Genomic DNA, 288,358 nt, shown 5'->3' on the forward strand with positions numbered 1-288,358 from the left:
ACTTTGTCTCATGCAATAAATACTGTTCCTCTAAGTATTTCATACATAGTATATAATACCAAATCATTCAATTCTTAACTATAAAAGATATTTTGACTCTGCATTATACTGACCTTCATGCAGCAATTGAAAAAGTAACCAATATTTTATTCATACTGGAGCACTACAACTTCAGGATGCAATAACTCACACCTGCTGCCCAGTATTTAATATATAAACTACTCAAACCTCTCAGTTGTGTTCCATCCTGCTGTTCCCTGCCAGGTATCCATTTATTTTATAAACAAACCATCCAAAGTCTGTAACTATTTTGCTTTTAGGTTTTACTTTGCCACAGCTTTACATTCTGCAAAAAAAAGTGGAGCGAAAACGAAATCTCCCATGAAACGGGTTTCGGCTGTGATTGTGAATATAATTCCTAATATGAATATGCATTGTGCTGCCACAATGAGCAGGTCAGCTCGAGCCCGACATTTTTCAGAGACTCCCAGCATGCGAGGATTAAACAGGGAATCAGCAGCAGCCCGGCTCCGTCGCCAGGGGCATTGCCATTCATTTAGCGCCATACCATCTACGTGAAACAGCGAGGCAATGTTTTCTAATTTTAAATCAGGATTAGGGTGTAAATCCTGCTATAGTTGGACGGGGCTTTTGTCAGCAAAGCCAATTGATTTTTTTCGTATACTTTTTTCCATGTTCTGAGGTCAGGCTGCAGAAATAGACTTTACTAACCTCGCCTAATATAACTCTGAACAGTCCGTATAGAATCACTGTCTAACATGAACTATATTCAGAATGGTGCGACAATCGCTCTGCTGACTCACCTATATATTTAAAGCAGGCCGTCGACATAAAACATACAATCCCTTATAGGTACACGCCACAGTTCCCTGTCGAAAGTGAGGCCTGTTTTGCATAGTCGTTGTAATCAAGGCATACTTTCACTTATCTACTAGATCCAACAAAAATCAACATTAGCCCAGCGATATCGTGGGTTAGGATTTGTCGTTCTAATATAAGTATGCTTTAAAATGTGGTAGAGCAAAATATAGTACCTACAGTCTGTACCTGCTATCTAATCATCCAGTTTAATTCTTTAGTGAATTTGCAATGATTGCCCTTTGATAAGCATTAGATATTAGATTAGATATTTAGATTTATTTATTTATTAGTCACATGTCCATCGAAACACACAGTGAAATGCATCTTTTTGCGTTGCTGAGAATGTGCTGGAGGCAGCCCGCAAGTGTCGCCATTCTTCTGGCGCCAACATAGCATATCCACAGCTCCTAACCTGTATGTCTTTGGAATGTGGGAGGAAACTGGAGCACATGGAAGAAACCCATGCAGACACGGGGAGAACATACAAACTCCTTACAGACAGCGGCGGGAATCTTCAGACATCCTGGCCAGTGATTTGTGAAAGAACCCTGCCACTTTTGGGAAATTGTCCTTGTAGAAACAGTGATTAAAAAGATATTTCCAGTGTGATGCTGCAATAGTGGGTACTTGGATTAAAATAAACCAGGAACACTACTTGCTTTTATCAAACCAAGACTAGGAATCTGGCATATGGAGAACTGTTGACACAAACATATCCTTCCACAGTGTTAGGCAGAAGTAAATCAGCTTGTAACACTGAAGTATTTGAGCATGGATCTTTATAAATCATAATCAGGTGAATGATTTTGGTGACAATGTCACTATATCTGTCCTATTTTGGGGGCTATTTTCATGCAAGTAAATATGGCACCACATCAGCATCTCCAGTTGTGGATAAATAATTGTGATATTGAGATAGAGACAAAGTAGTACCTTTGTTCCTGTTTTGTCTGTTTTTAGCTTAAAATATAGAAATACTAAATATTTGTAAAATAGAAATTCCATAGCCACCCAAGAATGGACACAGAACAAAAAAAGTTAATAGGCAAATAAGATTTACATTATTGATATATATTTTCCAATATATCCATTAGAATCTGCTTCTATCTTAACATACTAAAGACTATATAACTTTTGACCAACTTTGACTTTATCAGCGAAGTACACTTTGCTTTCTGAAGTGGTAGAACACCTTTTGTGATAAACATATCACTAAAGAGCAATGGTCTTTTTATGCATCATAGGCAAAGACTTCCTCTAGTCATTATGTGCAAGTAGCCTTGTCACTGCAGGGAGAAGACTTTTGCTGTTTGCTGATTTTTATTAGGAATGTTCTAAAAAACATGTTTGCAATTTGACAACACAAAGTAATTGTATGGCACCTTCCCATTATGTATACAACACCCTTAGAATCTGACAGAACTTAACCCTGAATATTCTATGAATGATTTTTTTTTACAAAACAAAGTTGCAGTCACATCAGCATAAACATAACAGAAATGAAGGCAAGGGAAGTGATTTCATCAAATGGCAAGAGTCTGTACCTCTTGAGTAAACTCACAGGTACACCATCCCCACCCCCAGAGGTCCTTTGACTGTCTCCAAGTCATAACCCTTTGGATGACCACAGTCAGGGACAAAGTCCCTTTAACCCTCTTTACTTTGCTTTGAGATCTCAAACCTCTCTCCTCCCCTTCAGATGCAATTGTGTTTTATTCACGGCTTGAAACACAAAGGACCCTGAGCATTTCTGTCTCCTCCTCTCTGCTACAGATAAATAAATGATCAGCTCACTCTGTCAGGGAAGAGCTGAATGGTGCCTCTGAATCCCCAGACTATAGCCCAGTGTGAGGCAAGCACCACATCAATGCTGTCCTTTGGTGCTAATTATTACAAGCCTAATCCTGTATTTCCATCCAGTTGCAGCTTGATAAAAGCCAATTAATTCAAAGCTAATGGGATTTCAATTCAAAACAATCAACACAGATTTCAAAAGGTGAAAGTATTTTAATACCTTTGAAGACACCATTGAGGCTGGGATTCAGCAGAACTCACAGAAGCACCCCCTTTAAGTAAAAGTGCATCCTGGGCGCATGGAGACGAGATGGAGATTAGTTGATTTTGGATGTGAAGTTCCCACTCTGAGACCCTTTTCTTAACTTGAACAATAATAAAAGAAACATTCAATAGAATCCCTTTGCAGGCCATTGTTAAGCCATCTCTGTTGCTCTTAGCTCACTAGGTGTCCTCTGCTTTGTGTTCTACAATTCAAATACCACCAGTTGGGTTGCTTTGTGTCAGCTAAATACCATATTTCAGCTGCTCAATTCTATGTCTTGTATCCCTCAGTTCTTTCACTAATCATCCACTGGCATCTCCTAACCTACTGCAGAAGAAAAACTGTGCCATTCACCCTTAGAACTTGTGCTGCATGCCTCCTTTGCCAACCAAACCATTGACATTAAAATGGGAACAGTGTGCTTAGAGAATAGTTGTTGAATATTTGTCTCTTCTGTGGAAGTGCTTTGCTACTGGACTGTCTCAGGGAACAAGCAAATGGTTAGTTATCCAGAACAGAATTTCAGTTTGCATTAAGTTCTGTAAATGTTTAAGAGATTTAAATTATGGATTTTATATCAGTTATTTTCATCATTCAGATTGGAAGGTCAAATAGCGACTGCAAAGCTTTAAAACATATCCAAAAAGCATGGGGAAAAAACTACATAGTTGTTAGCCAACTTCAGCTTTAAAAATCTATAACTTATAGAATGATTAAGGGAAGCAAGAAGCTGCTTTGAAGTTCATGAATTTATCCCTTTCCTGTTCCATTAATTGTCTCTGCATAGGCACAGCAGAAGGATTTTATACCATCTTAATGGGTGTATAACAGATTAAACAATGAAGAGTTCATGCAGCCGAGAATTATTTTATACTTCTACAACTGCGGCAGCACATGATTAAATACAACACAGCACAGCACAACAGCAAAAATGTACACCACTACAATAGCCTAGCATAACCCTCACGCTACCATTACTGTTAAGTCGGGGATTAGCCATTGCTTGATGAAAAGTGCAGAAGGCCAAACTGAGTGTATTTTAAACCAGACCTACTTAAAACTAAGGCATCTGGTGAGGCTGCAGCACAGGATGATATGCATGCGAAACAAAAACAGCAACACACAGGAGACAGAGCTAGGGGATCTCACAATTAATTGATCAGATCACAGTTCAGCAGTCCTGCCTCACCATGAATGGTAGTGGACAATTTAAGCTGCCAATGGAAGGATGAGGATGCTAATGAGGATAACATCCTCATCCTAAATGATGGCAAGGCTTAGCACATGAGTGCCAAATACAAATCTGAGTGCCAAATACAAATCTGAGTGCCAAATGGATGATCCATCTTGACTCCCTCCCAAAATCCCTGTATCATCACAGAAGCCAGCCTCCAACCAATTCAATTCACTATATGTGGTATCAAGAAATCACTAAGAGTATTCAACACAACAAAAGGTATGGGACCAAACAATATTCCAGATGTAGTACTGGAGACCTGTGCTCCTGAGCTAGCTGTGACTCTGGCCAAGCTGTTCTAGTTCAATTACAACACCTGACAATATGGAAAATTACCTAGGAATGTCTCAATCACAAAAAGCTGGGCAAATCTAAATCTGCTAATTACCACCCAATTAGTCTATCCTCAATCACCTTCAAAGCAATAGAAGATGTTGCCGACAATGAAAACAAGCAGCACTTAATTATCAAGAACATGCTTCCCAATGCCTGATTCAGCTTTTGCCAGAACCACTTTACTCCAGACCTCATCGCATCTCTTGATCCAAAGTGTCAGAAGTGTGCTGAATGAGATTGCCTTTGACATCAGGCAAATTTGAAGAAGTGTGACACTAAAGAGCCCTGATAAAAATGACATCAATAGGAAACAAGTGGAAAATGCCCATTGGTTGGAATCCTACTTCACACAAAGGGGGAAAGTTGTGGTCATTCTAGTCCCAGGATATCACTTCAGGAGCTCCTCAGGGTAGTGCCTTAGGTCCAATCATCTTGATCTTCCTTTGATCATAAACTAGAGTGGGATGTTCATGTCCAATTATGCAATGTTCAATTTGAGTAACGATTCAACAGTAAATGATGCTATCCGTGAATGCATGCAGGAAGACCAAGACAACATTCAGGGTTAGGCTGATTAGTGATAAGTAACATCTGTGCGTAAAGGTGGTCGGCAATGAACACTGATGTCAAACCACCCTACCCCTGACATTCAATGGCACTATAGTCGTCAAGTCCCTCACCATCAACATCCTAGAGTTATCATTGACCAAAAACTAAGCTGGACCAGCCACATAAATACTGTAAGTACAAAAGCAGGTCAGAGGCTGGGTACCCTGCAGTGATTGACTCACTTCATGGTAGCCAAAAACTATCTATAAGGTAACCTACAAGCCATGAGTGTGATGGAATATTCTCCACATCTTCAATGAGCACAGCTCCAGCAATGGTCAAGAAGGTTGACACCATCCAGGACAAAACAACCCACTTGACTGGTATCCCATCCACAACCCTTAACATTAATTCACTCTATCACCAACATACCATGGTGGCAGTATGTACCACCTACAAGATGCACTGCAGAGCAAGCACGCAGGCTATTCCAACAACATCTCCCAACCCAATGTCCTCTGCCACTAAGATGGACAAAGACATCAGGCGCATGGGAAAGATGCCACCTGCAGCTTCCCCTTCAAGTTGAACACTATCCTGACTTGGAAGTACATCATCATTCCTTCAGTGTCACTGGATCCAGATCCTGGAACTCCCTACCCAATGACTGTGGCAGTACCTAGAGCAGAAGGACTACAGTGGCTCAAGGAGTTGGTTCACCATTACCTTCTTAAGGGCAATTAATACTGGGCAATAAATGTTGACCTTGCCAGCAACACCAATTCACCAGAAATAAACAATAAAATTACAGTGCCAATTGTAATATCTGGCAGAAAATCTGAATGTTGGAAAAGGTCTCAGGTATAATCCATGCAAGTGTGTCGGGCTCACTGTGAGGCATGGTCCATGTTACCATTTTCACTCACACAGTTTGATGATAAAATGATCATGAGCTGCACCTCAAAACCTCCTCAGTCCTTCTGTTACTCAGCAACCACTGAAACTCTGGAGAATTCAGCTGAGGTGTTCCTTAGGAGTGTGTCAATATCCAGCCTTCCTTGCCAGCTTCTTCCTTTGCTTTCTGATCAGTTTTGAGCCATTTATTTCTCTTCTGTAAATTGAGATCCATTTAACCCAGTGATTTCAGGCAGGCAGGGTGAGGGGTAAGCCCAGAATGTATCTACTGGCCTAAATTTTGGGGTATTTTAACTGCTGAGCCATAGTCCGTCTCGTGTTTCCCACCCGATCGCACTGGGAGCAGGAACCTTGCGCATTTTCATCCGGCCTACTTAAAGCAGGAAGGTTGCATTGATCTCTGGTCAATTGCTCTGTGAGATTGTTGAAAGATTTTCTGGAACAGAGACAGAGGCAAGCCACACAAGGTTTCTGTCTGGAGGTCAAGCTTATGCCTGGGAAGGCAAACAAGGAAGTTCTCTTTCCCATCAATTGGAAGAAAATGCCAAAATTGAGCATTTACTTTGTCTAGAGAGAACTGGCTCTGCGGATCTTTACAGAATCTTATTCAGAGTCAGATTTATTATCACTGACATATGTCCTGAAATTTGTTGTTTTGTGGCAGCAGTACAGTGCAGGACATAAAGACATAAAAATTACTATAAGTTACAAAAATAAATAAATAGTTCAAAAGAGGAACAACGAGGTAGTGTTCATGGGTTCATGGACTGTTCAGAAATCTGATGGCAGAGGGGAAGAAGCTGTTCCTGAAACATTGAATGTGTGTCTTCAGGCTTTCATACTTCCTCCCGAATGGTAGCAACGTGAAGAGGGCATGTCCCAGATGGTGAGGGTCCTTAATGATGGATGCCGCCTTCTTGAGGCACCACCTCTTGAAGATGTCCTCGGGGAGGGTTGTGCCCGTGATGGAGCTGGCTGAATCTACAACGTTCTGTAGCCCCTTTTGATCCTGCACATTGGCACCTCCATACCAGGCGGTGATGCAACCAGTCAGAATGCTCTCCACTGTACATTTGTAGAAATGTGCAAGAGTCTTTGGTGACATACCAAATCTCCTCAAACTCCTAAAGAAATAGAGCCACTGGTGTGCCTTCTTCGTGATTGCATCAATTGTTGGGCCCAAGATAGATCCTCTGAGACGTTGACGCCCAGGAACTTGAAGCTGCTCACTCCTTCCACCGCTGACCGCTCAATGAGCACTGGTGTGTGTTCTCCTGACTTCCCCTTCCTGAAGTCCACAATCAATTCCTTGGTCTTGCTGACATTGAGTATGAGATTGTTGTTGCGACGCCACTCAACCAGCCAATCTATCTCACTCCTGTACGCCTCCTCGTCACCATCTAAGATTCTGCCAACAACAGTATTCTATTGAACCCATTGCATTGAATATAACAGCAGTGAAATCATGCCAGAATTGTAAAAGAAAATGTAGTTGGATCACAGCTGAAGTCGTGCACAATTTTGATCACCATATTGCAGGAAAGATTTGTTGGCAATAGTGAGGGTGCAGAAGTTTACGAGGATGTTGCCAGAGCTGGAGTACTGTAGTCATGAGGAGAAACTGACCGACAGAACACCATCAGACTCATCTCCTAGCAGAGCAGAGAACAAAGGCATTAAGGCACATCCTCATAGAGAGATACTTTTATAAAGAACCAGCTAAATTATTTTCCCCAATTCAGATAAGGTGACACTCTCCACACTTCAATCCTCAATGCCAACATAATCCAGAGAGAGTCCAGGTGACACATAATAATTCCTTCCTCCTCCTCTCTCAGATCACCTGCAGTGATTATAACACACTAATGAATGAACTCCTGATCCATTTACAGAAGCGGATCTCTACATCTGTTTTTTGTGGTGGGCAGCTGACCCTGATCTATCTTGCAAGAACATGCAATTTGTTCCTGCATAGCTTAAATGAGTGGAGATTATCAGATTTAGGAGAGACAGCTGGGGCCACTCCCTGCCAGGTTCATCTGACGGTTGCCCTGGTCTGTCTCCTGGCTCCTCTGTGCATGGGATCTCCATCCTACCAAGCACCTCTCTGATGAAGTCTCCCATGTCCCTTAGAGTGTAAGTAAGAGCTGTCTCCCTCTCCCCCAGCAGTCTCCATGGCAGCGTGTTTGGCTGCTATGCAGAGTATGCCTTAGCAAGCTTCTCAGATTGGTGTGCAGCAATGGCCCCATGTATGAAACTTTTCATCCTTTTCCAACTGACCATTCTGTTGTGGGGATAAGGATGTTAAAGGAACCATCTTCATACAGGGGTCACTTCCTCAGATGTATGGAGTAGCTTCAAAACACTCTTGTTTTTAAACTTCAAAGGCAGTTCTCTCAATGAAATGCTTCAAGTAAAACAAAATGAATCATTGCAAAAATACTTGGTTTCAGATGACCGACTCAATGCCACTTTGTGGTAGACACCAAACAGTGATGACAATCACTTCCTGGTAACATGTAGAAAATAATTTAGTGTGGGTAAACAGGAATTGGCAGTGTAATGAAAGAAAAAGTGGCGAGTCCTGTCAGAAACTACTCAAACTTTGCCTCATGGTTGAATACATCATCAGCACTCCAAATCAATTTTACCTTGATACATGTGGCAGCTCAACTGTTAAAGCCATGTTTGTTAGATTTCCAGCTGCATTAGGGTGTAAGAATGGAAAGTATATAAAAATCTGTCAACACTGGACAAATCCCAGGTGCAAAACTTTCAGTTGAAGGCCATATACGAGAGGTGTTGCCTCATATGCAAAATATAAACATAGTTAAAAATGATAAACTGACTCTGCCATGTGACTCCACCCAGTGCCATTAAAATACTCTTCCTTTCACTCATTGTTTCCCCACTATTTCCCTTCATTTTTTAAAGTACTTCATTTCCTCCTTTCAGCATCTGCCAGGCTTGGGGATTTTTGAGCTATTTTCTTCACTTGATAACAATGCCCATCTCTAATTGCCCTTGAGAAGGTGGTGTTGAACCACCTTACTGAATCACCCAATCCTTGTAGTGAAGATATTCTCATGGTATTAATGACTAAGGAGATAAAGGATTTTTTCCCCAGCTACCATGAAGCAATGGTAATATATTTTCAAATCAGTGCTGTGCATGACTTGGAGAACTGTCCTTGTTACTCTAGTTGGTTGAGGCCACATCTTTGAGAGGTGTTGGAGAAGCAGTGGCATTGCAGCAGTGCATTTTGTAGCCCATACCAACTGTAGCCACTTTGTGCCAGTGGTGCTTAGGGTGATGGACTGGATGACAATCGAGTTTGATGCTTATCCTGAAGGACATCTCGTTCTAGAATATTACTAGAGCTGCATTCATCCAGTCAACTAAAGCATATTTCACCACAGTCCTGAGTTGTGCATCAGTGAATGTGGAATGGCTTTAGGAATTGAAGAGATAAGCCACTCACCATGGGATACCCAACCAATGACCTGCTCTTGAAGTAAAGTATTAATGTAATTAAGCTTTTGGTCATTGGTGAAGCCCAGTGGTCGATGAGGGAGTTGGCAATGGTAATACAATTGAATGGTTGACATCTGTCCAGTTGGAGATGGTCTTTGCCTGGCACTTGTGTGATGTAATTGTCGCTTGCTACGTATCAACAGATTTTTGAATATTCTTTATCCCTTACAGCATGCAAGCACTCATGGAGGAATTGCAAATGTAAATTAGTATTGTACGATCATCAGCGATCACCTTATAGTGGAGAGGAGATCATTGATGAAGCAGCTGAAGTTGATCGGGATTTGGAAATCCTGGGACTGAGATGATTGGTTCCAAACAAACTTCACAGAAAGTAAGATTTGCTATAGGTAAACAAGAGTTCGTGAGTAGTGCAATGAAAGAAAGCATGTTGATTCCAGCCGTAAAACACTCAGATTTTGTCTTCATGGAGTCATTGAATTGTACATCACAGAAGCGGGTCTTTTGGTCCACTCTGTCCCTAACAGCCATAGAATATTCATCTATACTAATCCCATTTACTAGCATTTGACCCATTGCCTTCTGTGCCTTGGCTATTCAAGTACTCATTCACATACTTTTTAAATGTTGTGAGAATACCTCCCTTCACCACCCACACAGGCAGTGTTCAGACTGCAATAACCATCTGGGTGAAAAAAAAATTGAGATCCCCTCAACCCTGTTATTACTCACCTTAAATCTATGCCCTCTGGTTTTAGATGTCTCTATTATGGGGGAAAGTTTCTTGCTATCCACCCTATTTATGCCCCTCATAACTTGTATGCATTATCAGGTTCCCCCTCAACCTCCTCCAGTCCAGGGAAAACAAACATAGCCTGTCCAGTCTCTTCTCATAACTGAAATATTCCATCCCAGGTAACATCCTACTAAATCTCTTCCACACCCTTTTTAGTGCAATTATGTCTTCCTATAGTGTGGAGACCAGAACTGCACACAGTACTCCAGTTGAGGCAAAACCAATTTTTTTAAAAGTTGCACAATGGCCTCAGTGCTTTTATATTCTAAACCCCTGCTAATGAAGGCCAGCATCCTGCGTGACATCTTCATCATCTTATCATTGAGGCGTTGCCTCAAGAAGGCAACATCTATCATTGGACCATGCCATCTTCTCGCAGCTACCATCAGGCAGGAGATACAGAAGCCTGAAGTCCCACACCACCAGGTTCAAGAACAGCTACTTCCTTTCAACCATTCAGTTCTTGAACCTACCAGCACAACCCTAATCACCAGCGTTTAGCAACACTATGACCACTTTGATCACTTTGCACTAAAATGGACTTTTTTTGTTCTAATTACGTTCTTTCTTGTAAAAATTATGTTTAATTTATGTTTTTCTTGTGAACACTGCTTATATGATGCCATGTGCCTTTGATGCTGTTGCAAGTTTTTTCATTGCACCTGAGCATACATGTACTTGTGCATATGATAATAAACTTGACTTTGACTTTGATTTTACCTACCTGTGCTGCTACCTTTGAAGATCTGTAGACTTGAACACTGAGGTCCCTCTATTCTTCAAGTACCTAAGACCCTACTACTCACGGTGCATGTCCTACCCTTATTAACTGCCCAAAATGCATCACCTTGCACTTATCAGGATTACATTCCATCTGCCACTGCTCCTCCTAGCTTACCAACAGATCAATATCACTCTGTAACCTAAGACCATCCTTCTTACCCTAACACCACCTATTTTCATGGCACCAGCAAGTTTACCTATCTTACTTCCTACACCACAAGTCACAGGCTTCCAATCACAAAGCAAACCCTTCAACACCCTCCATCTCTTATTACCAGTCCAACTTTGCATCCATTTTCCAGCTAACCTTTTGGACTTCTGTGTGAAACCCGGTCAAAATCTTAGTGAAGTCTATTTTATATTCAGTTTTACCTTGATACATGTGGCTCTTCAACTGTTAATGCTGTGTCATTTTTCTTGCAAAATTATATTATGTAGTGGTTAACGCGACGCTATTACAGTGCCAGCGATCGGGGTTCGATTCCCGTTGCTGTCTGTAAGGAGTTTGTACGTTCTCCCATGTCTGCGTGGGTTTCCTCCGGGTGCTCCGGTTTCCTCCCACATTGCAAAGACGTACGGGTAGGTTAATTTGGGTTTAAAATGGGCGGTGCGGACTTGTTGGGCCGGAAGGGCCTGTTACCATGCTGTAGATAAATAAATAAATAAATAAATCTAAGTATATAAAATCTCTGTCAACACCAGACAAATTTTGCAAAACTTCCTTCTGCCAGGTATGACTCCAGAGTGTTTTTCCCTTGATTCCCACTAATTTCAATTCTACAAGAGCTGGTCTCACACTCAGTCAATGTTGCCTTAGTGTGAACAGTCACCTCATCTCAGGAATTCAGTTGTTTGTTCTGGAGCTGAATGGTCCTGGTCAAACCCAAACTGAGCATCATGAACAGATCATTTGTGATCAAGTGGTGCTTCATAGCTTTGTCTGCAATATCTTTTGTTATTTTGTTGTTGATTGAGGGTAGATTGATGGAGTGGCCAAAGGCACAGTCAGTGCTATCACAGATCTTCAAGACAACAGTCAAGGGTTCATGATCCTTATTGCATCCAACTGACTCAATCGTTAATTGAAATTATTAGAGTAAATCCTTCCTGTTTCTTAGGCAGTCCCTCAGGATCAAGGATCTTGCTTCCAGCCACTGTTTTTTTTTGTGGTTTCTGAGGTGGCTTCACAATCTTCTACAGAAATGGGAGTAAGTCCAATTGATTAACGTCTGGTTCCTGCTTGTTTGGGACCTCAGGAGCAGGCTGAGATGGACCAAAGATGGACTTTGTACTTCTGACTGAATCTGCTTGTGTTTTCTCCAAATGTCAAACTCCATCATCATTAAGATTAGGAATATTCATGGAGCGTCCTCCTCTCACTAGATATTTACTTGTTCTACCATAAGTAACATCTAGAATGGCTTTTATAATGAATGGTAGAGTCAGCATCCTTGGGTGAATTATCTGCCAAGTTAAAACCCTGCATAAGCTTCAAGGTCAGCAGGATTTGACCTGCCTCCCAGCAGGTAAATAACCCAGAGCATTTTAAATGCCAGAGGGTTAGGGCTTAGATTACTTGGAATTGCGGAGTGTCTTTAACATAGAACGTGATCCCAAAATCACTGCCAAAACTTTCATCAAAGGGGTCAGTTCCAAAAATGCCTTAGAAGTGGAGAGGAAGAGGATGAAGGCTAGTCCTGGTCGAATTTTTAGGCAATTTGTCCACATAAAGCAATGTCCATGTTGACAATAAAAAATGCACGGAATTGAAAGCAGACGATTTGTCAGGAGGTAATTTATAGAGAATGGGTTGAAGGGATATGTACTCAAAATGGCACGAGGTAACTGAAAGATCTGTATTGAGGTTTCAGGTTTTACCATATTTGTGAATGATTTAGAAATCAAGAGTCTTGGTAAATAGAGTACGTGGGAGCAGAAGGTTGTGAAGGGACAATTGTAGTGAATGGGAAAAATTGTGGCAGATGGTGTTTAAAGCAGGAAGGTGTGAAGCCAGCCACTTTGGCTGTTTGAAGGGAAGAACAGACCTTTTTCTAAATTGTGGGAAACCTGAACTCAGGAGCAACGGAGGACTTACAGGTTCAGATACTAAAGATAGGTAGATAGGTGAAAAATGCTGAAAGAATGCCATTATCTCATGGGCACTGGAAACACAAAAGATATAGAAACACAGTCACATAAAGCACTGGTTAGGCCCTGTTTAAACTGTTGCATTCATTTCTCCGTATACACCTCAGGAGGGGTATATTGACTTTAGAAAGATGCAGAACAGATTATTTGGCACAATACTGAGTCTAGAAGGCATAAATTATGAGACTAGGCCAAAATTCGTACGATTATAGACAATTAAAGAATGGCTTAGATCATGTTTAAGGAAATTGACTATTCCCTCTGGTGGGGTATCCACACTGAAAAGTGGAGCCAGGACTTTTTGGGACAATGTCAGGAAGCAATTCTCAGCAACCATAATGAGAATCTTATAGTGGGTCAACTGAAAACTTCAGAATTGACATTGCTCAATTTTTGATAGCCAAGTTTATTAAAGGTTATGAAAGGAATGCAGGTCAATGCAATTAAGATATATATCAGCTTAAGATTTAATTGAATCACAGAACAGGATCAAAGGGCTAAGCAGCCTACTACTGTTCCAATGTTTGTATAATTTTTTCACTAATGGAATGTGGACGTCACTGGCAAGGCCAGCGTTTGCTGTTAATCTCTAATTGTCCTTGAATGGAGTGGATTGGTAGACTATTTCAGAGAGTGGTTGAGTCAACCACAATGGTGGGTCTAGCATCACACACAAGCCAAACAGATTCCAAACAGGCCATTAGTGAACCAAGTTCAACAAACCAGTTGTTTCACAGCCCCGGTTTACAATGCTAGCTTCTTACTCTAAATTTATTTACCTTAATTGAATCCCACCAGCTGCTTTGATGGGATTCATACTCATATCCCTGGATCAATTGATTAGGCCTCTGGATACATCCTCTAGACCCAGCCCCTATACCTGCATTAGTCCAATGTGCGAAAAGGAAAGGGTGAAACTGCACATCCACTGTTACTATTGGGGTACAATATGTTCAAATCATGTCTGCCTTCCTCTGTTAATTACTGCAACACATAATGTGCGAAAAGGAAAGGGTGAAACTGCACATCCACTGTTACTATTGGGGTACAATATGTTCAAATCATGTCTGCCTTCCTCTGTTAATTACTGCAACACAGAAGGAGGCTATTCGGCTCATGAGATCATTGCAGGCTCCCAGCAGCAATCCTATCAGTCCCATTTCCCATCCTCACTCACCTGTAGCCATGTGACTGATTCCCTCTCTCTAATATGTCCATCAAATCCCCTCTGGTTCTTTTGACACTTTCCTACACTAAGGGGTGTTTTACCACGGCTAATTAATCCACTATCATATTTTTGGAATGTGGTAGGAAACTGGAACGCCTGGCAGAAACCCAAAAGCTCATGGAGGGAATGTGCAAACTCCACACAGAAAGTACGCAAGGTCAGGATCAAAATCCGGTCCATAGAGCTGTGAGGCAGTAGCAGTAACTGCTGTGTCACTATGCCACTCTCAATCAGAAGAGACTTTTTATCAAATGCCCACCAATATTCCACATCCCTTGCACCCCTACCACTCTAACTTTGCTGCCAAACTTCTCATTCCTCCAGTCAGAAGCGCCAATTACTGAACTGTAGTCCATTAAAGCATGTGCAGTATCCAATCAGAAGTTCAGTTTGTCTTTCCTTCTTATAAGTCAGCTACTCCCCATATTCTTGGCTTATTGAGGACTTTTCTAAATTAATAACTTGCCTCAGAATCAGGAAGTAGACATTGGGAGAGCATTGGGAGAAGAAGGTTTAGTCTGCAGCACATGCTTCCATTAAAATAATGTGGCCTTTGCTCGGAAGACCCAAACAATCAGTCAGTCTTAGTTCTCCCTATGTTACACCCGCTCCACATTTCCATGGGGAAGTGTCAGTCTGAAGGTGCATATGTGGTCGAGAGAAACTTTTGGCTTTCATGAAAAATTGGCTGGCACATTAAAGAAAGGATAAACTGAACTCAGTGCAACTCAATCTCACTAAATTCTAGCGATTCAGTAGTTCAGACCTGACACTATCCACTAGCTGCCTGAAAGACATGAACAAGAGCCAAAACAAAAGCAGGGTGGTTCTAAATTGAAAGTGTATGTTGATAGACATGGTGAGTCGATGAAGCTCAGTCTTATCCACAAATTTGATGTTTGCCACTTAATCACAAATCTTTTCTTCCTCTTCAAAGTCCTGGAACAATTATTGTCTTTCAGCTATGTTCCTGAGACTCCACTCTGGTTGTTCCTCCTAAATATTTTTGTGTTGTTCCTGAGGTAGGGATGAAATGGGGAATATAAGTGGGTGATGTCTATCTTCACCAGGCTGCCTCCTCTATTGACTGGTTGTTGCCACACTCTTTCATTGATTCTCTGATATTGGCTGTAAGAACCAACACCTCCTCCAGATGGTCACCAAAACTGAGGTCTTTCTCTCTGGTCCCTCTGACCCTGTGGTCTCAAGTCAAGAGATCACCAAGCAACCAATATAGATTGAGTCATGAAGCATAAAAAACTGCCATGCTTTTCCATTAACAATGCCCCTTTCTTCTTCTTTTGACAAAAGTTTGTTAAATTTTTCAACAACTTATGGCTTCACACTTTCAAAGCCCATTCCAGGTCACCTCCCAAGTCTATTCAAGATATCATGGCCTATGTTCTCTCCCACAATGAGCTCACCACCATTCCCCCAGGATTACTCTTTGTGTCAATTTTTCAATTCTCCTTCTGGGCTTCAGTAGACTCCAGCTTCACAATCTGCTCTCTACATCTTCCTTTCTGATGTTAGTCTTCTCACTACTCACCCCCACATTGCATCATTGTTAATTCCTTGTTAAGTCCTACACTCCCCGCCTTCTCAGCACAGTCTCCAGCAGTTTATCCCATTTCCACCTAAAGAAAACTTTCTCTAAAGTTTCTCTAAAGTTTTCTTTTTGACTGTGATCCTAGCCTCTCCATTCTACTTCCATTCTCTTGTGTTTACCACCCCCCCCACTCATTCCTTTCCTGCTAATATAAGCCCTATATCACAAGAGAACTCTCTAAACGAAAGCTGTATTGCAGTAATAGAAAGCACGCCTGAAACACAAAGTCATTGAGTCATAGAGTAATACAGCATGGAAACAGGCCCTTTGGCCCAACTCATCCATGCCGACCAAGATGTCCACCCATGCTAGTCCCACTTGCCCACATTTGACCCATACCCCTCTAAACCTTTCCTATCCATGCACCTGTCCAAATTTATTTTAAATGGTGTCAATTTACCTGCCTCAATCACTTCTTCTGGCAGCTTATTCCATAATTGCATTCTGAATAGTTCAGAACCAAATAGACTTCCATTTCCTAACAATATTGTCAGTACAAATATGAGATTTTTCTATCTTACTGTCTTTCTGTTAATCATTGCATGTTGTTGCCTAACCCCCATTCCAGTCAATTACATTGATTGTTCAATGAGAGCAAGCTTGTGTAGTCTTAAAGTTCATGGACCTCTTCTAGGTTAATGGAGCTCTGGAGGGAACACTGGGATACTCCCATAAACTAGACAGGTCAAAAGGAAAAACGAGCATGGTTCCTGATCAACTAGAGAATTGTGCCTCAGGTAAAGTTCCTGGCTATCAGGAAAGAAGGGAGAAGAGATAACTGGAAGACCCTTCACCTGATCTCCAAACCCACGTGGATAAAATTGGAACCTGGAATACCTTGTGGTCACTGCATCAGCCCCAACCATATTCAAAAGTAACTCCTAGTTGTCTCTATCTTTCTTGTCATAAGCAATCCATTTTCCAAGACTGCCATAGGATATTAGAGGATTTCATTTGTTAAATTGACAGAGTAGCTGGCAGATCTTGCTGACTCACAGTATTTGAATGTTGGGAACTGGACAGCATAGAACCTATAACTCGATTGCTATGGCAGCACATCCCTACACCTGTGATGAGGATGTAACTGCTAAGACCTTGTCCACAGAGTTAATTTGTGCATTTGGGCATTCAATCTCTCATGCAGACTTTCTACCTTCCATATAATCCTGATCAGAACAAAACTCATTTTCTGGCCTTCAGAATACTCCCACCTCTATAAGTTTGACTCCAGTCTGTGTTGAATGCATTTACTGTATATGCAACTGGTGTTGGCACTTAATTCTCAGAGGCCTTGGATTCAGGAGGGAAACCCAAGACTTTGCTCCTTTGACTACTTTATATGCAAAAATGTGATCATTGGATGAGGACAGTATTGAAGGCCCTAATGAAGTAGACCTGCTAATGTTCACAGCCTGAGCAGAAGGGTGAAAAGTGAATCCTTGGGCAGAGCACAAGAGTGATGCTGCTCCTTTAGCAAGTTAGTGCTGTCAGCAAAAAAAGTAAAACTACAGGAAAGAATAACTACTCTTTATACTGTGACTCTATGAAAGGAGAATGTGTGTTTGTCCAAATCCGAGTTAGAAAAGAAGATTTCTAAACACTTACCTGTTCTCTTGGTACACTCTCCTGTCTGTAGTTTTAATCTACACACAAAACTTGAGCCTGGAAGAAGTTTCAGAAAGGACATTATGTGCTGAATTCCTCTTCTACCTCACAGCATGAGACATTTTCACCTTTTATTCTAGGGTCAGTAGGAGCATGGGATGGAACCCACCAACCATTAGTAGCAGTGGCTAATCATTTCATTAGCGTCAACCAATTTTGATTGTTTTCCAGGATTCCGTGTTACCAGACACACACACACACACACACACACACACACACACACACACACACACACACACACACACACACACACACACACAAAGAGTTTCATGGAAATATATTTGTTTTTTTTCAGGCTCTTGAAACTCCTCAGATATAAGGAGTACAATCCTGTTCCATTAATGTTTTGTTGACAAAAGTGGGTGCCTCATTGGTGCAGCTCATAGAGCTGCTTCCTCACAGCTCCCGCAACCTGGATTCAAATCCTGATCTCCAGAGTTACCTGGGTCAAGTTTGCACATTCCCCATGTCACCCACAGTGTCTGGTTTCCTCCCACATCCCAAGGATGTGCAGGTTGATAGATTAATTTGTCATTGTATATTGAATCCAGTGGTAGAATTAGAGGTACAGGGTGGTTGATGGGACTATGAGGTCAGTAGATTACAGGGAAAAGCAGTGGAGAATGCAATCGCTCTGTGTGTTGACATAGACTTGATGCTGAAATTGCCTCCTTCTGTCTAAAGGAAATGTGGAAACTGACCATGTTTTACTACATTGAATTTTCCATGATGGCCTGAAACTAAAATTCTCTGCCTCCCACATATTCCTCATGGATTTACATTGTATCTGTCAAACACCTGATATATTTATCTTCCTTTTCCATCTTTCTTGTTCTTTTTTTACTCCTTTGCCCATAGGAAATGTTCAGTCACATTGAGGTCTAGTTCTATTGCTGCCCAAAGTGCCAGGTGTAGACCAAGGTGCCAATTCATCAAGCAGAGGAAGGCTATTCCACCAAGAGTATCACAGCTGAGCTAGATCATGTCCTCAGATTTTTCTCAAGTGCATGCAAGATAGAGACTGAGAATGGAATCCATCCACAGCATCACCCAGATTTACTGCAATACAGAAACAGAACATTTAGTCCATAGACTCTGTTCTGCCATTCAACTAGATCTTGTCTGATCGACATCGTAAATTTACTTTGTTGCATTCATTCCAAAATTTCTCCATTCCGATCCATAAAAACATCTGTAAGATATGTTTTACATCCCAATTGCTACCCCATCTGAGACCGTCTAAGATTGGACAAACAGAATTGAACTGGAGGCATTCATGATGTATGTAACTGAACAATATTGTTGGTAATATCAGTGAAACATTTAAAATATTCTCAGGATCATCCTCTAGCACAGCCCTTAATCCACCTGAAAGGAATGCATTTACGTATGCTTTAAAACAATGGATGGATCAAGCCTACATGAAAATCTTAAGCATTGATCCTTAATAATTCCGGTCATTATTTCCTAGTCTACAGAACAGTGAAGGATGAGATTAGGCATGTACCACTTTTACCACAACATCAACCTCCCATGAAAGGCATATCAATCAACTTAGATGATGTTCATCCTCTATCTGGAACAGGGAATTCACCAGGCAGACTTGAGCCCATTTGTGAAGTCCAACTCAACATAGTCTCATATTTATTACCCAAAATGGAGAAATAAATCAAAAGCACTGATCCACCAGGTAAGATAGAGGAGGAAACAAACCACCAACTAAAATAGACAGAGTTCCTTTTCCCAAGAAGATGGTTGAATCATAGACACCAAGAAAATTATTCCCTAACCGCAACATGGGATGATGGATCAACGTACGAACAAATCAAAACCTAAAACCTTGACATTACTACAAAGATGATGTCGAATTTAATGCTCAATTTAAAGTGCAAAACTGCTTCCAATGGAAATGGACCAGTTACATCCCAGAGGCCTCATTTATCCTGTGGAAGAGATTCCACAGAATTAAAAGCTTTAAAACAGATACTAATTCACATTTTTTCATGTTGTTTCTCAAAGGTGTATTCATTGCTCATTCCCCAGTTTCGCTGAGAAGTTGTGGTAGGTCTTCTACTGAGCATTTGTTGTGCACAACAAAGGATCTTTGCAGCCAACCTCCACAGCCAGCCATGTGCTGTGGACGAGAGCCATGTCAAGCAGGGATGGCCGATTTCCATCTCCTAGGGGCATTAATGAGCAATTGTGCTTTTACAATTTTCTGACAGTTTTCATGGGTGTTTGTTTTCGGGTGCCGGATCAGAAATGACTGGATTAATTCAATTAAATTACATTATCTGCCATGAGGTCTTATTTCTAGGTTGTCCAGTATACTTAGTACAACACTACTGTATCTGACTAATCCTAATTGGAAAATCTGGCCAATGTCCTGTGGAAATTCCACACAGCTCAGCAGTTAGGATGTTGAGTTGCTGGCCTGTTAGGACTGAGCCAAGTGCTCAGCCCACCTACGCTTCTGGAAAAAGGTGGCTGCTGCTGTAGCTGGCAGGCACCAGGTTCGAACTGCCACACCAGCACTGCTGCCACAGGAGCACTTCAGAATCATCCTCTCGGAAAGCTCCTTGGCTATGCCTCTGGCAGCAACAGGAGCGGTGCCACCTCATTTGTAATGCAGTTGCTGAAGTCAGCGCTGGCTCTCAGCAGTAACAGCATTATAATGGGGATACCTTTAGATCCTTGTGCTACCATGAGAAGGGAATTTCTCCATTTGCTAAATACAGAGAGGGAACATGGATCATGTTTTCAAACATAATGAGAGGAATGGGGGAAATGGAAGCTGAAGAAGATGTTGAATTAAATCAGGATGTGAGATTACTCTTGAGCATATCATTAGTTAGCTGAGAGTTTGGAAGAAACTTCTCCAAGTTTGTTAACTTGTGGAATAAGCTGCCACCTAGTGCAGTGTGCATGGACTCTGGATTCTTTCAAATGAGAAGTTGATAAAATTCTATTGCAGAAGGGAGTAGATGGCATCCAAATGTGGGTCAAAATCTAGATTTAGGATAATAAAAATACAATTAGATTAGAGTCTGAGGTAACTCTACTACAAATACACTGCCGTCATTGGGATCCTTACACTGGTAATGGTGTGCTTGGTACTAAATATATTCCAGTTAATTGGCATTCCAGGTATTGAAATGGTTCCACATAAACTATTAATTGCATTTATTTCTGTGTGTTTTTATTTAGAGTTATCTACCTGAGGGATGTTGGAGAATTGAACTCTTTCACTTATACATACCCAATGAAGCTGTATCAAGCACCCTTGATCAGCCATGGAAAATTAAAGCCACAATGGGCCGAGGTTCAGCATTGGATTTCCCTCTACCATGCCTCTATAACATTTTTTTATCAAATCCCAGTCATCATGTGCCCAGTACATAGAACAAGAACATACAGTACAAGAACAGGCCTACTGTGGTGTCAATGAATGGCAAGCAGTTAGCTTCCACACTCACTGAAAACTAGTTCAGAGTGTCCAAACTGTTTCAAAGTAAGATCCTTGAAACAAGTAGAGAGAATGAACTTTCAGAAGGTCATATGGTAGGAATATATTAATATTTATGTCCCACGTTTGCATTAAAAGGAATGAGGTGAGAAAATCAGAGATTAAAGAGTGAGAACAAAGGTAATGAACATAGATCAAGAGAAAAGAGAGAGTAAATGTACACATATTAGTTAGAATCATATATATCAGTCTTGTTTCTTTGGTGATGGGCTGAGAGTGAACCACTATGGTGCATAACATTCTATTAAAATATGGAATGGGTAAGTATCACAGGGAGTGTACCTGTATCATCGTCAATAGGCTTATATTACAGGTAATAAAAGAGTTTACAGCCAATGTATTCCCTTCAGAGGAAGTGAGTTGGTTTCACAGCTCAAGTATTTATGGTTCAGGTGTTAGAGAATTTGAACTAGATTTTCTGGGCTTGTGTCAGCTGATAACAGTTCTCATTTATTCATTTCTCAGGATGTGGGTGACATTGGCACGATCAGTATTTAATGCCCGTCTCGAATTACCCTTGAACTGATAGTGGTGAACCACCTTCCGGAACCTCTTCCTTGAACCACTGCTTGCTAGGGCAATTTAGAAGTCACTTAAGATTCAACCACATTGCAGTGGTCTGGAGTGACATGCAGGCAAGACAAGGACAGCAGATTTTCTCCCCAAAAGGACATTAGTGAACCAGATGGGTGTTCTGACAATCCGGTGCTTTTACAGTCATCTTTACTGAAACCATTTTCTTTTGAATTCCAGATTGTTTAATTAACAGAATTTAAATTCAACAGTTGCCATAGTGGGATTTGAATACAAATCTGTGAAATGTGAGACCAGGCTCTGAATTACGGGTCTAATAACTTAATCACTGCATCACCATGGACCATATCAGGAAATTAGCTGTGGACATTGATTATTAACTTTTAAAAGCTGGAACAGCAGTTAAGGTATACAAACCTCTACAACTGAATCCTGTCATAGATTCCTGCACAGCAAGAAGAAAATGTCACATTATCAAGTGTTTCTTTCCTCCTATGGTCTACAATTCATTAAACAGAAGCTCAGCATCACCAAACTACTGAGTGATTTGCATTGTTCTCCCTCCTACTCTCCCCAGCCTTGGTGATACCCTGCACCATAGGTCTTGTCCACTCACCCAAGTTTCTTAAAATAAACAAATTTAAAAATTCTTCCCATGATCATGTGTTTGACCCTTTTGAAAGTATTAGAACAACATTAAGTATTTTCTAATATCCTGGTTCTGTCCCATTACTTAATGAGCTGTAAAAATTTCAGTCACAGCTCCTCTACCTCTACAAGTATTTTTGGATGCATTCCATCTGTTCCTGTTGTCTTATGAATATTCAAGTGCTCCAGTTCTTTCATGGCTAATTTATTAGTGAGCTTCTTGATTTCACAGCACCTTTTAGCCTTTCCTGCTGTTAGAGAGCAGATAATTTTGCCTCCATCAGAATTTATATTACATTTATAGTGTATTGTTAGTTTCTGTAAAAATACGAGGAAAGTCATGGATGAAAACTGGAACTGGATCCGATTGAGCTCATCCCTGCAGCATCCATCTCATTCATCAGTGGACATTTTACCCAACCTGGTCTCCTTCTCAGCTTCCAGGTATTCACTTTGTTCAGCTCTTCATAAAAGGGGCAACAGAGTGGCACGGTAGCGATGCTAACAGAACTACTGCCTCACATCAACAACCTGGGTTCAATCCTGACCTCCTTACCCTTGAGTCCTCTATCATCCTAGAATCTTTATATACCATTCCTGAATATGCTTACTGACTCAGCATGCAGTGTATTCTGGGGTGGAAGATTTCAAAGATCCACAAAGAGAAGAAATCCATCATCGTCTCACTCCTAAGAGCTGACCCTTATTCTGAGATGATTCCTCCTAGTTCGAAGTTTACCCAATAGGGAAAGCATCTATATAGCATCCATGTAGCTATGTCCCTCAGAGTCTTAAATGTTTCAGTCCAAATCGTCCAAATTCCAGAGGGTACAGACCCATTTTGCTGAATTGTTCCTCAAACCCCTTCATTCCAGGAATTAATCTGTTGATTTTTTTGTTGCACTGCCTCCAATCTGAGTATTTCTATCCTCAAATAAGGGGACCGTAACTGTGCACAGTTCTTGAGGTGTGATTTTACCAAAGCCCTGTCAAGTTGTAGCAAGATTTCCCTTTTGTACTCCATACGTCTGCCAATAAAGATCAACATTACATTTGCCTTCCTGATTACATGTATGTTAACTCTCAATGTTTCTAGCCACCCAGACCTAAATACCAACATTCTGCGGTTTCACAATGTATATATTATATTCTGCTCTACTATTCTTCCTACCAAAGTGGGTATCCTCACAATTTCATCCAATCTGCAATATTTTGTATCCCTTTGCAGTCGCTTTATGGCTTTGTGTCTCGTTGACTATATCCATTTATAGGCTCATTATGCCTCCCTCACAACTTAATTTCTTATCTCTGTATCATTGGCTCATAGAATGGCTACAGCACTTAGGAGAGTTTTGCCGTGCATGTTAAGCCTCCACCAGAGCAACTCTGTAGTTCCACCCTCTGACCCTTTCTCTGTAGCCTTGTAATTTTTTTCTTCATCATATAATTATCGAATTTCATCTTGAAGGCCTCAACAGGACTGCTTCCATCACATCTGCAGGCAGTACATTCCGGATTCCAATCACACTCTCCGGGAAAATATTTTTTCCCATGTCACTCTTAATTCCCTTCCTCTGTATTTTGTACCGGTATTCTTCAGTCCTCAACCCTTCCACCAAAGGGAACAGTCTCCTGCTATCCACTCTGTCCAGACTGCACATCATTTTATATACTTTAATCAAATCTTCGCTCAACCTTTTCTTCTCCAAAGAAAATAGCCCCAGACTCTCCAATCTATCCTCATAACAGTAGTCTTCATCCCAGGAACTATTCTTGTAATTTTGTCTGGACCCTTTCCAACGCATTCACATTGTTCCTGTAATGTGGTGACCAGAATTGAACTCAGTACTCCGGTTCAAGCCAGAGCAGTGTTTTTATAAAGGTTCGTCATAATTTCCTTTCTTTTATACTCTTGGCCTCTATTGAAAAAATTCAGACCCATTTATGCCTTATTAACTGCATTCTCAAGCTGCCCTTCCACTTTCAATGACTTGTGCTTACATACCCCCAGGTCTCTTTGTTCTTGCATTCGATTTAAAGCAGTATCATTGCCCTTCCTATTTCTTCCTATCAAATTGCATCACCTTTTCTTTCTCCACACTTACCTTCATCTGCCATGCATCTGCCCAATCCATTTGCCTGTTTATATCCTACCACAATCTATCACTATGCAGTTATCCACAAATTTACAACTTGTGGCTCATACCTCCAAGTCTAGGTCATTGATATCGTTGAGAAAGAAACCAAGGCCCCAACACCCAGTCCTGGGGAATGCCACTATTCACCTCCCTCCAATCTGAAAAACATCTACTCATCATGACCCTGTGTTGTCTATTACTCATATCTGTCCTATTTATCTATCACTTCTGTCAGAAAAATGTGAATAAGATTCCTGATACTATTTCCTTAATAATGTATATCAGCATTTTTCTGACTAAATGGCCTTTAACTCCCTGCTTTCTTTCCCTCCTTTCTTATAGAACATGAACAAAATAACATTTTGACAGGATCATCCAAACTGCTACTCACCAACTACTTTCTAGATACTTAGAACACATGCCACTCCTTCCCCCTCACTCTCCTTGCTGAACTCTTGATAGAGATCAGCAGTCAACTTGTCTGCCAAATCCTGCATGGTGCAGACTTGATCAGAGGGTGCTGAAGCCTCTGCACATTATAATTTTCAGGGATTTATATGTACATAGACAGAGAGATAAGTGAGAGACCCTCAAGGGGTTCAGGAGTTAGATATACTTTCAATACCATCAAAGTATTTTCTTGTGTTGCTCAAACATCTTCCTGAGTGTCACTGCCCCAACCAACAGAAAAATATCAAAAACTTTCTAAAGTTCTCCATGAAATCTCAATTGTCAAGTGAATTTGGAAACAGTCTGTTCCATTCTACCTACTGGTTGTTAATACAGAAAAACACCACCTTTCAGTTTTACAAACACCCCATTGTTCTCAAATTTGGCGGACTACGGTGCTACCCACTGTGCAGTGTGACCTGCAGGTAGTCTTGGCCTGTGATATCTGAGATTAATGGATGATTCATATATCAAAAGGTAAAGATCATCCCACAGTGGCCACGTAAAGACCAAGAGTAGACATGCTACCAATAATTTGAATTCAGAAATGAAATATAATGACAGTCTCACGGAATGATTGGGAGAGTAAAAATAAAGCATTGAAAACTTTACCAAATAGAGAAAAATATAAATTTTAGATTTTGACAGCTGAGTGGGTTAATGTATAGTGCGATGCTATCTGAAACCATATGCATACTTCTTAAAAACTCCATAAGAAATTCTCTGCGTCCCTTCACCCACTGCCAGACTGAGCAAGAAACCCTGTCCTTTCCTAGGTTCACACTGAGTCAAAAGTCTCTTGCCCAGTGAGGGGAAAACGTTGGCATTGCCTGGATCACCAGTCATGGAGGATGCCTGCTAGCAAAAAGGCTGGGAGATGTCAAGCTTCGTGGGAGCTCAGCATCGCAGAGAAGACCCAGTGTCTGTGGCAAACAGAGGATCAGTAGTTTGGCGGTCAGTGCACACCTCCGCTGAGCCGCTGATCTTCTGACCTGAAACACTGTTAATTGCCATCAGCTATGTTTACAATGACCAGTTAGCAGTCAGGCAATTCAGCCCTTTATGTTTTCCAAATCAGTGGAACCTTTCCGGAAATGTTGGAATTTTCACAATTGATAAGCATATGGAGGAATTTAAGATCGAGGGATATATGGGAGGAAGGAGTTAGATAGTCTTAGGAGTGGTTTGAAGGTCTGCACAACATGGTGGGCCGAAGGGCCTGTATTGTACTGTATTGTTCTATGGTTCTATGGTTGATATGTCCCCTATCTCAGCAGCCACCTCTTTTAAAACTGGCAGATCCATGGCATCTGTCAGCCTCTATTCCCATTGGCTTGCCTCATACTTTTTCCCTAGTAACATTGATGTTCTAAGTTTCTCCCTGTCTTTTGCCCCTGATTACCTTTTGGTATGTGTACAGTCTCTTGTATGACGATAGAAACTAAACATTTGTTTGAAGTCTCAACTATTGTCTTTTATAAATTCCCCTGTCTCATCTTCCAAGGTATTCCATCAAGCTTTTAAATCATACTTTGCTAGTCTCTAAAATTATCCCAATCCAAGGTTGCTACTATTTTGCACAACGTATGAGCCTTTTCTTTCAATTTAATATCATCCTTATCTTCTTTAGTTAGCAACAGATGGATTACTTTTCCCATGGAGTGTTTATTTCTCAATGGAATGAACCTTGAGATTTATAAAACATTTCTTTAAATGTTTGAAACTCAAAAAATTGCAGACGCTGGAAATCTGAAATAAACATAGAAAATTAAGGAAATACTCAGCAGGTCAGGCAGCATCCATGGAAAGAGAAATAGCTGACGTTTCAGCTTGAATATCTGATGAAGGTGTACAACAAAGGGTCTTTGATCTGAAATATTAAATCTGTTTCTCCTTCTCTTTCCTGGCCTCTTGTGTGTTTCCAACATAATGTGTATTTATTTCCTTATATGTTTGCCTTTGCTCATCTACTGTCATACCTTTTAATCGTATTCCCAAATCTACTTTAGCTAACTCTACCCTTGTACCTATAAAATTAATTTTATTTAAATTCAAGGCTCTAGTTTGAGATTTAAGTTTGTCATGCACAAACTGAATGTGAAATTCTATCCCATTACAGTCATTTTTCCATAATGCTCCTTTGCTTTGCAATTTTTAATTAATCTCATTAAATAACACGTGACCAGATCTAAAATAGCCTGTTCCCTTGGTGGATCTATAATGTATTTTTCTAGGGAACTGTCTTGAATGAGAATACATTCAAATGCATTTGCAATGTACATTCAAATGCATTTTGAAAACTACTTTTGCCAATTTGACATAAAGATTAAGGCCAGCCCTAATTATTGTATTACCTTTTTTTGCAAATGTCCATAGTCTCTTACCTTTCCTTGTTATGAAAGAAATGAATACTTACCTTTAAACCAGTACCTTTCAGAACCTCAAGAAGTCCCAATGGTTGCAATTCAGGATCTTCACTTTTACACTTCTCTACCCAGGCTTCAATATGTCTCATGACCAGAAGTGGATGCGATATTCAATATTGAATGGCACACTGTATACCTTGGTGATAACTTCCTCCGATTAGTATTCAGCAGTTGTGGCTATGTTGTTCAACATCCTATTAGCCTTAGTGATTACTCTCTGTAGAACAGCAACAATTGGAAGTCTTGGCACTTCTCCAGTTCTGGATTCCTTCACATTCCTGATTTTAATTGCTCCGCCATTGGGAGCAGTGTTTGTAACTAACTTGGCCTGAAACTCTGGAATTCCCTTTCTGAACTGCTCCACCTCTCCCCTTCTATCTTCTGCTCTAAGGTGCTCCTTAAAACTTACCTCTTTGACCAATCATCTGGCCATTTGGTCACAGCTCACACTCAGCAAAATGTTTCTATTGACAATGCTCCTTGTAAACACCTATGGTACACTAAAGCTGCTTCATAAGTGCAAACTTTGGGTGAAGAGGACAATGTGAATCAAGTTACTTCATCATCGGGTTTTAGGCAATTTCCTGGGATAAAGGAAGAACACAGTTGTCAGTGATTTAGAAAATGTGGAAATGAAAAAGACTGAAGGCTAACAGAAGGCTAACTTGGAGGAGTGGAAAAATAAATGGGGCTGATCTTGCTGGTTATTGCCGACAGTTCCAAAGAAACCATGGGCATATAGCTGAGTTAAAAGCAGTAAGCCTCAGTCTTTGGTGCATGCACTGTCAGATACAAAGGTCCGGGACTTACTGATGGATTTGGAATCAATCAGTCCGTGCCACCACTGGACTGCACATGTGGTGGGGCTCAGTTTTGGTGGGGTTCCCCACCATTATGCTAGGAAATCAGAAATAAAAACAGAAAATGCTGGAATTACTCAGAAGGTCAGGCAGCATCTGTGGAAAGAGAAACAGGAGTGAACATTTCAGATCAAAGACAATGAGGGGTCTTTGACCTGAAACATTAACTCGTTGGCAGATAACATTCGAAAGGATACTAAGAGCTTTTTTAAATATATGAAGAGTAAAAGAGAGACACGGGTTGATATAGGACCAATCGATGACGATGTGGAAGAGATTATAATGGATGATAAAGAGATGGCGGAGGAACTAAATGAGTATTTTGCATCGGTCTTCACTGTGGAGGACATCAGCAATATACCGGATAGTCAGGGGTCTCAAGGAATGGAACTGAGTTCAGAAGATTACTAGAGAGAAGGTGCTAGGAAAGCTAAATGGACTAAAGACAGATAAGTCTCCTGGACCGGATGAGGTGCATCCCTGAGTTCTGAAGGAGGTGGCTTTAGAGATTGCGGAGGCACTGGTGATAATTTTCCAGGAATCGATAGACTCCGGCATGGTTCCGGAGGACTGGAGGGTTGCAAATGTAGTTCCGCTGTATAAGAAAGGTGGGAGGCAGCATAAAGGAAATTACAGACCTATTAGTCTGACATCGATGGTGGGAAAGTTATTAGAATCAATCCTCAAGGATGAGGTTATGGAATACCTAGAGGTGCAAGGCAAGATGGGTCCAAGCCAGCATGGTTTCGTGAAGGGAAGATCCAGCCTGACCAACCTATTGGAGTTTTTTGAGGAAATCTCAGGTAGGGTGGATAAGGGAGAGGTTGTAGATGTCATGTATTTAGACTTTCAAAAGGCCTTCGACAAGGTGCCACACAAGAGGCTGATTAATAAGATGAGAGGTCATGGAATTACAGGTAGGATAATAGAATGGGTGGAGCATTGGCTGGTTGGCAGAAAGCAAAGGGTGGGAATAAAAGGATCCTGTTCTGGTTGGCTACCGGTTACTAGTGGTGTTCCGCAGGGGTCGGTGTTGGGGCCGCTTCATTTTACTTTGTACATTAACGATTTGGATGATGGAGTAAATGGTTTTGTGGCCAAGTTTGCAGATGACGCCAAGATAGGTGGAGGAGTAGGGAGTATTGTGGAGACAGGAAGGTTGCAGAGAGACCTAGATAGTTTAGGAGAATGGGCAAGGAAATGGCAGATGAGATTCAATGTTGAGAAATGTGCCATTTGTACACTTTGTAAAAAGAAATAAACGGGCAGATTATTATCCAGAAGGGGAGAAAATTCAAAGTACAGAAGTACAAAGGGACCTGGGAGTACTCATGCAGGATACCCTAAAGGTTAACCACCAGGTCGGATCGGCAGTAAGGAAAGCGAATGCTATGTTGGCATTCATTTTGAGAGGTATAGTGTATAAAAGTAGGGAAGTGTTGATGAGGCTCTACAGGGCACTAGTGAGGCCTCATTTGGAATACTGTGTGCAGTTTTGGGCCCCATATCTTAGGAGGGATGTGCTGATATTGGAGAGGGTTCAGAGGAGATTTACGAGGATGATTCCCGGAATGAAAGGGCTTACAATATGATGAGCATTTGTCGGCTCTTGGACTGTACTCACTGGAGTACAGAAGAATGAGAGGGGACCTCATAGAAACAGTTAGAATGTTGAAAGGACTGGACAGAGTAGATGTGGCTAAACTGTTTCCCTTGGTGGGTGAGTCCAGGATCAGAGGGCACAATCTTAGAATTAGAGGGTACAGGTTTAAAACAGAGATGAGGAGAAATTTCTTTAGCCAGAGGGTAGTGAAATTATGGAATTCTTTGCCACGTACAGCAGTGGAGGCCCGATCATTGGAGGCATTTAAGGAGGAGATAGATAGGTATCTAATTAGTCAAGATATCAAGGGATATGGGGATAAGGCCGGAAATTGGGGCTAGAAAGGAATAGTTTTTTTTTCACTTCTCATTTCTTTTTTCTTTTTCTTCTTCCCCCTTTCTCTTTTTATTTTTTTCTTTTCCTTAGCTCATGGAGCAGACTCGATGGGCCGAATGGCCTACTTCTGCTCCCTTGTCTTGTGATCTTGTGATCTTGTGATCAGCACATCCAGATCCACAGCATCAGCAGTTTTTTGAATTTCATTTACGCGAGGGAAACTCCTCTCTGTTCCTGCGCCAGCTCTGACCTGTACAGGATCTGAGAGCCCACCAATTTCAAAGGAGGGCAAAGGATTAGGAGATAGAGGGGAAGGTAAATTACCGTTTTCAATTAATTTGCATGACTTTAATGTTTTTAGTTATTCAAATTACCTTATCAGCCAGATGAGAAGCTTAACATGGATAAAAGTAGAGCTAGAAATGTAAAACAGAAAATTAGAGAGAGTTTGGAAATCAGAACAAAGAAAGATTGGAAAATAGACAAAAAAAGGAATCGAATCTGTCTGTGCTTAATGGTACATGCCTAAATGTAAAGAATTTTGTGAACAGGGCAGATAAGCTGAAGGCACAAATAGTTACATGGGAGTATAATATTTTAGCTACAATTGAAATGAGGCCTAAGGCAGGACAGGACGAAGTTAATGTTCCTACATACAAGATTTTCAGATTAGGTGGAGCAGGGAATTGAAAAGGGGGATAGGTGACAATATTACAACCTCAATGTTGCCAGAAGGATGATACATTAAAAAGGGGGCTATGCAGATTGAACAAAATAATTACTGCCAGTTAATTCAACTTCGATGGTGGGCAAATTATTGGAATTCACTATGAGGGACCACATTGTTGACAGTGAAGAGGAAGGCTGTAGACTACAGGAAGAGGTAGATGATCTGGGCAGTCAGACAGACAAGTGACAATGTAATTTTATCCAGAGAAGTGTTAAATGATGCATTTGAGGAGATGCAACATGACAAGGGAATATACAAAAAAACAGGAGAACACTGGGACCTTGGAGGGTTCATCCTCAGATCCCAAAAGGTAGCAGGACGAGTCAATAAGGTTGTTACAAAGGCATAAGGGATGTTTCCTTCATTAGCCAATGTATAAGAGCAAGGAGTTTATACTAGAACTGAGACCACAACTTGAGTTTAGCAAGAAGTTTTGGCCACTACATTACAGGAAAGATATGATTGCACTGGGGAGGGTGTATAAAAGAGTTTACAAGGATGTTGCCAGGACTGGAAAGTTATAGCTATGAGGAAAGATTAAGTTAGATTGTTTTCTTAGAAACAGAGGATACAGAGGGAAGTCTTAATTGATGTGTCTTGAGAGAGTAAGTTGAAAGGACCTATTTCCCTTAGCTGGCTGTCAGAGACCAGGGGGCATAGATTTGAAGTAAATGGTAAAAGATTTAGAGGGAAGTTGAGGAAATATTTTTCCACCCAGAGGGTAGCAAGAATCTGAAGTTCACTGCCTATAAAGGTAGTAACACTAGAAGCAATCATCGCATGTAGATTTGTATACTCCAGAATCACTGACCAAGTGCTAAAAGGTGGGATTAGGCTGAGCAGCTCTTTTCAACCAGGTACAATGGGACATAGATTGTACTTGATTCCAGCCGCTGATTTTAGTAAACTTAATTTTTTTTTAAAGAATCTTAATTTACATGTAATTCTCTACTTCAGTTTTAATAGTTCTTAAATGTCTATGAATTTCAGGGTAGTCAAAAACTTTTAAGAATCAATGTTATCTGTGAGTGGGGCTTTGCTAATTGTCAAAGACCACCAGGGGTTTCTCCAGGGTAGAGCCTCACTGCACCCCCAATGGCTCTGGCACCAGTCAGACCACACCACTAACTCAGGGATGCAGAGGATCAGTGAGATATCCAGACATAGTAAGGAGAAGCATGAGTAGTGATTTCCGTTTGAAGATCTATCCCAACATATTGCTAACATGTTAACTGTTAGATTACGAAGGAACGTTTGAGTCTCCTTAAAGCAGGTGAGTTGGCTGAACCAGAAATAGGGCAAAAGTTTTTTTTAGAAAAACTATCTCTTTACAACAATGTGCACCATATAAACATTGGTGGTGTTGCGAGCTGGTAAATGAACAGAAAAACATCCAAGTGATGAAAAGAGGTTACTAATGAACCAGTCAGTAAAAGTCTGGCCCCTGAATATTCATAAAGCATCATGCAATGGAATGAATCCAAAAATACTTAAGGAAATGAGGGTTGAACCAGGGGGCTGCTTTAGAAATATTTCACAGGTCATCAGGGTAATGTCAAATGATTGGAATTTTTTCCCCTACAGTCAGAATTGTGAGACCAGAAATTATATAGCTGTTACTTTGGCATCTATTACGGGACAAACAGGGAACATGATATAAATGAAGCAATTCCACGTGGTTAGAAAGATTCAAGGCTTTAGGTTGTGCCAAGGTGCCTGACCTCTATCCCATGAAAGCAGGGCATTACAACAGGCTGAAAAGGGAAAATAAACCAGGATTTCTGATCTGAATCTAGTATAGCTGTTAGAAACTGCAAGGATTGACAACAAGTGGAGAACAAGACCTGTTTCACCAGCTTATCCTTATCACTAGCTTAACCAAGTCTTCTCATGTTGATCGCTCTCTACTAGCTCTGGAACCATAAATAAATAAGTCAGTCCCTTCAGAGAAAAAGCCAAAATTCCAGGAAAAAAAATCAGAGGGATTGGATCTGAGTTTGACGGTAATATGAAGGACATTATAATGTTGACTTTTGACATAGAACTTTGCCCAATAGAAACACAAATCCAGAAAACAGATGCACAAGTGAGACACAGAGATTTTCCATCTATTGCAGATGCAAAATCCTAAGGGATCTTCTTACCTCCATGCCCATATTCCTGATTTGTGCTCCCATTGAGCAAATTTGTAAAATTATCTCATATCTGGACTTTCAGAAGCCTTTTGATAAGGTTAATGAGGTATTTAGTGAAGTGCCCTTGGGGTAAAGCAGGAAATTCTAAACTGAACAATGAATTCTTTAAGTAGGAAATAAAAGGTAGTGATCAATGATGATAGTTCCAATGAGTACACGGGGTGAATAGTGGGACCTCTCCTGTGTCCAATATTTATAAAAGCAGAATGCATTCTTTTACACGAGGAAGCAGGAGGTTTGCAGGAAAAGAGATATGTTCAGATATTTATAGTGGAGTTACAAATGAATCATGAATTGATTTGCCATACGAGTACAGTTCTAGTTGTAAAACTTGACCAGTCTGAAATTTGTCACAGTTTGTTACAGCAGTTTCAAAGGCAAACAGAACACGCAGACACATGAAGAAAACCTCAGAATGTGATCCAAGGTAAGAGCTTTGGTATTCCATAAACTATTATTAGGAATACAAATAAAGGGTTATTCCTCTGTTCGATGTTCCCAGTGGAACTGGCACTTGCTGGATTGTGCAATAGCACATATGCAGCTAGTGAGTTTTCTGTCTAAATGACGTACAGAAAATTCTCGAGGACTCATCCCCCTTCCTGTTACAGTCGCTGTGAACACAAACAAAACACAAACAAACAGTGCTTATAAACCAAAATATAACATGTCCACATTGCATTCACTTGCTTGTTATCATGACAGAAGAATTACTAAATAAAACATTGAAAAGGCAAATTCAGTATAAATATGGTATGTGTTTATTCACACTCTTTGCTTGACTGTAAGTGTAGGTGGGTAGGGTTCATTAAAGGCCAGTAATATAATAATACATAGCATGCTAGTTACAACAAATTTCATTTTTTAAATTACTGACATTGATATTTGGTGGAAGGATGAAAATGAAAATTGATTGATCTCTTTTGCCAGTTATTACAGCTCAGTCAGTTAAAATACAAGAGGTGGTAACATTGAGGTATTGAAAAGATTTGATAGGATAGATATGGTGAAGCAATTTTTTTCTGGTATTTATTTTCTGGGAATTTAACCTTAAAAGTAGAACTAGGTCATCCATGAGTAAAATCAGGAAGCATTTCACTCAAAGGGGATGTGGGTCAACCAGAGCTTTCAAAACCAGACACACTAAATACTTGTTAGGTAAAGGTATTCACAGGATATGGAAGAAAGGTGGATTGGAAGTAAAGATCAGCCATAATGTAATTGAATTGCAAAGCAGGCCCAACATCCACAATGAAAAAAACGGTTTCGAAATAGTCAAACATAATATGTTTTTAAAACATATTCTTTCGTATGAACTAAATATCTTACTGGAAAATTGAAAGAGCAACTAGCCACATTTTTCTGAGTCTACAGTCAAACACAGGCCAGTTGAGATAAGGGTGGCAGATCTCCTTCTCTGAAGGACATTGGTGTTCCAAATGGTTTATACGTAAATCCAGTAGTTTCAAGACTACTTCTATTGAAACCAGCTCCTTATTCTAGATTTAATTCATTATTTGAACTTGTGCTAATGTAGTTAGATTAATATCTCCAGTCCAAGTTACTGAATAGTAAGTAGTTACCCTATCCGCACTATGGTAGGGATTGATAAAGCTGATCCAGACAAATTATTTAATTTACATAACCGCTCAACTTCATTAGTAGTGCATTGAACTCTATGTCAAAAAATTGTAATTTAAAGCCCGATTTGGAGTACAACGTTGTTGAAGATGCTATGTTTTGGATAAGAAGTTAAAGATAGGCTCTTTTTGCACAATTCAAAGAATAGGAAGTCCTCCTGGTAACCTGGACGATGGTCTTCCTTAACCAAAAGCATAATCTGCTCATCCTTCATATTTCTTGTCTGTGCAAACAAGATGGATTGCATTTGGCTGTTTTTTTTTTTGCCTTATTCACATATAAATGTCAAAAATACTACTTCAGAACTCATGATAAAGCAGAACTCATGATAAGATGCTTTATAATTGCAAATTCTTTAATTTTATCATGGAAGAATTGGTTGACATGAGTTTAAAATAAATTTAAAGCTCAGGCCAAAGTGAAAATTTTGTGGTTTCTTTTAACATGTGGAATAATATTGGCAAAAGTCATCAAAATAAATAGTATAAATGGAGTTAAGAGACAATTAAAGGGATTTCTAGAGAGGCAGACACCACAAAAGAGAGTGATAAAGCAGGTGGATGAGACTGAGCTAGAAACCTGCATCAAACACCTCAGGCCCAAAAGATGTTTCACTATTCACCAGTCTGCTGCAGCGTTGATCAATCCTGTCTACAATTCTTGTTAGAAGTTCCTACTTCTCCAATCTACCATCATGCTCAATAAAAAATGTTGACAAACTTGGCTGATCACTACAAAATGATTAATATATTCAGGCCAAAGTTAATGTCAAAAAAAAAGTCACAGCCAAAATAATTATTGCTAATGACTGGGGTTATGAACTATGACAAAGCTAATGGCTGCAGGTTCATTTCAGAGCCTCAGACTAAAATAACTAGATTTTGTTGGAAAGCTTTCAAATAATCTTTTTTCTCCCCTGCTCAATGAGCTTGATCATTAATCAGGAGCCTAATAAAGCTTTAATTGTCCTAGAGACCCAATAGTTTCTTTTTTTTTTATGGTCAAAGGACCATGCAATGACATCGACAATGTGATTTAGAACACAGCTATGCATGCAACCTTTCCTATCAAGGAACTATACTATAAGTACAGATTTTACATAAAGTGTATGCATGATTCTTTTATGAAAACAATCTGAATATGAATGCTATAAATCATTAACAGGATAATAACATATGTAGTAGACTACTTTCCAATTATCCTTCTCAACAGCAGTGTAAATGGAGGACTTCCAAGGTCAGTGCTGATCCACTTCACACCATATGTCTATACTCATGTATGACTAGCAACAGGACACAATGCCTGGCATTGTACTTCACTAGATCCCACTGACAGCCCAGGAGAACCTTGGCCAATTGTCTCACTTCAACTGCTCACCTGGATATGAAAGCCAAACTCCTGCATGGTTCAATTGCCCTTCACAGATGAATTGCTTGCCAGCATCCACTGTTCACTCACATGCTGCTCAGGTGATAGGCAGGAGGGCATTGAAATAAGTCCTCTGACTTGGATCATCATCTTTGGGAGACTTGGATAATGACCTGAAACCTGTTAAAATAATAGTGACTGAAATTACATGTACTTTCTAGCACCACTAAAGATATCGGAATAGCAGCAGAGCACGTATGTTGTGTTTGGCTTCAGACCACTCTATAGTTGCTGGGGTTTAGTTACTCATGGTTTTGACACATTCTCCCCAACACACAAACCAAAACAAAGGTCAATATAAATCATTTCATTGCACGTGTGTAGGAAATCAGCCTGTGTGTATCCCAGGAGGGCATCTCAGGGTCAGAATTGGGAGTCAAATTATAGAGTGTGACAATCACTATGAGTTACTGAGTAACTGGTGCTAGCAGGGGGTGTGAGGCAGAATACCAGGCATGATTAATTGGAGGCATTGCACCTTCAAGTTAAGTTATGAAAAAGTCAATGCAAGTTCTGGAGACAATCGGAAAGGAGACAGAAAATAGAACAAATTATAGAGAAAAGAGAACAAACTAACGAAAAAGAGGAGCATAAAGACCGAAAAGAAAGGAAGAAGCAAAGATGTAAGCAACAGAGCAGTAAAGGCAGTGAGACAGTGGAACAAAGAAAACAAAATGACAAAGGAAAAAAAAGAGGAAGCCAAGTGACAGAGAAAGATGAAGAGGGAAGCAGTTTCCAACTGAAAACATAGAATGGGAGATGAAAAAAGACAAATTAAAAGGAAGAAGAAACAAAAGATGGTTCTCTTAAATGGGGTTTTATGTAACAACATGCAAACCTTTTCCATTTAAAATGGTTTTGTCACAAAACAGAAGATTTCCAATTATTATTAGCTGTTTGTCCATTACCTGCTATTTCAGAATTTAAATGATATAAAAAGGAATCATACAGACAAGTACCATAGTTGCACTGTTGTGTTCGGGGGTTGTGGATTAGTTTCAAACCAGTTTCATTGGCATGTTCTGTTTTGATAATGAACTTAATTTTTCCATAATTTAAAATCAATTTGCATCACTGTAATGCAAAAACAAGAAGCCAATACTTTTACTATGAATTTAATGGCCTTTAAATGTTATTTTATGAGTATATTATTTAACTGAGTTTCAGACATAATTAACAGCTCCTAGCAGAACTTCCCTCCATGTAGTATTCTTCCACCGGCTCTTGTACAGATTAGCTCCTTTAACATCAATTTCCTTGGAAAATTATCGTAAGCAACATGATAGTCAATGGAAGGACTGGTATTGATACATAGATTATAATAAAGCACAAAATATCTCAGTTAATATCTATGAATCAATATGCCATTTTTGAAAGTTAAATGTATCTTTCAAATGACTGTTTTAATACCTTGGTTCTGCTTGGCTAATGAAGGGTCATCAACTAGAAATGTTAACTCTGTTTCTCTCTCCATAGATACAGCCTGAGTATCTTCAGCAATTTCTATTTTTATTTCACTTTGGCTCAGTTGGAAGTATTTTTTTCTTCCAAGTCAGAAGATTGTGGGGTTAAGCCTGCATCAAACACAAGCACATAATTCAGACCAAGAGAAAGCAGCAAGAGAGTACTTCATAGCCATCTTTCAGATAAAGTGTTCAACTGAGGGATGGCCATATGAATATATAAAAATTCCATGGAGTTACTCAAAAAAGAATGTTCCTAGTGTCCCAACCAACAACAAAGAGAGGTCTTTTGGTCATTTCTAGATGGGAATTGCCTATGTAACAACAGTAACTATCCTTCTTTTGATTCAGAAACACTTAGGAACAACCCTCACTGTACGTAAATGCAACCTCTTTTCTGTCTATATGTGCAACTATATTTTGATATATATGTAAAGCTTAGTAATACGCTGTGAAGCAATGAATAAATGCTTAATATTTCTGCATTAAATACTGTGGTTGCTGTTTATTTTATGTGGGTTGGTGCCAGTTTATAACAACAATTGTGCAGTAATGGATTTAATGGGAACAAGTTAAGGGATGCAAGCTAAATTCCACATGGTGTGATTTCAAGGCCTCAATTTATTTGTAAAGTTTTCTTGATCTCTTTGTGATTGTGATATTCATTTTCAGCATCTTGGGCATTCCCCGATAGATGCAGAAGGTCCATTCTGGTCATCGATGCAAAAGTCACTGCCGAAAAATATAGAGGCTCATGGATTCCAGCAAATTAAACAGTCTCCAGTGGTGGAGCAGTGCCAGGGAAGAAACATATTCAACTTGAGGTAGTATTTGTGATTTTGGAAAGATTAGCTCTGCCTTCTTTCCTATAAAGTACTGACCTTGGAGCTGAAGCAATTAGGAAAGAAAAGGGTTATTACTGTGCTGATGGTAACATCTGTACAAATGCTTCATTGGATAGGGAAATTACAACTGGCCTAAGTTAACTAAAGAAATGTCAGCTAAGTCCCAATGCTATTGTTAGGTCATGACCTCCCACACATCCCCCAACTACCTCCAACCCCCACGACTGACCACCAAACACTACTACTGGAAATGAGTGTGTAGGAGCATGGGAAGGATTTGGCTCTAAAAACCCTACTGATCAAATGGCTTGTTAACATTCACTGAGACCAGGATCGCACATGCAGAGTGGTCACTTGGGTGATGTAGCAGAAGTTTACCAGTAGCTGTGGAGCAGTATTCCAGCATGAGGAAGCACGTTGGAAAAAAAAGGGAAGGGAAAATTGATACAGTAAAATACAACTCCATGAGAATGCAACATTCGCCAGCTGAAACGACACAGGGCCAGTTTCACCTCATTTTCACCTTACCAGAAATCAATATTTGTACAGTAATTTCTGGACAGCAACCAAGCAATGGAAAAACTAATAAAAGAAAATAAACTTTGCAATTCCCTAACCACATGTGCTGTGCTGTGCTGTGTAAGGGTTTCCTGCTCGGTGCTTAAAGGAATTAGTGACTTCATTTGGCGCTGATGTGAATGCATTCGCTAATATTGTGATTCCATTGCTATTAATATGCCAGCCGAGCACATGCATTTAAAATGACCTCTTCACTGGAATTTTGTTCTCACCAAGGTGAGGGGTGATAGAGCTGAGGAACATTTTCCTGTCAGGAAAAAAGCATTCCTGGATCAGCCTTAAGCAGGTTAGTTGTAGAATAAAGATCCAATTACTTCAAGGCCACAAAATGTCCGGACTTCAAACCCGGTACTATCTCCTTTCTGTAAACTTATTACCAATTTTATACTGCCAAAGAAATGAATTTTATAATTGGTCCTTACAATCAACTATCAGTTACAGTTTGAGCTTGTTGTAAACCTAATACGAAAATAAGACGTAGGAAGTGACACCCATAACCTTCCTTGGCTACATTGTTCAGCAACAACTTGCATTTTTATATCACTTTTGACCTTGTTAAATGTACCAAGTGCTTTACAGGAACATAATTGTGCAAAATTCACACCAAGCGACACAAAAAGGCACAAGGCACATATAGGTTTTAAGGAGTGACTCAGAGAAGAAAGAGCAGATACGAGTCAACGAATTGCAGACCCTTTTGGGATATGGTACCCAGATAGTTAAAAGCAAGATGTGATAATGTACGACTGGATGTCTCCTGGATTAATGTCTCACAGGCTCAGCATCTACTGTAGCTTTACAGAGCTGCTATTTCCTACCATAGATAAATAAAAGAGCTAGTTAAGTTCCTCAGCCATCAGGATTACCATTGTTGCAAGATTTATTTATTAGTCTATGTTGCCATGGTCCAGAATTTTAGACTCATTGAAAGACTGAATGTGGCTTTGTGCGCACTACCATACATCAGAGGAGGTTTAAACTAAGAAACATGCTCCTTTGTCAAGTGTATAACCTACCATTTATCACCCTACCCAGTTTCCTGCACTTTTGCCACTCTTTCAATTGAAACAGATAAAAGCCCAAAAGCTGTGTTAAAATGCATAGAACATCTCTCACTTTGAACAATGCATGTTCCTTGTGAGCTCTGCCACAACATAGAACTGCAGAGTGCACCACAAAAAAAAGCACAGCTATCCTATTGCATTAAGGTATCCACATACCAACACAGAATTGATAGTTGCCGAGAATTGCTGTATAGTTAATAATGTTGAGCTTCACAACTAAAACAATACAACTACAGGCATTGGTAATGGGATACTGTATACTGGACATTACAACTCAACAAGTCCCATGTTCAATCTCTACTGTTTGCTGAATTAGTTGGTCTTACAATGCTTCTGAAGTTCACTTTCAGATTAAATTTGAGAAAAATACAGAGCTTCTGGCTGAATCTGACTTGTTCTTGTATGTGAGTCGTGTACTGCCTTACAGCACACTCTGTATGCCCATCATGCTTTGATATCACAGGAGGAGCAATCCTTCATCATTTCTGTCATAAATTGTTTCCTCTGCTCTTTATTTAGTCTCTGCTTTATGGGTAAATTAATTCATTACAAATTCATGTTTGCTGTATCATAACCACTTACACTACTTCAGCATGCCCTATTTAAAATCATTACGCAGTCAAAATGGAATATTTTTTGAAGAGTACCCACTATTCTAATATAGAAAGTGCAGCAGCCAACTTGCATTTAGCATGACCCCACAAACAGCAGAGTTAATGGCCTTTTTATTAAATGTGCTTTTTAATGATGTTGAGGGTAATAGCATTTTGATCCTGGGGAGTTTCGACAGGATGGATATGGAGAGGATATTTCCTTTAGTGGGAGAATCTAGGATTAGGGGTCACCTATTTAAGTGGTCCCCTATTTAAGATAGAGTTGAGGAGATCTTTTTCTCTCAAAAGATAGTGAGTCTTTGGAACTCCTTTCCTCAAATTGTCGTGGAAGAGGAGGTTTTGGATATTTTTAAAACAGAGGTAGATAGACTCTTGGTAAACAAGGGATGAAATGTTATTGGGCAGTAGAGTGAAATGTGGAATTAAAGGTAAAATCAGATCAGTTATGATCTTATTAAATGATGCAGCAACTCAAGGGCTGAGTGGCCTACTCCTGCTCCTAATTCAAATGTTCAGATGAAATGAAAAACAAGTAAATAGCCATCTTGTTATACCAAGATGAAGGACTGCAGATTTTTATTGTATGCATATTTTTAGCCTATGATTATAAGTCTGGACACAGAACAATTGATTCATTTTTAAAATATGACATGGGTGTAATTGCACATATTTGGACATTATGCTTAAAACACCGCGGTGAAATTGTAATCCAGATTTGACAAACATTGCAGAGAGTGCACATTGAGCCACTAATATGACATGTTCTGTTCTTCATTTTAAAGGATGAAAAAAAGTCCCTTGAGGCACTCCCTGCAAATGGCAGGTCATGGAATCACTATTCTAATCCAAAGAAATCAGAAGAATGTCTGCTCTCTCTCCCCCTCCAACAGTTTCCAAGAGTTTTGAGTCCAATGTGGTTGAATCATGCTGTGCAGTATTAGTAACACATGTTAATAGATTTGAATGAAATTTATTTTTCCACTATTTTAATACAGATTTTAAAAAATTGTGCTTTGTGCCTTTTTATAGATAGTAAAAACAGAACCGTGTTAATGAATTTCTAAATAATATCATCCAATGTTAACTTCATCCTCGGAATATAAACATGTCCTATCAATCAAATCCTAACCTTGAGGTTTGGCCTCAAATTTTTGGGATATTTTTACCTAAACTATCTCAATAATCTTGCTAAAAAGTGTCTATGAAGTTAAAAGGCCACGCCCTTACTCATAAAAACAACACTCATCCAATTTAAAGAGTCTTTACCTATCATCGGAGTTTATGGTGGTAGTGTTGAACCTTGTTGTTGGATCTACTCAAGAGCCACAAAGCAATGAGCAGTAAATGCAGATGTGTGCTGGGAAGAGCACAGTTCAGTCTGTCATAGGAAGCTTGTCTAAGGCGGTGACTTTGAAAATGCTTGTAAATGCATAAAAGTCTAAGGTGAATGCACTGAAGATTAGAACTGAAGCTACTGAATGATCTTTCACCTAAAACAGGTAAAGAAGTTGGAGAGAAAATAATTAGACAGTCCTTTCCTTAATTCACTTTTCAGGATGTGGGCATTGCTGGCAAGGCCAGCATTTATTGCCTACCCTAATTATCCTTGAGAAGGTGGTGGTGAGCCATCTTGAACTGCTGCAATCCTTCTAAACCATGGAACTAGGAGGGAATCATAGGTTTCATGGAATCCTGCAAATGTAAGGTAGAACCATCTTATGGAGGTGCAAACATAATACTTTAGGGGGCAAGATGTAATTGGAGGTTGTTGTGAACAGAAGGTGCAGTGACAATGAATGCATGAAACTTATTACAGGACAGGACATGAGCACTATCTTTAATGAGAATTGATCAATGTCTGAAAGAGAAAGGCAGTTTAACATTTATGGATTCCCAGCTGAAATGATAACCTCGCCTTCCTCTTCAGATGCCTTTCCAACAATTTCTGTTTTTTATTTTAAACTTCTAGCAATTCCAACTTGCCTATCTTCACCCTTTGAGCTAAGAGCCTTTGATTGAGGGTCCTACATTGGACATATGTTTCAGGTAAAAGTTTCTATGTGTCCAAAATTCTTCGCAATAAACCTCCTGAGTTTTCTCTGTCCAACATTCCAGAAATGTTATTGCTCCAGCATGCTGCATGCCATTTTTGTTTAATATTGAGCTTGTCTTGGAAGCTATGTTCCGCTCCTTAATGCAAGAGATAAAGTGTTGAAGGATTCTTGTCATTACCTGTATGGACCATTTAACAGGTTACAGTTTTTGTACATATTGTGCACTGTTGCAGACTCACATCTTTCACTTGCAATGTTTCAGTTTGTAAAATTAGATCTTTAGAAGCACCTTGTCAAATAGTTCATTCTAGTTGATTGTGAAAATCAACAAAGCAACTGGAGAAAAATTCTATACATTAATAAACAATCTTTTTAACAACATAGAAATATTAAGACTCATTTGGGTTTTGTTTGAATAGCTCCTGGCAATCGCCTAGAATTAAAGAGGAAAAAAAGAACTTGTCACAACAACAACCTGCACTATGTTGCACATTTAATGCCCCAAGGCAATTCAGAGGAGTGTTATCAAACCAAATTTGCATGTAACCATCAGTTTATTATTGTGCTTCAGGATGTCCTAATGAATATATAATGTACACAATATATATAAAGAACTTTGTTTCCTAGTGCATATTTCCAAGGTAGTGTTGGTGGTGTTAATGTCTGCTTTATTACCTACTCCTCCCTTCAGTGGTAGAGAGAGAATAAAACAAGATGCATTTGAGAGAAACAAGAGGAATCTGCTCCAGCAAATGTTTGGTAAACTTCGACAGCAGTCTTGATACTTTGTCCAAGTGAAGGAAATATTCATGGGATGCATATCTATAGAGAATGCGCAAGAGAAGGAATCTACAGACTCATTAGCCAGCAATGAATCACCTGATGGCGGGCTACCTCCTGTATTACTCCAGAAAGGAAGAAGAATTCCTGCGGAATCTCAAGGCCTCCACCTTTTGTCTCAAAGTTTCCTTCTTGATCTCTCGCTACTCCAACAATGATTCCACTCTATGAATTCGTATTTTTTGCAGATCAAGGGAATATAAGCAGGTGAACAGTTCATCTGGTTCTCGGAAAAGATTGTGTGGTGAGGAAACTAGGAAGCCAGTAACGTCTGCAAGTCCCTTTGCCTACAATGCTACCTGATCACCACTGAGATCAGTGTAGAAGATCTAGAGCCATAGAACCATAGAACAATACAGCACAATACAGGCCCTTCGGCCCACCATGTTGTGCCGACCTTCAAACCACACCTAAGACTATCACCTACGACTATCTAACCCCTTCCTCCCACATCTCATCTATCCATGACCACAGTGCCTGCATGACTACTCTGATGCAGAAATGGGCAGTAAATTAGGAGACATGGCAGAAATACTTTGAAGCTAATTTTAAGGATCCTGTAGTGAGGAGATCGAGAATTAATGGAGAGAGCAGTCCAGGCACAAGGGTATATCTGTAGGTCTTCCTGCAGCAACTCATATATCTCTGTGAAGACAGCCTTGGAAAACCTGAGCCTACGAATACATTGTTCATCAGAGAGGTCCAGGTAAGATGTGGTGACTCTTAAGACTATATAGGAAATAGGCTCTTCACTTATACACGTTTTTGGCTCCCATCTCGAGGTTCCCAACCCACCTTGCCTGGCCAGTCATTTCCATACTGATGTGTCTCATGATGGACTGTTGCTAGCAGTATCACCACCGAATGAAAGTCTTGGCAGCTAAATGCTGGAGTAAACATTCACTGATTGCTCATTCAGTGGATTTTAGAAGCTGCCTGAGCAGCCGATAGTCAGATCTAAAGCTATCCATTCAGGTCTACCTATGTGAGGAATGTCCTTTAAATTATGTAAAGAACAATATATGTAGCATAATATGTCCCTTCTGGCACTGTGACTATTCAATGACATTCAAAAGTTGCACTTATAAATTTTAACTTATGGCAGCAAAGGCAGAAATAGGTGATGAATAAGTTGTGGTGTCATTGAGTGCATGTCTGATGTCAGAAAGACATCAGGCACCTGAATGTGATGACACCCTAATAAGATGAAATCCCATTTCCCAATGGGTGCCTTTTCAATCAGAAATTACATTTCACCACCTTAATCTAACCCCGGTTAATTCACTATTTGCACACAAGAAACGGGCATTATCCAATCCAATTTCTAGACTTCTGTCTTCTGCACTATATGTCTTCATCTAGTCATCTGTATTTCCTTTGGTGGTTGCTGAAATACCTTCAAAAATTTACTACTGGTAACTTATTAATGAGTATTAGAATGTACACTAAAATAATTTTCATTGCACAATGTACAATGTTTAAATGAAACTCTTTATTCTAGAGAAAATTGATTGCATTTTCAAAGGAGACAAATGTGAGGATGTCAATAAACTTGATTGAAAATTGCAGCAACAGACTTTGAAACACTCATTAAATGTATCATCACATGGGTGTTCTAGCTCCAAAGAAAACAATGTGAATTGGTCAGCTCTCCTTAGCAATACATTTGATACTTGCTTGCTGTGGACTGCCAATTGACCAATGTTACGAATGCCCCTTGATCATAACTGTAAGGACCCAGTGTTATAGGATTTGAGTGTCTTGGTGACTGACCACTGGTGCTGACATGTGTCTGAAGTAAGATCCATGTCTGGGGAAAACAGTTTTGGTATTACCACAGAATGAAGATGCAGCTTTCTTCAGTAATTGTCATCCTGGTCTGTTTTACAGAGGGTCTCAGTTGCTAGACACTGTTTATGACTTCCAATTAGGCTGTTCCCAATGGAGCTCTTCCTAATCCTTGCCTTGTTCCTCTTCACATGATGAAATTGCATGTAAGGTTAGAAGGAGAAGTAAGTAAGAACAAATCTGCAAGAGCAATACAGAACCAATTAGCAAAAGCAAGATGACAATGCAGTAACAAGGAAAAAAGAGCCTTCAGCTTTAGCCGGTGCTTAGAAGGTAACTATTAGATTCACTTCCAAAGGTTGATGGCTGCTTCTCAGCACTAACTGTGCCTTTAAAGTCAGCATTCCTTTCAAAACCACACCCAGCAAGAAGGGGAAACTGAGCATGGGAATAATATTTAATGATTTGTATGTAACAGCAATTTACACTCCATTCACAGGAAAACATGAATATTTCCTTTTTACAAAAAGGGAGTTGACATTATGACATCCCAACCCAGCTAACCTTACATGACACCCAAAAGAAGAATAAATATGAAGAACATCCAAGTCAACAAATCTAATGAATGTTAAAAATGACCAGCATGAGTCAGGATCACTTGTTTCATGGCATCTGTTTGAAATAATTTGGATTTATATGTGAATATATCCAGCTGAGACTCAAGAGTTATATTAGTTCAAATGGAAATTCATCAAGCTCTAACATGAATTCAGCAAGTTGTTCTGTCTTGTCACCAGAGTTTGAGGTGAGCCACTTAAAAGTGGAATGAAGTTTCTTGTACCAGGAGTAGAGGTGAACTAGGGCAAATAGCTTCTGATTAATAATTTTTGAAGTATTATAATGCTGATCAATTGGGTATATAACTTGCAGCAAGTCTCATTTGTAGTACTGAAGCTTCATATCTATCTTTCACCTTTGTAGAATTAATACCACTTCCTGGAACATTCCCCTAGCATTTTAAATATTTTGCTAGGGGAATGTTCAATCAGAATTTTTTTTTAAAAATTGGGTATTTAATGCAGTAATATTTTAATACTTTTAAAAAATTATGTTAACAAATAGATGCATGCAGTACTCCAGGACAAAGTGATCTTCTTAATTGGCATCAAATTCAGCAACCAAAACATTCATCTCCTCCACCACTGATGCACCATGGCTGTGGTGTGTACTATGTACTTCCGATAGCACCTCTCAATTCTACAAAGAAGGACAAAGAAACAGATTCCTTTATTGACTTGGGGGAATAATGCCCTTCCTTCATCTAAATTCTAAAATCAAAATTCTGGAACATCCAACCCCAAGGCTGAAGCCATTCAAGAAGGTGACCTACCATCATCTTCTCAGGTAAAGTTAGGGATGGGTGATAACTAAATTTCTTGCTAATGACACACATATCCTTTAAACAAAAATGCTTGGACAGGAACAAACTATTGGCTAATTTTGTCTATGGTTCCTAAAGCTGACATCAGTTTTCTTACTGTGCATCTAACCTTGAATCTTCTTTACTAACAGGAATCCATTTTTTAAAACCTGCCAGGGTTTACCATTCTACTGTCCTTGCTGGTAATCTGTTCCCTGTTTCTATCACTCACTCAACATATCGCCTCAATTTCTTATTTAATTTTAACATCCTTAATTACATACAGTGAGATAATGCATCAGCTGCATAATGAAGTGACAGACTGTATATTTTATTCCATAAGGTACTGGCTTGCTTTATGTTGACATACATTTTTGAAGAAGGTGACGAGCAGACTGCCTCCAGGAAGGTGGAGTAATCAAAAAGCCCTCAGTCAGCCATGTTGGGGGGGGGGGAGGGGGGGCAAGAGGCCTGAGGAAAAACAGGAGGGAGGAAAGTCAAGGGAAGAATTAGAAGTTAATAAGTTTTTCATTCGATGAAACTATAAATTCTAATTTCAAGATTAACCCATGATTACAGTCCCAACATATAACTAATAGCCCAACTTTTGCCTTCATTATGATATTTTGACATTATTATTAATCCCTGATTATTTATCTAATCTTTCCTCTCTACTTCCACCAAGAGTTAATCAATTCAACCAACTTTGTCTACCTTTCATCATTGCTCCCTGCAATATATTGAAACCAAGGCCCTTTCTTACTTCTGTCCTAAGATCCATTACTCTTGTTCTCCTTTTAAAAACAGACTTTCAAAACCCAAATTTGGCATTATCCACCTCCTCAATTTTAATTTCAATACAGTACAGGATTTAACCTACAACTAAAACTAAATCCACGATCTAGACAGAAAAAAAACTCTTCCTGATAGACTACTATTGTTGTTCATATGTCTTCCTTGGATCTCATGGACATAAAAGCTGAAACAATACATTCATTAGATTGAGACGATTGTCCTGTGAGGAAAGATTGAGTAGTTTGGGTTTGTGCTCTCTGCAGTTTCGAAGAATAAGAGGTGAAGCATTAGTGTAGACTAGGGAATATGCTGTCAGGATAAAGGGACGGCCATTAATGACAGAGATAAGGAGGAACTCCTCTTAGAGGGCTTGAATCTTTGGCATTCTCTATTTTGGACGGTAGCAGATGCTGAATCACTAAATAATTCAAGGGTGAGACAGATACATTTTTGGACAATGGCAGAATCAGGGGATATGAGAATAAAGCAGAAAACCAAAGTTAAGGCTAATGATCAGATCAGCCATAATCTTATTAAAGCAGATTTGATGAATCAACGGGCCTCCTTCTCTCCCACAATGATTCTATGACTGTGTTCTCATATAATCTACTTAGATACAATGAATATGTCTGTCCCTTTTGGCTCCCCTCTCCAGAATGTGTTAATCCTTCCTACATGTGGTTTCAGGAGTATCAAATGATCTTCAGTCGGTTGTTGAAGAAACATTCTTCATATGTGAGCCTAGACAATAAATGACAGTGCTATCACATTGAAGTGCTAAGTCCAAAGAAAACAATATCAAGTGGGCAGCTCATATACACCGTAGGTTGTTTACTTGCCTGCCATTTTCTGTCTATTGTCTGATGTAACAAATATCTCCTATTCTACTTGAAAGTAAACAGTGGCACAGAAGTTAAGTGCTGTGGTGACATAACAGGCATCATAGCAAAATTTGATCCTGTCCTTCCCAAGATTTATATATCCATATTCCAATATGGAAAGTAATCCGCAACAGGAACTTTCACCAATTTTCCTGCAGTTAACGTGGAGACTGAGTTCATTTGAGGCTGCTTTTTCCCTTGCACTGCCCTGCCTGAAATCAGGCAGTATTTGGAGTAACTCACTAATCAGAAAGCAGTACCACCCTGGAGTGGCAAATAGAAAGATTTCTGATATGACATTTTGTACTATATTTAATAGGGTTTCACTGGAATATACTCTATCTCTAACTTTCAGAAATACAAACAGCTATGATATAAACAGTCCTTTTCCTGTAAGTACCTAATGTGTAATTATGTTCCTCTACAAAACAGTCCTTGCTGTTAAGTTGTTTGAAAATGCATATTTTATAAGAAATTGTTAATTTAACTGTTTAAAATTAAGTCTCTCTTTATTTCACTTTACCACAATGTGTTTGGCATGTGGCCCAGTGGTCGGTAGTAAATCAGTGGCTTTTCAATTTCTGTGGATTTGATTAATATGGGTGCCGAGCCAGCTCTTTATAAAGTGATAACAGGAGCCCTGCACTTCCTCAGATTGGGCACTGGGAAAGGACAGCACAAAAGATTAAGACAAATGAAACTTGGAAAGTGGTTTCTAGTAAAAAGCTGACTGATTTCTCCTAGAAATAAGTCATGTCTTACAGTGAACCATAAGGTCAACACTCATCTCTCCCCTTACCTTGAGTCTGGAGGGTAAGAACAAGGTAAAGTTAACCATGAAATATGTAGAGTTATCACTTGTACAAGGATCCAGATTTATTTTAAATTGGGTTTCTGTTAAAACTTTGAGTCTTTCAGTAACATCATTTGTGTTATGCCTTTGATGTAATAGAATCCCCCAAGGCAACTGCAATGGGAGAGAAAAACACAATGTAGTAGTCTGTGAACTACTCTATAATATTATCTGTCTGTTGTATTAATGTAGACAGTAATTTATATTTGCTAGATTAATATCTCATTTAGAACTGTCAATATATGGCTACATGCTGCTTGATGGATTAACATTACAGTTAAACCAGCTAACAAGGAATGTACACACACACTGTAAATTGTTGTTTAATTAGGTACAAGGTTATGTCCATTCGTTAACAATAAAATAAAATTGATTTTCCCTACCTTATATCTATTTTATATTCTACTTATAAACCATTTGGATGATTGTGAAGAAAATACGATGTTTAATAAGGAAACATGGTAAACTCATCTCACTCAGAACAAAAAGTAAAACTACAAATGGTATAAATCTGAAACAAACAATGTTACCAATAAGTTCCTGAAAGAGAGAGTCTAATGTCTAGGAGTAACTTTTCATCATTTACGTTGGTCAAACTGTGAGAGTGTTCTGACCGAGGACTTAAACAGAGACAAAATTGTCAAAAACGTTACTTACAAAGCACCATAGTCTGTTCCAGTGTGGCATTAGCAAGAAAATTCTATTCTAAATAGCTATGTCCTCATCCCAAAGTGCTTCCCAAAGCAGATCAATGTCAGCACTGTCATTAACCAATATCAAAAATATGAGCGCAAGTTTAATTGCATGTGTGCTATTTATTTTTAGTATAATGATTAATGCATTTGTGTTAAATTCCTGTCTGCACTATTTTAATGCAGTTCTTAACTCATTGAAAATAAACAGGCTTAAAGTACTGTTAAAGTAGCTAAACTTGTAACAGCAGGAGGATTTCACCCCCCAGTATATCTGTCTCACTATCTCAGAACCTTTCCCATATTTGACCAGACTCAAGTTTTCATTTCTCACACAACTTATTCCTGTTGTCTTCCTAAACTTTTATAATTTCAATACTTTTGCTAATCTTCTGCCTCTTTTTCAGGTCAAATTTCCTTCAACACCAGCCATCCACCCCCTCCTCCTTAATGTTACTCATCCAAATCCGCTGGTTTTAAAACCCACTATTCGTTGGGTCTATTTGATTCAAGGCTTGTGTTTGGGATCATGCTGAATAAAAATAGACATTATGGTTTTTTTTTGTTCTATAAAGGTGAGGAATTTGGTGCTGGAAATGGAACAGACTAATTTCAAGCACTCCCAGGTCAAATATAGTATTGTAAGTTATAACACGACTGGATACACACTTTTAATTCTAATATATTCTTTTTTCAGTTTCTGCCATCATTCTTTTTGTCATATAACTACTTCTGCCTTCCACCTTATCACAGACCTTCTTCTTCATTTTTTCGTCCCTCCCCAGCTTCCTTCTCTGCTTTTGAACTTGCATTAAAAACTTGTGTCTCTAACTTTCTCTACTTCTGATAAAAGATCAACTGTCTGAAACATTAGCTAACTGATGCTGCATGGCCTGGTGAATATTTCCAGAATTTTCTGTTGTTAATCATTGTTATAATGATGTTAGTTATAACATGAGGCCCAATGGTTAAATTTTATTTGATAACAATCTGATGAAAACCTTAGTGTTTTACATTAAAGTTAAGTTGTTGTTAATTTGTCTTGCCTTACTATGGATTCCAGTGTCCTGGCTCTTGTTTCTCATCCTAGACCTCAGGAGAATGCTTGCTCTAGTCTAAGGATTTCCCAAAGTGAGATATTGATTTCATACTATGAGTCAGAAGGCTTGTGTCTAAATTCCAATCCAAACAGCCATAGTGAATGGAGATGGGCTGGATTATTTGCAGTCAATCAAAGGGAGCACTGCACCTGATGGGTTCAGCTACTCCAACCCTTCATAGTAAAGCGTGACTACAACCCAATAAGGGGTAAGTAATCTGATGAGAAATTAAATAGGAAATCATCCCATCCATAGTAGGTGGCTCAAGGCTCAAATGAGAACCTGACCTAGGAAAACATGGCAAAACAGAACTAGGCAAAAACCTTGGTGGATGGACCATTGGCATGTGAAATAAAATGACTCAAAACCATTTGACGTCTAAAGACAAGAAAGACTTTAATCCAATCAATTTGGAAGTGATTTGAATTTGGGCTCTATTTTTGTTCAGGATGGATGCTACAAATTCAAAAGATTCAACGTCTGTTCTACTGAATGATAAGCCCCTGTTATTGCCATTTATTCCTAAGTGCTAGTGTTTGCATTTACAAAGTGGCTTTATCTTAAAATGTTCAGATATCCACAAAAATGAAAACTGAACTCCACCTTCATGAAGGGCTACCAAGGAAATCCCTCTTAAAGGTGTCATAAGGTTTATATTGACAATGGAGAAGAGCAAGGGAATGTCGTAGATATCATCTATATAAATTTTCAAAAGATGTCTTTGACAAAATCCTATAAAAAAAAGTAGGTTACCAAAATTGAGATCCAAGGAATAAATGGGACATTGGCAGCCTGGATAAGGAATTGGTCTAAGGTCAGAGAGCAGAGTATCGTGGGAAACAGTTATTTTTATTTTCAGATTGGAGGATAGCAGACAGTGATGTTCCTCAGGAGTCAGATTAGGGGCTGCTATTTTTTGACAATATTGACAGCTTTGATGCGAGTTTTCGGGGCGAAATTTCACATTTTTGAGATGACACCAAATTTGGAGATGTGGTTCACAGTGAGAAGGATAGTAACAAATAGGCAATAAATAGGCTGGTAGAGAATACAGACAAATGTGAACCGGGACATTTTGGCAGAAAGAACAGAGAAACCCAGCAGACTAAGTGGTACATTTCTAAAGGGGGTGTGGAAACTGAATGAATTGGGTGTGCATGTGCCTAAATCCTTGAAAACAGCAGGACTGGCTGAGAAAGGATCTTCAGCTTCATAAGTAGAGGAACATAAAACAAAAGCAGGGAGGTTATGTTGAATCTTTATAAAACACTGTGAAGGATACAACTGGAGTATTCCACCCAGTTCTGGTCACCAGACTTTAAGAAGGACAGGGTGCAGGAAAGATTGACTAAAATCTTTCCAGGAATGAAGGATTTCAGCTATTTTACAATGGAGAAGATAGGGTTGTCCTCCTTGGAGGAAAGAAGGTTGAGAAGAGATTTGATACAAATGTATAGGAACATGCTGGACTTACATAGAAAGAAGTTATACTCATTAGCAGATGTAAAAGGGTCGTGACACATAGGTTCAAAACAATGAAGAAATTCTACAGGGGGGATCTGCAGAAAATCTTTTATTGGCAGAGAATGTTCATGGTCTTGAACTTACTGTCTGTAAGGGTGGTGGAAGCAGAGTTATTCAAAGTTTTCAAAATGACTAGTATAGGCAATTGAGCGAAGAAAGTGTGAGGGAATGTGACTGACTGAATTCCTCTGCAAAGAGCTGGCATCAATTCAGTGAGTTGAATGGCCTCTTTCTATGCTACAATGATCCTATGATTCAATGATTAAAGGTGGTTTGTCATTCATTTTTGAGGTATTTCACCAAACTAAGTTTTTCAAGCAGGTTGTGCTGAAAAGCAATCACTGCAAGGTAAGCATTCTCTATGATACTCCAATATTTTCAAAGACTTATCAGATCATTTTTATTTTTTTGTAAAAAGCAACCTTAATATTAAAGAGAATGAATGGAATATTTGTCTATATTTTTCAATCAATTGTATTCTGGATCTCCTGAGACCAGGTAAAGCTGACTCATTTCATGAAATCAATATGCCTTAACTGCAACTTCAGAAGATTATCTGCGACTGAGTCAGTACGGCATTTCCAATTCCCATGCCAACCATCTTTAAGATGAATTCAATGATGACGAATGTGGAATTACCTGATACAGTGCAGAGATGATTGATAAAGAGATTCCATTGATATAGCACCTTCCACAGCATGAGAACATTGCAAAGCATTAAAAAGATTTCACCCAGAATTTTTGAGAGTTATTGAAAAGTGACTATTCATTCAACAGTAAATCTGAGTTGGATTGGAACACTTCCAGAGGTGAGACTGTTGTCTTCCAATGTAGTTCCTTTACTAACTAAAATGTTTTTCAATAAGTTTGAATTGACATGCTATCACCATGAAATCTATGTGCCACAATAGTGATTATAAATAGCCTGAAAAGCAAGTTATCTTCTGATCTGAAATATCTGTTGCACTTCTTTCCTCCATGAACAGCCCTTTCAAAGTGTGAGGATCAGTGGGCTTTGTATTCCCTCACTCTCCCCTCCTGATCTGTCAGGATGGGAGGGTTTACCTCTGGGAATATGCCAGCCAGAACCATGATTAAGCTTAATTCAGATCACCAAATTGGCTTCTTCTTATCACTTTGTGATCAGCCTCTGTCAGAAACTTCAACCTTCTGCACCAAATTTTGATCAATCCTCATCCTCTCTCCTATAATTCACATCATTTCTAACCTTTGGGAAAGATCCCTTCTTTGAGCTATGTGCAGTTAAGTCATAAATGTATTTACAAAAAAATATGAAATTGTTCTACGTGGGATACATGTGGCCATTTCCCCATGCAATAATTGTGATTATTTTTGCAAAAAAAAGATTCTACAGACTGCAATTAATTATCTTCTGTCTTATGAATGCTATGAAAATTTGATTTTAAAAAGTAGCCTAGAGTTTGCATTCAATTATGCATGTTTCTCGTGTTCTAATAGTGCATAAAGGCAATTTTAGCCGGGGTAGATCCCATGAGTGATCATTTCCACTGGCAATTACGCCCATTGGAAAACTGATTGTGGGTGATTCAACTTAGCACAACCAATGTTTTCCCACTGTCAGTTACCCACCTAATGTTGTCACAGAACACACAGCACACCATTCCTCAATTGCCAGCAAATATTGGAGCTATTTTGTGCAACCTATGACCTGTGTTGATCGCTCACAGAAAAAGTAGAGTGCATTGTGCAAAGAGATGACAATTAAAGGCTTTGCATTGTAACAGCATCTGCCAGATGGAAAGTGCATCAGTGGAAAGCCCCTTGACAGCTTTTTTGTACAACTGTATGCTGCACTCACCAGCCCCTTGATCAGTGCACAGCTCGTCGTGATCCTTGGCTTATAGAAATCAATCAGGACAGACCGTCATGTGCAGGTGGGAGGAATGCCCAGACATACGGGATATTGGCACACTCCCCCTCCACCATATTTTCCCTCACCTCTATGGTTGCCTTTGATGCAGCTGTTCTCGGAGAGAGTACTTTAAAAATGGACCTGCTTCCCAGTAATCAGCACAGCAAGAGCATACCAGCTCTGAGTTCCTGATACAACTGCTGAGAGGAATTGCACCGCTCTTATTTAAGAACATGATCCTTGTGCAAAACACCATTGCACTTGTTTTTAATATATTTTTTGCCCGATTTCACCCAGGGTGGACGATACAATGGTGTTAGCACATCATACAGGGTGTGCACACCATGGTGTTATACACCATACGATACAGGGTGTTAGCACTATACTGAAAACACATATTTCTTCTTCTTCTCAGGAGCCTTGGGATCGAGGATGACTACCTCAGTTTTACGGGTTCTGGGGTGAGGAATGAGACCAATGTAGGAAGCACAGAGGTTTCCACAGCTGGGGCAGGAGTTGCCTGAGGGAGTGGGAGAGTGACTGAGGTGGTGCTCTGCTTACCTGGGGCCTCAACATTCTAGATATTGTCTTGGATGCCCCTTCCCCACTTCCATCCCCCTTCCATCGGGTCGTGGAGCCAAAGGATTCCCAGGAGTCAGTGGGTTGTTGCAAAGGGGGCGTTGAGTACATCCTAGAATCTTTTCCTCTGTCCGTCTCTTCCCAGAAGAGGAAGAAATACATTTTTCTAGGCAGATGTTTGCAAAGATGGGTACGTTATCGAGTCAAGTGGAGTGCTCTCAGCTCTTTGTTCCTGGGCTGGAGATTGGGGAAAGGGGGCATTCTGCCGCTCTCGGTCGCTAATTTATGATCGGCGCTCGGAAGTGTGAACGCTGGGTGAGAACAGGCTCACCCCAGGCTTGGCTCTGATGTGCTGCACACAAGTAGCGCGTTCGCGCTCGGCTCCTGAACGCTTGCACGAACTGCGGCGGATTGGATGCCCGTGTAAGCTTGCGAATTACCTGCTACCCAGCCAGCGGAGGGCAAAAAGAATTTGGTGTGGACTAAGTTCTGATTCTTTAAGGGGAGAAATGCGAGCTCCAAAGGGGTGAGAAATCTAGTGATCGTCATTGTATTTGACTTCTCTCCCTCTGCCGGCTGGGGCAGTGCTTTTCTCTTCCGATCTCCCAGTGTATTCACTGTCAGATGGTGCTCCTGTTAGTGTATCAGTGACTCATCTATAAACCACACACAGCGGCGAATGGAAGCAGCCTTTAGGGCTGATTGACGCGGTGGCCGGTCCAACCGGGTGCTGCCTTCCCCGCCTCCGGGGAGGCTCTGTGCCCGATCAGGGATCCGAGCGGGGCTCGGCTCGCCTCTTCGCATTCTCCTGCTCACCCAGCGTAGGCGCAACATCCCACGGATACCAGCCTTCGACAGTGCACCGGGACTCGCAGCGCTCCCTGCTGCCTCAACAACCTAACCAGGGCTCGCTTGGACCGGGGCTGGAGCTCCACCGAACCTCCGCTAAACCCACAGCACAGCCCTCGACCGTGCCATTTCACCAGAAATCACTCATAACCACACTCAAACAGCACTTAGAGGCGATCTCTCCGTCCGTAAATAGTTATATATATTGACGACATCCTTGATTATAACTTTTAAAGAAATTGAGTGGATCTTTGAGCGAAGATATCTGTCAGCCTATAGCAAAACAACCTGGAAAACTTCTCGTTTCTTTTTGTGACTTTTTTTTATGGGGGAAAAAATCTGAAACACTTATTTAAACAATCATCTGCAGTTGAGGGAACACATACTTTTGCCTGGATTTTAGGTTCTGAAGTTTCTTCGTGATGACTCCGGTCTGCTTCCTGCGTTCGCTTCTCGTCCTGATCTTGGCTCTGTTGTCGGCCAATGCTAGTAACTGGCTGTAAGTGTTGATAATTATGACATTATTGTGTTTGTGTTATTATTGCAAAAGCAAGCTTTTGATTCTTACATCTGAAGGCGGTGTGGTGCAGCTGGCAGAATACACGAGGTGAGAGTGTAAGGTTCAAACTTTCCTCGTCTTCCAAAACAAAAAAAAACACATTTTGTTTTCTAATCGTGTCTGGGTGATAGATTTCTATTTGAAAAAAAATCAGATCTGCAGATTCATCTGGATGAATGTTTTCCAAGTTGTCACTGAAGCTCTGAAATTCCCCAATAAAATAGAACCACCCTTTCAAAACACTAAACATATGTGGCGATTTCAAATGATATGTGTTATATAATTTTACTGATCCAGTGAAGTTGTATTTGTTGTTATTACTCTTGCAAGTTGTTTTCCACGCTTCGCTCAGCCCACGAGCGATGTCCCCCGGGGCGGAGAGTGTCATTTTTATTTATTTATTTAAATTCATTAATTTTTGATTAGTTAGGTGGGGTGATCCGAGAGGGTGAGAGAAAAGTGGACTTGTGCAGACCTGTTCGAGACTTCAGGAGATACGTGCTTTCAATTAATCCTCATTTTTTCATTCATACTGTGAGTGAAGGTACGGACCGATGACAGGCATCTGCATTTAAATCGAGGCTTTCCCACGAGGCTGATTTATTCCAATAATTTTATTCCTAAGAAGCACGTCTTTATATCTCAATGGTGAACAAAATGTTGTTAGAATAGTCCTAGCGTGGTGGTACCACAGATAATCCCTCTCTCTGTATTGTACTGATGCCCTGTCTATATGAAATGTCATCGATTCTGTAATTTAGATCCCTTTTGAAAAATAAAATGCTTATAATCATCCCATGTCTGGCAGAGGTGGCTGCAGGGGTGAGTATGGAACTGCTGTTTAAAAAATGTATATCAGGAATTGAGATGTATTTAGAGCAACGGCAAGTGACTTAAGGAAGCAACGTAACTTTAATGGAATGACATACTGGATCTGCACAATTTGCATTTTATGTGATTTATGGGGCGCTGAAATTAAATGCAATTGTTCTGTCCTTCGCTGCTATTGTGCAGCACGCATTTCGTCCTGTAAAAGCAAGAGAGCAAATCTGAGAACGGGTGAAAGCAGAGATAGAGAGTGTGAGAGAGGTGGATCTGTCCATTTCCCATGTCTTATTAAAGAAGGTATTTGTTTTCCAAACGATACTGGGCAAATCGGAGGAGGGGGAGCTGTTTGGGGGAGTTGAAGGTCAGCTTTGCACAACAACGGCCTCGTACACTGTCATAGTGCTGAGTGCGAACCGCTCAAACAACAGATACCTCGTCATTCCCATTTGTATTTGCTGTGCAGTATCCTACCCTAAAGAGCGTAAAATGGGCATTCTCTCCTCCGTTCTGGTTACTCCAGGAGCACGGAGTTTAAAAGGTTAAATAAAAGTGTACCAAACTCCAGAACGCAAAATCCAGTTACCATTAACCCTTTAAATACAATACATTTTATTTTGACTACAGCTTTGAATCCTTTAGATAAAGGAAGCCTGTTGATATTCAATAACTTTTAGAACCCGAGAGCTCTGTGAATCATGAATTATTTTAACTTAACGGGAATCTCCATTGTTACCGTGACCAACATTATACTAACTGAACCGGCAGCTTCACGCTGGTATCTGGGGAGAAAACTCATTTACCGCAAGGTGGGTGTCCGTAATTCACCGCAGGTCCCTTTTCCGCAGTGAAATTTAGTGGCATAATTCCCCATAAACTATAAAAGCACAGCAAGGGGAGATGATATTTACCTTTGAGTTTATTTAGTTTTCCCCGTGCTTTGTTGCAATTGTCGGTCTTAATAATTCTTCCTTTTCTTGTATATTAATTTAAGAATTTATTTTCAACTCTAAATATTTATTGACGGAATAGATAGCATCTTAGGATTTATTCGACAATTTATATTGCAGGGAGGAAAGCGGTCAATACGATTCATGTTTTGAAAATTATGCGTAATAAATGTGACGTAAACACATTATGTGAATTACACAATTCCCTCAATCAATTCCCAGTATTTCTTTCAAGATTTCAAACTGTAAAAGATTATCTCCAGAAATTCAAACATTTTACAGCTCTCTTCAAACAGGAGCACAGAACGGCTCATCACCAAAACAAAGTAGTTCTCTTCAAAACAAAAAGCCCATTAAATATTACACAGGGAGTTGGAAAATAAATGTAGGGACCAACGTTTTGATATTAATTTGAGACCGTCTGCATAAAGTGCCTTTACTCTACCGTCTTCTCTTATAATGGAGAACGCGACATTATACAATGTTCTCTGATATCGTTTAACTCAAATGTTACGGAAGGAGCGAATTAGGAAAGTTGGAATTTGCAAATAACTCGCGTTGCGCAGTTTTTCAGATTAGAATCTCTATAGTCTAATGTGTTTACCAGCACTTGAGTGTAAAATACTAAACTTTAAGAGAAGTCTCCAGGCAAAACATACAGCGAAGACACTGTTGGCGCTGGCCCAGGGAATGTGTTTGGGGGTTCTGAGGCTATGATATGTGGAGTGTGCTGTAATAGATCCATTTTACACTGAGCTAGATCCCCTATTTCTAATTCCAGTGGATCCCCCGTTTTGAAATGTGACAGATCCTGCGGCGAGCCCTCCATTTATGTTAAACCGCTGCATTCCCTATTGTTGTGCACTGGCGGCTCCCCAATGAATTGGCTTCTGCTAACCCGCTGCTTTTTCTGTTGTTGTCTGTTTTCAAAGGTATCTGGCCAAACTGTCGTCCATCGCCAGTATTCAGGACGAGGAAACGTGCGAGAAGTTGAAAGGTTTGATAAACCGACAGATCCAGATCTGCAAGCGGAATGTGGAGGTGATGGATTCGGTGCGGAGAGGAGCCGAGCTGGCGATCGAAGAGTGTCAGCACCAGTTCAGGAACCGCCGCTGGAACTGCTCCACTGTCGATACGCTGCCTGTATTCGGCAAAGTGGTCACACAAGGTACTCAGAGGCCGGTAATCCCGGGTTACAACACACAAGGTACTTAGATCAGAGGCAACAAATCCAGGGCATGAGCCAAGAATAGTGCAAGGATCAGTGACAGTGCACAGTTAAAATATTGTCGTGGAAAGCTCAATTAAATCACAGAGCCTGGCGGTATTGGGTTCCAGTAACGACTAAATGCCTTTCAGGAGATAGGGGCTGAGAAATGTGGTGGATTGATCCGTGAGAAGAGAAATGGGTGCCTTCTTTATGCTGCTTCCTGCTTAAAGTTCTTATATCATGTAATCCAGCAAAATGGTAAGAGAATTGAAGGATGATAAAGGCAAATAAGGTATAAGAAAGGAAAGAGGTTCCATTGGAAAGAGTTACCATTCCCACATTCTGTACGGTTTCTGGATGGTCAGTACAGACTTGGTGACCAAAGGGTCTGTTTCTGTGCTGTATCTCTCATTGACTCGAACTGTCATTGCAGATTTAATACACACAGATATAAAAAAATAACAATCTAGGGATTGAACACAAAAGATCTTGAGACCAGGAGTACTGATTACCCATAAATTAATAATATTGAAGCACAGAGAATGAATGCACATGCACATCTGTGACAACAGTCCTGGAATGGAGCAGAGTGAGTACAGGAATATGCTGTGCCCGTCACTCTCAGGAAAAATTAATTAGTGAGAAAACCAATAAAAGTTGAACTTCAATGATTGCTCTCCAGGCCATCTCTAATTTATCAACACACTGTAGCTTTCTACTCTTGGTTTCCAAAAGTCAAATATGTTGTCCTCCTCATGGGTTGAAATCATGATATATTATAGTATCACTTTTTCTAACTCACTCTTTCCCAAGAATTCAAACCTGTGGAATTCTTTATCTCCCTCAGTTTTCCCACATTCCTGCTATCTACAAGTTAAGAAGCCCTGCCTAGAACTATCATTCCATGATGTAAATTAGCTTCTCCTTAATTCTTTACAACCTTTGGGGGTATTTGAGGGTTTCTGCCCTCATCTGAATCAAAAGAACAATTAAAAGTAGAAGATAAGAGTCCTAATAAAGCAGAATTATGCCAATGAAACTCTTGGAAAACCAAATGTCAACTGAGAGTGAAATTATTGTTACTGTATTCTGGAAATGGGAACTGTAGATCAGTGATAGCAATCATAAAATAAATTTTCAATCTAGAATTGCAAAGACACACAAGTTCTGCCAATAAGATATGTATGATGTAGAGGCACAGAATAGAAAAGACAGCAATTCTGGGAATGATTATACACTGATCATATTTTCAAGCTAAAACCAATTAAGGAGTTTCCTAGATGGCTCCATGAGTTTATTCAGCAAATATTTGAGCCTCACACTTGAGGAAAATCTGTTAGATCCCAGATTAAGGAGGACATGTATATGGGCAAGTTGCAGTGCTCCTGAATACCCCACTGTGCACTGTGGACATTAGGTGAGGGCATAATTGGACTTAAACGTGATGCCTTCTGTGATTAAAGAGCTTGCTGATTGTTGGAGCTCACACAAATCAATAATGGCCAACTAATTCAGGAGAACAAAGAGGAAGAAAAATAATTAAGAACACAGATAATGACATAGCTTCTAAGGCTGGAAGATAGTGAAGTAAAATGTTTAATATTAGTAATTCAAACAATAAGATAAAAGGCTGGTTGGTTCATTCAGTTTCTGTCAGGACTTAAAACAGGTGACAATAGATCAGCCACCTGGAGTAAATTCCCATGATTTCCATTTACATCCAAACCAATGGAAATGAACATTAATAGGTTTATGGAGAGCTAGTCTGCTACTGCCCGTGTAATCAACTACTTTCATTCACCATCAATGAACTTGAAAATTCTGACCCATCTTTTTACGTCTAATCCTGACCCATTGGCCATGTACCTCCAGCATCTTCACTACATGTTATTTTCAATGTTTTTTATCTTTGATAATTCACACATTGACAAACAAAATATGCTGGATTAAAGAAGCCAAGAAGTACAAGGAGTAAAACAAACAGACACAGACACACTCACAGACTCTAATGCCAGTGGCTTCACAGATGGGGTAGGAGCACTATTATGGTATCCTGAAACAGAGTGGGGATCATAATCCCAGGACTATCATGTACAGTACAATTACAGTCTTTCCAGACCAGTCACCCAAAACAAGAGCAAGATTGAACAAGAAACAAGATTCTTGGAAAAGTAATAAAATGGGCAATTCCTTCAGCAAGATTGGCCATTTCCACTTTAAACTTTGCTTGCCCCTACTCTAATTTAGTTTATCTGCTACCTTAATCATCATTTGTAAATTTGTCATCTCCACCCTCAGTAAAATTGAGCTTATTTGAAATTCTGCTGCCTTTATTCTTATTTGTACCAGGTCCTGTTCCTCCATCTTTCTCTAGTGCCCACTTACCTGTATTGGCTCACAGTCCCATCCTCAAATCCATCAGAACCCTATTTCTGTGTTTTCTACAGCCCGGTAACTTTTAGGAACTCCTTTGAAACATGACTCACACATCTGCCTTTCCTTTCTCCCCATTACTGGTAAATGTCCTATCGATAATCTTACCCTTTAGTCTGGAATTCCATTTCTAAACCTTACGTTTCTCCACTCCTATCTTTTCTATTAAAATCCTCCTTAAACACAACCAGAGTTTTAGTCTCGTGTTTATTCACCTGTCAAAATAGCTCCTTCTAGACCTCAAATTCAAACTTCGACTCATTATATTCCCAAGAAGAGCTTTGGGATTTTTTTTCTAAAGGATTTGTATAAATGTTGTACATAGAGCTGTATAGAGAATTGAGCAGTCATGCACAGAACAGCAGCAGTAACATTGCAAAAATAATGCACAAAGGTGTCATTTTAAGACAGAACAGATTTAATGTAGGTCAAATATTGATCATGGGAGATAATAAAAATGGAATTAAAGACAGGAGATCAAGAACAGTTATATGTGGAAAGAAAGGCTACATTCAGAATTAAATTGATATTAATAAAAGGAAAAACTTCATTGATTTACAAAGATAGTACAGGTAAATCAGGGACAGATGTTCACTAAGACCTTTAAAGCATTCCAAGTAAATTAAAACAGATAGGCTTGATTGTGGGGACTTGGGATCTGAAGGAAATTGCAGATATAAGAAGAGATGGTTGGGAAAGTATAACATCTTGCAGTAACTGTAATAGGATTTACAATGGAATCCTGGGCTTTGAGAAGGCTTAGTCGGAGATGGAGATATGCGACAAAATATAATATATGTAGGCAAATAACCATGTGTAGATATTGGACAGTAGACCATGTAAATTATGCATTGAACACATCTGAGAAACTCAACATTGAAATTCCTGGAGTGCTAGGTTCATTTACAATAATTTAAGGCGAGCCAGGTTTGAGCAGGTTTGTGCAGAATTGGCCCTGGGGATAATACTAGCTATGCCTGTAGACACAGATGCCCAAACATACAATGCACAAGTATGAAAGTTAAATCTTCTCTAGCAGCTATTAATCTTTGTGACTCTTTATCAGTATTTTATCGGTATTGAAGTATAGACACACCAAATTGCAATTTTTGCATTAGTACAACATAGTCTTTATGAAGAATAATTTAACTATGGTTTGAGTTGGGAACATTTGAATTTTGACAAGAGAAAGTTTGAGACTTTATTGAGGAGATGGTTCCACATCACCTGGTCTATGCATGCCCTGCAATGTATATGTTACCAGTGGAACTTAATTGAGATTTTAAAATATACCAGATAGTCCACTGAACAATCGTAACAATTTTAATACTGGTATAATTTTTTTTATTTTAGAATGATCTGTCCTATACAAATACAGAACATTTGATCAGCTTCTGACCCTGATGGGCAGAACTCTTTGAGTATTTAATATGCGAACATGTCAATCTGCAATCTTCACAACTCAACTTACATCCAAATCAGCTACATGAAGGCTCTGTAAAAGAGTTAATGACTCATTCAAAATCAGTGTAAACACACTGATCAGCGCATGACTGAACTATACTGACCAAGCTGGTAACTGGCTCCACCTATGCTCCCTCACCTGTTTTTCCCAGTACATTGATGACTGTTTTGGTGCCTTTATCCACAATTTCTGCTTTGTCAGCTGATTTCAGCTCCACTTTTACTTTGGAGCTCAAATGACTTGAAATAGAAATAGAATATGAATGTATCCCAAAACCATTTTGCAGGACCCTCTTTAAAACAAATCATGAACTTTTTCACTTGACCTTAGCATAAATGGGAAGAGCAAAAGGAAAACTTACTCAGCTGGTCTGACTTACAGTGTCACCATTGACCAGAAACTCAACTAGGATAGCCTCATACAGTGGCTATAGAGCAGGTCTGAGGCTGGGTATCCTGAGTCCAGTGGCTTGCCTCCTGAGATCAAAACCATTCACTGGGCATGTCAGGATTATGATGAAATACTCCCCACTTGTCTAGGTGAGTGACATTCAAGAAGCTTAATAACATCCAGAACCAATGAGGCAATTAAGTGGAACGCTATCCATCACCCTAAACATTCATTTTCTCCATCAGTGACACACAGTAGTTATAATGTGTGCCATCTACAAAACATACAAGTTATTCACCGAGGATATCCCAACAAAACCTCCCCAACCTTTTATCAAAGAGATTTGGGAGGTCCTTTATCTTCAAGAAGAACCAGAACAGTAGGTGCATGGGAACACCACCATCTTAGTTTCCCCTCCATGTCACACACTGCCCTAACTTGGCAATACATTGCCGTTACTTCGTTACTACTTGGTTTTAATGCCGGAACTGCCTACCCAACAGCTGTTGAGGGAGCACCTTCACCAGAAGGACTGGAGTGATTCAAGAAGGAGGCTGACCACCAGCTCCTCAAGGGCAATTAAGGCAATAAGTACAGGACAAAGCAGCCTGTTTGATAGGCACCTCATCGACAACCATTCACTCACTCCACCACCAACGCACAGCAGAAACAGTTGGTACCAGCTACAGGATGCACTACAACAACTTGCCAGGACTCCTTAGACAGCATCTTCCAAACCCACCGCCTCTACCAGCTAGAAGGACAAGGGCAACAAAAACATGGAAACACCAACCCGTGGAAGTTGCCCTCCAAGCCACACACCATCCTGGCTTGGAAACATATCGCCGCTCCTTCACTGTCTCTGGGTCAAAATCCTGGAACTCCCTCCCTAACAGCATTGTGGGTACACGTCAAGGACTGCAGCCGTTTAAGGCAGCAGTTCACCACCACCTTCTCAAGGGCAGTAAGGGATGGGCAATTAAATGCTGACTCAGCATGAGAAGCCCATATCCTTTGAATGAATGAAAAAAAATGCTGGCCTTGCCAACATTGCCCAGATCCTGAAAATGAAATTCTTTAAAGAAGTACATATTTTGGGTCCAACTGTCATGTCCCGTTGATCAATTGGATTGGATACTCCCAGACCAAGATCTTCTCACATGTATTACATCTTACCCCTTAGACCTTAGGAAGAATGGGTAAGAGGATGAACAACCCAGAGCAGACATTATTGCTACTGGTATTGGTTTATTATTGTCACTTGTACCGAGGTACAGTGAAAAGCTTGTCTTACAAACCGATCGTACAGGTCAATTCATTACACAGTGCAGTTACAGTGAGTTAGTACAGAGTGCATTGATGTCGTACAGGTAAAAACAATAACAGTACAGAGAAAAGTGTCACAGCTACAGAGAAAGTGCAGTGCAATAAGGTGCAAGGTCACAACAAGGTAGATCATGAAGTCATAGTCCATCTCATTGTATAAGTCATAGTCCATCTCATTCAATAGTCTTATCGCAGTGGGGTAGAAGCTGTCCTTAAGCCTGGTGGTACATGCCCTCAGGCTCCTGTATCTTCTACCCGATGGAAGAGGAGAGAAGAGAGAATGTCCTGAGCATTACTCATGGCACTGTGATGGGGACAATTTTGAGGCATAGACTGAATTGTTGGGAGACAGTTACTACAAGCCTAACCTTAAACTGAATTTGTATCTAAAGTGAGTAAGGGGACTGAGAGACCTCAAACTGAATAAAGGCTGGCATGAGGATGGGAGAAACAGGCCCAGAAATGAGCCAACCATTAATTTACTGGGTGATGTCAAAATGTTCCATGTCACTTTAAGCCCAAAAGGCTTGGAGCCTCTGTAAAGGACCCGGCAGCAACTATCTAATGGAACTGCGGGGAGTAATAGTGAGCGAGAGGGAGCTGTAGGAAGTGTGGGGTGATGAGTGTGGGATTCCATGGATTAGAGCGACCTCCGCTGTCACGACACAGCCCTGCAAGGTGAGGACAGGCCAAGTCTCAGCTGTGACATCGCAGTTCACCCTGCCCCAGCATGTGTTGAGAACCTTCCTTCCATCTCCTGCCTTTTCCTGTGGATGTTAAAACGCGAATTTAGCTCAGTCAAACACAGACGTTTAATAGAAAACAACGTTGACAGCACGCGTCCAGCTCCGGCACCCTGGGTATTGATTCTCATGGCAGCGAGTTCTACGCAAGGGTCGGTGCCAAGTTGCGAATATCCTCCGCTGCAGGTCGATCGAGTCCATGGCAATAGCACAAAATAGATCACGTATTTTCACTGAGTGTATTCAGTTGTCATTAATGCACGAAGGCAATGCATTTGGAGAAATTATTTTATGCGCATTTAATTTCCCCAAAATTAACAAAAACAGAATGTGTATCGCTGATTATCTGCAGCCGCTTCCTTTTCTGAAGACTTTGTCAGTTACTGTGGTGCAATTGCAGTGCCAAACGTGCCCTGCTGTCTCCTTAACTGCGTCAGCGCTCAACTGTTGCCTGAGGGCAATATTGAAACAAGTCAGTATTAAACATTGACAGACCTACGTGCATTTCCCAAGAGTAGGCCGTTAAACCCCTCGAACTTACTCTGCTATTCACTGAGATCACAGGTGATCTGTAGCACAACTTCCACTATTTACTCATTTTCACTCCTTATTGAATGAAAGCCTATTAACAGCCACCAGAACCTGTAATCCTGTTTTATTTACCACCTCCTCTAAGGATCACAGATCAATTTAATCCCTATTCTTAAACTGAAAATTGACTAGGTTCCCAAATTCAGGATCTCACTTGATCTGCATGGTTCAAACCACACTGGATGGTTCATTTGCTCATCAGGGCATGGAACTGGTCTTAAATCAATAAATCATACAAACCTATGACTGGAAACCATTCATTCCAACTTGCTGGTGCTAGGTCTTTGAAAGAGTTATCAGTTAGTTCCACTCTCCTACTCTTTCCACATAACACGACAGATCCTGCCTTTTCAAAATTATGTTCCAAGTCCTTTGAATGTGACTACTCAGTTCACTTCCAGTGAGTCAGATAAAACATTGGAGCCTAGAAACTGGATCCACTAGTACATTTAGATCATACGTATCAAAGTCGATACTTCTGGCAATCCACTTTAATAGAATCACAGAATGATATAGTAAAGGGAAGTCACAGAGCTCATCATTCTTGTCTGGCAATTCTTTGAAAAATCTATCCAATTGATCTCTCTCCACTGCTCAACTCCCATAGCTCTCCAGATATTCTCCCTTTGTGTACTAATCCAGTTCTCTTTTTTAAATTATATGAAATCCACATTATCAGGCAGTGCATTTTATATTATTGCAACTGAGTTTTTCTTTTCTCATGTTGCTACTGGTTCTTTTGCTAACAGCTTGCCAATTAAACCTGTTTCCTCTTCCTGCTACTGAAAGGGGTTTCTCCTCTATCAAAGCATTTCATGGTTTTGAACACCTTTATCACATCTTTCCCTTCACTGCTCCAAGCAGAACAAATCTCATGCTTCTAATTTCACCATGTAACTTTTTCACCTCTAGTACCATTCCAGTAAATTTAACCTACATCATTTCTTTAGACCTTTATATCCTTCCCCATGTGTGATGCCCTGAGGCCAAACCAATGTTTTGCACAAGTTTAGCATAGTGTCCCTGCTTTTGCACTTTGTGCTTCTGCTAACAAATGTGCAATAGTCTTAATTAATAGCTCAAATAACCACATTTCCTAATATAGACAGTCCTGTTACTTCCAGTACATCATCAAGCCACTAAGATTGGGCAGATGAAATTAGTTTGTTTTACAATTTAAGGGTATATGACTGAAAAAAAGAATCACACAACCTCTGCTAGACTTCCCTAATATCCTAACATTGCTGTGCAGTGTTAGAACAAAAATGAAGGGGAATAGAACACTTATCCTTTGTGTTTTGAACAGCATGGACTATTTTGGCACCAGCCAGACCTCTGGCATGCCAAACCCAGGTAACTATGCACTGTTTGAGTTCATAATTGGCACTCAATTGGTTTGCATTTTTTCACTAAAATATTTATAATAGGTCAAAATATTCCTATATTACAACAGTGACTACACTTCAAAAGTACTTCATCAGTTGAAAAGAGTTTTGCAGTGCCTTGAAAGTTTCTCTAAAGGATGCTATATAAGTGCAAGTCTTTCCTTTTTACAATGTCTGTTGATGCCTATAGGTTCTCATCACTATGATGCAGATAAGATACTGAGTAGTTCTGATGTTGCATTAAGCTATGTTTTTCAATCATAATCCTTACTAAACATACATTTAATATTGTTTATATTTTGAATATAGTAATTCCCTCCCAAACCTCTTTTTCAAAGTTGTACAGTTAGTCATAGAATCATACAGCACGGAAACAGGCCATTCAGCCCAACTCATCCATGCTGACCAGTGGGCTCCCTTCCATATTAATCCCATCAACCAGCACTTGGTCCAGTCTTCTATGCCTAAGTGATTTAAGTGTTCCTCTAAGACACTTCTTAAATGCTGTCAGTGACCCAACATCAACCACTATCTCAGTCTACAGAGCTTATTACAGTACACTGTATTCATTCAGTCCCATATCACAAAATGAGGGATAAAACCACTTGGTAGTATTTCATATTATCCCAAGCTCACAAATTCCTGATTAAAGCAACCAAATTACCAATTTTTTGTGATTCAGTTTTATTACAGTGTTCATTAACTCAATTGAATTTCACATTATTAACAAGGACATTTGGCCCTTAACACCTATGTTGGCTTTCTGAGATTTCAATTCATTTCTGGTCTCCTTAAAAATTTTCCTTCCATATTTTATCCACATTCCTTTTAAATTATCAATGTTGACCATTACTAGTGAACATTCTGTGTCAGGAAAATACCTCAACCAGCCCCTCCCTTCATTCATTTGGTGATGGGCTCAAAATGATGCAATCTAGATACTGCACAATGACATATAAATAAAGCAGGACCAGCACCTTAGGAAGTGGCTTCATTCCAAACTTCCAGGAACAAGTTCTTCAAGTGAACAAATGCAATGATTGATAATAGTCCTGCTTGATGTGGATAATCAATTCACTGTTATTGTCAGGGAAGGGGGGGGTGTTGACTTTAAACTAATCTATTCAGGTCAACAGAGTGATTTTTATGCATCTTTCCTTCAGATAAGGGAAGGTATGGATTCTAAGTGAAAAGATGAGGAATGTGCCTGTCACATGCACAGATCTTTAAAGAAGTGGAGAATGAGATGTTTATTTATTTTGCCATATGGCTTTAAGGTGGTATCATCATAACCTTGGCTGAGTCACACTGGATATTGCTTCTTCTCTGTGAGGCAGATCCTTACTTCCATGCTTACATTAACCCACCAAAATGAGACACTTATCCAAATGTACACTCATTCATGCTCTGCTGCTCTGGTTGACCATCTTGGATCTGTTCATTCCTTGCAGATCCCCAACTTCTATTCTTTGTTCTCCTTATCTTAGATGGTTGACTCAAAGTAGGATATGTATTTGTACTAATGTGCATCACCAAGCTATTGGACAATGGTGGAGAGGGAGGGGAAGGGGATGGTTTATCACTGGTGAGGCTCCACCAATCCCCACAAAGTCAAATGATTTTTTTTACTGGACTAGTTATATTAGAGTGATGAATTGAAACTATAACTCTCCACCCTGGGGTGTTGAGCCCATTTGTAACACTCCTATTGTCATCCCACTCAATTAAGCTAACTGAATGCAGATTAGTATGCCCTGGTGTGTACAACACCTGTGGGGAATTTACCAGCCATTGAGGGTTCTTATTCATATCTAACTGAATAATAAGTCATAACAGCAAATTGTGCTGCAATTTATGCTCACAGTACCCACTTAACAGTAGATTTCTTACTTCCTATCTCATATTTCCAAATGCTAATTTGTTAATTAGTTGTATATGTGACACTTTAACACTTCATTAATCATCATCTAGGCTAGGCACTCTAAATCCACACTGCAAACTATGACTGTCAGCACAAAAAAAAGTATTTTAACACTATTACTTTCGTGTGTCACAGTCCATTTGTACTTTGAATATATACACATTGTTGAAAAAGTATTTTTAAGTACTATCCACAGTGGACCAGGTCAGAGGTGCAGTGGATGCATACTTGTTTTGAATCTGGCAATAAGCAGATGGGTGGCATTGCCTTTGTCCACTAATATTAAGGTCCCATGTAAAATGAGTTTGTTCAGTTTCATTCCCAGTTCCTAGATGGCATGAAGATGCCCACATTTAACACTAATTTAGTCCAGTGGGCTAATCTTACTCAGAGGTGTTAGGTGAGTGTTGCACAGGGAAAAATGTCACATTGATTGAGAATGGGATGCAAGTATATTTTGGGGTCAGGGTGAAGGCAGTTTTGTTCTGTATCTAATTGACCTGAGAGTCTTGATATTGATGCAGGTGCTTGAAATGAAATAGGAACAAAAATTAATAATAAAAAAAGGTGTCATGGAAAAGTTAACAGCTCAGTAACTATGGCTGTCATGTATACAAAACCTGTTTAAATTAATGTCTCACTTGGCACGAGTTGACAAAATAAGGCAAATACCAAAAAAAATGTATTTTTGGTTTAACTGAGGCCCTTGAGAACTTTCTCTAATAATACTCAAAAGTGCCATTATTACTGAAATCTGTACTATTATATCATAGAGTGGATTTGACAGAGCCAGAAAGAAGCACTGAAAACTAACACTTATTAACTTCATTTCTGGCTGCTGTATCTTCTCCAGGGACCAGGGAAGGACTACACAGTCCTGAGACAGCAAACCACTTTGCTAGCCTTTGTAGGATTTTTGTTCAGTCAGTAGTCTGTTGTCATCCTAATAGCAAAGCCTGTGCCTCTGATGAGGCCCTGTCAAACCTTGTTTTGGTGGGGCTCAAAATGTTCTGAAGTAACAGAGACATCTTCTTTACATTACTGCTCTTTTGCTGAAGTTAGGCCTGCTGTCAATGGCATCACAGGAAAATAAATATAGATGAAGTTAGTGCAGGAGTGAACATCTGCAACAGAGCTCAAAGGACAAAGTGCAACCAGAGTGGATGCGGTTTCTCAGTCCTTTGTAAAGAGTATTAAGAGGGATTGCTGCCAAAGGTCTTTTCATGAAGACACTGTCTAGTTTCACAGTTGCAATCCTTCTATAGACTTCAATATCCTAGGGGTGGAGAAGGGAAATATCTAGCCTGGGTACATGCTCCTGATCATTAACCAATGATGCAAGCTGAAAAGTGGATATTAGGCTAATAGTATGGGCTTTTTTAAAATGTGTTCTGCAGTTGAACGTTAATACAAAATACCTTCAACTCTTGATTGAGAATGGCCGGTTAGTCAAAGGAAATAAATTACTGCCAATGTCCATGAAACAGAATTCAGGAGAGGACAGAGAGCACTGGTAAAAATTACAGTGGCAGAGGGTTGAACTCCACTTTGAAAAGGAATACACTCCATCTGTGTAAGGAAAAGTTGCATCATATTCCTATGATATGTTATTAATAACATTTGTGTGTTTTATTGTATATCTGGAACAATATTTATTAGGAGAAAATGGTTTTATTTGTAAATTTAAAAGTTACTACTTTGGTAAAAATTCACTATTATTAACTGAGTGAGGCCTGGGACCAATATTAATAAGAAATAAATTCCCCCTTGGAATAAATAATATTTTTGTATTGGAAAGTACTCTAATTAAAATGGAACAATCCAACTGGTACTGCCAATTGGTGCTAATTCATGGAAGACAGTTTCAGTTTGTAGAATGTAGTTTTTATGTTTAAACACTGTTTAAAGGGCCCAGCATGGTAAGATCTAAGATGATGTTCCCGATATGAAGCTCTTCAGAAACTTAGACGTTAAAAACTCTCACCCACTGATCTGGGCCTGTAATGAATCAGCTGCCCTCAGCTCTGATGGTCATCCAACTGCTCCAGTTGGCTTCAGCAGCTCTGGATGTGAGAAAGGAAAATCAGCCAGGATTTCCACTGAGCCTTGGTGGGAAATGTATGTGTGGATTTCAGATGAGGGCTGGGTTGGTGTCAGTCAGCTGTGGTGCCTATCATGCCCACTGTTCCTAACAGCTATTTTCCAGGCTTACAACTGAAAAATGATTACTTGTGTGGAATGCCACAAGGCAAAGGAAGTTCTTTGAGCTGTAGCCCAGCACTTATCAGAGAGAAGGAAAGGAAATATAAGGATTAAAATAAATCTATTTGCAATGTTCAAAGCAGAAACACAATCTTAAATTTGGTAATAAGAAACCTTAGTTCTGGTTTAATAAGATTACTGTTGTGTGTAATAGCATGGAACTGCTTCATTCCCAGCTATCATCTCATGGCTTAATCAGCTTCACATTCTTACCCACCAGCCATTAAATTAACATGATCTGAAACAGTAGTGATCTTTGTTGGCCCATCAGTTAATGATCAGTCAACAAGAGTAGTTGGCTTTATTTAAGGGGCTAGTTTTGCTATGAGTTATAGTCTTAGATCAGTTTGTTGGAGGGAGGGAGGGAGGTGATGGGGATGTGGAGGAGGAGGAGGAGGAGGGGGAAGTGGGGATAGGGGCCATTTAGGCAATCAGAGTGGGTAGCAAACCCTGCATTGTGCTTTCCAAACAGGATCAATATAAATAGTCTGCAACCAAACAGCAGACTATTAATGTTAGGAGCAAGCTGAAGATTGTGTAGAGACTGGTGCTACTAGAGATCTACGACCAGATTTTAAGACAGGTCAATTAGTTTAACACTATTTCCTGGCAGCAGTCTTATGTGATGAGAATCTTAGACTTTGGAGTTTTAAAGCTATCATAACACTGACTCCAAAACCTCTGGTTCCAAGTTGTGTCAATTATGCACCCAAAGGCACTTTGCCCCAAAACAAATAAAAAGGCCATTGTAACGGAGAAAAAAAGCACAAACATTATTTAATAAAACTGTAAAAAAATGTAGCTTTCAAACTGTGCTTTTCCATGTCAGAAACAAGAACAAAAACAAAAAATACTGGGAATACTCAGCAGTTCAGGCAGCATCTGTGGAGAGAGAAGTAGAGAATTCAAATCGATGATCCTTCATCAGAATTGGAAAAGTGAAAAAACAAGTGGCAGAGAGGGTGAGAAAGAATAATCCATTCATTGCAGAGGCCGGTGGGTGGAAGGTGAGGAGAATGTGAAGCTTACCTTGTTTTGGTTGGGAAGAGAGGGGGTGACAGCTGAAATAAAGGAAACACAGGGAATGTACTTGAGAGTTCTGTCAATCACAGTAAAGGAAATCCAAAATTAAAGAGTAAGGAGACACCTCAGAAGCACCGGTATGGGAATTCTCATCAGAATAGATATGACAGAGATAGAGAAATAGGGTGAATTTTCTTTTAAATGCCAGGATCCATGCACTTCTCAGCTAGCTCCTAAGTTGTAACCTAACTTGCACAAGCCTAAACTTACGCACTTCTGGGTTGACAGTAAAACAGAACTGGTCATGTAACTTGGATCCGCCCATTGCTTTCTGATCTGTGCGGGCACTTTTAAATCCTGGTGTGTCTGTAATGCAATTAAGTAACCAGTGTCATCTCTTTGAATGCAGGAACAAGAGAAGCAGCCTTTGTGTATGCAATCTCATCTGCTGGAGTGGCCTTTGCAGTTACTCGTGCCTGTAGCAGTGGGGAGTTGGAAAAGTGTGGTTGTGATCGCACAGTCCATGGAGTGAGCCCTGATGGTAAATGCAAAACTGTTGCTTCATCCAGGGACTACGTGTTGTAGTGAGAGCCATTGACCTTTCACCTGTAAGGATGGGTGTTCTTATCTAATCAGAGGGAAAGGTCTCTTTCTTTTTGAAGAGTCCTCTATAAAACAAGTTTCACTAATTTCAATCCAGATCCTGGTGTACATTGCAAATCATCTATAATCTGGAAAAATTGAACAGGTCTAGCAACATATGTGGATTTTCTGTTTTGAATTTAACATTTCCAGTATCTGTGGTATTTTGATTTGTAACCATAATCTGGTATTAATGGATAATCTAATACAGAGCGCATAGAATGGCTGACATGAAGAAAATCACACATAGTAGGTCCTTTCCTCTGGTTGGAGCAAGGCTATTTGTTGGGGAAGAGTATGGGAGAGAGTAACTAACCTATGCTTAATCTAGCAGAGTGTTTGATGCTGATACCTGAGAGGGAAAATGTTCTATTTTCTAGTGCTAATATTCATCATGGATGAACAAACAGCCAAGAAAATTCCCTTTCTTGTGCTTCATCATCAGTTATGCATTTGTAGTCGAAACAGAGAGAAACCACAGGTAGAGTAAGGAATACATTAATGGTCAGTAATGCTCCCCCTTTCCAACCCTATATCCCTGACATGAAACTTTCTTCCATTGTTCTCTCTACTTAGGGGTCTGAATATTTATGATGTATTTGGGACACTTTTAAGAGCTAGAGAGGATGGCTCGATCATATCCTCTTTATCTTCATTCCACTTGCTGGGACAACTCACTAGCTATGGCTTACAAGACCAGCTTCCCCCTGGAACTCATGAGCCACCCTAACTTGAAACAACTGGTTCAGACTAAAGTCAGTTTCCAGTGCCTGTTTAAGGGAATGAGCAAGCCATTTAATGCAAGTACAAACATCTTGTGGTATTTGTGAAAATGTGTGTTTGATTGGCATCCCTTTTGTATTTAACAATTATCCAAAAATGTGCAGTCCTGATCATTTTTATTTTCCAGAGGGTGGTATTAATCTATCTGGTTTAACTCAGGGCAGCTGCCTGAAAACTGCTAAGAGAGATAGTCAGGCCAGACAGCTACCATAGATGGTGAGGAAAAAGAAGTAAATGTTTATCAGTTAAAACCCAAGTCAAATCAAAGGCAAGAAGAGGGGCATCACATGGATTGTGTGATTAAAACCAGCAGCTGAAGTAAACTGTTTTCTATGCACTCTATAAATTTACTCAGAAAACATTCTTTCTCAGAATTGGAGAGCTATTAAAAAATGTTAAAGGAACCAAATATAATGTATTATTGTTTTCTGCTTTGCTGAAATTGAATGAAAACACAATTGATCAGTGATTTGACTCCTCAGTACATAAGAAACCAGAAAGGAAAAGAGTATAAATATGGTCTCCTTTTCATTTTGTTGTGTACACTGTAAATGGAAACCAGGAACCATTAAACAATTAACCACTACAGCATTTTGAAATCAGCTGTATATTTGGGAGTCTACTGTTCACTTTCTGTTATTGAATTGCTTTCATTTGTAGAAGGCCATTATGAAAATATCGGAACACACAATTTTAACCCTTTTGCACCCAATGATGAGAGGGATATGGGGAAGGAATGTTTGTACTGCACTCCTGCTGGCCATCACTTTAACTAAGCCCACATCAGGTGCAGGAGAGCTGCTAACCATAGGCAGATGGGGACCTAGTTTATAATCTAATTACAGTCTAATGATATCATCAGCATTGGAACGGTACATTTAACCATGGATTCAGGAGGCTCACATCGGACTATACCGATAACTATACCACAGTGGAAATTAGCATTGTGGATAGAAAGTTAATTGTACCCTTCCGTGCAACTCTTGCTGAACAAAATCAACCTGGCCTTTTCTTTCTCTCTCTCAGCATTAACTTCATCCTGACATTGTCGCCTTGGCTCCCTAGAGTCCTTGGATTCTGCTTTCTGTAACATTACTTCTATTGGTGAAGAACTAGAGAGGCTCCTATTCCATCTTACAGAGGCCCATGGTTAAAATAGAGTCATAGAGTCAGAGTACTACAGCACAGAAACAGGCCCTTTGGCCCATCTAGTCCATGCCGACCTGATCTTCTGCCTAGTCCCATCTACCTGCACCCGGACCATATCCCTCCAAACCCCTCCCATCCATACACCTGTCCAAACCTCACTTAAATGTTACAATTGAACCCACATCTACCACTTCTGCTGGCAGCTCGTTCCACACTCACACCACCCTCTGAGTGAAGAAGTTCCCCCTCAGATTCCCCTTATATACATTACCTTTCACCCTAAACCTATAGTTCTGGTCTCACTCAACCTTAGGGGAAAAAGCCTGTATGCATTCACCCTATCTATATCCCTCATAATTTTGTATACTTCTATAAGATCTCCCATCATTCTCCTGTGCTCCAGGGAATAAAGTCCTAAGCTATTCAACCTTTTCCTATAATTCAGGTCCTCAAGTCCCAGCAACATCCTTGTAAATTTTCTCTGCCCTATTTCAAAGTTAAATACCCAAGTATCAACCTAAAATCTTCATTGGTCTCCAGACCCCGGATTAAATAGGATAACACTGCATTTCTCCCCTAAACTTTGGAAGTGACATGAAGGTTAGTGGGTAGGACAAGAACTTGGTGGCATTCAAGCAAATACAAAAGATCTACTGCCTCTAAAGACCTTAGGTAGGATACCACTACTTGCAAGGAATAATCATCAGCATATGGAACTGGTGCCACGATAAGTGGTATTACTCAAGTCCTTAGAAGAGAATAATTAGTTTCTGGAAGAAGATAGCATATCTAGTGATACAGGATACATGGCTACTTAGCTTACATTTTGATGCAAGATGGAGAGTCACAGTTTTCTGAAGCTTGTTCCTGGAGGACTCTGAGGAATTACCAGCAATTTTTCCTCAAATGGCTAGTTTGTATTCCTTCTGCATCCCAAGAGGTAACATGACCAGGACTTCAAAGGATGGCATGCGAGGTTAAAAAGTCAATTGGATTTGATAAGCCTGACAAGTGTTTTGGAATGTTCATGTGCACTCCATGAAGTATCAATGCCTTCAAGAAGAGAAAATCTGGAAAACACTGATAACAAAACTACTGTGGAACTATTAATTAACCTGCTAGCTTTGTTCCTTGCATAACCTAACCTTGGAAATATCTGGATTGCTCTTCTCTGAATTAAACAAACTTTTTTTCTAATCATTAGTATTTTTTCATTACTTTTGTACTTAGGTTTCCAATGGTCAGGTTGTTCAGATAACATCGCCTATGGTGTTGCCTTTTCCCAGTCGTTTGTGGATGTAAGGGAAAGAAGCAAAGGTGCTTCTTCAAGCAGGCCACTAATGAATCTGCACAACAACGAGGCAGGAAGGAAGGTATGTGGCTTATAATCCAAAAACTCCATCTCTAATGCAAATACTTAAACGTTACAACTTTATTTAAAAGGCATCACTTTATTGAATTAATGATTCTTTTTGTACAACAATTTGATTTTGGGAAATAATACATAATTTTAGGGAAAATAAGGGTGCATAGGGAAGGTCTGATCAATACCGACTGGTATTGTGCTGCCAATTTCTGATAATTATTGTTGCAAATAAGAAATGGTAAACTCCTACTTGTAATCCTTAAGGCATTCTGGACCCATTTTGCCCAGATTAAAACACAATTACTTAATATCAGCACAGCTTTGTGGGCCGAAGGGCCTGAATTGTGCTGTAATTGTTCTATGTTCTAAATATGATCTTCAATCATATACTTGAAATGTTAGCTTGTGGAGAAGTATGAGCAAAACATATTAGAGAATTACCAAGTAGCATTAGAGATTCACCCTCCTTGGTTTAGTTTTAGTAAATTATTTCTTCTATTCCCACCCCCCACTCCCCCGTCTCAGCCTGCCTTGCTCTCTTTGTTTCAAAATATATCTTTATTTACACCTTTCTTCTTTTCCTTTCTTGAAGCAGTTGACTATGATGGAATAAGGTCCACAGGTACTAGGCATAAAGGTTAATGGCCCAGGAATTCTAGTCCATCTTAAGAATGCACTGAATATTTGTAGCAGTTATGTTCCTTAGGAACTACTGAATGGGCATTGCACCATTTCATGAACGAAGATGGTGACCATTGGCCCAATTGAGACTAAGACTTGGATCATCAATCAGGTGAATGACGTGGGGACAAAAAGGGGGTGGGGAGGGGAGAAATTAAATAGTCAGCAATTAGGATCAGGGCCTAGGGTTAGGTTGATTAACTAAATGTCCAGAGAGGGTGGGGTGTGGGGGATGAATGGGCAATGTGGAAATTGGAGCCTCTTGTGGGGACCTTAGGGATATCTGGATTAGGTGTTTGGATGGTTGAGATAAGGGTTAATTGAAGGGGAGGTTGGCGATTGGGCCGAGGATAATCTGAGGGTTGGAAGGGGAGATCAGTGGGTGGGCTCGGTAACAATGCAGCAGATTGGATAATATAAGGAACTTAGAGGTCCCAGATCATCTCTGCACACCAAAGGCCTAGTTGTCATGGGAGCACTCAACAATATTTGCTCTCAGGACAGCTTGGATAAATTTCCTCTGTAATGCTCCAAAAGAAGGGAAGAGGGAAGACCCCAGCCAAATTACCAGAATGACGTAAGATGACCCTAAAATGATCTTTATAATGTTTCACTCCATGGTAAGTATATCTTCAGTCGCATAGTACTGAATGAACACTATTACATAATGGAATTTCTAGGCTCTTGTAACCAATCCATTTAGTCATAATTTGTCAGAGTCTTAAACTATGAATGGTGGAAGAAACAGTGAATCACAAGGGAACTCAATATCCATGTGCTTTTACTTGACATTGCTATGATAAAATCAGGAGAAGGATGCCCAATTTTTCCCCTTCTAATCAAAATGCACGGAGATCAATGATGAAGTTGTACTGACAGCTGGTTTACTACAGACAAAAACGCAAGTTTGAGACACTTCCTGATGGATAAGCACACTGGGTTATTGGGCACTGTTTTAATAAAAGTGCTTTCACTCAAGGCATGAATACTGAGATAATCCCCCTACATTGCTTTCTCCTGTTTTCTCTTTCCCTTGAGCAAGAATAATGTTGGAGTTAAAGTAAAGTGATTACACATCTGAAATTACAACCCAAAGTGATGGCTCATGGTCATATGGGAGAAGTGATGCATCTGAATTCTGGATACAAAGTAATTTTGGAATCTTGATCTTGACATCTAATCTACGTATAAAGTCATAACATCTAGCGTTATGTAGTCTACTTCTCTTACTTCAATGTCACATAGCTCAAAGTATCTGACCATTTCAATACCAAATGCTCACTTTGCTCAATTGTTTATATTGTTTTATTGAAAGTATTGAATAATTCAATATTTTTAGGGCAAACAACAACCGAATTAAGTGTAGACAATATTTGCCAAAATTTAAATCTGTGGAGTAACTTGATAACTAGTTCCTTTTATTCTGCATTATCCTAGAAACACCATATGCAACACGTCAATTAGCTAAAGCTCAGCGAAATTATCAATTACTTGTCAAAAAGTTCACCAACTTTTTTGTTCGTTTGTTGATTGTATAATGTTTATGTTAAAAAACAAAAAGATTTTGTTTGTTTTAAAAAATATTCCACATTTTCAACTTGAAAAGGCCTCTTTTTTGTTCATTTTCAAGCATTCTGTGTATTTTAGGAAAAGGTCAGAATCATAGATTCATACAACATGGAAACAGGCTTTTTGGCCCACTGAGTCCACTAAATACCTATCCACACTACTCCAACTTTATTCCCTCCAAATCTCCTTCAAACTCCCCGCTGCCCCCACTCCCCCTTCAAGATTCTACCGCTAACGTACACGCATGGGACATTTTACAGTGGCCATTGTTGTATCAATAATCATTTTCAATATCAGTAAGAAGGCACTGTGGTTTAGTCAAGCATTAATGATGATGGACCCTATAAACAATGAAATATAACAGTCAGTTCAATTGTACTTGCTCCAGCCTGTAAAACATGGGCCTGGTCTTTCAATTAAACAAAGTTTATAAAGATTCCCTTATTTTGAATAAACTGTGCACAAGGGCCTGCACTGCAGAACTCTAAAAATGCACGAGGCCCAAGCTGTCATGTTCAGTAGAACGGACATTACATGGTTAATCCATTCAAAGGCTTTTCCCAGCTAACTTCGCATTGCCGTTCCAAGCAGTGGAAAATAGGGAAGTCCTGGCTACAGATTGTCATTTGCTGGAGGAGGGAGTGGGTTCACTGTGGAGATGCAAGTGGGAGTTGGGAGGGCTCGGGCATCAGTCAGATTTGGATACATGGGGGATTAACATCTCGAGAGTCAGGTTCAGGCATTGGTGGGAGGATCATGATCAGCTACTGAGGGTTGGTGATGAGGACATTCAGTTCCAGATGTGGTGACAGTGGGGAATGATGCTGAGGTAGTGGTTGGGCCAGAGCAAGATGGGCAGCCCTAACACAGACCTGCAGTGAGGGCAAATTCTTAAGTTAAAGGTACCAACTCACAGGACGTTCCAACTGGTCTATGCTATGGCTCAGACCTGATCAGACAGGTCCTCTTTAGCCATTATCAAAGCAGGCGTCAATCATTATTAAAGCTACCTTCTGCTCGAGTGCCCTTTGACACACACCATTGAATTTCCTGTAAGTGGTGTTCTGGACATGCGCAATGGCATTCAGATGCTGGACACCACTACGCATGTCTGGATGCCTCCATGCCTAATCACGTCAGATACAAGGAGGATGAAAAAGCTATTTTTTCTTTTAAACAAGACCCTGGTACCCAACGGCATTTGGCTATCAGTTTTTAGACAAAATTCCTCTATTATTATCAACCATGATTCAGACTCCTTCCTTTTCGTTAGCCAGTTCTCCACTTAGTCTCCCAGTTCTGTTCCCACTCTCATGTACTGCTTCCCCCCCCCCACCTCCGTACTTGGCTGGTCCCACCCAAAACTGCCTCCATTTTCCAAGTCTTTCCCCCTCTTTGATTATTTCAGTTTAGTTATGTAGTTCAGAACACAGCAATATTTTACAAAACTTCTACAATATAGTTATTTCCCATCTTACATCAAGTTTCAAAAAACACCTCTAAGATTGAAAACACATTGTGTGTTGGTATCATGTAAGTGTTCCCTGACACCAGGATGTGCCAGGAATTAAGTAGCATCAAACGCTCCCCTTCAAAGCCACACCACCCCTTGAAGGATGCAGCTGTTTCCAGAGTCAGTCATGGTTGTGCTGTTAAAATAAACAACTCAACCCTGATCTTTTCAAATACAACTGTGACACATTAACAATATTGCGTGCTACACCACATCAAGCACTGAAACAGTTTAGCGTCAGTTACTTCTCTACAATATGTAACTATGCATTCTTCTTTTCAGGCCATTTTGAACAACATGAGGGTGGAATGTAAATGTCATGGAGTTTCTGGATCATGTGAAGTGAAGACTTGCTGGAAAGCCATGCCTCCATTCAGGAAAGTGGGCAATGTGCTGAAGGAGAAATTTGATGGAGCCACAGAAGTTGAGCAGAGGAAAATTGGTTCCACAAAAGTCTTAGTGCCCAAGAATTCTCAGTTTAAGCCACACACTGATGAGGACCTTGTGTATCTTGACTCAAGCCCAGATTTCTGCGACCACGACATTAAGAACGGGGTCCTTGGAACCTCTGGGCGTCAGTGCAATAAGACGTCCAAGGCAATTGACGGTTGCGAGCTCATGTGTTGTGGTCGTAGCTTCAATACAGAGGAGGTGGAGATCGTGGAAAGATGCAGTTGTAAATTCCACTGGTGCTGTTTTGTCAAGTGCAAGCAGTGCCGCAAAGTGGTGGAGATGCACACGTGTCGGTGATGAGGCCTGTCCCAGGTCAGCCCAGGCAAATCCAGGTCAATGCCCGTCAACACGGGGACTAGAACACTACAGCGATTCCAAGAAGACAAATAGAGAGAAAACATTATTTAAAAAGTCCCAAAGGATCCTTGTTTTATTATTTTTATTTATTGCTGACTAACAAAGATCTGGAGGTACTTCTCCATCGACTGTTATCACTCCGGTTGAACATACCTCTCTGTTACTGATGCTGCTTAAGTGGAACAAGGGGGCAGAAGATGGTCTGGTTTGACATTGGTATATTGCACAGACCTTTTCTGGTATTGATACCTCTTCAGTTGAACAGTGCTCTCCTGTGGGCATATCTGGTCTAGGACTCAAATCAATACCTCTCCAAATCTTCATTACAACCTTCTGTTCTCTGATCATACACAAGTCACCCTTACCTAAAGCTGCCAGCAGTCCCTTCTGATGATCATCCAGCCTAACTTGGCTTGAGCTGAAACCCTTCCATTTATTAAACATCCTATTGATTGTCAACCAATAAACAAAGACATCTCTCACAGAGCTCCAGCGGTCTCCGGATAACTCAGATTATCAATACCTCCAAATCGCATACATTCCAAACTCTATGTCAATGCAAGCTTTTATATGGTCCTTAAAGCTTGCAGTGACTGGCATATCATGACTTCCCCCACAATACGAGTGCGCGTGTGTGTGATTTTTTTCTTGTAACAGAGAAGACAGCACTATACCGTCATTAAATAATTTAGATGGTACCAATTGTAACATAATGTATAGGGTTGTTGAAACAGTAAAAGACCAAATACAGAAAAAAATACCCTTTATGGGCTGAATATGCACGCTGGACAGACTAACAGAATGTATTATAACAGTGTTCTGAATATTTCAGTTACAAAGAGACTACATCAAGAAGAAGTGAATCCTAGAAGATTCTATCTGAAATACTGCTTCTAGTATAATGTAATGCACAGTACAGTTTAGCCTGTACAATGATCCTAGTGTTCATGTAATGTTGATCATGTTATCTGGACAGAAACTTGTGCTACAGATGTTAAAGATCTAGAATCCTAATTTGATTTTTTGCAGTTGTTCTTGTGCTGGAGTTACATTCTTCTTTTCATTTGTATATACATGCACATCACTACGGACCAGGCAGAGACTAACATCCAAAGGGACTCAATGATGCCAGGAATTAGGTTAAATTTAGGCCAGGTTAACTGCTGACTGTAATCTGCCAAATGAGTTTGGGTACTGCCAACTGAATTGCTGGTGGGCATAGCACTTAGAACAAAATGGTCCTCGTTTGGCACATAACATAAAGACCACAGATGGCTGATTAGAGATTCAAAAACCCCTAGTGCTTGATGCTGATGCTCAGTAATGAAAATGGGAAGGTTTTCCATTCCTCATCAATAATATCCCTGTTGTAGAAGACTGCACAGTTTGTGGCCCAGGTTGATAAAATCATCAAAGTGCTGACTTTGATGCTGCTGTGTTGAACTATACTTTTCTGCCCAAGATTCCAGTATATTATTTTGTCATGTATACACTGCTCTATAATGTTAATCATATATTGTCTCACCTCACATTTCAAATGTTTTTCCACAATAACAGAAGATTGGTTCCTTGGGGAGAGATCATTAAATGAACAGGCACCTTTCATAGCATGGAGCAACAATCAATCAATCCAGACAAATGCAAAACACTGACTATTATAAAAAAAAGATACCATTTACCAATTGTGTTTTAACATGTGTGGAAGTTGGATTCAGATTTGATTGCAGGATCTCTTGTGATTGAGATTAGAGCACAGGAACAGCTGTGGCAAGTATTGTGCAAATTGAATATTTCCTGCCTCTTCCAAGGAAGGTGAGTTAGTTCTGCCTGGGGAAGAGAAACCTTTGAGGTGCCTTCATTGAAGTTTTCAGTCTCAGTGATCAAAAAGCTGATGCTGCAAATTATTCACTACAGCACATAACTTTGTTATAATACAAATACAGGGAATAAATTTTTTTAAAAATCAGAAAGTTGGTAGTAAGAAGGAATGACAAGTGGAACTGCTTTACTAAAAGACTATTAAAGTCGTAGAATAAATTACCATGAAAGGCCACTGAAATGGGGCAGTATAAATAATTTTGAAGGCAATTAGATGCGCTTGTGGTTTACTGAACCCAATTGCCTTTTACCTATTCCTAAGAATGCTTTCCTTCCCCGTCCCCAACATGCATCACTTTTTCTCTTCTGCCTGCCCTCTATCATTAAGGGTATAATTCCCACAGGTACGTGGCACCTCTTCTTCCTGCCCAAGTGTTCATTTGCAGGATCAACTTGTGTTTTGACCCTTTGCAAAAGAACACCAGTGTTGTTGCTTTAGCAGATTGCAATGAGTCATTATGGACTTATGAGACCTCATGACAAAGATATCTTACATGGTACCAACTTGTTTTATAGAAAGCTTTTGCCAACATAGCACAGTAAATCTCCACCTAAAGGAGGAAAATAAAATCTTTATTTAAATAAAGATAATTTGTGTAAAATGGAAACTAAAGCTGCCTTATTAGAACAAGAAAAAGGTCAAAAATCAGACTGGGTTCTCCGTCCTACTTGCTTTCCAATTGAACACATGGAAGGCACCCAGGTCGGCTCAGGATCAGGCTGCAATGTGATGCCTTTCATTACTGAAACACCCACAAATGTCGCTGTGCAGGTTCATTAACAAAGTGATAAATTAGGGCAGGTACCAAAGGCAAGTAGGAGCCATGATGCTTTACTGCAAAGTAAGTCAGCATCTCCAGGAGAGATGGGAAGGAGATTAAGAACACAAATTCTCACTCTGAAGCACGACTGTCATCAAAGCTCAATGCTTCAACAACATATTTAAAGTTAGTCTCTGGAGAGAATGTAAGGAGCAGGGATGTATAGGAATGGTGGAGGAGTGGGGAAGCGGCAGTTGGCAAATGGTGATTGTTGCAAACCTGCAACAATACCAGTTGAATGGGGACAGAAAGTAGCCATTTTCCTGCCTAAAATTGGAGCCTGGAAGGGAGCAGCTTCCATTGGGAGGCTAGAGAGAAAACTGAATGGAAAATATAGTAGCAATAGTTCTGTTCTGATATGAATAGACCAATGAAACACTGGAAAAAAAGTTGAAAATAGATTTGTATAGGAATGCCAGTGTAATCTAAATAATGTACAAATCCTAATATATTTGTTTAGACAGATTCTATGTGATTTTCAGTCTACGACATTCTTAATACAGAATTAATAAATGTGATATTTGCACTCCCTTATGAAATCAGCCTTATTCAGATGCATCTATGTTACACACGGTGAATATAAGGTATTACCAGCTCCTGGTATGATGAGGTCCCAGTGCCGAACAAAAATAAAGCACTAATTGCATTTATGTTTGACAAGCAAATATTCATTATCAGGTATGTTACTTACTTGTATCATTCAAATAAAATTAGTATAAGTGCAGTTTGAGTCATGTGGTGCAATATTACTACAGATGGAAAGCGAAGGAAAGAAGACAATTGACAGCATATCTTTCTCTGTACCTGTAACTACAGCTTTAGTGAAAACCCCTGTCAAACTTGTCGGTGCTCTGTTAAAACTGTGTTTTAACAGAGGACTTCTGTGTCAGTGCAGGTGCTGGGGGCGCCCAGCCTCCAAATCAATCTCTTGCTTTCCAATAAGTATGGTGATATTACCGTGAATCAGAATTACATGGCAAAAGGCTGTTGCGAAGTACACGAATAATTTCAACCATTATGATCTACATTGTAAACTTAAAATGACACCTTCTCATCTGAAACAAAGATGGTCCAAAATCTTACCCAGAGCTGCTATATCATCAGAATTATATAGTAAAGTTAAAAAGAATGCAAGCTGAATTTAACTCTCATGACCAGTGACTACATTTTTTGCAGAGGAAAGTGACCAGTCTCACTTCAGGTTTGAAGTAGCTCCAAGGTAACATGTATGGCAATGGAAATCAGAACCTTGACTTCAGGGTCAGCAAGCACCTCAATCAGACTGTCCATATTATCTCAGCTAGGGCACTGAAGGAAACAGGAAGGTCAGTTAGTCATTGAAGGTGGGATTATCCTCTAGTCCATTGAAGATTGAAACCCCCCTATATATTCTGGTAGAATACACTGCAGACCGTTACTAGTTCATACAAACAACTATTCTACCCATTGAATTTAAGACAGTGATCAATTTTTATGCCTATTCGATTAACCAAAACACAATCTGGTCATTACTGGATAGGATATTCCACATGCCTGATCTTAGTACAATATTTACATATGGTCAGCTTGTATGCCAGCAACATACATGGAGCTTCATAAAATAGATAACCCCATGGATTAATTTTTGCTCTGTAACAGTCCCAATTAACATAATTTTAGAACACTATTTTTATGGAATTTATCTTTGAAAAGGATTTTAAGAAGCTATTGGAGAGCTTATTTTAAACTTTTAAAGAGTAGATGAAAATCAGAGAAAAGATACATCACCATCAACCTGTCACACCTATGAATTCCCTGTACTTCACCCACCTTTTTCTCATGATGTCACAGTACATGTAACCAAGCCTCAGAATCAGCAAGGTTCACAGTTCAGGACAAGAACAGAAAGTGAAGTTTGGTCAGGTGGAAGTAATATTTGTAGCTCAAAGCAAAGAGAAAGCTTTGAAATTGGAAAGTAATGAAAAAAAAATCAAGGGATAAAAACTAGATATAAATTGTAATATAAATACATGGACTGAAATGAAGAAAAAAATGTGAATGTACCAGTGAACACTGGTTAAAGCTCATTGCTTTAATTATCTTATATACACAAACTTTAGAATTCTTGGTTTGTTACTGATTTGTTCAACTATTTATAATCATGCATATAATATAAACCACCTCAATCCGTTGATGTATTTGAGTTTAAAGTAACCCCATGCATTCCTTCTCATTTTACTACCTTGTAAGAAATTCCCAGCTCAGTACTATTTATTATAATGCATATCCATTAGTAACTTGTAATGTACTTAACTACTTATTATCCAATAGATCATACATGGAAAAGAATTATAACTTGTTGAAGCCGCGAGATTGCTACAAGTGACCCTTAGGGAGGAGTTGAACTAGCTTAGAAGGGGGATGGGAACCGAAGCACTGATTCTGAAATAAGAGAGGTTAAGTTGGAAATGGAAGGCAGGGAATTAGTCAGTGAGTTTGGAAGGCAAAGGAACCAAAGGTTAGAAAAAAGAAAACAGAGGAGTTTGGCAGCACTTAATAGTATATATTCCCCTGAGTCCTTGCAGTGAAGCAAGGCAGATGAATTGATGGTACCATCAGACACATGGATATATAATATTCAACCTTATAGAATTGCAGGAATGGCGATTCAGTGTTCCTCGTTGCAGAGTTGTAGACAAAATAGAAAGGGGGAATGAAAGGAGCAAGGGGTGCAAAAATTTGTTTAAAATTAACTACAGCTGTCAGGAGGGATGACATGCTGTGTGGATCAACAAATGAGGCTGTGTGGAGTTAACTGAGAAACAAGAAAGGACAACTGCTAGTACACTGCAGACCCTTAGAGAGTAGGATAGCAGAGCAAATGTGCAGGTAAACACAATAGAGCAGGATGAGGAGAATATTTCTTCTATTCTAATCATAATTGAGGTAGAATCCGTGTAGACATATCTTCTCTCTTAGCCAGTTGTTTCGGGTCAAGAACGACTTGCTTCTACTCCAGTTCTGGGGATCCGAAGTGACTGATGTAGAAGCCACAATGGAGCAGGAGGTGCTTGTATGACAGGTGGGTGGGTGGTTTAGGAACTGGTGTACTCCTTTTGTCCTTTACACTAATCCTCTCTGTTCTCCCAATGAACCAATTTGAGGTTCTCAATGCTGTTCTAAATGCTCCTTCTCCACTTAGAATATTCAGGGGTACCCGTTGGGGAAGTTGCACTTCTTCCAAGGAGGCTTTGAGGACATCCTTGAATTGTTTTCTTTGTTCACCTGCTAATCTCTTGCTGTGATTGAGGTTGGAACAGAGTATTTGTTTCTGGAGTTTGATATCAGCTGTGTGAACAATGTGCCCTGTGCATCTGAGTGTAATTACTGGCCTGTTGGCCAGATAGAGGATACTGATACTGGTTCACACTCACTGCCAGTGGATTTGGAGGATTCTGTGGAGGCAGCATTGGTGGAATTACTCCCATGCTTTGAGACGTCTGCTGTAGGCTATCTCAGAAGTTTACAGGAAGGTTGGAAGCACTGTTGCCCAAATGTGAGGTCTTGATCTTCAAATGCTCTTATCAGAAGTCTGTGCTGGTACCCTGAGGTAATGGTGAATTTCATCATCCATGTCTGCCTTTGTTGAGAGGTGGCTTCCAGAACATGGAAACAGATCTACGTCTTCCAGGGTCTTATTGTGACCTTTAGTGGCAGAGGGCAGAGTTGTACAGCAGAAGACCTCACTTTTGCAAATGTTAAGTGCAAGCTCCTTCCCTCAAGTGCTTCAGTGAATGAGTAGGCATTCCAAGAATGGAGTTTCTGACCCAAGGATGCCTTGCATTTGCAGTTAATTAGCTCTTGGATCTCCTGGTCATTTTTCTAAAACAATTTTCTAAAAGCATTTTCTGGCAGAGAAGAAATGTTCACAGGTACTATATGTTGAGGAAGTCAGAGCAGTCTAGATGCTATGGACGCTCTGCAGGTTGGAGGTTGTCATGTTGTCTGAGGAGAGCTATCTTTGCAAAGTCTTTGAGACCTTAAATATTGATATTCTGACGGCAAATTTCCACTGCTGCCTTTGTTTTGGGCTCAGGCTGATGGAGATAACAGAGCCAATGAGGTGCTGGTCAGTCCAATTGTCATGCCACAGGTGATACAGATATCCTCACATTCTCTCACTCATTATATATATCTAGACATCCAATTACATGACACTTTGTTTTTCTTTTCCTTTTTCCCCAAAAATATGCAACTGAAAATCATTTTCCTGAAGAGAAATACAATCGCTTAAATTCTTTCATGTCACAAGACAAAAATTTGGCTCAATATGCTCCCACAAAGGAAAAGGATGAGACTCAAAAGGTGAAGTCTCCTGGACATCAAGAAGTGCTTATGATTGGGTAGAGTATAAAAGGGAAACTCATTTCAGAATGGAAGATCACAATATTCAGAGAGCCTAGAAGAATAAAGAAAGTGCCAGGTGAAATTAAAGTAAACAAGGTGTGTGTAAAAACATTAGCAGGTAAAGTCAAGAAAACCCCAAAGATGTTTTAAGTACACAGAATAAGCAAAAAAGGGAAAAGTTATAATTTATTATAGTCCAAAAGATAATCTCTGTGCAGTGGCTTAAGACTTGAGTATAGTGACTTTAGTGGCCACACTAAAGGGGACCACATAGAGTTAGACCACACTTCAGGAGAAGTGTTAAATATTGAATGAGATAAACACAGAGCAGAAATACTAAAAGTTTAGCACCTTCAAAAGTAGATAACTCACCTATCCTGCTGAAATGTATCCAGACTGTTAAGAGCAGCGAGGGAGGGAATGACTGGCCATTATTTTCCATTCCACTCTGACTACAGGCATGGTGTTGGAGGACTGGATGACTGAGAACGTGATTCCATCATTTCAAAGGGAGAAAGGGTATAGGCTGAGTAATTAAGAGGTCAGTCAGCCTAACAGAAGCAGTGTGAAAATTACTGAAACAGAGTAAATTATCATTCAGAAAGCTGCAGATTAATCAAGGATTAATAAGAGAAGATCATGTATGACTAATAATTAACTTTATTGAGAAGATAAAGTCTATGGTGGTGGGGGTGGGAAATGGTCAATGAGGGCAACACATTTGATGTAATCTACCTGGAATTTGGTTAGAATTTTGGTAAGGTTCCATGAGACAGACTGATCAATAAACTGAAAGTTTGTAGGTTCCAAAGAAAGGCAGAAAGTTGTGTCCAAGATTAGATCACTGTTGAGTAGTGTCAATGGATGTTTTAGTAACTGGAGGATTGTTAGGTACAGGGCTCTTTGCTCAATCCCTTGGCTTTTGTGGTCTGTACCAATTATTTAGACACAAATATAGAAGCCATGATTAAAAAGTTCTCTGCCTCAATTAATCCCTGCATCAACGTACTCCATGCTCCCTATAACTTACTAAGTGAAGCAACTTGCCCTCATCTCAGCCCAGGTTGATATCCAATGACCCTTAAGGCAATGAAGAAATAAATGGACTTCATTCCTCTCTCAACCAATTCAATAAACAAAAAAAATTCTTACCATTGCTGTTTATGGTTTGTTATTTTGGCCAGTATGTTTGTCTGACTTGTTGATAGAGCAATAGCCTTTAAAGAGTCGCAATGCATATAGAGAATCCTGGAATCTGCAGTAAATAGAGGTAAATCTCCAGGATACTATTGCAAACAACCCAAGAGAAATTGGTAAGTGTAGAAAATATTAGGCTAGAAATGCAACAGTGCCCAGAAAAGTATATTAATGCAATATTGCAGCAAAATTCTACAACTGATGAAGCCCAAGATGTTGTAATAGAACATGCCTTATACACTGTCTCCAAACAAAGCCCTTTCCTCACTTGGTGGAGGAGTGGGGGAAGGAGGGCAGGGTGTGGAGCAATGGTAGCAATATTGCACTGCATGAGAGAAACTATAGGTCATTGTGATTTAAAAAAAAATTGAACAGGTTTTATTTATTGGTTACAAGAAATGATGAAAAATGGGAAAGGGGTGCCTAGAAATACTGGTGCTCCCCAAACAACATTGAGGGGTGTAACATAGGTGGGCGAACAACAGTGCTGTTTGTTCTAGACCCAGTGCAAACTTCAGATGTGTCCAGAAGGCAACCTTGACAAATAGCAAAAGGGCATTGCTTAATTTAATTTAGAGATCAAAAATGTGATGCCAGGTTCTCCATTTTGAGGCCAGGTTCATTCCAGATGGAGATGTTGGGGAAGAATTGGAGAATGCTGGATTGGGACCTGACATTATGGTGTCTGGGAGACACAAGACCATGGCATAGGGGATCCAGATCAGGGGTTCTGGCTTGGAACTTGAACGACCGTGGGTGGAGTGAGGAATTGACCAGTTCAGGGGATCAGGTGTTGAAACTCAGGCAGTGGCAGTGTTAAGTAGGTGTAACTGGAGAACAGAAGGGAAGATCATGAGGAGCGTTAGTGCAGTGTGATGAGAAGATTACTTCAAGCATTTGATTTACCAAGCAATCCTATTATCAAACCACAGACACTCTGAAGACAAAGTGATTTACGCTCCGCTGCAATGCTCCAAAAGACTATCACCTCAAGAGACACCGGCTGAAAAGTGCCTGGACACATTTCCGGATCCACAGAAAACATCTCTGAAACGGTTGCCATTGCATTTCACTCTGGAAATAATTATTTCATTTGCAGACGCTAAATAAAAACAGCATTATGTAATTAAATATTAAAGCAAGGCTCTTTCACCAACAGTCAACAATCATCCAATCCGATCAAAGTGTGTTTGTTTTCCAGTTTGCATGAGAAGACATGTTATGGTGAAGACTGATGTGTCAAGCAGCCAATGATTGAAGCGTGATTGCAGAATAGTTGAATGTGAAAGGACATGTCCAACCTAACCTTCAAGAACAAGTTTTATCAAAAATGGCAATCCTAACTCTGCACAAAATCCTTACAGATGGCAGTGTTTTTTTATTAAAGAAAAGATCTATTAAGACACCACATAAATGCAGATAAATACACGATGGCCCAGATTTTACTGGCCTGGGCCCAATACCCACAACTACCCCATGCCCAAACATACTTTGTTCAAATGTAGAAGGCGTGAGGCATCCCAGACTCCAACAGCCCTGAGCTGCAGCAGAGTCTCTGACGGTACATCGAAGCTCTGGTCTCAGAACACTGAAGGCTTTACTGACTGGCAGTCATACCCCCAGCTTTGCCAGCAGTCAATGCTGTCAGAAGCATTAGATGTTACTGAATATCTCTGACATTTAGATACATTTTAAAACATTTTATTAAGTAAATGTTAAAATTTAAAAATGGGACTTTTAAATAATGAAAAAGAAAATGAAACACAAATATTAAAAGAAGGAACTTATCTCCTTAACTTTCTTTTCTGGGGTTATGGGGCCCTGGGTTGTACTGATGCAAGATCTGACAGGCGATTTTCCATCCTAAATGCTGGGAAATAATCAGCAAGATTCAACTCTGCTCCTGCACTGTGGGAAGATTGTATTGACACATAAAATGCTAACTACTGAAGAGTAAGTTTATGACTTCCAGGTTTGACTATGCATGTGTTTAAAAGGACAAGTGCCAGCAATTCCATTCGGAACCACTGGCAGCAAAGTATGTGCCAATATACACACACTCTCTCTCTCTCTCACACACACAAGCAAACACTTGCCAAAATAACAATTTTTGCTGTCTGGTTATAACAAGGAAATGAAAACGACTGATTTTATGTAAATGGGCCCCTGAGCTAACCATATTCTAAACTTTATTGAGTGTTCAGCTTTGAATGCTATTTAGCAGAGTTTATCTAAAATACAAAACTCTAATGTTTGCAAGCTAAAATCTAATGGCCTCATAAATGCAGAGCTTTATAATAAAAGGTGCAAATCAATGACTGCTATCCTATCCTCAGAAATTTCTGTTATTTTTACTATTATTACACATGTATTCAATAACTCTGTAAGTCAGACAATAGTTTTTTTTTGCCAAGGAAGACTAAATGGCTCAAGCACCAAGCCTGAAGCACAGATGTGAAGCGCTTCCGGCCACACTGTAGGAACACAGGTCCTGCTGACAGCATAGGGGCTGCTTGACAATAGAAATGTCTGTTACCTTGTCACCAAATGCAAGGGACTATCACCAAGACAATCCATCAGGACTGTGTTATGACAGGGTTCTAAATAGGAAGGTAATCATTGTCAGAGCAGCAGGTGGACAGTCCAACAGTGCTTGGTAGCCCATTTAGAGGGTACAAGGCAATGTATTTATCAGATATGCAGAAGCATGCGAGGATGATGTGTACATGAAGAAAAATGTAGTTATGCTTAGGCTCAGTTTTAAAGAGGCTACTGGATGCTTGTTTCTTAACATATTTATTGCTAAGAACACAATCCCAACACATTAGGAATCACCCTCTCCGATGATGGGTGAGCTATCAATACCCATGTCAAGTCAAGTCGAGTTTATTGCCCTGTGCACAAGTACAGTGAGGTAGAGTAAAATGGAAAGCTTGCTTGCAACAGCATCACAGGCACGTAGGTGCAGACAACACACAGAATATAAATTATGAATAAAATTATGCCATACGATGAAAACAAGACTATGCAAAAGCAAGACCTCAGTGCAAAATAAAAACAAAGACACGATCGAAGACAAGTCCATGGTAGTGCAAAAGGTGGTCTTACTCGCTGGAATTCTCTCAATAAACCCCTCTGCCTTACCACCTCCAAATTATCTTCAAAACCTCTCAAAATCCATCTCTTCAATCAAGCTTTTAGTCATCAATGCCCTTAGTCATTAGTCCTCATTGCCAGACACTTCTTTTGACAAGCATACCAGAATGTTCTTTAAGCAAAATACATGTTTTGTGTTCCAGTCAAATTCATGGATTATTTAATCCAACCCTTTCTGGAGAGCTGAATTAAGGAATAAATTGTGTATTCAGTGACATATTCTGAAAAATAAAGTTTCTGCAAGGTTTATCCAGTGACATGTCAAAGAATTATGAGCCAAAAGAGCCACAGATGAATAGTGTACCAGGATATTCACCCACTTTCTTTGTTATTGTCTTCCCAGCCAACTGTTAGTCAACACTGCACCTCCTCCTTCTAGGCAGGAAGGACTTTGAGGCACCTCCATGGGTAACATTAAGAATCAAAATTGTCAATGGTCATTTTTCCCTTCTTAACTCCACCAAGAGACAACAACACTGCCTGGCATGGGTCTGATCACTGAAGGCTTCTCTCTTAAAACCTGATATGTATACAATTAGCTGATCTTATCTGAAACAGCAGTTGCTCCAACTGCCTTCCATTCCCTGAATCAAGGGGGAGAAAAGATCTTCCACGAGTGTCAATTCTAATTATTGTCCAGTTATTCATGCTGGAATGTGTACATGTACTCGATCAGATTCCAGTTCAGTGATGATTCTTTGCAGAGATGGGCAACCTGATAACACTAACTACAGAGGCACACATTTGAAGGGCAGCCACCTGATTAAGGTGCTAAGTGGCCACTGAGTTGTACACCCACAAGAGTCAGGACAGTAGGAAACTAAGCTGGGTGAACCACCTCACCACTGAACCTTGAGCTCTATGAAGACCCTCTCAATATTCACCCTAATTCAGAGATGAGCAAATTTGACTGAGGGTCAGCTTGGAGCTTAATACCATGTAGGATGCAAGTCAGTTTGTTAACCTGGCAGTCAATGCCTTTCATAGATTAAAAAAAACTTAATAGATTGATATGCAAGTTATTCCAAGATTTTTTTTAGCCAGGGTGACTGAGGTTAAACTATGACCCCCTAGAGATGTGGCAAGGGTATTGGTCTAATGAGGACAGCAAAAAAAGTTGGAATTTTTTTAATTCTCTTATGCTTGCTGTTGCTTGCATTCTTCAGGGTTATTAAGTATGAAAATGTTAGTATTATTTGACATTGTTGTGACAGTGTGTGCTGAACACTCTGGATTTCCAGGTGGGTGAAAGAATTTCAGCAATTTTACAATTTGTAGAATTAACAGCTTTCAGCGGCTATTTACTACAAGTACTTGTTGACAAGTGATACTCACGAATAATGCAGCATGTCAGGATCTGCATGGAGGTTAGGTATTCTGCTACAGTCTCCAGTCAGCTAGACACAAAACTGACAAGGTGATGCAGAACTGAATGGTATTGCATAAACAAACTGTAAATCAAACTTACACAGCCTAGTGGGTAAAGCACTGTCTAAAGTAGTAATAAGACATACAAGCCTTGACTGTCCACAGTGTTGTCCCCATTATGTATGGAGTTAACTGATTTCATTGTGGGGAAGGAGGTAATCCATTGAAATAAGCACCCCAGGTCTGCAAGAAGTAGATAAAAAAAAGAGGGCCAGAATTCCAAATCTTTTGGAAATGAATGTCCCCTATAAAGTGAATGTCTATGGATGTGGTCAGTAGAGGAGCCATCTCCTGGCTTAGCTGACATTAGAGGGATGGCTATTTGGTTCCCGAGGAGTTTTACTACTGCTGTTTTGACGCTTTCAGAAGCAGGGATTTGTGGGGCAAATAGGTGGGGTATTGAACATGATCAGGGATCCATCACCACCATTAACAGATCGCTTGGTGTCCAAGCAATGCCTTCTTAGCATTACATTCTCCCTTAGATTTTCTCCCACAAATCTGGGTGATTTCTGGATGTTTGTGAACCAATATGGGGCATTTTTTCTTGTTAAATGTTCTGTAACCCTAAGTTGCTGCTAATGTTCCACCAGTGTGAGCTGTTCTCTGGTACTTCATTCAACAAACCAATGTTTAAATCCAGAACTGTGCAAGGACCTCCCACTCCACCAATTACTCTGTGATCTGGAACAGGAACAATCTGCTCCCCCCAGACAAATGGAACTGAGGGCATTTGTAGTACCTTGTCTTAGACTTGCGAACACATCACAGCTATAAACTATTGCCGGTCTGTACAGCCTAGTAGCACACCACACAGCGCTACGCCCACTAGACCATTGGGGAAACTATGTTTGGTTGGGACATTTTCCATATTTCATCAGCCAGAATAACCAAGCATCCCACCAGTACCAAATTACAACTCATTATGCTTGTGAATTCCCGTGTCAATGTTATGATTTTTTTTCCAAATTTCCAAAATAGTCCTAAAACAAGGTGTGAATGAATTAACAGGAAGTTTAGGTTGTGGAATACAATGAATAATATCTGTAAAGAATGTGAATGTTGGCAAAAAGATATTGGCTAGGAATCAAACCAATGGGCTTTGATGGTAATGTAAACTATGAGAGGTTCTTAGATTTAATTGTATTTTATAGCAGCTATTGGGGATACTTTAAGACTTAAGCGAAACCGGCATTTTCATTGTAATGTTTAGACAGCATGTGGTAAATGTAGAAATTTGTGACATTTGTTGTAAAATTTCATTCTACTTACAAAACTAATAAATTTGCAGTAGAATCAAAAGCAGATTCAACCTATTTCCATTTGGTTTGGACAAAACTACAGGGGTTTAAAACGTTTCCTTCTTAAAACAAGGTTACTCAATGCTTGTTGAGACGTAGTACAGTACATATCACACAGCATTAAAAAGGAAAACTGCAAGTACTTCAGGCCTGAAATAGCCCTAAACAAGTTTGTTAATTTTCAACTTGCAGTTCTGACAAAGAATCAAGACCCAAATTGTTAACCTGTCTTTTCTGATTCTCATGAGCCTGCTGTCTATCTTCAGTTGAGATATTAAAACAATTGTGTATATTTAAATAGCACACCGCATTGACTGCCATCAGCCCAAAGTATGTGGAGATAAAGATTGTTTTGTATCTGGTGCCTGAAGATTGTGCAGCAAACTGCAATTTGTTGGGTTATCAACATTCTTCTGTTTACTCTTGCCATCTTAGATGAGTATGGATACAGTAGAACTAACATATTTTGGATCTCATCCAGCTGCAGGTGCATTCCAGCTTTATTCACTCACACCGGCACATACCACACAAGTGTATGGTCCTGGTTAGGTTTGGGGGGGGGGAAGACAAGAGTACCATTACTGGGATGTGGAAGCAGTGACAACTGCAAGCAAGAGACTACTTATTGTCATAGTAGAAACTAAGGAGATGTTATCACAACTGACATTTAAGTAGCACTTTTAATATAATAACTCCACACAACAGGGCTCATTTGTAGATGTTTCTCTTGAGAACCATTGTAAATATGATCTTTCTATGAGTGGTGACAATTCTAGAGTTTCTTGAAATGATAAGATATCTTTATTAGTCACATGTACATCAAAACACACAGTGAAATGCACCTTTTGCGTAGAGTGTTCTGGGGGCAGCCCGCAAGTGTCGCCACGCTTCCGGTGCCAACATAGTATGCCCACAACTTCCTAACCCGTACGTCTTTGGAATGTGGGAGGAAACCGGAGCACCCGGAGGAAACCCACGCAGACACGGGGAGAACGTGCAAACTCTTTACAGACAGCAGCCGGAATTGAACCCGGGTCGCTGGCACTGTAATAGCGTTACGCTAACTGCTGCACTACCGTGCCTTCCCCAGTCCAGAACCAAGTAAGCAATCCCATTTGTTTATAAACAGATTATTACCATCTGGCTTTAGATCTTGGATAGTCACACAAAAAGTCACTTCTTTTACTCAAAAGATTTACAGAAATGTAGTTCAAATAGGTGTGAGATTTTCCTAGACTAACCTTTACTCCAACAGGACACTGACAAAGGTCCTGGGAATCACTACAACCAAGCGTTTGCCCTTTTACAAGGTAGATGCATAAATCAGGAATTCTTCGTCTGGAGTTCACTCTAGCCTGGCACTAAACAGAGGCTGCATATCTCTAGAAAATGAGTTTAGACACACTGGCCTGCAAATAGATGACAGTGGCCCCATTTGTCTGATCCAGCCCAAGGAGCTGGCTGCAGTCCCAAATGCAGAACTGAAACATTGAAAATTGTTGCTGGAAGAAATAGGCTGACAACAGATATTTTGACTTCTTGGGTGCAAGCAGATACCACAGATATGCCAGTAGCGGTATTTGTACCCAATTGCCCCATACACGTCTGCTGCACTGGAAATGACCCCCCCCCCCAAAAAAAAACAGCTGGGATTACACTGGTTTCTTAAGGAATTTTTAACCCTAGTTGTGCTATGTATTAAGTCAGAGTAGGCAAGTACTGTTTTTTTTCCTTTTTTAAATCTGTGTATGGGTGGGGCCCATAACAGTGTCAGATTTTTTTTATCATCAAGTTTGTGGTACAACACTGCCATATGCTGGTAGCAAAGAGAACTGCAGCAAAAACAAATGCCAAGGAAATGAAATTCTACTGTGCAAAACGTTCTTCAAATGTTAAATTGTACCAACAGGAAAAATTTCATTCCTAGTTCATTGGAGTGGGTAGATAATGCAGCCAACTCTTGCACCTTCCCAGTAAATACACAATTAACAAAGCCAAATACAGCAAACCTCTAATAATCCGACATCTAATTTTTCAGAAATCCAGATGGTCTGGCAACTGGCTCACTCATTGGTCCAGAACACAAGCGGGGTGTGTGGCCAGAGCCTAGAACACCAGGCATCATGAATGTGTGCGAGTTTGTGGCTGGAGACAGGGTCTAGGGTGCTTGTACATTTCCCTCTCCCTTTGAGCTCACTGGATTCACTGAAAAATATATTAAACTACTGTGTGTGACATAAAATAAATTGAATAAAAGCATGTTGATGCATTATCAGGGAATAACATCCAATCATCTGGAAAATCTGCTCATCCAGCAAATTCCCAAGGCTGCCAGATTATCAGAATTTTACTGTTACGCAAATGTTGTGGCATATTCCATCTTTATTTCAGGCTGACAAATATACACAGTATCTATGCCAAATGGGACAAAGTTTCGTTCCAGGTTCATGAGCTTTCAGCAAAAGTTGGAAGGTATTCGAAGGACAGGTTTTAATCTAGTGCAACATCATGAGAAAGGAGCAAGCAGAAAGGTGGACGGCAGAAATGGCAAAATACAGACAATATGTAAAAATGAGGCAATAATAAAACATAGTGGTCAGGAGACCATTAAATATCATGGCCCTATCTGTAATCACTGGGTGAATGGAGGATGAACTGAAGCAAAAAACAGAACTCTGGAACAACTCAGTAGGTCAAGCAGCATCTGTGGAGGTACAAGATGCAAGTTGACATGTTAGATTGGGACCCTACATCAGGACTGAGAGGGAAGAAGAAAGATAGCCAGTATGTAGCAGTACAGGGGCATGGGTGTGGGGATACAATTTGGGAGGTGATAGGTGAAACTAGATGGGAAAAAAGGACAATGAGCAGATGGGGGAAAGCAGGGGAAGGTGACCAAAGTGAGAAGAAAACTCGGTGGACAGGTGAGTGTGTGTGGGAGGAGAACACCATGGGTGTTAGTTACCCAAAGGTGGAAAATTCAATTCATTTGGAAAATTCTGAAGCAATCTGGCTTGGATACGCATGATAATAGTATCGTTTTACCACGTTTTATTGAAGGGCACCCTGCCCTAGATAATTTTAGAAATTGAAGTACTCAAAAATATGAAAGATTTTGATGCAACTTTTATTATCTTACCATATTTCAATAGTTGCTGCCTTTACAACCAGCCTTGCTTAGAATCTGTTTGTACCAACTGTCAGAATAGTCTAATCAACATTAGCAATATGCAACTCAAGCATACTTTATACAACACACCACAAATTACAACATACACACACATCTTCACAAAAGGAGACAAATATAACAGTAGTAACCACAAAGGGGTCTCCCTGCTGTTTGCCACAGGAAAAGTTATCCCCAGATTCCTCTCAATCACCTCCACAGTATCCAAAGAGGAGCAGTGGACATGATCGTCATTACGTGACAACACCAAGAAAAATGGAGGGAGAAGCACCAACCACTACTGTAACCTCATTAAAATCTTTGACTCCATCATACAGTTGCCAACAGATATTCACTGCCATCTGAAATTTGCTCCATAAGTGCATGTAGGCAATATTAAGCAACAGTTACATAACCACTCTTTGAAAAGTGCTGTCATACTAAGCTCCATCATTGCCTCAACACATTCCTCAATCTTTCTCACCCCACCTCCAACAAACTTCCTGCAGGCAAGGAGCTAATTTTCAGAAGTAATGGAAGAAAATACGTACTTTTAAGACTGGCAATGTTATCAGAAGATGCAGAGTGGCAACTGCAATTTAGTTTACTTATTTATTTCCCCACCAAAATAAAACCCTCAAAGTTCAACCAAACCTTAATATAACCAAATGGACATTTTGATTAACATTACCACAGCTCCCAAATGTGAATTAAACCCTTCACCCTTTAACTCTTGGGAATTTTGAGAATATTTAATTTTGGGATTGTCCTCACAAGCTGAGGATTGGAAGCAGTGCCAGGTTAACATGAGTTAAAGGATGAAGGGTTTAATTCACATACGTTAAACTGACACCACCTCCAATCCTCAGCCTGTAAGGATGATCACAGGCAATCCATCAGACCCCTGGGCTAATGAAGGGGCATTCTGAGTGTTCCAATGTAAAGTGGCTCCTCTAAGGAAGGGGTGGAAAGGGGTTGGTAGGATGGAGATGGGGTGGTGGAGTGGGGGGCGGGCGGGGAGGGAGATGAGGTGGAAGAGGGATAGAGCTAAGTAGGTGGAGAGGGGTTGGTGAGGGGACAGTGGAGGGGACAGGGTGGAAGGGTGAAAAGGGAGGAAGGAGTGAGGGGTGGGGGGAGTGGAGAAGCGTGGGGAGCACAGAGGGGTGGGGGGGAGCGCAGAGGGGTGGGGGTGTTGGGGAAGGGAGGGGATTGGGGTGTGGGGGATCACAGAGGGGTGGGGGATCACAGAGGGGTGGGGGGTGTTGGGGAAGGGAAGGGAGGGGAATGGGGTGTGGGGGATCACAGAGGGGTGGGGGGGAGCAGAAGGGTGGGGGGATCACAGAAGGGTGGGGGGAGCACAGAGGGGTGGGGGTGTTGGGGAAGGGAAGGGAGGGGAATGGGGTGTGGGGGATCACAGAGGGGTGGGGGGGAGCAGAAGGGTGGGGGGATCACAGAGGGGTGGAGGGAGCACAGAGGGGTGGGGGGAGCACAGAGGGGTGGGGGGATCACAGAGGGGTGGGGGGGATCACAGAGGGGTGGGGGGTGTTGGGGAAGGGAAGGGAGGGGAATGGGGTGTGGGGGATCACAGAGGGGTGGGGGGGAGCACAGAGGGGTGGGGGGCGCAGAAGGGTGGGGGGTGTTGGGGAAGGGAAGGGAGGGGAATGGGGTGTGGGGGGAGGGGTTGTAGGTGTAGAGGGGTGTGGGGCAACTACCTGGACAATACCACCTCAGATCTACATTTACCTGGCGCCGGTTTGCCACCTCCACAACCTTGGCTCTCGTTTCCATTCCCCGCGTTGCTTTAAACCATCGTCCTTCCCTTCCCTGGTCACCCGCCGCTTCCTTTGACCAGAAGCCCCGGCAGGGAGGGAGGGACGAAACCACCCCCCCCCAAAAAAAAATGCGGCGCCGTCTCCATGGAAACGAGCCGGAGCGCTTTGAGGGACGGACCAGCCGGTGGGTCCACCCGGGAATTGGTTCCGGCGGGCGGATCACTCGGTGCGGAGACCTCGGCCTGTGGTGAGTCAAGGAGGGAAGTAGTGAGGGAGGGAGGGAAGTAGTGAGGGAGGGAGCAAGAGCAGTGCCTTGTACCGGTGGTGCAGCTCAGCCAGCGGTTAATAGGGCGGGTTTACTGGGCGGCCACTGCGGCTTCAGCCGGTGTGTGAGTGCAGGAGCCGGGCGAGCCTGGCTGGTCGGGCGGGGGCAGCTCCAGCTCCAGTCACCGCCCTCGGCCCTTAGCGAGAGGGACCATCAGCCGAGGGGATCCCCCACCCCGCGGGGGGCTGTGGAGACTCGGCGCTCAAGTGCATGTGAAACCGAGCGAGGGATTTCTGAAGATGGGGCAGGAAACCGGTGCAGAGATGGAGGATCAGCCATGATCTTATTGAATGGTGGGGCAGGCTCTCGGCCTCTCCCTGCTCTCGTGTTTCAATTTTGGCTGTGAACAATAAATGCGTTGCTTAAGTGTTGTCCTCTCTAAGGATTGTGTCATGTAAGTAACCGATCTCCTGGCTTCGACAATTTGTCAGTAAAATTCCAGAGACTGTGGAGAGTCTCTGATCAAACCACACTCACCTTGCTTGAGCCCCTTATGTTTCCAGTGTGGAAGACTGTACATTCTGCACTGGAGTTATTTAGAGGTTAAGAACTCAGTGCGCGTACTTTATACTGATGAGAACATCACAGATAATAAAATTGACAAAGGCATTGAGGGTGATGAGTGACCATATGAGTGTGTTAGTGGGTTAAGCCTGTGAAGTTCATGATTAATTACAGCAAGTCTGGGGTGCATACTTGAGCCGGGGGGGGGGGGGGTGATGGGAAAAAGATCACCTAAAGGCATGTGATATGTACAAAGTCTGAGCAGTGAGTCCTTTTTGATGCATCACAACATCAGCAGTGCACTGAAACTCATTTACATTTCCTATAATTACAGAATTGGGGCAGTGATTAACTTTTTCTTGGGCAATGGCCATGAGAACTCTAATATTCAAGGATCACACACACTGACCAAAAGATAGGAAAAAATCTATACTTAGATTGGTGATCACACCTGAAATTGAGGTTTCCTCAACCCTTTCTGGGAAGAGCATTCACACTGGTTACTGATCACATACTATTATTGTTGATACCAAAGAAATTACAAAGTAAGATTATGGAAGAATTCTATCAAGCATTCGAGTACAGTAAATATGAAGGTCACGGCTGGAGGAATTGCCTATCAACAAAGATATAATCGATCAAGCCAGTGGATGTACGATACTTCGGGATTGTAGAACACAACCTCTTAAAGCCAGTCTGCAATTCAAATCTGCTGTTCTTGTGATGATAGCATCAAGAATACAAAACAACTATGACATCCAGGCAAGACATTGCCCTGTTGTGATTATCTTGGAAAGATGTCACAATGAACATGGAAAGTGAACATTATAATCTACAGGCAGTAGAAGATGATTTGCTTGTCGCATCAGTGGAGTAGCTGGAACTATATAAAAAGTAAGTGTATGAAGATACATTAAGTGGATAGACTGATTCTTCCAACAAAAGATGCATAATGTGGGAATACAGGGTATTGATACCAAAGAAATTGAAAAGCAAGATTATTGAAAGAACTCCCATCAAGCTCTCAAGTACAGTAAATATAAAAGTATTGGCTGGAGGGCTCGTCTATCAACATAGAAGACATGGCCAGTAGATTATAGTACATCAGGATTGTAGTACACAGCCTCCTAAAGCACTGCTCCACATGTGCCAGTGAACCACAAACCCATTCCAAAGCATCCATATAGTTTATTGTGAAAGGGTATGGCAGCTTTATAGCATTCATTGACAGCCATTTGAAGTGGTTAGAAAGCACTTAGTGTAATGCATCACCACACAAAACACTGTAGGAGAACCAAGATCTATTTCTGCCACACTTGTTCTTCCAGAAGAAGTCATATAAGGTAACAGTCCACAGTATAAATCATTTCAGGTTGAAGAGCAATGAAATAAAACACTTTTTCATTTTCTGTATCATCCAGCATCAAACATGGAAGCAGATAGATCAGTTTGTGCAGTAAAGGAGGTGCTGAAGAACCAGGTTATAGAAAGTGGGTCAAACTTAAACTTGCAACATTTCTTATTTTTCTGTATGATATTAACTGAGGGCATTTGGCCCATCAAGTACATGCTGAATCAGAGAATAATCCAATTCCTCCATTAATTGTCCCTGTAACCGGGAGTAGTAAAGAAGACTCTGAAACTGATAATGTTCCTGAAGTGAAATTCCCAATGGTATTCTGTAAATATTTTAAATCAGTTATTGTTTTTTTTAAAAGAAAAATGAAGCAGTGTATAAAAAACACTTGTACGTATTTATGTTAGTTGTGAATAGTAATTTTTTCTGTAATTCTGGCCCTATCTGTGTGGAGCTTGCACACTCTCCCTGTGACAACATAGGTTTCCTCAAGGTGTTTCAGTTTCTTGAATAGATTAATTTTCTATTGTAAATGCCCGTACTGTAGGTCAGATAACAATGGAATCAAAAAAGGGGGAAGTTGATGGGCCTGTGAGAGTGAATAAGTCACAGAGCTGCAGGGGAGTATGAGCAGGGTGTATGGGAATGATAGGGCTGCTCTACGGCAAACCAGTATAAACTAAATGAGTTGAATGGTGGCTCCTATGTTGCAATGAGTTGTCAATTGTCTTTTAACTATGGTGATGGGAAAAGTTCAAACTCATTAGTGAATAATTACTGGGTTTATCCATACACCCTTTTTATTTTGATCAATGTTGTAACATACAATTTTCCAGTCCTTAAGCATAAACACCTGAATCTTTAGGTTTTTGGAAGAGCCAAGACTTTCTCAGTTTCCTCCCTTGCTTCCCTTAGCAACCCAGGATAAATCCCATCTGAATCAGGTGATTAATCTGCTGAAAGTGCATTTATTCTTTCTGATACCTCCTCATTATCAATCCATAGCCTGTCCAGAATTTCAATTACATCTTGCATTGCTGAGACTCCAGCACATCTTTTTCCTCAGTGAAGACCAATGTAAAGTACTCACTTAATATCATGTTCTCTGCCTCCATGCATAAATATCCTTTTTAGTCTCTGATCAGCATCTCTTCTATTTTAAGCTCTATTATTTTGGTCATCCTGCCCTTCCTTATGGAAAAAGTACCTTGATCGTGGCTGAAATTTCTCAACTTTAATGGCCTCTCATTGGTCAATTACCTTTTGCCTAACAAGCTTTGATTTTCAATTTTTCTGGGTCAGATATGTTCTCATCCCATTGAAATTGACTCTTCTCCAATTGGATATATTTGTTTTGACATTGCCTGCTTCCTTTCCCTTAGCATTGTGATATTATGCTCAACAGTCTCCCACTGACATTTGCTTCCTTAGAGGTTAAGAAGTCACTGAAAGCACATTCTGTTTTCACTCTTCATCGCCATTCATTGAAATCACTAATGAACTTCAGGGCAATGCCAGCAATTAACTAGCTTGTAAACATTTGTTGGCTGCCAATTCACACAGCAACCCTGGCTGTGTGCTATTCTCACAGCTTGACAGCTGACCATAAAATTGTATCCCTGTGGGATGGCATTGCTGTCAAGAGATAATTTTGGCATTTTACAATGGACTGCAGTCCACTTAGGCTTCAAACATTTCATTTCATTTTTGAACCTACAGTAAATGTAAGTTATCATTGATAAGTCTAATTAAAACTGCTTTATAAAAGATCAAGTCTATCTTCACCATCAAAATGTATCTTTTACAGGAGATGGAATCATCCTGTCGTAAGGAGAAACCAAAGCCAAAAGAGCCAGCCTACCGCGGCGACAAAGCCAAACAGAAATCTGCGCTACAAGAACTCAAACAGAGACAGCGAGCTGAGGTATAGGACACAAGGATGATGTACTGTTCCACAAAGCCAGAGGCCAACAGAAGTAGATCTGGTCATACCCCCACAAGAGTAGATTTCAAGTACTTTATGTTCACTGCATGTACCCAAGGTTGAAATATTTGTACAGCAGTTTTTGCCCTGTAATCTTGGTCTACAGCTGGTAGCTACAGAGTACATGGTTTACGCTGCTCTGCTTGCATCATTCTGGCCAGGAGAGAGCTGTCTTCCCAGTTAGTAATTACTGAAGGGTTTCCCTGTGTGGACAGGAGTTCTATTTTGACAGAATATAAAAAAGGAGATTAAATATCAGGATGAAAAGTTTCTTTGTTCCCATTCACTTTTGAGCAATGAATTTAATTGCATTGTTGCTTCTGAGTCGGATCATAATTACATTGTCATTTTGTATTGCTTTAGAAGCTGATTAAAAGTGCAGAAATGTTGATTTGAAAACAATATTAAATATACTGAAGTGTGTACCATATTGTAATTGTCTTAAAATTTACATTTCTATTTATCTCCTTGAAATGTACATTTAAAAAAAACAATCTCGTTATCAATGCTCAAACTGATGGGTCTCTCCTGTCTACTGACTTAAGGGGTATTATTGCAAAATGAGTTTAAGTCCATCCAGTTACCCAGTGCTAGTTCCCAGATTTTAAAAAAAGGCATGAAAACGCTTGCATATCTAAATCTAAATCCACAAAGGATTTGTTTCCTCAACAATCTGTAGCTCCATTTGGGAAGTCTAGTGTGGCAGACATGTGGTTGGGAGAATTGGTTCCATGATATCCCCATATTTTATGTATTCTCAACAATTGCAGGATTTCTGACTTTGTTCTTATCTGACTATAATTTTTTTTTGCATCATTCTACATATTTTCATTGGTACAATACTGAACTTTGTACTATCTCCATATTCCCCCCCCCCCCCCCCCAACAGATCTACGCCTTGAACAAAGTGATGACAGAACTGGAACAACAACAGTTTGAGGCTTTCTGCAAGCAGATGCAGTCACAGAGTGAATAAAGACAGCACGGACTACCTAATGCTCCACAACCCAGAACAGGCGGCTTTGTTTTATCACTAAATGCATATGAAAGATGATGAATTACAAATAATGTGATCCTGCTCTCTAACCATACATAGACCTCATCATGTAAAAAGACCTCAACCTCAGATTGCAACTTCTTGCCAGCAGAATAGGACCACTTTGAGTTACCTTGTTTCACTCAAGTTAAAATGTTTCTTATTACTGTAAGGCCAGGCCAGAAATCAGCTGGAATTGTCACTCCTGATTGCTGTCCTATATATCCTCCTGAATGCAATCCATGTGCCAAGAAGCTGAAGACCAGAAAGGGCTTCAACTACAATGCCACTCCACCCACCCCGACCCCCCCCCCCCCACCCCACCCCACCCCACCCCCCCAATGCTGGGACAGCCTTCCAGTGCTTATTGTCCAAGCTAAATGAAGAATAGTCAATTGAGTGAAGTGCTGAGAATTGCCTGCCATTGCTTAAATCTAAATTTGAAACCCAGAATCACGTTGACTTACCTTCTCTTACTTTGCTGGTCCTCTGCCATCTAATGAACTGGGAGAAGAAGAATTCTCACAAGCAGTGTATTTACGTTTGATCTTGTGTAAGGAAGTTGGAGCAAATCATCGTATCTGCTGCTCCTGGAATCCTGTAATGGACGCCACATTTCACCATTCACTCCATTTCCTATTGATTCCATCCAATGAGTAATACAATTCGTTTTCAACATCTCCTGAAAAATATCAAGCAGTCCTAATGTTACATCTGCCTTTTGAAATTGACATGTGAATTCTCCAGGAGTCTGTTCCAAATGTGCTCTTGCCTTTTGGAGAAAAGTTGCCTTTTCCTGACTCCTGACTGTGAAGTTTACGGTTGCACCCTTTTATTTTGTACTGGTCATGCAAGCTATCCCATCATCCCACAATTAATTTGTTTTGCTTTCTTGGACCCAGAAGAATTAGGAAGCTTCACTTTTCACCCAGTGCAAAGAAACTGGAAAAATCTGGAGATGATGCCTGACCTGAGAGTAAGGCAGTGAGACTCCCATCTCCAGCTTTGCAGTGCCAGTGCAGTTGCTTGTAAATGCATTGTTATCTAGGATCAATTTAGATAAGTTTGAAAGAGCCTTTAGAACAACCTTGCTGTCCTAAGTACAACAAATTGATTGCTTTTTCAATGTTTTTTTTCTATGTGGATCTATTTCAAATACAAGAGTTTCATCTATGCCATGCAGGTCTCCATGAATGATGATGCATCAGTTAATCTGCAACTGAGATGGATAAAAATACTATCAACCTACCCAAGACAGAATATCGGAGTTTCATCATCACGAGAATTGAGGCCAGGATAAAAAAATCTGACATTTTCTTGGATAGATCAGGAAAAATGTAAGCTGTAAAATTCTTGAATCCTTTGCAAAGGGAGTATTCAAAATTGAATTGTAAAATGGTGCACAGCAGTCTTGCAAGTTAGGTCACTACTTTGATGGGTCTTCATTTTTCAACTGGAAGTACTTTCCAACCAAACCTTTTTAAAGAAAATGTATATTTATAAATTTGTTATTAGATGTTTAATTATTTATTGTTGTAATTATGCGTATAGTTTGTGCCTTGTGTTATTTCAGGATCCCCAAGGAGAGCACTGATAACAACCCAAGTGAAGCAAGGTGGGTGCTGCTGTAAATGGCCGTAAGCTTGAAGTACAGGAAAAAAGGTTATGAAAGTTGTTGATGTATAAACCTCTTGCTCCAAAGGAAACCAGCCTTGTGCTGTGTTCTGGAGTCATATCATTGAAGTCACAGGCAGGAAGAAGCAGTCTGCATCCCAGAGCATTTTACTGGGACAGAGCTACCCAGTCCTGGAGAGGAACACCACTGTCGAAGTCAACAGCAAAATCAGTTGTCACCCAAGGTAACTCCATGGCAGGATGCAGCAAACTGTCCCTCATCAGTGAGTATCATTAGAACTGACCTGGTGGAGGGAGATACAAATTATTCATTGACATCTTGTACATTAAGTCTCACTTGTTAAGAATGTTGCAGATTTCATCCTGTTTGTTTTAAACATTGAAAAAGGAATCATCTGAAGAAACGCTAACCTCTGCTCTTAAATCAGTTTCCCTTCTGTCTTTATTCCCTAAAGTCCCAACGGTTCTAAAGTCCTTCATTAGCTGATTAGGTATAAAGTGCTTTTAGAAGTCTTAGGAACAGTATTATAAATGCAAGTCCTTTCCTTTGATGTCAGCACTGGATAGATGAAATGTGTTGCCCTTTAACACAAGGAGCAAAACCAGAGCTTGTCTCCTTCTGTCTCTATCTTTAATTGTGAGGATTGATTGTTTGAATTTTATTATGATTCCTGAGGTTACGTATAAGGTTTATATATTAATGGAGAGTGTTGTAGACGACCTCTACGCAAATAAAACCAGAAAATGCTAAAAATATGCGAGGTCATACAGCATCTGTGGAGTGAGAAACATAATTAACATTTCAGGTGGATGACCTTTCTTCAGATCATCTCCAGACTGATCAACTCTTTCAGCCAATATTTTGGTGACTTTAGACATGATCAGACACTTTTAGGAATGTAAAGACATTGTAAAATTGGTATCTGCGGATCCTATGTATGGATCACGTTACTGTTGTGTTATCCAATCACCAACTCACATTTTGTTAGGTTCCATTGACAAATTTGCCATTATGTTACAAAGGGTCAAGATGGCCTTGTACACATCACTTTTGCTCAAAAAAATATTGGTCTGGAGTTTAAAGCTACTAGTATGGATAGTCCTCAGCAGCACATAAAAGTTGGGTACAGAAATGATGACAGTGGTTTGCTCCAAGCCAAGGTCTGACTATCCCTGATTGACCATGGTTGTCTCAGGTCTGGTTCTCAGGCAATGTTGAATTAGCTGGTTTCTTCCTGCAATCATTCTAAGAAACAATCAAAATTAGCCCATACCACACCTTGAACCTGATCTGCTATATAATAAGGTAATGGCTGAATTATGTCAGCTTCATTGTGCCCTATTCCCACATTTTGATTTCTTCAATGCTCAAAAATGTGTTGATCTCAATCAGTGAACAACCACAGCTCACTGGAATAGACAATTCGTCCGAGTGAAGACATTTCAGTCTCAAATGACTGACCGCTGGTTGTGGACTGTATTGCACCAAAAGCACAGCAATTAGCCAAGGCTTCCACTCCAGGTAGCTTTTCAACCACTTCCACAGAAATGTACTGGCATCAGAATTCTTCACAGACTGGTGTATTTCACACACAAGGCTAAAAAATACAGCTGAGCGAGAGCCCAAAGGATTATCGCCTGCATGCTTCAATGAGCAAGGTTAACATCTGAAAATAATAAAGGAGGAAAACAGGGAAAAATTGGGGTCCTTTTTCATTCAGCCATATGAAGGGTCCCACCTGAAATATTAAACTGTTTCTGTTTGACTTGTGAATGACATTTGGCCTTTCAGCGTCTTCTGCTTTTATTTTCAACATTAAAAGTCTAATATTTTATGTAGTGTCCTTTGCCATCTAAAACACTTTACTGCCAATGAACCAGTTTTGATGTGTATTTACTGTTGTGAGGTAACCAAGCAGTCAACTTTCATAGAGTAGTTAATCTGTCTTTTGTGATGTTGGTTAATAGATGAGTATTGACCAAGACACTGAGGAGGATTTCCTTTCCTGCTCTTCCAGTTGTAGTGTAGTATAATAATTCAGGGCCTTGATTCAGCTTCACATTTGAAGGACAGCACCCCCCCCCCCCAGTGCAGTATTCCCTCCGTACTGAATTACATTGTCCACCTAGATTATGTACTGAAGTTTGTAATGACAATGAGTCAAGTTCCTGGGCTCACAGAGATAAAGACACAACCCGAGTCAAGGTGAGCATCCATACCTCATCAAAGAAACATGAGTCTATTGTGACTTAAGTAAGTCTGTTTCCCTGTAAAATGTGCATTTAATTGATTTTGTTTTCTGAACCTGTTCTATTTTCCTTTCATTCTGTTTCTTCAGCACAAATTGTTGAAGAAACATTGTGAGCCGAAGGGCCTGTATTGTGCTGTACTGTTCTAAATCTCTGGCCAAGCCCATGCAAAATCATGATTATTGCATCCATTCGAGATACTGCGTAGGACTCTTAAACAGGTACTGTAGACCTGCAAAATTTGGATTTCATTTTGCACAAAACAAGGTAGCATTTGTTGTATTTGTGAATGTTAACATGTACCAGAGGAGTGACTGTTTACACATAACATTGCTGGATACCTAGCCTAAAGCTGAAGTAAATCAATAAACTCTTTTATTGCTATATCAGTAGCTTCATGCAAAGTTCAGTGGGCCTGTACTAAATAAAAAATGCCTGAGAATGTTCCTGCGACACATTTGAGTTAATAACCTAGAAATTCCTTTCCTTTATTTCCGGTGGCATTACAACAGTATGGCGTAAGTCCCAGAAAGATCAAGGTCTTGAGGTTCACAGCTACACATTACATTTACCTTTATGACAGTGTCACTTTCAGCAAAGCATTTTCCATTGATCTGTAACAAGTTCTCACAGCTGCTGGCATTTCAACTTGCAAGGTGCAATTTTGATAGCCAGCTCTTAAAATGCTGCTTGTATTGTGGTGTCCCTTTTCAGCGTACAGGGATGCCTTGCTACTGAATGAATGGATGCTGCATAGGTGGGGTGGGTATGTGCTCCTGAGGGTGGCAGAGGAAAGTGGACTGCCCAGTAAAGAATAATGCCCACAGGAGGATGTTCATTGAGCAAGGGGGCACAGAAACCTTCCAGGTCTATAGCCAGGGTCTGCTGGCTGGGGGCCGCCAGGTTAACACCACCTGAGTTCAGTTTATGAATGCCTGTACTTTAGGGAAGCCTGCAATGCTTCAACCTGCCTCTGTTGGCTGAAGGAAGAGCAGATGAAGTCATTGAAAAATCAAATAAACTGCATATGCTAGGAATCTGAAATAAAACATGAAAAAGCAGGTCAAGCAGAATCTGTAGAAAGAAAAACTTAAAGCTTTAGGTCCAGGATCCTTCAGAACAAATGAAGTTTTCTCATTCTTAGTGTGAAGCTTGGGTGAGCTCCCTGATGCAGCAGTGACACAAACTGATGTGGCAGGGATCACCCTGGAATGATCCTAAAGGTAGGAAGATGATAGTGACTGTGACCCAGAAATTCACAGGCAAAGCAATCCAGATATGCAAGGGTGTGTGTGAGGTTACAGTTGTTTATCGATCTCAGTGAAGACAAAGTATGTAGTTTGAATGTTGTACCTTTAATACCACAATTTCAAGGATTACTGATGTGTGAATAAATAAATTTTCAGTCCAGTGAAGTTGAAAATCCATGCTGGAGATGCATATTGTATTACAGTTGACATCATTTGGGGGTTTTTTTTACACTGGAAAAATGTGCTAGGACAAATGAAAGTCTTTCCAAAAATTGAATTAAATTTCCCGTAAACACCAAGGTAGCCAGAAATGGGTACTCATTTCCCTGGCCATTGTCTCCTATGGGGTAAGCCAATTTTTATAGTACTTCTGTTTGGAGTTGTGAAAGGAATTTCTGTTCAATAACTAATTTGTGGAAACAAGACTACAGATGTGGGAATCTGGAGGAATTCAGCAGGTTGATCAGCATCTGAGGGGGGAGAGCAGGGTGGTGCGGGGTAGAGGAGGAATTGTCAGCATCTCAGGTGGAGACCCTGCATCAGGATAGAGGGGAAGGGGTTGAGATGAGCCAACAAGTACTAGGTAGACCAAGGAGGGCTGAAGGATGACTGATGAAGCTGGAAGGGGGTGGTGGTTGTGGAAATAAAAACAAATGAAGCCAGGTGGCTTGGAGGGGAGGGTGAAGGTGGAGACAGGAACACAAAGGCTACCAGTGCCAGAATCTGATGAGCAAAGGTGATAATAGGAGGGGAGAGACGAGGGGCAGATGGATCCCAAGAGGAAAGGGAATCTGATGTGTGAAATGGGTGTGTAGGTGGTGGCACCAGGAGGTGGGGGGGGGGGGGGGTGGCAGGATTATCCAATTTGATGTTTTCTTCAGAATTTGCTGCAAGCTCATTTCCCTGTCCATTGTCTCCAATTCCCTTCCTCATCACTGTATGAGGTTTAACCTGTTTGCTATTTGACCATGAGCCAATTTCTTGACCCATACACGGGCATGGTGATGGAGAGGGTAAGTGCATGTTTGTACACATCTGTTAGCCAATGTGCATCGCTCTCTGCACAAGTGTTTTCCCCATGCATCTGTGCATTGCACTTGTGTGTGTGTGTCTCTCTCTCTCTCTGCATCTGCCTGTATGTCACCCAGGCAGGTATGCATGCAGTAATTTCAATGACCACTTCTGACTTTTGAGGGGGCATCTTAAATCCACAGACATGCAAAGATGCAAGTCTTCAACATGGTTAATGATTGCTGGGGCAGGAAGGGGAAGAGATGCCCTTGCTTCCCTCTCCTCTTTTTGTGCATACCCCTGATCGAAGGTCAGCAGCACTGTGCCATCTGGTTGAGCAATAGATCACTCTGCCTGCTTAAATTTACTCATGACAAACTGTTTTGCACAGAGATACCACTACACCTCTGAAACCCATTCCCAGCAAAAGCAGCACCTTCAAGAATCCAAGTTAAAATAAAACAGTATACCAAACATGTAAGCAGCATCCCATAATTTTATTAAGGGCACAGTCAAGGAAGAAACAAACTATGAGTGTACATTCTGGAGGTCTAAAACCAACATGGTGGGAATACCATCATGCATCTCCCAATACTAATAATTCCACCAGAGGTAGTACCGTGAATGGTCTGTTAACATTCCATGTGTTTGATGAATTCTAACCCAGTGTGTGACACATAGACCCATAAAATCTCTCCCCTGGAATAGCTGATTCTATAGGTTATATTCACAGGTTCTTCTCAGCTTCACATCAATATACCTGATCTGTGCACCCTCACACAGTCTGTACCCAGGTGCAGAACCAAAATTTCACCACTCCCTTAGCTGTTCTGAACTTTTGGAAATGTTCAATTTGAGTTAATACCAACAGAGGTGTCTTCCCATCAGGGTATTGGCTTTGGAAGGATGCTCAGCTCTATGCAGACTCAATCTTATCCCTAGAGTCAAAGAAATACAAAAGCCAGCACCGTAGCCCTGATTATATGCCTGTGTCAGAATTGCAGATGATCAGCCAAGACCAATAAGTACAGCACAACAAAACCATTAATTCAAGTAGAACTTCCACAAACCAGTCAGGGCTAGATTGTAGATTAGAACAGAAATGTGGAATAGTTGACAAGGTAAATATTCATTTGAGAAAATCTTGCATCCTAATTTTTAAAAAGGTGGCATTTTTATTAAATATCATTTTGTTCAAGCAGCTGCTGAGTTCAATAACTGATTACTTAATATGGCTTATGTTTAAATTTATTGAGAATGCAATTGTTGTGTACTCAACCTTTAACTGAATAGCAGCTTTTTATCACATCTTACTGCATTTAGATTGCTTCTTTAATTAAAATCAGGGAGTTGTTCTGCTCAGATGATGAACCCGAGCAGGAAATGCTTGCCCATGAGCTGCTGAACAATGGTACCACCCAATGTAGCACAAAGTCAGGAAGAGAGGGAGTAAAAGGAGAGATGAGAGAAATCCTTCTAAGTTACTACAATTCACAGAGACTGCAGCATTCTGGAAACTGTGCAAATGGATTTACAGTAAAAACAGGACCAAAAATTTATTAAGTATGATAACCCCCGACAGTCAAATAACCTTAAAGCACTCACAGTTTAGGTTCACATTATGAAAGAGTAATTGGATGAAATACTGGATTATAACAGATTGCCAAAGATGACAAACCCATGTAAGATGCAGAAGTGCAACATCAATTTTCCCCGATTGACTAATAAACCAAAGGGCATAAAAAGGAAATTAAGCCAGGGATCAGATTCAACACTGGAAAGGTTTTCCTATTCCAGGGGTTTTTGTTCTGAGCAGCAGTTGAAACAGTGAACACCAGCAGGAAATCATGCTTAAAATTAACAAAACTTCAAAGGCAGAGAACTACATGCTGAGTTAGTGATACAGCTTTGCAGGGAACAAGATAGATACTTCAGATTAACAGTGCCAAGCTGGCCTCAGAAAGCAATGATGCAAGGGAGCTGACACATCACGAGCTGCATCTCCAGCTGTTCCTCTTCCACTGAACTTGGTCCTGCTGTCTTTATGTGACACAGGTGATTGAAGGCAGGCTTTACAACAGATAGAAGACAAGGCACTGCCAAACAGGGTTCTGCATCACACCAGAACTGCAACATGTCTACATTGTTATTTCCAGCTCTTTCCTCTCACTGTGGTATTAATTATTTCTGAGGGAGGTGGAGAATGGGGGCTAGGAAAAGAGTAATTATCACAAGTAGTTTTTCCACCTCAACTCCAGAAAAGTCACCTCAACATCAAATAGCAGCCAATGTTGGCTTATTTTGAGCCAACACATACATGTCAAAGAAATAAAATAATTAGAACTTCTAAAATAAATACTCGAGAGAAAAAAAGAAAGGTGAATAATGGGTTTAATAATTCTCAGTAGCCCCAGGCTACCAAGCTTTATCAAAATACTAAGCAGTGAACCTTGGCCCCAAATTTCCCCACAGTGTCTAATGACCTGTCCAATAAGTGGCTGAAGGCCCAGAGAGGTCTTGGATCTATTCACTCAAATTTGTTGAGTGAGAAGTTAACCATAACAGACTTCAATGCCCCTGGGTTTGGGACGGAAACCAAAATAAAAATCTTTACAAGATTCCTTGCCTCATGCTACACCTAATGGCCATTGCTGCAAGTGCTAAACATGGCAATGTTTGGCAAGGATAGGATTGGGGCTGGCTGTGGGGGGTTCTGCAGCCAAATTTCACGAGCATACTTCAATCCTTGCTGTAGAGAACCCAGGGCCTGTGCAGCTGTGCCCTATGAGAAGTCCAGCCATTCAGAAGAGCTAAGGAAATGGGGCGCTCATGTTAAAAGAAATTGTCCACATCTGACCCTTCACAAGGCTGGTCTAAAAAAAAAGAGCATTAGGAGCGGCTGACAGGAGTCACTTGGATGGCATATATTGCGTGCTGGAAGTTAGAAAATAAGCCTTGTTCTGTCTGAACACAATCTCCCAAACCAATAGGGACGACATCTCAGCACTGGGGGAGAGAAACAATTGCTCTACCACTGCATCAAGCACTTACAGACTAGGACGGCTGATGTCAGAGGCTGGAAATAACCTCGATTCTGCTCCAGCTTCAGTGGGGCAGCCTTATTCCATTCATAGGTCCTTCCACTTGCCAGCCCCGTTAGTGTTTTCCACAAGCATGTCACTTTACCCTCAGAGCAATTTTCTGTTTCCAACCACAACCATTTCAGAATAGGTCGGGATCATCCAAAGTGGCTACAGCAGAGAAAATAATTCAATTCCGTCAAAGTCCAGGTTAAATTCAAACCAGAATCCAATTACATGTGCACTGTAACTTTAGCACTGATCTGCAGCAGAAGATTCACACCAACACATAGGCTGCAGTGAAGATCCAGAGTCAGGGCCCAATCAGACTCCAGAGCAAAGCTAAGCAAGGCTTCCTCTTCCAGAAATAAAAGCTTGGTGTTAGAGCTAACTGTATCATGAATGATCTTGACAGATTAAAACAGGTTTGCATTCAGCACCCAATCCTTGGGGGAAGACAAAAATCATTAAATAATTTCATTAGAGACGCACCGAAAGAGTGAATCGCAGTGTGCCGAAGCAAATGTACACCAATGCCTGGGATCCATGATTGTATGCAAACAAAATCCACATTAGAAGATCTAAAACCAACATAAATGATAGGAGGATCCCAAATCATTGATTGACGTACGTACAGTCCCAATAATGAAGCACACAAGTTATTACAATAGGTTATTTAAGACTTCACAGCTTGCCAAATAATCTGCTGTTTGGCTAGAATTTCTCAAACAGATTAGATGTCCATTTTGCATCATCCATTTGAAAAACTTGCTTATCCATCCTTGTGGGTGGGAATTACAGTCAACCGATTGAAAGGAAACACAAAGAAGCACAGATAGGCAGGCAAGCACAACTCCGGGAGATATCTGTGCACTCTCTACAAGCCCCAAAACTTAACCAGATGTTGGGGCCTGGGTCATTGGGTTGAGGTGACCAGGATTCAGGAAATAGGCCACCTAGGAATGGCAGCAGAAAGGAGAGAGAGGAAAACATTTACTTAAATCCCAAATATAAAACCAATGAGGTTGAAAAAAAATGCAGTCGAGGGAGATGGCCTTATATTTCCAAACTCCACATTGTGAGAAAGCAGAGAGAACCATTGGGGGGGGGGGATGGGGATGGGTGGGAGGAAAAAAAAATTGAGTAAGAGGTTCCGTAAGACAGTTTAATTGCCCTGACCAGAGGGCTGGGTTGGAATGACGTGGGCCAACATCGGCAGCTGCTGGCTCTCCTGTGCCAGCTCAGAGGTTCAAGAAAACAAAAGTGGCCTTCACCTTAAATAAAAAAAAGGGATAAGAAGTGAAATGGAATTTTAAAAAAAGAACTCTGGTTTAATCCCATCACATTTTTTTTTAGATACGGACAGTGTTGATCCGCAAAGGCTGAACATTTTTCCCATTGGCATGGCTCTGCCCAGGGCTAAAGTAGGGGAAATATTTCCCACTGAACTTCTCGCGGAAGGTGTACAGCCAGGACATGTCATCGGCATTGTAGAAGATCAGGAGGCCTTTGTCGTAGTCAAAATACACTCCGACCTTCTCCAGCTTGGACTTGACATTGAGACGGGTCCAGGGCTCAGTGCAGGCACTGTACTGGTTGCCATCATGCATCACAATGCAATGGAAGCCTCGAGAAGGTTGAATCTGGATGCTTCCTTTCCGGCTTACGGACTCCAGTGCCACGCCGATCATCCACTGTGTTTTCTCAGACACCATCACCTCCCAGTAGTGGACACCACTGTCAAAGCCATCCGACCCCAAAACAGAGACCTCCACATCGAAGCGCTTTGGAGAATCCTGCAAAGGCTGTGGGTGGAGGTTACCATAAGCCACAATGGTGCAGTCATCAGAGAGGATCAGCCGCTGGTGAGCTGTAATAGGATCCAACGTCAGTGCTGCCGGGACTGTGAACAAAGAGAAGCAGAGCCATGACTGTGCATTCAAATCAGTGTGCACGTGCAAACTTACTGATTTACTGGTAATGGCATTTGCTCACTGCCAAACATTAAAAACACCATTCACACTAATCCTACGTTAATCCCTTTCTTTCCCCTATTTGTAAATGATTGCACCTCACACCATTTCCTCTCTACAAAGGGAGAAGGGACTTGAATTGAAAAGCATCTTTCACAATCTTCCCAAGGGATTCCCAACCAATCAAGTTGAGTCACTATTGCAATGTTGAAAATCCTGCAATCCATTTGAGCATGGCCAACTCCCACAAGCAATGATAATGGACCAATAATCTAGTTTCTGGAAAGACGTTCATTGAGGGATAAATATTAACCAGGCCAAAGAGAAGTCCCCTGCTCTCCCTCAAAGTAGTACCTTGTGACCTCTCATATCCAGCAGGGAGCAGGCCAAGTCTCTAACATCTCAGATAATGTAGTTTGCCTTCATCTCTGCAATGTATGTGTCACATGGGATCATGGGATCATGTGCTCATGTTTCTGGGGCAGGTCTTGGATCCACAGTCCTCTGGATCAAAGACACGATAGTTTTTACTGAACCCTGGCTGATAAGTCACTCTTTTGTTGAGGTTCATTTCTAGGAGCATTTGCCCCACTCCACTTTCCACAGCAAGTCTTTAAACTCTTTCTAAGTTGTGTTACCTCCCAGGTTCAATTGCCTGGCCCAATCCTCACTTCATCTGACATCAACACGTCAGACACCACTTTCCAGCACAAGGACTGGAGAGTGATCAGTCCACTTCAGCTCATGCTGTTAACTTGAATGATGTTCCCTCCTGGGGGCAGTATCCCTAATCCTAACCCGAATGCACCTCCCTGCCACCAGCCTTACTGCCCCAGGGTTACAATCTTGTTATCCCAGCAGGGCTATCCCTCCCCTCTCCTTCTCTCATCCATCTCTGATATGTTAAACCAATGCTGAACAGTGCATCTATCTACTGAAGAATTGAGAGCACTCCTTTCACAAGATAGATCTAGATTAGGGATTCCATTGAGCACGTCCACTCCTACCAACGACATACGTTGCATCATCCCAACAATCTCACTGAGGATGTTTTCTTGTCCCCTATTCCACCAAGAAGACCACTCAGGTACAAATCCAGGACAAGCTTTGTCGTAAATTCCATACTCATCAGTTTTAATGTCTTAACAAAGATGTCTCATCCCCCATTTTCACCAACTTGGATCTCTACCGACAAGCCCACATTCTGCCATTGTAGTTCAGAAGTGTTGGAGGGCAGCCTATAGAAACTCTCCCTCAGATCTGGCTGGTTCCTGACCTGGCACACAGCAGGGGTTCAAAATCATAATCTGCAGTTGAAGAACTTCACAATCACTAAATTAATAGCTTGAAACTGGCACTAACTAGATTCAGCAGGCACAGTGAACAATCTGAGCTCAGTGAATATTTAGACCTACAGCTGCCCACCAAATACTTGTGGGACTTTGCACTCATGCCTGTGGCTGTTGGAGAGTCAAGCCACCTCTCTGCAGGCAATCCAGGGCCATTGAAACAAGCAACAGCAAGTCACTTCATCCAATCCAGTTTAAAAATACTTACTGAGATATGCTGTATCAAATCTGAGAAGAATCCATTAAAATATTGAATTGAATTTAAGTTCATGGAGAAAGTAAACTAAAGGAAAACAAAATGAAATTAAAAGAAAAAAAATGTTGCAGATTTTAAAATCAAAATTTGAAGAAAATCAGGCTTCACGAATCATCAGAGATAATTTGGCATAATGACATCAGAAGTTCTCTGGCATGAACGTTTTCTAGCATGCTTAATGGATTCAAGTCTGTAATGTCACAATCTACCACACACATCAATGTTGAGTCTTTTGACAAGACACAACAAGAACAAAGGTTCAGGAAGAGCAGGTTGATTCAAGCTTCTGAATCTCAACTCCCCAGATGTTGCATTTGATTTTCTTAATAAAGCATTATTTTGAATTACAGAATTGGAGGAGTCAATGAAGTTGACAGTGGATCAGAAATTCCCAAACATAGTTACAACATCCCACTTCAGAAAGATTGTTTTTCCTCCCCGCCAACCAAGCACTTACCCCTTCCTCACCCTCCCCCCCCCAAATGTTCGCTCTAATTATAAAGCACAAACAAAAACTGACTTGTTTTAATAACTGCATTCCCCTTAACTTTACCATGTGCCCATAAGTGGAGGCCTACTCCTCCCTAAAGCCAGATTGAAATGAGAGAAAACCGAGCTAGACCAGCAATGCGACCACCAGATGGCACTTCATCATAATTTTCATTATATTCATCAGATCCAAATTTTTGCTTGAGAGCCGGTAGTTCCAGATGCAAGGATTGGCTTTTACCACTATTTGGAAGATTGGCACTCCCAAAGCATTTGAATTGAACTGTTAGATCCAACACTTCTACACAGCAGGTTACCTTTGTCATCCTGACTGTAGTCTGACCTTGGACTCCCCATGCAACCCACCAGTGCAGCACCAACTCCCCACAGGTCCCCAACAGTTACACTGGCAAATCTGCTGGCTAAAATTCCATTTATTTCAATGGAGAGGACTGGCTGCGAGGGAGAAAAGTAAAAGTTACTTTCTATTATTATAACTTGACTTACGAGTTTTCATTTGCCATTTATGTTTAGTATCCCCAGAAGTTTGAAAAGAGTAGCTTTTAGTTCTTAAATCAGAACATTTGGAGCAGCACAGTGGTGCAGCAAATAGAGCTGCTGCCTCACAGCTCCAGCAACCCAGGTTCAATCCTGACCTCGGGTGCTGTGTGTGTGTGTGTGTGTGTGTGTGTGTGTGTGTGTGTGTGTGTGTGTGTGTGTGTGTGTGTGTGTGTGTGTGCGCGCGCACACGCGCGGAGTTTGCACGTTCCCTCTGCGACCATGCAAGTTGCCTCCAGGTGCTCCAGTTTCCTCCCATGTCCCAAAGATGTGTGGATTAGTAGGTTAATTGGCAACTGTAAATTGTCAGCAGTACATAGGCAAGTGGTGGAACCTTAGGGGAAGTTGATTTGATTATTGGGGAATAAAAATGGTATGTGTAAATGAGTGCTTGATTGTTGGCACTGACTCATTAGGCTGAAGGACCTGTTTCTATGCTGTACGACTATTTTCTGACGTGCCCTTGAAACCTTCATGGATTTATTTTCTTATATTTGGTCTTGAAGTCAACACAATTTCTTGACCATCCCTTAATGCCCCACGAGCTGAGGTCGCAATTAAGAATCAAGCACAGAGGTGGGCCTGGAGTGACACACATGACAGGATAAGTGAAGATGAAAGATTTTCTTTTTTAAGATAAATCAGGAAGTCTTGTGGTCACCATTACTCATAATTACTAATTTTTCCTGATTTATTTAGTAACTAAGTTAAATTTTGCACTCTCCTGGGTAGGATCAAACTCATAACTCAGATCATTATTTCAGTCTGCATGGATGATACTCCAATCCCTTAACCTCTATGTCTCTTAGTCTTTTATACTCAATGCCTCGGCATATGAAGGCAATTGTACCAAATGCCTTTTTCACTACTCCATCCACCTGTGTGTGAAATGTTTACAGATGCAAGAAAGAAAAAAAGAAAGGCAAGGTTATTTTAAACAGTAAGTGTGTTTGCAAGAACATTAATAATTTGGAAGTTTTTAATTCTACTTCTTTTTTAATTATATCATTTTTAATAGTCAAACATCAGGGGCAGTCAAACGCATCCCAGAGGCTTGACAGATTTGACAGACAGCCAAGCCGCAGTTTGCAATTATCAAAGATTTTTGCAGCAGATTTTTGGGTAGGGCTGTCTGGTTGGCCCACAAGACACAATTACAATGCAGGAGGGTTTGGCACTGCACACAGCACACGGATCATGTCTTTGATGCTTGCAGTCAGCAAGTGCAACTAGGTAAGCATATGGCAATGGGAAATCCAAGCAGTGAATGTCGGCGCGGGCTGCATTCTGCAAGAGCCGGGCTTGATACGTTTTTCATCCTTTCTGCGTGAAACTATTCCCTACGTTAAAGATCTACGGTTACAGATTATTGATGAATATTGGTCTGATAGACACTTCTTTGCGGTTAGGGATGGATAAGCTGGCTCAGCAGGGAAGTTTAGATACCAAAGATAATGGTGATTGTGTTGGAGAGAGTGGAGAGATTCATGAGGATGTTGCATGGATTGGAAGACTTTAGTTATGGGGAGAGATTGGATAGGCTGGGCTAGTTTTCCCTGGAGTGAAGGAGGCTGACGGGTGACATGATAAAAGTATGTAAGACTATGAGAAGCATTGTTAGGGTAGATACTCAAAAATCTTTTCTCCCTATGGTAGAAAAAGAGAGCATAGCTTAATGAAGGAGATTTAAAAAGGACATCTGAGAGATTTTTTTTATTAAAATAAGCACAGAGAGTGATTGATATCTGGAACGTGCTGCCAGAAGAGGTATTGGAATCAGATCCAATTACTATTCTTGAGAGACATTTAGACAGACACTTAAACAGGCAAAGTACAGAAGGATACAGACTTAATGTGGGCAAATGGGATTAGTGTAGATGGGCAAAAAGGCTGGCACAGATGTAGTGGGTCAAAGGGCCCACTTCTGTGCTGTACAACTCTATTATTCTATGAGTGTCAACTGTGAACATATCCATTTAGATAAAACCTCCCAGTAACTCAACAACACTGCCCAACTGAATTTAAAACTCTTCAGATCATCCTTGGTCTGTGCTGATTTAGCTGATGTGAAGAGCACATGTCCAAATTAGAACCAAGTCTATCAACTAAAGTTAGGAATCATTTCTTCACACAGAAGGTGATAGAAACTTGGAACTCCCACAAATGGCAATTGATGCTGGGTGAAGTGTTAACTTTAAATGAGTACAGATATGTTGTGAATCGGAGCCTGGAGAACAAAGTGGATCAACTGGCGCAAGAATCAGCAGGAGAACATTTAAGGAACAGTGAACTTAGTAACATATGGTTTTGATTCACAATGAGAAAAATCTCAAGTAAAAATACATAATTGGAAAAGTGCCAACTTCAGTTGGTTGAAAATAGATCTAGCCGGACTAAACTCAAATGAAAGCTTGGCAGGCAAAAGTACAATTGAACAAAGGGCAGCCTAAATGGATATGGTTTGGGAACAATCCAGGTACATTCCCACTCAAGGGAAAGCAAGGGCAAACAACGCCAGAGGTCCCTGGAAGAGAGCAAGATGAAGCAGGAAAAGAAGGATCCATGAAGGACGTCAGATTGTTAAAATGAGTGAGAAGCACATGAAATATAGAAGGATTAGATGGCAAGGAAATAATGCAATAAGTTCCAAGAACAAACATACAAGTAGAATATCAGCGAATAGAAAAGGGAATCCAAATCTTTTCTACAGATATTAAATTGGAAGTACAAGGATGACAGTGCTGATAAGGGACCAAGAGGAAGATCCATGCATGGATGCAGAGGGCACAGCAGAAATATGAAATGAGTACTTTGCACCTTCTTCACCAAGGAAGAAGATTCTGTTAACAAAGTCACAGTAAAAAAAATGAGGAAGAAATAACTGAGATATTGGACAGGCTAGAAATTGATAAAATGGAGTATTAGTAAGGCTTTGTAAATCTGGATAGGTTCAAATGGGATGCATCCAAGACAGCTGAAGGAAGCGTTGAAATCGTGGAGGTACTGGTAAAAAAATCTTCCACTCCTCTTAAATGGCTTGATGCTCAAAAAAAAACTAAAAAATTACAAATATTCTTCCAAAAAAAATGAAGGTGAAGTCTGCAACTACAGGCCAGTGAGTTTAACCTCAGTGGTCGAGAAGCAGCTAGAAACAATAAATCAGGCACAACATTGAGACACAAGAGACTGCAGATACTGGAATCTGGAGCGACACACAATCTGCTGGAGGAACTCAGAGGGTCAGGCAGCATCTATGGAGGGAAATGGACAGTCGACGTTTTGGGTCAAGACCTTGGAGAAGTACTGGAGAGCAGTCTGTACCTGTGGAACTGGATCCTACCAAATGAGTCAGCACCTTCCAAGAGGGAAAATGCAAAAAGCACTGAGCCAGAGTTTCACGTACTGTTCTGCAGCAGCCCAGAGCACGGTCATCCATGGCTGGCAGTCATTGTCACAGACATTGTCACTTCATTCAGTGCTCACCTGGTTGGATGTCCTGCAGCAAGGATTTCCAGATGGTGTACTGCAGGGGACCCATGTACTTGGAGGTTGGAAAATCTTCATAGGTCAGGTTGGTCTCGTGGATCTTCCCCTTTAATCTGAATGGAGTGGGTGAACAGAAATCATATTTTAAATACACGGGAAATTAACACTGACCCTTATTGGACCTCAGTTCAAAGAATCATTTCTCACTCTCCAATAACTGGTATCGCTTTACCAACAATCCAATCGCATTTAGATGCTGAAGGTTGCTCAAACATTACCAGTTCCCCTGAATCCATTCAGTTCGCAAGACAATTCTGGCCAAATAAAGTAAAAATGATTCTGGAGCTCTTTCGGCAGCTCAATCAGTGATGCAGCTCAGTGCAGTGAGACTAACACTGAGCAGTACTGCTAAACCTGACAAAGAACTAATTCACCTCAATGGTCCTTTTTCAAAAAAAAATTAACCTGGTGCCTCCTAGTGAAAAGTGTGTGACAGAACTGGGCTGTGACATTCTCTACAATCAGCGTTCACTGTCCACATCAACACATGAAGAGTGACCAGCTGAACAAGATAGTAGTCATGTGTCACTGAATTGTATCCCAGTATTGTATCCATTACTTTGAGGGAAGAGAGAGTGTGTTGGTAGGAAGGTAAATTATTAAATAAAAATAACTGAATACATCTAAACAAGCTCCCCAAGGTACTAGTCAATCAGTCACCAGTCAGAATGGACTTAGACCGTTGATTCATGTACCTGAAGGGCATGAGAGATTTTAATGAAGACCCAGTGCAAGTCTATTCCCATCTATCCAGTCATCAATCCCTTATAATATCACACAAATGAACTATCTAACCCTGGAATCTGTAACTGGAGAAAGCTGTGGGCAACAAGTGCAAACCACTTTCACCAGGAAGAAAAATTCTCCTAACTAAAACTTACTGAGTCACAGTCCTTGAAATGGTCACAGTTCCTGAAATGGTAAGCAGTGGAAAGGCAACAATACATGACCAAAGCCAAGGTGATCACATTTCAAACCTCTTACTTTATGTAAGGGAAGTAACTACAGTGCTCCCCTCCACTGCCATTGCCACCATACAGTCCTTCTGGTTTCCTGCTTTCCCAAGACTCACAGGCTACACTCTATGCCCCTAATCCTGTCAGTACTACTTTTCCCCTAAATTCTTTTTAGGAAAATTAACCATTATTTAGAATTTAGCTAAATATGGAATGCAATTATGGAGGCAACATTCTGCTAAAGTTTTGAAGGATGACTCTTTGAGAAGGTTCTGTATTAAAACCAAACACTGCCAGCAGGTATATAAGGGAGTCAGTTGTAGTCAACATGAACTGGGGCAAATAGAAAAAGAACCAGCATCCCAAAGTTGGGCAGTTTGAAAGGGCGCAACAACTCGGGGAACTCTCTACAGAGGTAGATCTTTACTGAACGGGCGAGTTGAAAGTAGGAAATTGCTAATAGGGTTACGTAGGAGATGATCGGAAGGAAATCAAAATATCTCCCAGGATTAAAAGTTTCAGATATAACCTGTGAAATTCTTTTTTTAAAAAAAAAATCGAAATTTAAATTACTTTCAGGTCTTTGGAACAATTTAGAAATGAACCATGAATTTATTAGTGGCTGGAACATTCGGATTACCTGCTTCAGTGTGTATACCTGCAAGTTAAATCAGCAAAGCATCATCAGGTTGTTGGCACATCCACTCCCCACCTGCTAATCTGTGGGGTGGGAAGACTTTTTGCAAGCTATTGGTCAGTTTTTGCTGGTTATGGGGAGGAATTTACAAGCATCCATAGAAACTCTGTTGTAAAGGGATGACTGGGCCAACAGTTGGTCTATTGGCAAGGTAACATCTAATCTTCATTTGGTCGTTGACATCAGTACAAACAATTAAGGTGGAAGAGTAGTGGGAATCACTGGCACACACTTGAATCCTATCGATTCATGGTGTACAGTGATAAAATATTCTTGTGGATTGGTATCATACAATGATATGGAGTCAGAGTCATATGAATCAGGCCCTTCAGTCCACACTGAACATCAAGTACCGTTCAACACCAATTCAGTTTTCTATTCTCCCCGTATTTCCGTTAACTCCCCTCAGATTCTATCACTTCACCTACACACAAGGGATATTTTACTATGGCCAATTTACCTACCAATCCGCTCATCTTTGGGATGTGGGAAGAAATGAAAGCAACTGAATGAAACAATGCAGTCGCAGGGAGAACGTGCAAACTCCATACAGATAGCACCAGGGGTCAGGATTGAACCAGGTCACTGGAGATGAGATACTGCAGCTCAACTAGCTACACCACTGTGCCACTGTGGGATGTGATACCAACTATCTCACCAAAAGTTTTGCTTTTGAAGAGGAGGTTTCAAGAGACTGGGGGGTGGGGAAAAACACAAAGAGATGACCCTGATCTATCAGTGGCCCACATCTCTGTCATTGGGGATTGCACTCCCAGGTTATTTAACACCAAGATCAAAGATATGAAAAGACAAACATAACATGCAGACTCATTAATGATCCAATTTAATATACGTATCCCATAATTACAATGATTAAGAGAAGCACAGAATGCTTACAATACAGAGGGAGGTCTTTCAGCCTGTTGAGTCTATTCCAGGTCTATACAAGAGTAATCCAGTTAGTCACATTCCCCCACCCTCACCCTGGTCCAATCCAGTCTTGTCTTTGGGATAAATAGCCAACTTCTTTACAAATACCACAGTTGGATCCACTTACATTACTGCCCCTGGCACTGCATACAAAACCCTAACCAATCGGTCCATAAGAAAATACAATTTTTTTTTGCCAATCATTTTCTCTAGTTTTAAACCTTTTGCCAATGGGAACAATTTCTCTCTCTCTACCCCCATGATTTTAAATACCTCCATCAGATCCCCTCACAATTCCAGAGAAAACAACCACAGCTTCTCCAGTTTATCCATGGAACTAAAGAATCTCATCCCTAACTTTATTAAATCCTGTCTGCCCTCACTCCAAACCCTCCATATCTTTCCTGCAAATGCAGTGCCCAGGAGTGAACTGTAATGGCTGAACCAGTGTTATATAAAAGGTTCATCATGACATCCTTACTTTTGTACTCTATACCTCCTTTTATAAAACCCAGGACCCTGTACATTCCTTTAAACAGCTTTTCAACCTGCTGTATGAAACTAATGGTGGACGTGAGCAATTTTTAAGGCAGCAAGTGGTTAACATCTGGAATGAACTGCCAGAGGATGGCGGCAAGAGGTTTAATTAGAGCTTTCAAAAAAGAACTGGATCAATAGTCGAAAAAGAGTATGGTAGTTGGCATGTATCACTCTAAAAGTAGCCACCAGGCTATGGGGAAAGGGCTTCACATCTTGCAGAGAGTTGGCAAAGATTCAAAAGGAACAAATGTACAGTGTAACCATTCTACGACTCTAATAATGAACAGTAATCATCATCTCTACCTCTCTAAAGTGGTGTTGATTCCTTCCAGGAAGAGCAGCTTGTCCGCCTCAACAAGCTTCTCCTGCAGGATCTGCATTCCCTCCTGCACTTCCCGCAGCTGCAGGCTGTAGCGCTGGATCTTCTGCTCGATGTCGTTCAGCGTCCGGGCTGTGTCGGTCTCCAGCTCTTCCAGCATCGACTTCTGCTTCTCCTTCAAGAAACGGTGCAGACGATCGAATGCTTCCGCAATGGTTGCCCGAAGACTCTTTGCAGAAGACTGAGCAAGATTAAAGGTAAAATCCAAATCAAAAAAACACAAGTCAAAGCTGTAATCAACTCCACGACTAACAATATGGGGGAACAGCCGACTGTCATAATTGAAAGTGTCCGTTGGGGGAGGAATCATTATCTTTGATCACTAATTCTACCAACTCACTATTCTAAATGTTATCTGTCCTGAAAGGACATGTGCATCTATTTTGCATAAAAGAAAAAGATATTACTAAAAGAAGCTAAAGCTAAAAATCAATTCAAACTGACCTAATTACTACACCATGCACACAGTTGTGGATTAAAGGCTGGTCCAAGTGTTTCACCGTGCAGTTGGAAGTCATTCATCCCCCTCAGCTGGGGTGGGGAATCTGAAGGGGTCCTGAGAATATCCTAGCAACAAGTTGCTGGAGGCATCTGCAACAACCTCATGCAGGCCTCTCACTGTGAGATGGCAGGACAGCCAAGCAAAGCAACAGATATTCTGAGGCCACCCATGGTGAAGATATTGCGCACTCACACGCTGAGCTGGAATAACAAATCCTGACTATTTTAAGCTGAGTGAACAATCCAATTTTCTGCTCCAGGGTCTGTCCCAGCAAAAGGTAGACTGCAGTGACTTGTAAACAGCTCAGATTTCAACTGCTGTGTGTAAGAATCTTATAGTTCAGCTTCCAGCAGGTCAGTGTGCAGGATTCAAATGTGGCCGCATTTTCAGGGGCTCTTAAAACCCACGCACATTGTAGGCACACTCACATGGGCATGCATTTAGGGATTACCACAAGGCCTTTGGCCCCACCCTGCCAATAGCACTGGTAGCTGAATCAGGGTGGCTGTGTGGTGCAGCAGTTAGCACTGCTGCCTCACAGCTCCAGGGACCTGGATTCAAAAATGAAAAAAAAAGTCAGTTGTGTTTATTGTCATATGCACAACTGCAATGAAATACTTACTTGCAGCAACATTACAGGCACACAGCATCACATACACAATATTCACAAGAAAAACAAATTATATACAATTTTTGTTTTACAAGAAAGAACAATTAGAACAAAAAAATCTCCATTGTAGTGCAAAGTGGTCATAGTGCTGCTATACCGAGGTAGTGATTAGGGTTATGCAGGTTGGTTCAAGAACCGAATGGTTGAAGGGAAGTAGCTGTTCTTGAACCTGGTGGTGTCGGACTTAGCTGATTCGATCCTGACCTTGGGTGCTGTCTCTGCAGAGTCTGCACGTGCTCTTTGACTGTCTGGGTTTCCTTGCACATTCCCAAAAGATGTGCTTGTAGGTTAGTTGGCCATTGCAATTTCCCCTTTAGTGTAAGTAAAAGGCCAAAGAAACAAAGGGGAGCTGGTGGGCACGTTTGAGGGAGACGACGTTACAGGACTACAGACGAATAAGGAGGGGGAAATGGGACAAATGGGGTTGCTCTGCTGGGAGCCAGTATAGAACCAAATGGGCCAAAGGATAGCCTTCTGTATCACAAATATAAATGAGATGCACATACCCGGAGATCCAGATTTTAATCCCCAATACGTTTTGAGGCACCCAATTTCACTTGGTGTTTTAAGGAGTTCTATAATCCGCCTAGGCTGAGAAACGTGGAAAGATCATCCAGGATCCTGCCTCTGATCATGATGCACTGGTCCCCCATGGACAGTGGCTGTTGGGGACTTTGGCTGAACAAAATGATTGGGCTCAACTGCAGGTAGTCCACTAACACTTAGTCACAAAGACTGGCACTGGAGTGAGGCAACGGTCAAGGGAAGGAAAGGTGTGTTAGGTAGGTAATAAACTGAAGAATGAAGCAGTCGAGCACACTGGTTTAATTACTGGACCGGTATTTAACAGTCTGGATTATTGATTCAGAGACACAAGTTAAAACCCCACCATGGCAGCTGGGAAAATCAAGTAATTAAATAAGTGTCGAATAAAAAGCCAGCATCAATAATGGTGATCATGAACCTAATAGATTGCTATAAAAAGAAACTTCCTGTTTCATTAACATCCCTCGGAAAAGGAAATCTGATGTCTTCTCCTGGTCTGTCTATGTGCGATTCCAGACCCATCAATGCAGTTGAGTCCTTATTGCCTCAGTTCAGGGGCAATTTAGAATGGACAATAAACACCACCATTGCCAGAGACAATTACGTCCCATGAATTTCCTCCCCCCCCCTCCACAAAAAGGAAAAAAGATACACAAAACAATTTAGTTCTAGAAAATTAACCCATTGTCAATATGCTAGTTCTCCTCCTGTGAAAACAGTGCAGGTATATCGACCGGCTCTTGTTATCCAATTATACCCAGTCCAACTAACAAATATTTTGGGTCAGGCAGCATCTATATCTGGACATCAGTCCAGATGAAGGGTCTTGACCCAAAACATCAACCATCCATTTCCCTCCATAGATGCTGCCTGAGTTCCTCCAGTATTTTGTGTTGCTCCAGATTCCAGCATCTGCAGTCTCTTGTGTCTCTAATAAACATTTTGAATTGGACATACCTGACACCTGGTTGTGTCAGCCTTTTGTCCATGTGATAATTCCACAGTGCTAAATTAGTTCTGCTTTTTCATGAAGTATTGACCAGCAGAAAGTGAAAACACTGGATCAGGAAGAGGTCACTCAGATCCTCAAACCTCTTCCACCATTCAATGTGCCACGCCTGTTGAACTGAAGTCTTTGTTCCTTTGAACTGAACTCTGAACAGGATGTTGCCTGGCATGGTGCAGCTCAGTTGTGAGAAGAGACTGGAGAAGCTAGGTCTGCTTTCCCTGGAGCAGATAGGATTAGGAGGGGACATGATTGAGGTATACAAAATTATGACGGGTATAGATAGGTTAGATTGCAGGAAACTTTTCCCCATTCCAGAGGTAGATAAAACTAGAGAACATAGGCTTAGAATAAGGGGGAAAGATATTCATAGGGAATCTGAGGGGGACCTTCTTCACCCAGATAGTGAAGCGCACCTGGAATGCATTGTCTGGGAGAATGGTTGATGCTAGATCATATTTAAGAAGCATCTAGATGAGCACTTAAATTGCTAAAGCATAGAGGGCCAAGGACCAAGTGCTGGGTGACAGAATTAAGACAGGAGGGTGCCCACTGGTCAACTTGGACAGGTTGGGCCGAATGGTCCATTTCCATGCTGTACGGCATCTGATTCTTACAGTACTTTCTGTGTGAGACTGCTTTGTTATAGCCTTTCTGACCAAAGATTTCAGCCTCAATACTCACCAAGCCAAGCTTCTGGGCGAAGCAATCTGAGCCCAAAACTCCCAGAATACTGTAGAGTTTTAAGTCCACAGAGTACATTTTCTTAGAGTATAGAACAGTACAGCACAGGAACAGGTCCTTTGGCCCATGATGTTGTGCTGAAATAATAAAACACCTAACTAAGCTAATCCCTTGTGCTTACAGAAGGGCAGGCATGGTAGCGTAGCAGTTAGCGTAACGCCATTACAGCGCCAGGGACCAGAGTTCAATTCCGGCCACAGTCTGTAAGGAGTTTGTACATTCTCCCCGTGTCTGCGTGGGTTTCCTCCGGGTGCTCCGGTTTCGTCCCACATTCCAAAGACGTATGGGTTAGGAAGTCGTGAGCATGCTATGTTGGCACCGGAAGCGTGGCGACACTTATGGGCTGCCCCCAGAACACTAAGCAAAAGATGCATTTCACTGTGTTTCGATGTACATGTGACTGATAAAGATATTTTATACAACGTCCACATCCCTCCATTCTCTGCATTCGTGTGCTTATCTAAGAGCCTTTTAAATGCCTCTGCCATATTTGCCTCCGTTACCACCCTTGGCAGCGCATTCCAGGCACCCAGGGAGCATTGTGAGGAAGGTCGGGGGTGTCAGAGGAGATGGTGCTGTAAAACTGGACATCACTGAGGACATCGGAGGTCAGTGACGATCTCCGGGAGGAGTGGAGTTGTACAGGTGTGCTCCTTCTGCTGCTTCTCTTGGCTGGCAAACAATGCTGTAAGTGCAATGGCTTAAGGAGAAGTTTTCCTTTAACCAGCTGGGTGTCCCGAGGCCAGGGAAAACACAGCCAACACGAGTTAAGAATAGAAGCCTTTTTAAAATGAAAACAGAAAGCCTCTTTAAAAAACACTCCAGTGATCAGCCTGCACCCTGGGAGTGCATCGATGACCTCACAACTGGGAGCAGATGGGTGAACTCCTGTTTGAGTATTTTAATATTTTATCCTCCCAAACCCATTTTTGGGCATTAAAACTAACCCCCACCCCCAATCCCAGAGGGCACCTTCACTAACACACAGCTGTGCTTTTAACTAGTCTGCTTACCTTCGGACCACCTCCACAAAAGGCAGCTGTTGGCTGATGTTAAGGCTTTTTATGCACAACATCTGTTACTCATTAGGGGATTTTTACCACAAATGTTCCAGAGGTTCTTACGGCCTGGGATGAAGGCAAAAGTTGTTCAGTTGCCACACGGACTACAAAGATCCCAAATTTGCTTCCTGGTCCGTGCTGTGTTTACAGATCCCAACAAGGGCACTACAGTTGCCCCCGAGCTACTGAGGGAGTTTGAATGAAGTCAAAAGAAAAACTGCCGAAAATAATCAGCAGGTGAGACAGCAACCATGGTGTGAGAATCAAATCAATGATGCTGATAACTGTCTCCATGAAGCCATTTGGACTTATACTATTGCACACTTCCTTTGTTCGACACGTCCCTCCCCCATCTTCTCTCCTACTGGAAACCAACTCGGAGCTCTCTCATCAAGCAACACGCAAAATGCTGGTCCTGATGAAGGGTCTCAACCTGAAATGTTGACTGTTTATTTCCCTCCATAGATAAGATATCTTTATTAGTCACATATACATCAAAACACACAGTGAAATGCACCTTTTGCATAGAATGTTCTGGGGGCAGCCCACAAGTGTCGCCACGCTTCTAGCGCCAACATGGCATGTCCACAACTTCCTAACCTGTATGTCTTTGGAATGTGGGAGGAAACCAGAGCACCCAGAGGAAACCCACGCAGGCATGGGGAGAACGTACAAGCTCCTTACAGACAGCGGAGGGAATTGAACCCAGGTCACTGGCGCTGTAATAGCGTTACGCTAACTGCTACACTACCGTGCCTGCCTGACCTGCTGAGTTCCTCCAGCATTTTGTATGTGTTGCTCCAGATTCCAGCATCAGCAGTCTCTCGTGTCTGTGTTGCAGCTTTCTCATTCCCCGTTCAGAGGAAGGGTCCTAGACCCGAAACATTGACAATTTCTCTTTCCACAGATGCTGCCCAACCTGCTGAGTTTTTCCAGCCGTTTGATCCATGGTGCAAGAATGGTTAACATTTCAGATCGATATTTTTCATCAGAAGCAGCCGCTTGTGGTCCTGATACATTCAACTCTGTTTGTCCCTCCACAGATGCTGCCTTGCTTGCTAGCTAAGCATTTCCCGTTTTCAGATTTCTGGCATCTTCAGCAAGAACATGAGGTAATATTCCTACTCCCATTTCTATTGGCTAGACCGTGACATCTGCTGGCAAACTCAGCAAAGGACCGGGCTTGGTTCTGAGCTCCTTTCCCCATGGTCTGGCTTCCTCATGCTTGTTTGGGTCCAGCCATAGAGAATGGCCACAATACAAAACACAAACACAAGAAATCTATGATAAAAACAGAGAATGCTGGAAATACTCGGAAGGCCAGTCAGAATGTGCAGAGAGTAAAACTGAGTTAACATCATCTTGCATAAAGAAGTGACCTCTTGCCAGATGGGAGCAGCAGGTTCAGAATGTGCAGCTCATGGAAAATAATATTATGAGGAGATGCACAAAGTGCCTTACATGTATCAGCTTTGGCTACAATAAATCTGGTGTGGGAACCAATCAGGCACTAGGACCCAAGCACAGGCTCAAATAATAATGTTTTCACTGGAGCAAAATTGATCAAAAAACCTTCTCAACATTTAAATATTTTCCCGGTAGCTTTATTCACTCTTTCAAGGAGGATCTACCTCTTGATGGTTTGCCTCCAGAGATTCAGTGGGGCATCTAGAACCTCAGCCAACTTCAAGGGTGAATCTAAAGAAAGGGAGGGTTGGCTACATACACACACAGCCACTTGGTCACAGTAGGATGTAAAGAGCCTGGTTAAGTCCTCCTGCAGCCCGTAAAGCAGAGGTCAATTGTGGAATTGTGGAATATCCAAGCAAAGGCGAACTAGCCTGGTATGGTCTAGGAGCAGACTCCAAGACGATCTGGATCTGCTCTGTATTCACCAACAGAGCCAAAGAGTCTGCCGAAGCAGAGCTTTCTTACAAAAAGAACGTTAGTGAACGTGGCCAGTTTAGTTATCAATTCTGAAGATGATTATGGCAGAACATCAAAACTACTTGGGTCCTTCCCTCTTCTGCCTATTTCCCAACCTGGTCCTGTTGAGCAGGAGAGACTGTTCACTTGCCCTTTACAGTGGGTTAGACATTTTCAGATGGGTTTGTGCCAATAAAGCAGTGGCCAAGCATTGTATGCTGCTTCCAAAATCCTTTGAAGCCTATGAAACCAAATTGCAGAAGCAGAGCACAAGACACCACCGTAACTATTGTGTGCAATTAACACAGGGAACTACAGATGAAGTTCTGTTCATCTTAAGCTTCACCCCAGAACAAGCAAATGAGATAAAATTCAAAGTGCAAAATTGGAGCCTCAAGCCCCGCTGAAGGAATTGAACACAATCTCAGTTGATGCTCCGGTTCAATAAGAAGGGATGTCATATTGATCGTCAGATGAGAAATTAAGCCAGGTTTTTCTTTTCACATAAAGAATATTCAACGACAGCAGTAAGGAGTTTGCTCAGCATCCTAGCCAATGTTCATCAGTCAACCAGAAATACAATAAATAAGACCCATTGGTCAGATTAATAAATTGTTGAAAAACTAGCATTAATCCAGCACACAAATCTCTGGACATCCCAGTATTATATGGACAATACAATACTTCTGAAGTGTACTTATCATTGCAATGTAAGAAATGCACAAGAGCCCACAATCAGGTAACAAACAGATCACCAGTTTCCTTTTGAAGTTGATTGAGGGTTAAATGGCAGTCAAAATCCCAGAGATAGCACAACAAAACAGTGCCAGGAGATCTTATGTTCTGAAAGAACAGACAGGACCTTGACTTAATGTTGCACCCAAGACATGATGCCACCCCTGGCAGTACAGTACTCAGTGACGTACTGGGAAAGTCAGCCTAGATTTTACACTCAGTCTCCGAAGGGGAACTTCAACACACAAACATCTGGCTCAGAGGAAACTGAGTCACAGATGACTCTTTAGGCAAGTGTACCAAAGGAAATAGGGAAAAGACAGTAAATATAGTTGAAGTGCAGATCAGCCATGATCCAATTTAATGGCAGTGCATGCTAAGGGGCTGAATGACTCCTGGTCCTAGTCCAATTGCTATTTGCAGGATTTTATGAGTACAATTTTGCTGCCAAATTTGCTACAGGACAGCAATGACTGGGCATCAATAAGATTTGTGAAAGGCTTTGCAATGTCCTGAGCATATAACACATTGCTGTATAAATAAATATTCCTCCTCTGGATGGAATGAGTTCAGACTAAACTCTGCAACAAATTGCCAGCCGTATTCAGAGAATGGTTGTGCTTGGAATGGTGGTGCTGGCACGGCAGAAAGCTGGAGCCTTGAGAGAATGGGAGAAAATTGGAAAGGAAAATGCATTCTTCAAGGCTTACCTTTGTCTCTGAGAGCTGGCGTTTCAGAAGCTGAAGGGCCTGTTTATGTCCAAGCTCGCTGTCCTGCAAAGCTTCATACTGATCCTTCAACTCCCTCTGTAATTAAAAAAGAAAACGAGTCTGATTGATATGGGTTGGAGGTTTCTGACCATGCAAATTAAAACAAATTATTGAAGAGTCACGAGTCCATTCTCCTCCTGTCACACAAACTCCATCAGTGAAATCTAAACACCGAAAGCAGAAGAAATGATCCTACTCAATAGTGTACCGTTAATTCCTGAAGGTCACAGAGAAAGCTTTTTAAACACAATATTCCCGAATTTAGTAGCTGAATGGAGATGTGTGCTTGAACGCAAACACAATATCAAAATCAATAATTCCACATTCCTTGTAACATAGGACGCAATTTTGACCCTTCTGGCCTACTCCAGCTCACAGACCAATCCCATTCCCCCAACTAATTTTCTCTGTAAACTATTCTCCTTACATTCCCATCAGTTCCACCCTCGCCCCCCCCCCCCCCACCGCTGCCCTCCAGAGTTTAGCCAGCACAAAAGCCCAGCCCTATTTGAAAACAGAGTTCAATCCCATCAGTTCAGAATGGAACCAATTCTACACCAAGGACAATTTACAGCAGCCAATAACCTACCAACCTGTATGTCTTTGGGATATGGAAACACAGGGTCGCAGGGAGAACATGCAAACCTCACACAGACAGCACCGGAGGTCAGGACTAAACCTGATTGGCTGAAGCTGTGAGGCAGCAACAACACTACTAGCTGTGCCTCTGTGCCACCCAACAATCAGCAGCGAATTGCAATCAGAAGCTTTTTGTTACAGTGGGGAAGGCAGAAGAGAATTTTAAGTCAACCAATACTGCTGAGTGGTACAGGAGGCCGAGGGAAGAATGTCAGGATTGCTGGCAGGCCATTTGCCTGGAAGCATTAAAAAGGGATCTTCCCTCTCACAAAACACCTAGGAAGCCAGAGGCAGGAGGGAGGCGGCTGAAAGGGTGAAAAGAGAATTCAGCACTCAGGAGCTGAAAGAACGTAACACTGATTCACCAGGAATTGTTCTTATTGATAAATCAACTGCTCTGCTCCAGAACAAGTACCAACCAAAATTAATTTTCTAACATATTCACTCACCAGATATGAGTACCACTGACAAGAATTTATTGCCCATCCCCAAATGTCAAGAAACATCCTGTGCTGGCAGCTTAACACGAGACAGCACAGAGACCAGATAAGCGAGACTGTGTCCTGCCACAACAAAGCCAAGCCGTTTGACTAAGAACACACAAGGTGCGTGCTTAAATTACAAAGCCTTTGAGCAAAGAAGGCTTCACAAATTACTTACCCTCATTTTGTATCAAGCAGTGGGAAAGAATTAGTGAAAGATCAGTATGAAAGATCATTTCACGATCTGAGCCCATAAACTCAGTATGACCAATAACACAAGAAGTGTGGCAGCCAATTTGTACACAGCACAAACAGCAAAGTGCTAAATAACTGGATGATGTGTTTTGGGGACCATCAGTTGAGGGATAAATGTTTGATTTTATTTTTGGAAGGACAACTACCTCACCAAGCCAGAGACCCAGGTTCAATCCTGACCTCTGGTCCTGTCTGCGTGGAGTATGCACTTTCTCCCTGTAACTGCATGGTTACCCCCAGGTGCTCCAGTTTCCTCCCACATCCCAAAGATGTGTGGGTTGGTAGGTTAATTGTCCACTGTAAATTGCCCCTAGTGTTTGGGGAGGAGGAGGGAGAGGGGTGGGAGGAAGGAAGGAAGGAAGGGAGGGAGGGAGGGAGGGAGGAAAAGAATAAAAAAAACATAAAACATAGGATTAGTGCAAATTGGTGGTTGATGGTTGGCATGAACTCTGTGGACCAAAAGGGCCTATTTGCATGCTGTGTCTCCCTGTGACTCTATGGGAGTGTTTCCCTGCTGTCCTTTGAAGAAATAATGAGGGATCATTTAGGTTCAGCCAAGGCAGCAGAGGGAGTCCCCTTTCTGTTTTACAGAATCATGAAACACAGGAACAGGCCTGTCAGCCCACTCAGTCAGTACTGACCATTAAGCACCCATTTACACTAAACCTACAATCATCCCATAAATCCCCCCAGACTCTACAACTCACACCAGGGGTAATATAGAGCGGGCAATAAAGCAACCAACCCGCACATCTTTTGTACGTGGGAGAAAATTAGACCATCCAGAGAGGAAACTCACACAAGTCACTGAGAGAACATGCAAAACCCACACAGACAACACCAGAGGCCAGGATCGAACCCAGGCCTCTGGAGCAGTGAAGCAGCAGCTCTATCAGCCGCACCACCATGCCACCCATTTTTAGGGTCTTAACTGGGACTCCCATCCACTCTCAGTTCCTGATCTATTCCACGCATTGAGGATCAAGGTGGGATTTGACTGGCACTAACAATTGTGAATTGCCTCACAGCTATTCAGTTGCCCCACGGCTATTGAAGCTATTAAATCCTTTCAAAGCAGCTGCAGTATCATCAAGGGATTAAGAGTGAGCGAGACCCCTCCCACCCAGGACAGTTGGACTTCCCCTTCAGCAGGATTATCACATGATCGACAGGCAGAATCTTGCCCCAGTGTGAACAGTTCTCATCAAACATCAGTTTAGACAGAATTGACACTCTAGTCCATTTTATTTTATTAGGAATGGAAAAATAATTTACAAAAAAAAAGTAAAATTAAGGGCAAAAAAAAGACCGATATGAAGAAAAAAAATTAATGATCCTAAATTTACTGCCTGAAAAAGGTAGAAACAGATTCAAATGTCAATCTTCAGGGGAATTAAGTAGATACCCAAGAAGGGCAATGGAGACAAAGCCAGAGAATAAGGCTGGCGGGATTGGTCTTGCAGAGTTAGCATGGACCAAATGGCCTCTTCTTTCTGCCTTTATGCAGTGGTTTTGATGACATGTGGAGGATTCTAAAGCCAACAAAGTACTTTTGAAAGGATATCACTGTAGCACTTCAAATGTACTTTATTGGCTTTTCTATTCTACTGTTCAGTACACACCCTCTGCTCACTGCCTGGTTTATTTCAGACAGTGTCTGGAATGTGGATGTCTGAGTTTTGGAACAGTTGGCTATGACTTGCTCTTCCTGGCTTCTGCCATAGTATTCCTGCTCCTGGGGATGGAATGGTGTTGAATAATCCAATGCTTGTTTTGTGGCATCTCACACACACACACACACGCACGCACGCACGCACACACACAGACACACACAGACACGCCATAGAGAAACTAAATATCAGGTGGAAACCAAGTGTAAGTGGCAGAGGAGAAGAACGCCTTCGTAAAATGGGAAGGGTGAGAGTGTTGGTGTTGGCTTTTGTTCCAGTGAGGGTGTGTAGTTTTGGGGGGGGGGGGGGGGGAGGGAAAATAAAAGAGGGGAAGAGGAGGCAAGTGCCAGTATTGGTGGGGGGGGGGGGTGGAAGTAGATGGATGAAGAGGAGAGGGTGCCCATGAGGGGAAGGGAGGGTGGAGAAAAAGGAGAGGAGTGCCTGGATGGTAAGGGTGAGGAGAGGAGCGCAGTAGAGTTGTACACAGCATGGAAATGGGCTCTTCGGCCCGTCATGTCCATGCCAACCATTTTGTCTTGGGCTGTATCTGTTACCGAGTTTCTCAAAGGCAGACCCTCGAACAGCATGTTTGGGTGGCTCACTGCACTTCAACTGACCGGCAAGCCTTATGGTGACAGCAAGTGGCTGTGAAGATGCTGGTTGGCATGGTGGTGTCACCAGTAGTGGCTGCATTCTGCTCTTGGTCCCTATGTCACAATAGGAACTCAGAGCAAAGTGCAGCCACAACTGGTGATGTCATGCCGACGAGCATCTTCACAGCACCTTGCCATGCCCCTAACGGCTCGTCAGTCAGTTGGAGTATACACACACGAATGGCTCACATTACTCACGAGAAGGTAGGAGCCGTCACTGGAAGGCCACATGTTTAGCATTCTGAAAGGGTGAATTTAGAAAAAAAAGTCAACCTTTGTAGCTCTGCAAGGAATTGGTTCCATTCTGGACAAAACACAGGGCTAGTTCTTGTGCCAGCTGAAGTCTCATTGGAACCACTCTCCTCCAAGTCAGAAGCTGGTAGGTTCAAGGCCTTCTCTACAGACCCAAGCACAAAAATCTAGGCTATGCTCTAGTGCTGAGAGTCCCACACCAATCTGGAAAGAGCAGGGGAGTTGTTCCACCTCCCCCGCCACCCCCCCATCCCCACCAGAATCCTAATTGACATTTATCCTTCAGTTGACCTTTCCAAAAGTTACCCAGTCATTATAGAAGCTACAAACACTCAGCAGGTCAGACAGCAATTGTGGAAAGGGAAACAGAGTTAATACTTTAGATCAAAGTCCAGCATTCTGTGTTTTTGTTTAAGATTTCCAGCACCTAGATTTCCAACTTCCATTATCACCTTGGTGTTTGTGGCAGCTTGCTGTGCGCAAGTGGCTGTTTGCTTTGTTATGACATTATTACACTTGAGATGTGAAAGACTCCATATAAAATTTAAGTTTTGATCTTTTCTTAATGCATCAACAATTATTTGACCCTTAAGAACAGGAAGCAAGTCCAAAAGGATTAGACCATACAGTAGGTTACCAGCTGCTAAAAGGCTTCCAATACAGCGAGTAAGAACCATACTCTCATTACAAGCCTGAGGCACCCCACCCAGGATGTTGGTAAAAACCTAAGAACAGCCAAAAAACCTCATACTAGAGGCAAGTGTTAAGCCCTTTGTTTATACAAACACACAAGAATTAACTCTTTGAAACTCTGGCCAGCACCTCTATCTATCACCATTTCCAAAATTGAAATGCTGAATCAAAACTGCAAGTTCAGGAAATCCAAAATTAAGAACAGAAAATGCAAGAGATTGCCAGCAGGTCACGTAGCATCTGTGGAGAGAGAATGAGTTAACGTTCCAGGTTGATCTTCCTTGAGAGCAAATACCAGATGAGCAGGATTTCCTTCACTTCTTCAGACCCTCAACAAATTCCATTCGCCAGCCACAAACTCCACCCTGCTCTCCCAGAGCCTGACAAGATGTATCACAGGCTGCCATGGTAGGTAAGGGAGGAGACTGCTGGGCCCCCCCCCCCCCAAACGGAATTTTAAATCATCACTGGCCACAGGCAAGGTGCCAGATAACTGGGGGATATGGTATCTTTATTCAAGGGTAGCAGGGAAACACCAGGTTTGAGAGTCTAATGTCAGTGACAGAGAAGTTATTGGAAGAACTTCTAGAGGGGCAGAGTTAACCAGAGCTTAAAGAAAAGCGAGCATTAATCAAAGGACAGTCGGCATAGTTGTGTAAGGTGTATATCCTTTCTGACCAATCTGAGTGAACCTTTCAAAGGGGTAACAAAATATATTGATGAGGGCAGTGTGGTCGATGTAGTCTGTCAAAAGCTTAACTGAAGTCCAATGTACCACATGGGAGACTGGTCCAAAAAGGCTACGGTCCATGGGATCCAGGCCAAGTTGGCAAATGGGCTCAAACAGGAGACAGAGGGTGATGGTGGAGGATTGTTTTTGAGATTGGAAGCCCAAGACCAGTAATGTACCATAGAGATCAGTGCTGGGACCCTTAATTTTTGTTTCTACATTAACAATTTGGATACGAATGTGGGAGGCATGATTGTTAAAGTTCTCTGAAGGCACAAAAAATGGTGGTGTTGTTGATAGCAAGGACAGTTGTATGCCACAGAGCAGTTACTAAAATAGGCAGAGCAATGGCAGATGGAATTTAATCCTGGTAAATGCAAGGTGATGCACTTTGGGCAGACTAATAAGGGTAGGACATACAAAATGAATTGCAAAGCCTTAAGGACTTCTAAGGAACAGAGAGACTTGTGTACAAGTCCAAGAATCTCTGAAGGTGGCAGCATAGATAGATAAGATGGTGAAAAAGCCTGAAATGATAATTGATTCTTTAGCTGGGATACAGAATACAAGAGTACAGAAGTTACAGTACAATTTTATAAAGTAATGGTGAGGCCACAGCTGGAGCACTGTGTACAGTTCTGGTCACTATAGGAATGATGTGATTACACTGGAGAGGGTTGCAGAGGATTCACCAGCCTGATGCCTGGACAGACTGGGTATGTTTTCCTTGGCATGGAGAAGGTCGAGAGGGGATCTGATTGAGATATACAAAATTATGAAGGGCATAGGTAGGGTAGATAAAGAAACATTTCCACATAGCAGATGTCTCTAAAACTAGGAGAGCTTAGGTTTAGGTTAAGGGGCAAGAGATTTAGTTGTCTGAGGCAGAACTTTCCACTCGACGATAGTAGAAATCTGGAACACACTGCCCGAGTGGAGCGGAGGCAGGTACCCTCAGAACATTTGAGTATCCAGACGCCAATGCATGGAAGGCTACAGACCAAGTGCTGGTGAATGGGATTAGAATAGACGGGTTCTCTTATGGCTGGCATGGACATGATAGGTTGAAGGGCCCGTTTCTGTGCTGTATGACTCTATGACACTAACTTCTGAATATGAACCATATTGTTAGCAACTTTGGTGTCTTATTTGACTGTGTTTTGGACCCTGTATTCATTCCATTTCAAAGACCACCTAATCCACCTTCATAACTACTGGGCTTGGCCAGATTCCTCATTCATGTCATTACTACTTTTAGATACACACTACAAAACAGACCAGCTCTCTGTGAACTCGAGGCCATCCAAACCTCTGCTGCCTAACTCGCACTGAGTCTAACTTACCATCACCTCTGGACCCCCTTAACCACACTGGCTGCAGCTTTAAGCAACATCTCAGTTTCAAAATTCTCACTTTTGCTTTCAAATCCCTCTCTGTTCCTTATCTCAGTCATCTGATCCACTCTTGAATGCCTACACTGGTTTCTTGATCAAAATGGAATTTAAAGCACTCTGGCACTGGTGGCGACAGGTTCAGCTGCCAGGTGCCCAAGCTCTGGAATTCCCTCACCAAACCTCTCTCTCTTTAAAGATTCTCTTTAATACCTACCCTTTTAACCAACATTTTGGTCATCTCACTTAATCTCAGCAGCATTTTTTTTGTTTGATGTTACTCATGATGGGCTTTGGATTCTTTTCATTATATTGAAGATGCTCTACAAATTGAGGTTGTTATTGTAAAAGAAGAACTGGAGTTACAAAACAATTAGATGGACTCTCTTGCAACAGAAGGACATAGTCTGAGCCAAATCACAATACTGTCACTAAATGCATCCAGCATATTACAGACAGCACAAACCCTGTTTAATATCTTGGTTAAATGTATTATATGGAGAGAGCAAGAGCGAGAGCGCGAGAGAGAGTCAAGAGAAAGAAAGAGATGGAGCATAAGAAAGAGCAAGAGAGAGCAAGAGTGAAAAGAGAAAAAGGATACAAAAAAAAGGGAAATAGAAAGAGCGAGCAAAAGAGAAAGTGAGCGAGAGAGTGAGCATAAGAGAGAAGCACCTACAAAAATAAAGTTACTGACCAATTCTTGGAATCTGCAACAACCCCTGCTTTATATGCTTTTAAAACAGTGGTCACAGCTGAATGCTCACTCAGCTCATTGCTTAAACAGTACACCTCCACAAACACACAATGAGAGAATTATTCCAGAGCAACAAACACCTGCTTATGGTGTGCAAGCTGGGTCTGAGGAGGAAATTCACTCACTCAGTCTTTTTCCGCAGGTTATGAGTAAGGCATGATTGGAATTTCTCCCGCTTTTTTTTTCCAGAAAAAAACCCTTTCATCTGAAAGTCCCCCTATGATTTTCATTATGTTCAGATACAGTTCTGTAGTACATCACCTCAGTTGTACAAGAACAGAAACAGGTCCTTCAATCCACCACATCCATGTTCACCTTTTTGCCCACACTAGGTCCATATCCTCTATGCCTTGCCTACTTAAATGTCTGTATAAGTATTTCTTAATTGCAGTAATTTGTTTCTACCACCTCCTCTACCAATGAGTTCCAGATATCAACCATTCTGTATAAAAAAAACTTCTCAAATCCCCTTTAAAACTCCTTCCTCAAAATTTAAACCCATGCCCTCTTATTTCTGATACCCCTACAAGAGGGGAAAGATCCTGACTATCTCGCCTATCTTTGCCTCTTATCGTTGTATATACCTCTATCAGGTCACCCCTCAGCTTCCATCACTTCAGGGAAAACAAGGCCAGCCTATCCAGTGTCTCCCCATAACTAAAATCCTCCAGTCCAGGCAACATGCTGGTGAATGTCCTCTGCCCTCTGCCCTATGATCAGCACAACCACATTCTTCCTGTAGTGTGACAACCGGAACTGCACACAATACTCCAATTGTGATCTAACCAGCATTTTGCAAGGATACTTAAATCTCAGGCAGTACTCATCCAAGCCAGAGCACTGGTAGACAGCAGGCTTTTCGCTCATGGGTCTGATCCTCAGCTGACATTTATAAATCGGCACATTCTCTCAGAGGACACTGGATTACAACCAGGAGCATGAACCAGTGTTTATTTTTCTACCTTCCAGCCTAGAAGTGCCAGAGCCAATTTTAGCATGCCAACCACCATCCAGCTGGGACCAATTAAGCCAGCTAATTGAGGCTAGGGCCTCTATTACTAATCTGCATGGATCAGCTAATTTTCTTCCTTCCAAGGTCCAAGTGCACACCACTAACTTCCCTCCTCACCTCCTCCCACAGTGGCAAAACAGGGGCTTTTTCTCATCTTATTCCCAGGATATAGATATTAATGCAAGGTCAGTGATTGCTGCCCACCAGGTGGTCATAGTGACCTCCCTCTTCAACCACTGCAAAGCACGCAATTGAAGATTCCCCCCAGTGCTGTGAATTTGGCAGTGCACGATTTTCACCCAAGAATTGGGAAAAGACTTGAAGTCATAGTGGTGATAACTTTGGAGGGGGACCTACTGGAGATGGAATTTCCATTTATTGACTGATACATACTTCCAGGCAAATGAGTTATGGGATTGGGAGGTGATATTGAAGAAGCCTTGGTAAATCATAGTATTACATTTTCTAGGCAAAAGTTGGGCACAGCTGCTAACTGGCAAGTAACATTCAGGCCATAACTGTGCCAAGGAATGACCATCTCCAACAAGAAATAGCCGAACCATCTCCTTATTACATTTTGAGACGAAAAATCAGGAGGCGGCAATATAAATCAGAAGGCACATTCTAAAAGAGTACAAGAATAGAGAGATCTCTGTGTATTGTTCTTTTGAAACCAACAGGGCAGGTTAAGAAAATGGTTTAAAGAAAAAAAAGCATATAGGGATTTATAAATCGAGGCATAGGGTTCAAGACTATGGAAGTCAAGCTTTACAAAACACAAATTGAAAAATCAAGAACACTGCAGATTCTGGAAATTAGATAAAAGCAGAAACACTCAATAGGTCAGGCAACATCTGTGGGGGGAAAAAGAAAATAGCTAACGGGACCTTTCATCGTAACTGGGAAAGAGAGAATGTGTGTTAGTTTAGGTAGAAGGTGAAGGAAGGGGAGGGGTTAGAATAAAGGGAATATCTCTGATCAGACGAGTCCAGATGATCTGACGAGGTAGTTGAGGAGCAGTTAAGGTCAGATTAAGCTTCCTTGTCTGTGCATTGTGTGACTAGTGGTCAGGCTGTGGGACATGCCCAGCAGGCTCAATGATACAAAAAAAAAGAAACAAAGAGAAAAAAAAAATCTGAGCCAAAATTCAGATGTGGAAATGGCTAATGGATACGTCTGGCTAAGCACAGCGCAAACACCATTGATAAATTCGCCGATGACACCACTGTTGTTGGTAGGATCTCAGATGGCGATGAGGAGGCGTACAGGAGTGAGATAGGTCGGCTGGTTGAGTGGTGTTGCAACAACAACCTTGCACTTAACGTCAGCAAGACCAGAGAACTGATTGTGGACTTCAGGAAGGGGAAGTCGGGAGAACACACACCAGTCCTCATTGAGGGGTCAGTGGTGGTAAGGGTGAGCAGCTTCAAGTTCCTGGGCGTCAACATCTCAGAGGATCTATCCTGGGCCCAACACATTGATGCCATTACGAAGGCATCCCAGCGGCTCTACTTCTTTGGGAGTTTGAGGAAATTTGGTATGTCACCAGAGTCACTTGCAAATTTCCATAGATGTACGGTGGACAGCATTCTGACTGGTTGCATCACAGCCTGATATGGAGCCTTCAATGCACAGAATTGCAAAAGGCTGCAGAGAGCTGTCGACTCAGCCAGCTCCATCATGGGCACAACCCTCCCCACCATCGAGGACATCTTCAAGAGGCAGCGCCTCAAGGCGGCATCCATCACTAAGGACCTTCACCATCCAGGTCATGCCCCCTTCTCGTTATTCCTGTCAGGAAGAGGTACAGGAGCCTGAAGACCCAAACTTAACGAATCAGGAACAGCTTCTTCCCCTCCACCATCAGATTTCTGAACAATCCACGAACACTACCTCATTATTCCTGTTTTTATTGCACTACTTACTTAATTTTGTAATTTATAGATTTTTGTCTTTGCACTGTACTGCTGCCACAAAACAAATTTCGTGTCATATGTCAGTGATAATAAATCTGGATTCTGATTCTCACCAGTTCTGACAGAAAGAAGCAGCAAGTTACCCAAAGCTGGAGAGTTTCATATGGAGTCCTGAAGGCTGCATCCTGCCCAGACGGAAGGCAAGGTGTTGTTCCTCCAGTTTGCTCATTCTAATAGTGCAAGAGGCCACAGACCGATAGGTCAGAGTGGGATCGGGATGGTGACTTGAAGTGGTAGGCAGGAGGAAGCTCAGGGTCACTCCTGTGAAGTGATGTTCCACAAAGCAAATCACCCAACCAGTGTTTGGTGTTCACAACGTGCCCGTCTCCACGTTGGAGAAATCAAGTGCAATTCATTACGTAACAGCGGAACAGCAATTTGCTCTACCTCTAAAAGGATCCCACCACCAGACATGCATTCCCATCAGCATTTTAAAGGGATCACTCCCTTTGCAACTCCCAGGTCTGCTCTTCTGTCTTTGCCTCGTGGCATTTTCCCATGCTTCCGTAGGAAGTGCAACACCTGGTCTTTCACCCGCTTCCCTTCCCATTATCCAGGATCCAAAACAGTCTTCCAATCCAGTGCACTGCATTTGATGTTCACAATGTAGCCTCCTCTACATTAGAGAGCCCAAAAGCAGATTGGGTGATTGCTTCTCAGAGCATCTGCATGCAGTCCACAGGAGTGAGCCTGGGCTTCTGGTTGCCTGCTGTTACAATTCATCATAAATAAATTATACACACTGCAGCCATGTTGTGCCAGCAATAGAGGGAGTAAATGTTTAAATGGACAAATGGGTGCAAATAGAGTTACTTTGCCATGAATAAATCTTGTCATCCTTAAGGAGCAGTGTTGTTGGAGATGCACGTCAACCAAGCTAGTGGAGAGAATTCGATCACACTGACTTGTTAAGATGGTTTAAATGCTTTAGGGAGTCAGAGCACAAATCACTTGCTGCAGTGTACCCAACCTCTATCCTGCTACTATAACCATAGTATGTATATGGCTAATCATTACCCTCCAAGATATTGTTGGTGGGAGGTTCATCACTAGTAGAAGGGGAGGATGGTCAGACTCTGTTGTGGGAGATGGCCATTGCCTGGTAATTTAACGGCACAAAGTTATTTGACAGCTATCAGCCCATTCCTAAATGTTCTCTAGATCTTGCTACAAGGAGGCATTGACTGAAAATTTACAAATGAATCTTCAGTTATCAGTGTGCATCCCCTTTTCAGACTTAAGACGGAAGGCAAATCTTTGATGATACAGCAAAGCTGCTTTGTATGACCTCACTTCTTGAGGAACATCCACAGAGGTATTCTGAGTCGAGCTGTTTGGGTTCCAACAACCACAGCCACCTTCTGTGCATCGTGTAACTCCAGCTGATGGAGAAATTTCCCCTCAAGTCCCTATTAACTAAAGTTTTATCAACTCTCCACAAGGCTACACTCAGTCAAATCCTGCCTTGATATCAAAGGCAAATAAGTTCTACCACACGCCTGAAATGCACTCTCTTTTTCCCCGCTCAATGTTTAGACAGATGATAATGAGATCTTGAGTTAAGTGATCCTGAGACAGACCTGCAGAGAATTCCAGAGCTTAGGGCCTAGCTAACTGAAGATAGTGTCAGTGGTCAAGTGATTAAACTCAAGGCTGCACTAGAGTCCAGAATTGGAGGACTGCAGCTATCTTCATGTATCGTGGAGCTGGAGGAGAGTATGAGAGGCAAGGGAGGTATTTAAATGTAAGGTTGGGAATTGATAAAAGGCCTTAGTGCAAACTGGGACACAGGCACTGATGTCAAGATGACCTTGTGCGTACACTGGAGTAGAAGAATGCCAGGAATATATTAGAAGGTTAAGTTTGGGTGTAACAAAAAAGGTATGAATGAGGATTTCAGGACATGTACTGAGGCAAATCTGGAAACAGATTCAGGAGGTAGATGGCATGGATACCAAGCATAAAAGCCAACCCAATAGTTCCATTTTACACCCAAAATTGTGAAACTCTTTGAGACAGTTGATTGGAAAAGGAAAAGGAAAGGAGTTGGTGGATGAAGAATTGTTTTGGGAGGGGAATCAGAGACAATGGATTTGGCCTTCCCGTTATTTAAACTATATGACCACAAGACTCAGCTTAGTAAGCACCGGGGAACGGTACTCTGTCCAACACAAGTCCTCTCACAATGTTTCCACCCACACTTGCAGCACAAAAAACAATATCTAGCATTTGGGAACACCTGGTAAATGGTTCCAAGTCACTGCAGTCAAAGCAAGAACCTGCCTGAAATCTGCTCTCCTTGATGGCAACTTTACTCCGGGTATTTGCAGGGATGTAGTGGGCAGGTTGCGGGTGGTGGGGAGAGAGGGGAAGTCATGCAAAAGACATGAGCTGAAGGAGAAAACTATTCTGGGAGAGATTTGCAAAATGCTTCATTGTCCCCAACTCGCTCATTTAATATATAGTAGAGCAAGTGTGCCAACTTGTGCTTCAAAATATAAGAGGCAAGGGAAACAAGTTGTACTTGTGCCCTCTATCGATGCTGGTGAATTTGCCATGGCATTACACATGGTAAATCAGATGCAGCCTTTTAGAGAAAACCTCAGAGTGTAATGCACAATGTATTATTCTTGTGCTAACATAGCTCTGGGTTTTTAAAGCTATAAATTCAAGTTGATGCTAAGCAAACGCTGAATGTATTGACTCTAAAGATTAATTGCTGTTTAGGCTGGGAATCAAAACCTTGGCTTTGATTGTGGGTGCATCTGTTAAGGGGCTACAGACACCAAATTTTAGAATTTTCCAATCCAAAACATTTCTCAACATCCAAAATGACTGCCAAGTGCTTTGCACACAGTTAATCTGCAATATAGTTGAGCAGTGCTAAGTACAGGTGTGGTGCTGGAGTGCGGCATTAGAAGTCAGATACTCAGGAAGTCAGTGCAGGTATACAGTTTGTACACTGCTATACAGATAGAGGGACAGATTATATCCTCATGTCCTGATACAATAACTGCGCATCACGTCAAATATTACTGAGCACCACACTTTCACAAGGTACAATCAAAACATCACAAGCTCTGCAATAATACAATCACCATAGGACTTAAAAATCATAGGTCTTTCTTCACTCACAAAATAACTTGTCCCAAAACCCACTGTGATCTTACCAGTATCCTACCATTACATTCACTGCAGATTGGTGGAACCCTTGCATTTCTGACAGTTATTGATGTAGCATTGATGGGGGAGGGTATCCACCAGGCCAATGTCAGAGCCAAGTGTTTTAGTGGTGCCTGCGTGTTGGGAGACTGTGGCAGGTACACCAGCGGCTGCAAGGCCTACTGTGACATTGCTCTGGCTCCATTCCTTGCATCAACTCCTGAAGAAGACATTTCCAAAAACAAAAATTACTGCCTGGATCAGCCTTCACACTTGAGGGCTAAAGTAGAGCAGTGAAGTTGAGGGTGGAGTTTCGGAAATTCTTTCCCCCATTACTAGAAGGGTATCTGGCAGTCAGTGTGACTCTATAAAACATCCCAAGTGGCACCTTGATTTATTAACCCCATGCAAATTCACACCTGTAGAGTTTCATGGCCAATATTAACACGATCTTTTTCCCTACAAAAGGTTACTTAAAGTGTGGACCAGTCCCACATCTAATAAAATAAGCACCAGCTTAGAAAACCCTCCAAACCCTTGATTAATATTTCTAGCACTACGAACTGTCTCCAAGCACATGGCAAACCCTATTGCGAGAAAAGGAGAAGCCAGGTTATGAGGAAAGAGAGGAATGGGCCAAGAGGCACAGCACTCACTCAGCTTCTGACTAAGAGCAGTTGCTGGAGATACTCAGACAGATCTGTGCAGAAAGAAACAGAGTTGACATTTCAGGTTGAAGATCTTTCATCAGAACATCAGCTTTAGATTCACATCATGTAAACACTGCAGGAGTTCTTGAATACCAATGTTTCTGTTAAGACTCGATTTGACTTTTTTCCAGCTTTTTTTCCCCCTTGTACTATCCTTCATGTGAGCTGCATTGCCCATATCATTAAGGCACCTTCAATGTATTCACACAACATAAAAACACCACGTTAAAACAGTCAGACATCGAGTTAATGCATGGGGAGCTCTGTGCAAGGAGCCACTTCTTTTACATTCATTTACTAGAGGCCAGCGAAAGCAATAAGATTACTCCAAAAGGTGGCCCCATTCTTAAATTGCCCTCACAACACACAGATAACAGCCCATAAGTTAATTATCTTTACTGATTCTCACCCCTCCTCCTAACTTACAGGAACCAAATGGAATGCTCTCAGAAGTAGAAAAGACTAAATTTACATGTAATAAAATTTGTAAGAACAAATTTCTGTATTCCTGGCAGCAAACCTGACTAACAAGGTTAGAAGCAGTGCCTGCAGCAGGTGTTACGGAAGCTCCCCAGGTGAACTGCGTGGGACTCCCCCCTCTGGTTTCCACCTACATTCCAAAAACACATTATTCCCCCATCTGGCTCCATTTGCCCATCAACTCCTCCATATCTGGATCCATCTGTCACTTGCCATGTCCTGCCTCACCCCTCCTCCTCACTTCTTTATACTGGACATTTCCCCTTTACACCCTCAGTCCTGATACAAGGTCTCAGCCCGAAATGTTAACTATCCCTTTGCTGCCACAGATGCTACTTGACTCGTTGAGTTCCCTCAGCAGCTTGTTCTTATGCTCCTTAGTTTTTTTTGGGTTAATTGGCTACTGTAAGTTATCCCTCGTGTAGGTGGCTGGCTAGAATTGGCAGAGCAAGGGGGAAGATGGTGTTAAATGGTACACGAGAAAGAATAGATTACAGGGAAATAAGTGGGGAATGGGATTGATTGGAGAGCCAGCACAGACTTGATGGGACAAATGGTCTTCTCCTATGTTGTTATGAAACAAAATAATATTGGGACAGGGAAAAATATATAATAAATTGAAGAAGAATTTGCAAAGAGCCCCCTATATGTTAGTAATGATTTACCATGACCTAGGGTGAAGATAAAAATTGGATGAAACCTAACAAACACTGGTCTGGTCCACCTCACGTTGCATTTGAATTTGCCCCTTTGTCCTGCAGACACTGGTTCATGCCAAATTATAACACATTTGGTGTTGTTTAGCTGACCATTCTTCAAGCATTAGTAGACATAGAACAGTACAGCACAATACAGGCCCTTTGGCCAACAATGTTGTGCCGACCTTTAAACCTCACCTAAGACTATTTAACCCCTTGCTCCCACATATTCCTCTATTTTAAATTCCTCCCTATGCTTTACTAGTAATCTCTTGAATTTGATCAATGTACCTGCCTCCACCACTGCCCCAGACAGCACATTCCATGCCCCAACCACTCTCTGGGTAAAAAACCTTCCTCTGATATCTCCCTTGAACTTCCCACCCATTACTTTAAAGCCATGCCCTCTTATATTGAGCATTGGTGCCCTGGTAAGAGGCGCTGGCTGTCCACTCTATCTATTCCTCTTAATACTTTGTACACCTCTATCATGTCTCCTCTCATCCTCCTCCTCTCCAAAGAGTAAAGCCCTAGCTCCCTTAGTCTCTCCTCATAATGCATACTCTCCAAACCAGGCAGCATCCTAGTAATATGATGAGATATGATGGGAGACATGATGAGGCTCTGCTCCTGATCATTACAGCACAGAAACTGTTTAGCCATAGACCCTGCGCTGTTTGTCAAGCAGACAGCCATAGTTCAAGGAGCACTGCAAGTTATCTTTCCTTATGTACCTGTCCAAATCCCATTGGAAAGCCTCAACTGCATCCCCCTGCTCCCCCCCACCCCCAGTTTCCACCACATATACAGAAAGTGGGTTCCAAGTCATTACTACATCCCCTGTAACAGTACCTTTACTCTCATCACCTCTGCTTCTTGTTCCCCAGCATTTTACCTTCACACTCCTGGTCCTTGGACCATTCACGAATGGAAACAGGTTTGCTCTAAACCCACTGTCAATTTGCAGAACTCTGTGGAATCTCTTCCTTTGCTCTCACTCACAATCCACTTTCTACTGGGGGGGGGGGGGGGCGGGGTGGTGGGGGCAGAAATGCCAGGGGTGGGAATCCCAGCACCTGCCCTCCTCTCCTACTGGTCCAGAAGATAGTGAACCCAACAGCAGAACGTCCTGTACCACCTTAGCAGAGCACTGGTACCAAATGGACAGGGATACATTTAACATAGATGACAAGCATTAGGCCTGGTCTAACACACTTACACTGGCAGGGTCCATGAGTGACAGTCAATGCCAAGCATCCAGAGGCCAAGCCGTGGAACACATTTAAAATGCTCCAGTGCTACCGTATCAATCAACCCCTGAGCAATTAGGGCAATTAGCTGGGTATAACAACAGCCCATTTCATTAAAAATTTAAAAGACAGAATCAATTGCCTTTAAATCGACAATGTTTGCTTTGGGCCAGTGGTGTCTTCACATCAATACCCAAAAGCCCATAGCAAAATCAGCACTGATATTGGTTTATTATTGTCACATGTACCGAGATACAGTGTAAAACTTAGTTTTGCAAGCCATCCATACGGATCATTTCAAAACACAAGTACTTGGAGGTAGTATAAGGGAAAAGCAATAACAGCGAGACAAAGTAGGCAATGGAAGGAGAAGAAAGCAAAGCAGCAATTGATTTCTTTGGCTTTGTAGGTTTGGTAGCTGAAATGACTTGCCTCACATCTTTTTGAAATAGAATTATACCTCCAACACTCAGTTATTTCTGGCTTTTGTAACTGCTTGGGTTTCAAGCCAAGATTTATGACCGTCAATAATTCAAGGCTGGACAGATATTCTATGTTGCAGCAAGTCTCAAAGGCTCCTGCATGATTAACTCTCCCTGGTTTCTGGAACAGAAGGCAAACCAAGTGTGGCTCAATTGCTGCTGATACCTGGCACAGTGAATGCAGATAGAGGTCAGCAATAACACAGCTGTGTTTTAACTACAAACCAGGGCTGCCAACACGACACAAATCCCAAGGGCGAGATTTTCAGTTGCAAGTTGTACTCCTCACACTGAAAATGTTCATATGGTCGAAAGCAGCAAACTGAAGCTGTGATGTGGGCTACAGGGCACAGGAAGGTGACTTTTCCTTGGGGCTTTTTTTGGTTCTAATACAGGTCTGCGACAGATTAATATACCATAAAGGAAGACCATTTAGCCCCACATGCCTGTGCTAGCTCTCTGTACGAATAATCCAAATAGTCCCGCTCTCCTGCATACAGTTCCTTTACAAGCGTATATCCAATTCCATTTGAAAGCCATTATTGATTACACTTCTGCCACTTGTTCATACAGTGCATTGAAGTTCACAACAACTTGCTACGTAAAGATAGTTTTACTTAGCTCTTTTCTGATTATTTTGCTGATTAATTTTAAAAAGCAGTTGGGAAGAGTGAAGCTCAGCCAATTACTCCTGATAACTCAGACACTGGAGCTGAACAAAACAGTGCTGGAGTATAACCGAGTAGACATTACGGTTCACTAATGCAAAGCCCTGGTTAGACTTCACCTGGCAATACCACAAGCTTCTCTGGTCTCCATATCTTAAAGGGGCTATATTGGCCATGGAGCAAACGCAGTGCACATTTAAGAGAATGTACCTGGACTCCAAGGGTTAAATTACAGGCCAAGATTACAGAAACTACGATCATATCCCCTGGAATTTAGAATTCAAGGGTTGAATTTTAAAGTAATTTTGAAGCTTTTAAGGGGATCTGATAGAGTATATAGAGATAGATTATTTCCGAGAGTTGGGGAATGACGATTAGAGCCCAAACGTCATCCAGGTATGAAATTAAGAAACTTCTCTACAACACAGAGGTTAGTGGAAAGTTGGAACATTTCACACTGGAATGGGTTAAAATGGCCTAGACATCAGAGCTCATGGATTTTGAACCTCCCCAGGGACCTGCAGAGCAGGTAGCTCACTGTTGAAACAGATCAATTTTAGTCACAGACAAAAAAAAAGGAACATAAAGACAGAAAGAAGCTATGGGATGTTTCTCCAAAGACTTCACCCAGTGAAAGTAGAGTCCATCATCTAATCATTGTAGTACAGGTGATGGAGGTGCTAATTTTATACATCAACATACCACGAGACTGTTGAACAGTTCCTGCTGTCAGGGACTTTCCTAATAACTGACCTTTTACAACACTGAATTACAGAATATTCTGGCATGGAATAACTCAGAGTCTAAGAACAAAGGCCTTTAAAATTTATATTGACCAAGCATGATTCTTGCTGACCCTTAATTAACAAGTGAGCAGTATGTTTAAAGGGCCCCACCTCTAATTTAACCCCCAGATGGAGGATATCTATTGGCAAAGTAGCAAAGGAAGAATGCCAAAATTCTGGCCTGCTATTGATTGGGATTGATATTTATAGGGCAACTTGTGCTTTGAACTCTCTGGGATAGAATTCAATCTGGCTGCAGGCAGAGGGTGGTGTAACCAATAAAACATGAGGGAATTTCACAGCATTGGATCAGGAACCATAGATGATATTTCTCCCCACCACTGGTCTACTACTTCAAGAGCTGAATACAAATTCCAGCTTCCAGAGGGCCATTGTCGGAGAGTTACCAATGGAGGAAGGAAGTGGTTCCTTTTCCCACTACATCGAATACTTCACCACCATGGTTATTAAGTTGAGCAAATTTGAACGTCATTTGGAAAGGACAAATACAAAAAAGGTAAAATGTAAAAAATAAATAGGTGACACCAAAAGTTAGAGTTCAGGAGCTGTTCAGCTGCAATCACCACCACACTTCAATTTTAAGCTCCATTTCAGGTTTAAGTATTCTAACACTGCAGTGTAGAACAGATAATGCTGCTTTATTGATAATGCAAAATTGAAGCCCCAACTGCCTGCACAGGTAGACAAAACAATAAGAATTCAATCTATTCAAATGAGCAGAAAGTTTTCCTAGTGTCCTGGAGAATACAGTTTCCTGATCCAACATCACCGAGTGGATTAACTAGTCAACTGCCTTGATTTGCTGTATGCAACTCGTGGTGCAAGATTGGCTGGTACACTTGTCAAAAGGACTGTTATTGCACGTCCAAAGTAATTCATTGACTGCAAAGTGCTTGGGATGTCTTGTGGATGTGAAAGACAGTAGACAAATGAAGGTTACTTCATTGCCAACTAGCACCAGCACAACTTCCACAACTCCAAAGGACCACCACCCTTGCTGAGAAAGCCAGAGACAGGAGCCAAGTTTAGGCCCATCCTGTTTGACTCAGAGCCAACTGCATGTGATGCCTTTAAATATTCAAATAGGACAAAGGTGATTAATCTTGCTATCTTTTTTCTTCCTCCCCCCCCCCACCTCCCCGAGCACAAACAGAGTCAAAAGTTCGTTAGTCAGCAATTGTAACATTGCCTCAGATGAGCGATTTATTTAGTAGGGATATTCTGGCTCTGAGAGGTTTACAGTTCCAAAGCAAGTCAGACATTAAAACAGATAAAGTTAATTGACCAAAAGATCCTTCATTTATTAAGCTCACCAGAGTAAACATCTTTACTTTCAGGGATCATTGCAGTTCATTGGAAAAATGAAATCAGGACTGAGCCAATGGCAAGTGCCCAGATCCCAGTCCCAGCTTCTGCTGATGTAGCCGGTCTCATCCTGGGACTGACAGTGAATCAGGGCCCTTGAGCACAGAGGGACAAACTTAAATTAGCCTAGGTCCTTCTCCCAATTTACCATCCATCTGCAGAAAGGTGTGTGCGCACGTCTGTGTCTGTGGCCATTAAAAGACAGTGTTGTCCTTCTGGGCTGCAAAGCTCCCAAGTGCTGATGGATAATAAATACCTATTAGAGTCAGATTTATACAGATGGAAACAGGTCCCACAGCCCAACTCATCCAAGTTGTCTATTTAAGGTAGTCCCATTTCCCCATGTTTGGCTCATATCCCCCTAAAGCTTTCCTATCCATGTACCTGTCCAAATGTCCTTTAAATGTTGTTATGGCTCCCACTTCTACCATTTCCTCTGGCAACTCGTTCCACTTACCCACATACCCTGCATGGAAAAAGTTGCCTCTCAGGTCCCTTTTAAATCTTTCCCTTCTCACCTTAAACTTACCCCCTCTAGTTTTAGACTTCCCTATCCTGGGAAAAAGGCTGACTATTCACATTACCCATGCCCCTCGTGATTTTATAAACCTCCATAAAAGGTCACCCTTCAGCCTTCTATATAGGAGGGGTGACCCCTCTTATAGCTTCAGGGGAAAAAAGTCGCAGCCTATCCAGTCTCTCCTTATGGCTTAAGCCCTCCCGTCCCCATAACATCCTCAAAAATTTTCTGCACCTTTTCAACTTAATGACATCCTTCCTGTACCCAGCTGACTAGAACAGTACACAGTATCCAAAGTGCAGTTTCACCACCCAAATTGTATTGAGGAGAGTCACACTATCTTTCAGATCTTTGACAGCTTCCTTCATGCCACGATTATTATCCAACAGTGAGAGAATCAAGGAGAAAATAATTACAAACTCAAGCTGATGACTTCAATCTTACTTTTAAAAATACTGGTTCAAGTCTATAATAAAAGCTTACTGGAGACTACTTGGTATTTGACAAACAAAATTTTCTTATATTATTTTGTACCAGTACACCTCCAGTTCACAATAAGACCATTTAATTTCCATTTTATGATAAGAATGTTATACTTGATGGCATTGTATTATCCTCCTCTAGAGTGGAGGTGGATCCCTTTCAGAGGTACAAGACTGAAATGCTAATAAGTAGACACAGATATCTAGAAATTCAATAATCATCCCACTACTTTTTCAGCATTATGCAACTGGAATAAAAAACAAATTAGTTTTTATTCCAGAGTGAATCATAAATAACAACCACTGCCAGACTGTTTTGTACTTCTCCAGAAATGTGACTGGAACTACCTGATACAATTCATCCTTGTACCTCAGGTGGAAGTGAAGTTTTCACTGAAGAACCAGTGACATTGGTGCTGTAGTACTGGCTCAGCTGGTGCATCAGACAAGCTGCACTGGAACTTCGAGGCAAGGGCAAGGCCAATCAGGATGAAAAATATGTTGTTTTTTTAAAAAAATATTTTACTTCCTCATTACAACATGGCCATTTTATTCCTCTGGCTCCATGCGAACTTCCAGCAGAACAATCAGTTCCATTCTCCCTCTCCAGATATTCCTGTAACCTATTCCTTCTCACATGCCCCTCAACCCCCCTTTGATTCTATGACTACTCACTTGTACCAAGGGGTAATTTACTGGAGCACTCTGTAGAAACCTACTCAGTCATGGGGATAACATGCAAACTCCACACAGTCAGCAGAGGTCAGGGTTGAACTCGGGTTACTGGGAGGTGAGGTAGCAGCACTAACTGCTGCATTACCATCTCACCCCTATGAAAGCCAAGGACAGGGCTCACCAGACATCCACCAGTCACTGAATACTGTGCAAACTGAGTGTATCTTGTGGTATTACTGAGGTACATGTTTGTACCAGGCACTGCTGTACATCCTGAACAAACAGCCACATTCTGTGTGGAGATCCACCTCTGCCCAATTACTTATTCAAGCAGCAACAAAAGAAACCCACTGATTGTGCATTGGCACCAAGCAGGTGTTATTGCTACTGGTGGTATGGTCAGAGATGTGAGAGACATTGTAGTTTTTGTTGCTAGTGGACTTGCCAAAGTCTCACAAAAAGACAAAGTGAAAACACTGAAGGGACATTTTAGGGAGCATGCAAATTAACTCAGCAGGAAGTTTCACTCAGGGCAAAGTTTGAAATGTACTGGCAAGGAACCAGGCATCATGATTATCTGTTTCAGAGCTGTGGCTTCAGCGGATGATCGGGGGGCCAAGAGAGAGCAGGAAGTCGAAAGTTACGTGGGGGGCAAAAGGTGGAAAGTCTTGCCGTGGATGCGTTGGAACTACCTGGCCTCTGAATGCCCATTACCACTGTTGCAGGGTTGGCCATAACGCACAGCAGCGCAAGTTGCTGAAAAGGTAATAGATGGTAGTTCCTATATGGCTCCAATGCTAGAAGGCAAGGGTAGCAATCAGTCTCGCTGAGGTACCATACACACAGGAGAATCAAATACAGAGGTGCTAGAAACAGGAATGTTTAACAGTATATGAAAAACTTAAAAACTGCAGATGCTGGAAAGCTGAAACAAAAACAGAGAATGCTGGGAAAACTCAGCAGGTCAAGGAGCAACAGTGGAAAGAGAAACAGTCAATGGTTTAGGTCTGTAAGCCTTCACTGGAATTGGTTAAATGGTACCTGTTCCATACCACAGGACAGTGATAAATTAAGGTCAACTTACTGATGGAGGACACAACTATAAGCAACCAGATCAATACTGCAGCAAGTTGGTCAGTCAAGGGCCAGGATCTGCACCTGAAATACTTTAAGGTTTGCTGTGAGAGGGAGCAAAAGCAGTACTGGGCACACACACAGGAGGGACTGTTCAAGTTAAGGGGAAAGTGATGGGCAGGTTATGAGATATATGGGCATACACCATACAAATTGACTTGATAGGCAGTTTCTGAAGGATCAGAGCATTGGCAATGAGGAGATCAGGAGCCTCTCACACTAGCCTCACTGAAGCAGACAATCATTTAGGTGGGCTTGAGATGTGCCATGTCTCGAGCTAACTGACACCAGCAGACCAGTATTGTCCCTTCTGGGCAGTTCCTCAGGGATGGCGGTGTCTTCCTTCCATTTCAATCATGTGGATACTGAGCTCAGAGTTAAGGAGAGCTATAGCACAGAAACAGTCCATGCCAACCATTAACCATCCATCTTTTTATATTCTCCCCACATTCTTATCAACTCCCCCCAGATTCCACCACTCACCTACACACTAGGGGCAACGTACGGCAACCAATTAACCCACCCATCCACACGTCTGAGATGTAGGAGGAAACTGGAGCAGCCAGAGGAAACCCATGCAAACACAAGGAGAATGTGCAAACTCGTGGGTTCAATCCTGACAACAGGATTCCCCAGGTCAGGATTGAACCCAGGTCTCTGGTGCTGTGAAGCAGCAGTTCTACTAGCTGTACCATTGTGCTGTCCTATCTATATGGGATGTGCAGGTTCTCTTACAGGTATGCCAGAAGGTACATGAAAGGACATATACACACTTCACCCCCCCATTTATGCTGGGTTATTGCGTTCACCGGTAGAAATTCAAGGTTCTTGATGCTTCCCAGATGCTCCTTCTCCATTTTCATTGGTCACAGGTCAGAGATACCCAGTTACAGTGTTACTTTTCTTTTGAATGACACTTCAAGAGACCATTGCAAGGAGTTCCTCAGTCCTCCTGGTAATCCTTTGCCGTGAGGGAGTTTGGAGCAGGATGTCCACTTCAGAAGTCTGGAATCGAGTCTCCATTCTCGGGACATTGGCCTAAGAGAGAGCACCAACACATTCGATAATCCTGCCAGTGGCTTGGAATATTTTGCAGGGAATGCATTGGTGGTCTCTCCAGTGCTTCGAGGTACCTGCTGAGGGTAGCCCATGTCTCAGAAGCACACGGGAAGGCAGGGATCACTCTCAATGGGTAGGCCATGAGCTTAGTACTGGGTTTTGGAGGTCTTGATATTTGAATACTCTTTTCTACAGATGGTCAAAGGCTGGACTGGGGATGATGGTGAACTTCATTATCAATGACTGCCTTTGTAAGGATTGGCTGCCCAGATATGGGAAGTGTTCCACTTTTACTGGATTCACATGTTGGAAATCATTGCCGGGAGATGATGTACAGCAGGGGCAGGTCAGCAGTGCACATTTGATTTTGCAAATGGCTTTGCACCTCAGGTGTTGTCTGTGAGAGGCTTGCATGCTCTCCCTCTGATAGGATGAGTCACCTCTGGGTGTTCCCATTTCCTTCCACATCATACATTATCTCTAGTAGGTCGATGGCAGAATTGGGTGGGGAGGGATCCGATAATGAGCAGGTGAAACAGAATAGTTGAGGAATAAATGGGGAAATGGGACCTGTGGAATTGCTCCAAAAGCCTGCCGATTCAATGGACCAAACTGCCTCTTCCTATGTTGTGAGGAAAATATGAGAAATATTAAGGCTTAGCACCAAAGAAAGCACACACTTAGGGCACTCTTCAAGAGTCATGGACTTGAAGTGTGCTGAGCAAGTATCTGACAAAAGGCTGGGCCTTGCTTTATCACTGGTCAACAAGTGATGCAGATGTCATGCACTGTAATGCCAGCAAAATACTACAGAAGGAGCTCACCTACAGAAGTGTCTGCAGGGTCAACCCCAAGGCCAAGAAACAGGCCTACAATCATCATCAGGGTGATATAGCCTGAAGGAAAATAAGTCCAAGGGCGGTAGAAGATAGTTAATAATGGGCAGCCCAAGTTAGTGGCATCATTTGGATTTTGACTTGGCAATCAACAATGTGACTATTCCCAAACCTTGATGGCAGTTCAGAGGACAAATCCATAATCTATTTGAACCATGTAACAAAAGAGTCAGTTCCTAAGAGTTTCAGGACAACAGCCACAGCACCACAAGAGTCCACAAATAAGATAAGCAGAAGGCTCAACACAAGGTGCTGCAGTGAGATGATATTGATTGGGCCTGGCAAGGTTGACACAGACAGAGAGGTTGAAACCGTGCAAGTTGTGGGGAAAGGGATTGGTGTTGTCAACACTCTCACTGTTTACAGAATAGCATAATGGATTGAATCAAATGCAGACTGAGTTGGTGCTTTAAGAGAAGACTACATTGCAACACGGAGGCAATTTCAAAGCTTTAAAGACTAGCTTTGAAGCAAGCATGGACTTCCTAACACCAAAACAGTAGAGCACCAAAACAAACTGAAAACCATCGTGATTACAGAATTGAAAGCGTACAGACAATTCGGAAAGGAAATGTCAGAGGAGAAAACTTAGGGGCTTCAAAAATGACCAGAAAAAAGGAAAGGTTTGGTGACTACACTGAGTCAGTGTGGGAGACAGGATGCAAGACAATGTGAAAGATGAGGCAGAAAAATGAAGAGCTTTAAGAAGCAAACAAAGTAGAAACTGCTGCAACAGAGTTCATGGCATCTAGTAATGTATCAAATATAAAGCATAAATTTAACTAGTGTTGTTATTGATGAGTTATTAGCCCGTGTTGTTTTATGTGGGCAGTTTAATGCGTATCAGGTGACAGCAAGATGACAGTGATCCAGAATATATAATACTTTCACAGTTATGAAGGGAATTATGTTGAAGCAATAAACTGCAGAACATGATGGAAGACCAGATGGATAAGAACCTATCTGCATTACTAGTGCCCAGAATGGATACTTCAGGAAATGTTAACTGAAGGAAGACACCATGAGATTGAATGAATTCATAGTTGAATTTAAAACTGAAAAATTGAAGCAAATAGTTAACCCTTTTGCATAGTGCATAAAAATAGTCACATGGCTTGTATGCACACTTTTGTTTTAGGGAAGCAATCTAAGGTACAAGTGTACCTTTAAGAACCCAGTATACTATGCAGTACAACTGTGATATATTGCTGTACCAGACACTGCTGTTAAGTTCAAAGTTACTCCCTTCAACAAAAAACATTATGTTTGCAGCTCTACCTCTGCTAATTGTTTATGCAAGCAACACACCAAAGAACACACAGGACAAAAAAAGTGCTCCCAAAGCAATTGAAAGTTCAGGCCATTCTGTATGTGAGCATAATCTTTCTTTGAATAATGTACAATTTCTTTAGTTACATCAATTCCTCTTCCCTCTTTCAAACTTGGCTGGAAGATAATGCAAATTCAACCCAATTTGTAACAAAATGCTCCATACATTTTTAGGAAATTGTGTTCCTTTGACTAAGTGCAAGAGGGCAATGGAAGAAATGATAATATCTGGATCCTTCCCAGCTACCAATGCTGTGGAATAATTCAGTCAAGAACCTGGCTTCAAATGGGTGGTTAGAGAACTGGGAAGGAGACAGCTAGAATTCAGAAATAACAAATCAGTTTGGCAACTGAACAGGAAAGAGCATATGTCATTCAAAATAAATAAACCTTGGGTACTGGCACCACAAACTTGGCAGTATTTGCCGAGAGGATCGCACTGGTTTGGATATAAGATTGTGGAAAGGCGAAGAACTGGAGCAAGTCACGATATGAATGCAAGGGAGTGACAGTCAGAGATGACAACCTCATCAACGACCTGGAACATTAACAAAAAGACACATATATAGATTACAGTAAACACGTCAGAGGATAGGCACCTGGAATAAAGATCTTCTTTCTCCACTGTTTGTGTGATAGAAGATATTGTCAAAGATGGGGGCGGCAAAAGGGAAAGATTCAGCACCATCAGAAGGGACAAGTCTGTGCAGATATCTCAAATGTAGAAAGTTACAAATTGTTTGGGAAAGGATTCCAAAAGGCAGGAACGCAAGTGTTCCCGGCTCTTTAGCTGTAACAAATGCAAGCTTCTAAACTACACCACGTAGTTCCAGAAACTGGCCAAGCCTGATCAGCCATAATTTTTTAAAAACTGACAACTTCACCTCCCTTAAAAAAATTAAAAAGGAACAGACCTCCTACGGCATCAAAAATGATCGTGTCCCACAGCACATTCATTGGAACAGATTGATAAAGTAAGCCAAAATAAGTGAGAAAATGCTGGACATAGCAATCTAGATAGCACAAAAAAAGAAGTGCCATTTTTTGACTCAGTGACATTTCAGAAAATGCAGAGACAGAACAGGTCTTCAGATGCAGAGAAAGGGAGGGAAAATAAACACAAGGGAAAGTGTGTAGTGGGGAAGAGTGGGAGAGATTAAACCACAAAAGGAATGAAAATAGAGTGGGGGGGGTTTAAAGAAAAAAAGAGGGGATGGTAACAGTCTGTGTGGACACAAACAAGAGAACATCAGTAGCTTCACTGTTGGAAATTGAAGAGGCCCTCCCCCAGTTTGACAGATGAATCAGCAACTCCAGTAGATACAAACACAAACCATAAAAAGTAAAAACAAACAAACAATCTCCCGGCTGCCTCAGAAAAATACAGAAAAGATGGATTTCCTATTCACGGAACAGTCTTGCTTCCCAATCAAAGGATCCCACATTCAGATCCCAATCCACAGGCCCCAATGCAAACACCAAGCCTGACACTATAATGCAGAGCAGTGCTACTGGAGTTGCTGATTCCTCTGCCAAACTTGGGGGAAGGTGGGGGTGGGGGGGGGGGGGGTCTCTTCAACTTCCAACACTGAAGCTACTGATGTTCTCTTGTTTGTGTCTAAACATACTGTCAGGTAAGGTTCCCCTCTCAGGTGAAGACACAGGATCCCATTCTACTACTTCGAAGAGTAACAGTAGTCATCTCTCAAAACCAGTGTTTATTTCTGGTTCATTAGTGCTAAAAACAAATTATCTGGTCATTACCACATTGCTGGTGTCAGTGTACAAACTAGCAGTCACATTCCCTAAATTCCGACAACAAAGTATTTAATTAGCTGCAAAATAATTAGGTACATTGTAAAAGCTGTGGATACAATTGCACGATTTCTTTAATAAAATCCAGTACATTTCTGTAGTACAGTTCATTTTCATGTCCCATTTTGTGAGCAGTATTTTGATCTGGGTGGGTCTTAACTTCATCTATCAGTGTTAAAAATGGGTGAGAGCAAGTCTACAACAATACACAAAAAGTGCTGGAGGAACTCAACAGGTCGGGCAGCATCCATGGAGGGAAATAAACAGTGGACATTTCAGGCCGAGACCCAGCATCTGCAGAATTTGTGTCTCCTGATAGCAAGTCTACAATCTGTTTCACCCTTCTGCTTTTAATGCTTCAGTTCAAATCACTAGATTGGATGTGATACAAAATGTTCTGCTGATTCATTAACACTGATTTAGCACAGTAACTTTGCATCCAGAAAAAAAAAGACTGGATTTTTTTTAAGTTATTCTTTTCCCAAATGCACAGTGGTGGATCTGACACCTTGCATTAAGAGATGCTGGAGCCATCACAGGAGGGAGAGAAGCAGAAAAGGACTCTTGAATATTATTGATCAGAGATGGGCACTATCCAGTAGCTGGAGACATAAGAGACTGCAGATGCTGGAATCTGGAGCAACACACAAAACGCAGGAGGAATTCAGCAGCTCTCCCATTTTCTGATACCATTCCTACTCTCACTGGTCCTCCATCTGCCTATGACGCCCGCTCACCTGGATCTACCTATCGCTTGCTCCACTCCTTCCCTCCATCTTTTTATACCAGCTACCTCCCCTCTATCTTATGACTGGTCTCAACCCGAAACATCGGCTGTGCATTTCCAGCCACAGGTGCTGCCTGACCCGCTGAGTTCCCCTAGCGTTTTGTGTGTGACTATCCAATAGCTGCTGTATTCATGAGCAGAGGAGTTAACCAAGGCAGATGCGAGTACATAGAACTAACTCATGGGTCATGGAGAGACTGCCAAGGACTGCAAAAAGCTGTTGTTATTTTGATAAGGAATTGAAGCATTTCGTTTTGAAAGGTAGACAGTAAGTATACCATAGAGAGAGAGGCATACTGGAATTCCAGGCGATTTACAATAAAACCATGTCACTGCACAAGAGGTTTCCTGTCAACCAGCCTGTAAAGAGGACTGTTTAGCTTGTCGCAACATTTCAGATTTTTAGATTATGCCAGAGGATCCTTGAAATACTAACCCTTTCCATGGGTTAAATTCACGTACAGCAGGTGGGCAAAGAAATGATTAGGTTTCCAAACGGGCATCTGAACCAGCATGTTGCAGACAATGAAGGATTGCCCGACCTTCTGGTAATCATTCACACTTATTGCTGCTGTAGCAACTCTCTCCATTTGAACTCAGCAGGGGTCACTACCAAGTTGAGTCAGCAGCCTCCATGCTGTGGGGAGTTTGGGGGTGGGGGGGGGGGGGGGGGGGGGGGGGGGGGGGAAAAAAATCAGCTTCGGTTAAAGTGAATTTGGAAAGACTTTTTTAAAAAAAAGATATAAAGTGCTACCCGACTGGCTCCCTCTTTTGCAGAAGTGGACTGCTAGAACCAGTAATACAGAAGAGACAACCATAGAATAGTACAGCACAATACAGGCCCTTCAGCCCACAATGTTGTGCCAACCTTTAAACCTCGCCTAAGACTATCTAACCCCTTCCTCCCACATATCCCCCTATTTTAAATTCCTCCATCTGGTTAGAAAACTAACCACAAGTCGAACAGGCCAACTCCCAGCAATGTATATTAATTTTATTACAGGCATGTTATATGGATGGAAATAAGTGAATCTCATTATAACTTCCACAAATAAAGCAGCTTTGCAACACACATGCAGCATTACCTCAAGTGTTCAGTCCACCTTCAAGGAATTGGGATGTGAAACACACAAGCAACTAATTCAGATCATTAGAGATCCTATTATACATAGACGTAAGTCAAAAGTTTGTTTCTTTATATTCCTACATGATACATGTACGTGAATAACAACATCAGCATCTAATGCCCATGGTAAAGGAGGCAGTGATAGTAATGGTATGCTCACAGTACCTTTGAGTGGGGAATTGCAGGGTTCTGATGCAGCAAGAGTGAAGGACTGTGTACAACTTGGAGTAAAACACACAAGTGGAGACTTCTCACATATCAGCAGAGCTTCTTGTGGTGAAGGGTCCCTGTTGAATTACTGCCATGCCTTTTGCAATTGGTATACATGAGCCACAGTGAGCCAATATTCCATTACGTTCTTGATGCATCTTCCAAGATAGGGATAATGCATAATTTTTTCAGGGGCAAGTTCCCCTTGGCAGGATAATAGCATTTGACTTCTGATATTTACATAGCTGTCTCATTGAAGTTTCTGATCAAGTGACCACCAGAATGGCATGGGATTTGTCCGTGGTAATGGTGTTGAATGCCATGGTTTGGCTCCTCTTTCTGCAGATAGCCATTGCCTACTACTTACACAGCACAAATACTATCTGCTACTTATCAGCCCATGCCTGGATATTTTACAGCCCTTTACTGCATTTGGACAAGTACTGCTGCTCCATTATTGGGGAGTTCCGACTAACATTTCTCAATCATTAAGATATCTTTATTTGTCACATGTACATTGAAACACACAGTGAAATGCATCTTTTGTGTAGAGTGTTCTGAGGGCAGCCTCATTAACAGTCATTCCCAGTTGAGCTTAAGATAGAAGAAAGGTCTATGAAGCAACTAATATGTTTGGGCCCAAGACATTGCCCAGAGGAATTCCTACAATAAACGTTCAGAGGTTCAGATAACTGCCTCTAATAACCATCATCTGTTGTGCAAGTTGCCATGCCAACCAGTAGAGAGTTCTACGCCAGGTTCCCACTGACTTCACTTTTACAAATCTCCCTGATGCCACATTCAACAAAATACTCCACGAGTAGCAAAACTAGTCATTCACACCCCACCTCTGGAATTCAGCCCATGTCCATGTTTGGACCCAGTCACTGATTCTACAAATGGATTGGAATACATCCATTTTCAGGGAAGTTCAAGTTTGGAGGGGTTCTGGAAAGTATGAAAACCTATTGCCTGGCACATTGCAAAGGAAGATGGTGATAGCAGCACCCACAGAGATGCGTCAAGCTGTCTCACAGAGCAGAGTGAAACAGGAGATCGTAGGGAGCTGAAATCAAACTGGATATTTAGTTACAAAAGTACACATAAATTAAACAGCAATAACTGCCTGTGCAAGTCACGTTTATAACCCTACTACATCTACAAAACAGAGGTGGTTATTGCTCGGGAAAAATCAATGCACAAGAGCACAGTGGAATGGGCTGGAAACAGAGCAAAGATTCCTGAAAATGGGAATTTAGAGAAATTGGAAAATGTGGTTCAGGGGAAATTGGAGACCAAGTACACTCCAACTGAACTTTAGTTCCATGGTTAGTTATGTAATCAAGTACAAAGAAAATTGTAAATTAAGAACTTATCAAGCTTTTTCTTTCAAAGGAAAGGAATTAATAAGAGGCAAGTATGAAAATCCCACCAGCAGTAAATATTTAAAATTAATTAAAACCAACATCACCGAGGGATGACACGCCAAATAAATGTAATAATGAAGGTAAGCAAGTGAAATTTAATACTAAATTATAGATTTCATTTAAAAGGTGAATCAGTTAGCTCTGAAAATTAATCGATAAATGTTTAAACCTGGAATAAATAACAGCAGCATTGCAGAGGATGTGGATCTGTGGTGCTGTCAGTTAACAGAGCAATGACCTAGTGCAGGCAGGAAAGAAGGAATGACAGTAGCAGACCCGATCCATACTCCCAGAGTCAGAGGGGTACAGCACAGAAACAGGCCCTTCAGCCCACCAGGTCCATGCTGACTTTTTGTTTTGCACATTTACACTAATCCTATTTGCCTGCATGAGGTCCTTATCCTTCTATAACTCAGCTATTCGAGCGCCTGTCTAACTGTCGCAAGTGTATCTGATCCAACCACCTCTTCTGGTAGTGAGTTCCAGTTATCAACCATTCCCCTGTGCCAAATCTAGTAAAGGCATTATGGAGCAGAAGACAAGCCAAGCATAGGAGCAGCAGGATAAGAATATTATAGATAAAGACATTTGGTGATCACTCTAGGAACAGTTAATGAGGAGAATAAAATGGGATTAGTGCAGGAGTGGTGTGAAGGGGTACTTGATGATTGGCACACTGGTTTTGGTGCTGTTCTACTCGATAACTAAAAGCAGCTGCAGTCATAAGAATCCAGAATGGTTTGTTGAGCAACTATTGGGCGATGCCATTTATCTTAAAGCAACTGAAAAGGAACTTGGAATGAAAGTAGGATACATCATGGTGCTTGAACAGAATGGCTGAGGGAAAAGAACAGGGGAGAGGATTCTCTAAGCAAGCATCAATATCCAGTCAAACAGATGCTATATTCAGGATTACCGCAGAAGGGTTGGTGGTGGGGAGAAGAGTCCATGTAAGAACGAATCCTAAGATAAAAGCAAAGAGTATTAAAAGTAATGAAGATAAATGTAAAAATGAGGTGGGGGGGGGGGGTGGGGGGGTGGAGTGAAGAGAAAGCAATAGACCAAAAGCAAAGGGTGATGAAATTTCAGAAGGTCTGCCTGCATCATGATGTATAAAAGAATCAGCAGTAAAAACAGTGAAGGGGAGAAATGCACAAGAGAAATACCAAGGCAAGTGAGCTGTCATGGAATCCATGTCTGTGCATAAATGTACCTAAAACAGGAAATTAAACAAATCTAGTTAGAAGCACAAATCTAGCTGAGGTAGTTCGATAGCAAAGGCATTATACAAGAACTCAAGGGCAAGCTGCCCAAGCATGTGGGAGTTTATTTATTTCGAAGGTTAAGCTCAGATGGTTGGATATGATGATGAGAAAAGGTTTGTCTGCAGCACAGAAGGTTCACAGATACCAATGGGACTAAATGGTCTGTTTCTTTCTGCAAGGTTTATGCTGTTCCATGGAGTAGCAAAAGGAGCTTAGTTCCTCCACCCACTGCATGTTCCACTGCAGATCAGATCAGAGCTCTTCACCAGCCTTGTTCATATGCATCTTCTTCATCTAATTCCTCTCACATGCCTCCCCACTGTAATACTCCAGATCATCTTTATCTTCCCTTTCCTCTTCACCCAGCTAACCGAACTTTGCTATTTTGTTTTACCATATTCTCAGATTCCTTTGAACATGTCCCTGCCAATGCCAATCTCTCGTACTCTTCTCTCTTGCATGCTTTCAACCGCCTTCACCATTCCCGAGGCAATGATTTCTTACTTTGTCACTCCACTCAGCCGCTGGAGCACTTATCTCCACTAGTTTCAGTGTCGAGTTTTCTACAGGGGCCACTTCTCCATTCCATGCAATAGCATTGGACATATTCTCCTGTTGAATAATATCCATGCCTACCAACCCAGCTGATAATCCAAGATTCAACTCTTCATCCGACTTTGCCTTTTGCTGAATACTCAACCCCAGTTGCTTGAACTTGTCAACCTTTCAGATACGTTTCCCATCCACTATCACATTGCTGACGTTACTTATCTCAGATGTAACGATATTGATAAATGAAAAAGGAAATGAAGGCAACTTTGCTATGTTTGGGGATCATCAGGTACATTGCATAGGAAGGCTAATAGTATCATCAAGGATGCCTGCCACCCTGGCCATTCCCTTTTCTCACTTCTATCCTTCTAGGAGAGGATACAAGAGCTGGAAAACCCAGGATGTCTAGAACAGCTTCTTCTCCATGGCTATCAGACTTCTGAACCAATCACCTTTTTCAAATCCCCTGCCCAGCGGTGCTGCCACCTTCTCGAACCCTTAATTCTACCTCTTCCATTATTGTCATTTTTCCATTTCTGTTTTTGCACTACTTCAGTCTGCACTACTATACCTTGCACCAGTCACTGTTTTTGCACTCAGCACTATTTATTATTACCATGTATACCGTTTACAGCGAGCTTCACTAAGTAAGGAATTTCATTGCACCCTGGTGTCTATGACAATAAACTAATCTGAATCAGAGTAGGGATAAAGCTAATATGCTTTTGAGTGTTGGGATGTGACGAATGGTGATCCCTAGAATCTGATTTGGAAGCCCCATCTTTCATCATTATATATTAAATGATTTGGAGGAAGGAACAAAAAAGTTGTACATCGAAATTATCAGATTGCACCAAATTAAGAGACACATTTATGTAGACAAGGGCAAGAAGAGACAAAGGAACATAGATTAAGCAAAACTGTGGTGAGTAGATTCAAAAGTTAGATCATCTGCCACTTTGGTAAACAGACAAATCCCAATACTTTCTTCATGAGGAGACAGTGGAAAGTGTGGAGAAGCAGAAAGAATGGAGGGAATATTTATATACACAAGTACTAAGGAAGATATGTCTTTATCCCAGAGGTCTGAAGTACAAAAGAAGAGGGTATATTTTGTTCCACAGAACCTTGGTCAGACTATCTGGAGCCCCTTATTTAATTTTAGTTTCCCACCTGTGGATAGGGCAAGGATACTCCAGAATGAAGGTCTGAAGGGTTAAATAACAAGACATATTGCATGAATTCGGCTTGGATTCCTCAGAGTTTATAACTTGGAGGGATGATCTACTGGAAGGCTGTCTACAGAAAAACTTCTGTGGTGGGGAAAGAGGGAACCACAACTATACAGGACTGAAAATGGGGGGGGGGGGGGGGGGAAGGGGAGATGTAAAAACATACACAAAGGGTAGCAGAAATCTGAGTTGTGGGTGCTGCATAAATCAAGGCCTTCACGGCACAGATTAATAGATTCTGGGTAAAGCAGGTAATTGGAGTACCGTACAAATGACCGTGACCTGACCAAATGGCTCAAACGAGTTCCTTCACAGGCAGACCACACAAACTGCAATAAGTGCAACTGAGTGATGGAGATGCCACAAGCAGCTTCAAAGACCTGGCCAATCCAAGAGGCAATAGAAGTGGAAAGAGAAATTATATACACAACGATCCGGATTGGGATCCTGAACGAATGTCCTGCCATCTCCCCTGGAGCGTATAAATCTGTCGTCTCCCAGCCAAGACTGGATTGGGTTCAGCTGTTCTACTTTCCAATCAAACACAATGCAGGGAGGGGAACACAGAACAGGGAGAACTAGTGCTTGGAAATGGACACACCTACAGACACCAGTTTCATTCCCCCAAAACAGATGGTCTAGAAGGTCTTCTCCAATTTCTTCATTCCCCTCTTTAATATACGGAGGTGACCCACATTGTTATTTATTTATACATCGCAGCAAACTATTCCCCTCTGATTCTGGAATTTTTTTTTAAATCTTAATTTGCAGTACAAAATACCAACATATCTGGCATTTTTGCCCTAACAGAAATATTTCCAAAACCACAAAAAACAAATCATACCACAACACACCCTTTACTGTACACTTTGCATAAAAATATATAACAAAGCTTGAACCAGGTCCAGTTTGCAATGGGATCGCTTTCATTCCATTACTACTTGCACTGTACACTTCTTTAACAAAAAAAAACACAAAAGTAATCCCTCTTTTCTCTGGTTTTCCATTTCACTCCACAATTACAGGCAGCTAAACAAGTGCAAGGCTTACTTTCCCCAACTCTGCTGCAAAAGCAATCTTCTACCCTCCAGTCCTGAAGGTGTTGGCTTTTACTAATACAGGCTGTGGTAATTATGCCATAAATCACCCAAACCCCCAGGGTAGGGGCTAGGGGCTAGGGATCCTTAACAGCCGAACAGTGTCATAGCAGTAGGAGGGGCAAAAGAGAACAGGAAACTTCTAACTGTAGCTTGGTGACAGAGTGCAGCCATCAAGGAAGGCCTGGAAGAGCTCAGCCTCTGTGGCACAGGAGAGAATCCTAAACCTCCCCCGACAAGGCATTTTTTATTGCCGAGATTGGTCCTTACACTGGGAGTCTCAGAAGTGCTCCACTGACACAAGAACTGCAGCAATTTCACTTCTCACAAGAAACGTCCTTCATTGCCAACAGGTTTCAGAGCGGTTTTACTGCAGCAGATGGCAGTTTGATGCAGCTGATGCATAGCACATTGGCTTTGCAGAACAGGCACCAGTTAGTAAACACTTTGCTCCACAATCCCCAGCTCCCTCAGTGGATGAAGGCCCCTACAACATTTTTGCTAAGGGCATGTACACAAATAACGCAGTGTCTTACTTCGACATGATTTGCAATGTCACTATTTTTTACTGGCAAAGCTTTATTTATTGGAACTAATTTTCATCAAAGGCATTCGCCAATGTAATAAAAAGATCCGACGACTAGCATACTACTGATCCAACCATTCTTAGTAATGAAGTACATAAAACATCAGAGGGACAGGGTGATGACAATGAACAATATATCCCTCTGCACAGAGTGATGCACTACTCCTTATTGTGTAGAAAGCTTTATAAATCCAAAGCATGGATCCCAAAGAGTCGATGGCATTATATTAATATTTGTAAATTGAACATTGTAAATGGAAGTTCACTAAATAATATTATAACTAGGTAACACTCATACGATTCAAAATGTTTTGCACATCCCCACCTTTCCAGAAGGCTCCAATAACTTGAGTACATTAAGTACAGTACAAATCTATTCAATCATGGGAAGTACTGCAAGTGAGCCCTGAACTGCCCTAGGTTGGAATAAACAGCAAGAAATCACCGGATGATAATCAGGAAAAGAAACCCCTGGGTAATCTCCAAATGTAGTCTCCTTTGCCCAGATGAAGTATCTCTACTGGTGATCAAACCAAAAGTCAGGTCGATCAACTGGGAACCAAATCTCGATAACATGTGGCTCAACTACATGTAGATAATACAAAACAAAACACAACGCCCCCAAGCAGCAAAGTGCCCCATTTTCTGACTTTAAATGGTGTTGATTTGCCTTCAAGGCAACAGAGCTTGCTGCCGACTGTGATAAATTTTTGTTGTGCTTACACTGGATGGAAGTGTAATGGGTATTCAGCTGTGGCAATTAAAGATGATAAGGGGTGTTCCCCTCCATCTGCCCCCATCCAACTGCAAACACCACCCCATTAAAGCACTGTGCTCTTCATGTCAAGCTGGTCAACTTAACAATGGGGAAAATTACACAAGGAAGTGATGCAACATTAATATTTCTGGCCCAGTACAGGGGTCACTAAAAGTTACAGCAAGAGTTGGTGGCTAAACTATCGGACACGAGGATCCATTAAAATTACTCCAAATCATGTGACTGGATTTTTTAGCCCAGAGCAAGAGCACAAAGAAAGTTAACACCATCAAGGTCATGACAGCCCTGCAAAAATATGCTTGTACAGATGTGAAGGCTTGTACAAAGTTGTAGCCTGTGGAGTAATTGAATATTGCACTGGACTGAAGGAGGGAGTGAACCCCAGGCATTTTTACTGGGAGGCCCACACACAGCAGCTGAACAAGAACAGGACCAGGTTCGGCTGTAGGGAACAGGTTGAATTGAAGGGGGAAAAGAAAGCAGCATGAACTGGATAACTGGAGAGGAAGGGAGGACGTTGGTCTGTAAACTGCGGTGAAGTTGTTCAATGTAAAAGGAACGGTGAGGCAAGGTTTGGAAAACCAGTTCCAGAGCGAAAACCCAAACATTACCCAGACTAGCAATCTAAGTAATAAATTATACAGGATGGCTAGGGAGCACCATTGTTACAGTAAAATATGAAAAATAACTCCTTGGAGAAAGTGAGTTACAGACACAATAACATAATTATGTGGCTTGTTTTTAAAGATTTGTCAAGTATTATGTACTTGCACATTTCCTTTACATAGTATGCAGGCTTCCACATGTGCTTTTACTCATTATAAAATAATAATTGATTGGGTAATAATTACTTGTGCTGATTAGGCTGACCACACCATTTAAAATATACCCACCCTGAAGTTATTTGAGTTTTTTTTCTGCCCCAGCAGGCTTGGTTACGGTTGCAGTGACAGAATCCTAATCTGAGAGTGATTTTCACACTGCATAATCCACCCACAATTAACAATACATTAATACCTTCAATGGAGCTATTGGTTATGTTGGTACCTATTCTAACACTGTATTTGAGACACCTTGCTCATTACCTGGTGCTCTCATGCCAGTACCAGATAATGTAAACATGACCCCAGCCATATGCTAGACAATAGCATGCTCTTTCCAGATACAACTGTTGTTCAGAATTCTTCATTATCTCTGCCACCTGCAATGAGATCCTGCCTCTAATGATACCTTCCCCTCCCCATCACTTTCTACCTTCTGCAGGGACCACTCCCTCCGTGGCTCCCTGGTCGGCTCATCCCTCCCCACCCACCCCTCCCCAAACCCTTGCACTTTCCCCTGCAACTGCAGGAGGTGCAACACTTGTTCTTGCACCTCCTCCCTCACCACCATCCAGGGATCTGAACAGGTGAGGCAAGGATTCACACGCACCCCGACCAACCTTGTCTACTGCATTTGATGCTCTTGATGTGGCCCCCTTACAACACCAATCGCAGACTAGGCCACCGACTTGCAGAGCACCTGTGCTCTGTCTGCAATGGCCATCCAACTCTCCACCCATTCGCACACCGACCCGTCTGTCCTTAGCCTCCTCCACTGTCAGGGTGAGGCCCAACACAAACCCAAGGAACAACACCTCATATTCTGCCTGGGTGATCTACAACCCAATGGTATGAACATTGAAGTTTCCAATTTCAGGCAAGGTCACCCAGTGTTCCTTTCTCTCTCGCCTTCTGATCCACCTCGGGTCCTCGTATTTTTGTTCCCTTTCCCCATACACCTAACCCCTCTGGCACCTATTTCTGTCCCTCTCCTGGCTCCACCTACTACCCCACACATTTCACCCACCAGCACAGGTAGCCTTTGTAGCCCACTTATCACCCTCCAGCAGCTGCCTCCACCTTCACCCCCCCCCCCCCCCCCCCCACCCCACTTCCATCTGTTTCATCACCTGCCTCTGTGTCCTAACTTCACCCCTCCCCCACCTGGCACCATCTGTCCATCAATATTCCCCCCCCCCCCCCCTCAGTCCACCAATCAACTACTGGCCCCTGTCTCACCTCTCCCCCTCTCCTCTTCATACTGGCCATCTTCCCTCTCCACCCTCAGTCCTGATGCAGGGTCTGGACTCCAAAAGTCAACAATTCCTCTCCCCTACCCCCCTCCACAGATGCTGCTCAACATGCTGAGTTCCTCCAGCAGATCGTTTCGTATCAGGTAATCTACTCGCCTTCTCCTTCTGCAGTATCCTGGACTGCTGAGGCCTTCCCCACGTTGCCAGATTCCCATGTTACTCTGCACACTACAAGAACACACAAAATAGAAACCGGAAGTGTCCAATTGACCCCCTCCCCACCATCCCTGCTCTGGCATTCATTAAGATTAGAACCAAGCTTTCTATTGAGTGCCACTTTCCTGTACTAACTTCATATCCTTCAATTCCCTTAACGTCTAGAAATCTATTCATCTCAGCTGTCCTCTTGGGTACAGAATTCTAAAGATTCTTTATCATCTGGTCAAAGAAATTTCTTCTTAATTCTATCACAAATGGTTGACCCTTCACACATTCAAGCCTTTCATGTTTCATTTCTAACATATTACCTTCCTGTATTATCTAATCACTGCTGCTATCTAATTGCTTCTTGCCCATTACCTAAACTACAGATCTCTCACTTTCATCTGAACCCCCATCACCTGCCACTTAACTTGTTCATTTGCAACATCGACTAAACAACATCGACCATGCCGAATGCAAGACTGTTATCAACAGACTTTGTAACAGGCAAGGACATTAAAAAAAGGGACAAGGCGAGTCAAGGGAGTTGGTGTACTAGACAAGAAAGGTCTAAATATGTGGTGAGATAGGTCTGAGAGGGTGAATGGTCCATGCCTGTACTTATGCTCCTACAAGCAATTCATCCATTTTCATCTCATTTTTATTTCAGGTTTAAAAGCAGCTACAATATTTTTTGCTGTGTAATCTATAAATATATACAAGCTGAGAGTTTATCATAAATTAGGTAGTTACATTTTAGAAATATCACAGGTCCACCATTTATTGGAAACCCAGCGAAAATTATCTTTATGGACAAATAGTCTTCAAAAACACTAGATTCAGTTCATTGCTAATCCATAAGACTTAGAGTTTGATACTATGTTCCCGTCTCCTTCAACCAGATATCATTCGCACTTGGAGATCAGAGACAGACACAACAACTGAAAAAAAAACTGGAAGAACTCAGCCAGTCAAATAGCATCTGTGGAAGGAGAGACCAGTTAATATTTTGGGTCAACAACCCTGTGTTTTACAGACACACACATTAGTGCTACAATGTTCAGAGAGTCAGTCACACAGCACGGAAACAGGCCACTTGACCCAGCATGTCCACACCAAACAGTGGGACCCATCCATAGTAATCCCATCTTCTGGCACTTGGCCCAGAGCCTTCTACGCCTAGGTGATTCAAGTGCTTGTCTAGACACTTCTTAAATGCCGTCAGCAACTCTTGTCTCCACCACTCTCTCCGGCAATGTATTCCAGGTACTCACCACTCTCTGGGTGAAAGAGGTCCTCCTCAGTTCCCCTCTCAATCTCTTACCCCTTCCCCTAAATTTATGTCCTCTATTTTCATCTACTCTGATATGGGGAAAGAATTCTGTGGTCTACCCAATTTATACCCCTCATTTTTGTATATAGCTCAAACCACGTCCCTCTCAACCTCCTCTGCTCCAGGGGAAAAACAACCCAGCCTCTCCTCTAATCTTAAACACACCATCCCAGGCAACATCCTGCTGAATCTTCTCTTTGCTGAATCTTCTCTGCACTCTCTCCAGCACTATTGAATATTTTAAAAAAAACATGGTATCATATTGATTTCATTTCAACTACTTTGTCTCGTCCAATTTCCTCTCCTCCCCGATGCCTTTGGTGCCTATTTGTAAACAGGTTCCATGCGTCCTTGTAAAACACCAGGACCCCATGCACCCATCAGCCTTTTGATGCCAGCCTCGAAGTGTGCATCCCCTCAATAAAAGCAGCATCATCACCACCACTTGACCTAATCTTGTCCTCGTCCAGTAACCGGGTTTCTCCTTCCCTCTGAAGCCAATGGTGGCTCTGGTCTCCACAGTCAATCTCCATTCAGTGAACCACTACTATAAATATTGGCCAGAGATTCTCAGAGTGGACTGTAATTCACCATAAAAAAAATCACAAGATATAGGAGCAAAATTAGGCCATTCGGCCCATCAGGTCTGCTCTGCCATTCAATCATGCCTGATTTTTTTCTCAACCCCATTCCCCTGCCTTCTCCCGGTAACCTTTAACCCCATTACCAATCAAGAACCCATCAACTTCTGCCTTAAATACACCAAATGAATTGGCCTCCACAGCCCTTTGTGGAAACGAATTCTACAGATTCACCATCCTCTGGCTGAAGAAATTCCTCATCTCAGTTATGAAGGGGTGCCCCTTTATTCTGACGCTGTGCCCTCAGATCCTAGACTCCGCTACGAATGAAAACATCCTCTCCACGTCCACTCTATCCAGACCTTTGAGTATCCGGTACGTTTCGGGAACCAGAGTGCTCCTGGCTTCAATCAGCATCATTCTTTGTGTCTGACTGAGGGAGGGATGTATCGAGGGCAGCTTTTATCCTCAGACTGAACCTGCACTGTGAGCCAGTGCCATCAGGAGAGAAAGGAAGCAAAAGCAAACACTGCCTTCACAAAATAATATTTCAACGGCAATTTACTTGATCATTTCCCCCACACTAGGAATGCTTCTCATTCAGTAATTTGATACTTTGAGCACTCCCGACACAGGACACACAGGGGAATGTCTGCCTGAGTGGAGGCGAGGTCCTAATTTAAATCACAGGGTTGCAAAGCAGCCATTATATCACTCAAGCTGCATGCTCATGGTTTATGGATGCTGGCAGGCTCCCTCAGTTTTAATTACTGATTTTCTCTAAACCACCTTCTTGCAAAAATATGATCGCAAGACATAGCCACTTGTTCTCAGTATTTTAGCTGGGTTTTGCAATTAAAATTTCAATCTACCCAACAAAGGCATGAATTAAAAGAAAAGCCACCTTCACCAGAGAAAACAACATTTTCCAGTAAAGGGGGCATTAGGCTAAAACATCCTGGATTAACTGGGGCAAATAGATTTGACTGACATTACCCTCCGGTACTGCTTTCAAACGTACTATCAGAGCCCCATTTTTCAAATAAGACAAAGTTCAATCTTTCTGTTCAGCAAACATAAACCTTTGGACATCAGGTGTCTCCCACTGCAGAATTATGTCCCTTAGCTGCCACCACCCACATTAACCAATCGTTTGCCCACCTCATTCTTGGTACCTAGCCAAGAACAAATTGGTTGCCATGTTTATTTACATAACAGGAATAACGGCCCTTCAAAAGGAGCCTCTTAATTAAATGCCAATTGAAAGTGTTAAATAAAATGCAACTTTCCTTCCCCCCCCCCCCCCCCACCACCATAAACACCTCTCAACCTCATCACTCTATGGGTAGACAAGACATTTATCTTAACAGACAGTAGTAAAGGAGACTATAACATTTTGTTTTTGAAGAGCTGAATTGCGTTGTTCGTATTACCCAACACAGTTCAGTAGTCATTGCCACACTTCAGACATAACCAACTGGCTGAGGTGACAAAGGAGTGTGGGTGACTATGGAAACAGACCCAAGCAAGATTCAATTGCTTCAGTAGAGGCAAAGAGACAAATGGAATTAAATAGAGGGAAAATGGGAGACTGGGCTGCATCCTGATCGTGGGTGTTCTATCAGCACCAGAAGGAATACAAATTGGTTCCAAATTCCTTGTGTTTCCTCAGGAAAAATTATGGGTGTTAAACACAACTTTGCAGAGGATGGATAAAATTAAAGCAAGCACAATCACTCCACCCAGCTCTCCCCTATCACAATCTGCAGTCTCATTGGTAGCCAGGACAGCCACCACATAGTAGAGGAACACACATCTACACCAACAACCCAAAAGCCATATGGAAAAATATACATCTGCCCCATGTAATTATAAGTCCCTCAATCTCCACGACCCCTCCTGTACATCCCCACAATGCAAGAGCCCACCAACAGCAACAAAATAAATGGTTAGTTAACCTGCCTTCACTGGGATTGGTTGAGAGAGGAAATGTTGAATGGATAAATCGCCATTCTTCAATGGAGCCAGCAGATCTTTAACACAAAGGACCAAGTCCCAACAATGTAAAGCACCCTCAGTTTGGCACTGGAGCACAAGCCACACTATGCTCAGATCCTAGAGTGTAGACAGGATGCATGGCGTACTGACTGTGTTTAGCCTACAACTGCAATGCAAAGCACTTCATGTACAAAGCACTCCAATCTGTCTGAGACATATGATAAAGCTGCAAGTCTTTTCTTTATTTCAATCTACGTTGGTTTGTGCTGGATTCTGTAGTGAGGGTGCATAAATTAAATGATAGAATTGTCAGTTTTTGACTCCCTGAAGGAAATTCTGAAGCTTCATCTTCATCCCCCTAATAATTGCAGCTTTGAAACAGTATACAAGCACTAAAACAACAAAAAAGCTTTGAAAAACAGAATCATGCACAAATCAGGAAGATCTTTTTTTAAAAAAAATCTCACAGCTGGGATCAATTCTAATGCACATAGACCAATAGGTTCATCAGAATGTCAACATCACACTGCTTACAAAACTCACAATTCTTTTGTAACACAATAGCCCTAAAATTGTTACCTCTTTTGAATAGAATTTACAAAATACTTGCCCAATCAAAGAACTCTGTGTTCTGAGACTCTAGCAGAGATATTTTCTTTTTTTCCTCCTCCTTCTCTCCTACGAGTGTCAACTCTAGTTGTATCACAGTTCCACTGCGGTGCTGCTGATACATTGCCCCAATGATTTGGTTCACCCAACTCCAGACAGTGAATATTGATTGCAAGGGGAATAGGGTGAGGAAAAGTTGGGCGACTATCACTGCTCCACATTTCCAAAGCAAAGTGACCAGCAGAAGGGATCAAGCAATTATATCATTCATTTGTTACACGTGGGCATTCCTAACATTTATTATCCGTCCCTAATTGCCATCGAGAAGCTGGTGGAAAACCACCGTCTTCAACTGCTGCTGTCTCTCTGGTGAAGATACCCCCATTGGCTTTGTTGGATTAGCAGTCTGGCGATCTCCTCTTAACTACAGGAGCTTCTTTAATGATAGTCCCCTCATTCTTATTCCAGCTAATATGATACAAACCAGTAAACTTCAGACCTTCCAAGTGTGAATGGTTCATGGCATTCTCAATTGAACCAAGAGAAAAAAGGCTGTGATGGCCATAACTGCCATAGCAAATATCAAATAATCAGGGACTTTAGCAGTTGAGCTCCTGCTCTATCTACTTACTGCCCCCAATGAGTATATTCACCAGTCTGCAAGGTAACTGAACCAATGTTGCAGTTACCATTCACTCAGCTCATTGGGAAGTGTTGGGAGGGAACCTTCCTACCACAGCTCGCAGTATTACAGCAAGTTATATTCTTGAACATTTGTTTGGAGCAGAACTTTTAGCCTTACTTAAATCAGGGCAGAGGAGAGTTTCCGAATCTATACCATAGCCCACAATGTATCGTTATAATCCTAAAGTACAATTGTGTATTACAATTGAGAGACACAAGAGACTGCAGGAGCTGGAATCAGTGCTGATGCAGGGTTGTGACCCAAAACGTCAACAATTCCTTTCCTCTCACAGATGCTGCTCAACCCACTGAGTTATTCCAGCAGATTGTTTGTTGCTGTGTATTACAAGTTTCCTTGTTAAAACCACAAGACATAAAATGATATAAATTAGAGCTTAGTGATTAGATTTCTTTTTTAAAAAATTGTGATTCTCAGGTAGTGCAGATGAAGTGCAACATCAAAAGTGTAACTAACTGAAAATTCACAAACACATTCAGCAAAATATAGCACTACAGCATGTCAGAGAAGGTGCTATTTATAAGGAGAAGAATAGACTGTCGGAATGTGTTCCATTTTAGGCTAGAAGTTAGTACCTCCAAAGAGAATGCTGGCTGCAGATCAGGACTCCAGCTTTGACTGGCAGGCCAGTCGATGTGGAACTAGCCCATTTTTGGTGAAAGAAAACTAATTTGCTGTCTGGAATTTGTTGGTTTGTCTAGATTACAATTTCTATGTCCTTAGTAGTAATAATTAAAACGTGGAAGCTAATGTGATCATTAATTTTATATGTACCCCACAAACTTCCTGACTCCAGCCAAAAATAAACAGATCTATGCAGTAAGTACTGGTAAGCAGTTGCTCAAAACTGACAAGCCCAACTTATTTTTGGATACCAAACCTCTGTCAGTTGCCACATAAAGGAGAAAGCACAGAACTCCTGCTTTCTGAACGATCCATGAACACTACCTCATTATTCCTTTTTTTTGCACTATTTCTGTAATTTATAGATTTTATGTCTTTGCACTGTACTGCTGCTGCAAAACAACATATTTCATGTCACATGCCAGTGATAATAAATCTGATTCTACAGATGTTTACAGAGTAGCAGCATCATGGTCTGCTCTCCCAGGCAGTCCCTCTGGATAAAGAATGACTTGCTTCTACGCTGGTTTTGTGGGTTCTGAAGCTGACTTCTCTACAGATGGGGCAAGAGGTGGCTGATAGGGTGTTCAGGTCAGTAACTTGTGAGGTGGGAGCCTCCTTCCACCATTCATGTGGTTCTTCTATGTCCTCCTAGTGTATAGAAGTAAAGCTATCAACACCATCCTTAATGCTCCTTCTCCACTTTGAGCTATCATGGGCCACAGATTACAAAAAGTCAGTGGGAGCATTGACTCCCCCTCCCCAACTCCAGAGAAATTTTGAGAACATCATTAAACCTTTTGTTTTGTCTTGCTGGCAATCTCTTCCCATGACAGAGCTCAGAAAAGGGTGTCTATTTTGGGAATTTGGTCAGTAATGTAATGAGATTGCACCAGCATTTTCATTTTGTTACCAGATGAGATTGCTACTGGCACTGACTTGGTCGACAAAGGCCATTCTCCTTGAACAACTGCCCAATAATCCAAATTCATTATTAGCACAGATGTGTTATATGTAGACTCTCTCAGGATTATCAGCCTCAAGTATGAAATAGTAGCTGGACAAAGAACAAGTTTAGCAGCAAATAATACTTGTATTAGGACTACAGTAAATCAAAAAGATACAAGGTTAGTTGACTGCCAAATATTCTCAATTGTTGAATAATTTAGCCAGGGAAAAACAGATGTTGGTGGGTTTGGCAGATACCGGCTCAAATCTGCTTTTGCAGTGTGCGTTTTTGACTCAATTTTAGACAAGATCACCACAGGAAGGGGAAATAAGGGAGGTGAGCAATGGTAGAAAAAGTCTTACTGCCAAACATTTGAATTGGTGCATGCCTAGAGCCAAGGCAACACTCCCCTTCAGAATGATCTAATGCAACCTCTTTCACAAGAGGGCTCTAGAAACAACAGCCATAGTACTGGGTCCTCAGGACAACAAGGTCAACTCAGTGGGTGCAATTGGCACTACAGGAAAGGAGGAAATAACAGCTCCCGGGAATACATGTGGTCATTTATGACCTTAAGAAGTTCTTGTAAAAAGAGTAAATATGTTTATGTGAACCATTTAAATCCAAGCAATTTAATGAAAAGCTCTCAATTTGACAGAATACTGGCCAGTGTGGAACTGGGTCCCAAGAACCAAGGGCTGGGATTCAATACCTGGCCAAACATTGATCCAAATCAAGGCAGTAATCACAGCACTACCTTACATTTACTCAGCTCGGAACCAAACAGAGGATTAAGGAAAGTCGGGGTCTCCCCACTTATGTTCAATAGTCAGTGCTTCATTCATTGAATGAAGGAATGGATCAGGCTTGACTGTAATGCCTTGTTGTTATGTGGACCATCAACAAGGCTGGTGCCAAAAGAAAGGACCATTGAATGAGACTGTGAAGAATGACTGGCCCCACTGAAAGTGGAGCTCAACACCATTCACAACCATGAAGAGTGGAGAGAAAAATACGTGAAGTAGTGGTGGGGGCTGGATTTATATTAAACATAATAGACATCAAGAATACAACAGCTGTAGACAACATGCAGAAGAGGAGGGAAGCAGAAACACTAAAGTAGGCAGGATGCTGTCAGTGCATGAGAGGGTGACCATTGATGAACCCTGATGGTGGAGATTTGGAGGTGGGGGGCAGGAGACAGCAGAGGGGAAGAAACCATTGATTTAAGGAAGTAGATTGGGAGAAACACATTTCCACTGGCATGAGATTCCAAGCTAGAAAACACTAAAAGGAAAGTAATGAGAAAAGGTGTTCTTTTATTTAAACAACTACACAGCACATCATTATGATATCTGAAAAAGTAATGCCAAAAGATTCAGCAAAAATGAGACATACTAACTGGCAGAAAGAAACTGGACTGACTGGATGGGGCTTTCAAAGGAAAGGACACAAGATGACCCATGATTTCTACTGTACGAATTTACTTCCTTGAATAATTATCTGGAAATCCCAGGTACCTGCAATACTTTAATCAAGTTCTGGGTGAAATACAAATAGGAGAGGGAACATTTACTTCAGATATTTCTGATGCCTTCCAGTGCAGGTAGCAACAGGCAGTACATTCCACCTCACTGACACACAACCATATCCACAGAGAGTTAACAGGCTAGCTGGAAACACTGCAAACATACTAGCTAATAATATTGATAACTGGGAAGCAATCCCATCAATTCATTATTTAACTTAAAAAGATAGGGCTGTGGAAGTCGACATGAATTAAGGGGATAAGCAAACCAAGACCCAAGTTCCTCTGCTGCTTCCTCAGTCTGAGAGAGGAAACTGCAAGTCATAGGTTAACTACTGGACATTAGCCTCAGAGCCAAAGGCTGTGGGTTCAATTCCCGTTTAAAGACTTGAGGACAAAACCAGGCCAGCACTAATTAAATGCTACGTTTTTGGTGGCATCTTCGTTCAGATGGGTTTTTAAATCAAATCACTGTCTGCACTCCTGAGTGGCTTTGAAAATTAGCGGGATGAAAGTTTTTCCTGATACACTCACCAATATTTCTCTCTCAGATGTAATAGCCCAGCTGTTCATTGTCAACCCTTCAGTTATGGGATCTTGCTGTTTATGATTTGTAACCCAAAATTCCATCCCTAAAAGGCATCCACTACACTTAAGAAAGTCATTTGCTTGTTGCAGTCAAAATAATCATATAAACATAATCTATGCCACGATTAGTTTCAGATCCTTAAGAAACGAAAGGGAAATTGTCCGAGGCCCCACCAGTCCTTGGGTTGGAGACAAGACCCTGTCTGGGCTGATCTGCAGTGCCCACCTTGCCACCCAATTAGCAGTCTATATTTAGCCATAACGTGTAGCTACCAGGTCGAGGTCTGACTGAGGATGTTTACTCTGTTTCAGACGCCGCCTTGACTTGCTGAGTTCTTCCAGTGTTTTCTGTCTTTTTTTAATCATCTCCCCACCAAGGCACCCCTTCCCCCATCGCCTCACCAGGAAGTAACCGGCAATTTCTACAGCGAGGTCAGAATGTTGTAGCAATCAAAACCATACCCTTCTTTGTACTTTTCCAAGAGGATGCACGCTCCACTAAAACCCTTCCTCTTTAATATTAACTCAGTGTTACATGTCATGTTTAGCTGGGCTAATTCACGCATCCTTCCACATCCCCCCCACCACCACCAAATAAGGGAGGGATTGTCACTTTCCCTGAAGCTATTGTCTGTTTAAATGTGGATTTAGCTGAAATCTCGGGCTTTAAAACTGTGAAACATCTGCCACGCAAAATATGTTTGGGTTATGGCGGAGTTATTTTTGCCCCTTGATTAATGGATCACGGGACGATGACCGTCACTTATACCCCATTTTTCCCTCTCTCTCTACAAGCTTGGTTGTTTAGGATCTTTATTTGGTAAACATTATGCAATGTAGTGATGCAAATGGCGTGTATGAAATGCATGGTGAAAATTAATCCTAGCACTTGTCTGTGATGATTAGGATTCCCTTTGGGTTAATGCCCCTTTAAAACCGTGTGCTCTTATTTTCCGGAAAACACGGAGCCAGTAGCCGAGATTTACCTGGATTTCTTCAAAGGATTCATCGATGTTGGTGACATGGTGCTGCTCGTGTAGCGTGGGCTCGTCGCAAAAGAAACACACCAGGCATTTGTCGTTCAGACAGAACAACTTGACTTTGTCATGGTCCTTGCAAGGGAAGGAGTTCCTTTGGGCTTGTAGGATGGCGTCCAGCGGGAAAGCGCTGTACCTCTCCACGATATTGGACAGCTTGAGGCTAGGAGAGAGCAGAGGATCCCTGAAGGTTCTCCTGCACTCAGGGCAGTCCCGAGAGCTGTGGTCCTGCCTGTTCCAATGTTCGGTGATGCACTTCCTACAGAAATAATGCTCGCAGCCAAAGCTCACTGGATCCTGGTATATACTCAGGCAGATGGAGCACAGTAGCTCGTCTTTGAGGCTGCAAGCCATAAGGGCAAAGGGTTGGCAGGTCTTGATGTGGTTCAGATATGCGACCGCTCTCCCTCCAACCCGCTCCTGTGTCAATTTCTCTCTGCGATCGTCCTTATTCGTGATCAATTTCATTCCAGGAAGTGTTCCTGTGGAAAGCACCAAGCTGACACCTGAGGCACAGGGAGGGGAAGCCGGCACAGATTTCTTGAGCCTGGGCATTCTCAGAACGTCGCCCTGCGTTATCTTTTGCTCAAATAATGAATTCTGCCATCCTGTAAAAAATATCCGTTCCAGTCCACTAAAATGTGCTTGCGGGGGTGTTTCTTTTGTTGGTAAATTTCCCTCCCCCGGGAAGTGGTTGCGCCTCGATTGTGTTACATTCATGTAGCGATCGGATTCGCTACATCAAAAAAGAAAATAGAGATTCTTAAACAGGGTCGGTGAAAGTGTGGCTGATTCGCCCTCGCCGATTAATTTCCAAACCGGTGACCAAGATCGAGCACCTTTTGTTTAAAGAATTTCCCGATTTCGGTTCAAAATTTACCCTTTTCCTTTTTGAATCTGTGCAGCCCCTATAAATGTAATTTTAGGTTATGTATTCTGGGTTTCCTTTTTTCCTATCCCCACGATAATCTACCGCAAATTCCGTCAGTTGCTTCCTTCCAAGGCTGAACAACCCAAATTCGATCTTTTATCCTGTCAGAAGAGTTCAGTTTCAAACCACTCGGTAATCAACTGGGTTTAACATGCACTCTTGATCAAAGCACTACAACGTATGATCACGAACCATATTTATTATACAACATTGTCTGGAATGAGATGTCGCCGATAGACCCCAAAAGGAGTTTGGGCGGTGGGATTTCATTATGGGACATCGTGAACTTTCTCATTTGAACAATATATTTACAAACCAAGTCTCAATGAGATTGTCCAGCAGGATTTTAAAGTAGCCTTTTTTTAATCAATATGTGAACACAGAAAATGTAAGAGATAGAGCCAAAGACAGATACATCATGAAATCAGGCCCTTCAGCCCAACGAGTCCATCCTGACCACCAACCACCCGTTTACACAGATCCGACATTAACCCCATTTTTTCATTCTTTCCCACGTTCTTATCAACTCCCTGCAGATTCTACAACTCGCCTAAACAAAAGGGGCAATTTATAGTTGCCAATTAACCTACCAAACTGCACCTCTTTGGGATGTGGAAGGAAACCCAGGGGAATCCCATACAGTCACAATGTACAAACTCCACTCAAACGGCGCCCAAGGTCAGGATTGAACCCAGGTCTCTAGAGCCACAAGACAGCAGCTCTACTGCGCCACTCTAGCACCCAGTAAAGATATATCATGCTCAAACCAATTAACAACCAAGACACAAAGACGTTTCCTTGGTTCATTCCCTCGACTGTGGTGAGTTGGCCGAGTGCCAGAAACTATGATATGATTGGCCTCTGTATGCTCAGACTGGTGACCAGAAAAGTTAAGCAGGCTCCCCACTTCTGTCGGATAATAAACGACTCTACGTGGATTTGTTTGAGCAAACAGTGGAGTTTAGCAGTGATGCACTCAAAATAGCATCATAGAAGCTGCCTTTTAGGGTCAGAGGTAGTTGCATGGTTATTATTAATGGGCCTTCACAAGTCCTGGAGACTTAGCTAGCAGATACTGGCATGTTAGTTTTACCAGACAGCTTTCATGGAACAATGCATAAAGAAGTTGCCTGACTAACCCTGCTCCTTAGATCTGTTCCGAGGTCTTTGTTGCTGAGGGCTAAGGACACCATCCAGCTTGGAAAAACTCAGTGAGACAACAAGGTAAAACTGGTTAGCTTTCACCAAACTTGGGTTTTGGCATCAGATCAGTGCAGACAATGCCATCTCTGAATCAATGCATGATATTCAAGCCCCACCCTGGAACCGAGGTTCCCAACCTTCCTGAGTGAAACCGGACTTGTTCACATGCTGTAAGATACGGACTCTCCACATAAACACATGAAGATGTCATGCACTCAAAAAACCAAACTGCTGAAGGAACTCAGTGGGTCAGGCAGCATCTGTGGAGGGGAAAGGACAGTCGATGGTTTGTGTCAAGACCCTTCATCTTGACTGAAAGAGTAGAGGGGAGGTAGCCAGTGTACACAGTCTCCCGCTCTCCCCTCTACTCTTCCAGTCTAGATAAAACGTCTTGACCCGAAATGTCGACAATCCATTTCCTTCAACAGATACTGCCTGACCCAATGAGTTCCTCCAGCAGTCCTGTTTTTGCTTCAGGTTCCAGCCTCTGCAGTTTCTTGTGTCTCCTGATGTTATGGGCTGCTCTTTTTAAGTAGTTGGACTTCTATTAATTCATCTTTCTGGATCTGAGTGTCACGGGCAAGGACAAAACTTATTGCCTACCCTAATTGCCCTTGGGAAGGTAGTTGTGAGCTACTGCCCTGAAATGTTGCAGTCCTCCTGGTGAAGGTGCTCCCACAGTGCTGTCGGATTTAGACCCAGTACCGGTGTTGAAGGGAATGAATGTTTAGGGTGAATGATGGTGTGCCAGCCAAGAGGGTTGCTTTGTCCCAGATGGCAGTGAACTCCCTGAGAGTTTTTGGAACTGCACTCACACAGGCAAGGGAAGAGTTTTCCATCACACACCTGACTTGTAAGTCGTAGATGGAGGAAAGGCTGAGGGATGTTAGGAGGTGAGTCACTCACCATAGGATACCAAGCCTCTGATCTCTTGTAGCCACAGTATTTATGTGATTGGTCCAGTTGAGTTTCTGATCATTGGTGACCCTCAGGATATTGGTGGTGGGAGAATTGGTGATGTTTGGCACTTTAGTGGTACAACTGTTACTTACCACTTATCAGCCTGTACCGGAATATTGCAGACAATGACTACTTCCTTTTCTGAGGAGTTGCCAGTGGAATTGAACATTATTGGATCAGCAAACATTCCTACTCCAACCTTAAAATGGAATGGAGGTCATTGATGAAGCAGCTGAAGATAGTTGGGGCTTAGGACACTGTCCCAGGAAACTCCTGCAGTGATATCCTAGGACTGGGTGGACTGGAATCTAATGACCACCACCATCTTTCTTTGTGTAAGGTGTGACTCAAGCCATTGAAGCGTTTTCTGCTTGAAGCTCATTGACGTGTTTTATCAGCAGTCCTTGATGCCATTCAGTCAAATGCTACCAAAAAAGGTCAGGAGGAGTCACTCTCACCTCACATCAGAAATTTGGTTCTTTACTGTTTATATCAAGCCTGCAATGTGGTCTGGGCCAAGTAGTCTAAGAGAAGGCCAAATTGGGCATTGGTGGACAGCTTATTGGTGTATTAGTGTAACTCAATAACACGTTCAACTACACTTCCCATCACCTTCCTGATGATTGAGAGTAGACTGATTGGACAATAATTAGGCAGATCAGATTTGTCTTGGCTCTTGTGGGTAGGACTTAACTGGACAATTTTCCATATTCAGGTCAATCTCAGAGTTGTAAATGTACTGGGAAAGCTCAGCCAACGATGTGGCTGGCTCTGGAATGCAGGTCTTCATTAATACAGCTCACATGTTTTCTGGTCCTGTAGCCATTACTGTAACCAATGATCCCAATCATTTGATAGCTAAATACTGGTTTCTATGATGATGTGGTTCCCAGGAGGAAGCAGAGATGGATCATCCAATTGGCATTTCTAGCTGAACATGACTGAAGGTTTCTGCTTTGCATTTAGCACTCATGTGCTAAACCCTGTCAGTAAGGATGGGAATGTTCTTGGAGCCTCCTTCTCCCATTAGCTGTTTAATTACCCACTATTATTCATGACTAGATACAATAAGACTGCAGAGCTTCAATGTTTTTACTGTTTAGCACACATGTAGTGCTGTGCTGCTGCTTCAACAGGTTGACACCTTTCTGCTATAAGCAGTACGGCCACGACATGCCAAGTACATTTTTTTAATTTTATTTTTTATTTTGTTGGGGAACTTTCTAGCTAAATTACTTCAATATCATTAAATCTTCATTGACCTTCACCCCACCCCTTGTAATCTTTACCTGCTCCCTTCCACCCTCAGGGAGAGTGCAGCACAACTTCCAATCCACTGTTCTAGAATCTGAGCATGCAACGCTTCAGAACATTATTGCACTCTGCACTGCTGCAGATGCTGTTAGATTGGACGTTAAACATGCTGCAAGTGTAGGATCCAAAACTGCAATCAGTTGATACTCTCCCGCGAGAAATACTTATTTCTGATTCTACTCATCTAACTTGTTTCCACACCTTCTCTTGAACCTCTATGTCCTTTGACAAAATGGAAACTGGAATTGTCTGCAGTGTGATCCAACCAATATTCAATTCATGGTTTATAATTTTATCTCTACTGCAATAATTCCCGGTGCATTGTTTGCTTTTATGATAGCCTCATAAAACTCTGTAGCTATTTTTATTCATTTATGTAGCTCTACCACTAGATTCCTTTGTTCCTCTTTCGCAATTAGATTGTTAAAAATTTGCCTAGGGAAATTGAAAGCTTTGTTTTTCTCTGTGCATCTAATTTTTGGAGCATCCTATGGCCCAGAAGTGGAAAATCTTTTGCAGGATCTCTGGTGCCAATGCACTGTCCAGAGCAGATTCCCTCCCCACCCTCAGCACGCTGAAATCAAGGGGAGAGCAGAGCTTTTGAAGTATGTTCGGAAATTGTGCATCTCCAGCCCAATAACCTCAATAGGTGCAAAAAGACAGGCTGGGCTATACTCCTTCCTCTTATGTTCACCCAATGTGGAAAATCCGCACTAAGATTCTGGAGTAATTTTTACCCATTCCTTCTCTGGACCTCAAAACTACAGAGCACCCCATGTCCCTCAGACTGCCCATCTCTCTAAAAGCTTCAGGTTTGACCTAACATTTGTGCTATCATATCATTATTTGTTATTTGCTTCCCCATTGATTGTATTTTTATTAAAGAATCTGAATATTTCTTGACTCTGTTGCTCAATTCAACTCAGCACTGGATGACTCAGTGTAGAAAATTGTCACTTTACAGTGACACATCACCATCTTCCCAAGGCAATTTGGGATTGGAAATAAATGTGACACCCAGATCTCGAAAATGAATAAAAAAGAAAACAAAAACATTTGGGTTCCAGCACTGATAGCCTTTGTGTCCCTGCTTATCACCCTCCTAGCCATTTCCACTTCACCCTCCCTTCCCCCACCTGACTCTGTCTGTCTCTCTTTTTATTGTCTGCCTCCATCTATCATCCACCTGCCTCTGTCTCCCAATTACCTCTGCCAGTCATCCTTCACCTCCTTGATCAACCAATCATCTCTGGCCCCTGTCTCACCATTTCCCCTCTCCTCTTTATACTGGCTATCTCCCCTCTCCACTCTTAGTCCTGATGCAGGGTTTCGACCTGAAACACCCACGGTTCCTTTCCCCTACCCCCACAGATGCTGCTTGACCTGCTGAGTTCCTCCGGCAAATTGTTTGTTGCTCCAGATTCCAACATTTGTAGTCTCTTGTCTCTCCTAAAATAACATTCAGAACTGATATAACACAGGTTATCGACATATAGCTGTTATGAACTGGATTGAGATGTTTAAACCTAACATATAAGGGTTGCTGCTGATTTGTGCTCTTCAGTGTGTTCCTACTCTGTCCATGTTCCATCGGGGACTTCTTGATTCAATTTCCGACATAATTTACACTATCTAAACCCATTGTCCATTCTCCTCACCACCACCCTCACCATCCCTCATTAGATCCCACTAACTATTTCCAGATCTCTGTTATTCCACATATAAATATCCAATTTAAATCATAGCCTGCAACCCTCTCCTAAGTATCCATTATTTTATCTATATAAGCTTTTCAATTAGATTCCAACCTGTCACTCATGACTGAAATCTACAGAGAGTTTAGATTAAATTCTGAGATCCTGGGATAAAATGGCAAATATTCTGAGAAAAGCTCATTATGGGATCAGATCCAGTAGAATACCTTTAAGGATTAAAGGCTTATAAATAAATCATATTTCTTGTGCTGAGCTGATAGATGAGGTCTGACCTTAAAAAGCATAAGATAACATATTTGTCCATGTTGTGCTAAATAAGAGAGCTGATGGAATAGCCCCAAGGCCTGTGTGTTATCATACAATCTCACTTCAGTGTTATTACTTTACTTCCTTGGGAAAATCCTTTGGGAAAGTCTATGGAAAACGCCACCCAATTAGCTAATACATTTCATGTAAATTACTTTTTCTCTGATTAGGTAAGGTACTGCCCAATATTTGAAGTGTGCTTTGTACATCATGTGGGCTTCAGCTTCACTCTCACAGACTTGGGCCATTATTGTAAAGCCTAAAACTGTACCACTGGGAAAGTGACTATCACTCAGCCTGCGGTAAGTGAAAATCAAAATAAATTTGCAAATACTGGATATCTGAAATATAAACTGAAAATGCTGGAAATCTGCTGCTGAGTGTTTCTAGCATTCTCTGTTTTTATTGCATTTATAGCTCAGTTGCTTGCACTTTTGCTTTTAAATCAAAGGACTCCCATATGGGAGAAACTTGAGCATGAAGATCTATGTCGATGCTCTGGCGGAGTTGAACGAGACCTTAAACTGGAGCCTTGTCTGCTCTCCCAAGTGGATTTGAAAGATCCCTAAATGCTATCTCATGGAAGAGTGAGAGAATAATGTCTGGTGTGCTGAAGATACAGGAGAGACTGTAGATGCTGGAAGTCTGGAACAACACACACAAAACACTGGAGGAACTCAGCAGGCCAGGCAGCATCTATTGGAGGGAAATCCCTCCAATAGATGCTGCCTGGCCTGCTGAGTTCCTTCTGCATTTTGTGGGTGTTGCTCTGGTGTCCTGGATTATACTTTTCCTTCAGTCAATATTCCTGAAGAAGCAGATTATCTGATGACATTCACTATTTGTCCATGCTTACCATGGCTGCCATCCATTATAAAAATCTTCATTGAATGCGAAGCACTACATGATGGTCTGGAAGGGCTATGAGAGGTGCTATATTAATGAAAACCCTTTCACCAGCCAGAGCGCTAGAACTGCAAACATAGATATTGGCTTTGACTGTCATACCATCTCCCACAATGGCTGGACAACCCGCCAATAGTCACCATCATAGACTGAAACATGGGCGTTTGAGAGGGATAAAAATTGTTGGTTGATAACACTGGGGTGTAGTTGGGGCAAAATGACCACATGGTTACAATTCCATTGAAAATGCTTCAATTTTTCATCTGTCCCAGGTCACAGCTTTAACCAACAATATCAGGATTTTAATTTATATGATCTTATTTAACTTTCACCTCCAACCCTCTCAGGCTGTGCTATGGGATTCCCCATGGAAGCACAGATGTCATTCTGCAGCCACATCTCTTTAAGTAGTTTGCTTCTAAGAAGCCTTTCAGGACCCTTTCACACCTCAATAACCCCTTAGCAGAGCATCCCTCCACTACTCCAGTTAAACATTGACTCAAACGGGAAGGAATAGTTATGTGATATTGTACAATGTGCAGGTCCATGGCAACACAATGGTGCAAGTGGCCACATCACTGCGTTGCACAAGCAGTCTCCTCTGGAGTCACCAAGTCAAAGTCATTGACCTGCCTTGGGTGTGAAAGGAAAACGGCAAAGCTTTTGTTTTACCATGGTTTGAGTTGATGGGCATGTGAGAGAGAATGGGCTACAGGAAAATACAAGGGAATGGGATTGATGGGAATGCTCCGAGAGCCATCATAGACCCAATGGGCCAAATGGCCCCCTTCTGTGTGAGAAAATGGCACAGCAAATGGCTCAGAACGTTTGGAGAAAGTGGTGTGGTATGTCCCCCAGTTGCACAGGGTTGTGCAGGGACCTGAAGCTGGTGTTCTGACATGACTGCTCCACCTCTATCATGAGGAGAGGAGTAGGCACAATTACTTTCACAGGGGTGTTGAACATGTAGAATGAACTCCCCAACAAGCAGCCAAGACACATAGTTGGAGATAACAAGCAATATGAAGCAAAGTAATTTTCTTGGCTTGAGAATGGACTGAATGGATCTCAGAAGATTTATATTCCCACATTCCTGGTTTCACTGTTGCTCTTGTGAGAGATTCATCCGTTTTAAAATTCAAGGGTCAGCATTTCAAGTGCTGGCTAATCCTGATCCTACATCAGAAGTTCCAGCTTCAACACCTCAATAGGAAAATAGCAATAGCAATCTGCCTCAGCATTGGAGAGGGCGGTGTGATGAGGAAATCAGTCATTGCTACTGCAGCTGATCAATATTCAGTAGCTCCTGCTGGAGAGTGCGGGTGTCAGCAATCACAAGGCTACAATCAGTCAAGGTTGGGGTTTCTCCATCCCATATTTACTTATGCTATTGACACTACTTCACTTCACATCTGATGAAAGGCTACCTTGATGTGCTAATAAAGAGCTGCCAGTGGTAATAAAATATTACCCAAGCAAATGCTGTTACCTTCAGGAAAGGAGTGGAGACAGGCTCTGGAAAATATGAGAGCCAAAAAGGAATTCTGAATACTTTGGAGTGCTGGAAAAGGACCTTGTGTGGGAGTGATTTAACTGATGTCACATCTGAAGGAGGATTAATGCCCAGTCAATTCTTTTGATTAACTCACAAGTGATTGAGTAACAAATTGCTAACCAGCCACACATAAAGTAGGACTTATTTGACATCAACTTAAGGAAAATTATATGCAGTGCAAAATTCTAGCACATATCAGAGTTGGGCATCCTGGTGGTTGTCATATCTTTGCACGCCTTCGTTAGAGAATGGCAAACTAAGGGAGGATGATTAACAATCTTGACAGCTATGTGGTGAAAACCTATTGTGGCTGTGCCTTCTCAATATCAGCCAATCAATCAATCACTCCATAAATGAGAAGGTTTTACGGGCTACTGCCAACCCCAGAATTGAGGATTTAATCAGGTGAGCGTTGTTTTTAATTCATTTTTCAGAACGTGAGCTTTCCTGGCAAGGCCAGCATTTTGTTGCCCAGCCCTAACTGCCCCTTGAGATGGTGGTGATAAGTGAATGGCTTTCAGAGGGAAATTTTTTAAGATTCAACCACATTGGTGGATCTGGAGTTACGACAGGCCTGACCAGGTAAGGACAGTGAATTTCCTCCTCTGAAATGGGCGGAAATCTGTCAGTGATGGGTTTGTACAAAAATCCAGTTGTTTTTGTGGTCATCTTTACAAGTGACTAGATGTAGCAAATGCCAGATTGTTAACTGAATCTTAAAATCCACAGCTGCCGTATAAGTTTGGATCTCTAGATTATTAGTTCAGGCCTCTGGTGAGTTAACTTAACCACTGTACTGCCACTGTACCACTGCTGCATGTCTCACCGACTTTCAGAGCTCGAATTCCAGTATCCGCTCACCAGTTCTGTCTGGGGTGAGGTTTAACAGCTGCACACTCTGACAATAGGAATGCTACCACTAAGTTTAAAGCTTGCTCCTGACACCCTGCTGAACCTATAATTACTTAGAATATTATTGTAATTGGTCATGGCAAAAGCTCTGGCTCCATTAACTGATTGGTCAATTGGAACTCTAATCTCGCATTTACAGAAGTAGTTTATAACATGTTTGTAGGATGACTACACAAAGACCATCAATCATATGCACTAGATCTCACGGGTCAATAAGCCCATAATCCCAGGCTGTCAATGATGGGATCTTACTCAATCAGGTCCGCTCCCCATGTTTGACCCCTGCACCACTTGTGAGCTCACACCGACCTTTTGTAGCCCCATAGGTCCAGTCAAATTCCAGGTACCCCCACCACAGATATCCCATCAAATGGAAAATCCCACTAGGCCTCAGAGGCTGGCTCTGGGGGTACTGCCCTGGGCTACACTGATGGCCTTCTGACAGCACACAGCTGTCAAAGGCCTTGTCAACTGTTTCAAATGTCTTTGCTGACCAGAGATATTTAAAACTGCTCAGAAGGACTTAAAGTATTTTAAAAAGTAAAAAAAAGTACATACTTTAAAACACATTCACTTAATATGAACTAATTTAAAATATTAACATTAAATAAAATTAAGAAAAACCAACAAACTACTTACCTGTACTTATCTTTTCAATCAAGGTCAGAAGCTGGGGTCATATTACACATGGCTGGCAAGTAAAGTTATGTGGAGTTTGCACTTACACCCACGTTCCAAAATCATGCAGGTTGGTAGGTTAATTGGCCACTATAAATTGCCCCTAGAGTGTCAGTGAGAGAGAATCTGGGAGGAGTTGATGGGAATGTGGGGAGAATGAAAAATGCAATTAATGTAGGATTAGTGTAAATGGGAGGTTGTTGGTTGGCACGGACTCGGTGGGATGAAGGGCCTGTTTCTGTGCTGTATCTCTTTATATCTCTAAAGCTGAGCTGCTCAATACATTTGTGCTCGGCTCCTATACTCATGCGTAGAGTTGCTGCTCATTGTGTACACTGGCATCTGATATCCAGTTTGTTTCTGACTTCCACGTTACTGGATCAGTCTAGTAGACATGGCGTTCAGTGATCTGACTGGTGGTTCTCCATGGAAACATTGGCAAAAGGTAAGTACATTTTGGGTAATAATAATCAAGAACTTCAACACATTACAAAAGTACTTATGGGACTTCTGATCCAGATATCAAGCACTTCTGCTATGCACTTGGGACTTTTTATCCCTTTAACTTTTGACACACTTGAGGGTTATTTGTTTCTGACCACACCTACAGAAGTCTTCTCACTCATTACGTGATGAAAAGTGTTCAAACTTGCCTCAAAATTATGTAAGTTGAAAAAGTGTGAATCCAGGCTAATAAACACACAGCCCTCTTTAAATATGCTTCAGGTCTTGGACTGAGCTCATACCTTCACAGGATCCTTCTGTATCTTCAAGACTTAGTAAAAAGAAACAACACATCTTCTGTCCTAGCCTTTAATTACCATACAGATTTATTAAATGTAAATGAACAAGCATGTAAATAACAGTAGGTTAACACAATAAATATTTACAGCAGTGTGCTATGTGAGCTCTTTGTCTAGAATAATAATTGGTTTAATTGGCATTTGCATCTTTTTATATATGCAGCATTATATTGTATCCCCAATGATTATGAATGTGCCTGCTTTGCTGATTCTTGCCAGAGACACTATAAAGCTTTTCTCTATTTGTGGACTTCAGATCGAACCAAAAGATTGGTGAACAGCTCCAGGCTAATCATTAACTTCCAAACCATTATTGGAGCTTTGTACAATTTACCTATTATCTAAACTTAAAGAAGCTGCCAATCAAATGAAACCAATATACTGCCATGTTATTGCTTAAATTCTGTAACCTGTTCCTTTCTCAAATAACCTGACAAAGTATTATATCAATTTAAATTGGGGTGTAATTACTACCAATGTGCTCTCTTTTAGTTTCTCATGTGTTGCAGGTGAATTATAGACATCAACAACAATATCTCATTATTGTCACATCAGCCACCTCCCTTGTGAATTGTTGTGAATACTCCAGTTTCCTTCATCCTAGTCAAAAGAATTACTTGCATTTATGTAATAACTTTCATAATGTCCACACAGAGCTTTAAAGCCAACAAAATATTTCTGAGGTGCAACTGCCATTATAATGTGGAAACATGTTAAGCAATTTGAGCACAGTAAGCTCCCACGAACTGCAATGTGCAATAACTGTGGACATTTTTTGATTTAATTATGTCATTTATTTTTAAAATAATATTGGTCAGACCTTCAGGGACAACTTTCCTGCTCTTTTTCTAAATAGGATCCTTTGCATCCACATGCAAGAGCAGACAATGCCTCAGTTTAGCATTTCTTCCAAAACCTGGCACATCTCAAAGTGAAAAGCTCCCTTGGCACTACACCATTTGGTCAGGCTAGATCTCCATCCTCAAATGTTTGGAGTAGGAGCCCCCTGACTCAGAATGATATCAACTGAGCCAAGAGGAAACAGGGCTGCACCACCACTCTTGCCTATTAGTTTGTTTTTTTTGTGAATGGTCTCGGATATTTAAAGGCACACTGTATAACCGGTCTCTTCCGCATCTGCTGCAAGTCTGAATTTTCAGCCTCTGAGCGTTTGTCATGACATCTGCAGTGGCAATCTGATTCTGATTTTTTGGGGGCAACAGATTATGCTGGAGAGAATGAGCAGCTAGAGAGTGGGAGGAGGCTGGGGTGGGGAAGGTGGGAAAGCTGGGGGCGGGGTGAGAGGGAAGGAGCTAAGAGGGAAGAAGAATGAAGAGGGAGGGAGCTGGAAGGTTGGGGCACCAAGGGAGGGAGAAGATTGAGGGAGGCAGTTGGAGGTAGTGGAACAAAGGTAGGAGGAGCATCTGAAGGAGATAAAGGTCAGAGTGGCGGAACATAGGCAGCAATACCTCCAGCACAATTACTCTCAACACTGGTGCCTCACAAGGCTGTGTCCTCAGCCCTCTACTCTACTCCCTCTATATTCATGACTGCGTGGCCAGATTCTGCTCTAACTCCATCTACAAGTTTGCAGATGATACCATGTATCTCAAATAACGATGAGTCGGGGTACAGGAAGGAGATAGAGAGCTTAGTGACATGGTGTCATGACAACAACCTTTCTCTCAATGTCAACAAAACAAAAGAGCTGGCCATTCACTTCAGGAAAGGGGGCGGTTTACATGCACCTGTCCACATCAATGGTGCTGAGGTCGAGCGAGTTGAGAGCTTCAAGTTCCTGGGAGTGAACATCACCAATAGCCTGTCCTGGTCCAACCATGTAGACGCCATAGCCAAGAAAGCTCACCAGCGTCTCCACTTCCTCAGGAGGCTAAAGAAATTTGGTATGTCCCCTTTGACACTCACCAACTTTTATCACTGCGCCATAGAAAGCATCCTATCTGGATGCATCACGGCTTGGTACAGCAACTGCTCTGGCCAGGACTGCAAGAAACTGCATAGAGTTGTGGACACAGCCCAGCGCGTCACGGAAACCATCCTCCCCTCCATGGACTCTTTGCCTTGGTGAAGCAGCCAGCATAATCAAAGACCCCACCCACCTGGGTCATCTTCTCTTCTTCCCTCTCCCATCAGGCAGAAGATACAGGAGCCTGAGGGCACATACCACCAGGCTCAAGGACAGCTTCTATCCCACTGTGATAAAACTATTGAATGGTTCCCTTGTACGATGAGATGGACTCTTGACCTCACAATCTACCTTGTTGTGACCTTGCACCTTATTGTCTACCTGCACAGCACTTCCTCTGTAGCTGTGACACATTACTCTGTACCGTTATTGTTTTTACCTGGACGACCTCAATGCACTCTGTACGAACTCAATGTAACTGCACTGTGTAATGAATTGACCTATACGATCGGTATGCAAGACAAGTTTTTCACTGTACCTCGGTTCAAGTGACAATAATAAACCAATACCAATACCAATGTGAGGGAGGGGAGGGTGCTAAGGAATAAGGTGTGGGCAAGATTCCATGTCTGTGTGTTCATGTACGTGCTTATACAGCAGATCCTGGTCTCCAATCATCTTGGACCTCCTTGCCTCTTGACCAAGACCTCACTCTGTTAAGACTGTGCAGTAAACCAGTCTGCAATGACCACCCCATGTTAAAAGAATTCACGTTAAAAGAAGGCAGCTTCTACTCCTCAGAACTGGAGTGGAAGCAAGTCATCTTTGACTCTGAGGGACTGCCTATGAAGAAGAAAAAGAATCCTGGGGATTATCAGGTTAAATATTGCAGACGGTAGAATTTTGATGTCCTTCTACAGATTATGGTCACCAGCCTTGATGCCTGAGAATGTCTCCACCTTGCACTACAAGGGCATCACAGACTGAGTTCTCCAGGCATTTCCAGTCACCAAAGGCTGGCTTTTAGAAGGAATAAGAATAAAGCAGAGGCTGCTTTTATTTGTAAGGCAAGTTGATTCTTCTCTTACTGAATTTAATAAGCCTGCACATATACAGTTGTGAAATTCACTTCTGGCTATGTATCATCAAAACAAAATCACTTCAAAATTGATCTGTACCATTGAACACCCATAAATCAAAATAACGACACTCAGACACTGCAGTAGCAATGGGAAATGGATCTGGAAAGTGAGATTTGATCTGTAAAGTATCCTTCATGCACTCTCTCCCCAGCCCATCACTTCTAGCACCAATAGTTGTTAAAGGAGGATTGCACCTGAACTTGGCTTGTTACAATCATGAAAGGAAAAACTTAAATTTATATACCACTTTTAATGTTCTCAGGATGTCTCAATCACCATGAACAAAGGACTTTGCAAGCATGGTCAAATGCTGGAGCCAATTTGCTGACAGGCAAGTTCCCCAAAGACTGATTGAGATAAGTGACCAGAACATCTGCTACTTAACAAAAATAGAAAATGCCGAAAATACTCAGTAGGTCAGGCAGAATGTATGGAAAGAGAAACATCTCAGGTTGATGAGCCTTTATCAGAACTAAGGGCATACTAAGAGCCTGCGACCTGATACATTAACTCTGTCTCTTCCCCACAGATGCTGCCTGACCTGCTGAGTATTTCCAGCATTTTCTGTTTTGTTTTGTCTTTCAGATTTGCAGCATCTGTAGTTTTTAAAAAAATTTCATCTGCTAGTTAACCATGCTGATGAAGAAAGAAATGTTGGACAAGCCACCTTGCTCACTCTTTTGAAATAGTGCTTTGGGATTTTTCACCTGAGAAGTCAGTCAAAGACTCTAAGATCTCATCAAAAACGGCAACCACTGAATTGCACACTAGTGCCTCAATCACGTCTCTGAAAAGGGCTCAAATTTGCAGCCTAGTGATTTAGAAGTAGGAGTGTTACCACCGAGATGAGTTTAGACTGAAGCAATTCAAGTCTGCTGGAAAATCTTAACCTGTGCACTCGTTCAATTTTGCGTACTAAATCACAAAGAAACGCTCAATGCAGAGAAGATTCAAAACTACATACTGTGGAATAACGTAGAAACTAGGTCTTGGCAGGAGTTGACTGGGAAGAGAAGGGTACAGAGGATATTAAATAATCAGGGTGTGCTGATTCTTAAGGAATGGTAGGTGTGAGCCAGGCTAGAAAATTGGTGAATGTTCAATTTAGGACTGAAATCAAGCAGAGAATTCTTCATACAAACAATGATCAAGGTTTTTAATGGGTGTATTGGTTAGCTGGTGTAGTTAAATTTGTGGGTTTGTTTGAAGTCCATCAACTTCCTGGGTGGATGAACTGTGGTGAGCCAAAGCCTCCATTTTCTGTGATTATCTTGTGAACTTTTTTGGCAGAATTATGGATAAAAGCTTCCCTAACGAGACAGTTGAGAAGATTGGTGTCAAGTGTTGCGCACTGAAGGCTCCATTCACCCACCAATCTTCCAGGGAAACCTGGAAAAGTAGGGTTTGACCTGTAAGAAATTAGTGTAGTATTCTCAGTTTAATCAAGTTAGAATATTGGGCTTTGCATTACATGGGATTGATAGTTTGGCTGGTTTGAAGTTAATGGACTGGCCTGAAATTGACAAGCAGGGTGCTGGTGAAAGGAACGACACAGTTTCAATTAAGCTGTTGTCACCGAGCTCCTAGACATAGATGCTGACATGCAGCAGTGTACTGAGGGGGAAGATGACAAACTCACTCTGCCTTTTAGTACCTGAAAGGCCAGCAGCTACGCTTAGATCACTGGATGTTGGCTGAACTGTACCGAGGAAAGCTTTGTATGATGAATTCTTTGACAAAGGAATTTCTTATAGAACTTCAAAGGTATGTGCCTTCTATAACTGCATGTCAACAGTGAAAAGAACTTTGATGTAGAATAATAGAAGAGTAATTTCCAATGCAACAATGCACATTTTATTTTAAGAAAACCAATAGTCTTTTTAAATTTATTTTGGTCAACATTTACATAGAGACATAGAACAGTACAGCACAGAACAGGCCCTTTAGCCCACAATGTTGTGCCGACGTAGCTAATCCCTCCTGCCTACAGAATGCCCATATCCCTCCATTTTCCTCTCATTCATGTGTCCATCCAAGCCCCCCTTAAAAGCCCCCAATGAATTTGCCTCCACCACCCTGTCAGGCAATGCATTCCAGGCATCCACCACTCCCTCAGTAAAAAACTTACCCCTCATGTCTCTTCTGAACCTATCCCCCTCACCTTAAATGCATGCCCTCGGGTATTGGATCGATCAATAATGGGAAAAAGATATTGCTTGTAATATAATACAATTTTATACACTTTATAATTTTATACACTTCCAACAGATCACCTTTCTAATTTTCTAATTCTCCCCAGAGATAGTCATGAAGGCTTTACCTTTCTAATAAGGAAAATAGTTCCAAGAGTTCCCCAAAACCAAGACCAGGCGGCTGTGCAAGATGCAAGTGGTGGGGGCAATAGGAACAAGCCCCCTCCCCCAATAATCAGAAGCACATTAAGGAAACCCACATAACCATATATTTGCATAAAATGCATCTGTTTAAAGTGTCTCTCTAAAAGACATCAAATTTCCCTTAAGCCTGATTTGCCAACTCTGATTGAATGTGTTCCTGGAACTTCCATCATATAACCTCCCCCCTCAAACCCCCCACTTCTAACCACTCCACCCAGTGCAAAAGTATCTTTCCCTATCTCCAATATTTTTTGCTATAATTAAATGGATGTTCAAAGAGGCTAAAGAAGACATATATGTTCTTTAATGCCACAGTGTTCCTCCTGAATTACTGTCAATAGTATTCAGGGTTCTCCTCTTTGTACCGGCCATCTCCCCTCTCCATTCTCAGTCCTGATGCAGGGTTTCGACTCAAAATGTCCACATTTCCTTTCCTCCCACAGATGCTGCTCGACTCGCTGCGTTCTTCTGGCAGATTGTTTGTTGCTTCAGGAGATTGATCTTTCAGGACAATCCTCAAAGTTCAGTAACCTTAACTTTATCCATGCAGGTAGCTGTTCTTCACTTGTGAGCTAAGAATGAGGGTCAGCAGGCTGTGATAGTTATATGCAAAACATCATTATCGCCACTGATTGCCACAAAGTACAAGGTTCATTGAAAAGCAATTGAGCGTTGGGACACTGAGTGATTGGATTTTTACCCACCTGTTCCTGGGGGCATCTCATACCTCATCCCCTACTGCAGAAGAGATCAACTAAATCAACACACAATGTGAAACAAAGCAACTTCCAAATGTACAAGCCTTAGACATGCCTTTTAGAATCAGAATCAGGTTTATTATCACAGACATATGTTGTGAAATTTGTTGTTTTGTGGCAGCAGCACAGTGGAAAGACATAAAATTAATATACGTTACAAAATAAATAAATAGTGTGAAGAAAGGAATAACGAAGTAGTGTTCACAGGTTCAAGGACCGTTCAGAAATCTGATGGTGGAGGGGAAGAAGCAGTTCCTAAATCATTGAGTATGGGTCTTCAGACTCCTGTACCTCCTCCTAGTAATGAGAAGAGGGCGTGTCATGGATGGCGAGGGTCCTTGGTGATGGATGCCACCCTCTTGAGGCATCACCTCTTGAAGATGTCCTCAATGGTGGGGAGGGTTGTGCCCTTGATGGAACTGGCTGAGTCTACAACCCTCTTCACCCTCTTTTGATCCTGTGCATTGCAGCCTTCATGCCAGGCTGTGATGCAACCAGTCAGAATGCTCTCCACCGTACATCCATAGAAATTTGCAAGAGTCTTTGGTGACATACCAAATTTCCTCAAACTCCTAATGAAGTAGAGCCGCTAGCGTGCATTCTTTGTGATTGCATTAGTAATGGGGCCATTTAACTAAATATAATCTTCAATGTTAAGAATTTTAATCTAAATTTTATGTTTTCTTGCTACAGTCTTGTAAGTAATATTGAGTGAATGCACCATGTGTTTTTGTGATCTATTTTGCCTTGGTTGGAATACAGCAGCGCTCCTTCACAACTGTATGCCTAAGGCCACAGAGCCTGCTAATGTCTTACATGAGACCACTTCAAGAAATAGAGAAAGAAAGGAAAAGACTTTCATGGCCTTGGGACATCCCAAAGCACTTAACAGCTAGTGAAGTACTTTAGAAGAGCGTACACTGATATATGGCAGGAAACTCAGATACACATTACTATCAACTGCAATATAGTAATTGTAAGACAATTGATTTTAATGGAGCTGATTGAGGGATAAGTGCTGGCCAGGACATATTAGAATCATAGAGAGATACTATGAAATTTAACCAAGGGATCTTTTATCTCAAGCTGGGAGAGCTGATGGGACTTTGGTTTAATAGGGTGACGTGAGGCTTGGAAGAGAACCTGTTGATGGTGGTGTTCCCATGCACCTACTTCTCCTGTCCTTGATGGTGGAGGTCATGGAGTTGGAAGGTGCTGTTAGAATAGCCTGAATGAGTAACTGCAACACGATTTGAAGATGGTACACTGCAGCCACAGTGTGCCAGTGGTAAGGGAATGAATGTATAGGTTGGTTGAAGGGGTGCTGATCAAGTGGGCTGTCTTGCCCTGGATGGTGCCAAGCTTCTTGAGAGTTGTTGGCTCTGCGTTCATCCCGTTAAATGGAGAGTGTGTTCCATCGCACTCCTGACTCATGTCTTTTACATGGTGGAAAGGCCTTGGGGTATCAGGAGGCAAGTCACACACTGCAGCGTACCCAGTCTCTGAGCAGCTCTTGTAGCCACGGTATTTATACAACTAGTCCAGTTGAGTTTCTGGTCATTGGTGACCCCGCTCCAGGATGTTGATGGTGGGGGACTTGCAATAGAAATGGCATTGCATGTCATAGATTGGTGCTGAGACTGTCTCCTATTGGAGATGGCCATTGTCCGGCACTTTTGTGGTGTGAATGCTACTTGCCACTTATCAGCCAATGCCTGGACATTGACCAGGTTGGCCGTGTGCAGGCATAGGCTGCTCCATTGCTCAGGAGCTGTGAATGGAGTTAAACATTGGGCGATCATCAGCCTTTCTGATTCTCATTCTGTCCTTGCAGTCTGATGTCTGATCTAAAACAGGACTTTGCAGAAAGATGGAGCACTCTCTCCGTGCTGCATTGAGCGTCGGTCTAGATTTTGTGTTGCTATCCATGCTACAACATGGGGTGCCAGAATGCATTCCCACATGTAACACAAAGCCCATGCCATGAGCTCCTGACTTCAGTTACCACTTCAAAGAACAAGAAAAGCAAACAGGGAAATCATAATACAGGTGAATTATACCAGGGCCCTTCCCTCTTATGACATGGAAACTGGCAGCTCTGCATCCCATTGATCTCCTCTTGTTGATGAGCAGTTAAAGGGGAGGAAGCAGCACTGAATCCCACTTCAGGCAACATCACACAATATGGTAGTCGGGAGACTTGGATGTGCATTGTGCAGCTTGTTTGCAAAAGCTACAGGTGAGAGATTGGCCTGAGGCTCTCACTGTGCAAGTATGTTTTGCATTCGACTCTGGCTGGTGAGCTGAGTGGGAATAAAACTGAGCTGAATTCTAACAATTTAAGTAGAACTGCAAAGGAGCTGAACAACCAAGGGTAGGGTGAGGGGTATGGGGAATCTCAGAGAACAACCCAGCGGCAAAATAGCTGGCATCATGAAAAGCTGGAAGGGAAATAAAGGACTGCAGATGCTGGAATCTAGACGAAAAACATGATGATGCTGGAGGAACTCAGCAGGCCAGGCAGCATGCGTGGAGAAAAGCAGGTGGTCAACGTTTTGGGTCAGGACCCTTCGTGAAAAGTTGGAAGGTGGGCTTTGGCAGGAGGGGGCTACCACAGTGAACAAAATTGTTATGTTGCTCCTGACAAGAGATAGGGGGAGGGGGAGTAAAAACATGTGGCGCTGAGACATACTTACCACAATGTCCAAGATTTAATCAATGGTCTATTTTAAGCTACTTCACTTTGAAAGAGAGTTGAAGGACTCTAAATTGCTTTTGGTGACCCTGGATTGGAAAAGAAGATAATAGCTGGAAGGTGCAGTTTCTGTTCAATTTCTGTTCAATTCTCACTGCCCTCACCTGGAAAGAAAAGAGGTTCGCTGGTGATGCCTTAACGGTGGACGATAGGGCCAGAACAAGGCCATTAAAACTGCTCCGCGATCATCTAGGTCATGGACATTCCATACCTCAGTCCTATTTACCTGCCTTTACCATATCCCTCGATATACCTACCTAATGAAAATCGATGTCAGTCCACCCAGTATGTTCACTAATAACAGGTGCTTCTGCCCAACTTGCTCAGGTAGACCAAGTTGTCTACCTGAGCTAGTCGCTTTTGCCTGCATTCGGATCCCTCTAAACATTTCCTATCCATGCACCTGTCAAATGTTGTAATTATACGTGCCTCTACAGCTTCCTCTGGCAGCTTGTTCTATACCCACCATCGTCTGTGTGAAAAACTTGCCCCTCAGGTCCCCTTTAAATCTTTACCCTTTCACCTTAAACCTATGCCCACTAGTTTTAGACTCCCCTACCCTGGAAAAAAGACTGTGACCGTTCACCTTATCTATGCTCCTTGTGATTTTATAAACCTCTAGAAGGGTCACCCCTCAGCCTCCTACACTCTCGGGAAAAAAAGACTCTCCTTATAATTCAAGCTCTCCAGTCCCAGTAACATCCTTGTAAGTGTTTTCTGCACCCTTTCCAGCTTAATGACATCCTTCCTATAGGTGGGTGACCAGAAATGGACACAATGTAGTCTCACCAACGACTTATACAGTTGTACAACCTGCTATCCTTACTCGGTCTGGGCTGAATGTAACTTTGGGATGCACCAAATGGTCAGCTCATAACTATCCCTGGGAGTGTTCAAGAGAGCAAAAACAATGTGCATTAGAACTCCTTCTTGGAGAGGGTGTTGAAGCTCTGGAATTCTCCACACTGGAGGGCTGTGGAGTCACTTAAAGAGGAATTAGATAAATTCATGAAAGGTCAGGGAATTGAGGGCTCTGGGGAACTGACACGGGAGAGGATTTCAGGCTGGGGGCAGACCAGCCATGATCATATTGAACGGCAGAGCAGGCTTCAGGGGCCAAGTGACCTACACCTGCTCCTATTTTCTCATTTTTCTGCTGGTCTTGCCAGAGACATCCATATCTTGCAAACAAATAAATACAATTTCTGGATAACTTGAATTGACCCACCATTCACTCTAGGAGGATGAAGTTATAGAGTCATAGAGCTGTACAGAATGAAACAAGCCCAACTCATCCATGCCGACCAAGTTGCTTGAGTTAGTCCCATTGGACCACAGGCCTCTGAACCTTTCCTATCCATGTAAGTAATCAAATGCCTTTTATATGTCGTAATTGTACCCGCCTCTACCATTTCCACTGGCAGTTCATTCCATATACTCACCACCCTCTGTGTGGAAAAGTAGCCCCTCAGGTCCCTTTAAATTTTTCCCTTCTCACCTTATACCTGTGCCCTCTAGCAATGGGCTTCCCTACCTTGGGGGAAAGACTTTGGCTAGTCATCCCATCTATGCCAGATTTCTGCTACCTTTTGCGTAAAGAAGCATATCCTGATTTCACTCCTGTACAGCCTATCTCCGACCTCGATTCCGTCTGAACCCTTTCAGCTTGCTGACCCTCTCGACCTTATTGGACTGACAGTGAACATGGATTGGTATCTTTAAAGACTCATTGCTTTCAGCAAAAGAGAGAGCAAAAAATTGACAAAAAATAGTTGAGGATGGAAATAACAAGAGTTAGGCACTTCAGCTCTGGACCAGATACACAAAAAAAATAAGCAAATGCTTCAATGCAAAACGGCTCCAATGGTGTTTATTATTACCGTCCTTGACCATGTGCTCCAAATGGGAATCTATTCATGTGCATACAACAAAATGTGGCCTGGATCTTTCTCAAAGCAAGGAATGGAGTTCATCCAACAGCACTGCGATTTGATTGTTCTGCAGAAAGAAAGAAAATGATAAGAACTTTCATTCATTTAGATGATTAACATTAAGTCAAGTGTCAGCAACCAAGATTTGACACTGAGCCATATAAGGAGATTTTTGACCAAAAAGGTGGGTCAACGGGATAGGTTTTAAGTTACATCTTAGTGGACTAAAGAGTCCAGAGAAAGAGAAGTTTATGGAGGGAATTCCAGAGCGCGGGAGCTTGACAGATAACACCACAGGATCTACAAGAGGCCAGAAATGGAGGAGCTGAATGGGGCCCCTCAGTGACAGCATCGGAAACACGTCAGGGCCTAGGAGGAAGTTGCTAGTGTGGCTTCACCACCATTTGTCTCACTATATCTAACGCCATCCCTCTCCCTGCCAGCACTCTGATACACAACAGGTTGCTCATAATCTTATTTAACCATGAGATGAGCTTCCAACACCCCGTCCTCTCCATTATCAAGTTGGTTCACTTCTTCTATCTCCGTCCCTGCCTCACCCCATTTCAATTTAAACTCCTCACTATGATTTTGTTATATCCAGATTCAACAATTCCTATCTTCTCCTGTCTACTATCTTCACCCTTCATAAATTTAACCTCATGTGTGTAACACTAATACCAACATGCATCATCTTAAGCAGTTACCATCCATGTTCTCGATGGCTTATATTAGTTTTCGGTCCCCAAATGTCTCCTTTTAAGATTGTCATCCGTGTGCAGAAGTCCCTCCATGGTCTCTCCCTTCTTTCTTTGTAACCTCCTCCATCTTTCCTCCAAGTCTGTCAGTAACGGCAGAGCAGGCACAATGGGCCGAATGGCCTTTTCCTGCTCCTGTGTCTTATGTTCTTAAATTCAGGTCATCATTGACTTTGTGCCATCAGTGGATTGGAGCCCCTTCCGCACTCTCTGCACCTTTCTCCAACTTTGCAAACTTCCTTAACACCTGACCCAGCTCTTCCAGTTTAACAATCCCTTCTTTGGCTTGGGATCAGTTTCTGACATTACAATGTTTTGGGATTTTTCCCACATTAAAATTGCGATTTAAATGCAAGTCATTGAAACCTACCCCAAAACCAGCATACTTTGAACTTAAATATTACATGATATATTTTTTAAGACAAATATTTGTTTTTAAGGTCTGAGAATATGGGTGTTAATACTCCAGAAATTATCCTAGGTGCAAAGTATTGCACTAATTAAAAGGTTTTGAAGACAAATATTGGAAAAATGATACTCAAGATGATATTGAATGACTGTAGGTTCCAGCCCAGTGCACATATTTAACTTCTGCATATATAAAGGACCTATCCGATGTTCACACACTAGTAAGAATTATAGAGTGAGGAATGTTACCTTGAGCGTGTCAATGAAATATCGTGGTACTAAACTACTTTTCATGGACTGATTTCCCAGACCCAGACCCCCTCATTGCCTGTAGTAACCAGAAGTGAATTGCAGGCGACCCGGAAGATGAGATCTGCCTGAAACAAGCCCGAAGATCATCGCAACCCTTTTATTTTTTTTTAAAAAAAGACCATTTGCAAGCAAGGTCTGTATGCAATGCTGTGATTTCAAAACTTGTTTTTTTTGCATTCAGTGCAAACGATGCTTGTGGTGCAGAGGCGAGATTAGAGGCGAGGCGATGTTTTGCTCCATGCAAAGTGTCACAGTATTTTCAGATCTTTGGCTTTTGCATTCAAATGCAATGCAAGGCATGCGTGTTCTAGGAAGTGTTCAAGCGTCTGAATTTTTTTTGTGTGTGTGCCGGGCGATTCAAACCCTTGGCAATTCTTAAATCGCACGTAAACAATGAATCATCAGACATGCAAATGTTAGAGCTGATCCGAGCAGATCGCTATTTTTTGTTTCATTACTTTGGGACCTGCAAAATATGGCGACTCTATGTCCTTTTTTAAACACTGGCTGCCATTTTTGTTTTTTCTTTTGTCGCTTTTTTTTATTTAAAAAACTCCAGACAGTCTGAGAATGTGGGAGAGGCGGTGCACAAGGGCAGCTGAGGCAATCCGTGCAATATTATAACATACTGCATTTTTTGATTTTGCAAAAGTTTGTAACAATTCAGTATAATTTGCATTTAAGAAAATACCAATCTTGATTAATTGCAACTGATTTTTGAGAAATAAACCATATAACCGTCTTTACACAATTTTTAAAAAGTCCTTTGAAATGGTGTTTTAAAACTAATAATAATAAGTTTTACCTAAAGTTTTTTTTAGTTTGAAATTTAAATTCAAGCTTAGGGTTTGAAAGATTGAAGTTTTTAAAATCTATGTTCAAAAGTTTTGTATTGCTTTTCCAAAAAAGATTCAACTCTTATATATGCATATTTTTAAAAGAAAATGTGACTTTTAAACACATTGTGTTCATCTTATAATGTGTTAAATGAAAAGCAAGAATTGATTTGCATTAAATAAATAGTTGGGATTAAAACCGAATTATGCAAAATGCACTTGCAAATAAGAATAGCCTCTGAATATATTTTGGGATATAATGTATGTCAGAACTTTATTTAAAAACAAAAGTGGGCTTGTTTGCATTGGCAGAGTATTTTGTTGTGTTGCTGCTGTGAGATTAACGAATTGAAATGGCATGGTTGGCAAGACTTTCTGGAATAGGCTCTCTCAGGTAGTCCTGCAGAATCTGGGGAATCAGACCATTACAGGGGGCCAAGAGGGTCTCTAAGTCTGCCTGACCGAGCAAGTTGTTTGTAAGGAAGGTAGTTGGTTTGGTGCTCAATGTAGCCCAAGCGATTTGATTGGGCAGGTAGGTGATCACTCTGGCCAGTGTTTAGTCAGGAGGTTATGGCTGGACAGGTTGGTTCCTTGTTTGGAGTGGTCATCGTGGACAGTTGGTAACGGTTTGAGTTTTGGTCTGGATCGGTGAGGGGTTTCTGGGCGGGCTGGAGCCCTGTCTGTGAGCACTGTTGTTCACTGTGACTCTGCTCATTTGGAGCCTTTGTGCAGCCTGGACTATAATTGGGATATATAATGGAACTCTTGAAAGTAAATGTTGTACATTTTCAGTGTTTTTAGTTGTCAAAGGGAAAAGTACTTGGCTTTTACAAGTATCACGATTCTGTGTAGAACTATCAAAACTTCCTACTGACGTGATCAGGCAAGTAGTGATTTAGTATTTTCCACCAATATATGGAATTAAAAATGTGTGAATATTTTACTGCAGTGCTACCTCCTGTTTCTGATCTGTCCTTACTTCAAAACGCTCTTAACTAATAGTTAACACTGTCACTTGTGCTTTGCATGCAAAACACAACAGACCATCAAACACAGGGGAATCAGTTCATTTTAATAGTTATTGAATGCCGTGACATAATGTACACTGAATCTTATGAAAAAGATTGACTAGTGAGGCATCGAAAGACGCGAAATCCTGCAGGATGTTCCACCATAGGGGCATCACTGTTGACTCCAATCTTCTCCCTACCTAACATCGACAATGTGCATCATTCTTGCGGGAGTCATTAGGTGACAGGCAGCTGACAGGAATTCCTGATCCAATAACTGTAGAGGCTTCATTTTGGTGAAATGTTGTTTATGTGGAAGGCAGTGGGGAGGAGGAAGTTTTTATCTTGGGTATCTGCAACCTAACTTCTCTCTGTGTTCAGCCATTCTGTTTGCTGAAGTCTATGAGCATGTTAATATTTCATGTTTTAATGGAAAGTCATTGAGTTGAAATGCTGTTTCTCCCTCCCTATATGCTGAGTATTTTGGCATTTTCTGTTTATATTTCAGGCCTCCAGCATTCACTTTATTGCTCTTGAGTTCTAAACTTATCACATGCTCAGATTAGTATCCCAGTCAAAATAATTTCTCAGATTTCACTGCCACTATCTAATGCTCCATTTAATATTATTCAAATTTAGAAATTCAAGAATAAAATACTGCAGATGTTGGAAGTGTGAGACAAACTAGAATAAGTACAGCAAGAGAGGACCCTGTGGGGGGCCATCAAGCCATTCCCGTCTCTCTACAGAGGAATCCAGGCTATCCTATTCCCTGGCTCCTTCAGAACAGAGAACGCCGGAAACACTCAGCCAGCTGGGCAGCATTAGGGTGCAGTTAATGTTTCGGGTCAATAACCCCAGTTGTGATTGCTCTGAAACATTAACTCTGTTTCCCTTTTTACTGATCTGCTGGTATTTTCCTGCGTTTTCCATTTTGTTTCAAGTAACTTTATCAAACTTTGGAAACATTGAACATGGAGTTGTTCTTGTGCTGTATTGTACTTCAGCCCATGATGTTGTGCTGAACTAATTAAATGCCTAACTAAACTAATCCCTTCTGCCTACACAATGTCCACATCCCTCCGTTCGCTGCACATTCATGTGCCTATCAAAGAGCCTCTTAAATGCCTCTCGTATTTGCCTGCACCACCACCCCTGGCAGCGCATTCCACCACTCTGTGTGTGTCAAAACAACTTGCCTTGCACATCTCCTTTGAACTTAACCCCTCTCACCTTAAATACATGCCCTCCAGTATTAGACATTTAAATCCTGGGGAAAAGATACCAGCTGTCTACTCTTACCTGTGCCACTCATAACCTTATAAATTTCTGTCAGATCTCCCCTCAGCTTCCACTGCTCCAGAGAAAATAACTCAAGTTTGTCCAACCTCTCCTTATAGCACATGCCTTCTAATCCAGGCAGCATCCTGGTGAACCTCTTCTGCACCCTCTCCAAAGCCTCCACATCCTCCCTATAATGGGGCGACCAGAACTGAATGCAATCCTCCAGATGCTGCCTAACCAGTGTTTTAGAAAACTGTAATAAATATTGTGGTTAATTTCGTCAACCTGTAGTCGTGTGTTGCTCTGGAATATTTCTTTAATGTGTTGGCTACGTGAGTAGCAGAGAGTCAGATTAAATCAGACAACAGGTGAATTCAGAAATGATAAGTCAGTTCTCCTTCATTCAAAGTCTGGTCAACACAGAAATTGACCTCTGGTTGGGTAGTGGTGTCAAAGATCCTGCAGTCCTTCAAGAGTCAGCAGATGTGATGTGGACTCAATCATTTCTGTCTGAGAGCGGGGACTAAATAGTTTTGCTCACTTAAATGGATTGAAAGTTATGGAGAGTTCCTGAAAAGTTGGTTGGTCAACATCATTTCCTACTTCCAGCTATGAGGTAAATTTTCCAAGATTTACTCATTTTTGATTTAACATTTTGATTTTCCCTCTCCAATTTATTCCTTAATGTGGAAATAATTAAATAAATCAGTGCAGGGTCGAGGGCTGAGCAGTTTGCTTGATTGAGGCTCCATCCACCACCCTAGGCATTCAGGCCCTCCACCACTGGTGTACCATGGCTTCACTGTATACCATTTACAAAATGCGCTGCAATTACTCACCCAGCCCACTCCAACAGCGCCTTCCCAGGAATTCAGGAACACCATCCTGACATGGAAATGTGTGGCTGTTCCTTCATCAACGTGTCAAAATCCTGGAATAGACGGTTGCCTTCACCAGCAGGACCGTAACATTCCAACACCAGCTCCTTCCCAACGGAATTTAGGAATGGGCAACAACTGCAAGTGATGTCTAGAACCCAAAAGGTTTAGACCATTGTGGTTTTGTCAACCCTTTGGTCAAACCATCCTTGCAGGTTCCATCTGTTTCTGTTCTTTCTCCCATAACTCAGTAAAGTCTTCTCCTGGAATGTTTTCTTTTTGACATTGCATTCAGGCATTGAATTCCAGACCACAACATAAGGGGTACAGTAGCCTTGTGGTTAAACCGCTGGACTCGTAGCCAGAGGCTCAAACCATTGATACGGAGACATGAATTTGAACCCACCAGGGATGTTCTTCATGGAAGGAAATCCAAGCCCGTCGATGTGTTTGTCTCTTAACCACCTCATTTCAGGAGCAATTGGGGATGGACAATAAATGCTGACAGCAATATTCATGTTCTGTGAACAGATGCATTTTTAAAAAGTCACAGTGGCTCACTGTCTTTCTAAAAACAAAGCTCTTCACTCCATCTAGAATTTGAGTTCCTGGCAATTTTGACCTTCCTGGCACTGGAGGTTATTTACCCTGCAATAAACTATATATCTATCTGATCCCATCACATTCTCTGGTCGAGAATATGGGTGGATTGAGAGAGTTGGCCTGAAATGGCAGATGCTTGTTGTTCAGTTAAAAATGCACATGTCCATCCTGGTGGCATGACTGAACTATCTCTTTTGCTACTTAACTTTCCAATAACTACACTTTTCAAATTCAGGAACTTGGCATTCAGGGAATTTGGAGATCTTGGTGTGTTGGTTCATGAAAATCTGAGAGTAAATGTACAAAGGGAGCAAATGATAAGGAAGACAAATGGTGTGACTGTGAGAGGTAATACAAGGGTAGGAGAATCTTGCTGTGGTAGGATGTTGTCGAGACCACACCTAGAATACCCTGTTGTAAAGTTCTCTAAGAAAGTATAGGCTTAGCCTTGGTCCCTAAAATCCCCATTACTGAGACTTGGTTGAGTCTGTCATGTAGACCATGTTGCTCACATGCCTGATCAAGCTCTGTCATGGGAAGAGATTACCACACAGACAAAGGAAAAGATTCAGGGATGCCCTCTGAGTCCATTGGAAGAAATTCAACATTCCTCCCCTGCCTGCTGAGAATCTTTGGCTCGCGTCCACTCAAAACCTTGAGAACAGGTGGCACGGTGGCGTAGCGGTTAGCGCGACGCTATTACAGCGCCAGCGATCGGGGTTCGATTCCCGTCGCTGTCTGTAAGGAGTTTGTACGTTCTTCCGTGTCTGCGTGGGTTTCCTCCGGGTGCTCCGGTTTCCTCCCATATCGCAAAGACATAACGGGTAGGTTAATTTGGGTTTAAAATGGGCAGTGTGGACTCGTTGGGCCAGAAGGGCCTGTTACCATGCTGTAAATAATATTAAAAAAAAACCTCAAGGCCATGAATCGGGAGCACACAGAGGTGCTGCTGGGGGATTGGTAATCACCTCAAAAACTATCCACCCACCCATTCTGCCCATCTGCGGAAGTGTCTGCAGTTTCCACATTGACCTCATTATCCACCCCTGAACCCACAAAACCAGAGTGGAAGTAAGTCACCCTTGATCCTGAGGAACTGATTAAGAAAAAGATTTGGCTTCGAGGCAGTTTAGCATAGATTTGCTCAACTGGTGCCTGGATTAGGGGTTTGTCGTGAGAGAAAAGATTGAGTAAGATTGGCCTGAACTCATATGAGTTTAGGAAAATGAGAATTAATCTTACTGTGACATATAACATTCTGAGAGGGATTGACATGATAAATGTTGAGAAACTATTTACTCTGGTTAAAGAACCTGGAACTAGGAGCTTGGTCTGAGGATAAAGTATCGGCCCTTTAGGAATGACATTCCAAGGATTGTAAATCTGGGGAATTCTCTCGACCAATGTCCTGTGGATGCGGATTTGTTGAGTGCATTCAAAGTTCAGCTTAATTAAAAGAATCAAGAGTTATAGCGATCAGGTGGGAAAGTGATGCACAGGATCTGCTGTAATGTCGTTGAATAGCAGGAGATATGAGGGGCCAGAGTTACAAGACCATTACGTATTTCTAATGTTTTTCGGACAACATGCTGTTGCTGCTGTCTCCACCTTTCTGGAGTCCCTCCTCCCCTGTACCAATCCAGCAAATGTCTCACAGACCTTGACCCTTACCTAGAGTAACACACACAAAATGCTGGAGGAACTCGGCAGCAACTGAGTTCCTCCAGCATTTTGTGTGTGTTGCTCCAGATTCCAGCATCTGCAGAATCTCTTGTGTCTCCCTTAGCTAAAGTACAGCGTCCAGACTGGAACTCTGTGTTTGAGGTGAATCTGAACTAGTGTTTTATAAAATTAAAATGGAATTCACAGGAAAGACTCGGTAGGTCAGGTTGCATCTGCAGAGAATCAATCACCATTTCAGGGGAGAGATCTTTCATCATTATTTTTAAAGGCTCGAAAAACCTTAAGATTGATTTGGTGTTCTGTTTGTGCAAAGAGAAGTATGCCTTTTTGTAACAACCTTCCTGACTTGTTTTCCAAAGATATTTTTAGTTGATTATGGACCCTGTTCTTTCTCTGTCATGGAGACAGCTAATAAAAGATGAACATGTCTAAAACGAATGGCAAGGCTGCTGAATTATCTCTCTTGCTTCTCAAGCTTTCCGCTTAACTATATATTTTTTTTTAAGTTGGGAAGCTCACTGTTCTTGGGATTCCTTCCACATTGATCCATTTCTGTGATGGCTGTTCATAAAAATACAGTCGATGCAGAAATGGACCCTTCTGACCATCAAGCACCCATTTATTGACCATCAAGCACCCATTTATTGCCCATCCCCACCCCCACCCCCACCCCCACCACACCTTCCCCAGGTTCAACCACTTACTGACACACTAAGGCCAATTTACAACAGCCAATTAACCGACGAACCATACAAAATTCCAAGACCTGGACCTCTACCTCCCTCTGCAATTGGATCCTTGACTTCCTCACCGGGAGACCACAATCAGTACGGATTGGAAACCTCATCTCCTCCTCACTGACCATCAATGAAGGCACACGTGCTTAGCCCCCTGCTCTACTGTCTCTATACCTGTGACTGTGTGGTTAACCATACCTCTAATGCCATCTACAAATTCACCAATGACACTACTGTTGTTGGCAGAATCACAGATGGTGACGAAGAGGCGTACAGGAGTGAGATAGGTCAGCTGGTTGAGAGGTGTCGTAACAACAACCTTGCAATCTCAGCAAAACCAAGGAACTGATGTGGACTTTAAGAAGGGGGAAATCAGGCAAACACACACCAGTCCTCATTGAAGGGTCTGCAATGGAAGGGGTGAGCACCTTCAAGTTCTTGGGTGTCAGCATCTTGGAGGATCTGTCCTGGGCCCAACACATAGATGCAACCATGAAGAAGGTGCGCCAATGTCTCTACTTTCTTGGAAGTTCAAGGAGATCTGGCATGTAATCGAAGACTTCAACAAACTTTAATAGATCTACAGTGGAAAACATTCTAACTGGTTGCATCATGATCTGGTATGGAAACTCCAATGCACTGGAACACAGGAAGCTACAGGGAGTGGTGGATTCAGCCCATCATGGGGACAGCTCTCCCCTCCATTGAGGTCATCTCCGAGAGGCGATTGTCTCAGGAAGGCAACATCCATCATGAAGGATCCCCACCATCCGGCCCATGCCCTCTTGTTGCTGCCTTCAGGCAGGAGGTACAGGAGCCTGAAGACCCACACCTCAAGGTTCAACAACAGCTTCTTCCCCACTGCCACCAGGTCTTGAATCGACCTGTAAAACTCTAACACTACCTCAAACTATATTTCTTTTTTCTCTCCCTAAACTTGTACCTTTCCAGTCCCGATGAAGGGTCTCAGCCCGAAACGTCGACTGTTAGTTTCCCTCCATGACCTGCTGAGTTCCTCCAGCATGTTTTGTGTATTGCTCCAGATTCCAGCATGTGCAGAATTTCTTGTCTCCATTAATATTATGTTGATTTTGTCGTGTAAGTTATGTATCATTTATGTTAATTTAAGTTTGTCCTGTTGGTAATATACTGTGCTGCTGCTGCAAAAAGGTAATTTTCATGGCATTTATGCCCAGTATGCATGCCAATGACCATAAACTTGAATAATAAACTTGAACAATCAGCACATCTGTGGGATGTGAGAGGAAACCAGAGCACTCAGAGGAAACCCATGTAGTCATAGGGAGAAGGTGCAAACTCCACACAGACCGGAGCAGAGATCAGGATTGAACCTGGGTCTCTAGCGCTGTGAGTTAGCAGCTCTGCTGGCTGTGCCACTTTTGTCTAAAGGTTTCCTTTGTGCTATTGTTAATATGCACTGGACGTGAGACATTTTTCTCATTCAGTGTTCCAACCCAGAATTCCTTTCTGGTCACAGTTAAGACCTGGCTATCCTGTCTCACTGTAACTAGGATAAGATTCTTCCTCGAGCTTAAAAAGCAGAAATCTGTCACCAAAAAATATTTCATTTCTAAGTGCCTTTTACTTTGTGACTTCATGGATCAAACTTCCTTCTTGTGTTTGCCTGGGCAGTGGCTATTCAATGATGAGGCAGTGAAAACAGAAGTCCTGTGTGAGGAGTGCACCTCACAGGAACTCCCCACCCGCCTGCCCTGTAAGCCATCTCCTGCTCCATCTGCGGAAGAGTCTGCAGTAGCCTTCGTGAGCCATCTCAGAACCCACAAAACCAAACTGGAAGCAAGTCGTCTTCGATCCCAAGGGACTGCTCAAGAGGAAGTGGAAGATCACATTACAGCTCAGTGCTGGTTGCACACGGTAACCACAAATTCTTACACCCCAGACCTTTGCATTTCTGACAACACCTGCAGTCTCTTGTGTCTCCATTCCATTTCTGTTCTTCTTCCTTCATTTCTGACCACTAAAATCTTAACAGACTACAATGGTGCAGCAGTTAGTGATGCTGCCTCAACTCCTGTTTCAATCCTGAACCCTGGGGCTGTCTGAGTGCAGTTTATTTTTCCATGTGGGTTCTCCTCTTTCCTTCCACAGCCCAAAGATCTGCTGCTTGGTGAGTTGATTGGCCATGTAAATCACCCTCCGTGTAGGTTGGTGGTAGGAGAGTTGAGTGTGTGTTTGGGGGGGGGGGGTGGTGAAGAGGGTATGGGAAGGCAGGAGTTGATGGTTATGAGACAGAATAGGTTACAAAGAAAGAAGATACAGATATATTTAAGATATTTATTAGTCACATGTATATTGAAACAGAGTGAAATTTGCTTTTTTGCATTACTGAGAATGTTCTGGGGGCAGCCCGCAAGTGTCACCACTCTTCAAGCGCCAACATGGCATGCCCACAACTTCCTAACCTGTACGTCCTTAGAATGTGGAAGGAAACCAGAGCACCCAGAGGAAACCCACGCAGACACGTGGAGAACATACAAACTCCTTGTAGGCAGTGGCAGGAATTGAACCCGAGTCATTGGTGCTGTAATAGCGTTATGCTAACTGCTACACTACCGTGTCGCCTATATGTAAGAGAAGGAATAGGATTGATGGGGCAAGAAACAAGATGCTGGAGGGACTCAGCAGGCCAGGCAGCATCTGTGGAGGGAATGGATGTTCCAGGTTGAGACCCATTATCCAGACCCTTCCAGATGCAGGGTCTCGACCCGAAATGTTGACTGTCCGTTTCCCTCCGCAGTTCCTCCAGCATCTTGTTTGCAGATGCTGGAATCTGGAGCAACAGCCTCTTGTGTCTCCAGTCGGATTGATGTGATTGCTGTAAGAACTAGTATCTTCTCAATGGGCCAAATGGCCTCCTTCTAAATTGGCTCTTTATATTTTTTTTACAGTCAATCTTTTCTAGTGCAGCATCACTTTGAGGAAAATTGAGAATCCTTTTTCTCCAACTTCATCCAAAATGTCTCAATCACTCCACATCACAGACTCAAAGTGCCCAAAGTGGATAACTGATTGAGTCATTCCATTGGGCACACACCCACCCCCCACGACCATCGTTACCTAACATCATGCTGTGTTGCAGTTTTTAAAGGGATTAAGACACCCACTGACCAAGGCAATTACTGCAATCAATTAACTTTCAATTGATCTTATCAGTTTACAATCTGCAAGTATTTAAACAGTGAGTTTGATAGGGACAAGACCAGTGTGCACCAAAGTACCACAATCTTGCTGGAGGTTTCAGACAACACCTCAGCTATTGTGCTACTTAAGACTAGTTAATGTGGTTAATTGCTAGCAGTATATTTAGTTGGAGCTGATGTCTTCAAAGTTTGTTTACAAACACCTAGGGGGATATGCACCAACTATTTCTCCATTGTAATTTATAATTTCTGAGCAAACTCAGAATCTGAGTTTGAATGGATTTAAATATAATCTTAAATGCAATAGAAGCACAAGTTCTTTGGAAATATTTTAGATGGCTCTTTCAATATTCTACATTTTGTGAACTGTTAGGAGCATCTGGAAAACTTGGACTGGATTAACAGCAAAAGGTGGAAGGTGGATTGCGGTAGTTGCAATGACTTCAGCAGCAATTCTACAAGCATAACTCTCATTGTGCTGCTGTGTATTTAATGAAATTACAAAACCTAACATATGGGGCTCAAAGCTCATTATTGCTGGCCAGAACAAAAGATTGAGCCATAGAAGCACCTCTAACATTTAGTTGATTGTACAGTGTCAAAAGTAGCTTGGTTTTTGGCTCCACTACTATACTGGTACTTCAGTGCAATATCAAGGGACTCCTGCATTGTTAGATAGCCCGTTTCGAAATTAAACATTTTGAAAAGGTTGATGTGGAAGGCATCCCACAGTGTTTATTACTGGGGCCACGTTGTATTAATTCAGTCAAAGGAAAGAGGTTCTTTCTTTTCCTTAATTTACAAGATGGGGGCACCATTGGCAAGGCCAGTACTGGCTGTTTATCAGTAATGGCCTTTGGGGAGAGTGGTGGTGAACTGCCTTTTCGAACCATTGCTGTGTTATGTGGGGAGTACTGGGATTGAAACTCACTGACGGCAAAGAACCAGCAATATAATCCCAAATCAGCATTGTGTGTGACTCAGTGGGGAATCTACAGGTGGAGGTGCTCCCATGTGCCTGATGCCCCTCTTCCTTAACGGTGGAGGCCACAGATTTGGGAGGAACTGTCGTAGTAGCCTGTGCGAATATTTTGTTGAGAATACCCACTGTAACCTCTGGTGGAGAGTGGTTGGAGTGCCGGTCAAGTGTGCTGCTTTGTCTTGAATGGTTTTGAGCTTCCTGAGTGTTGCTAAAGCTTTACTAATCCAGGCAGATGGAGAATATTCCATCACACTTCTGGCTTCTGCTTCATGGATGGCAGAAGCAGTGAGATGCAACCCCCAGGAGAGCGAACCTCTGGCCTGCTCATGTAACCACAATGTACATACGGTTTGGTCCATTTGTGCTTCTGGTCAGTGGTAACCCCCAGCATGTTGCTGACTGGGGAATTCAGCAACGGTAACATGAAGCAATGTCAAGAGTAAGTGGTGGCTCTGTCTTTTATGTAGTAGATGTTATCTCCCACTTATCAGCCTGTGTCTGAATGTTGTCTGGGTCTTTTAAGGAACTACAAGGGTCCTTGTGATTTCTGAATGGGGAGAGTCTTAAGGTTTTGTCATGCTGACTGGACAGGCTTCCCGGAGACACAAGATACTGCAGATGCTAGAAATCCAGAGCAAAAAATAAGCTACTGGAGGAACCCAGCGAGTCAGGCAGCATCCGTGGAGGCAAACGGAAGCTGCCTCACCTGCTGGGTTCCTCCAGTAGCTTATTTTTTTTGCTTGAGACAGACCTCCTGTTTGGTCACAGGATGGTGAATTTAATCTGCCTGTTTTGTCTCAAATATAATCATAAGATTATATCTTGCATTACAAATCCACAGTCTGTTCAGCTGAGTGTAAAGCTGTGGTTTCAACTTTCAAAGAAGAGCAAGATTTTCTTTAGTGTCTTGGGCAACTGTCTCCTTGGAGCAGTACAGCTAAAAACGGGTCAGGCCATCAGCCATCTCATCCGCTGATTATGAGACCTTTTTGTGCACAGTTTGATTAGCATCAAATATAACTTACTGGAATGAAGTGATTTGGGAAATTGAAGTGGCGCTGTATATAAGTGCAAATTCTTATCATCCTTCTGGTTTACTAACTTGTTGCTGTATATTTCTGAAAAAAAGTCAAGAGTTTGAAGAAACAGAAAAAAAATACAATAAAACTCTGTTAATCCGGCCAGTGTCTGACTGTTTGGAGATCCTGGTGGTTTGGGATCTTGCTCACTCGTTAGTCTGGAATGTGAGCTGGGGGTCCAGACTGCAAGTGGGTAGTGCAGCTAGAGCCCATGTCTGGTGTATAGCTGGGAATAGGGTCAGACTGTGGGCCGAGTGTGTGGCTGGGGTTAGGGTCCAGAACACTAGGATCAGGAACATCCGTAGGTTTGCAGCCAGAGCCAGGGTCTGGAGTGTATTTCCCACGCCCTCTAAGCACATTGGGTTCACTGGAAAATTTATACCACTGTGTAACATTGTGGAAGAACGTGAAATAAAAATGCATTTGGCCATTAATAGGAGTAACATCCATTTGTCTGGGAAAATCTGCTAGTTCACAGTACCATATCCCAAGGTTATCATAGTTTTACTTTACGAACAGATAATGATGGAAGTAGTTAGAAGGTCGGGTAGCATCTGTGGAGAGGGTTAACATTTCATGTTAATGGCTGTTTAGCAGAATATAGTTATGGGCCTGAGGCCTCAATTGTTGAATTTCTCTTGCTTTTCAAGCTGAGGGAACCTAGAGATGGGGAACTAGATGCAATGCATTACCTGTGCAGTCATTAGGTCCAAGTGCCAGTGGAAATCCTTGCTCAACAGGGATGCAAGATGCAGTTCTGGTCCAATCATGTGATAACCTTTTTTTCCTCAGACCTCCTTCACACTGGGGCAAGATTACTATTACTTCTGGGTATGTGATCACACATTTTCTTTCCTTCTGTCACCTTCATGCATTTCAGGCCTAATGTCAAATGACGTGACACTTCCCAATGCATTGACGTGACACTTCCCACATGAACCACTCACCTGGTCTCAGTAACGTTGTATAGCAGTGTTGTGAGATCATTATAAACTGAGTTGAGTTTGCTCGACTTATTTAGCATTGGCCGCTTACAGTCAGCCATGAGGTAATGGTGGGGTGGTTTGCTGGTAGAAACTGGGAAACCTGTAAGTCGTCAATCAGAGCTGGGATTGATCCCCAGTCCCACTGTGCCATGTAATATTCTGTACCTCCAACTGAATTATTTATAGTTATGGCATCATTTTAACTGGGAATTCCAAGTGAAAAATCTATTTTTCTCCAGTCTTGAACCACCAGATAGGTTTCAGGGAGCGCCACATAGAGCAGGGTGATGTGGATCTGAACTTTGCCCTCGCACAAATCCAGGAAACAGGGATTGTGATCTTCAGATGGAAGTGGGTCTAACAGCAATGTCAGAAAATGGCTTCTGTAGCCAGCAGGAGCGGTGGCTCTGATGGAAATAAAATGACAATGTGGAAGTTATTTTGAGCTACAGAACTAATTCAAGTCCCAGGGAAAAAAAAAGCACTGGCAGTGTACTCATCTGTGTAACTCTCCTGATGCTACAAACCATTACCTTTCACACAAGATCGCCCAATGGTTCAATCAGTGCATCTAACATGCAACCAAGCATTTGAGAGCCAGAGAACCTAAGGCAGAATCCTGTTCTCAGCTAGTGCAGGGACAGGGGATCTGCATTTGGTGCTTGCTTTGACCCTGAGATTGCGAAGAGCATCATCGCTGTTTAATGGGTTCTGGTTGAAAGTACTGAACAGGAATCAGAATCAGATTTATTATCACTGACTTAAATAGTATAAAATTTGTTTTGCAGCAGCTGTACAGTGCAAAGACATAAAATTACTATAAATTACAAATATAAATAGTGCAAAAAAAAAGGAATAACGAGTAGCATTCATGGGCTGTTCAGAAATCTGATGACTGAGGGGCAGGAGATGCCTCTGAATCGTCGAGTGTGGGTCTTCAGGCTCCTGTACTTCCTCCCCGATGGTAGTAACGAGAAGAGGGCATGTCCCAGATGGTGAGGGTCCTTGGTGATGGATGCCATCTTCTTGGCACCGCCTCTTGATGTCCTCAGTGGTGGGGAGGGTTGTGCCCGTGATGGAGCTGGCTGAGTCTATAACCCTCTATATATGAACAGGATGGGTCTTGGTGATGTAGCCCTTGTCTGCAATACTTACTGCTTAAGTTCACGCAGAATTAGAATTGGTTTATTATTGTCACTTGTACGGAGGTACAGTGGAAAAACTTGTCTTGCATACCGTTCGTACAGATCAATTCATTACATGGTGCATTGAGGTAGTACAAGGTAAAACGATACAGAATGCAGTGTCACAGCTACAGAGAAAGTGTAGTGGAGGCAGACAATAAGGTGCAATGTCATAACGAGGTAGATTGTGAGGTCAAGAGTCCACTTTATCATACTAGGGAACCGTTCAATAGTCTTCTAACAGCGGGATAGAAGCTGTTTTTGAGCCTGGTGCTACATGTTTTCAGGCTCTTGTATCTTCTGCCTGATGGGAGAGGGAGAGGTGGGGGTTTAAGGTTGTTCTTGACGGAGAGGAGAGAAGTGGAATTGTTTGGGGATTGCATATCCATTGGGAAATACAAAATGACGGCAGGAAAGAAGGCTAAAGAGTAATGATTTAGTTGGAGTTGTGATGGGGTGGGGTTGGAGGTTAATTTTAAATTGAGTTTGGAACAATGGGCATGAATCTCTCAACCCAAGACGAGATTAAAAAATGGAAGTTAAGACCAGGGTTAGGATGATGAAAGTCTGCCAGACTGGAGTTGGATTCTAGCAATAGTATCTTTTGTGTCAGTGGTTCTTGTCTGATGAACTCTGTTCTAAAGGGTTGTGGGCTTTGGATAACGATACTAAGAGGTACAAAAATGTATCAGAGTCATACCACATGCTATACACTCACTTCTAAAAGGTACACACATATATATTAAACATTGCTCAGCCTTTTAAAAAGGTAATAAATTCATGGAAATCATCAACTATCTACATACATTAAATTATACCATTGGATAACTATTTACATGTATGAAATTATTGCAATAAATTATTTTCAGAGAGCTACATAATTATTTAACCAAATACAAATTTACTCAGTTTTTTCATCTTCTCATCTACAATCAATTCACTACAAGCTGTGCTTAATGTCTCTGAAGTGTCTACTTCAGGCATTAGTGATTAGTGGTTCCAACTACCTCCTTATGTAGAGAGGATGGTGACACAACCATTAGTGCTGCTGCCGCAGTTCCAGGGCCCCAGGTTTGATCACGAACTTGGGTGCTGCTCTGTGAAGTTTGCACATTCTCTCCTGGATGGCGTGGGTTTCCCTCGGCTTCACCCGTTTTCCCCCCCCCCCACATCCTGAAGCCATGCTGGTCGGTTAACTGGCTGCTGTAACATCCCCCTTACTAAGGTTAATGGTAAAACGAATTAAAGGGGAGCTGATAAGCTTGACAGAGAATAAATTGCAGGTGTATAACTAGAGGGGGCATGTGAGTAATGGGATTTCTTTCCTGGGTGCCATATGGACCTGATGGGCTGAATGGCCACCTTTTGTGCTGTTGTGTAGGATGTGTGTTTGGTCAGGGATGCTTAAATGGAACATAGAACACTACAGCACAGTACAGGCCCTTCGGCCACAATGTTGTGCTGACATCTTATCCTGCTCTAAAATCTATCTAACCCTTCCCTCCCACATAGCCCCCTATTTTTCTATCATTTCATGTGTTTATCTAAGAGTCTCTTAAATGTCCCTAATATATCTGCTCCCACAACCTCTGCAGGCAGTGCGTTCCATGCACCCACCACTCTTTGTGTAAAAAAAAAACTTACCCCTGACACCCCCCTTATACCTTCCTCCAATCACCTTAAAATTATGTCCCCTCGTGTTAGCCATTGTCACACAGAAAAAGTCTCTGACCGTCCACTCGATCTATGCCTCTTATCATCCTGTACACCTCTGTCAAATCCCCTCTCATCCTCCTTCTCTCCAAAGAGAAGCACCAGCTCGCTCAACCTATCCTCATAAGACATGCTCTCCAATCCAGGCAACATCCTGGTAAATCTCCTCTGCACCCTCTCTAAAGCTTCCACATCCTTCCCATAATGAGGCGACCAGAACTGAACACAATAAATGCTTCGATATAATTATTGCAGTAACATAATTACAGTTCCTCCCCAGGTTATTTCAGGGTTCCATTCCCGAGAGCTGTTCACAACCTGAACAATTTGCAAGTCGGAACTATGTCCGCCTGGCAACATATTTAAATAAAAACATAAAAACATAAGCCAACCAAGCGCAACATGTAGTTAGACCAGGGCATTTAACTCAACCATTCAGATCTTGCTGCAAACTTCTACCGTGTGGGAACCCTGATGCCTACAGTCCCGCAGCATCTGGCAAATCCATCCTATCAGTCTCTCAAATGCTCGGCCATATATACGAGCTGTACATGAGTCGGGTGTTTGCAACCTGGGGAGGACCTATAACTCCATTAGTTTGAGTATGCTATACAATATGCAGTTTTCCATAAACCCCAATGCAAACATCTAATAACTGTATAATTGTACTTGTTGTAGTTATTAATTAATGTACTTGGCATATTATTATGAACACAGGGTTAACGGTCTCTAGTGGTCTTCAGCACCCTCCATATTCCTGCCTCTGTTCCCTTGCTGTCTTGCATCCTGACTTTCCTCTATCTCTTTTAACTCCTAAACTGTGCTTCTCGCCTTCTTTAATTCTTTTAGCCTTTGCTATGAATTCATTCACTGCTTTCCCTTTCAAAGCATATATCCTGGTCTCTTCCTCCACCAGAGCTCTCCACCCACAGTCCTGCTGTGCTGGGGTTACACCACAGGGACGTGGGCTACTGGTTGCATAGGGGCTCCGAGGAGCATGAACTGTTGTGGTTTAGACAAAGCAGAAAATTTGATGGAAGCCCCATCCCTTGGGTGAGACAAGGAGGCAGTATTGAGAATAGTATCATTGACCCAGGACCAGAGAGATGTCTATCCCTAATTATCCCTGAAGGAGGCAGTTAAAAACCAACCGTACCAGTGTGTTGGGAGTCACATTGGTTAAGGGAGGCAGACTTCTTTCCCTGAAGGACATTAATGAATCAAGGGGGTATTTAGGATAATCCAGAAGCTTTATATTTACAGTCATTGAAGCCATTTAAAAAAAAATTCCTTATTTATTTAATTAGATTTAATAAATCTAGAGATGAAAAACATGACGATGCTGGAGGAACTCAGCAGGCCAGGCAGCATCCGTGGAGAAGAGCAGGCAGTCACCATTTCAGGTCAGGACCCTTCTTCAGGAGTCCTGAAGAAGGGTCCTGAGCCAAAATGTTGACCGCCTTCTTTTATCCACTGATGCTGCCTCCTGCTGAGTTCCTCCAGCATTATCGTGTTTTTCATCTAGATTCCAGCATCTGCAGTCCTGTGTTGCCCTAAATCTAGAGAAGAGTTGGAAGGAGTAAGTTGGCTAGGGGTACTGTTGAGAGGAGGGGTGGTTGGCAGTGGAGAATGAAACCATCTTGGGTTCCTCCTTATGATTGCTGTGCTGTGACTCTTTGCAAAGTGTTTTGTATACGCACACATATGCATGCCTTTAAAACTATGGGATCAAACAGACTTTAACTCAACTGCATCAGGAGAATACTTATAATTGGAAATAATGTAAGCTAAATGGTTTCCAGGTTTTCCTCTCCGTTTCTAACCATCTGCTCCACACGGGTATCTCAGTGATAGGGTAGGGTAAGCAAATCCACTGTTGGGCCCCTTGCCGTGTCACTTCTGAGCTGAGGAACAGGAAGGCGAGGGACGGGGCAGAATTTCTCCAGACGAGCCATCTCTCGGTTGTGCCGTTCCCCTTGGCATTGGTATTGGTTCATTATTGTCACTTGTACTGAGGTACAGTGAAAAACTTGTCTTGCATACTGATCGTATGGGTCAATTCACGATCAGTATGCAAGACAAGACAAGTTTTTCACTGTACCTCGGTACAAGTGACAATAATGAACCAATACCAATGCCAAGGGGAACGGCACAACCGAGAGATGGCTCGTCTGGAGAAATTCTGCCCCTTCCCTCGCCTTCCTGTTCCTCAGCTCAGAAGTGACACTGCCTCCGAGAGTAAAGGAGATAAAGGAATGATAGGATGGTGATAGTCTGTCAGAGATGGTAAGTTCCAGTGATAGGGTACTTATGTGGCAGTGATTTCCCACCTGCTGAAGAAGATAAATCATTTGAACATCATTGAATTGACTCCAGGAAATGTAACTAGAGTGCTGGACATGACTGATACTGCCCCTCCCACCTTCTTTCTCTATCGTTATCTTTTTTCTCAGCATGTTTTTGACCATTGCCTCTCTGTGCTTTAGTGTTTTGATTTCTGTACCCACCAAATTGCAGATAAAGCATACAGCATCGAGCATTTGCTATGCTGGGATCTCAAGAGTTGTGGAGGAGGCACTGTAGGCAAATGGGGAACTTGACAGATGCAATGAGATGAGGAGGCAAATCTGCTGCTGTCACGGATAATGGTGGTAAGGACACCAGGATTCAGCATGGTGTCATAGAGTTATAGAGCTGTACGTACGGCACAAAAAACAGGCCCTTCAGCCCAACTCATCCATGCCGACCAAGTTGCCTAACTGAGTTGGTCCCACTTGCCTGTGTTTGGCCCATTTTCCTCTAAACCTTTCCTTTCCACATACCTTTCCAAAATGTCTTTTAAATGTGGTAATGTACCCGTCTCTACCACTTCCTCTGGCATCTCATTCCATATACACACCATCCTCCATGTGTCCCAGGTTAGAGAGAGAAGGCTTTGGGCAGACTGACTGATCCCATGTTCATTTCAATGCCAAGACTCGCCCATGAGAAAAGGCATCTTGGACAATATATCAGAGTCCAGTGCTTCAGCTGATTACAAGCAGCTGTCGCTACTGTTGTAGTGAAGGTCTGAAACGTGCCATGAGCTCTGTGGCTCCTTTTGGGAAACTGAAGGGCGGTCTGTGCTTGGAGCCCATGCACAAACTCTGCACAGAGCTCACCTGTATCCATAGATGTTCCATCTGTGTGTCCTTCTATGCAGAGCGCTGAGGTAACAGAGGTAACACCGCCCCCTCACTCCTGTGGGGCCATGCCCTGTCCTTTTTTGTCATTCAGAAATAAAATACCTACCCAAAGAGATCAAAATCGACAAGAAAGCATCATTGTATCATGGGTAACCTGCACCAATATTCCAGCTCCATATCACCTCCATAACTTCCTCCAGCTCTAAAGGCCTCTGTGGCACCTGCATTGCTCTAGCATCATAGTGTTCCTCCAGCATCATAGCGTTTTTCATCTAGATTCCAGCATCTGCAGTCCTTTGTTTCTCTAGTATTACTGCTCTAATTCTGGTTATTGGATTATCTCACAGTGGATCATTAGTTGCTCCATTGCTGGTACCTGTCACTTCAACTACTGAGGCTCTACCTTTGGGATTTCCTCCCCAGGTCTCACCTTTTCTTCTCGAAGATGCCTCTAAATGCCAACTTCTTTGGCCAAGCTTTTGGCCATCTGCCCTATCAGCTCCTTGTGTGGCCCTTCACCAGTTCTGGTTTGACAATGCTACTGAGAATTGATGTGAGATATTTTTCAATGTTAAAAGCCATATAGATAAGATATCTTTATTAGTCATACGTACATCGAAACGCACAGTAAAATGCATCCTTTTGCGTAGAGTGTTCTGGGGACAGCCCGCAAGTGTCGTCACACCTCTGGCGCCATATACAGGTCCTTCCCCGGGTTACGGCAGAATTCCGTTCCTGTGAACTCTTCGTAACCTGGACAGCTCGCAAGTTGGAAATACGGCCGTGAACCGAGTTCCCACACAGCAGAAGGTGCCTGTGTCAGCCAGAAAATCCATCCTGCCGGTCTCCTAAACGCTCGTTCATATGTACGGGCTGTATGTAAGTCAGGAGTTCGTAAGTTCGGGAGGACCTGTATGTGAAATTTGTGTTGTAGTTGTCTTCCAGCGCATCACAGTATGTTCACTGACCATATGTATGAACAGAGTCTATTGAGTGCAAATACAACTTGTAGCCCAGTGACTGTCCTTGTCAGCCTGTAACCTGTCAGGCACTGCGAGACACTGCTTAAAAGCGACATTGACGTCTTATCTCCTTTGAGGTCATGTTTATTAATAAACTCTGTCAGGTGTTGTCTAATGGCTAGTGTTAGACTTGAAATTGGATCTTGGCCGCCACATTTCCTTTGTCATAACAGTAGCCATATTTTGAAGCTCATTGTGATGTTCTGAGGCTGTGAAAGGTGCAGAAGAGGATGCAAGTGTTTTAGACTTCAAAATAATGCTGTTGCACTTGTCTGCCCCCTACTGCTGGCTATAATGGGGCCTTGTCTGAAAGGAGGCACCTGTGATTATGCAGTGCTGTTTAAACAAGAGAATAAAAGAGGTTGTGGACAAAAACCATCTACTAGTGACTTGCAAGGCCAGAAGCAAATTTAGGGTGACCATGTATTCCAAATCAAATTGAGGAAAGTAGCCAGGGTGGAAACTTATGTTTGTCCAGTGCAGTGAGACAAAGCTTTGTTGGAGCAATGCATCTTAACAGCTGCACAAACACTTTGCAAGTACAGAACAAATGAACATACAATTACTGCTGATATGATGTCACGCCGTTAAAGCCACTTGGACTGCCTTCATAATACAATATAGAACCATCGGTCTTGTTATAAGAATGGAGCCTTCCACTTCAGACAGGGGAGGACTCTTCCCTGACATATCGATTCTAGCCCCCGGTGCCATTCACACTGTGGAGAAGAGGTCTTGGTCTCTTTCGGAGAACGATAGCAGGCCTGAGTTGGAGAGGCATCCCCTCTGAGATGTTATACCTTGCTGCTGGGTTGGATGCCCACTGCATTAACCATTGAGCACTGGGTACTAAGGCCTTCAAGTCAAGCCATGGGACCTGGTTGGAGGTTATGTGGTTCATTGATTTGTTCATGTGTGGGAAGGTACAAACTTGCTACCCAACCTACTCTCTAGAAGGTTGGGGAAGTAGAAGCAGGCAGAGGATGCCAGCCACATTTCAACCCTCAACATAGTGATTCACAGCATGGAAATTCTCTGTCAGCCATCACAGTGTAACCAGCCAAGGAGCCCAATTAGTACTTTCCAGGTGGCAAGGTGTGCCAGTGAGATACAGCAGAAGAACAAACAATCAGATCCTCACATGTACTGCTTTAATCATGATATCTTACCTCAGCTACCTGGCTTCACTCTCCAGCATGACATGCTAGAGGAGATCAGTTGACATATACAGCTTAGAAATGTCCCTTCCAAATGTCACCTTTCAAATTGCAAATGCTGATCTGATGTTTTACAATGGGTTTCCCGGATCAGGAGCCGGAGGTTTAAAGTGTTTTGCTGTGTGTTTGACATCACTGGATTGGAAGCAATTACAGGTGTTTATCTGCAAATATCATTGAGTACTTGCAAGAGTGACCTTAATGTGACTGGCGAATAGCAATTGAATGTCGCACCAATGGTTCTTGGGAGATCGCAGTTCACATCATCCTTCTGGCTCCTAAAACAACTATTTCTCAGTAATTGTACAACTTTAAAATGTTGGGTGCATCCCATCAGTAGTGGCTGGTGTGGTGGGATGTTGGGTGTATGTGACGAGCAAGATAGATTTTACATCCTCTGTTGTGCAGTGTACATCAGAGTCCCTCCCCTACCTCGATAGCCTGCACTAATCAAAGCAGGTCTGTGAAGGCAGGAGATAGGACCACCTCGCCTCTAGGATTACAGCTCGTGCTCCTGCTGTGGAGGATGAGGGGGTGGGGGGTAGGGGGTAGGGTAGAGAGAGAGATACAGAGAGGTTGGTGGAAGGGAGGTGAGTTGGGTGTGGGGAGAAGGGGGAGAAGAGAGAAGGACAAGGAAGAGCGAGGTGGGTTGTTGATGGTCAGAGAGAGAGCAAGGGCAGAAGAAGGGAAGGAGAAAAGAGAGGACATAATCGCGACAAGGAGAGAGGGGAGAGAAAAGCTGCCACTAGGATGGACTGTCTGCTGCCTCTTCCCTCCAGCTATTCTCTCTCTGTGTATCTATCTCTGTTTCTCTGTCACACATTTCTGACCTCATCTGGGTACATCTACCAGACTCCTCTCACCTCTCCCCAGGCTCCTTGCTCCTTCCTCTCTCACTCCCTTTGCCTTGCAACATCCAATGGTATTTTCAGCAAATGTGCTATTTGATGTCGAGTCCTCCACTAATCAGTGATGGGATAAAGCAAATTGGGCACGTGTATGAGGCCAGAACCGGAGAACTCCAGAGGTCTGAGTGATGTGGGCCTGGAGGGGGTTACGGAGATGGAGCATGCCCATAAGTGGATGGGAATGCAGTGATAAGACTTGTACAGTGAATGATAGGGCTCTGAGGTGTGCAGTAGAACAACGGGACCTGGGAATACCGATCCATAGTTCCATGAAAGTGGCGTAACAGGTAGATTGAGTCATAAAGAGAGCTTTAGGCACTTTGGCCTTCATAAATCAGGGCATTGAGTACAGGAGTTGGGATGTTGTGTTGAAGTTGTACAAGACATTGTAGCAGTTGCTACCGCGGAATGAACACAAGACGCAAGTCGTAGAGTTTCAGAACAGAACTGGTTTATTTTCCCGCCTTGTGCGGGCCTTTTAAGGGAGACTGTTCCCGCCCAATGCAACCGGCAATGACGTATATGTTACGTCATCAAGTCTTTCCCGTGCACGGGTTCTCCCTGTTGCTCGGGGAAGACGAAGGCCCGCCGCCATCTTGGGCCTCGCCGCTCCGACGCCGAGCAGGTTTGCTTACCCGGACGGTGAGTCGCTACAACATTGATGAGGCTGAATTTGGAGTATTGTGTGCAGTTCTGGTCACCGACCCACAGGAAAGATATCAATAAGCTTGAAAGAGTGCAGAGAAAATTTACAGGGATGTTGCCGGGACTTGAGGACCTGAGTTGTAGGGAAAGGTTGAATAGGTTAGGACTTTACTCCCTGGAGCTCAGGAGATGAGGGGAGATGTTATAGAGGTATACAAAATTATGAGGGATATAGATAGGGTGAATGCATACAGGCCTTTTCCCCTAAGGTTGGGTGAGACTAGAACTAGAGGACATAGGTTTAGGGTGAAAGGGGAATCTGAGGAGAAATTTCTTCACTGAGAGGGTGGTGTGAGTGTGGAACGAGTTGCCAGCGGAAGTGGTAGATGCAGATTCAATTGTAACATTTAAGAGAGGTCTGGATAGGTGCATGGATGGGAGGGGTTTGGAGGGATATGGTCTGGGTGCAGGTAGATGGGACTAGGCAGAAGATCAGGTCGGCATGGACTAGATGGGCTGAAGGGCCTGTTTCTGTGCTGTGGTACTCTATGACTCTATAAGAATTGTAAATTGCATCATTAGGGTCTCAGTTGGGTGTCTAGCAGTCAAACATACTTTTTTGCACGTGTCTGTTTTTGTTTGGGTTTGCTTGAAAGACAGATGACACACAACCAGAAACTGTAATTTAACAGGGGTTTCAGTGATGCATGCTGCCTGAGAGAGCATCTCCAGCCGCTCCAGTGCGTTACCATTCCACCGGTCCAGTTGGATTTTGCATTTGTAATGAACCTTCAGCTCTGTTACATTGTCCGGCAGTCATTTCTCAGCTTGACAGCAGCACTAGTGAGCTTTCCCAGCAGGATGCTTACACCAGCTCTGCAGTAGTCCTTCCCTGTTCAGTCAAACCCAGTTTGCAGCATTATGTGGAACCAGAGTGAATTGTAGTGCTCCACATTCTCCTTGTAACTGACGGAGAATTGTGTAATGAGCTTTGCACGGACTATGACCTAGATGAAGGACACATGCTCAATTACAAGTCTTGAGTTATGTGTTATATAGCCCAGGAGTTGCACAGGTTTTATCCATGGTCTATGTGCTATTAACTCATTACAGTTGGTTGATGCAACATTGCCATGGACTACATCATGATGGTGAAGTGGTTAGTGCTGCTGCTTTGCAGCTCCAGGGAGCCAGGATCGATCCTGACCTTGGGTGCTGACTGTGTGGAGTTTGCATGTTCTCCCTGTGACTGTGTGGGTTTCTCCTGGGTGCTCTGGTTTCCTCCCACATCCCAAAGAAATGCTGATAGGATAATTGGAGCAAAAAAAAAACAAGATGCTGGAGGAACTCAGTGGGTCAGGCAGCATCTGTGGAGGAAAATGGACAGTCGACGTTTCAGGTCGAGCATCTTGTTTGTTGCTCCAGATTACAGCATCTGCAGTCTCTTGTGTCTCCTGGTAGGATAATTGCCTACTATACATGACACCTTAGTGTAAGTATGTGATAAAAGGATCAAATGGGAGTTGATGGGTATGTGAGATGAAGGGCTTTAGGGAAATAAGGAGAGGGAATGGGACTGATGGGATTGCTCCTTTGGGAGCTGGCACGGACCTGATGGGCTGAATGGTCTCCTGTGTTGTAATAGGTAAGTAAGTAATCGAGGCCATGTTGGAGGACAGTAGCTGAGCAAGAGCTGTTCCTGGTTGTTGTCCTGTATTTAGAGCAAGGAAGAATCAGCATTGTCTGGGAGTAGCATTAGTCAGTAGCTTCGACTCGTTGTGAAGAAGCAGTGAGGGGTGTTTAATGTTTCTAAGATTCTAGTCTGTGTTTGGAGAAGGTAGGTTAATATTCCTGTGGAGAGTGTGTATGCATGGTTTCAGTGCTGACAGCCTGCTATTGCTAGAAGATTACATATTATTAAACACAACTGGCTGACAGGAAAGAGGAGATGCAATAAAGTTGTAATGGTGCCCTCAAATATAGTTATCCAGAAACAGGCCCTTCGGCCCCACTATGTCCATGCTGACTGTCAGTTACCCATCAGCACCAATCCCATTTACCAGCACTTGATTTGTAGCCTTCTATCCCTTGGCAATTCAATTGCTTGTCTAGGTACTTACAGAATGTTGTGAGAGAAACTGCTACCAATACCCACTCAGGTAATGTGCTCCAGATTGTAACTACCCTCTGGGTAAAAAAATTCTTCCTCAGATTCCCTCTAAACCTGCTCCTCCCTACCCTAAATGTATGTCCTTTAGTTATTGATATTTCTATTATGGGAAAAGTTTCCTACTATCTATCCTGTGTCTGCCCCTCATAATGTTGTATTCCTCAATCAGATGACCCCCTCAGCCTCCTCCATTTCGAAGGAAATCTAACCCAGCCTAACAAGCCTCTCTTCATAACTGAAATGCTCCATCCCAGGCAACATCCGCGTGCGTCTCTTCTGCATTCTCTCCACTGTAGTCATGTTCTCCCCATAGTGTGGCGACCTGGATTGTACACAGTACTCCAGCTGTGGGCCACAGTCCAGATGAAGGGTCTTGATTCAAAATGTCAACTGTCCATTTCCCTCCACAGATGCTGCCCGGCCCGCTGAGTTCCTCCAGCAGTTTGCTTTTTGCTCTACGTTCCAGTACCTGCAGGCTCTTGTGTCTCTATGATCTCCCTGTAGTTATGTTCTGTGTCCTGGCTAATGAAGCCAAGTATCCCACATGCAATCTTCATCACTTTATCTACCTATAACGCCATCTTCAGGGATCCTTGGACATGCACACCAAGGTCCCTCTGTTTCTCAAAATTCCCAAGTGCTCTACCATTGACTGTGTATGTCTTATCCTTATTAGCCCTCCCAAAGTGCAATTACCTCGCACTTATCAGGATTAAATTCCATCTGCCTAATTTTGCCAACTGTCCAATATCTTCCTGTAACCATCCTCTTCACTATCAACAACACCACTGATTATGAATGCCTGCTGGAAGCATCAGGTCCACTTGATCCCACAAGGTGTCAATTATTTTTGGAGTATTGCAAGTGAGAGAAACCCATTCAGTCCCTCTGCTGTCCAATCAAATAATGGCTGGCCTAGATCTCTACTCCCACTTTCCCAGTTTTGTTGCATATCCTTGGGTAACAATTATCTCTCCATCTCCGTTTTCAGAACTTGAAAAACCCAGCGTCACAGGAGAAGAGTACAGATTTGTGTGAAGTAAAATGCTTGTTGACTTCACTGCTAAATGACTTGGCTCTTAATTTGAAGATTAAGGTCGAGATTTTCCTTCACATAACTCTGAAGTGAACACTGCTGGTTTAACGTGTCCGTGTGGAGTTTGCATGTTCTCTTTGTTAATGCATGGGTTTTGGCCAGGTTCTCAGATTTCCTCCCAAATCCCAAAAATGTGCTGGTAGGGTAATTTACCCCTTGGTATAGGTAAACGGCGAGAGAGTTCAAGGGGAGTTGATGGACATTTGAGAGAGAATAAGTTGCATATCCTCGGGGAAAATAAGGAGGCAGGGAATGGGTCTGATGGGCTGAATGGCCTCACCCTGAGTTATAATAAGTAAGTAAGCAAGTTACCAGGAGTTCCAACAAGACTGTGCACATTTCTAGGAGTTTTAGCAACCATCAGAAAATTCAATCCCTACTTTTTTAGTAGAATTTTTGTTCCACTGGCACCTTTTTCTCTGGGGTAATATTCCTCCAAATGATGTCAACAATAATGCAATGCCCAAAATTTGTCAGCCCTGCTGGTTTGAAAAAATGGCAGTTCTTATTCTCTAACAAAACTACCAGCTTTTACTAACCCTTTCCTCGCCAGAAGCTACTCTTTAGAAGGCCAACACTCAGCATTCTTTAACACCTATATGATCCATAAATACACCCTCGTTCTTGATAGTCCTGACAGAGGAAATAGGTACTCCACACCTACTCTTTTTATACATTTAAGTAACTCAGCCAGATCGCCATTCAAATCTGCAGCATGAAACTCAAATTGCGGCCTGTAAACCATTGACATTCTGACCAAGCAGAGCCAATAATTTTGAAGTGTTCTTCAAAGTAAGAAACTGAGGAAGAAGATAAAGGCTCCTGGTCTTTATAAGCACAGCGTTAACAAACAGGCCAACCCATTGAAATAGGAGAGAGATGGTTATCAAGTAGGACATGAGGACACCATCAAAGCTCCAGGCTATTAGAAAGTGTAGGAAAAGGTGGGAAAATGGAATTAGGGGAAGATACAGGTTAGGCACACTCAGAGTATGTTGGGGCATAACTAAAGTTCAAAAAAAAGAAAAGTTCGACAAGGAAATACAGTGATTTTTGTGAAAGTTAAGCTTCAGTTTTAAGGTCTTCTGTCACAGGGGAAGGGCAGTGTTGGGATATTGCAGGGTGTTCAGCTCCTGGCTCAATGAGATGGAGGTGTGAAGTAATTATTTCAATGGATTGAAGAGGCAGGGAGGAATGATTAGGATATCTATTGTGATTGGGGGTTCTTGGGGAAAAGAAGGAAGAGTTCAGAGGAGAGGTTACCATGGAAGTATTAATAAAGTAAAGAAAATGGGCTGGCAGAGCCACTGCCAGTGACCCAGGTTCAGTCCTGTCCACTGGTGCTGTCTGTGTGGAGTTTGCTTGTTCTCCCTGTGACTGCATGCTCCAGTTTCCACCCACCTCTAAAAGACCATAGAACCATACAGCACAAAACAGGCCCTTCGGCTCACCATGTTGTGCCGTCCATCAAACCACCCTCACACTATCTAACCCTTTCCTCCCACATATCCCTCTATCTCACATTCCTCCTTGTGCCTATCCAACAAACTCTTGAACCTGTCCAATGTATCTGCCTCCACCACCACCCCAGGTAGTGCATTCCATGCACCAACCACTCTCTGGGTGAAAAACCTCCCCATGACATCTCCCCTGAACCTCACACCCATAATCTTAAAGCCATGCCCTCTCGTCTTGAGCATTGGTGCCCTGGGAAGGAGGCGCTGGCTGTCTATCTATTCCTCTCAATATTTTATATACCTCTATCATGTCTCCTCTCATCCTCCTCCTTTCCAGTGAATAAAGCCCTAGCACCTTAAGCCTCTCCTCATATTCCATACGCTCTAATCCAGGCAGCATCCTGGTAAATCTCCTCTGCACCCTCTCCAACGCCTCCACATCCTTCCTATAATGCGGTGACCAAAACTGAACTCTTAAGTGTGGTCTAACTAGAGTTTTGTAAAGCTGCATCATCACTTCGCGGCTCTTAAACTCAATCCCACAATTTATGAAAGCTAACATCCCATAGGCCTTCTTAACTGCTCTATCCACCTGTGAGGCAACTTTCAGTGAACTGTGAATATGAACCCCCAGATCCCTCTGCTCCTCTACACTGCCAAGTACCTTGCCATTTACCTTGTACTCTGCCCTGGAGTTTGTCCTTCCAAAGTGTACCACCTCACACTTCTCTGGATTGAACGCCATCTGCCACTTGTCAGCCCAGCTCTGCATTCTATCAATATCCCTCTATAAGTTCCGGCAGCCCTCCACACTATCCACAACACCGCCAATCTTAGTGTCGTCCGCAAACTTACTAACCCAGCCTTCCACCCCCTCATCTAAGTCATCTATAAATATCACAAAAAGTAGAGGTCCCAGAACCGATCCCTGCGGGACACCACTAGTCACTGCCCTCCAATCCGAGGGCACTCCTTCCACCACAACCCTCTGCTTTCTACAGGCAAGCCAATTCCTAATCCACACAGCCAAGCTTCCCTGGATCCCTTGGCCTCTGACATTCTGAAGAAGCCTACCATGAGGTACCTTATCAAACGCCTTACTAAAATCCATATAGACCACATCCACCGCACTACCCTCATCAATCTTCCTGGTCACCTCCTCAAAGAACTCTCTATCAGGCTTGTGAGGCAAGATCTTCCCTTCACAAATCCATGCTGGCTGTCCCTAATCAGTCTATTATTCTCCAGGTGTTCATAGATCCTATCCCTTAGAATCCTTTCTAACAGCTTACCCACCACAGATGTAAGACTCACCAGTCTGTAATTCCCTGGTCTATCCCTACTACCTTTTTTGAACAAGGGGACAACGTTCACCACCCTCCAATCCTCCGGCACCATCCCCGTGGATAACGAGGACTCAAAGGTCCTTACCAGCGGTTCAACAATCTCCTCCCTCGCCTCTTGAAGCAGCCTGGGGAAAATCCCGTCAGGCCCCGGAGATTTATCTGTCTTGATATTATTTAACAACTTCAACACATACTCTCTCTTGATATCTACAACCTCGAGAACATTACCCTTACCAGCACTCCCTTCCGCGTCATCAAGACCCCTCTCCTTGGTGAATATTGAAGAGAAGTATTCATTGAGAACTTCTCCCACTTCCGCTGCCTCCAGGCACGTTCTCCCACCTTTGGCTTTAATCGGACCTACCTTTACCCTAGCCATCCTCCTACCCTTCATGTAGGTGAAAAAGGCCTTGGGATTTTCCTTAACCTTACTAGCCAATGCCTTTTCATGTCCCCTTCTAGCTCTCCACAGCCCTTTAAGTTCCTTCTTAGCTACTCTATATTCCTCACGGGCCCTGTCTGAACTTTGCTGCTTATACCTCACGTATGCTACCTTCTTCTCCCTAACTAGTCGTTCCACCTCTCTCGTCACCCACGGCTCCTTCACCCTGCCATTCCTTCTCTGCCTCACCCAGACATATTTATCCCTAACATCCTGCATAAGATCCCTGAACATCGACCACATCCCCATGGTACATTTCCCTTCAAAAAGGACATCCCACTTTACACCCCCAAGTTCTCTCCTTATAGCCTCATAGTTCACCCTTCCCCAATTAAATATCTTCTTGTCCTCTCTGCACCTGTCCCTGTCCATGACAATTTTAAAGGTTATGGAGCAATGGTCACTGTCCCCCAAATGCTCACCCACCAATAGATCCTTCACCTGTCCCGGTTCATTTCCTAAAACTAGATCCAACATGGCATTCCCTCTAGTCGGCCTGTCGACATACTGCGTCAGGAATACCTCCTGGACACATTTAACAAATTCCGTCCCATCTAAACCTTTGGCACTAAGCAGGTTCCAGTCTATATTTGGGAAGTTGAAGTCTCCCATTATAACAACCCTGTTATTTTTGCTTCTCTCCAAACACTGCCTGCCAATCTGCTCCTCTATATCTCTACCACTAACAGGGGGCCTATAGAATACTCCTAGTACAGTAACTGCTCCTTTCTTGTTCCTTGCTTCCACCCATATGGACTCTAGAGATGATCCTTCTGCAACATCCATCTTTTCCACAGCTGTAACAGTGTCCCTGACCAGTATTGCCACCCCTCCTCCTCTTCTCCCATCTTCCCTATCCCTCTTAAAACACCGAAAACCAGGAATATTCAATACCCACTCCTGCTCTGACGTCAGCCACGTCTCAGTAATAGCCACAATATCATAGTCCCCTATCCTTATCCAAGCCCTCAGTTCATCTCCCTTATTCCTGACACTTCTTGCATTTAAGTAAACACACTTTAGTCCATCTACCTTACTACTTTTATAGCCTGTATTCTGCTTCTCCTTCCCCAAAGCCTCTACCTGTTTGATCTAACTTTTCCCCATCCCCTCTTCCTCTGACCTACTCCTCCGGTTCCCTTCCCCCTCACAAACTAGTTTAAACCCTCCCAAACCACACTAGCAAACCTAGCCGCAAGGATATCGGCCCCCTTCTGGTTCGGGTGTAACCCGTCCTCTCTGTACAGGTCCCACGTTCCCGAGAAGAGATCCCAATGATCCAGAAATCTAAAACCCTCCCTCCTGCACCAACTTCTCAGCCACGCATTTAACTGCCACCTCCTCCTATTCCTGCCTTCACTATCGCGTGGCACCGGCATCAATCCCGAGATTGCTACCCTTGAGGTCCTGTTCCTCAGTCTTCTGCCTAGCTCCCTTAACTCGCTCTTCAGGACCTCATCCCCCTTCCTACCTATGTCGTTGGTGCCAACATGGACCACAACTTCTGGCTGCTCTCCCTCCCGCTCAAGAATCCTGTGGACCCGATCAGTGACATCCCGGACCCTGGCACCTGGGAGGCAACATACCATCCGGGATTCATGCTCACTGCCACAGAACCTCCTATCTGTTTCCCTGACTATGGAGTCCCCTATCACTACCGCATGTCTCTTTCCCACCCTTCCCTTCTGAGCAGCAGTACCAGTCCCAGTGCCAGAGGCTTGGTTACTGCAGCTAGGCCCCTGCAGGTCATCCCCCTCAACAGCCTCCAAGGTGGAAAACCTGTTTCTGAGGGGAACAGCCTCTGGGGTTCCCTGCTCTGTCTGCCTGCCTGACTATTTCTTCCTCTTCCCTCCCCTGACAGTCACCATTCTATCTGCATCCTGAACCTCAGATGTACCTGCTCTAAGGGGGGGTGACTGCCTCCTGATGGACTGTGTCTACATAACTCCCTCCCTCCCTTATGCTGCGCAGTGTTTGTAGCTGTGACTCCAGCTCATCAACTCTGAGCCAAAGTTCATCCAGCCTCAAGCACTTACTGCAGATGTGGCCACTGTGGACCACAGCAAGGTCCATGAGTTCCCACATCAAACAGCTGCAGCATATGACCATGTCCTCCATCTGACTACCTTGTTTTTTCTCCCCCCTAGTTAATCCCACCTACAAATCTATAATAGACAGGTAGACCTGCAGTTGGTTGGTTAATTGGCTACTGCAAATTGTCCCTGGTATGTAGGTGAGTGGTGAGATCTGGGCAGAGTTGATGGGAATGTGGGGAGAATAAATTTGTAGGATTAGTGTAAATGGGTGTTCTATGGTCAGCATGGACTTGGTGTGCTGAAGGTCCTGTCTCCATGCTGGATGGCTCCATAACTGTTGGCAGTGATAATGATGAGGCAAGTTTGGACAGTAGAGACCACCGTTTCTGATCAGATAACCAGCTTCCTCCTGTTTTCTGTGCAGGAACAGGCTCAACAGCCTTTGCTCTGTCCCTGGTAAAATTTAGAAGAGCCTTCCCAGACATAGTTGTGGGGTAATATAGCATGGAAACAGGTCCTTCAGCCCAACTCGTCCATGCTGACCAAGGTGCCCACCAAAGCGAGTCCCATTTGCCCGTGTTTGGCCCACATCCTTCTAAACCTTCCCTATCAGAATCAGGTTTATTATCACTGACGTATATTGTGAAATGTGTTGTTTTGTGGCAGCAGTACAGTGCAAGACATGAAGACATAAAAAATTACTATAAGTTACAAAAATAAATAGTGCAAAAGAGGAATAACGAAGTAGGGTTCATGGACCATTCGGAAATCTGATGGCAGAGGGGAAGAAGCTGTTCCTGAAATGTTGAGTGTGGGTCTTTAGGCTCCTGTACCAACCCCCCCCCCCCCACCCCCCCCCCCCCACCCCCAATGGTAGTAACATGATGAGGGCATGTCCCGGGTGGTACTTATCCAAATGTCTTTTTAAATATTGTTATTGTACGTGCCTCAAACACTCCCTCTGGCAGCTCGTTCCACCATCCTCTGCATGAAGAAGTTGCCCCTCGGGTCCTTTTTTAAATCACTCCCGTCTCACCTTAAACCTATGCTCTCTAGTTTTTGGTTCCCTTTCCTCGGGAAAGGGACATGGGAGCAGGATCCTATTTATGGATAGAGTTGGCTTTTCAGGAGGTCGGGTGCAATGGGATTTACTTGCCACAGAATTACTGCAACTTGAGGTGTTTATTTCTCTTGTACAGTTGCCATGGCGGAGCCGCGATTCAACAACCCATACTTCTGGCCACCGCCACCCACCATGACGAGCCAGGTAGGGCAGGAGGAATTTTGATTGCGCCAGTCACTCGTGGATATTTCCGGTTCATGCTGTTTGCTTCCGAGGGGGAGAGACTCCTGCTGTTTTAAGAACCCTGCTGTTATAGAGACTCTTGAACGGACCTCTCCTTCTGACTCCCCTCCACTGACTCTATCTACACTTCCCCCTGCCTTGGGAAAGCAGCCCACATAATCAAGGACCCCTCCCACCCCAGTCATTCTCTTCTCCCCCCTGCCCTCAGGCAGAAGACACAAAAGCTTGAGAACACGTACCACCAGGCTCAAGGACAGCTTCTATCCCGCTGTTATAAGAATCTTGAAAGGACCTTCTATACAATAAAGATGAACTCTTGTTCTCTCTATCTACCTCATCATGACCCTTGCACCTTATTCTGACCACCTACACTGCACTTCCTCTGTAACTGCAACACTATATTCTGCATTCTGTTTTTTTTTCCTTTTGTACTACCTGAATATCTGCTATATATTTTGTACTGCTAAATATCTTGGGCTGCACAACCAATCTGGGATCGTGTATCCCCCTAAGCAGGGGCCTGAAGGGTGGTGGGTCTCCAAGAACATGATCTGTCTGGATGGCACGCAAACAAAAGCTTTTCACTGTATCTCGGTACATGTGACAATCATAAACCAATTACCAGTGCGTCCTGTCCAACACCCCTCCAGACAATGCCACCAGCATGTTGGTCCCTTGGCTCTTTGTATTGATCACTCGCCCTGGATAAAGAGGAGGTGGCAGGGTTGTATGCCTCTGTGGACCAGACACTCCCCCTTCACCCTGGTTGCAAATCCAGCCCAGGGTGCTGATGTCCCTGACTCCTCCTCTCGTGCTATGGAGGCCCCATGTTTTAAGGTTAGGGGCTCAGTCTAGGTCTCAGGAAGCTTGGTGGAAAGCCACACCATCCCACAGCTGATTACTTGGCCAATTGTCCTCGGACAACTGAGGCCCAAGGAATCGCAGGTGATGTGCTGGTAAACTGGGGGGAGGGGTGGGGGGGGGCACTCTTCCAGGGCTGGGGCTAATGTGTCCACGATTGGCAGCCATAGAGGGGAACTTATTCTGCAAGCAGCTGGGCCTGGAATTGCAAGATAGGCCAGTTATTGCAGATAATGCAAGATTGGCTGTTTGAAATGTGGGATGTGGTCAGTTGGCCAGGAATGATGGGTTTAGAATTCACGCAAACTAAACGATTAATCCTGCCTCTGCTTATTCCGGGCTTCCGTGCAGTTTATAGGGGAAGAACATTCCAACTGTCCCTGTAATAGTGAACTAAGGGGCTCCACCTGACCCCCTGCCATCTCCGTCCCTGTGTGTCTGGGGCTTGGAGGACGCAGTGGGGGTGCCCTCACCAGGTGACCACTACCCTTTGCCGAGGCATAGGTTGTTGGCAGCAGAGGCAGGAGTTCTTGCATTCTGTGGAACGCTTTGGTCAGATCTTAAGACTTTTGCAGTCACTTTAATGTCACCAAAATGCAAGATGCAAACCTCTTAGATTTGAGCGCAGCCGAGGAAATACAGGTCTTGCATTTATATAGCGGCTCTTGCACTCGAGGATGGCCAGAGAAATGCAGCTAAAGCTCCCCCCTGTGGCTGGTTGGTGAATACACCGGAGATAAGGTACTGAGTCACAGAATACATTTGTGCTGATAATGGCCGTTTCTTGTAGGGTTCAATTGTCTGCAGTGTCTTGGGTCTGGGAGGGTAGTACTTGTTCCTAATCCCTGCCCAGTAACTCCTCCTGCACATTAGGCCAAGGATTGGAGTTAGCTTGACCAGAGAATGTCCAGGAGGGACAGGATTGTGTTTTGGTTGTGATAAGCTCCCACTGCTAAATATCTTGGGCTGCACAACCAATCTGGGATTGTGTATCCCCCTAAGCATTGGCCTGAAGGCTGGTGGGTCTCCAAGAACATTCCAGAAAGGAGAGGCGAAAGACGTGGAGATTGAACAAAGTGTTTAATTGCGCAGGAATGGTATCTGTCCCATTTTCACACGGGTCAGTTAGCCAGGGAATTCTGTGCTGGGACGCCCCAATGTGCACAGAGCTCTGCCCCTTCCAGTAAACCTGTCTTTCATCCTTGGTATTGCAATGTCTCATTTCTTTGATGTCTTTGCCCCCTCCTCCCCTCTAGCTCGATAACCTGATGCTGATAAACAAGATCAAGGAGCAGCTAATGGCGGAGAAGATCCGCCCGCCACACATGCCCCCCTCATCCGTGCAATCCCAGCAGCCTTTGCTGCTGCCATCGACCTCGCAGAGCGGTCAATCACCTTTGTCCATCCTGAAGCCGCAGCAGCTGTCCGAGGTCCACGCACAGACCCCACAGCCAGATGTGGCTCTCCACGCACGACCTGCTACCAGTTCTGTAACAGGTATTTTGAACTGTAAGGACTCATTTTTTCTCGCACGCTAATTGACACATGTTGAATGTTAACTTTTATCTGACCTGTTTCCTTGGGAGGTGATGCATTGCGCTGGGTTGTTTGCTAAGAGTGGCATCTACTTGCCTTTAGTTGCATCAGTGTAGGCTCTTGGCAAATGGAGGCTGGCATTTGATTACAGGAGCAACTTTAGATTACAGGGAGGTGAAACTAAAGGGGCTGTTGTAGCAGCTCCTCCTCTCTCTACATGGGTAACTTACAACCTCCATAAATTCAACCAGGAGTACATCACAGTGAAATTAGTGGAGCCTATGAGGTTTAAAACACAGTCCCTACAGTATTATTTAGATAGATAGATATTTATTAGTTACATGAACATCGAAACACACAGTGAAGTGCGTCTTTTTGCATTACTGAGAATGTGCTGGGGGCAGCCCACAAGCGTCGCTACTCTTCCGGCGCCAACATGACATGCCCACAGCTCCTAACCCACACGTCTTTGGAATGTGGGAGGAAACCGGAGGAAACCCATGCAGACACAGGGAGAACGTACAAACTCCCTACAGACAGTGGCCGGAATTGAACCCGGGTTGCTGGCGCTGTAGTAGCGTTACACTAACCACTACACCACCGTGTGTTGGAAAAATAATCACCGGCAATTTTTATTTATATAAAAGCTGGAGCACCAGCTGGAATAAACTACCTCCTGACAGAGAGGGGGTGACATGGGAAGGAAAATGTGATGGATCTAGGTCAGTGTACCACAGCTGCACAAAGTCCTGGAAGGTCATGAAGCAATGAGACTGCCTGTTGAAGATGCCATGGTCAACATCCAGCCTCAAAACCAGAAACACAGAGATAGGTGACAAGAAGAGACCTGGTTGGAAAAAAACTGCAAACCAGTCATTGTCTTTGGAGAGAGAAGCCTAAAGTCTAGTATTTCAGGTTTATGCTTGAAAAATGATCTTTCCTCCTTTCTCTACACATGTTGGCTGACGTGCTGCTGTAACTCGATTACTTGTATCACATCCATAAGATCTGCTGGTCAGGGAACCGCTCCATTCTTCACACATGAATCCCAACAGAAAGTGTCAGCAATCTGTTTGTTCCCAGCCCTTGTCAACCATCAGAGTATCAGCTTCGAGCAGGAAAAGTGACCTGGAATGGGAACACTGGCGTTACTAGCCTGGGGAATGGGAATACTGGTGTTACAAGCCTGGGGAATGGGAACACTGGCATTACTAGCTCAAGGAGTGGAAACACTGGCGTTACAAGTTCAGGGAATGGGAACACTGGCGTACTAGCTCAGGGAATGGGAACACTGGTGTTACTAGCTCGGGTGCAGAGAACCAACCTAGCTGAGAAACTAAATTAACAATAAAGCGCTTGCAGCTGATCTGTAAATAGCACATGATGTAAAGTGTGTCACCCATTAACCCTAACATCAGTTCCTTATCTTCTCTCTCTGCACATCATGATGTCATCAGCCCTTTGATTCTTTAAGAACAGACATTGTATCAAAAGGTAGGAAACTTACAACCTTCGTAGTTAACTCAAATTCAACGAGGAGTACATCACTGGAATTAGTGGAGCCTACGAGATTTAAAGCACTGCCTCTGGGTTGTCATGTGTTGAAAGATAATCACCAGCAATTTTTATTTGTATAAAAGCTGATTGCTGACACTTTTGGACAGGCTCCTGGTGACTGATAACTGTAGCTCACTAACCCCTCGATCTCCCACCAGACAATTGTGGGGCTTCGTGACTTCAGTTGTGTACCAAGAGGGGAGTGGAGTGGGGGAGTAATAACCTCACTGTGCCCATGGATCACACCCATTGCAGGTGGTGGGGGTACTGGGCTTTCTGTGACCTACCAGTTCTCCCACATTTGGCCAGAGCCTCCTGGGGAACATGACCCTCTCTCCTCTCTGAGGCCCATGATTTCCCTGACCAAGGTGATGAGAAGAGTGGAGGGTGGTAGGGTGAAAGGTTACTAGCGGTAGGTAGGAATGTGGAGTTGGTTACAGTCAAATCAGCCACCATCTTATTAACAAGTTAGAGGGGCCAAGTGGCCTACTTCCACTCCTAGTCCTTTTGTTTTTAAATGTTGGCTCCCTGTGGAGCTGGGTCTGTTCCAGTATATAGTAAAGGAAGCCTTTATTAAAACCATTTGTTTTTATAGAGGGCTTTCATTCTCCCTGTGGATGCTGGGATAGCTCAGTCTCCACAGTTGCCTGACTCCCTGTTGAAGAAATTGAGGGAGAGCCCTCTGAAGTCGCAAGGATATGTGAGGAGAGCAAGCTTGTGGCTCTGTTTAGGATTAAGTACCCTGCTCCTGAGGTTTGGACGTCATCGATTTTCCAATAATGCTGGAGCCATTCTTGTCTCTTGGCAGAGGTCAAATTGGATGAGTTGTGTTCCTGCAGTACCATAGCCTCTGCACCAGGTGGCCCTGTTGGTCAAAAGACAAGGTGGAAAATACAGGTAACTTCTGGCAGATCAGTCAAGAGTGAGGATGCCAGTGTTTCAGATGTGACCCCTTCATTCTTGAGCATGTCTGAAATTTTATGTTGTATGAGATCAGCCACCATGTGATGGTCCAGTGCAACTAGCTCAGTTCTTTAGGTTCCTCCTCCACCGCCGCCCCCCCCCCCCACCCCCCTCCGCCATTCTTCACACACCAGCCCATACAGATCGGGAGATGTTGCCTGGCTGACCCAAGTGTGGTGAACTAACCAAGCTCAGATCTATACTTGGTCCAGGCTTGAGAGAACAATGGCCGTCCACTATTCAGTGACCCTGCTAGGAAGGCCCCATGTGCAGACAGTGAGCTGTTACAGGGTACTAGTGAGATCAAACCGGGTGTATCATGTGCACTTTTTAAGATAAGATATCTTTATTAGTCACATGTACATCGAAACACACAGTGAAATGCATCTTTTTCGTAGAATGTTCTGGGGGGGCAGCACGCAAGTGTCGCCACACCTCTGGCACCAACCTAGCATGCCCACATCTTCCTAACCCGTACGTCTTTGGAATGTGGGAGGAAACCGGAGCACCCGTAGGAAACCCACACAGACACTGGGAGCACATACAAGCTCCTTCCAGGCAGTGGACAGAATTGAACCCGGGTCACTGACGCTGTAATAGTGCTACACTAACCGCTACACTACCATGCGTGCTTTTTCTCTGCTTATCTAAGAAAGTATATACTTGTCAGAGATGGAGTGCAGCAAATGTTCACCAGACTGATTCTTGGACTGATGGGACTGTTATAAGAGGAGAGATTGGATTAATGAGGCTTATATTTACTAGAGTTTAAAAGAATGAGAGAAATCTCATTGAGACGTACAAAAAGTCTGACAGGGCTCGACAGGGAGGATGTGTCCCCTGGCTGGGGGTTATAGAAACAGAGGTCACTGCCTTAAGATGTGGGTTAAGGCATTTTGGGCTAAGAGATATTGAACCTGTGGACTTCTGTACCACAAGAGGCTGTGGAGGCCACATCACTTAATATATTTAAAAATAATATAGATGTCTGAAAACAAAAAGCATCAAGGGGTTTGGGAGAGAGCAGAAATAAATATTGAGAAAGAGGATCAGCGATGATTGAGTTGAATGGTGGAGCAGAATGAAAGGCCGAATGGCCTGCCCCTGCTCCTATTTTTCTATGTTTCTATTATTTCTGGTAGCTGTAAACATTTCTCAGATCTGTGCATGAATAATACTGTGATTTCAGAGAGGGTGCCTGTGGACCTGTGCCTCAGTATCATGGTCAGGAAAAAATGATGGGGTGCACTCAAAGTGATAATGCAGTGTACTCTCCTGAAAGCCAAGTGATCTCAGCAGAACTCTACCTGTTCTCAGGGGATAGCACCTATATCTGTCTAAATCCGGTTCTGGCCTTACCAAGACTGAGATGGCAATTCTGGGTTAGCCTTAACCTACTTAGTGTTCTACACGAACGTAACTGGGTCATAGAGTAATACAACACGGAAACTGGCCACTCGACCCAACTCGTCCATGCCGATCCAGATGCCCATCTGAGCTAGTTCCATTTACCCATCTTTGGCCCTTGGACCTCTGAACATTTCCTATCCATGTACCTGTCCAAGCATCTTTTAAATGTTGTTATGGTACCTGCCTCAACCACTTCCTCTGGCAGCTCGTTCCATATACGTACTGCCCTCTGCATGAAGTTACCCGTTGGGTCCCTTTTAAATCCTTCTCCTCTCACTTTAAACCTATGCCCTCTAGTTTTTGATTCCCTTTCCCAAGGAAAAAGACCATGTCTCAGGGAAAAAGACCTGATGTATGCCCCTCATGATTTTATACACCTCTATAAGGTCCCTCCTCAGTTTCTTCTGTTCCAGGGAATAAAGTCCTAGCCTGCCCAAGCTCTCCCTATAACTCAGGCCCTTGAGTCCTGGGTCCTGATGTCCTCTTGTCAACCTCCATTATCTGCACTTCCTCAAAAGTGTGAAGTACTGGCTCTCTTAATCATTTCAACAGAGCATTCATCTTGTGGCATTGTTCTGAACCTTTTCCATACTCTCATTGCAGAAGTTTGGGTTGAAGCAAGGTAAAGAAAGGTCACACCATAATGCTGATGCCTCTTGCTGGAGCAATAACGAGCAATGCTGTGTTTAATACTCTCCACAGGGTGGCAGTCAAGTGCACCTCTGCTCAATCAGTGCTGCATAATCACAAACTAAATGCTCCATATGATGGTAAGACATCAGGATTCAAAAAGATCTGCTTACTGCAACTGTCTCTACCAGCCCCCACACTACACCACCTTCTGTTAGTGTTAAATTCTGCTGGGGTATTGGCCACTCTCCAACACCTCTTCCCATTAACGAACGCCAGCCACTATCTCGTGGACCGTTACAGATTTCACCAGATCAGGAAATCTCCCCTCCACAGCATCTGATCTCATGGTGCCCCAACCCTGTACTGCCCACTTCTGTCTCTTACACTAGATCCATAAACAGGACTGCCCTGGTAGGCCTATTGTTTCTGCCTGCTGTTGCCTCACTGAACTCAGTTTTTCACCCCCTAGACTCCATCCCGTCCTCCCTGATCCAGTCCCTTCACACTTACATCTGAGATACCTCTCGTGCCTTCCACCATTTTGATAACTTCCAATTCCCTGGTCCCAACCAGCTCACCTTTCCCATGTATATCCAGCCTCTACACACCTATATCCTCAGTAACTCCTCCAACATGTTGACCATTTAATCAAATACATTGGAAAAATTACAATAATAAAGTGTATTCAGTTTATCTTCAAAGAGTCACAGATGATACCTTTTTAACTAACTCATAATTCATACCGATGCTGGGATCCCAACATTTGTGTGCTAGGTAATGGAGACAACAACAACTTGCATTTATGTGGCCCCTTTTTGGTGGAAAATCCAAGGTGCTTCACAGGAGTGTTGGGGAAACAAAGGGGCCCTCAGCTAAAGGAGAGCATGCCGGTGAAGGTATCACATGCTTGGACAAAGAGGCAACTGTTGAGCAACATCTTAAAGTTGGAGAGACAGACAGAGAGGTAAAGGTTCCAGAGTGCAGCCACTAGGTCACAGAAGGCACAGGTGGCAGAGGTGGGGCAAAGGAACTCTGGAGTGTTGGAGGAACACAAACCCAATTCCTTCAGATGTCCAGCAAAGTTTGCATTAATTTAGAATCCTACCTTGGTGTGGGAGACGAGTTGGTCAGATAATTGCTGCAATACCGCTCGCAGATCAACATACTCTGAAATCCAAAGGCGGCAGAAAGAGTGAATGTGGGACTGATCACCAGCTTCGTACACGAGCTCACTGACCTATTGATTAAGATGTTCACTTTGCACCGCCGTGTAGGTTCAGAGCACATTACCTGTGATTGCTCTACCCAGGCCCACTGCCAAATGGATGTTTCAAACAATAAACCTTATTTGCTGGATTCCAGAGATGAGCTGAAAATTTATTCGAGATGTGGGCTTTGCAGGCTGAGCCAGCATTTAATTGCCTATCCCTAATTGCCCTTGGAGATAGTGGTGAACCGCTGCAGTCTTTGAGGTGTGGGTCCCTCCTTCACCCTGTCTGCCTTCTTTGGATTTCAGAATATTTTTATCTGTGAGCATAATTCCAGCATTTTTCTGTCAAACTGGTCTTCCACACCAAGGTAGTATTCTAGGTCAATGTAAACTATGCCTTGCATCTGAAGGAATTGGATTTGTGTTCCCCCTACCCTCCTGACCTCCTTATCACAACTATGGTACTGTCCCTAGCGATGGTTGGTAGGTTAATTAGTTGCTGTAGGTTAATTAGTTGCTGTATATTGCTCCGGTGTAGGTGGACGGTAGTAGAATTTGGGAAGAAGTTGGTGGGGAGGGCAGGTTGCCAGGAAACAAGTGGGGAAATGGGGTTGCTCCGAGAACCAGCATAGACTTGATGGGCCAAATAGCTGCCTTCTCTGTCGTGAGAGACATGCCGATCTGATTGACAATATCCTTGCATAATTGGTTGACTGGATTAAGGTGAACTACATGCGGTTATGGAACAGAGATGTCCGTTTGCAGTGGAGGAAGTGGAGAAGTTAGCCCTGGGGCTCCCAATTGTGCCAATGTTCTCTGGGTCAGTCTCTCTCATTAGACAAAGTGCTTGGTGAACTTCAAAGTATACGTGATAGAGCTGTACCTAACTGTCCCACACGGTGAAACAGCCCTCCAACTAATGCTCCACATACACAAGAACACTAGAAACTAGGAGAAGGAGTGGGTCAACTGGCTCCTCCAGCCCGCCCTGCCGTTCAATGTCATCTTGGCTGATCGATTCTTCTTCTATGCCAGCTCCCTGTAACCCTAAACTCGACTTTTTTCCAAATAATTATCCATCTCCACCTTAAGTATATCCAATGATCCGGCCTCCAGCACCCTTGGCAGCTGGAATTCTGAGAGGGAGTTACAAAAACAGAACTTGCGAGAAACACTCAGCATATCAGGCAGCGTCTGTGAAGGGAGAACCGGGGTTAGAACCGGAAAAGTGAGAAAACAGGCAGCTTTTAAGTTGCAAACAAGGGGAGGGATGGAGAGAACAGAGGGAGTGCCTGCCGTAGGGCGGTGACTGAGGGTGTCCAGGTGATGTAATTGTTTTGAGAACGGTCTATGAGGGTAGTCGGAATAAGGAGAGAGACAAAACTTTGTGCAAGAAGTGGATTTTTGTTGGTGGAGTGGGGGTTTGCAGAGTTAGTGTCTCTTTGAAAGAGGCAGACTTTGGATTAGCAAATATCGCAAACGTTTCAGATTTCCAACAAGTTCAGCTGAATGATTTTGTATCGGCAAAGCCACGCGGATGAAATTCTAGAGTTTGCGAAGCTCCCCGTTGCATTTTCTGAAGTTCCGTAAATGTTATGTTTCCTCCCCAGGGCTCAGCTTGTCTTCGCCCACTGCTACCTGCGACTCCATCAGTGTGACAACCCCCACCCTGGCGAGCCAGGGGCGCACCGAGGTCTCGTCCCCAAGCCTGATCTCTGGCCTGGTCACCCACCACGGGATGGACCCCGCACACTCCAGCAAGAACGGCCTGGCCGGCACCCTGAAGACTGAGCGAGGGAGGAAGAAGATAAAGGGGGAGAACTGCATTGGGCCGCCTGTCCTTGTGGTGCCATATCCCATTCTGGCTTCGGGCAACGAGCCCTCTAAGGACGGGAAAACGTACAGGTTGGAAAATAAGCGGTAGAGTACCACTTGGAAAATAGTGTCCTTCAAAAGCCCAGAGACAGGATCTCCGGAGCAGTGAGGGTGGGGTGCAGGCTACATGAGCAGATCATTGTCCAGGCTGCAGTTTCTGGGAACAAAGGGGAGGACAGAGGTCAACAGATGTGACCACCACAGAGGTACAAAGACTTGGCCTCAATGGGTGATGAGTTCAGAATCGGGACCCACTGAAGTGTCTACAAGCTTTTAAATCCACCTGAAGTGTCTCTCATTAAACAAAGGCTGGCTCACTCCCCATGTCACAGAGTCGTATAGTGATTCTCTTTGGCTTGCTGGTGATGCTTCTTTCCAGTTGTAGCCATGAGCCTAACACAGAGCAAGGCCTTTAATGACCTGCTTTCTGGCGCTTTTATTGATGACCTCACAGGATTCAGAGTCAAAAAGGGCGGGGGGGGGAGGGGTGGGGTGCGGGGATGGAAGAGGCCATTTGGCCCATTGTGTCTGTGCTGCTGAAGAAAAGAACTCCATTCCCTACAGTTCCTATTTTCCAAGTAGTTACCGAATGCCTTTTTGTAAGTAGCTATTGAATCAGCTTCTTTCTTTTTTTTAAGAGTGTTGCAGATCACAACTCGTTGCATAAAGAAAATAATCTCCCCATGTCTCATTAAACAATTGTCTTAAATCTGTGCTCTCTGGTGTCTGAATCTCTTGTCAGTCGAAGCAGTTTCCCGTCATTTAACCAGGCGAGGCTGCTTGGGGGTTGCAGCAGAGTAACCAGAGTGATAAGCAGGCAGCTGATTGGAGTACAATGAGAATTCAGCACCCTCAAATCTGCACCATCTTGTAGAGAGTAGCTAATCTTCCAAATTTAAAACTCCTGTTCTGGAGCTACGTTCTAGAATGGAGCCTCACCATCCCAGAATGGGGTGTACCATTCTGGGGAGATAGAGTGATGGTCTCCATTCAAGGGAGGGTTCCAGTATAGGGGACATTTCAGGATCACTTCCCCTCCCTGCCATTTATTCCAGCATGAAGCTCACCCTGCTGGAACAGCTCACCATTGTAGTGGGTTACTTCCCATTCCAAAGTTGGATCCACTTTCAGGGAAGGAGAATTTTGGAGAGGGCATCTCCATTCCACTCCAGATTTCATCCTCTGGCGATCTCTACCAGAATAGACCTTCCCTTTTCTGGAGCTTCCAGTGATCTAGAAGAAAGCTTCCTTTAATTGGTACCATGATCTGTGGCCTTCAGGTGGTTTGACACCTGGTCTGCAGCAGCTGGGAGTTTGGCATGGGTTGGTTCCCTGCCTCAGTGTGGTGTCCCACTCAGAAGAGTCTATTCTACTGCAGGAGGCAGTGGAGCTCAGTCCTAGTGTTGTACCTGGACAGAAGGAGGCCACAGGATAACAGTTAGGTGCTGGAACCTTGGCTAATTTTGTTCTCTGCAGAGTAAGACTAAATGTATTGCTGCCTCCCAGACTAGTGTCAAGTACAGACAAACCAGAGGTCAAATTTGGGCCTTTCTTGATGTGCATCAATCCTAGATACATGTCACCAGAGCACCCCTCAGTAAGGTTGCTGCATTTGTGAAGGCAGTACCTAGTCTGACTGAGTTCTTGCTGCCGCTCTCTCTCGCTCTCTCTTGCTCTCTCTCGCTCAGCAATAACAGTAGAGTTGACCCTGGCACCCTGGGCTAGGGTTCAAGATCAGCTCGGGTTTGGACTCCTGAGTACTCTGCAATGTCCTCTACTGGCAGGAGATGGCAGTGTTGAGCTCAGTGCCCACTGGGTTGAGCAACCCCGTAACGGTCACCAACTAGACACAACTGAAGAAGATGTAATGTAGGAAACACAGCAGCCAATTTAGGCACAGCTCTCACAGACGGCAATGTGTAATGACCATTCAGTCTGGGGTTCTTTAGAAATGTTGAATAGAGGGATAGAAATGTTGAATAGAGGGATAAACAATGTCCAGGACACCAGAAATAATTTTGCTCTACTTTATAAACGTACCATGGGTTCTTTAACATCCCCCCCCTCCCCCTGAGAGAGCAGATGTAGACTCATCAAAGAGGTGGCATTGCATTGGAGTGCCAGCCTAGAGCTTGCACTCAAGTCTGTGTAGCAGGACTTGAACCCACGTACCTGCCCTGGAGGGGAGAATTATACTGAATCATGACTGGCACCAGACTCTGGAGAGCAGCTGACATTTTGATGGATCCACTGAGTAATTAGAAGCTGGGAAGCTATTTGGAACACTTTGGCTTGCAGAGGCTTTTTGTTAATAAATCCTGTTTTTCTCTCTTTCTCTCTCCCCACCAGGTGTAAGATCTGTCCTTTGACCTTCTTCTCCAAGTCCGAAATGCAGATTCATTCGAAGTCCCACACAGAAGCGAAACCTCACAAGTGTCCGCACTGCTCCAAATCGTTTGCCAATGCTTCTTATCTGGCTCAGCACCTACGCATCCACTTAGGAGTTAAACCCTATCACTGCTCCTACTGTGAGAAATCCTTCCGCCAGCTCTCTCACTTGCAGCAGCACACGAGGTGGGTCCATGTTCTCCGTGGAGCTCGGATTGATGGCTTTGTGAGCACAACTGTTATATCATTTCTCTGCAGCTTTTACTTATCCGATCCTATCTGCTCACAGCCAACTGTGGCAGCTCCCTGTTCGTGGTAATGGGATTGGGGGAAGGGGAGGGTGGCTGGTGGAGATTTTGTGTCTACAATGATCCAAGTTACTCTGCAGGATCCATGACTCAGTGTTAAATATAGGTGATGGGGGAGGGGACTGGGAGAGACGTAGTGTACCTTGGAGCCCAATTAATGAAGACTCCATAGATTTTTGGTCTCGTCATGTGTAGGAATGCTTGCGATTCACTTAGTCATAGAGCAATACAGCACGGATTCAGGCCCTTTGGCCCAGCAAGTCCATGCAGACCACGGTGCCCACCCAGCTAGTCCCAATTTCCTGCGTTCGGCCCATATCCCTCTAAGCCCCGCCCCTGCATGAAACCTTTCACGTGCAGAGAAGATTTACAAGGACACTGCCAGGACTCAGGGGCCCGAGTTATAGGGAGAGGCTGGGCAGACTAGGATTTTATTCCTTGGAGGTGAGGGGTGACAGTATGGAGGTATATAAAATCACGAGGGGCATAGATAGGGTGAATGGACATAGTCTTTTTCCCAGGGAAGGGAAACTTAAAACTGGAGGGCATAGGTTTGAGGTGAGAGGGGAAAGATTTAAAAGGGACCTGAGGGGCAGCTTCTTCACACAAGAGGGTGGTGCGTATAGGGAATGAACTGCCAGAGAAATTGGTTGAAGCAGGTACAGTAAGAACATTCAGAAGACAGTTGGATAAGTACATGGATAGGAGGGGTCTATAGGGATATGGGCCAAACACAGGCAAATGGGACCAGCTAGGTGGGTGCCATGGACGAGTTGGGCCGAAGGGCCTGTTTCTGTGCTGTATTACTCTATGACTCTGAGTCTCATACAACTAGGATTGGAGTGTGTGAAGTAAGATTGCAAGTGTGGAATTGCAATCCATTGTTTGACAGTTTCTGACAACAATCTATCAGTAAGATAGGGGTTAATCTGGTGGACACCCCCCAGAGACAGGACAGGGAGCACCTTTCACCACATGTAGTGTGAGTGCTCCCGACCTCCTATCCCCAGTGAATAAGCAGTGCTATGTGCATGGTAAGATGTGAATTTGTACCTTCTTCATACCTTCTTCAATGCAGGATCCACACTGGGGACAGACCGTACAAATGTGCCCACCCTGGCTGCGAGAAGGCTTTCACCCAGTTATCAAACCTGCAGGTGAGTGGATAAGTACACGGCTGTTTTAGCTGCTGCTTGTAGGTTGTTTACATTTGAAGTGATACACCAGACCTAGTCTCCAAAATCTACTTGCTGAATGGAAAGAAACAAAGCAATTCCAGGGTTGAAGTTGGGCAGAAGGTACATAGAACATTACAGCACAGTACAGGCCCTTCAGCCCACAATGTTATGCTGACATTTTATCCTGCTCTAATATCTATCTAACCCTTCCCTCCCACATAGCCCCCCATTTCTCTGTCATTCATGTGACTATTTAAGTTTCTGAAATGTCCTTAATATATCTGCCCCCACAACCTCTGTTGGCAGTGCATTCTACGCACCCACCACTCTCTGTGTAAAAAAAAAAAACTTACCCCTGACATCCCCCTTATACCTTCCTCCAATCACCTTAAAATTACATCCCCTTGTGTTAGCCATTGTCGCCCTAGGAAAAAGTCTTTGACTGTCCACTAGACCTATGGCTCTTATCATCTTGTACACCTCTATCAAGTCACCTCTTATCCTCCTTCTCTCCAAAGAGAAAAGCCCTAGCTCACTCAACCTATGTCTATTGTCTTGTCCCTTATGAGTTGGTGAGCAGAATGATCCAGAGTAGGAGACGTGATGAATTGACACGGAGAAGGCAGCTTGCAGGATTTTATGTTCAGGAGTGATTCAGAAGAACAGTAATTATGATGGGATCTGTAGTCTGCAAGAGAGGATAAACGTTGACAATCCACTCTCAGCTCAGATTTTGACAGAACATAAAGATGATCAAATTCTTCCAGGAAGTTCATGAGCCTCAAGCAAGTTCAGAAAAAATATTTCCGTCTGTGGGAATAAACAGTCACAGTACATGCTTCAAACCAAAGTGGTACATGCAGAGTCAGTTCTTCTGAAAAGAAGCTAGGTTAAATATCTGTTGAGGAATGGAGATTCTATGGCTAGTTATGGACAGATAGGAGACAGTGTTTTCTCTGAGGTGTCCAGGTTACATGTGAGGGCAAGCAAATATCCTACAGTTTTTCTTTGTTGGGATTACTTATGTCAAGTGAGAAATAAAATAGCTGGATTTGCATCAGTCGGTATTTCAGGCAAAATTCAGCAGAACTTCCCCTTGACCGGTGAGCTGACCTGTGTGTGGGGAGGAGTGATCGTCCACTCGTATCATATTCATTTTCTCTTGCAACATAGGAGGAGGCCATTCAGCCCATTGAGTCTATGCCAGCTCACAGAACATTCCCGTCAACACCATTCTCCACTTATTTCCCTGTAAGCCACACTTTGCCACATGCCCGTCAACTCAACCCTGCCCAACTCGCCCAGCTCTCCCACCACCCACACTAGTGGCAACCTAGAGTAACCAATTAACCTACAAACCCGCACATCTTCGGGATGTGGGAGGAAACTGGAGCATCTGGAGGAATCCCATGGCCACAGGGAGAATGTGCCAACTCCACACACTCAGCACCTGAGGTCAGGATCGAACTTGGGTCTCTAGAGCTGCAAGGCACCAACACTACCTGTTGCACTACTGTCACCAGTCAAACATAAGGTTGGTTTAGTCAGCATAGCTTTATTCAGGAGACACGAGATTCTGCAGATGCTGGAATCTGGAGCAATGCACAAAATACTGGGGAACTCAGCAGGTCAGGCAGCATCTATGGAGGGAAATAAACAGTCAACGTTTTGGGTTGATGAAGGGTCTCAACCCGAAGCGTTGACTGTTCATTTCCCTCCATAGGTGCTGCCTGACCTGCTGAGTTCCTCCACCATTTTGTGTGTATAGCTTCATTCAGGAAATGGTTTGATGCCCCAGTTAGAGAACAGTTAAGAATCAACCAAATGGCTATAGGTTTGCACTAATGGGCAAAGCAGGATGAAGATGGCAGTTTGTTGCCTTAAAGAACATTAGTGAATCAGAGGTTTTTTTAAATTGGTTAATTGGTTTGTTATTGTCACATGTACATTGAGGTAGTACAAGGGAAAAGCAATAACAAAGTGTTACAGTTACAGAGAAAGTGCAGTGCAGACAGACAATAAGGTGCAAGGCCATGACAAGGTAGATTGTGAGGTCAAGAGTTTAGACAGTCCTGTAGGTTTGCGGTCACCATTGCTGAGACCAGCCCTTTCTTCCAGTCTGCTTAATTAACGGACTTTAAATGGTCGCACGGTATTACAGCAGTTAGTGCTGTTGCCTCACAGCTCTGGTGACCTGGAGTCGATCCTGACCTCGGGTACTGCCTTTGCAGAGTTTGCACGCTCTCCCTGTGACCAGGTGTTTCCATTTCGTCCCACATCCAAAAGAGCCCTGGTAGATTAACTGGCTTTTGTAAATCACTCTTCAGTGCAAGTTAATGGTAAAAGGAATCAAAGGGGGTATGTGAGAGAGCATGTTAAAAGGGTAGGGACTGCACTACACAAGAAAACAGGACCAAGAGTAGGCCACCAGGCTCCTGAGTTGCCCCACCTTTCAATCTGATCATGGCTGATCTACACTGGCCTTCACTCCTCTTCTGTGCCAGTTCCCCATAGCCCTCAATACCTTCATCTTTCAAATATTTATCCATCTCCACATCAAATATATCCGATGATCCAGCCTCCACCACCCTTCGGGACAAGGAAATCCAGCAATCCACTGAGAGAAGAAATTTCTGCGCATCTGAGTTTTAAATGACTGGCCCCTTGTAACTATGTTCCCTGTTGGAAACTCTCCCACTAGTGAAAACATCTCGAGATGTACCCTGTCAAGCCCCCTTAGGATCTTGTATGTTTGAATAAGGTCACCACTCATTCTACTAAACTCCAAGGAATATTTACCCTTGACAAGACAATCCTGTCATCCCAGCAAATAGCTGGGTGAATCTCCTTTTGGACTGCCTCGAATCTACTGTATCCTTTCTTAGGTAAGGGAGACCAAATCTGCTTACAGTTGAGGGAAATGAGGAGTGGGTTAATGGAACTACTGTCCCGGGAGCAGGCTTGCTCCCAGTGGGCTGAAGGTGTTAAAAGTATAAGGTAAGAAATTCTTCAGCTGTCAGGTAGAATCTAGATCATTAGTCCTGAATTACTGGTCCTCTTAATGAATTATACCTCTGAATTCATCCCACTAGGCAAAAGGAAATCACAGAAATAATTGATCAACAACTATTTAAAAAAAAAACAAGTAAAATATTTTTACAGAATCATAAATAACAGAAGGAAAATTAAAGCCAGGTTAGGCCGACTAAAGGGTGAACGATGTAACCTTGCAGCCAAGGTGAGGGAATAGTGCAAGTTTTGAAAAACTAATTCATCTCTGTTTTCAGTGAGAAAATTGTAAAATAAATGCTTTACTAACAGGTGGACTTAAAAAGAGTATTAATAACAATAGGATATGAAGGGAGAAATTAATTGGCAAATTACCAAGACAAAAAAAAGATAAGACTCCAGGTCAAGATGCAGTGACCCACACAAACCCAACAATGCTGGGAAGGTGATAGCAGAGCCTTGCTCCATTATTTTTTATCTCACTCTCACTCTCGCCCTCTCGCGCGCGCGCGCTCTCTCTCTCTCTCGCACACTCTCTCTCTCGCACACTCTCTCTTGCGCTCTCTATTTATAAAATGGTTGATGGAAGAGAGCATGGCGCCGGGGGTGGCACAGTAATGCAGCAGGTAATGTGGGTCCCTCATGGCTCTTGTGAGCCAGCTTCAATCCTGGAGACAAGAGACTGCAGGCGCTGAAGTCTGGAGCAACGCAAAAAGCGCTGGAGGAACTCAGCGGGTCAGGTAGCATCTGTGGACGGAAATGGACAGCCGATGTTTTGACCCGAAATAACATCGACTGTCCATTTCCCTCCATAGCTGCTGCCTGACCTGTTGAGTTCCTCCAGCACTTTGTGTGTAGCTTCAGGTCCTGACCTCTGTTGTTCCCTTGTGTGGTGCCTGCAAATTCTCCCTGTGACTGTGTGGAATTCTTCTGGGTCTCCCCTTTCCTCCTACATCCCAAAGTTACTTGGTAGGTTAATTGGTTCCTCGTGTGGTTGGGTGGTAGATGAATCAAGGTGGCCAATGGGATGTTGGCTTTCATAAATCGCGGGATTGAATTTAAGAGCCGCGAGGTGATGATGCAGCTTTACAAAACTCTAGTTAGGCCACACTTAGAGTACTGTGTTCAGTTCTGGTCGCCTCATTATAGGAAGGATGTGGAGGCGTTGGAGAGGGTGCAGAGGAGATTTACCAGGATGCTGCCTGGATTGGAGAGTATTGAATATGAGGAGAGGCTTAAGGTGCTAGGGCTTTATTCGCTGGAAAGAAGGAGGATGAGAGGAGACATGCTAGAGGTATATAAAATATTGAGAGGAATAGATAGAGTAGACAGTCAGCGCCTCCTTCCCAGGGCACCAATGCTCAAGACGAGAGGTCATGGCTTTAAGGTTATGGGTGGGAGGTTCAGGGGAGATGTCAGAGGGAGGTTTTTCACCCAGAGAGTGGTTGGTGCATGGAATGCACTGCCTGGGGTGGTGGTGGAGGCAGATACATTGAACAGGTTCAAGAGCTTGTTGGATTGGCATATGGAGGAATGTGAGATAGAGAGATATGCCGGAGGAAAGGGTTAGGTAGTGTGAGGGTGGTCTGATGGACGGCACGACATGGTGGGCCCAAGGGCCTGTTTTGTGCTGTATGGTTCTATGGAATCGATAGCGTGTGAGAGAGAGTGGGTTACAGAGTATGGGATGGGATTGCTGAGAACCAGAGTAGACTCAGAGGGCCGAATTGTCGCCTTCTGGGGTTGAAGGAGCCCATTTCTGTGCCGTATGTTCCTATGATTCTTTGTCATGGGAAATGTGAAATAGAAGGACAGGTAAGGAACAAAATGTTTTCATAAATGAAAGGAGCATTGGAACAAAGCCTGATAAACACAGTCACTTAGCATAGTATCATTACTAACAGGAAAGAATTAGCTGAATGGATAGGAAATCAGCTACCGCAAGCGAGGAGCAATAAAGTATTGATATTCAACTTGGAAGAATATAGAAAATAATTCTCCACTGGGATTAGTGCTGAGATCATTGTTATTCATAAGTTGCATCATTGATTTGGACTTAGGAACAATTGCAAATTTGAGGGTGATACCAGATCAGGGCTGTAGTTAACACTGATGAAGAACGCAGTGTTATACTCTAGAAAACTTGTAGATATGGTAATTTAATGGCAAATTAATTTTTAATGGAGATAAATGTGAAGTGATGTTCTTTGCTTGAAAAACGGAATCACCTACATTTTAAAAATGAACTGAATTGGGTGGAAGAGCTCTCAGATATAAAGATGCAGGTGAGTAAGTCATGAAAAGCATTAGTGTAAGTCAGCAAAACCTTGGAATCTATCTCCAAGGCTGCAGAGTTAAAAAAGCAAAGTTATGTTAAACTTGTAATGACCCCAGGTCACGTTGCACTTGGAATGCTGTGCACAGTGCCAATCTCCATACCACAGCAGGGATAGAAGTCCTGGTAAATGTGCAAGGATGGGTTTGTTTTCTCTGGAGTGTTGGAGGCTGAGGAGAGACTTTATAGAAGTTTCTAAAATTAAGAGGCATAGATAGGGTAGGTGGTCAGAATCTTTTTCCCAGGGGAGAAATGTCAAATACTAGAGGACATGCATTTAAGGTAAGAGGTGGAGGAAGTTTAAAGGAGATGTGCGGGGCAAGTTTCTTTACACAGTGAATGGTAGGTGCCTGGAATGGGCTGCCAGGGCTAGTGGTGGAAGCAAATATGATAGTGTTGTTTAAGAAGCTTTTAGATAGACGCATGAATATGCGGGGAATGGAGGGATATGGATTGTGTGCAGGCAGAAGAGATTTAGTTTAATTTGGCATCATGGGCGGGCTATACTGTTCTACGTCCTAATACTTACGAAGATGGTACCAGAACTGAGAGAACATAGCCCAAGTGTTAAGATGAATGAGTTGGTAATTCTGTCATTTGAAATGAAGAACCATCTGGGACCTATGAGCAGGCTTCTGTTCCCTTGTGAAGCATGTGGGAAGCATCTCATTGAGCTCTGCTCCTCGTGTAAACACGAGTTACGAGGACACTTTGGGCCACTATTGTGAGAGTGCGCCACAGCTAGCTGAATAATAGCCTGCCTGTGCCCAGTGAATATCAGGAGAGCTGGGTGTGTTGGAATGCACATCCGGAGAGGACCTGTTAGAGTTTGTGATTTGTTCCGTGAACCAGGAATGTTATCCACCATTGAACCACAGCCCAGATTGCCCATCCAGGGAGGTGGAGAAAGTCCCAGGGCATTTTATTGAGTTCTCCCAGTGTCACGGTCAATGCATCTCACTTGACCTCACTGAAACCTGCTCATTCGGTAGTGTAGCAGTTAGCGCAACGCTATTACAGCGCCAGTGACCCGGGTTCAAATCCGGCCGCTGTCTGTAAGGAGTTTGTACGTTCTCCCCGTGTCTGCGTGGGTTTCCTCCCACATTCCAAAGACGTACGGGTTAGGAAGTTGTGGGCGTGCTATGTTGGCGCCGGAAGCGTGGCGACACTTGCGGGCTGCCCCCAGAACACGACGCAAAGAGATGCATTTCACTGTGTGTTTCGATGTACATGTGACTAATAAAGATAGACGTCATATCTTATTTTTCCTGTTTTACTGTTTTGTGATGCTGACGGTGAGATTTGAATTGTCAACCATTTCAGACCACAAAGCAAATACCTCAATAAGCAGTGAAGTGCTCTGACCCTTTCAATGACCCTCTTGTCTTTTTCAGTCTCATCAACGACAGCACAACAAAGATAAGCCGTACAAGTGTCCGAACTGCTACAGAGCGTATTCAGACTCCGCCTCACTGCAGATCCACCTCTCCACACACACCGTTAAACACACTAAAGCCTATTGCTGCAGCATGTGTGGACGAGCCTACACCTCAGTATGTACCACAACTCTCTCCCTCCTGACAGCCCCTTCAGGTTTTATTTGTGGGGCAGTGATGAACCTCTCAGCTCAAGTTCTGCTCCAGGATTTGAACATACGAACCTAGGGCTGACTCTCCAGTGCATAACTGAGGGTGTGTTGCACTGTTGGAAATGCTGTCTTTAAAATGGCATGTTAACTTGCAACCTCATGTGCCCTTTCATGGAAAGCACACTCTTTTGAAGTAGGAAATGGTCTGTATTTATGCCTCATTCAACGTCACTTCAGAAGTGATTATCTGGTCATTATGACATTGCTAATTATGGGCATTCCCTGTGCCAGGGTTGGGGTCATTTCCCATGTGGCATTTTGTTTGGGTTGGGGGATGTGATGTGATGTAAGAGTTGGGCCAAACGCTGGCAAATGGGACTAGCTTGGATGGGCATCTTGGTCAGCATGGACCAGTGGGGTTGAGGGGCCTGTTTCCCTGCTGTATGCCTCTGACTCTATCTGGGACTGATTTGTACTGGGATGGATGACATTAGTTAGTGCTGGGATGGTGGCTCCACATCAGTGCTGTGGTGGGGGGGTCTCAGATTAGTGCGGGGTGGTGGTGGTTAGGACACTGATAACGGTAGGGCTGGGGCATTGATTGAGCTGGGCGGTGTGAGCTGAAATAGTTCTCAGTTTGTGTCATGAACCAGTGCTGGGGTTGGGGATGTTAACTCGTGTTTGGATCTTTTAACTAGTACTGTTTTGGGGCGTTATCAATGCAATAGCAGGATGAGTTGGCAACACCCTGCAGTACCTTGCCCAAGATGGCACCTTCCCCAGACACTGATATCGGTTCATGCTCCTTTGGAGGGCATTCAAGACAAATGATCCAAATTTACATGATGGAGTCTTGCAGCTGTGACAGAGAAGATTCTATTTTTCTCTCTCTCTAGCCCAGAGATTTCGCAGAAAAAGTATAGTTGGCATTGTTCTATTACTCCACCACCAATCAGTCCCCACCCCAGGAACTTCCAATGGGATCTCTTTACTTGCAAGCCCTTTGTGGGTGCATCAGGCCATTTCTAGTACAGGTTTGACATCTCAGTGCTTTCTTTGGTTTCAATTTGATGCTGATGGTGAGATTTGAAATGAAGAGCCTACCTGCAGATTTTCCCTCCTCGTGAGAGAATCTTCAATCCCTGTTTGTAGCAACTGTGGTGGAGAAGCAAATGCAGTTGGCAGCCCAGGGTGTGGTTGGCAAATAGTTATTACCTGATATTGATATGGGGCAGCAAGCCTGGGTTATGGGGAAAGGGGTATACACTTGAACATTATAACTGTGTTCGCTGATTGTAACACAGTGGTGAAATTATTGATGTTTGTACTTCTTATAGGAAACATACCTCATCAAGCATATGGCAAAGCATACGGCAGTGGAGCACGCAATCGACACTCATTCCCCTCAGAGAACGGAATCCCCAAGTTGTCCTGTTCGGATTTCTCTAATTTAATCAGTCCCTGTGTTGGAACTCTAGGAAGTGGACACTCTGGGGCCAAGGTCAGGTGCATATTACAAAAGGATGAGGAGCTTTCCTTTCTAGTTTGTGCTCTGTTGGTATTTATTCAGTCTCAGAGACCCAACCACACTGGTAACATCAGCACCAAGTGCATACAAGTGCAGAGACTGCCAAAGACTACAACAATGCACTTTGAGCCCAAATGTACACCGTTGCCGAGGAGGTAAGTGCCTGTATCCCTCGGACAGACGGCTTCCGTTGCTGGGCAACGGCACTGGAAGCAATGACGTATCCTACAGACTGGTAACTTCTTCAATAAGGGCGTGGATTCGTATTATTTGTGACTTAATAAGCTGTGTCTGAGAACACCACTTTTATTAACATTTAAGTTGTCTTACTGTCACACAGGAAGACTAAGGAGGAGAAAAAATTAAGAGAATCGAATAGATATAGAATTACTAAACAGTATCTCATTTTGTTGTTCTGTGATAGTGTGACAATTCTAGTTTTCAGTTATCAGTTATTAGCTAATATGAATTATTATACTAAATGTATGGTCAGTTTTCATGTGTTTAATTAATGTCTTAGCCCTACCTTTTAACTGGCTCTATATATAGGCCTTGTCACAACCCCTGTTTAATATACATCCTAACTACTTCAACTCAAAATACCCATGTTCACCATCACTGAATGGTGCTTAACCTGGATTGCTTAAATGACAGGTAAACTGTCCCTGCTCACTTGAAACAGGTTGCCGTGAACAGCAGGAAGAAAATTACAGTATGACTTCTATTGTAGCTTTAAAGTGCCCCACATCAAACAAAATCTGCAAAGATACCAGGCTTACTCCAATCAGTGACATTACCTACTCCAAGGATGTAAGACCAAAATGCTGGAACTGAATCTGAGGCAGGATAAAATTAAACTGACTTTGATTTTAGCCAGCAGTGTTCAGTAGATGTTATTTGGGGATCAAATCTGGCTTTACTTGACTGCCTGCTGTGTTTGCCATGATTTACATGTTATGTCGTGACCAAACCATGTGTGCGTTTCAATTTGCAAGTTTTCTCTGCTGGAGTTAAATAGGTTCATCACCTGTGTCCCATGTGGGTTGCGTCTTAAAGGGGCGATATGTGTGGGACAGTGTCGCAATAGGTACCGCTCCCCCAGGGTTGCAATGCAACGCACGTTGTGGGGCCAGAGAAGGGGAGACTTTACCCGGCATTTGGCTCTGCTGGCCTTGATCTGGTAATGCTTGATAATGACAAGGGACAACAGGGAAAGTGGAATGAAGTACAGGTGGTTGTGGACTGCAGCAGAGAGAGCCTCAGCAACTTGATGACTAGTAATGAATGGTATGACACAGCACAGGACTTTATCTACTGAACACCTTTAAGTCATTCAGTGTCCAATTCTGCTGCTTCTGGTATGTTACGTCTTGTTTTTTTTAAAATTACAATTCATGTGTCACGTACACTTTTCATACTGTTATTTCAAAGAGATTTATACGATAGAGTCAATGATAGTTATCTTTTCTTTAATTTTTTTATATATTATATATATTATATATATATAAATATGTATAATTCATTTTTACCTGAGGGAGAGGCCCTCTCAGCCTGAAGAGTTAGCATAGACTTGGCCTGCACTGTCACTAATCTGATGTTCTTGTGGAACAGTATATATGTTAAAATGTTTGGAAAGAAATGTCTGTGGAGGAGTGTTTGTAAAAGAAATTAAGGTCATGGGTCAGTTAAGGATCCCCACATGGATGGATTTGGATACTGGCCTCAGGGATCTGGGCTTGAAATTCATCTCTATTGGACAGATGTGGACATGCCTGCGTGTGATAACAACTACTCACAGTTGCAATGGCGTTCCATCGATCCACAGTACCAACTGATCATAGCAGTCACGTTCAGAGGGGAGCAGCAAGCTATCACAGTGCCCTCTGATCTGCCTTTGACAAATTACATCTTATCACACTGTGTTATCAACATGGTCAATTCAGCAGGAAGATTTCTATCACTTGCAATTCTGAGAAAAAAAAGTCATAAGGATGTTTGAAAAGGAGAAGTTGACTATTCTGGAAATAATGATCAGTGAGAATCTCTTCAATGTGTTTACACTGGAGTTATATATTGCGGTGATAAAGGGAATCTTGATGTTCCCTTAGGGTTTGTCAAAACATGGCAATCTGCGCACAGCATTATGTTAGTGAAGGAATGCATTTGTGAAGTTACAGGCACAGAGTGTCAAGAGGATAGTGTTATCTATTGCAGAAGAGAAAGCAGAAGGGATTCTTGCTTTGCATTTAGCTCTGCTCTGCTTGGTTTGAAAGCACTTAATGCTGACAATGATTTGGTAACGTTAGGGAAAAAAAAAATTCCATATGAAGTTATTGGCTGACTAGAAAAATGCTTTGTACAGAGAACAGGTGCGCCTTGGAGAATGGAAGTAGCATTTCCTCTTGGACTGGGAGGCAGTGAGTGAGGAAGGCAGAAAGCACTAACGTTACTCCTTACATTGCCCCTCAGTAAACCAATGTAAGAAATGTTAAACTGAATCAAGTTGGTCCAGTTTGGTAGCCACACTATTTTATTGACTTCAAGAATTACTTTATATGGCAGTGTTTGATTGCTGTACTGTGGAGAAGATGCTGCAAGAATATTTCATCTACATGGGACCGAGGAAGGTTCCTACTCCACATTGTGTAACTTTCTCCCCTCCCTGCACCTGCCCCAGTTCCCAGCTGCTCTCAGCACCACCATATCTCTATTCCTTTCCTGACGTTGTCGATTGTTACCAGCTTGCATCTCCAACACCCCATCCGAGTCACACCCTAATCCAGATATCAGTCTGCAATTTAGGCAGGGCTGGGGATAGTGGTGAAGGATTGGAGACTATCCCAACTCTATTTTCAGCTGACTTCCACACATCTATGTCCCAGCAAAGCCTTTGAGGCAGTGATGTAGTGAAAATGGTTTTCTGACCCACTCCCCGGTGCTGGAGCACCAAGACTAATCGTGGCAAACATTTCTGCCTTGAAAACTGCTCATAGAAAATGAAAACTGGGAACTATTTTCTCATAATAAAAACTGCATGTTACAGATACTCTGCAGGTCAGGCAGCATCTGTGGAAGGAGAAACGGAGGTGGTGTTTTGGGTCAGTGACCCTTTCCCATTTGATGCAAGGTCATCAACCTGAAACATTAACTCTCTCTCTCTCTCTCTCTCTCTCTCTCTCTCTCTCTCCCTCCCCCTGTGTGTGTCTCTCTCTCTCTTTCTGCACTGAAGATGTTGATATGCTAAGTATCCGTGACCTTTTCTGTTTTTATTTCAGATTTCCAGCATCTGCAGCTTTTTTTTTGTTTTTCAACTATTATCTCCTCTTCACTGTATTAGAGGCAATGGGTTGAATTAACTCCAAGTTGCCAGCTATGTAAATTAATCTGCACATCTTTTAAATGAATTCATTTCTGTTCAAAACAGGAGGCTGCCTTAGAATCAATCAGACAATGTGAGATTGTACAGAAGATAAACATTCAAAACCCAGTCTGAATGTTTTGTTGGCAGATGATATTAGGCATTAGGGAACCAGTACAGCTAGATAGAATCAGCCTTGATCTTGCTGATTGATAGAATAGGCTTGGAACACACATGGTTGGATAAAATTTCAGTTAACGAGGGTGAGATCATATCTTCTGTCCCTTGACCTGATCCAAGAGGGCTATGTGCCTAAAGTCAGCACACTTTTTTATCATGGATTTCCCTGTTGTATTTGCATCAAAGGAATGCTGTTGTAAACAGATAATCAAAGACTAATGGAGAAATGAAAGGTGCCGTTTGTAGAAGTGATATGCAAAATACAATGAGCATTCTGCAATCATGATTGGATTTTATTTCTTTTTTAATCTAAAATTATTCCCCTCCCCTTCTCTGCAGAACTAGACTTTCCACAAAAAAAGTTGTTAAAATTTGATTTAAGTTGCAAGGCAGGCAAATCATTTTCAGACATTTTCCAGCCCAGCCACAGAGACAGGAGCTTGATTGGCACTTGTTGTCCTCCCTAATAAGCTTCACCTTGAGGAATTAGAGGCTAATGGTGCAGTCAGTGTATCAGAGAATATTTTTAGAAGTGAACTCCGATATGCTTTGCCAATTTACGTTAACGGTTAAGGCACAGGATGAATTTTTATGGCCTCAAACCTGGTAATTGCATATGCTGTGGTCAATCAAAATAGAGACATTTGCTAATAGAACTGAATTGTTAGGTGCCCTGTGCCTAATGTTTGGGAGGTGGGGTCGAATATTGAAATCAAAATGGAATTACTATTGATGGAGTAATCATGATTGTTCACTAGGTACCTTTAGCTAACAATGTAATATGATAAGGTGCACTGGTAATGCCAGCTAGTGATGACGCAGCAGAAATTTGCCACTGGTTATAGTTGTTGATGGGCTTTCAATGTCTAGACCTTCCACCTGTTCTATGTTGTCTCATTGGGGTTGCAAACCAGCTGTCTGAGATGTGACTGGATTAAATACTCTGTGCATGTATTTGCATTTCTCTGGACTAACATGGTAACACTGTTTGCAGCAACCCTGCTCCTCGTTGACATGAAATTCACAGACCATGCCAAACAACACTGACTCTGAGCGTCCCTTGTGATCACAATATTTGGAATGTGCCCTTGCAGTAATATCTGCCTGACTAAAATGCCAGGCACCATTTCAGATTCAATCACTTTAATTTATGGTGCAAGATTGAAAGGTCAGATCAACAAAATGTACTTTCTCCTGCACTGCAGCCAGTATCATTTGTCTGAAGTAGCAGCTGATCCCATCTTCTGATGTTCTGCTTCAAACCCACATCGTTAGCTCTAGAAGCTAAATGTTTAATTTTTTTTGAGAAGTCCCATAAGACCACTTTCTTTTTGTTCTTTCCTCTGATTTTCACCTTTTTAACCCCTTGAAGGTGCTCACCACATTAGGTGTAATGGGTCTGGTCTGGTACCTCTTGTAATAAATCTCTTTATGCAAGAACGATCATTGACTATTTAACTGTGGAGGTCATCACAGCTTGGTTCAATCCTTGCTTCAATTGCCAACCATGATTGTTCTAGTGGGTGTTACGATAGAGAGAGTGGCTGCAGGATTCTGCTTTATGTTACATCTAACAGGTAGGCAGCTCATGAAAATGTTGATTGAAAAGCTGTGTTCATAATTTCAGCACATTACTGACCTTACTGGCACAGCTTGGAATCGAGTCTGCGTCCTGCCCCCGTGACATAGCTGGTATAAGCACCATGATACTAGAGTGACACTAGCCTCCTCCCACTGCTGCCAGTGAACTAACTGAACAGTCATATTACTGAGAGCTGTTTTGAGAATAGGATACAAGGAAAGGTTAGTAGTGCAGCACTGGCATCACCAGTCAGAAGGAAGTGGTGATAACATCAAAACCCTTATAAAGCATCACATTCTTTAACCTAAGGTGTTATAGGGAAATGTACTTGTCCTCTTTACCCTGATGCTAGAGAGAAATAAAACCAGCTAGGATTCCTACCCCATCTTGTACTAAATATATCCCTACTGGAATATATGTGTGTGGCATTGGTACTGACCAGCACATTAACTAAAATTTTTGGTTTGCATTTGAGTAGCAGTTCTATTTATGACTTGACAGTATTTATTTACTGGAAGTGATCAGGTTCAAGTTGCATCTTATTTATGTGTATGTGTGGTATTACAGTCTGGGGCTTGGTTTGAATTGGATATCAAGGCCCACAAATGGTGCACAGAGAATAAGTATAATAATGGGACTAAGCCAGTAAGGGTCTTTAATGTAAGACAATTGGACACCAGTCTGATAGCTATTACTGAATTCTTAATTTATGACACGGACTAATGCTGTAATTTTATTCTGTAAGAATAGTTTGGATTGTTTATTCCTGGCCTATCCAACTGGGAGAATGTTTATTTGGAAGTCATACACAGTGTATGTCCCAACAGTAAGGAAATCATGGAAAACCTAAATGCGCATGCTCTCAGTGGGTGAGGGATGAGCCTGGAGTAGGTCTAGAAGGTAAGTCAGAGGAGGGTACAGTATCTGTTGGCTGTGGCAAGTGACTCATTTAAACTATTCAAGAGGTTTAATAAAACTATCCTTTGTCAAGGAACAGAGGCCATAATATTACAAGGATGGGACCACACAGTATCTAATGACCATACTCAACTACAGCATAAAATTATAACCAAAGTACAGATGCAATGTGCTGTTTAACCAAAGAATTACTTGAATTAGCAAGCAGTTCTGCATTCATTGTTCTAAATGGACTGAGAAAACCACAAGAGTCATTAAAGCTGGTGAAACAGAACGGTCGCTGACGGGCATCGCCACATTGCATTTAGTCTGGTGACTAAATATTGATGGATGTATGTTAACCTGTTAGCTCCACAACATGTACAGGTTAGGGAACATAGGTCTACTTGTCTGGATTCATCCAGTGTTGAGTTAGATATTATAATTTTAGCTCCTAGCCAACTGGTCTACACACTCTCAAGTCAACATTAAAAATGATTCAAAGTGAAATTTAAAATCACTTCCTGGCTGATCCAAGTCAGTTTGATGTGATCTTTATGGCTCAATTACACTACAGCATGTAAAAATTACTTTAGATCATTTTAAACTTTAAATGTTTAGTATAACACATTCCCTGGGTTAGTCATCAGTCAGAAGGCTGTTTTGACTCTAAAGTCGAGGTGCTCAGAAACTGGTTTGACTAGAAAGAAAACCTGCAGAACACCCTGATGAGAAGTGATCTCCTCCATCACCATGCCCTCCCTACCCACCACTGGCTGTGTGGCTCTCTTACCCAAACTGAGTTGGAGTTGTGGGGCAGTGCTCGAATACTGATGTTGCTTGCATGTCTTAAAAGGGAGAAATACAAACAAAGTGTATTTCTAGATTATTTTAAAAGAAGGCTGTTGTCTGGTTTACATGTTAGAGATTTAGAAAAACACCCATTCAGAAACAGACAATGTGATGCTAACTGGTATACATTGTCTCTGTAGGCACTTTCCCTTACCCTTTCTGCTGGGTATGTTGTAACGCCAGTAAACTGAACCTCCTCCTTTCAGACTAAAAGGTAAATGTTCTGACTGCACACTTGGCCAGGAGTGCATGTTGTGAGATTATAAACTCTACACGTAGAATTTTCCGATATGTACTCTGATAGACAGAGAGTTAAAGGACGTTCAAAGCAAGATATCTGGTATGCTCTCTGGGCAGGTAATGCCTCCCGATCTGAGATATGCAATTGGAAAAATCACTCCTAAGTACAACCATACTGAACACAGTTCAGCAGCTATGGAAGCATAATTTTAGCGTTACTTCTTACCCCTATGTACATATAAATGTTTTAAAATGTTTCTATGTCAATTACTACATCTACCACATACTAATTTCATTTGAAACTTTTGAGATAAAATGTCAGTTATTTTTATACATGTTTAAAAGCCTTAAAATATATAAAATTCTTTTCTTCAGTTTATTTTTAAAATATGTGTTGTATTCATTACCTTTTATAGGTTTTGAAACTACATTTTTAAGTGAGTGTTGTACTTCCCCCTTTGTTAGCATGAGGTTAATGTGGCTGAAATAATACGAAATGAAAAAATTGTTTCGTCTGGTGCAGCGTTGAGTACGAACCAATCGTAACCCAGTATGTTGTAGTTTTAAAAAAATTGAAAATGCAGCTTTTTTTTATGATTTTCCTTTTGCATCTGTCTTGGAGTGTGGTATCTAAACATTGCCTGGAAAGACTGTGTACTTCATGGGCCAATACAGTTTGAAAGAAAAGTTTGCTTTGTATTATAATAAATTTGTATCTTTCTGTTACTGAATAAAATATGAACATATGCAGCATCATGCTGAGTAATATCAGTTTGTCCCTGATGCCATCACAGGTTAGATAAGAATGTTACAACTAGGAGTAAGAGTAGATCTAATGGGTTCTCGAGCCTGCTCCATTATCAAGTATTCATGAAAACCAAAAAATTGCAGGTGCTGGAAATGGGACATTAAAAACAGACTCAGGTCTGTTTATACAACAACTCGGGTTGGGCACCATCTCTGGAAGGAGGAGCAGTTAACAAGTTGGTTTTAAGTTGCAATGAGTGTGGGGATGGGTGGGTAGGACAAAGGGGAATGTCTCTAATAGGGTGAGGCCAGGATTGCCATGGTGATAAGCTGTTGATGAAGCAATCTAACCTGAGCTTGGCCTCCTATCCACTTCAGTGGTTTTTCCCCATAACCCTTGATTACCCTTCTTGGTCCTGGAGGTCTTCAGTCACCCAGTCAGCACAGCTCCCTGGATAGAGGGTTCTAAAGATTCATGACCCTCTGAGAGAAGAAATTCCTTCTCATTTCCACCTTAACTGAGTGACTCATTACTCTGAAACTGTGCTCCCAAGTTTGAAGCATCCTCTTGGCACCCATCTTGTCAAGTCACTTCAGAATGTTAGATTTCAATAAGAACACTTCTAACCTCCAGTGAGTAAAAACACAATAAGGAAAATGGGATACAAGCCTCCTCAGAACCTTATTTCAATAAAATCTCCACTCATTCTAAACTCTGGTATAAACACGTATAAAAGTAAATAATCCTGGCTTTGCCCTTATGCTTTGACACAACATATCTGGAGCACAAGTCAAAAATTGACACAGCTATTAACAAACAAAATCTTCGTCAAAGAAAGATTTTTCTTAAGTATATTAAATCAGAAGTAGGAGGAAGGTTTGAAGAGCTTAAGGCCCAGGTGGTTGAAGGCATGACTGCCAATTGTGTAACAACAGAAGACAAGTGAGTTGAGCAGAGCTGGGCAATGTTACAGAGGTGGAAATAGTCTCAGCAATAATGCAATGATGAGGGCTGAGGTTCATCTCGGAGTGAAATACGACAAATATAAGCTTGCAAGCAGAATGGTTAATTGGCGGAGGCAATGGATGTGACCGGTACTTAGGGAATGCAGATTATGTCGGGACAATATCTGCAGTCTCTTATGTCCCATTTTTCTGGTCTTCCCATCTAACCTCTCTTGTCCTAACTTTCATTTACTTATCAATTGAAGGAATTAAGGTGGTATATGTTGCTGCTGCCTTGACCACTTCAACACTCCCTTGTGCATCTTCCTTTGTCCAGAAACTTAAAGATCATGCTAGATTACTCACTGTTTCCTGAGCTGAAACAACGTGCATAGGAAGTTTCAGAGAGACAGCTCCTGAGGATCCCTTGAATAAAGTGGATCGCCCTTGTGTTGAGCTCTGTCAACTAATTATTTGAATTGCAAACTCTTCAGCAGACCAATCGTTAGGACTGCACAGGAAACACATATCCTGCTTTGAGAGACTTCCTGGGGGAAACAGATGGAGATACAGGGGATGAAATCAGCATTGTCATTGGAATATTGCCACCTTAGAATCCCCAAGAGCTACAAATCTTGCTTGTATACTACTGTACCCACAAGCAGGCATTTTAGTGACTTCGTTCCCCCCACACTATATCTGACCACATCCTTGCTAAAAAAGAAAAAAAAATCCACGTCATGGGGAGAAACAAAAAGATGGCTAGAATTCAGGTCAGGTGATCAGCAATATACAAGCTGGGTGGGGGGGTGGGGGGGTGGGAGATAAACAAGGGACTGAATCCTATTCACTCATTAGCTCCCAGTTAAGAAGTGTCTTGATTTATAATTCCCATTTGTCTTCTGAACTCTCCATGGCTATGCCTCTGCCTTTCTTTGTCACCTCCTGCCAGCCCTGCAATCCAATGGGATATCTACACTCTCCACTTATGGCCTCCTTAAAGTCATTACTGCCTATGGATTAATATCAACAGACAAGACCCTAACCTCTGCAATTGCCCCCCCCCCCCCACCAAATACCTCTACCACTCTTTCCTCTACCATGCTCCGTAAAACCTCCTTTGATCTGTTCCAACATGCAGCTTAGTGTCAACTTTTGATTAATTATTCAGGAAGGTCCCTTGGCATGTTAAAGGTGCTATTTAAATGCAGGTTGTTGTTTATCCCCGCCCCCACCCAGCTTGTATATTGCTGCTCACCTGACCTGGGTTCTCGCCATCTTTTTGTTTCTCCTCATGACGTGGATTTTTTTTTTCTTTTTTAGCAAGGATGTGGTCAGATATAGTGTGGGGGAACGAAGTCACTAAAATGCCCGCTTGTGGGTACAGTAGTATACAAGCAAGATTTGTAGCTCTTGGGGATTCTAAGGTGGCAATATTCCAATGACAATGCTGATTTCATCCCCTGTATCTCCATCTGTTTCCCCCAGGAAGTCTCTCAAAGCAGGATATGTGTTTCCTGTGCAGTCCTAACAACGATTGGTCTGCTGAAGAGTTTGCAATTCAAATAGTTAGTTGACAGAGCTCAACACAAGGGCGATCCACTTTATTCAAGGGATCCTCAGGGGCTGTCTCTCTGAAACTTCCAATGCACATTGTTTCAGCTCAGGAAACAGTGAGTAATCTAGCATGATCCTTGAAGAAGAACAGGAAGCAACAATGATTGTGCACAGTGTATGTATGTTTATACTTGTACAATGCATTTCAGAACTTCAGGACATCCTAAACTCCTTTACAGCCAACAAACTGGAGCCACTGCTATGATGTGAGAAATTTGCTTTTGCCAAATTTCCTTTTTTTAAAAAGAGGAAGAAATCAGCGATGAAAGAGTCCATCTGTCAGCCTCTACCGTTACTTGTGCCTGTCCCTTTGCATCCCAACGGTGCTAGAAAGTGGAATTTCTATCCCATTATCAATGAATCTTTTAACTGAAGACAAAAAAATAAAATGGTCAGAAAGCTTTGAAATTTAATTTATTTATAAAATGAAAATTGGGAGTTGTGCTTAATGAAGCTAGACTCACAGACCTTTGGTCTCCTGGGTTAGAGGATGGCAGGAAGCCTGATTCTCATCTAGATTGAGACTTCCTGAACTGATTGATTCCATATGGAACTCCGATAGCAAAGATTTCAATCCCATTGATCCGGTCTAGTTCATGAGCGTCTGTGTTGATCCACTGCAATAGCTTGTTTCACAAGGAAGCAAATAATTGCAAAGGTCTTCCCAGCGACACGGGATCTGTCAAAAGAGCTGAAAGAGATGTTTGCAGAGCAGTCTGTTATTCATGTATCTCAGAGTCTGATCTACAAGCAATCCTCTGCCTCAGCACAATATCATCTGAAGCAAGATAGCAAGCTACTCCCAAATGTCCGTTTCCTTGATGAAAATAAATAGATGGCATAATAAGAGTAAAATTGATTAATGCAAGCAAGATATGGATGATGCTCAGGAAAAGCCAATCATTCATTATCCTTTCACCAGAAACACACTCAACAGCAATCTTTAAATCAAAGTGAAAATAAAGCCACTGCTTTCATGAAAGTAGTCTCACCAATTTTGATCACTAAAATGCTGCAGATGCTGGAAATCTAAAATGAAAACAAAAAATGCAGGAACCACTCAGGAGGTCAGGGACCATCTGTGGAAACAGAAACAGTTAATATCCCAGGTCAAAAACCCTTCGCTGGGAGAGAGAGAAAACAAAGAGGAATGTCTCTGATAGGGTGAGGCCAGGATTGCCATGGTGATAAACTGTGATGAGGCTATCTGATTGATGGCTAATCTGGTCCTAGCCTCAACTCCACTTCAGTGTATTTTCCACAATGCTTGAATTCCCTGTGGGTCCAAAAATTCCTGTCCCTGATGGTCTTCAATTATTTAGCCAACACAGCTGCCTGGGAAAGATAGTCCCAAAGATTCATGACCCTCCGAAAGAAATTCCTTCCCATTTCCAGCTTAAATGAGTGACTCATTACTCTGAAACTATGGCCCCAAGTTCTACATTTCCCCCCTCAAGGGATAAGCATCCTCTCCACACCTACCTTGTCAAGCCTCCTCAGAACCTGATGTTTCAATAAGATCTCTTCCAACCTCCAGTGAGTATAGATGTAACAAGGGGAATGGGATACAAGCCCCCTCAGAATCTTATGTTTCAATCTTATGTTCCTCATTCTAAACTTAAATGTGGAAAGAAAAACAGTCAACTTTTCAGGTCTTCAATCCTTCAGTCAATCATGGAACTGAAACTGTATCTCTTTTCACAGATGCTTCCTGAAGAGGTGAGATATTTCAGCATTTTCTACTTTTATTTCAGCACTCTTGATGACCTGGTTGGAGTTTCCAATTTCCCACAGTGCATCGTGTATCTTTTAAGTGAACCAAAAATAGCCTGCCAAAAGTCTTGACCTCTTCTGCTACAGTTTACTTCCTCCCTCATCAGAACGTTTTTAAATTCTGACCAGGCCAGTTAGTGTTGCCAGCACCATTTAACTGTGAATTGCAATCACTTTTGAGATGAATCTTATTTTCCCTTCAATGCATTATAGTCAGGACTAGGAATCCTGGCTACTTTTCCCCTCCATTCTCTTATTTCAGTTGAGTCCAAGTATAACAACTTAATTGCTGTTGACTTTTATTAGCTGGCTTGACAGAGACGAAGACTTAAAACTGGTTTCTCTCAGATCCTCAGGATTTAATTCTTGAGCCTTTAGTTAATTTAATTTGTTAAATATAAAACCTGAAGCTTTGTGTATAATAGATCAACTCTCCCGGTTTGATAAAGCTTCACCTGATATTGGAAATACATTTTAAAGTAATTTCTCCAGAGGATATTAGCAATGCTGGCAAGGTTGTATTTATGAGCCATACTTGCACACTTACATACTTGCCCTGAGATTGTAGTACTGGAGCTCCTTAAACCTCTGTTATCCTTGAAGCTATAGCATGCCCCAAATCGTGATAGGTTGGAAGATCCAGGAATGTCAATGTTTCTACAGATGGAAGTTTGGAAGAGATATTTTCCCAATGACAATGATGTCTTTGTTTTACTCTTGGGGCGGTTTGTTCCCACAGGCAGTAGTATGGAGGATGAATATTGAGACTAACGATGGGCATCAATAAAACAGACTACTTTGTCCTAGATGGAGTTGGGATTCTTGTGTACAGTTGCAGCTGAAAGAAGTGCGTGTTCTATCTTACTCTTGGCCTGATCCTTACAGATGGATGAGAACTTTAAGTGGTAGATTACTATTTAACAAGGACTCAATATCTGTTCTGGTCTTGAGGTGGTGATATGGCTTTTGGTGAAAGGCGAATGTTGGGAATGATGCCATTAAAGGTCAAAGGAGATTGTTTGTTCAAGATAATTGTTATACAGCACTTGACGTGAAGTTTACCTGCCACTTGTCATCCCAAGCCTCGACTTTCTCCAGGTCCCGCTGTGGTTGCTTCTTTATCAATGGAGTTGTGAATGGCGATGAGCAATGTGGAATCATCAGTAAACAACACCCCCAATGGCCACCACCAGCCCCCCTCCCATCCCATTTCTGACTTGTGACATTTGAAGGCATTTGAAGATTGCTGGTTAAGTGAACTTGTTTGAATTTTATCTTGTGTTAGTTAACCTTCCTTCCCCTTAATCTGAAATCACTCTGCAATGACCTGTATTGGTGATGGTGGTTGTGTTAAATTGGAATGAACATGTCATGGCACGTTACTCATTGTGGCCTGGGTATAATCTCACACTGCCCTGGCACCTTGTGACTATGTGGTGTCTTGTGCGTGGACCTCAAGTAGTCTATTCTCTCTCTCTGGTTACATCATTTGGGTGGTCCCACATCCCTGGATCATTACACCTACCGGTTTCTCTCCCAGAGATACGTCTTTTAGTGCTCTTCTTATGCTGATAAAGCCCATGGAACAGTGGTTGACCTAATCACAAACTCATAAACATCCCTATTTTCCATAGGTTAATTGTAGGAGTACCATATGTCTGTTATCCTGCCAGCTTGCCTGAAACTGGATTCAGCCTTGTGTATCAGTTCTCAGATTTTATTGCCCAAGTTCTCATTGCATCAAAGCAGAAAATGCTGGAAACACTCAGCAGGTCAGGCGGCATCTGTGGAAAGAGAATTAGATTTAACATACAGGTTGAAGACCCTTCATCAGAACTTGGACAGGTAGAAAACAAGTTATTTTTAAGTTGCAGGAGAGGATGGATAGGACAAAGTGAATAGCTCTGATAGGGTGAGGCCAAGGTTGAGTGGGTATAAGTGGTAGATGGAATATTCCAGTTGATAGGTTAACCCATCAATTAATTTCTTTAACTATGACCTCAGTTTTCACAATCAAGGTTGTTTAATTCTCAATGTAATTTATTTGGTTGACTTAACTTCTAACTTATGGAACTTTCCATTTGTGAATGAACTCAGTTAATACTAATATTCTGACCAATGATAATTACAAGCTCTTCAGCACAGCTACATGGACTCAATGTGCTTTGCCTTTGCTTTGGCTGAGGATGGAATTGGCCTTGTAGCTTTTCTTCCAGTTGGTTGCTTGGTTGTCCATTATTCATGACTGGATATGGAAGGACTGCAGAACTTTGCTCTGATTCCTTTGTGGTGTGACTTGTTAATTCTTTCTACAGCCTGCTGTTCTTAGTGTTCTTAGCATGCAGGTTATCCAATGCGGTAGCAGCTTCAATGTTCTAAGGCCAGTCTAACCTGTCCTTACACACTCTGTGAAAGACTCCAAAATTCCTCACACGATGCATTACCCATGAGTGCAGTGGCTTTACTAGATAGACAATAAAGCAGCAATTAGGTACAACTGCATTCCAGAAATAGAATTGAGTTGGACAAATCTCTGTTTGGTGTCCATTTTTGGTGGTGTTCATTGAGGGAGGAATGTTAGTAAGTGTGTTGGGACCTTTATTGACAAGCTGTGCTAATAAACAGTGTCTCTGTTTAATATCTCATCTGAAAGGAACTGTTGTGGATGGCTTGTACTATTGGAAAGAGTGCATTAGATGAACAACAAGGCGTTGATTTTCCATTTCCAAACCACAATATTATAAACAGCTTCATGTACATAGAAGCAAGAGCAAAAGTTAGGCAGTTCAGCCACGGATGTGGGAATTCCTGTTAGTTATTTTTAATCATTGATGGAAGAATAAGGCAGGAAGATGTAGATAAAGCATGCACACAGTTCAACCTTCAAAGACCATGGGGATATCTTTTATGAAATTAAATATTTTATTTCATGGATAATTCAGACATATACTTCTTGGAATGACAAGCAATGTTTTAGACTTTTACAATCATTATATTTAGAACCATACAGCACAAAACAGGCCCTTCAGCCCAACATGTTGTGCCGTCCATCAGACCACCCTCACACTACCTAACCCCTTCCTCCCGCATATCCCTCTATCTCACATTCCTCCATATGCCAATCCAACAAGCTCTTGAACCTGTTCAATGTATCTGCCTCCACCACCACCCCAGGCAGTGCATTCCATGCACCAACCACTCTTTGGGTGAAAAACCTCCCTCTGACATCTCCCCTGAACCTCCCACCCATAACCATAAAGCCATGACCTCTCGTCTTGAGCATTGGTGCCCTGGGAAGGAGGCGCTGACTGTCTACTCTATCTATTCCTCTCAATATTTTATATACCTCTATCATGTCTCCTCTCATCCTCCTCCTTTCCAGTGAATAAAGCCCTAGCACCTTAAGCCTCTCCTCATATTCAATACTCTCCAATCCAGGCAGCATCCTGGTAAATCTCCTCAGCACCCTCTCCAACGCCTCCACATCCTTCCTATAATGAGGCGACCAGAACTGAACACAGTACTCTAAGTGTGGCCTAACTAGAGTTTTGTAAAGCTGCATCATCACCTCGCGGCTCTTAAATTCAATCCCGCGACTTATGAAAGCCAACATCCCATTGGCCTTCTTAACTGCTCTTTCCACCTGTGAGGCAACTTTCAATGAACTGTGAATATGAACCCTCAGATCCCTCTGCTCCTCCACACTGCCAAGTACCTTGCCATTTACCCAATACTCTGCCCTGGAGTTTGTCCTTCCAAAGTGTACCACCTCACACTTCTCCGGATTGAACTCCATCTGCCACTTGTCAGCCCAGCTCTTCATCCTATCAATATCCCTCTGTAAGTTCCGACAGCCTTCCACACTATCCACAACACCGCCTATCTTAGTGTCGTCCGCAAACTTACTAACCCAGCCCTCCACCCCCTCATCTAAGTCATCTATAAATATCACAAAAAGTAGAGGTCCCAGAACGGATCCCTGCGGGACACCACTAGTCACTGCCTTCCAATCCGAGGGCACACCTTCCACCACAACCCTCTGCTTTCTACATGCAAGCCAATTCCTAATCCACACAGCCAAGCTTCCTTGGATCCCTTGGCCTCTGACCTTCTGAAGAAGCCTACCATGAGGAGCCTTATCAAATGCCTTACTAAAATCCATGTAAACCACATCCACCGCACTGCCCTCATCAATCTTCCTGGTCACCTCCTCAAAGAACTCTATCAGGCTTGTGAGGCAAGATCTTCCCTTCACAAAGCCATGCTGGCTGTCCCTAATCAGTCCATGATTCTCAAGGTGTTCATAAATCCTATCCCTTAGAATCCTTTCTAACAGCTTACCCACCACAGACGTGAGACTCACCGGTCTATAATTCCCTGGCCTATCCCTATTACCTTTTTTGAACAAGGGGACAACTTTCGCAACCCTCCAATCCTCCGGCACCACCCCCGTAGACAACGAGGACTCAAAGATCCTTACCAGCAGTTCAGCAATCTCCTCCCTAGCCTCTCGAAGCAGCCTGGGGAAAATCCCGTCAGGCCCCGGAGATTTATCTGTCTTAATATTATTTAACAACTTCAACACATCCTCTCTCTTGATATCAACAACCTCGAGAACATTACCCCTACCAGCACTCCCTTCCGCATCATCAAGACCCCTCTCCCTGGTGAATACTGAAGAGAAGTACTCATTCAGAACTTCTCCCACTTCCGCCGCCTCCAGGCACATTCTCCCACCTTTGTCCTTAATTGGACCTACCTTCACCCTAGCCATCCTCCTACCCTTCACGTACTTGAAAAAGGCCTTGGGATTTTCCTTAACCCTACTAGCCAAAGCCTTTTCATGTCCCCTTCTAGCTCTCCTCAGCCCTTTCTTAAGTTCCTTCCTCGCTACCCTAAATTCCTCACGGGCCCTGTCTGAACCTTGCTGCTTATACCTCACGTATGCTACCTTCTTCTCCCTAACAAGTAGTTCCACCTCTCTCATCACCCACGGTCCCTTCACCCTGCCATTCCTTCTCTGCCTCACCGGGACATATTTATCCCTAACATCCTGCATAAGATCCCTGAATATCGACCACATCCCCATGGTACATTTTCCTTCAAAATGGACATCCCAATTTACACTCCCAAGTTCTCTCCTTATAGCCTCGTAGTTAGCCCTTCCCTAATTGAAAAACCTCTTGTCCTCTCTGCACCTGTCCCTGTCCATGACAATTTTAAAGGTTATGGAGCAATGGTCACTGTCCCCCAAATGCTCACCCACCAATAGATCCTTCACCTGTCCCGGTTCATTTCCTAAAACTAGATCCAACGTGGCATTCCCTCTAGTTGGCCTGTCAACATACTGCGTCAGGAATCCCTCCTGGACACACTTAACAAATTCCGTCCCATCCAAACCTTTGGCACTAAGCAGGTTCCAGTCTATATTTGGGAAGTTGAAGTCTCCCATTATAACAACCCTGTTATTTCTGCTTCTCTCCAAACACTGCCTGCCAATCTGCTCCTCTATATCTCTACTGCTACCGGGGGGCCTATAGAATACTCCTAGTACAGTAACTGCTCTTTTCTTGTTCCTTAATTCCACCCATACGGACTCTAGAGATGATCCTTCTACAACATCCATCTTTTCCACAGCCGTAACAGTGTCCCTGACCAGTATCGCCACCCCTCCACCTCTTCTCCCCCTTCCCTATCGCTCTTAAAACACCGAAAACCAAGAATATTCAATATCCACTCCTCTCTTGACGTCAGCCACGTCTCAGTAATAGCCACGATATCATAGTCCCCCATACTTATCCAAGCCCTCAATTCATCCCCCTTATTCCTGACACTTCTTGCATTTAAGTAAATACACTTCAGTCCATCTACCTTACTACTTTTACAGCCTGTATTCTGCTTCTCTTTCCCCAAAGGCTCTCTACCTGTTTGATCTAACTTTTCCCCATTCCCTTCTTCCTCTGACCTACTCCTCCGATTCCCTTCCCCCTCACAAACTAGTTTAAACCCTCCTGTACCACCCTAGCAAATCTCGCCGCAAGGATATTGGCCCCCTTCTGGTTTGGGTGTAACCTGTCCTCTCTGTACAGGTCCCACCTTCCCGAGAAGAGATCCCAATGATCCAGAAATCTAAAACCCTCCCTCCTGCACCAGCTTCTCAGCCACGCATTTATCTGCCACCTCCTCCTATTCCTACCTTCACTATCACGTGGCACTGGCAGCAATCCCGAGATTGCTACCCTTGAGGTCCTGTTCCTCAATTTTCTGCCTAGCTCCCTGAACTCACTCTTCAGGACCTCATCCCCCTTCCTACCTATGTCATTGGTGCCAATATGGACCACAACTTCTGGCTGCTCTCCCTCGCACTCAAGAATTCTGTGGACCCGATCAGTGACATCCCGGACCCTGGCACCTGGGAGGCAACATACCATCCGGGATTCATGCTCACTGCCACAGAACCTCCTGTCTGTTTCCCTGACTATCGAGTCCCCTATCACTACCGCATGTCTCTTTCCCACCCTTCCCTTCTGAGCAGCGGTACCAGTCCCAGTGCCAGAGACCTGGTAACTGCAGCTAGGCCCCTGCAGGTCATCCCCCTCAACAGCTTCCAAGGCAGAAAACTTGTTACTGAGGGGAACAGCCTCCGGGGCTCTCTGTCCTGTCTCCCTGCCTGACTTCTTCTTCCTCTTCCCTCCCCTGACAGTCACCATTCTATCTGCCTCCTGAACCTCAGATGTACCTACCCTAAGGGGGGTGACTGTTACCTGATGCACTGTGTCGACATAACTCTCTCCCTCCCTTATGCTGCGCAGTGTTTGTAGCTGTGACTCCAGCTCATCAACTCTGAGCCAAAGTTCGTCCAGCCTCAAGCACTTACTGCAGATGTGGCCATCTTGGACCGCAGCAAGGTCCACGAGTTCCCACATCAAACAGCTACAGCACACCACCATGTCCTCCATCTGACTACCTTTCTTTTTTCCCGAGTTAGTCCCACCTACAAATCTATAATGAACAACAGGTAAATCTTGCCTTTACCTACTTACCAGCTACTTACCCTCCTTGCCCCTTCACACTGGTTGTACATAGTAAAATCCCATTTTAAAAATACTCAAGCCACATAGCCTATGTGTTCCCTTGCATCATGTGCAAAGCAATTCACATTACACCTGCTCCATCTCCAGTACGTCAATGCAGGTCCCTTCTCCAAGAAACAGAGGGATTAGTATTGACATTGATAATATTGGGTCAATAATATGATGGAAGATGCTAAATGCAACAACACCTACTTCTCACAAATTGCAGGCAGTACACTCAGTGGAATGGATTGGTCTGAAACCCAGTGTACAGTCAATTAGTAAGTTTATTTGGAATTAAAATAGAAATTCTGAAGATATTCAGACAGCTTTCGTGGAGAGCGAAGCAAAGTTAATATTTCTGGTCTATGGAACTTCAATGGAACAAGGTAAATAAAAAAACTTGTGTGTCTTAAGTTGCAGAGAAGGGGAGAATTGGAGAGAAAAGAGGGAATGTCTATATTAGGGAGAAGACTGAAGACCGAGGTTGTCTGGGTGACATCGTTGCTTTCAGACTAAGAGAGGGACTTGTCTGGAGAATCTAAATAGAGAAAGATGAGTAAAGGCAGTTAGAAAAGAAGCAACACTGCTGGAACTGTGATATGAAGAACACACAAGTTGCCAGAAATCTGAAATAAAATAGAATATTGGAAATATTCAGCAGATCAGGTAGCATCCATGGAAAGAGAAAAAATAGGCTATTGTCACAGATAGATTATGTTGAATCAAAATTGGTCAGGGGTGAAACAAAGTGGATAAGCTGGTTATCTGAAATTGCTGAATTCAATATTGAGCTGAAACATTAACCCTGTTTCTCTCTGCACAAGTGCTGCCTGGCCTGACGAGTATCCCCAACATTTTCTTTTTCAGAGTTATGACATCTACAGTTTTTCGCTTTTCAAAGTTCATTTGGACATTTTCCTATGAGAAAGACACCATCAAAATGTAGGTTATAGTTGAGAAATTCATTCGATGTACTTTTAATATATGTAAAGAGATTAAGTGCTTTATTTGGCAAGTAATAGAGTTAAAGTTACACACTAATTGGTGTAACACAATAGCTGGTCCTGGTCAATGTAGGTTTCCTGGGACTGGCACACTAACATAAGGAATAGGAGCCAGAGTAGACCATATGGCCCCTCAGGCCTGTTCAACCATTCATCAAGATTATGGCTGATATTTCTACATCACTGACATTTTCCAGCACTATATGACTTTATTCCTTTAATACCCAGAAATATATCAATCTTTGTTTTGAATAAACATCATGACTGAGCTTCCACAGCCAACCAGGACAAAGAGTTCTCTGAGTAAAGAAATGTCTCCATGTCTCATTCTGAAATGGCCCATCCCTTATTCTCAAACTGTTCCCTCTAGTCCTTTGCTCCTCAGTGTCTTCATCTTCCCTGCATCTGGCCTGTGAAGCCCTTTAAGAATTTTGTAAGTTTTGATAACACCTCGTCTCAGTCTTCTGAACTGAGTCTCAGTCTACCTAATCTCCTCTCATACAACAAACCCATCTTCCCTGGAACCAACGTAATGAATCTTTGCTGCATTTCCTCAGTGGCAAGTATCTCCCTGCTTAGGTAGGAGGACCAAAACTATTCACAGTAATTTACCAATTTACTTCACCAGTGTCAAGTGCAGCTTGCAGTGAAGTGTTCAACCAACAAAGAGTGATCAAGTAAATTTATATTTATTTGAATTTACAAATTTTCTGTAAGCTTCTGATAATCTGGCACACTGGGGACTTTGGTAATACTGGACTGGTGGAATTTCTGGACTGTTGGATGTTAAATTAATTAGTCAACACACTTTTAATTAGTTTCTAAAGATGTTATCCAGTATTATACTAAATTCTCCAGCGAACTCGGTAAGTTTCAAGGAAGCATGGAGACCAGAGATCCAGTGAGTCTCATCGAACATGGGGACCAGTGAATCTTGGACGAGACTGTTCCTGGTGATAATCCCAGTGAAATCCTATGATTCAGTGAGCAGAGGGACCTCTGATGAATTCTACTTCCACTGCCCTCAATACTGCTCCATTTCTTTGCTTTCCTGCTTCTCTGCCAAGAAGAGGAAGCAGATCAGGCTCCTAGACTAGATCTCCATCCTTGTGAGGTTGGCAGGAAGTTCTTCTTAACGTTTGACTGGGACTTAGAGTAGACCTGGGTAAGATAGTGGAGGACAAAACCTTTGACTTCTTTAAGAAATAATTCAATGAATCTCTGGAAGGTTATAGGATGTACCAAAAGAATGGGCTGAAACTGAACAAATTGCTTTCCTATCTCAACTTATTTGGTGACCTTGCCATACCTGCAGGAATCTGCTCAGACACAGGGATGAAAACATAGATTAGGCTCTGCTCTGATGTCCTTTGCTCTGAGTTACCTGCTGTGTGGAAGTAAATACGAAGCAAGGTATTCTAGCTAGGTACCACTTTTCAAAAACACTCCGATGAAGTGTCCATTGTAATGGACTCTTCATTGATGACGCTTGAGCAACTTACCAATTTCTAAGCTACTTTTACACTTTAACCTGGATGCTTCCCTTTGATAGATTGCTAGAGGAGCAAATGTAGTACAATGAGTTCTATTAAATGCCAGCCATGGCTCAATACCTACATTTGTGGCTTGGGTCAGAAGGTTGCAGTTTCCTGAACTACACCTGAGGTGTGACCACAAAGGTCCAGGTTGGCACTCTGATGTAGTACTGATGGGTGCAATACAGTCAGAGGTACTATCTTATGGCTGAGAAGTTAAACCAGAGAACTGCCTTGCATATGGATATAAAAGATAATTAAGTTCTTCTACCCTGGCCAATAATTATCCTTGAAGCTGTCATTACTGAAGAAGACAAAATATTGGGTCATTATCATGCTGCTGTTTGCAGCAGCTTGCTGTGCACAAGCTTGCTGGCACACTTTCTTACATTGCAGCAGTGCCCACATTTCATAAGTTTCCCATTGTCTGTAACAGATTTTGGAAGGCCCTATAGCTGTGAAAGTTGCAGTATAAATAATCATGCCTCTCTTCCTGCATAAGAAGATGAAGGTTAGCAGCTTTATAACATTCAACTATAACCAGATATTTAATCATTCTTACTGGAAGCCTGCCTGCCTGACTGTGTGCAGAGATAAAACGCTTTCTTGCTTGGAGTTGTATGACCTTACACTGAAATTACAAGCTGGATGTGGATGCTCATTACTCAACAGGTCAGAATAAAACCCTGCTAATTTGACGTAGAAATAGCAAGTGGTGGAATTACACTGGATTCTTCAATGCTGGATGTGGAGATAGAGAGAGAAAGAGAGGGAGATGAACAGTTAACAGCTTAGGTATGGCCCTTTCATTAGAATGATTTTACACTGATAGATCTCCTGTAGGTTACTTTGGGTAGTTTACTGCTTTAAAGACGTGATGTAAATTCAGGTTATTGTGCTGTTGTTCCTTATATGGTGCCATGATTTACGACAACTGGTTTAATATAGTGGTTTGATGTGACCATGCAGTCTAAAGCACTTGGTTAGAGGTTTAGTCATCATGGGTTGAATCACACAACTATTGTTGATGGAGAAAGAATGGGAGGAAGATACTGAACAGATTGCCCTACAAACCGTCAGCGTCATATTCTCCTTCCACAACTCAATGACATGCTGGAGGGTAGGTTAATTGCCTATTGTAAATTACCCCTAGAATGGTTGGAGATGGTGGGCATGTCAGAGAAGTGGGGGAATGGGATGGCTCGAGAGGTGGCATAGACTTGATGGGCTGAGTATCTTATTCTGACCTTTGTCAGAGAATATATGAATATGAAATCATGTGACTCAATGGGCAGTGTAACCTCCTTCCGTGCTGTGATGATTCTATGAGTCCAGGAGCACCGTGCAACAATATATAAAAAAATAGTTTTTATAACATTTATAACCTGAGAAGCGTGCTCTGAAGCTGATTATTCTTTAACAATGCCAATGGAACCACATCTGTTCTAAAGATGAGATCAGCCTGTTCAGCAGAAAGTGGGGACGTGTTGATGGTCTCAATCCTTAATTCTTTGATTTTCATCCTCAGACCACTCCTCTGTCTCTTTATTTCCTACAAATCTCCCAAAAACCCTAACCATTGGCTTTTCACTCCCTCTCCATGACTTGGTCTCTCATTGCTTCAGAATTTTTGAAAGCTTCTCAGGGATGCTTCTTTGCCTTAAAAGCACCATATCGATGCCATCTGTTGTTCTCCGGAAATTAAGTTTCATCAAAAGGCAATCACGTAACATCTGAACGTGATGCTCAAGAGACATGCAAAGCATTTGGCAAAAACTGAAGTGTTAATTGTTAAAAGGACAAATTGCAGGGAGCAATCCAATTAACTATTTAATTATTGAAGAGTAAACTTCCTCTGCTGTGCCAACTGTCTGCTTTGTGGAAGTTGCTTGAAATCATTACACCTGGAGCTTCATAGCTGCAGGGAACTGAGCTCAGTCCTGTCCTGTGTGAACAGAGTTTGCACATTCTCCCTGTGGCCACGTGGGTTTTCCCTTGGTGCTCTGGTTTCCTCCTGCATCCAAAGGATGTGTTGGCAGGTTAAATGGCTTATGGAAGTGACCTCATGGTGTAGGCTAATGACAACAAAAATCAAAGCGATTAGCACATGACAGAGGATAAGTTGGTGGGTTACCAGAAAATAAGGAATGGGATTGCTCCTTGGGACCTGGAAGGGACCTGATGGATTGAAAAGTATTCTTTTGTGTTGACACAGGAAGTATAGGATGAGAACACAGAAACACCTGTAATCCAATAAATAAGGCGTGAAATGGCTGATTCCCTTCGACCATGTTTCAAGCAGCCCAATTATGTTCTTTTGTATTGGAGTGGTCATGAGATAGAGGGAATCAGTGCTAGTGAAGGGACAGGATAAGACTAAGCCCATGTGGCACGTAACATTGATCATGGATCTCAGGATGCAGTTGGAGCAGTAGTTCAAGGACCACCAAATATTGCTCATAGAGTCACAGAGAGTTACAACAAGGAAACAGGCCCTTCAGCCCACTGAGTTCATACTGACCCTGAACCATCCATTTAAACTCATCCTACATTAATCCTTTATTTTCCCCACGTTCTCATCAATTCCCACCCCCCCCCCCCCCCATATTCTACCACTCACCTACTCATGAAGCTTAATTTACAATGGCCAATTAATCTACCAACCAGCATGACTTTGGGATGTGGGAGGAAACTCACACAGTCACAGAGTGAATATACAAACTCCACACAGACGTCACCCAAAGTCAGGATTGAACGTAAGTGGTCGAATTTAATTAGAGTAGATCAGAGCAGAAAACAGTCGCTTCAGAATATTTCAAGCCAATGAATATTGATCTGCACAGTCACACTCATTTTCTGCCTATATTTAAGATTTCCAGCTTTTACACTATTATCTGTTAATGTTCAACTATTTTGGGAGTTCTAAACTAAGGTTACTAAGAAAGAGCTTCATGCAACCAAACACACATCAGGATTTGAGGCATGGAGATCAGGGCATCTCACGCAATTGTGCCCAAGGTATGGGCCTGAAATAAGCTGTGGGCCCCTGCTGACAAAGCACAGGCTCCCAGAACATTGAACACTTGCCTCTGCTCAATAAACTACAGACCTTTGTTCCAGTGGATGAAATCAGCCGGCTTAATTTGGTGTGTTTCAGTTTTATTTTTCCACAAAATAATTATCCTGAAGCCGACAGTGTGTTGCATTTTAACAAGGTCATTAAATCATTCCCAGGAGTTATTCCACACTGCTTAGGCTTCCCAACAACTGTACTATCACAGTAACCACTGTAAAGCAACATTTCAAACCATCCAGAGCCAGATTTAAATGTTAAATATGTAACTGTCATCAGAATACTAGTGAGTCAGGTTCAGTG

At 42.4% G+C, this 288,358-nt stretch overlaps 4 protein-coding genes across 5 annotated transcripts; 3 read left to right on the forward strand and 1 right to left on the reverse strand.

Moving 5' to 3' along the window:
* Positions 1 to 56,033: 56,033 nt before the first annotated feature.
* On the forward strand, positions 56,034 to 81,587 carry wnt4 (wingless-type MMTV integration site family, member 4). The gene is made up of 5 exons (XM_052039454.1): positions 56,034 to 56,550; positions 59,318 to 59,553; positions 73,544 to 73,675; positions 76,939 to 77,081; positions 81,120 to 81,587. The coding sequence occupies exons 1-5, from the start codon at positions 56,474 to 56,476 to the stop codon at positions 81,585 to 81,587; spliced, it is 1,056 nt and encodes a 351-aa protein (XP_051895414.1). The 5' UTR covers positions 56,034 to 56,473.
* Positions 81,588 to 100,951: 19,364 nt separating this feature from the next.
* svbp (small vasohibin binding protein) lies at positions 100,952 to 110,334 on the forward strand. Its single transcript, XM_052039360.1, has 3 exons — positions 100,952 to 100,999; positions 104,746 to 104,862; positions 105,812 to 110,334. The coding sequence occupies exons 2-3, from the start codon at positions 104,749 to 104,751 to the stop codon at positions 105,896 to 105,898; spliced, it is 201 nt and encodes a 66-aa protein (XP_051895320.1). The 5' UTR covers positions 100,952 to 100,999; positions 104,746 to 104,748; the 3' UTR covers positions 105,899 to 110,334.
* A 2,248-nt stretch (positions 110,335 to 112,582) lies between these two features.
* trim62.1 (tripartite motif containing 62, tandem duplicate 1) lies at positions 112,583 to 184,726 on the reverse strand. Its single transcript, XM_052039359.1, has 5 exons — positions 184,090 to 184,726; positions 134,758 to 134,853; positions 126,782 to 127,038; positions 123,293 to 123,408; positions 112,583 to 117,087 (listed from the first exon to the last, which is right to left on the reverse strand). The coding sequence occupies exons 1-5, from the start codon at positions 184,693 to 184,695 to the stop codon at positions 116,537 to 116,539; spliced, it is 1,626 nt and encodes a 541-aa protein (XP_051895319.1). The 5' UTR covers positions 184,696 to 184,726; the 3' UTR covers positions 112,583 to 116,536.
* A 23,035-nt stretch (positions 184,727 to 207,761) lies between these two features.
* On the forward strand, positions 207,762 to 271,016 carry LOC127583526 (zinc finger protein 362-like). Of its 2 annotated transcripts, none has more exons than XM_052039610.1 (8): positions 207,762 to 207,943; positions 240,691 to 240,758; positions 242,915 to 243,167; positions 250,578 to 250,887; positions 253,192 to 253,416; positions 254,617 to 254,695; positions 261,455 to 261,613; positions 262,986 to 271,016. In XM_052039610.1, exons 2-8 carry the CDS (start codon positions 240,696 to 240,698, stop codon positions 263,100 to 263,102), a joined length of 1,206 nt encoding a protein of 401 aa, XP_051895570.1. In that variant the 5' UTR covers positions 207,762 to 207,943; positions 240,691 to 240,695; the 3' UTR covers positions 263,103 to 271,016. The 2 variants fall into 2 exon arrangements, with proteins under 2 accessions (XP_051895570.1, XP_051895571.1); XM_052039611.1 differs by having other exon boundaries at positions 250,578 to 250,872.
* Positions 271,017 to 288,358: the final 17,342 nt, after the last annotated feature.

This window comes from Pristis pectinata, chromosome 26 (genome assembly GCF_009764475.1).
Source record: "Pristis pectinata isolate sPriPec2 chromosome 26, sPriPec2.1.pri, whole genome shotgun sequence".
In the NCBI taxonomy this organism is placed as follows: Eukaryota; Metazoa; Chordata; class Chondrichthyes; order Rhinopristiformes; family Pristidae; genus Pristis; species Pristis pectinata.

Coding starts and splice junctions, on each gene's coding strand:
- wnt4 (XM_052039454.1), top strand. CDS start 56,474: ATGACTCCGGTCTGCTTCCTGCGTTCGCTTCTCGTCCTGATCTTGGCT. Junction 56,551..59,317: donor GCCAATGCTAGTAACTGGCT/GTAAGTGTTGAT, acceptor CTGTTTTCAAAG/GTATCTGGCCAAACTGTCGT. Junction 59,554..73,543: donor CGGCAAAGTGGTCACACAAG/GTACTCAGAGGC, acceptor CTTTGAATGCAG/GAACAAGAGAAGCAGCCTTT.
- svbp (XM_052039360.1), top strand. CDS start 104,749: ATGGAATCATCCTGTCGTAAGGAGAAACCAAAGCCAAAAGAGCCAGCC. Junction 104,863..105,811: donor AACAGAGACAGCGAGCTGAG/GTATAGGACACA, acceptor CCCCCCCAACAG/ATCTACGCCTTGAACAAAGT.
- trim62.1 (XM_052039359.1), bottom strand. CDS start 184,695: ATGCCCAGGCTCAAGAAATCTGTGCCGGCTTCCCCTCCCTGTGCCTCA. Junction 134,854..184,089: donor AATCCTTTGAAGAAATCCAG/GTAAATCTCGGC, acceptor TTTTAATTACAG/AGGGAGTTGAAGGATCAGTA. Junction 127,039..134,757: donor GCCAGCTCTCAGAGACAAAG/GTAAGCCTTGAA, acceptor AATCTTGCTCAG/TCTTCTGCAAAGAGTCTTCG.
- LOC127583526 (XM_052039610.1), top strand. CDS start 240,696: ATGGCGGAGCCGCGATTCAACAACCCATACTTCTGGCCACCGCCACCC. Junction 250,888..253,191: donor TACAGGTTGGAAAATAAGCG/GTAGAGTACCAC, acceptor TCTCCCCACCAG/GTGTAAGATCTGTCCTTTGA. Junction 261,614..262,985: donor GTGGACGAGCCTACACCTCA/GTATGTACCACA, acceptor TACTTCTTATAG/GAAACATACCTCATCAAGCA.